The sequence below is a fragment of the Onychostruthus taczanowskii genome, unplaced genomic scaffold (genome assembly GCF_017590055.1).
Source record: "Onychostruthus taczanowskii isolate IOZ18803 unplaced genomic scaffold, ASM1759005v1 scaffold97, whole genome shotgun sequence".
NCBI classification, from domain to species: Eukaryota; Metazoa; Chordata; class Aves; order Passeriformes; family Passeridae; genus Onychostruthus; species Onychostruthus taczanowskii.
The window spans coordinates 335,779-617,300 of NW_024507768.1; the positions used below are offsets into that span (position 1 = coordinate 335,779).

Genomic DNA, 281,522 nt, shown 5'->3' on the forward strand with positions numbered 1-281,522 from the left:
ACATCCAGCACCCGAGATCCTTAACTCGGGGCCGTGCTCCCAGCCTCTGCCACTGATCCCTGGTGTTTGTCCTGCACTTCTCAGCACAATGACAGAAAACCACTGTGCTCGGCCTGTTGGTGCTCTTGCAGCAAACATTTCTGCACAGGAACCAGCTGCTCCTCCTGGGTCCAAACACTGCCTCACACACATGGTCTGCCTCAACCTTAGGCAATTCCTCACTGGGGAATTCTTTTAAATCTCAGTGAATTGCCAGGTTTTCTTCACATGAGGCAGATCAAGAAGAGATAAGTACCTCCCTAATACATTGTGTGTTTAGTGTGTATGAGTGTGATACACTTACACATATCCACATACTCAATTCCACAGCAGCAATGATTTGGTTCCATATTTGCAGCCAAGGAAAGCTAGCCACAGCTCGTGGGCAAAATCCAGGTCAGTCAGATTTAACTGACACAGATGAGGAACAAAATTATTGCTTTTGTTCAAAGTCGAAGATCCCGTGTTACAGGCGTTGCAAAAAACCTGTACTGGATGGATGAGTTACTTTTTCAAGTAATAGTGAGATCTTTGTCAAGTAACAGAAATATCCTTTTCTCAGAAGTTCTACACACAACAGTAGAATGCTTGAAGAGCTTGAAAATTCCAGGTGATACACCAGAAACCAGAGTTCAGCCATTTAAAGCACACAGGCATCTTGGCAGGAAAGCAGAAAGAACTGTATGGACAAGGAATACTGACACAGAAGTAATCTGGATGATATCACAACTAAAATTTATCCCAAGAAACTCCTGTGTGCTTCCTCAAATAGCTGGGAGCTATGACCTGAAGGACGTAGCCTGGCTGGCTGCACCAGTCTGGTGGTCACCTGGCAGAATTTGTAGCACATTTGCTAACTTATCTTAGCAAATGGAAAGAATTAAAAGGAAAACCAGTGTTGGTTTCAACATTCAGGACTCAGAAGAATTTGTTTCTGCAGCTAGATGTTCCCCTCCTCACCTTTTCCCGAGAATCACATTCATATTGCAGGCTTAGTTCAGGCACTTTTATAAAATGTTCATCTGGAATAAAAAGTCTGCAAAAATTATTTCTGCATAATTTAAAAGTAGCATTTCAGTCCCATTAGAGGTTGATAGGTCCCACCACATGATTATGGCTGTTATCTCTAATGATCTGACTGCTGCCATGAGACATTTGGAGGCTACTGTATAGCTGTAGTTAAGGTTTCTTCATAAACAAAAATATTTTCCTACCTATTAAAAAGAAAAAAAAAATATACTAAATGCTTTATACAGACAGAATCTGCTACTATGGAAATAAATAACACGGAGTGGAAAAACAGTGTCTTAGCTCCAGGGTAAGCTAAGCTGCGGAATGTCACATTCCCATTTTCTGGAGACTAGCTGCTGCTTGGCAGGAGGATCTCCAGGTCTTTGCCATTTGACACGACAGAGTTGCTGGAGCAGCTAGTGGCCACGTCCAGGGGGGCACCCAGGGAGGAGGCCTGGCACGAGGCTTTGCTCAGGGGAGCAGCAGCAGCAGGCGACTGGGCGAGGCCGGGTTTCTTGGGAGGAATGGGCGGAGGGTTCCCTCTCTCTGCCCTGGGAATGGTGGGTGACTTGATTCCAGGAGACAAGGGGCTCAGCGGGCTGGACACCTTGACAGGGCTCGGGCAGTGCCCAGCCTCGGTTTTGGGGCCGGCGGCGCTGGCCAGGTTCCGATAGTCCGTGCCAAAAGGGGAGCTGTTAGGGGAGACGGGCTTGATGGGGCCCTGCTGGCTGGTGAACCTGGACAGCACCTGCGTGACCGTGTTGCGGGCCAGCTGCTTGGCAGCGGAGTTGTCAGCCAGGGTGGGGGACAGATCCCGGGAGGGGGGGCTCTGCAGCCCGCCCGGCTGCTGCTCCTGCTCCGCCTGCGACTGGAACTTGTGCCTGGCCGCGTGGAAACGCTGGTTGATGCCCACCTGGTAGGAGGACTGGTAGCCAGGGCTGCTGGCGGAGGCTCCCCCCAAGCGTTTAGTCAGCACTGGTGAGGAGCAGGGAGAAGGGGTCAGAGAGGAGGCAGCGGTGCTGCTGGGGGACGGGGATGCCCCGGCAGAGGGGGGCTGCGGCATCGCGTGCACCGGCGACTCCGTTCTTACGGGAGAGCTTCCGTTCTCCACCGCGCCTTCTGAGGCCGCGGCAGATTTCTCCCTGGGGACTTGGCCCTCTGCAGCATTTGTGTCCCCAGCCACGTGCAGGTCTGTGTCACAGTGCCCGTTGGATTTTGCATAGGAATGAACAGGCGCAGAGGGGCTGGCAAACGCGGCGTGAGGAGCCTTGCTGCCGCCGGCGGGGTTTGCCCGCTCTGCCTGCAGACCCTCGGTCTGGCAGGACACAGACTTCACTGGGGGACTGTCGGTTGTGACCCCCCGGGATGTCACCGAGGGGCTGGCGGGCACAGGCTTGGAGGGACTGTGCTCCTGGCAAGAAGCCTCCAGCTCTTTCAGGGCTTTCTTCAGACATTCCACCTCTTCTTTGAGCGCTTTTGTACGGTTTTCTTCTCTGTTCAGCTTAGCTTTCAGCTGTTCTCTTTCAATGTCAAACTCTGAGAGCTGCTTTTCTACTTGTGCTTCCATCTGCAAACCCCGCTTCCTCTTGGCTGCCAGCTCCTCTTCCAGTTTACTCACCTTGCTCTTCTCCTTTTCCAATTTCAAGCTCAGTTCTGCTGTCTTCTGGCCCTCTTCAGCTGCTTTGGCAGTGGCTTTCTTGCACTCCACAACGAGCATGGAAGACAGTTGCTTGTGGCGTGCCCGTTCCTCCTCCAACTGGCTCGACAGCTTCTTCTGCTCTTTCTCAAACTTTTTCACTTGGGACTTTTCAAACTCCACCTGGAAGTTAAGAACAAAAGAGATTTAAGGGTACCATAAAACCTCCTGAAAGCAAATGAAGGGCAACACCCCAAAAGGGAACAGGTTTACTGTGTATCTTGGAGAAATTACACAGTAAAAAATGACAATGGCTAAGAAAGAGCTTATTGCACCAGAAATCAGCAAAATAGTCTGGAACATAGTCAGCCTGCACATAGTAACAATTATTACTTACTAGTAGTTTTATCCTGTGTGAAATTCAATTGGCCTTTAGTGACATACACAGCCAGTCTGCCATGCACTGACAGAACAAGCAAAGCTTCCTTCCACCTCATTTACCACTTTGTCAGTTTGCCTTTTAAAGGCATTTAGGCTTTAAAATGCTGATGTGTTATGTATGCTTAACAAAGGCTACAGCGCTTCAGTAACAGAAAACAGTGGCTTAAATATTTATTAGCATCTCTGAACAACACCCCCAGGAGATCTCCCATGACTTATTCTGAATTTTGAGAACCGCAGCGAGCTATCAATTGCAAATGCAATCCTGTTCTTCCCAACTCCTCGGATTTCAGGCTGAAGTAAGATTTCAAAGCACCCGATTGCCTATTAACACCTTTCAGCACTGCTCAGCTACCAAAACACACTGAGCCACGCAAGGTTGTTTTTCATATCAAGAAGATAAAAGCTGGGAGTGCCTTGCAGAGGGAGGCTCCTGCTGCTCCCCAGCACAGCCCTGCCCAGCTGCCCGGGCTCCTGGGGCTGTACCTGCTGGGTGAGGCGCTCCCGCTCCTTCTCCAGCATGTAGGTGACATCGTCCCCCTCGGCCGTGTCCTGGGCGTGCCGCTGCCTCTCCTCCTCCAGGTCCAGGATCACCTGCCAACGACAGCAGCCAGGCACGGATCAGGGCCTGGGCACAGCCCCGGAGTGACACGGCAGCTCCACAGAGCCCAGCTCAACTCCAGGCACAGAAAAGCAGCTCCTGCACGAGCCCAATACGTGCAATGATCTGGTCACGTTGTGAAAGGCGTCAGGGAAACCTGACACTGGATCTGTTTTACCATGAAATATCTACATGGCACACTTTTCCCCCGGGCTGTGCAATACCCTTGGGAGGAATGGTGTCCTCAGTGCAGACGGCCGGGGCTGGGAGGGGTCTCTGGAGACCACCCAGCCCACCCCCTGCCAAGCCTTGCCCTGCAGGGCTGCGCAGATCAGCCCAGGAGGGTTCTGAATATTGGCAGGCAAGGAGAAGCCACAACCCCTCCCAGCCTGTTCCAGTGCTCTGTCACCCTCAGAGTAAGTCAGTTTTTCCTCCTATTCAGCTGGAAGTTGCTGTATTTCAGTTTGTGCCTCTTGTCCCTTGAAAGTCAGAATTTCCTGGCAGGAGCATCAATGCAAGCCCAGCAGGAGCAGAGGTGCTGCATGCAGGAGACACAGGGCTCAACAACAGGACAGCCCCTGCTGGGGCTCCAGCAGCAATTCCCACTCAGGCTGCCCCCAGTGCCTTACAGGGATTTGAGGACTCCAGTGTAAAGTTTATTTTAAAGAACATTAATTTGTTCTTCCACTTAAGAACAAGATGAGCTCTTGAAGTGAAACTGCTTCCCAGAAGGGCCCAGTGAAGGAGCTCCTTCAGCTTTAACACTGAATTACATGAATAATTGAAATGCTATTAACAAAAAAGCCAGAATACAAACTTCCCAAGAGGCTCTGCTTATCTCATCACCAAAACTAAGCTCTCCCAACACATCCTCACCATGAATTTAGCAGCTCCTCAGTCTTCCTGAAATTGAAGCTTCCAAACAATGCTTAAACATTATCAAGTATACATCCTTGCATACTTGAAGTAGACAGGAAGAGGAAAAGGTGGAAAAATATCTGATTTTACTGCATGACTTAGTTGGATAATGGGCTGAGAAGTGAAGCCCAGCCTTGTTCTTACTTCTAGTGACATCAATTTTTGTGGTAGTATGGTCTGACGCATGACCAAGCACTTTATGGGTGTCAACACACATTAGAGGCATGTCTGAATAATAACAGGTGCTTCATTAAAGAGGCCAAATGGCACAAAGAATACTTTTGGTCACTCCATACTTCCTTAGGGAAGCACAAGGAGGTGCCTTCCCCTGGCAGCAGCTCTTCAATAACCAGGGAGAACAAGCCCCAGGCAGAACAGTGATAGCTCTGCTGAGAATTCCATCTCCCAGAAACCCTTTCGTGCATTTTGGGAAGCATCACACCTCCCAGCTGTAAGCTAGATCCTTTTTGGTGTGTCCTAACAAAAACATCTTGTGTATATTTCAGATTCTGGAATTATAACTAATCAGCTCAGCAGCTGCATCACCTGCAGTGAGAAGTTCAAACAAAGGTGCCAAGTCCTTTCAGTTACCAAGGCTCAGGGAACTTAAGTGTTTTTGCTGAAGTTAACCTGTCATTAAAATGCAGCTATAACTTCTGCACATCTCAATTGAGGCAAAACTTACCTTTCTGTGCCTGCTTTCAGCAGCAGCTAGTTGGGATAACATTCTTTCCTGCATATTCTTGCAGTGTTTCATCACCACTTTCAAAATAGATAAAGGATTGGAGCATACTGGCTGCTTTTCACCATGATTCCCCTCTTTCAGGGTCTCAAAATCTCTCTGCAAAGCCATCAGTGGATCACTGATGTTGTATTTCCCATAGCGTTCCTCAATGAATGTGTCCCTGTGCTGGGCCTGCAACACAAAAACAAATTTGCACTTTAATATGCTCAAACTAGCTAAAGAAACCAGGCTTTATAGCTAATACTCCTTTTCCCCAGTTTTCCATTCAAAGAGAATTTAACACAGTCTGATTCATATCCTGTTATCTGCTAGAAATAAAGGCAATAAAGACAAATCTTGCTTAAAAACACAGCATCTCCACAACACATCCAGTCTACAAACTTCCCCATACCACAGCTACCTGCCAGGGCCATGGCTGACATTCCACAGCTGTGTGAAAGGAAAGAAGGTAAGTCCCAACTCTTGCTCAATAAGAGATTTAATCATTTATTGTCGCATCAGTGAAAGAAGCAGTTGTGTGCTTTCCTTGACTATGTCAACATCAAAGAATTCCATGTTGAGCAATTAAAGAGTTTCATTCTGGCAAGAGCCATAAATCTGTGAATTGTTAATAAAATCTTTAATGTTCTCATCCAGACTAAACAGAGTTTAGTTTCTCAGGACAGGAATGATGAGGTTTCCTTTGGTGCTTGTGAGAATTGAGACAACTCACACACACTAGGCTCTGCATTTACAGTGCTTAGTGGCTGGACTCCATGAGCTCAGAGCTCCTTCCAACCCCAATTATTCCATGAATCAGCCATTCCATCTGCAAATCTGTTTGTTAGGATACCCATAGGCTTATCCTATTCAACAATGCTCTAAAGGTCTAGAAACAAAATGAAATCTCACAGACAGATATGAAAGTATTATCTGTGTGCTCACCACCACGATAAGAAAGCAAATATTTATGCAACAAAAGACACAGAAAAGCAGAGGCAGATTCACACAAGAGCAGGAGTCACAGAACCGTGGAACATCCCCACTCAGCAGCTGGTAGAACTACCCTGGAACAGTGAGGGTTAAATAATAAAACTTGGCTTTACTCAAAGAGCTGCTGAGATTTGCTGGTCCCACCTGAAATGCAGCCATGTGATTAACATGAAATAAACTAAAAAATTTGATTTTTGCTCTTAAAAGGAAAAGCGTTTGCATTACTTTGACAAGAGGCATAAAAAGCCCAACCCAAAATATCTTCTCCACGACCAAATTAGAGACATCCATCCTGTGAGTCCAGTTTGGAGCTGGATTTTAACCCTGCAGCAAACAAACACAGAGGAACAGCTCACACTGGCAGACACCCCTCCCTCTCTATCAGCAATATCCGTCAGGAACTGTGGGTACCTTTGATCAGAGCTTCAGATATTGTTCTGACTTTACACAATAATAAAAAGGAGAGGAAGGAAAAGATCAGCCCTGGAAATGGGAGAGCAGCCCTGGATAATGGGGCAGCCCTGGTTTAATGAATCACAGGAAAAACCACAGGTTTGGGGTTTTTTTAGGAACAGGGAATCTTCTGTTTTTCTGAAGTGTTTATAGAAGTGACTCAACGAAAGCTCCACAGGAGTGTGGAGGGAATTTCTCAGTGACTCAAGCATTAATAAGTCTGTAAATATGAGCTGGGATCTCCATCCAGCTGGCCTCGCTGCCTTGACAGAGGAGCTTAATCCCAACTCATCCCAGGCTGGCCATTCCACACAAAAACACGGGAGAGACCCCTCAGAAGGGCACCAGTGGGTAAACAAACCCTGCCTTTACTGCTGGGCAACTTCCAGCAAATAAGAGCCCCAAAACCCGAGAGGAAGGTGATTTTTGCAGACCCAAGGGTGTAACAAAAGCCATGTTTTCCTCTGCTCCCCACAGCGCTGGGCTCTGAGCTCTGCATAAACCACCCACTCTGAATTCAGTGGGGTGGTTTATTTCCTGTTTGGGAAAGAACAAGAAGTTCTTCCTTGCTACTTTGAGCAATTAAGTATTTTCCTGAGCTAGCATGACAAACAGATGAGACTATCATAACATTAAGAGCTTTCTCAAGTCCAGCTATTCTTCTTCAGTAGCCAGCAGAGCATAAACATTTAATTAAAGTTGTCTAGACTGGAGAAAGTCTTAACCAGGTCATGCTCCACCGAGCACACCACGTTTGCAAGCACAAACCCAGGGCTTTGGCGTGAGGGCCACCACGCACTCAGAAATGCAAACAGGGATTGTGCAGCCTGTGACACCTCTGGGCCACCTGAATCACTGAGGCAGCTCGTGGAAAATGAATTTACAGTGCCAAAATCTCCAGAGGTGGTGTTACACAGGTGTGGAAATGGCCCAGAGAATGACTGCTGCCACGGCTCGTGCTCCTCCTGAGGCAGCTCTGCACCTCAGCTTTCTGTCACTGGAGGCCAAATGTCTTCAACTCCTGATTTTCGGGTAAACAAACCCTGCCTTTACTGCTGGGCAACTTCCAGCAAATAAGAGCCCCAAAACCCGAGAGGAAGGTGATTTTTGCAGACCCAAGGGTGTAACAAAAGCCATGTTTTCCTCTGCTCCCCACAGCGCTGGGCTCTGAGCTCTGCATAAACCACCCACTCTGAATTCAGTGGGGTGGTTTATTTCCTGTTTGGGAAAGAACAAGAAGTTCTTCCTTGCTACTTTGAGCAATTAAGTATTTTCCTGAGCTAGCATGACAAACAGATGAGACTATCATAACATTAAGAGCTTTCTCAAGTCCAGCTATTCTTCTTCAGTAGCCAGCAGAGCATAAACATTTAAGTAAAGTTGTCTAGACTGGAGAAAGTCTTAACCAGGTCATGCTCCACCGAGCACACCACGTTTGCAAGCACAAACCCAGGGCTTTGGTGTGAGGGCCACCTTGCACTCGGAAATGCAAACAGGGATTGTGCAGCCTGTGACACCTCTGGGCCACCTGAATCACTGAGGCAGCTCGTGGAAAATGAATTTACAGTGCCAAAATCTCCAGAGGTGGTGTTACACAGGTGTGGAAATGGCCCAGAGAATGACTGCTGCCACGGCTCGTGCTCCTCCTGAGGCAGCTCTGCACCTCAGCTTCTGTCACTGGAGGCCAAATGTCTTCAACACTTCTGATTTTGTCCTGTCTGAACTGGGTTCTACCTTAAATAGCTGTCCAACTTTCGGAACAGAAGGAACCTGATGGCAGAGGAACACTCTAGTAGTGAGCCCAAAGTGAAAAAAGTCAACCTAGATCTCGGATGCCAGCACAGAAAACACAAACCCACAGAAAATCAAGGTTAAGTGAGAAGGAAATAAGGTTACCAAATGCAGTGTTAGTTAAGGAGTGGAAGATTCCACCTGAGCACCAGAGATGACATATGTACCTCCAGCATCAGCAGTTGTGCTTTGAAAGCAGATGCAATTCTGTGCAATTACATCTGATTCAGTACCCCCACCTCTAGCACCTCAAACATGCAGAATGTCAGTTTCCCACCAAAATACTCATATTCCAGAAACAACTATATGGATCAGCAATTTTCAAGACTATCAAACTGACCTCTCCCAACAGGAAAAGAAGATAACATATAAGCTTGGGGTGCTTTAAAAAAAAAAAAAAAGAAGGAACTATACATGTAAACTACCCCTAAAAATAAACTTCCAGTGAACTGCAAAAGTAAGGCAAAAGAGGGGGTTCCACGTGAAACTGGCTGCCTTTGAGCTCCAGTTTGGGTCATGGACCACTGCTAGTCTGTCTGGGAACAGATAATTCTGGTTTTATGGGGCAGAAGCAACATCTGACCCAACTGAAAAGATGTTTCCTGTGCAGGCAGGCTTTGCTTTGTTAGGAAAAAGCTACTGCTTCCTCTTGGGATTTCTAGGCTGTTTTGGGATGAATGTTTCCCATAAGCTACTTCTGTATTTTTTTAAATAAAATATTTCTTTCTACTGAAACCTTGTTTATGTGACAATATTCTCTCTCTCTTCAGTAACCTTTACAACTTGTTTTACTGGAACATCAAACAGGGAATTTCCAGGACCTATTTCAAGTGTTTTTTGGACATCAAGTAGAGCATTTCTCCTCCCTGCAATTTCAGAGTTCAGGTTTTAACCCTTGCTACAAAACAAACACACTCTTAATTAACTCTAGCTACTGAGTTTGCAGTTCTCCATAATGTGATAATTTGCACAGAAGTTCCTCCTTCGTGTAGCAGAGAGTGGAATAAGCTTTAAATAGCTCCTTGCTGCCTTGAACTTCCTTATTAGCTTCTCTCCCCAGAGACAGAAGTTGGGAATAAAGACAGGCTGAGGTCACAGCAAGCACGGGGAGAGAAGGGAAATGGGGGTGGGGACCTCAGCCTTTGCCCAAAAATAAATGTCAAAATGCTGGAGTGGGATTTGCAGCGCTGCACCAGCCCCAGCCCTGCAGCAGTGCCAGGCACAGAGCCACCCAGCAAATCGCTCAAATGCAGCATTTAAAGCCCCAACTGCCACCACTACAGCGAGGGAGCAGACCTGATGAACGAGAGCTACCCACCCCTGCCCATGCCAGAGCTGCTCCCAGCTTTTTGAAACAGAAGATTTCTCAGGAAACGCCGAGCGGCACAAAACTGCAGCTCCCTTTGCTCCCACAGCACAGCACCCATGGGAGCACTGCTCCATGGAAGCTGCTCTCTGAGTGATGCAGGAGCCCAGTCTGCTCCATCTGTGAAAGATTTAACAGCAGCAAGGGTTTGTGCTACTCAACTTTTCTTTTTATTTAAACAAAAGGTAGAGTTGGGTTTTTGAAACTGCACTGTAAAGCTAATTTCTAAGTCCACAACAAACAGCACCTAGTTTTTCATTAATATTGCTCTACAGTGAATCACTGCCCTCAGAAGCAGAGGTGAATAGCAGCTCCCAGTCATTAACACAAAATAGCTTCTATTCCAGCCTAAACTGCCTGAGGCCTCATTAACATAAAGGAATAAGCCAGAAAGCTGTTTCCTGTTTTCTAAAAGCAAACAGAGCTTCAGCTCTAATGTATGGAAAACAGGGGGGAGGGAACAAAGTGCTCAACACAGCGATAGAGATCCATTTAAATATTGAATTGTTTCCAGTCGTGGTGTGCTATTTCAGAAGGCAAACCTGTGGCTCATGCACCCCTTCCTACACTGCAATAAGGACCGAGAGTCTAACTCAGGATTATGCAACTCTCTGACAGCATCTGGGTTTTTTGGATGATATAAACACAATTATAACTACAGGAAAAGGAGCACAATAAGAAGTCAGGCTTAAAATCTGTTCCAAGGAGAACATTGAAATTTATGTAGTGGACAGGAAGCCACTTTCAGGAAAAAAAAAAAAAAAAAAAAAAAAAAAAAAAGGGTTTGGTTTTTTTTTTTTTTTTTTTTTCCAAAAGGTTTTTAAAAAAAGAACCCAACTCATTCCACTGAGCCGGAAGAATAACTCCAAGTTCCCAGGCTGCTGCTTCTAGAAAGCTTGAGCTAACTGGGAAAAAATTAAAGTATTAGAAGGGAATAGGTAAGAATATGTTATTTATTTTTAAATTAACGACCTACTACTCACCTTCTTTACACCGACGCATATTAGAAAAAAAAAAAAAAAAAAAAAAAAGAAAAAAAAGTGTTGGTTTTTTTTTTTTTTTTTCTTTCCAAAGAGGTTTTAAAACAGAGGAAGCAAACTGAAGCACTGGGAAAGAATATTTTGAATACAGTCAGTTTGTCAGACAGCAAGGAAGAAAGGGCCAGGGTCTGGGGAGAGGGGGTGAAGAGAGGAGAAGAAAGGAGTGAGTTGAACAAGCAGTGTCTGCAACACCAGGCTCAGCAGCTCGATGCTGACACACAGAGAAACAGGGCCAGTGCCAGCCAACAAGTGCCTGGCACCACGAGGGAGAGGAAAACTATTTTAAGCTTTGTCATCTGCACGCATGGATTCTCTCTGCTAAATGCCAGATGCAAAATGTTTGTCTCTAAGCGTGCAGGAATATCGATTATTGCAGACTGGACTGCAATCAGATGACATGCTTACAAATGAAGGCACTCTTCCTCTGCAGTGCCTGTCCTTTTCTGCAAAGTACCAAAGGACTTGACTCAAACAACCAGGGCTCAGAATAATTGAAATCTGAAGCAGAAGTAAAATTAGCCCGTGAAGGGAAATGTGTTTTTGTTACTATGAGGGAAGCAAACAGGCAGACAAAATTCTGATTTCCAACCACTGACATCTACGTGTTCAACACAACTGCTGGAGAAAATCACTGCTGTGGTTTAGGGTTATGCAACCCCCTAAGAAAGTTCAGAGGCTTGAACTCCACCTGCTGCCAACATATACCCACATTTAACATAAAACTATTACTCCTGAAGGAAATGCACACAGCACCTGGGGAACTGAGAGAGCTGAGGCCACAGACAGCTCCTCTGCGTGTGGAACAGCCAGCTCCTCTCCTGGAAACTACAACTCAATTTGTCCCATTTATACAAGCCAAACCAAATGCTCTCAAGAGTGCAAATCTTTAACTCGGCCTTAGAAGTTCAGGGCAGCACTTTTATGCATCAAAACGTGAGTAAACAGATTAGCAAGGTTTCCTTTAATTAGTCACACACAAAGTCTTTTGGCCAGCGAGGCACGTAAAGCTGTTACCACAGTTACTATCAGCAAACAGTGAGAAAAACAGTGCAAGGCCAGTATTTCTCTAGCTGTATATTCCAAATAAATGGACAAAGCTGGAAGGGCTCTGCTGCTGAGCCTTTGCCCAGGCAGCAGATGAAGCATGACAGGACTTTTCCTTCCAGGCATGGAGAGGGCAGCAGAGCTGCTGGCAGCAGGGAGCCAGCATCACTGGGGACAAGCCCAGGAGCCACAGAGCAGCACAGCTGGAGCCCTGCAACATCCCACAGGGCACATCCCAGGGTGGCAGCTCTCCCCTGAGATCATCCCAGGAGGCAGCAAGAGCCAGCTGGGATTTGAAGCTTTCCTTGCCCTTTCCCACCAGCTCCAGCTGTCCTCGCAGTCCTGAGATGAAATACTGCAGCACATCCCTGACAGAGGAAGGGAAAATAGCCCTAACCTTTGATTAGAGCACTATTTTATACTCCATAATTATCAAGCACAGGTTACAAATTCATTTAATTTCTTCTCAGTTATGAGTACTTGACAAATTATGTTAAAGGGTATTCTTACTGATTAATCTCCTCACACAAGAGGGAACTGCAGGTTAAACTTCAACAGCAAAGATAATTGCTTTACACTACTGGAAGGCAGGCAATAAAAAGCCCTTCTGGAATGGAGCTGCTACATTTCTTCCCGTCGGTCTCTCTGTGCTCCACTGTACACATTTCACACTGAAATTCTGAAGGGAGGCTTGTTTTGGTAACACATTCTGACCACACACAGAGAAAAAATGGCTCTCAGGACAGAGCAGAAACCTGCAAGTGTGTATCAAAACAGAAAACAAACCTTCCACCTGACCAGTAGTTTTGAGAGGATAACAATATTCCTCCAAAATAAAAGGATTATCTAAATGCAAAAGCAATTAACAACAAACATAAGTACCCCAACTGTTCTGGAGGAGGATATGCCTCCACTCCCCTAAAAGATGTTTGGAATCAAGCTGGAGAAGCTTTTGCTGGAAAAGCAAGTCACTGCATAGCTGCAAGTTTTATACCTTATGAGCAGTGACAGGTCAGCTTGAAAAAGCCTTCAAGATTCAACCCTGACACAACTAATTCCTTCCAAAATTGACCCCTGCCATCATTCACAGCACTGTGTTTTTTCACTTGGCTGAGGCTGAGCGCCAAGCAGGCATCCTGCAAAGAGCAGCAGAACTGCACATGGACAATGGATTTCCCAAAATAATTTCCAGGCTCAACATCAACACAGCAAAGTGTGCAGAGACCCAGAGTCCCTGATGCAGGCCAGCATCACACCACGCCAGCCAGGAGAGGCTCCAGCCCTGCCCTGCCCCACCAGCACCACGACCTCAGCTGCACTGATGCTGAAAGTGGCTTTTTGGAGCAGTTTTAGCTGGCATCTGCCTCACTGGAAGGTTGCACTAGTGCTCGTGCCAGCAAAGGGAAGGAATCAGCAGCTGAGCACTCAGGGCTGCTGCTCTCAGCAGTGCCAGCTTATGGTGGCTTAGTCAACACAAAGCCAGGGGTGCTTTTTGCTTACTGTGACGTTATTGTCACTAAAAGACTAATCTGTGATCCCTCTTGGAGAGAGGAGTGCCTGCTTTAAGCAGCCCTCCTTGCTGAAGGATCAAAAAACTAGAAAGGAATTCTGGTAGACCTTTTACACAACACATGGTTCTTTATCAGAAAGGATGAAAACACACATGTAACACTGTACTTCAACAGCAAAATGCTTCTTGCAGCCAGCTTCCAAGCCAAAGTTATCTACAGCATTTACTATGCAGTCCTGCTGATATTAAATGGGATTCTGAACCAGAAATGAACTTCACCTTGGACACAAGCTCTCTGCAGAACTCACAGTAGTGCTGTTGCCATGTTTGTTTCTTATCCTGATACTTAAAACCTACCTTTAAAGCCTCTATGACAAGATCTCTTGCTTCTAATTCTCCCTCAAGAATGCTAAACAGCGTCAGTAGTTCTGGTTTGCTGAGTTTTTCCAGATTCATCCTGAAAACCTGAAAAATAATGAAACCTAGTTTAGTAGGCATTTCTTTGGACATTAAGATCAGTATTCGAAGCTGTGACATACAACCTCCAGCCCAGCTTCCAGCCTTTTGGATTGCAAATTGCCCTGAGGGGGGATAATTTTCTCTCCAGCTTCCACCACCAGTTGCAGAAGATGCATTTGTCACCTCCTCCCAAGGGACAGGAACATCTGCACACCCAGATGGCGATGGCAGAATGTGTGGGCTAACAGGACAGCACAACACTCACCAAGCAGCAGCCAGAGTTGACAGGAGAGGGGAAAACCAGGGATATTGAAAAGTCATACTGATGACACATCTGCCTCACACAGCTGCAAGCATCACTGAGGAGCTGTGATGAATGAAGGCCAAAGTGGGCCACCCACAGGGGCTCGGCAGTGATGGGAACTGCTTCCTGGGAATGCCATTATCCACACTGATGGAGCAGGCCCAAACCCCTTCACAAAAATCAATGCCACGGAAAATACACACTTAATTACTATTCTTTCAAACCGTTTCAATATCAGCATCATTTATTAAATATAATTTTGCTGCCTACGTAAGAGATCCATCATCTGAACTGCACATAGAGAGGCTTCATATTCCCTTGCATCTTTGCTGATGCACTTAATGCTGTCCCATAATAAGCCTTTTTGTCACATTATGTTGTTAAAAGTGGAAATAATTCCAGACTAAACCCTTGTCTCTGATGAAAATATACCCATTGATACAGCCTTGTGCTTTGCACAACCATCAAATACACTTTTCTGAGTCCAAGTCATGTCCATCTTTCACCACACTTCATGTCAAGCAGAAAATACTACAGCATGAAGAAGCTACTCAGAAATACCAAACTCCAGTGGCAAGTGATAAAGGGTTAAATTAGCCCCTACTGGAGAAGTGTATGCAGCTAAAACATTCAGCTGAAGTCTAGCTTGTCTGAAGCCACTGCTCCTTTACAACTGATTTGCATAACTGTGCCTTGGAGAGTTATACACAAAAGCAAGTTCTGTCTTGTTTGTGCCAGAGCAGTTTTCCAGTGGCTGGGAACAGAAAGTTCTGCTGTCTTCATGCAGCAAGAGAAATCAGAAATCTACTCTGTGCCCCTCTGCTAAGCAGGGAAGTGTCTCAACACACTGACATCCCTGCCTCACGGTGTTTTACATGAAATTCCATAAAGCAGCAATGTTTCTTACAGGCTCTGCTGGCTCACCCTCCTGCTGGCATGGGCTGCTCAAGGCAACGCCAGTGGAAGTGACCATGAGTTCCAAAACCAAAACTGAACTGGACACCACAGATCTGAGCATTGCTTTTCTGCTCCCTGCTGCAGATCCATTCCCAGACTCAAGAGGAAAACCCACAAGTGGAACGTTTGGGAAATCTGCTCCTATCTGTCACCATGTCGAAAAGCCCTGATCAAAACTTGACACAAAGGCACAATTTAGGAAACTCACTGTATTGACTAAAATCCCATTTCTGTGGGCCAGGGCAGTGCTGGTGACTCTTCAGCACTGATCCCTTCTGGCCAGCCCATGGACCTTGACACAGAGATGTCCAGGTGGGAGCCTGAGCATCCCCTCAGCTCTGGACACGGCCGGAGGGCTCTGCTGCCATGGGGAGCCTGACTAGCTGAGACCACATGGAAGGAGTGTGATTTACAGCTTGGTCACCTTAGGAAAATGGAAGAGAGGGCAACAGAAGCAGCAAAGAAATGCTGAAAGATCAAGAAGTAGCCAGACAGAGTGAGAAAAGACACAGCCTGGCTCTAGTCTTTGATATTTACCACGTTTGTGTGGGTGCTGATGTCAAAGCTGCAGCATTTCCCTGGGCAGCCTTTAGATGTGAAATATCCAAACATCTGCTTAGGAGATGCATGGCTGGATTTCAAAACCATCTCAGTCCTTGCCCAGACTAAACTCACAGGTTCTAAGACTGAGCCAATACCAGTGGGAAATGCCTTTTATTGCCAGACACTCACCACGTTACAGCAGCACTGGGCATTATAAACCTGAACCAAAAAGGAGAAGCTTCCTCAGAGATCTTAGAGCAAAATGTATCCTATATTTCTGTCACCCCAGGACAGTAAGTGTTGAACATGGACTTTCAACATGACTGCATCCATGCTTTTCCTTTATAAAGAGATGATGTGGAAATGTGCAGCTGCATCTCCCCAAGAGCTAGCAAACAGCTCAGGCTTATAGCAAGGACAGCTACCAGCTGCAGTTTGGTGTTTTAAAGCTATTAGTCAGGGCAGCAATAATTCCAGCTCCATATTCTAACTACTCCCATTGTGACTCGTGCTTCCCAGTGCTGCAGGAATAAGCCTTGCTATTCTCACCACGCCTCTGTAGCCTTTAATGTGCTTAATAACATAAACAAACCCTGTCCTAAAATACACAGGTAAAAACACTTAAGAGAAATAAGGAGAAGGAGCCAGTTTGCACAGTAATCATTCACCCAACAACAAGAGGTAACATTAAAGGTATGTAAGTGGTAGAGCCTCAGCTTCCTCATGTGCACCCTGCTGCAAGAGAAGATCTCTGCCTGCTTTGTTTGCACCAGTTACTTCACGCTGCTGAGGGAACAGACTGGGAGCAGATGCAACAAATAAAGTCACTGCTCTAAAAAAACCCACCAAAATGTACCTGCGTTCTCCAGTGACCTGCAGGGAACTTTCAGAGCACCCCAGGCAGATTTCTGTTATGCTGCATGGATCACAATCCCAAGCATTCCCTTTAAGGGCCACTCTGCACTTGGGAGCTGAAAATTTGGGGGGAAAAAGCCCTATTTTTTTGATGTTACTGTTTTACAGAAACAAGAAGCATCTCTGGATCAAAGAGCTAATAAGCATGTATTTAAGCTCCTTTTCCCCTATCCAAATCTAAATGCAAATCCATTCCCAGCCCTCCAGGCTCCTGAGCTGACCTTTCCAAGCTGCTTTCAAGCTACACATCCCTGTGCCTTCCCTCATCCCACTTTTTATCAAAAGATCACACCAACTCCATTAAATGATCCAGTTCTCCCCTTGCACACAGTCTCATTCTGCCAAAGGGATCTGGGCACTTCAGCTGGGGAATCTCACCCTCTATTTCCAAACCTTTAACCAAGAGACAGAGCTTCCCAGCATCAGAACCAAGACCCAGCAACTGCCAGGCCATGTTACCCCTTTACACCAGGGAAACACACCGAGTGCACTCACACAGATCACAAACCACAAAGACCTTGTTGTTTAGTCTGATTACATAAATATTTTCCCCGAGCCTGAGATACACCACCATTTTTGGACAATAAGCCAGAGTTTAGAGCATAAACAAAGATAATCACCTTCTGCTTGCCTAAAGGTGAGCTTCCTTTAAGCTGTGTCTCCCTGACAGACCCACACCCACCCTACAAGGAGACAACACCTTTCTAAGAAAGTTATTTCCCAGTATTTCACTGAAAATAACCACGGAGAGCAGTTCAAGTGTCCCTACAACCAGCAGAGCGGGGGAGTTATCTCTGGCATGTGCCACTTGAGGAGCACACAGATAAGCTGGCAGCTCCCTCAATCAGGGCAGGATGGTCCTGAAGCCACACCAGGAGACATTTCACTGCTCCCTCACACACGGGGGCACCGAAAGAATGCTGCCAGCACAGGAGAACCCCACCTGCCGACCCCAGGGGCTGGAGTCAGGGCCAGGAACCCAAGGGGAGCTGAATGCACAGCCCGAGGCACGGCGAGAGCGGCTTCAGGATCCTCGGCCAGCCCTGGGCTCAAAACTCTTCTACTTTAATAAAAAAAAATCATGGAGAACAAAGCTTGTTGCTCCTTCTTCCTCGGAAAGAGGGTATTTCCTAAACCCGCACCAACGCCACAATGGCGACAATTCTGAATCAGCTGGATTTTCTTTCCTGTGCTCCTGAAGAGGAACTAGCATTTTCCAGAAGCCAGCACGGGCAGTCGTGTAATCACACTAATGGGAGAACCTAAATGACCCGCTTGAGAAGTCCTGACAGACAAGTTCCCAAAACTGCTTCTGCGTGTATCGCGTGGTGTTTGAGCAGCTCCGATAATTACACGTGTTCACGTAATGAAAAAAAGCTAACACAGACTTAATAATTGTGCATCCACAGTGCTACCTGGCATTGCATCACCGCTGTGGAGATCTAGGTTAAAATGAGAAGAGTTTCTATTTCCTTCACCTCTGTATGAGGTTAAAATGAGAAGCGTTTCTATTTCCTTCACCTCTGTATGAGGTTAAAATGAAAAGAGTTTCTATTTCCTTCACCTTTGTGTGAGGTTAAAATGAGAAGAGTTTCTATTTCCTCCACCTTTGTATCTCAGCCCCAAAGGAAAAAGGGCATTACCCACACAAAACCCATCCCCACCGCATGAGTTAGTGAAGCCACGCTCAGAAGGAAGCAGGTTAGCCAGATTGTGAGCAGGGGTTTTGTGCGGGTCCTTGAAGCCCTGCGCGGCAGAACTGGAACCGTGGGGGCTGCTGACCCCCAGCCCCCGGCCCGGCGAGCCCCGCGGGTCAGCCCGGGACACCGGGCACGGCCGGCGCCAGCGGGGAACCGGCGCTGCACCGTGCGGAACGGGCACCGACCGGGGAACCGGCACCGACCGGGGAACCGGCACCGACCGGGACGGGCACTGTCCGGAACCCGGCACCGACCGGGACCTGGTACCGACCGGGGAACCGGCACCGACGGGGACGGGCACTGTCCAGAACCCGGCACCGACCGGGACCTGGCACCGACCGGGACGGGCACTGTCCAGAGAACCGGCACCGACCGGGACCTACCGGCACCGACCGGGGAACCGGCACCGACCGGGACGGGCACTGTCCGGAACCCGGCACCGACCGGGGAACCGCCACCGACCGGGACGGGCACTGTCCAGAGAACCGGCACCATCCGGGGAACCGGCACCGACCAGGGAACCGGCACCGACCGGGTACGGCCACTGTCCGGAACCCGGCACCGTTCGGGTGCAGGGGCCGGGCTCGGTGGCTCCCGCGCTGCACCGGCCCGGTACAACCGCGGCGAACAAAGAAACGGCGCAGCGGAGCCCGCGGCGGCGGGGAAGGAAGGCGGGTGCGGGGAACAGGAACCGGCTCCATCGGCTCTCGCTCCGCCGGGCCCGCTGCACCGGGCAGCGCCGCCCGCATCCCGGTAACGCCCCCCGGCCTCCGCGCCCCCCGGCACCGCCCCCCGCTCTCCCGTTCCCGCGAAACCTCCCCTTCCCCTCCCCATCGGCCGCCCCGCCCCGCCCGCTGACCGACGGCCCGCCCGCCAATCAGCGCCGCCGCCGCCGCGGGCGCGGGCCAATCTGCCGCCGGGAAGGCGGGGCGAGGGCGGGCACAGCCAATGAGGCGGTGTGGAGGGCGGGGCCGCGGGTGAAAATCCCTTTTGTTCGCGGCGGAGCGAGAGGGCGGCCGTGATTGGCGCGTCACTTCCGGCGGGGCGGGGCCGAGGCACCGCCCGGGCCGCCGCCCCCGGCCTGTGGCAGAGTCCCGGGCGGGTCCCGGTCCCGGTCCCGGCGGCGGGGAGGGCTGTGCGAGCCCGGGGCACGGACAGGGGGACAGGGACCACGCTGGAGGAGGCTCGGGGCGGGTGAATGCCCGTGGTGCCCAGGGTAGAGCACAGAGCAGTGCCCTCAAACCCCTCACGGTGCCCGGGCAGAGCACAGAGCACTGGCCTGGAACCCCTCACGGAGCGCGGGCAGAGCACAGAGCACTGGCCTGGAACCCCTCACGGAGCGCGGGCAGAGCACAGAGCACTGGCCTGGAACCCCTCACGGAGCGCGGGCAGAGCACAGAGCACTGGCCTGGAACCCCTCACGGAGCGCGGGCAGAGCACAGAGCACTGGCCTGGAACCCCTCACGGAGCGCGGGCAGAGCACAGAGCACTGGCCTGGAACCCCTCACGGAGCGCGGGCAGAGCACAGAGCACTGGCCTGGAACCCCTCACGGAGCGCGGGCAGAGCACAGAGCACTGGCCTGGAACCCCTCACGGAGCGCGGGCAGAGCACAGAGCACTGGCCTGGAACCCCTCACGGAGCGCGGGCAGAGCACAGAGCAGTGCCCTCAAACCCCTCACGGTGCCCGGGACAGGGCAGTGCCCTGGAACCCCTCACGGTGCCCGGGCAGAGCACAGAGCAGTGCCCGCAAACCCTCACGGAGCCCGGGGCAGGGCAGTGCCCTGGAACCCCTCACAGAGCCCGGGACAGAGCACAGAGCAGTGCCCTGGAACCCCTCACGGGCCCGGGGCAGAGCACAGAGCAGTGCCCCCAAACCCCTCACGGTGCCGGGACAGAGCACAGAGCAGTGCCCTGGAACCCCTCACGGTGCCCGGGGCAGGGCAGTGCCCTCGCAGCGGTTCTGAGCCCTGGTTCCCCGCCATTGCGGGACAGTCCCTCTCCCCTGACGCTTCCAGGTCCCGCTCCCCTCCTGGCACCTGGACGTGGCCTCACTCTGGACACTGATGGTTTGCCCAAGGGTGTCCATGATATCTGTTGTCTTTGTGCAGCAGCGCTGCTCTGCAGCGTGACCCACCTGGGCAGTGGCTCACCTGGGCAGTGACCCACCTGGGCAGTGACCCACCTGGGCAGTGACCCTCTTGGGCAGTGACCCACCTGGGCAGTGGCTCACCTGGGCAGTGACCCACCTGGGCAGTGGCTCACCTGGGCAATGACCCACCTGGGCAGTGGCTCACCTGGGCAGTGGCTCACCTGGGCAATGACCCACCTGGGCTGTGACCCACCTGGGCAGTGGCTCACCTGGGCAGTGGCTCACCTGGGCAGTGACTCACCTGGGCAGTGGCTCCCCTGGGCAGTGGCTCACCTGGGCAGTGACCCACCTGGGCAGGTCCTCGGCGTGGGCACAGCCCTCACTGCCGGGCACAACTTCCCTTTGAGGAGCAATTCTTCTGGGCGGTGCCGTGCAAAAGCCAGCGCTCCGATCTCTTTTCCTGCTGCCGGCCGAGGAAGGAGCCCTGGATGCTCGCTGGAGGGAATGCTGCCCGCTGGGCTCAGCGGCTGCACGGCCGAGGGCAGCAGGATTTGTGCTGCCGGAGCTGCTCACCCAGCACTGCGCTGAGCCGGCGGGACAGCGGGCATGGGAGGGCACGGCCGATCGTGCCGCCTTTCCACGAGATGCGCTTGGCATCGCTGATTCCAGAGAGCTCAGAACAGTTGTTAATGGCTTTTCCCACTGCTGGGAGCACCTTAAGCTGCACCAGAGGAGGTTTAGCTGGAACCTTAGCAATAAATTCTTCACTGTAAGGGTGACGGATTACCCATTGGAATGGGCTGCTCAGGGAGGCTGTGCAGCCCGGGTGTGCCCGGCCGTGCCCAGCCGTGCCCAGCCCAGCCGTGCCCAGCCCAGCCGTGCCCAGCCGTGCCCAGCCGTGCTCAGCCCTGCCCAGCCCTGCGCCCCGCCGTGCCCCGCCGTGCCCCGCGCTCCGGTGCCGTTGGCGGGGCTGCCGCGCCCCCGCGCGTCCGCAGCTCCCGCTCAGGCACAGCTCGGCTGCTCGGGAGCGGCTGCGCTGGGGCCGTTTTTCCAAGCTGCACAAAGCACACCTAAAACATTCACGTCTCAGAAAAGCAAGGGTTGTGTTTCCTTGTATTTCCAGGCTGGCACGGGCCGTCGGCGGGATCATCTGCTCGCTGGTCATTCCTGCTGCAAACATTCCTGGTGCTGCCCAGTCCCGCTCCTGGAAACACAGGAGAAAGGAGACCTTTGTGCAGAGAGAGCTTTGCGTGAGGCTGATTGACTAGAGATGAATTGAGCCTGGAAAGGTCATGGATGCATGCGTTACATCAGGGAACATCTGGCACCAAAAGCTTTTCTGTTCTGGGGCTGGGTGAGGACACTTGATGAACCCAGAGCAAACATCTGAAGGGATTGAGAGTCCTGAACCTCCTAGGTGGTCTCAGGGGTGGCAAATAAACAACTGCAGCCTTTAAAATTAGTGCAATTGAAAGGGAAAAAAAGTTTAATAGCTGAGTCCGTACAGAAAAAATATATTAAAAGATAAAGAATATATTCAGTTGCCCACTGGTCTGCACTGAGGGGGCAATAAATCATCTGCACAGGACAGGAGAGGCTTTCCAGGTCTGGAAGACATCTCTCTCCAGGCTGTTTGGTCACTTTGCATTTTTTAACACGCAGTAGAGGTACTGGCACAGACTACCCAGAGAAATTGTGGCTGCCCCATCACTGGAAGTGTTCGAGGCCAGGTTGGACGGGGCTTGGAGCAACTTGGGATAGTGGAAAGCATCCCTGCCCATGGCAGGGGGTGCAAAGAGATGAGCTTTGAGGTCCCTTGCAACCCAGGCCATTCTGTGGTTCTGTGGTTGCCAGGTGTGTCAGACACAGGCAGAAAAATCAGGTACCCTGAGAGGCTGTGCAGGGTGGGTTTCTGCAGGAAGGAAAGAGCAGAGACGTGCCAAGAGGAGGGCAGCTCCAGCTGGCTCCAGCGGCTGCACACAGACAAGGACAAGCACAGGTATGTGCAGGAGGCTCTGGTTCCCCGTGCCTGTTTTGGAACCTGTCACCCGAGTCCCAGGGAAGGTGAGGGGCTCTGGGGGGCTGCAGGCCCTGTGGGGTGAGAGCAGGAGGTCTGGGCTCTTTGGGGAGCCAGGAACCGGGATGGGCCCCCCCAGCAGCACTGGGCAGGCTCCTGTCCTGCTGCTGAGGATCAGCCACCAAAACCTCCCAGCAGGGAACGAGGTGCTAAGAGAGAGATTTCTCCTGAAGGATCACAGGCACGAGAGATAAACCACAAACACAAACAATTAGGAAGAAGCACATCTGTCATGTTCTTGATGCTGTCGGAATGAGAATCCATCTGGGAAAAGAGCCAGCCCTGCCTCCCTGGGAATTATGTATTTTTTCTTTTTAAATATTGTATGACATCCATCTCTAGAGCTGTGTGTTGTTTGTGCTGGCATGTGGGTGTGTATTTCTGAAGGCTCCCCATATTAACACAAGATCTATAGTCTCATTTTAGAAAATTTGCGGCTATAAAAATATATTTGGGTTTGACTGAGTGTTTTTCCCTTCCCTCCTGAAACTCTGGAGCCACGTAAAATAGCTTCATAAAACTTGTAGAGCTTTTTAAACTAGAAGTTACTGCCTTGCCTTGCTTTTCAAAATGCACTCTTGATTTTAAGTGTTGGGATATTGTTTGCTTTTAAACTAGTGAATGCTGGAAAGATGCTCTAAATTCCTTTTTTATTTTGTTGCTTACTGAGAAAAATCCCATTATACCGAAGGGAAATGGGAATAAAGCATTTCATAAAAATATATGGTATATAAGCAAAAAAAGCCTCAGTCTTCCAAAATGAGTGTGCAAAAAAAGGGTAGCGTTCTCTCAGCATGATCCCTTGAGTAAATGCCCTCCCTTGGGAACACAGTGGCACCCAAACGAGTGTGAGCCCCTCCTCAGCCCCAAAAAGCTCTCACCTGTCACTGGTGGGGGTTTGTTGTATTCCATTTTATTTAAATGGTATGCTCTGTCTCACCCCTCCGAAATGTATGGTACATTCTAAGCCTGTGGTCCTGCCCTGAACCCTCCTGTATCTGCAATCCCATTGGCCCAATGTGATTCCGCGCCCACTTCAATTCCCCTCTTAAGCTGTGCTAGGGGATCAGTCTGGCTCTGAGCCCTCCCTCTCTCTCAGCCTCTTCCCCCCTCTTGCCCCTTCCCTCCCCGAGGCTCCCCCTCCCTCCCCCTTCCCCCCTTTTCCCTCAGTAGCCATGCTGTACCCGGGGTTGGGACCCCAAATAAACCTTCATCTGATCAGAAGCCGTGTGGAGTCTCCTTGCCTGCCTGCTGCTGCCAGCCAGCTCACAGCCTAGGGGGCCCTCTGGGGACATCCCCGGGGTACCCCCACCCCAAAACGCACCGCAACAGGGGGTGCTCAGGGCCACGGGAGTGCTGGGTCCCGGTCCCGGGTGGTCCAGAGGGGCTGCACCTGAGGGGCAGCACGGTGCCACTGCGGCCGCTCTGCGGCTGCTCCCAGCCTCTGCTCCCACCCGTGGGGAAAGGCACTGGGCCCAGCAGGAAGGGACGCAGCCCCCGAAGCCAGGCTGGCCTCCTCGCACCCCTCTCCTTTCAGTTACTCTGTGGAGAGTGTGGAAGCAGCTCCAGTTCAAAGGATTTGGGAAAACCCTTTTCCCAATCAGGCAATTTGTAATTTCAGTTGCTAAGTGTTTCCCTTCCATTCCTTGGCACTCTAGCACTGTCTGAATTGGCTTTCTCAGCACTTCAGGAAGGCTTGTGTTACATTATGTAAGATTTAACAGCCATCACTTCTCCAAAAGTAATACAGAAAAGTGTTTTTTATGACACAAGAGGGAGATTTCTCATTTGGGAAACTGATTCTTTGTTATTTTCAAATGACTGCTTTGGTGCAACTTCAATCTAATAAATAATATTTGTAATGAAAAAACTAGAAGAAATTTTGTTGATATTTTGATAAATGGAAATGCCTGCTGAGAGGAAATTAAATTAGTCTTTTTATCTTTATTGGTGCATATCATATACATTTATGGGTCGTATTTAGATATAAGGACCCCTCAGGGCACTGCCTGCATTCACAGAAGCACGGGATGGGTAAGGCTGGAAATTACCATGGTGTGGTCTCCTGGTCCAGCCCCTTTTGTGCCTTTCTGGAGCTGAGCAAACTGGTCCTGCCACAGACCCAGCCCAGGAACCATCCCAGGCTTTCCAGTCTCTTCAGGTGGTTTTCCTTTTCTCTCCATGACCATTTATTCACCCATTAGTTCATCCACTGGCCTTTCACGTGGACATACTGTCCTTTGCTGGGAGCAGTGGGGCCCTCCATGGGTCCCTCAGCCTTTGCTGCTCAGCCTGTGGCACTGGTCTGCCTGGGCAGCAAGCTTCTCACCATCCCGAAAATATTAATTACAGCCAGGGAGAAGAGGTGTTGCTTTGCTCTCCTGAAGCTGTTTAGCAATTTCCATGGAAAAAGCACTCTGGGAGCTGCTGGGTTGGTGATGACTTTCCCGGCAGTGATTGAGTGCTCTGATAAGAAGCAGCAGTTTGTTGCTGCCTCATTTGCCGTGCCGGGCTCTTTCTCTGCAGCACTTAATACTGTTCTGGCCAGACCAAGGTGTAAAAGAAGTGGAAAACAGAAATATACTTGGAAATTACCACCTCCTAAGAGCACAGCCCTTGGTCGTGCTTTCTTTGAATTACCCTACACTCCGTGTGGTGGGGAATTGCTTTCTGTGATGGAAAACTGCTCGCCAAAGCCTTGGGACCCTGAGTGATTTCTGTGCCTCTGCAGTCATGAGAGCACAGAGGAGAGAAGTGTGAAAACCAGGACAATAAATGGGAAGGGCAAGTTCTCCCTGAACTGATTGAGCATTGAGCTGGCTGACTAATGTTTCCTAATTATCTAAGTGGAAAAGGGGGATGCCAGGAGCTGTGTGGGGCTCACATGGCTCATGGCTGCACAGTGTCCATTAGTCCTCATTTTTGAGCAGTATATTTCTGCATGGCACCTGTTCTTGCCATCGCTCCTAGGTTGTCCTTCTTCACGAGCTGGTTTGCTCTGTTTTATTTCTCCCTCATGGAAACTCATTTATTGTTTTACATTAGTGTGTGAAGCCTTGAAGCATCTCTTCCTGCATTTAAAGAGGAGGAGAACCCTCCCTCTGTGACATTCCTGTGCAGGGCTGGCTCTCGCAGCCTCGCTGAGCAGCTCTGAGGTTCAGGATGGGGTGGTTTGGTCAAACCCATGCTAATGAGCAAAGTGTTTAATCACCAGCTGCGCCTTTCGTGAGTACTGGATGGGGAATCACAGAGCAGAAGAGTTTCCAGAAGAGGAACCTGCTGCAGTCCTGCCAGTGGTGGAATCGGGACCGCAAAGAGCTGAATCTGGGGAGCGCAGGGGAAGCGCTTCCCCACCAAACACCCTGTGACATCCTGTCACAGACACAGCAGCTGCTCTCCGAGGGTGCAAAATTAGAGGCTCCACGGCATATGCACAGGGTATAGAGGAAGTCAGCAGAAACCAGCTTTACCTTCTATGGGGACTACTAAAAAGGAGAAATACTGACTGCTCCTGGAATTCAGTGTCTTTAGGGAGAGCTCTGCACCTTTGGAGAGGAGGGAGCCGCTCCAGAGGAGCAGCACACCTTGCAGCAGTGGCCCTGGGCTCCTTCCCCTGTGCCTAACTCGCTGTAGGAGCACAGGGGAACTCTGCACTCACATCATCCAGATTATCCAACTCACACCTTTGTGAGGCGTCTCTGCCCACAGAGATTTGGCCCTTGCTGCTCTCTGCTGCTGAGCTCTCCACACTGAGTCTGCCAGCGATGACAGAATCCTCCAGCATCTCCCCCTGACTCCGCATTCCTTGGCTCGTGCCGGTTGTTTGTGTGCCAGCTCTGCTGCTCCGTTAATGTGCCGAGGAGGGCTTCTCTCAGCAGGCACGGCGGCAGCCAGGGCTTTCCTAATGGGGATCAACGGGCCAGAAAGGAAACAGCCACAGCAGCATCCACTCCCTCAGGACCTGCTGGACACACCCTCCCTCCCCCAAACCAGGAAAATCTTAATATGGCCAGAAATGCTGCGTTAATTCACCAGTGCCTACTTAAACCAAGGAGGAGTGTGACACGAGGTGGTTTTCTCTCAGCTCTGAAGTGCTGTCAAGATGGGAATTCCTCAGAACTGGGCACAGGAGGCAGAGATGCTGTGGGCCTTCTGCAGATTAAAGAAAACACAACCGTGGGGCATTTCTGAACCATTTAATGCACCAAGCTCCTCCTCTGCTTTCCCCTGGAAAATCTGTTACCCCAGGAGTCTCAGAGCGAGTCCTGTTTTTCCAGGGAACATGACAGATATCAGCCAGTGCTAACTCAGTGCTGAGAGAGGAGCAAGAGTCACCCAGGGCATGGGTCCTGCCTGGATTGTTTCTGAGCTGGCAGAGGGGGAATGGAAAATAAGAAGGAAGAAGATGTGAAAGCAACATTTTAAAGGCCATGGGCAATGAGGCAAGTCATGAGGAATAATAAGAGCCCTGTCTGCATTAGGACTTCACTTACAAATAACTTCTGGAAGGTGGCTCTGAGATGGCTGTGATTTCATACCCGATTAAACCGTGGTGCAGAGTCCTGGAGGCAGCTTACAAACACGATTTCTGCTCTGTGCTGCTCGCAGTCATGGTGCTCCAACCACATTTACTAATTATGTTTCCTCTGGGGAAGTGCTGTCTCAGCGTAACCAGGCTGGGGTGTGACTGGCGGGCAGGGTGGGGGCACAGGGGTGGCCCAGACCCTCTGTCCCCCCAGCCCAGCTGGCACAGGATGGAGCTGTGCACCGGACCCAGCACCCCCACACCACGGCACGAGTGAAGGGATTTTCCAGGCTTGACTTTGGGTCCCCAAAATTCCATGTACTCAGCAAGAGGAAAGGCTGTTGGGAACGTGGGCTGTTCAATATCCTCAAAAGCTCCTGCAAGGACCCAAGTGCCCGTGTGGGGAGTGACACTCCAGCCCCGTGGCACAGAGGGAACTGGCCTGATGCTATCATGCTTGTCAGGCTTGCTCACATTTAGCAGATTACTTTAGAATTTGCATTCTGGCAATGGGAGTTGAAACAGCAACCATAAACTTGATCAGCCTCATGTATAAGGTGATTTACATAATTTCCTATTTTCATGGGGCTCCTGTTTAATTTTTCCACCCCTTGTATGATCAAATATACCTACTTCCAGATGAAACATATTTCAAGTTTAGAGGATTAACCTGCCTGCAAGAAGTGACAATGTTAACAGCTTGTTATCTCCAAAACACAATTCCAGGATCCCTGCAAGCTGGAGAAACTCAGCTGTCTCCATCCCTCAGGGAATGGCATCACTTCCAGGGCTTTGAGAAAGAAGTTGCATATCCAGGACTCCCTTTTCTCCCCCTCTTCTAGTGCCTGGGCCACTTAAATAGGGCTGATGTAGCTCACAGAAAGCTGCCGTGTGTCCAGGCAGAGTAGCCAGGTTTGATGTCCAAGGCTCCCACAGGGGTGCAGCATTGCACCTTCTGCCCGGGGAACGGAGCCGGTGCTGCCGGCGCTGCAGCTCCCTCTCCCCGGGCAGGGATGGGCTCGCAGCTGCATCCCAAGGAAAGCAGCTGCTGGGAAAGGATCAGCTTTGTAGCCAGTCTGAATAAGCCTGGTCCCTAGGAGCAACGCACACCGAATTATTGGAGTGGGAACTGGGGTATCGTGGGCTCTGTGGCTCTTTGGAGGGCATGGAAAAGAGATGGCATCCCTGCCTGCCTCAGTTTCCCCACACCAAGTACCAGGATGGCAGTGTTGGCAGTGCAAGAACAAGGACATGCCAATGTTAATTAATATCAGTTTGCAAAGTGAGCTCTCAGACAGCAGATTCATGTCCAGCGTCCTGCTCGGGAATTCACCCCTCTGCCCGCAGATGGATCCAGGGACCTACCACCAGCATGACTCAAGGGAGCATCTGGCTCATGGCTTGCTGAAGCAGAGGGAATTCTCCCAGGCTGGCAGTGCCCTCCTGCTGCCAGGCCAGCCAGGGGCCCACCCTCATCACTGCCACCCTCCCGAGCCGCGGGCACCCTCCATCCGCAGCGCCTGAGCGATGGAGACGAATGACTCTTTGTGTGACAGGAATGAATATCTAACACAGCCTTCCTCACACCTGCTGGACACCCAGCCTGCCTTTTCCTTGCTGGGCAGAGGAGCCTGCATTGATCTGCTGCTAAAAATAGGAGGCTCCAGGTTTGGAGGCAGCAGCACCAGCTCCACCAGCGAGGCTGCGAGAGGTTCCTTGCATCTGTTGCCTGGCAGAGGCCCAAAGTATTTTTCTGGTACAAGGGGCTTTTTTTCATGCATCACCAAAGAACAGAGCTGCTATTTTTAGCTCTAATAAGCATATTTAATTTCCTACTGCCTCATTTCTACTGTTTTGTGCAAGTAGCATTTCTGAGCATGACCCTGGGGAGCAGGTGAGGATCTTGTCTGCATCCCTTGAGCGTCCAAACAGATGCTGTTCCCCTCAGCACCACCAAACACTGGAATTCAATGAAGAACAATGTACTGGGGCTGCTCCAGATGTAACCCCAAGGAGGCTCCCACCTCCACTGGGGACTGTGGGGTCCTCTGGGCAGGGACCCCTCACACCTCCAGTGCCCCTGTTCCTATCTGGGGCAGCAAAGGGCTCCCATTACACAAATAATTAATAAACACAACATCAAAGGTCGCTCCTTGGCATTCCAAAGTGGTCACACTGTGCCATAAGTCCCAAACTGCCTCTGCCATCAGCTCGACAATGTACTGGGGCTGCTCCAGATGTAACCCCAAGGAGGCTCCCACCTCCACTGGGGACTGTGGGGTCCTCTGGGCAGGGACCCCTCACACCTCCAGTGCCCCTGTTCCTATCTGGGGCAGCAAAGGGCTCCCATTACACAAATAATTAATAAACACAACATCAAAGGTCGCTCCTTGGCATTCCAAAGTGGTCACACTGCGCCATAACTCCAAACTGCCTCTGCCATCAGCTCACAGACAGCCCTGGCTGTGCTTCCCCTCAGCACCTTCGATGGAGGGAGATTCAAACAGGCTCCAGGTTCACTTTCCACTGTGGTTGATTTTGGTCACAAGGGGAGGGGATGCAAATGCTGAGCTGTGTTGTGTGAGAAGTAACATAAAAACACTCAGCATGCCCATAACTCACTGCCAATCCAGGCTGCAAACACACCCCTGACAACGAGACAAATAAAGACTCTGGGCTGTTCGTAGGCTGGTCCTTATCCCCCACCGATCAATACGGCTCATCAGGCTTGGGAGGCAATCATGTCCTCTGCTACCCAGCCCAGAACCTCTGGTAATGGCTTGCCAATGCCAAGTAATTATAATGATGTCTTGCAAGTGAAGCAGAAACAACCAAGTAAACGGATTTAAAGCAGTTTAATCGGGCTGAGTTTTCCTTGAGTTCAGTGCCATCCCCATGTTCTGTCAGCCCAGACCTGTGCTTTATGAGATTTACTTGCTAGCTTTCAAGAGCTGCCCGTCCTCTCCAGCCCTCTGCTCGCTGGCCCCACCCTGACCCTGGGAGAACTCCTGTCCATGACAGCAGCAGAGCCCTGGAGCAGCTGCCCAGGGCCAGCCTGGAGTTCCCTCTCTGGGGACATCCCAAACACGCCTGGACGCGTTCCTGTGTCCCCTGCTCCAGGACACCTGGCTGGGCAGGCGTCGGACTGGATGATTCCAGAGGTCCCTTCCAACCCCCTCCTGTGATTCTGGAGCCCACGTGACACTGTCATTTTCCCCAGCTGTTTTCCTGTCCCCCACCCCTCCTGGCTGCAGTTGGGCACTGTCCCCATCCCCAGACATCTCTGGCACAACTTGGGAGACAAGCCCAGCTCCTGCAGGCTGAGAACTCTGAGTGTGCTGTGGATTACCACCTGGCAGGGCTTAAATGTTTACTGCAGACATAAGCCTCGTCATGGCTGATTTTATTTATCGTTGTGTCTTTCCAAATAAAACAGAAAGTGAACAAATAAACTGGGTGACAGAGCCATAAACCCTGCGCCTGCTCATTCACTTGAAGAAAAGCCTACTTCAACTAATTAACCTGTGCAAGCCTTGTGCTGTTCATAAACAAGGCAGGAATTAATCGAGGCTAGGGCTGGTCCCAGGGAAAAAGCTGTGAAGGAAGGCATGTTGTGGCAGTTTTTTCCTGCTTTTTCTTCCTGTACTGAGCACACCTGGGATGTGCTGGAGCAAAGGTTGTGTGAGTGGAAGCTGCAGCCTCCCCAGCACTGGGGGATTACAGAAACAAGCACCAAAACACGGTTTTTTTGTACAAATCTCCTCACAGATCCAGGGGGAGGATGGATTATACAGTGCAGCAGTCTGAGAGGAGCAGAGAGGAATGAGTAAATAAAGCTGTGGGTCTGTGGGGATGGGGGGATGCCCATGAGAAGTGCAAGTAGCCTCTAGGAAAACCAACAGTGGGAATGCTGGCCGGGGATGTGCTGGGGGCAGGGATGCCCTGCACAGCTGTGGGCAGAAGGTGTCTGAGGCTTTCTGTCACAGCAGCCCTGGCTGCTCACTGGTCACACACACACAAAGGGAGACTTGGCAGAATGGAGAGGGGGCAGAAATACAAATCAAGGAGTAACACTTTTGAAGGAGAAATTATAAATTGCAATTTAATCACATAATCACTTTGACACTCTCAAGCAAGCTAATTTCTTCCCTTGCCTCATTTCACCCACTTGGCAAGATGAATCTTGATGAATAATGTCCTATGAATATTTAATTTTTTGATCAATTTGAATTTTTTTTTTCTCCTATCCCTACCTGCTGGAAAAAATCAGTTCTCTCCTCTTTTCTTCTCACAAACATAGAGAGAACAACAGCTTCTTCTTCAACTTCCATCCTCCCCTGTTTTCATCCTTTTTTCCCTCCCTTTTGGAAGGGTTTTTGGCCAAGCAATGACCATTGTCATCACCCCTTGCCCATCCTCTGCTGCAGGAAACTGGGGCCAATCAGGGAATTTCCTCAAACCAGGACAACTTTGCAGAAAGGCAAGAAAATTGACAATCTCAAATGGTTCTAAAGCAATTGGAATATAGTCATATTGTTTGTGCATGAATTTGGTGACTGAGGAGAGGGGAGTAATGACCTCCCTGTTAATGAGCATTGGCAGCAGCCCCTTCACAGGTGGGTGATGGGTCACCTCCAGCAGCTCCTGTTCCTTTGTGTCCACAGAGAATGGTGTGCAGGCCTCAGCCAGTGCAGGCTTCCAGGAATCAGCTGGATGAGCCTGCAAGGGCTTACCTGAGAGCACCACCCACCTCCTGGAGCAGGAGCGAAGGATAAATGGTCCACCTGAAACCCTGTCTATTTTATTTGCTGTTTTTCTTTGTTTCTCCCAGCTGCTCAATCCATTTCTGCCCCAAACTGCCAAATTAGGAAAGTGTTTTTGAAGTTAACACTGATTTCAAGCTAGAAATCAATGCCCTCGACTTGACACCACAATCCATCCCCAGCACCGCTGCTCCCGATGCTGCAGGGATAACCAGACTGTGCTGAGGCCGTGAGAAATACAGGACTAACTTCAGCCTGAAATCCACTGGATTTGGGGAAAGGGGAGACTTGGATCCCCCCTGCACGCTGCTCCAGCCGGGCTGGTCCAGCAGCCTGGTACAGGAGCACAAGTGCTTCCCTCAAATCCATCGCCCAACATCCAAATCTGCCAACTGCTTGAGCAAGTGAGAGGCTGCAAGAGCGCTTGGCACGTGCTGTTTGTTTAAGCTGTTTATTAGAACTGACAGCCAAATCACCAGAAATCCAGCTGAAGTGCCTCCGTGGGTTTAAGGAAGGAGAAGGAAGCTGAGTGCTGTGGCACAGGGGGTTCATAAGCACTGACACTGCATGAGTGCTGCAGAGGGGGAGGCAGGCCAGGGGAAGCTCTGGGACGCTGCCACCTGCCTCTGCCCCACGTTCCCCTCCCCTCTGTGCAGTTTGCTAGCTCAGACTCCCTCTTTCCCCTGTGCAATGGCATTTCTGGGGGCCTGTCCTTGCCCTGAAGATCTTACAGGGTGAAGTGACCCCAGCAAACGCTCCTGGCCAAACTTCCCGCTGTGCCAAGCACCGGTGGAGCACCCAGGTGTTTCCTCATCTCCTATCTTCCCTCTGTTGTTGTTGCTTCTGTTTTAGAAATAGGCATTCATTTACTAGGTCCTATTCTGTCCTGCATTCAAAGCAGGTTCCCCTGCCCATCATCCCACCTCCAAACATTCCACTGGAATTTCTCAAGCGGCACAGGGAAGTGAGTGACAGTTAACACACAGAGTTCAGTGCCACTGGCCGATCTGAGGGGACACAGCAATATTCCCTCTCTCAGGCACACACTGCAGCTCAGAGTTTCCCTCTGATGGAGATCCTGGGTTGGGCACCAGTGGAAAATGGATTGTTTGGCAAGGGCAGCGTGGGCAGGGAGCCAGGAGCAGTCACTGCAGGCAAGGACAGAGGTTCTGTGTGCTGGGGATGGTGGTGGGGGCTCGGGGCTGCTGCTGCAGGCAGGGCAGAGCAGCGCTGCCTGGAAGGAGCTGCTCAGCCACATCACCTCCTGCCTTCCCACTGCTGCTGTCAGTCCGAGGGCCTGATCTTGTCAGCACATGAAAACAAGCACAAGGGAAACATGTTGTAAAGCAGTTGTGACACAACAGCGTCTGAGGCTGCGGTCATGTTTGATTAGTGTGGTTTGCTGTGAAGCAGGGTGACACGGGCCCTGGTGGCTCAGCCCATCCAGCATCACCGAGGGAACAAAGAACTCTACAGGCTGATGTTCAGTATTTCCACATTTTCCACAGGTATAGAGGCAGCCAGAGTGAGTTTGAACTTACTACAGACCTTGTTTGCAATACAACTACTCTGAAAGGCTCCAGCCCCTGGCCCTGAATCCTGACAGCCATGGACTGGGTGATGATGGTTTCTCCACACTAGAAACAGTCAAAACCACTCACGAGCCTCTAGGAACTATCTGTGATATGCTGGAGAGTAGAACAGCTCAAACAATTCTGCTGTAGAGTGGAGACAGGAGTGCTTGCCCAGGGATGAGCTGGGGAGGAAATGAGGACAAAGGAATGTGGGAATAGCAATGAAGGAATGAAAACAAAGAGAGATGGAGATGTCCGTGGGAGGAAGGGCAAGGTTTAGCTCACAATACAGTTAGACAAACCATTCCTGCTGGAATTCAACACAGCAGCACCCAGCTGTGCACAAGAGGTTTGCCCTTTCCCCTGCCCTCATCGTGTTGCCATTTGCTGTCCTGAAAGGAGAGCAGAGCTGTGCTTTGAGACAGGAGAGGCTTGTGAAAGGTTCCCCTCCCTCTGGCATTTCCCAGCACGAGGCACAGACAGGGAGCTGAAGTTCACAGGCAAGCTGCAGAATTAATACTGCCCTGCACTTAGGAGCTTGTTCACCTGATGGATTTAAAGAGTCAGGGATGGAATTGGAAACAAACCCCCTGGAAAAGCCCCCCATCTCAGCCACTGTCAGAGCCCTCGGGGGTGAGCTGCTGACACTGAGGGTCCATTTCTGTGCACAGCACAGTGGAAAACTCCCCTGGAGCAGGTTCAGGCTGGGTTCTTTGAGGACACTGAGCCTCTGTGCCAACCAGAGCCCCTCTGCCCTGGTTCCCACCACTGCACTCTTCCAGAGCATCTTCAAAATCCGCCTCCCTGGGCCAAGAAAATATCTGACAGAACTGCCAGAGACCAAACCTGCTGTTTGTGAGTGCAGCTGCTGGGAAGCAGTTCCAGGTAAGCCAATGGATTCTGAATTTTGAATAAGTCAGTGATTTGGCACATGAAAGAGGGGAGCCTCATCCCCATATATCCCTCGAATCTCAGGGCCCTCCTGTTCGTGGGCTGGGGACTTCCTGGCTGCTTCCTCCCCTCTATCCACCCCTCTGTCTCCCACTCAGCAGCGTGGATAAAACCCCTGCTCTGCCCTCAGCATCCCATCAAAGGCAGCTGCCCTCTTCCCCTTCTTCTCCACTCATCCCCACAGCTCCTGCCTCTGAGCCCTATCCCATGACCTCTGCCTCTCAGCATCTTTCTCCAAAGCTTATACCAACATGAAGTCAGTCCTGCACAGACTTACAGGGCAAGCCCCACTTCCCCTCCATGAAAATCCCAGCACAATTCTCTCTCTGTGTTATTTTAAAGCCTCATCAGCACAATTCCTGTGCCCTGCTGCTGCACAGAACCACATGTCTCTGAAGTCACCTCAGCTTTGGGGCCGTGGCTGTGCCTCTCCATGCCCGATTACTTCTGTCTAAAGGATTTTTCTTCGTTTGCAGAGGTGCTGCCTAACGAGGGCACCCTGCTAATGGCACTCACTTCATTATGAGCTGGGCTCTGCTTCAGACTGTGGCTCCACACTACCACAGACCTAAATCTCACCACAAGGATTTTAATTTGGGATTAACCGATCGGGAAATTAGATCACTCGTTCCATCAGTCACCCTGCCCTCCCTGCCGCTGCCCGGCTGCAGGAGGAGCAGGCTCCCCAGGGAGTGCCCAAGGCTGCAGAGCTCCTGGAGGGGCTGGACAGCGCTCTCAGCCACAGGGTGGGTGTTCGGGTGTCTGGGCAGGGCCAGCAGCTGGACTGCATGACCCTCGTGGGGCCCTCTCAGCTCAGGGTATTCTGTCATCTTTATGCTTAAGTCAAAATTAGTTTATCATCCTGTTTTACCAATATCCTGCTGTATCCATCACTGTTTGTGTGTGTGGCCCTGCAGATGAACGCACACACGTGCACACACACCTTATCTTGTAAATTCCTGCTTTTTGCTTGCATTTCTAGGGCAACACTTCATGGAAGATGGTACACAATAGAAGCCCCAGCTGGGGAAGCCACGATACAGCCCAGGCCCCAGAAAGTCAATTACTCTGTAGGAGAGGGTGGCGATAACTAAGGAGATTTGCATGGAAATAACTGATCTCCTGATACAAGGGATCACACAGGCTGTCCTGGCAGGCAGTGCTGAAGGGAAAGGTAAAGGCAGGGGATCAAAATACACCAGGCATGGCTGTGGTAATCAGCATTCCTTTGTTCCTTTGTTGGAGAGGCAGGCAGCAGACTGAACTGGTGGAGATCTGGCTGCATTCTTGCAAAAGCCATTCATTGAAAATTAATGACAGCTTAAGTTTTCAATTAAATTTTAATTTAAACTCTGTGACTGGTGCAAATCAGCATAGTGCCACTCGTGTCAGTGATTTATCTTAGCTGAGGATTTGGCCCCACATCTCAAGTGAAAGCTCTGCCAAGATAAGCTGCAGCAGAGATCCTCCGGCCAGACTCCAAAATGTGCTAAAGCCCTGAAAGGTGTAGATGGGCATGAAATCAATGCAGCCTGGGACCTCTGAAAACTCCATTAGGGACCTGGCTGAATCTCCAGAAGTGTCAAGTACTGCCCCAAGTACAAATTTGCCATAAAGAAAAAAATCCTGCAATCCCCAAAGCCTCTTTTCTTTACCAAGTGGGATCTGTTCATGGCTCTGCTCGGGGTCCTGGTGAAGATCACAGAAGCCCAGAGTGGTTTGGTGTGAAGGGGCCTCAAAGCCCACCCAGGCCCAGCCGCTGCCATGGCAGGGACAGCTCCCACTGCCCGGGGGGCTCCAAGCCCTGTCCAGCCTGCCCGGACCCTTCCCAAGGTTCCTTTGCTGAAACACAGCCTGGAACAAGGAGGCAACGCCTGAAGCCGAGTCTCTGTCCTGGAGCAGCCTCTCCTGGGCTCACCTGTGTGCTCCAGGTGGGTCACCTCCCCCTGGCTCCCCCAGCCCTGCCTCAGCACCTGGGCACACGGGGACAGCCGTGGGCACATCCCTGGTGGCCTCACTGGAGAGGAGGGCTCTGATTTGGACTCACTGCCTCTTTGCATCCCATTTAATAGAAGTCTAATACAAAGTCTAATACGTTAGGAAGTTTAACACACTCTTTTTATATGCAGTGTAGTAATTTCTCTATCTGCCATTCTCAAGAAGCTCTTTTTTTTCTCCTTGCTGTTGAAACCTATCTGGATTGAATCATTGAATCATTATTCCTGATGTTCCTCAAGTCTCGTTCTGAATATTTTTAGAATTAAAAAATGAGATTTCTGCTTGGGACTTTTTTGTTTATAAATTTTGCATAAATCTGCAATACAAAAGCAGCAAAAAGAATTCAACTGAATCTTTTCAAGAGCAGGATCAGCTTATGATGTGCAGAGCAAAACCATTGGGTTTAACAGGCTGAGGGGCTGGAAGAGAATGAAGCAATTAAGGGGAAGGAGGGATGTGGAAATGAGGGTCACTTGCACTTTGCAGAAAACCAGACCAGCACTGAGTTATCTCTTAAGCTGTGAGGGCTTGGAAAATCCAAGGACAGCAAGGCAAAGGCTCTCTTGACGTGGCTGCTTACATTTTGACTGGCAGTAACACTGAGGGTGAGGAAAGAAACACGTGCCACTGCAGCTTCAGCCCTGAACATTCACAGTTTTGTGCACTAGGCTGGAATAGGCAGCTCCAACTCACCTGGTGATGACTGGGCTGCACTAAACGGAGGGAGAGCAGCAGTTCAGGAGAGGTGAGTCAGCCTCCCCACCCCAGCACCAACAGTGACTGGACAAGTTGGACTCACACCCACAGACTCAATAACATTAATAGAGCACCTTGAAGTGCGAGGCTGGGATGAGTGGAATTGGTTGGGCTCATTTGCACTGCTTGGAGAAAACACTGAGTGGGTTTGTTCTCAGTGATGCCTGGGAAACTTCAGAGCGAGTGGCAGTGATGGATGGCCTGGAGGAGCAGAGCAGGCAGAGCCAGAGCCCCACAGCTGGGTGGGAGATGGGAGCTGGCAGCAGGGAAGGCTGCTCTCAGTGCCACCTCCTCCTCCTGGGGCTCTGCCCAAGGCCAGGCTGGCCAGGGCTGGGAGCACCTGGGACAGGGGAAGGATCCCTGCCATGGCAGGGCTGGCACTGCGTGGGCTTGGAGGTCCCTTTCAGCCCAAACTGTTCTGTGGTTCTGTGACTTACACTCACTCCTGGCAGAGATTCTGTGTTTTGGAAGAAAATCCCTTTCCTCCTCCGCTGCTGCAGCTGATGCCACAGGTCCCACTGGTGACATGGACAGGCTTTGCTAACGTGGGTTTCTAAGGAGGGGCTTAAAGCTTTTAGTGCTCCCACATCTCTGAGCACAGCAGATGAGAGAGAAAAGTCATTTTCCATCTGTCTGCAAAGGACTGTTAGGTTCTCATCCGTTCGTAAAGCAGAGCCAGCAGGGATTGTTACAGGCGCAATGACAGCGCTCTACAAATGTTAATATGGTTTTTAATTGGGAGGAGTAATAGCTTGCTGCTGCATGCTTGGCAGACCAGGCTCTGCAGCTACTTGATCCTACCCTTTTTTTTTTTAAACAGAAGGGGAAAATTGCAATTCTGCATTTCAGTCAGGATTTATTTAAAGCAGCTGAGGGGCTGAGCTGCCAGCGTGTCCCTTATCCCCCTGGGTGTCCTGGGGCCAGCAGAGGCAGAGCCACCACTGTCACTGCACTGCCACAGCAGGAGGGAGCACCCAGGTCCTGGGGAGGGGGACAGGACTCAGAGTCACTGAATGGTTGGGGTGGTAGGGACCTTAAAGCTCATCTCCTAAAGCCATGGGCAGGGACACCTTCCATGAGCCCAGGGTGCTCCAAAGCCCCTCCAGCCTGGGCTGGGCTGATTTCAGTGTGGAGCTTGGTGCATTGCCAAATTCTGTTAATGAGGGCCTGTGTGCCCAGTGAGATCAGGAAAATAATCGGAATTAACTGTTAAATTGATTAGTCAAATTGCATTAAATACCTTTGTAAACACTTTTGTTTAAAATTAAGGTGGACTAACTTGATTTTGTTTGCTTCACTTTAATTCCAAGTAGCACCATCTCAATGGAAGCTTAAAGAAATTTAAGCAAACTTACGCCTTGATTAGTCCCTGGCTCTCCCTAAGCACTCAGAGCATCCTGAGCTGCCTGTGTGGGGTGGGATCCCCATCCTGGGAAACCCCCCAGGAGGGAAGGGACTGCTCTGACCAAGCCTCTGAGTCCCCATGGGCTTGATCTTTGCATTCCAGCTGCTCTGTTCACGTTTTTCCCTGGTTTTTGGTCCTCACTGCCAGCTTGGCACATGCCAGGGCATGGCCTTGCTCCAGCTGGAGCTGGGAGGGCAGGCAGAGGGTCCTGGTGCTTCCCAGGGAGCCCTGCCTGCCCCCAGCCCCTTGGCCAGAGTCTGACCTGCAGGGATTTAATTCCTTGCTTCATCTGCCTGGGGGAAAAGAGGCAAAGAGAGGAATGCCCGGGTGGCACCGAGGCAGGGGGGCAGCCAGGGGGATCTTGGTGCTGCCAAGCCCTGGCACTGCAGCTCGGCTCAGAAAGTCTCTGTGTCCTCCCTGGAGGGGTCCTGGAGGGGCTGGAGAGGGGCTGGAGCTCTCTTTGGCAAAGGACATTCTCTGTGTCCTCTCTGGAGGGGTCCAGGAGGGGCTGGGGCTGTCCTTGGCAAAGGAAAGTCTCTGTGTCCTCTCTGGAGGGGTCCGGGAGGGTCTGGAGAGGGGCTGGGGCTCTCCTTGGCAGAGGAAATTCTCTGTGTCCTCCCTGGAGGGGTCCAGGAGGGGCTGGGGCTCTTCTTGGCAAAGGAAAGTCTCTGTGTCCTCTCTGGAGGGGTCCAGGAGGGGCTGGAGAGGGGCTGGAGCAGGGCTGGGGCTCTCCTTGGCAGAGGAAATCCTCTGTGTCCTCTCTGGAGGGGTCCAGGAGGGGTTCAGGAGGGGCTGGGGCTCTCCTTGGCAGAGGAAATCCTCTGTGTCCTCTCTGGAGGGGTCTGGGAGTCTGTGTCCCTCTCCTTGGCAGAGGAAATCCTCTGTGTCCTCTCTGGAGGGGTCCAGGAGGGGCTGGAGAGGGGCTGGAGCGGGGCTGGGGCTCTCCTTGGCAGAGGAGGAGCCCTGGACCGCGAGCCTGAGCCTCGCCTCGAGCCAGGCTCGTCCCGGGGCACAGGAACAGGGGAAGGGCAGAATTTGATCAGGGTCCAGCCAGTTCAGCACTGGAGGAGCTGGGCAGAGCCCCCCAGCTCTGCTCTCAGCACCCCCAGACTCCAGCCAGGCCAAGGGGGGCTGGGAATGGCCGAGCTGGCTGGAAAATGCTGTCAGCTGGCAGGATTGTCAAGGGCAGGGCAGGCAATTCCTGCCCAGCCTCACTCCCTGTGAGGAACAGAAAGGGCAGCCACGCAGCTCTCCCCCTTTTTGGAAGAATTACAATGCAGTTGGAGTATTTTTAGTAAGGCCTTAATTAAATCATCAAAATATTTCAGGCTGATGTTCATCAGCAAGTAAATTCAGGGAACAGGAGGAGAAAAGCAGCTGTGCATTATTTTTCTGAGTAATGATATTTGGACCTCTGTGCAATGGAAAGTGGGGGAAAAAGTAAATTATGCAGAAAATGCATTCAGGAAGGCTTTAATGTTATTGCAAACCTTCATTATAATGTATGATCAAGCATGTAAGTGAAAATCTTAGGGCCCAGGGGTAACATATCGATTCTGGCGGACATTAAAATTTCCATTTGATGCTTAAGCAAAATCTAATCTGACTTCTGATTTTGCAAAATATTTTAGGGTAATTAGACATGTTTGTGCCTTATTGATTCTTAAAATGAACATAAGTATGTGGGGAATTGCTAACACTCTGGATTAAAGAAAAAAGACTCCTTGCTTTGCAAAAGTTCCTGTAATTAAGTCACTCTCTGCAAATGTGACCCTCATTATCCTGGATGGAAATGAATGCAGGAACAGGTAAGGGAGTTGAAAATCATGATGATCATAAAAGGGAAGCTTTAGTGTTTAAATGAAAGTTTGTTTTGCTATGGTTTCCCCACAGGCTGTGGGATAAATCTCTCCTCTGGAGGAGCCTGAGCACCCCGGGCAGCGGGAGAGCTCCCTGCCCAGGGACAGGGGCAGGGGCAGGATGGGATCAGCTTTAAGGTCCCCTCCAACCCAGACCCTTCTGGGATTCTGTGATAAAACCCCAAAGAGCTGCAGAGCACGGGCTGAGGGGAATTCCTGTCAGAAATGGGCTCGTGGGAGCTTTTGGGAAGTCAAGCTCAGAGCAAACCCCGAGGGCAGGGCCGGCCCAAAGCAGGGAGCTGAGCCAGAGCTGCCCGGGGGGGTCAGCAGCCCCGAGCCCTTCCCGGGCACAGAGCAGCCCAGCCCGAGGCTCAGACACAGCTCCTCTGCTCACCTCTGCTGCCCTCCCACAGGCACTCTGGAGGAACCAGGCCACTTTCTGCAGAGCTGAGCTGCAGAGACACCCCAGAGCCCGTGGGCATCCTCAGGCCACCCTAACCCTGCCCTAACCCCGGGCTGCAGCAGCTCATCCCTGCCCTAAACTTGGGATGCAGCAGCTCATCCCTGCCCTAACCCCGGGCTGCAGCAGCTCATCCCTGCCCTAAACTTGGGCTGCAGCAGCTCATCCCTGCCCTAAACTTGGGATGCAGCATCTCATCCCTGCCCTCACCCCGGGATGCAGCAGCTCATCCCTGCCCTCACCCCGGGATGCAGCAGCTCATCCCTGCCCTAACCCAGGGCTGCAGCAGCTCATCCCTGCCCTCACCCCGGGCTGCAGCAGCTCATCCCTGCCCTCACCCCGGGCTGCAGCAGCTCATCCCTGCCCTAACCCCGGGATGCAGCAGCTCATCCCTGCCCTAACCCCGGGCTGCAGCAGCTCATCCCTGCCCTAACCCCGGGCTGCAGCAGCTCATCCCTGCCCTAACCCCGGGATGCAGCACCAAGGCTGCAGGTCCAGCCCAGCCGTGCCCAGGGGACATGGAGCTCGGGGACCCGGGAGCTCCGGGGACAAAGAGCCCTTGGGAGCAAGCCCGGCTCTAGCTCTGGGCCTGACTGCAGCGAGGGTGTGAAGTGTGCTCCAAAGGCACAGAAGGACAGGAGTTCAGCTGCTTTGAGCAGATGGCTGGCTAACATTTGCCGCGGAGCCGCGGGTCCCCAGCAGAGCCTTTCTGTCACCATTTACCCCGCGATGCTCGCTCGGGCGAGCTCAGCGCTGGGACCGGGCTCGGCCCCGCCCGGCCCTGCAGCTCACATGGAGCCATAAACAAGCGATAGGCAGAGATAAATGTCTGATTTATCGGGGAGGTAAAGGCAAAGACAAGCATTAGCAAGGTCACACCCACGGTTAAGCACATCCCTGACACCGCTCGCTCCTCTCTCTCCCCCGCTCCTGCCCCTGCCAGGTCTGGGAAGCACCAGGAGGGAATTTTTGTGCGCCCTTCTCGCTTTGGCCTCCTCTGCACACCGAACCCAGCCCGTGTGCCCCAGTGCGGGGGTTCCCCGGCACGGCCGTGCCCGCAGCCCAGGCGGGTGCCCGCGGTCCCCGGTAACGGGGCAACGAGCGCGGGGCTGGCCCGGACCTCGGCTGCCTGGGCGACCTGCCCCTCCGCGGGGCCGGCAGCCGCGCTACCATGGGAACCCGCCCCAAGTGGGGGCTCATTTCGGATATAAATATCCTTACCTGACAGGCAGAATGTCCATAAGGGGAGCCCACTGCAATCCACATGACTACAGCTTGTGATTTTCCCACCTTGCCCTCCCGGGCGGTGCTTGGGCACAACGGGTGTCTCGTGGGGAGAGGTTTGTCCCCTGCAGGTCCTTGGCCCTCCCAGGCTCTGATGGACACCACTCCCAAGGGAGACAGCAGTGTCCATGCAGCCCTGTGCCAAGGCATTGCCTCTGATCCTGGCATCGCAGAAGCCTGGAATGGTTTTTGTTGGAAAGGTCCTTAAATCCCACCTCATTCCAACGCCCTGCCATGGCAGGGACACCTTCCACTGTCCCAGGTCATTCCAAGCCCCATCCAGCCTGGATGGACACTGCCAGGGACAGCCCCAGTTTCACTGGGCACCCTGTGCCGGGCCCTCAGCGCTCTCACAGGAAGAATTTCTCCTCATATCTGATCCAAACCCACTCTCTTTCAGTCTAAGCCTGTGCTGTCACTCCAAGCCCTCACAGAAAGTCCCTCCCCGCTCTCCTGGAGCCCCATCAGGCGCTGGAAATGGCTGTAACAGGGCTGCTCCCGTGTCCCAGGAGCACAGACACATCCCCACGGGGTCTGGGATGCGCGGAACACCAGGATTAAACTCCAGAGCCCGGAACAAGACGATCTCCCTGTGGCAGAACCTGCTCTGGAGAAGCTGTGAGAGCTCTCTGGGAGCACGGGCTGCTGTCTGCTCTCTGCTTGCTCTCTGTCATCACCCGCAGCAGTAAATAAATCCAGGTGGCCAGAGGCAGAGGGCTGAAAGTGATGCTTCCCCGTGACACACTAGATTTTCTGTCACTTGGTGCTAAAGAAGCCGCGGCAGATTTAAAAGCACCACAATTGCTGAAAAAATAACCTTAATAAAGTGGGTATAAATAACTGTATAGCAGCATTTCTACACACTGGAATTGTTTATGCAGGTAAAATTTAATAGCAGAGGTGTGACCACATTTATAACAGAGTAATCAGTGTGTAATTCCACAAACCAGTGTGTTTGCTCACAGGAGACAACCCTAATGTCTTTTAAAAAGTCATTAGATTTAAGTAATAGCCAGCACCCAAGTACTCAATCAGGCAGATAGAGAACAAATCAACTTTTATTGCCAGGCAAAAACTAGAAAACCTAATTCCTTGGAAGCTAATAAAAATTTTATAATTTTTTTTTTGAGTCAAATAAGTGCAGGGTTTATTACTTTGCCTATTGCCAGGCAAAAACTAGAAAACCTAATTCCTTGGAAGCTAATAAAAATTTTATAATTTTTTTTTTTGAGTCAAATAAGTGCAAGGTTTATTACTTTGTTGACGTCTTCATAAAACCTGGAGCAAACCTAATCTAGATGAAAACAACAGCTGTGAGGCACAATATATTTGACCAAGATGGATGCCTCAGAGGTATGATATTCATTAGCTCACTAATTCCAAATGGTAAACAAGGTTTAATTAATTTTGATTTCAAGCTGCAATGGTCGGCTGGCCCCGCAGAAGTGTACAGAACGTACAGCTGCTGTAGGAGCAAGTGTCTGCTGGAGGAGCTTGCGTGTTCTCTTGACGTTTCTGCCGGGAGAAGGCTGGGAACAAAAGAGCTGGGTGTCCTCCCTGGCAGGGTGGCAGGGCCTGGCACGGAGCATCCCTGGCAGTGCCCAAGGCTGGGCAGGGCTCAGAGCAGCCTGGGACAGGGGAGGGTGTCCCGGGCTAGTGGAAGGTTCTGCCACGAGTGACAGCACCCTGGCAGGCTGCTGCACCCCAGCCAAGCACTGTCAATCCTAAGTCTCCCAGTGATGGGTTTGGGGGAGCCTCTGAGGGGACGCATTTAGTGAGGGAGTGTCTAAACAAAGCGAAAACCCTGAAAAATCAGATTTGCCTCGCTGACTTTGGCGACCCGAGAGAACAAAGCCCTCCCACGGGCAGCAGTGAGATGCACGACGGAGCCACCCTGAAGAAGAGGCAGCAGCAGACGCTGCCCAGCCCCGTGTGCCCTGGCTGCAGGGGGGCTGCTCCTCCCGGACCCATCTCAGCCTCTGCCCGAGCAAACAGACCCGGAGCAGCAGCAGAACGCCCTTCAAGGGGAAACGCATCCCATAATGACCGCGGCAAACGCTGTGCCGGGTGAGCGAGGAGCAGAGCACAGCTGGGCACAGCTGGGTACCGGGGCTGGGCACTGCTGCCCTGCCAGCCCGCCCTGTGCCGGAGCCGCCCCCTCCCCGCTGCCGGTCCCTTTTTGGGAGCCCCTGCACAGCTCCATCCCCAGGAGCTGCCCTGCCCAGCCCCGCAGCGCTGCCTGCACCCCCGGGACAGCAGCCCTGGCCCCGCTGCTCCAGCTGATTGCTGCCTAGCCTTCCTTTCTGACCTTGGCAAGAAAAACCTGCTGAGCTCGTGGAGGACGAGGGCCAGGGAGGAGCCCTGGCAGGCTGGTGCTCATCAGCTTTGAAATAACCTTTGAAATATCCAAACAACCACCTTTCAAACCACCCTGCCGTGCTCCCAGGGAACTGACCGTGGTTTCCCACTTCTGGCAAAAACCCCTTCAAGGACAGCGCAAGGGGCAGATTTTTGGGAATGCCCGACCCCCCCACCCCTTCGGTGTCGTGCTTGGGGTGCTGCAGCCGTGCCGTGGTCTGTCCAGGGCATTACCTGGGCTGTGCAAGCTCCCGAAAGCTCCACTTGCACCAAGGAGGCTCCGGGGAGCGGCAGAGCCGAGAGCAGAGCTCTCTGGAGGGGAGTTACAGGGCGAGAGACAATCTGTCACTGCAGTGCCCCGGCCTCCGGCAGCCGGGAGCGGGGCGGGTTTCTGTGAGGAACATCTGGAACAGCTGCAGCTGCGGAGAGCGGCCCGGAGCAGGGGCAGGGCAGGGACAGGGACAGGGACAGGGACAGGGACAGGGACAGGGACAGGGACAGGGGCAGGGACAGGGACAGGGACAGGGGCAGGGGCAGGGACAGGGGCAGGGGCAGGGGCAGGAGCAGGAAAAGCAGCAGGAACAGGAGCAGGAACAGGAGCAGGGGCAGGGACAGGAGAAGGAGCAGGGGCAGGAAAAGGAGCAGCAGCAGCAGCAGGAGCAGCAGCAGGAGCAGGAGCACGGGCACAGCTCAGCTCTCCCAGGGTCTCTCACTCCCCAAGGACAATTCCTGGAAACGACCTTGCACCTCACATCTGGCTCTGCAGTCTTTTTCCAGCTGCATGAGCATCCCTGCTCCTCACATCCCTGAGCTGTGGTGCCTTCCCTGGCACAGCTGAGCCTGGCTCCCACCCCTGGCTCCCATCCCTGGCTCCCACCCCTGGTCTCACCCCTGGTCTCACCCCTCCACACTCTGCCCCTGGCTTTGAGATGCACAGCTCCCCCAGGCTCCCCAGACCAGCCCTGGACGCAGCAGGAGGGAGGTTTATTGTGTCTGATGGGTGTGAGTGCCCCCCTGCTCGGGTGCCCTCATGCTCATGAGCAGCTCGGGAGAGGTTGGACAGGCTTGGAAAGTCACCCCGAGCCTGGACACTGAGATCTCCTTCCCTGGGCCACCTCTGGGCAAGGACACGCCTTGGTGGAGTGGCTGAGAAAAGAACCTGCTGCTCAGTCTGGAGAAGGGAGACCTCAGGGTCCCTCCCAGTGCCTGAAGGGTCTCCAGGTCCCAATTCCGTGTTAAACAGCCCCAAATCTGCTGCTCCAGTGGAAACAGAGGACAGGAACCAAACTTTCATGGACAGGACATTAAAAGTACCACAGTAAACAATTTGCTGAAGAATTCCAGAGTTAATGACAGGAGCAGTGCCTTTATCTGTCCTGTGGGAGGATGGCACACACTGTGCCCATCACTGTCCCCTGTCCCCACAGCTCCAAGGGGCTGTGGGAAGGAGAGGTTGGACAGGCTTGGAAAGTCACCCCGAGCCTGGACACTGAGATCTCCTTCCCTGGGCCACCTCTGGGCAAGGACACGCCTTGGTGGAGTGGCTGAGAAAAGAACCTGCTGCTCAGTCTGGAGAAGGGAGACCTCAGGGTCCCTCCCAGTGCCTGAAGGGTCTCCAGGTCCCAATTCCGTGTTAAACAGCCCCAAATCTGCTGCTCCAGTGGAAACAGAGGACAGGAACCAAACTTTCATGGACAGGACATTAAAAGTACCACAGTAAACAATTTGCTGAAGAATTTCAGAGTTAATGACAGGAGCAGTGCCTTTATCTGTCCTGTGGGAGGATGGCACACACTGTGCCCATCACTGTCCCCTGGACAGGCCATGCTCCAAGGGGCTGTGGAAGTGTTACTGTCACCTCTGAGTGACACCAGGACATGCACTTGTCTTGTATTTGTGAGCTAGAAATGTATTTAATTCAGGCTAGAGGCAAAGTCATGGCTCAAAGCCCTTTAGTGCACTGCTGAATTTGAAACCAGCTTGCAAAACTGTTCCCAAAATAACCCTGTGAGCCTCTTTTATCCAGAGAAATGTACAAAACATTTTTGTTCAAAGACAGAGGTGCAAAGAATTTAAATGTCAACACTGTCCCTGGGGGGAGAGGATGGGTTTGGGGGACTTTTTCCAATCTGAGTCAGTGCTGGATGCCCGGACAGCAGAGGCTGTGGGGTGGCAAATCCTTGTCTTGGTGAGATGTGCCTGTGTCCCCAGCAGGGTGATGGAACCACTGTGAGAAAAGCTGTCAGAATGTAGAAAACCCCCAGTCCAGCTCCTTTCCCATGGGTCTCCTGTAGCCACTACTGCAAAAATCCACTTAGCTGCCCCCAAAGGCTGCAGGAGGCTCCTGCTCCCTGCTGCAGGTGGAGCAGCTCTCCCTGGATCCCTCCCAGGGCTGGGACCTGCCAGAGGTGCCACATCCAGGGCTGGGACCTGCCCATGGTGCCACATCCAGGGCTGGGACCTGCCAGAGGTGCCACATCCAGGGCTGGGACCTGCCCATGGTGCCACATCCACGGCTGGGACCTGCCCATGGTGCCACATCCAGGGCTGGGACCTGCCAGAGGTGCCACATCCAGGGCTGGGACCTGCCCATGGTGCCACATCCAGGGCTGGGACCTGCCCATGGTGCCACATCCAGAGCTGGGACCTGCCCATGGTGCCACATCCAGGGCTGGAACCTGCCCATGGTGCCACATCCAGAGTTGGGACCTGCCCATGGTGCCACATCCAGGGCTGAGACCTGCCCATGGTGCCACATCCATGGCTGGGCTGATTCAGCTCCTCCAGGGCTGGGACCTGCCCATGGTGCCACATCCAGGGCTGGGACCTGCCCATGGTGCCACATCCAGGGCTGGGCTGATTCAGCTCTCACACCAGGAACCTGCAGCATGGAGACACAGTGATTTATACTCAGGGAAGCTTTGTTGATAAATAACCAGAGCTGGAAATATGCTGTAATGAAGCACAACAACAATTAGCTTTATTCATATTTCCCCCTCAAAACAGATACAAATATATGCACTTAAAGAATGATGATGTTTTGAGTAATCACAGCTAAATAAATAGAACAGAAACTTTGTATACTTTATGCAAAAGACTTTGCTGGCTGCAGTAATTCAAGTTTCATTTAAAAATAAGCCATTGGAATGAAGCCTATACCCCAAACCCAAAACTTTGCATTTTCAAGGGCTGTGGCCATAATGCAACAATGAAAACATGAAAACATCTGCTTTCTGCAGACCATCACCCTGTAGCTGCTGTGCCCAACACAGTCTGGCAGCACACCAAGAGGAGAGCTGAAAGGCACTGAAAAGAAAGTTGATTTTCTTGCAAGCCCCTCTTTGTCTGCTTTCTTCGTTTGCCTATTAATAGCCCACTGTGCAATTAATTACACACAGTTCAGGCACGGTCCTTGTACCCCTGCAGAAGAGATGGTGTCCTGCAGACACTGCCAGCCTGGAGGTCACACTTCTCCTGGGCACTGTGCTCTGGGCTCTGCAGGGACTGGAGAACCCAACAGCACCAAGGAACACGCAGGACAAAAACTGTTGGCTTAAAATATTCAGGGCAGTCTCGATGAATAATGAATGCATCCACAGAAATGGGGCCCAACCACACACCAAACAGTGGCTAAATTAATCAGGTAATTTAATGGCCAGGAGTAATTTGACATCCTGTGTCTCACGGGTGCTGCTTCCACAGCTTTCCTCCAAGCAGCCTGGCTTATCCTCGTGGCTGCAGGCTGGACTTTCTTAGTGCAAGGCTTTTAATTATGCAGGCTGGACTTCTTTAATGTGAGGCTTTTAATTATCCTTAGATCAATACTTCTCATCAGCTCTGAGGAAACCTTCCCCTCCTGTTGTGAGCTGGGGAGTTACAGGAGCACGCTTGGTCAAACATCCCCTGTGCCCTGGAGGAAAGGGACAGTGATTGCCCTGCCCTGGGGTGCCAGGGTGTCACTGCCCTGCCCTGGGGGTACCAGGGTGTCACTGTCCTGCCCTGGGGTGCCGGGGTGTGACTGCCCTGCCCTGGGGGTACCAGGGTGTCACTGTCCTGCCCTGGGGTGCCGGGGTGTGACTGCCCTGCCCTGGGGGTACCAGGGTGTCACTGTCCTGCCCTGGGGTGCCGGGGTGTGACTGCCCTGCCCTGGGGGTACCAGGGTGTCACTGTCCTGCCCTGGGGTGCCGGGGTGTGACTGCCCTGCCCTGGGGGTACCAGGGTGTCACTGTCCTGCCCTGGGGTGCCGGGGTGTGACTGCCCTGCCCTGGGGGTACCAGGGTGTCACTGTCCTGCCCTGGGGTGCCGGGGTGTGACTGCCCTGCCCTGGGGGTACCAGGGTGTCACTGTCCTGCCCTGGGGTGCCGGGGTGTGACTGCCCTGCCCTGGGGGTACCAGGGTGTCACTGTCCTGCCCTGGGGTGCCGGGGTGTGACTGCCCTGCCCTGGGGGTACCAGGGTGTCACTGTCCTGCCCTGGGGTGCCGGGGTGTGACTGCCCTGCCCTGGGGGTACCAGGGTGTCACTGTCCTGCCCTGGGGTGCCGGGGTGTGACTGCCCTGCCCTGGGGGTACCAGGGTGTCACTGTCCTGCCCTGGGGTGCCGGGGTGTGACTGCCCTGCCCTGGGGGTACCAGGGTGTCACTGTCCTGCCCTGGGGTGCCGGGGTGTGACTGCCCTGCCCTGGGGGTACCAGGGTGTCACTGTCCTGCCCTGGGGTGCCGGGGTGTGACTGCCCTGCCCTGGGGGTACCAGGGTGTCACTGTCCTGCCCTGGGGTGCCGGGGTGTGACTGCCCTGCCCTGGGGGTACCAGGGTGTCACTGTCCTGCCCTGGGGTGCCGGGGTGTGACTGCCCTGCCCTGGGGGTACCAGGGTGTCACTGTCCTGCCCTGGGGTGCCGGGGTGTGACTGCCCTGCCCTGGGGGTACCAGGGTGTCACTGTCCTGCCCTGGGGTGCCGGGGTGTGACTGCCCTGCCCTGGGGGTACCAGGGTGTCACTGTCCTGCCCTGGGGTGCCGGGGTGTGACTGCCCTGCCCTGGGGGTACCAGGGTGTCACTGTCCTGCCCTGGGGTGCCGGGGTGTGACTGCCCTGCCCTGGGGGTACCAGGGTGTCACTGTCCTGCCCTGGGGTGCCGGGGTGTGACTGCCCTGCCCTGGGGGTACCAGGGTGTCACTGTCCTGCCCTGGGGTGCCGGGGTGTGACTGCCCTGCCCTGGGGGTACCAGGGTGTCACTGTCCTGCCCTGGGGTGCCGGGGTGTGACTGCCCTGCCCTGGGGGTACCAGGGTGTCACTGTCCTGCCCTGGGGTGCCGGGGTGTGACTGCCCTGCCCTGGGGGTACCAGGGTGTCACTGTCCTGCCCTGGGGTGCCGGGGTGTGACTGCCCTGCCCTGGGGGTACCAGGGTGTCACTGTCCTGCCCTGGGGTGCCGGGGTGTGACTGCCCTGCCCTGGGGGTACCAGGGTGTCACTGTCCTGCCCTGGGGTGCCGGGGTGTGACTGCCCTGCCCTGGGGGTACCAGGGTGTCACTGTCCTGCCCTGGGGTGCCGGGGTGTGACTGCCCTGCCCTGGGGGTACCAGGGTGTCACTGTCCTGCCCTGGGGGAGCCAGGGTGTCACTGCCCTGTCCTTTGGGGTACCAGGGTGTCACATCCTGTCCTGTGAGCAGTGGGGTGTCACATCCCCTGTCTGGAGTGCAGGGGTGTCACTGTCCCATGGTTTGGAGGAGCCACTGGCCAGCCTGGGGGTGCCACAGACCCTGAGCACCTCCCTGCCCCCCAGGACAGGTCTGCAGGAGGTGGCTGCACCCTCCAGCCTGGATCAGATGGGAAAAATCAGGCACCAGGAGCAGCTCCTGCTGTTGTGCTGCCGAAACACGAGCAGAACTAACAACGCTATTTTTCATGTTGAGAGCGGCTCGAATTACTTACAAAACTCCCACCAAGACCCTCAGCCTGGCAGGTGCTTTTCCCCCTCTTGTTGTCCTTTCCATCTCCCCTCTGAAAGGAGAAGCACGTCCCCACGCGGGCTGTGCTGTGTCCCCGTGCCAGGACAGCCTGGGCAGAGCCCCTGTGCCCAGCCCTGGCTGTCCCAGCCCCCCTGTCCCCTCCAGGGCTCCCCCAGCCCCAGCGAGAGCGACTGCAGCTGATGAGTTTGGCCTTGGGCAGACACCTCTTCGCTGGGTTATTTTTTTTTTTTTTTTGGAGCCTTTCAGCCCAGGGTGCTTGTTGCTTCTCCAGCATCAACAACATTAACAAGCTCTGACATCTCATAAATTTCCCTTGGTAAAACAAGAGAGAAGCAAATAGAAAAACAAGTTTCATCAGTACAGGGGGTTTGGTGCTTTGAAATTTTTCCTTCCTTTTCCACGCCGTGGATTTTGTTGTGAGCAGCCTCTTTATCCTGCTGGTGTCTCTCTGCTGCAACCAAACTGCCTGGGACAGCACCAGCTAGAGCACACTCGTTTTGGCTTTGGGTAGAAAATGCTGAGATAAAGTGAGATCTGATAAAGAAAAATACAAATAGATCCAATGCAAGCCCAACTATAAAAATGTAACCAGTTTGGAAATAATAGAAAGAAGATTCACCCCACTAATATTTTCTTTCAGTTTAAAGCCATTCCTTGTCCCATCATAATGATCAAATAGATCATATAGATTATAGATCAACAGATTATAGAATGTTTTACTTTGGAAAAGACCTTAAAGACCATTGAGTCCAAACATTAACCCCTCACTTCCCAGCCCACCTTTAAGCCACGTCCCCAGCTGGACTTTGCAGCTGGACAAGCATCACTGCAGGGTCACTCCACTCCCGTGCCTCAGTTTCCCCTTTTAAAATCATGTATAGTAATAACTTGTAATAAAAATCTTTGTAACACTTTATTTAGAATTTGGGAAGCTAAAAACTGGGATGGATCATCACTGTCAGGAGGAGCTTGTTCAAACAGCCTCTGCCACGGCAGCCCTGGGCCCTCTCCACGCTTTCCTCCTTGCTCTGCAATTCTTCACCAGTGCCCAAAATGCGAATTGGCTTTCTTAGGGGATGAGGAATCTCCTGCTGGGAGCTGCAGGTTTGTGCTCAGGATGCAGAACCTGCCTCCCCCCGTCACGCTGGCGCTGTGGGCAGCTGAAGGGGTGGAGCAGCCACGAGCCATCCTCTCCTTTCCCTGCGATTGATTTCCTCAAAATGCGTTTCCCAGAGCCCGGAGCAGGGCTCTCCTGGAGCTCTCGCTGCTCTTGGGAGCTGGAAGTGGCACTGCAGCACACCAGGCACAAGCTCTGCCCTCCCCGGGCTTGCCTTTGGACCAGAGAGCCCAGGAGCTCAGCTGAGGGCCTGGATTTCCTGAGAAAGTGTTCTTAACACATCTGCCCCGGGCAAAGGGCTGCCAAACCAGCAGCACACTTGCCAGCAGGGGCACAGACCCCAGCAGAGGCCAAAATCAAACCCTGTCATCCCTAACCCAGATCCCCAGGCTGGTTTTTTCCAGGTACTGCTCCACGGTTGGAGCAACACATAAATTACCCTTAAAATGATGCTACTGGGAGGCAATGTGAGGTGGAAGAGGAAAACTGATTTTCCAAGGATAAAATTATTCAGCAACAACACTGGGCAAGTGAAATGGAATTCTGAGTCAAGATCACTGCTTTATAACAAGGCAGAGTGTTTTCCTTACGGATCCACTTCTTGAAGCCCTGGAGCTCCTGACTGTGTCCTCTGCTTTACTGCCACAACACAAATATCAGGAGTTATGGCTGCAGCAAGCACACTGCACACTGCTGAGCTGGTTTGAATTTAATATGAGTTTAATATCAGCATCCCAGAGTGCCACAGCAGCTGTCGGGAGGCAGCTGTGCTTATCCTCTTCTGCTTTCTGCATTCAGCCTTTGACCCCAGACACATCACCCCTGGCCCTGGGTGCAGGAGGGCAGCAAGAGGGGTTTTCCAGTTAAACCTCCTGGCAACAGCAGGAGCAGTCAGAAGGACACTGGGCAGTGTGGACATTTTCACATTTTTGGGGAATATTTGGGAGCTGCCTTACGTCCAAAAGCAAAGGTCCTGCAGAAGGTGATGGCACAGAGCTGCTGCCCTTCGGGAAGAGCTGGGCTGTGTGTGGGGCTCTGGCTCCTTTGGGAGCAGAGCAGGGCTGTGGGTGAGGGATGGACACACCAGCAGGGCAGCCACGTCCTGTGGGGACACGAGCAGGGATGGCAGCTCTTCCCTGGCTGGCTTTGCCAAGAGGGGATAAACTGATACCAACCAAAAAGATTTGAGAATGAACTCTGTGTCAGGCAGCTCTGGCATTATTAAGCTTATCTTGGGAGCAGACAGAAAGGTAAGAGACAGAATGTCAATTAATTTGAGTGCAAGAATTCCCTGGGCCGGCAGCTCAAGGAAGGCAGGAGAGCTGCCCAGATGGCAGTGTCAGAAGGAAATGGATTTCTCTGCACAGAAAGCTTGAAACCCTTCTCATTTCTATTGGTTTAAAGATTCTGCTCAGTGTAGAACAATTTGGGCTGGATGAGTGCTGACTTACAGCAGTAATTGGTGCCCTGACAGAGGAGAAAACTCCATGTGAACAAAGCCAGTATGGGGAGAGTTCTGGGAAGTGAGCAGACTCATCCATCAGGACTGGGACCTGCTCCCAGCTAAACCATCTCCTCTTGCTCCTGCCCAGTGCCAGTGCTGCTGCAAGGAGGGGACCCCTGGGCTGGCACAGCCCCCACCTCATGCTGACAGGGAGAAGGTGCTTCCATCTCCTCTTGCTCCTGCCCAGTGCCAGTGCTGCTGCAAGGAGGGGACCCCTGGGCTGGCACAGCCCCACCTCGTGCTGAGAGGCTTGACTTTGGATCTGACCTCTTGCAGGGTCTTGGGCTGGGGCCATGGAGGAGCTCACAAATAATGCACAGCTCACTGCCTGGCCCTGCAGGTAATTGATCAGCTGGGAATCACACACCGAGCTCATTTAATGTACTCCCGACCTGTCTGTGCACCCGCAGCAGGCCAGAGGTGCTGTTGGCATCTGGGGACTCCATCACGGTGACAGGAGCCAGCAAAGTCCTTGCCATCATGCCCAAGGCAGCAGAGGCTCCTCTGCTTTGATTTCTGTCCTGCTCAAACCCCGAATTTGGTGTCCCCGACAATCCCCAGGTGTTACAGCTTTGCTTTTCCCCCAAAGGCGAGTACAGCCCGACTGATCCGGGATCCCGCACCCTATCCCTGGGTGTGCCCAGAGCGGGGCACAGCCCCAGCCGGGGATCCCGGGAGCCCGCACCCATCCCTGCACGGCCCGGGATGCCGGGATCCCCCATCCCTGCACAGCCCCAGCTCGGGATCCCGGGATCCCGCATCCCTGCACAGCCCCAGCCCGGTCCCCGCAGCCCCATCTCGATCTCCGCAGCCCTATCCCGGTCCCCACAGCCCATCCCGGTCCCCTCCCCTCAGCCCCATCCCGGTCCCCGCAGCCCCATCTGCGTCCCCGCAGCCCCATCCCGGTCCCTGCACAGCCCCATCCCGATCCCCTCAGTCCATCCCGGTCCCTGCACAGCCCCATCCCGGTCCCCGCAGCCCCATCCCGGTCCCCTCAGCCCATCCCCCGGTCCCCGCAGCCCCATCCCGGTCCCCTCAGCCCATCCCGGTCCCCGCAGCCTCCCCGGGCCGTGTCCCTGCTGCCGGCCGGGCTCAGCTCGCAGAGCCCTCGCTGCTTTCGGCGCCCCGGCTGCTGCTGTAACGCAGCGCTGCAATAAACTCTGCGGGCATGCAGCCCCGCACACCGCCGCCGCTCCATCCCTGCTCCCTCCGGCTCCCGTCCCGCGGGGCGAAGCCCTCCTCGCTCCTGGCAGCCAGCTTGGAAACCCTCGGGGCAATGCTGAGCACCTCCTTTATCATTCTCGCCCGGTACAACATGCACTTATGCAGGTTTTCTCTGGAGGATCATCCCGAGCAGCCACATTACATATTTACACTTAACACGCTCCTGCAGGAACTTGCTGTACTTGAGGAGTGCCCTGGAACAGTGCAGCTCCCACAGGACGATTTCCCCAGAATAAGGACGATCAGACAGGGTCAGATTTGTGAGGGGCAAGAGGGAAAATGGCTGTTCACAGACCGCCTGTGGCCTGAGCCAGCTCTTCTGGTGTTTGCACAAATGTAGGGCAAAGGAAAATTGAGTGGGAGTGGGGCTGCTCTGCTGGCTCTTTCTGCATCCCTCCGTGACACTGATGGGCACAAGGCTCGGGGAAAGGTTTCTGCAGATGTTTCAGGAAAATCCTGACAAAAAGCCACATGGAACACGTGCCGTCCCACACACCACTCCCCAGGCACAGCCTGCTCTCCATCAGCATTTCCTCCTCTGGATTTCAAAGCTGCTTTTCTCTTGCTACTGTGAAGTACTGAGAGTTTTCACTCCTGTAAAACACTCCTGTTCCTTGTTTAGGACCTCATGGCTGGTGGAAAAAATTTAATTAAAAGCTGTTCTGCTTTTATGTCCAACATGCTTCAGCCGGCAATACATCTTTTTGATGCTGGAATTGCCTGCTTGGTATTTCTTACACCCTTCAAGCAGCTGGTGCAAGGCAGCACAGGAATTAGAGGAGGGAGCTGGATGGAAACCGCCTGGTGTGGCCACAAAATCCTCTGCATCTCTGGTTGTGCTGCTAATTATAGCAGTGGCTGGATTCCAGCTGATGTCCTGGCAAACAAGGCTGTAGGCCTTGGGATTTGGGGAAAAGTGCTAAAACCTCCCCAGCCAGCTCCTGAGGGGCAGCTCGCTGTCTCTGCCAGCCGCAGCTCATTCCGTGACCCTGGGAAAGGCCTCCAAGAGGATTGCTCCCCTGCAGGTCCGAGGAGAGGCTCCATGGCCCAGGAGGAAATTACCCCCAGATTTACATCCCCTAGCCCAGCCCTGGCAGGCACAGGAGGTGGCTCCCCACGCCCTGGGGGCAGCACGGTGAGACCCCCCGGCTGATCTCAGCCCGTGGGCGAGCTCAGCAGCACGGCCTGGGCCACCCCTCTGTCCCTGGGCTAAAAAACCCTCCCAGCTGTGACTGATGGGTTTTGGGGAGCTCACGGGGACAGCCGCCCTCAGCCCTGCCTGGGGCTGCGGTTTGGCAGGAGACAAGGAGCTGGGAATGAGAGAGAAGGGGAAATAAGAGGGAAAAGTGTCTGCTGCAGCTTCTGGGCTGCACAGCCACCTGAGGGGCAGCTTTCCCAGCTGCTAAAGCCAGGCTTTAAGCCCCATGCCCTTATGGAGAGCCAGGAGGGGGTTTGGGGTTCCTTTGGGATTTGCTTGTGGCTGATTTAGCTTCTGAGCCAGGGCTGTCCTCTGAGTAGGCAAGACCCAGCAAATCCTGACCACGGCCACAGAAATTGCATTTTTTTCCTCTCTTTTATCAAGTGAAATGTTAATAGCAAGCTGCAAAATGGATTCTTTGTCCTTTTATCAAATCGGCCTGCCCAGCCTCAAAGTTCCTTCCCCTTTCTGGCTCTGTGGGATTTTCCAGGAGCCCCAAAATCCACCCACCCATCAAATGCCATTACAGGTAGAAACACTGTCAGGCTGTGTACAGGAATATAGACATTCAAGATTAGAAACTACTTAATAAATTCAGAGCAACACTTTGTGACATTTCCCACAAGACTTTAGTGCTGTTTACAAATTCTGAAGAACACCCCGAGTCATTTCTGGCACAGACTTATGATTTATTTCAAAGCAAAATGGGTCGGAGTGTGTGGGTCTGTGCTTAATGCAGAAAGGGATTTGAAAATGAAAAGTCAACTGGCATGAAAGATTGCTGGGCAAATGTAAAAGCAGTAAAGCGTGTGGGTGGTCTCTGAGCATGTAATAGGATATTTGTAAGGGAAAGAAACATGCAGGCTTCTAAGCTTTAATAAAACAGTTCCTTTTTACCCGATCAATAACGTAATAGTCTTTTTCCAAGGCAAATTGCCTCTAAACTCCCTTTTCTCAAGGAAAGAGTGGCACAAATGGGACAAGGATGACAAATGACCGCAGAAGGAGCCGTGCACACGTCGGGGGTGAGCCTTCCCTGCCTCCCAGGCTGGGGTCCTGCTCCCAGAGGGGCACCTGGAGCAGCAGGAGCAGGCAGAGCAGCCTGGCTCAGGCAGGGATGAACAACCCAGAGCAGGGCTGGAGGGTTTTCTGCTCCATCTCAGCTCCATCTTCCCACACACCTGGAGTGCCTTTGCCAGAGGATGCTCTGGAGCAGCCCGAGTGCTCTCTGGGAGAGGAGAGGGCTCGGCAGGGAAAGGATTGCAGGGAAAGGCTTTGCCGTGGAATTTGGAATGCAGCAAGGTGGTGGAGGAGGCTGCAGGGATGGAGGAGGAGGTGGCACAAGGTGCCAGAGCCCAGGGTGGGAAGAACCTCCCCCAGGGACAGAACAGGCAGTGGCAGGACAGGAAAATCACTGATTCAAAATGCAGAGAGGAGCAGGGAGTTATTTCTATCTGAGAAGACTTCCCACTAATTGTGCTTCCTGAATCTGCCCAGAAACAGAACCATGGAACCAAGGCTGGAGAAGATCTCTGAGACTCAGTCCAGCCTTTGCACCAGCAGCTGCATTCCCCATGACCCCATCCCCACATCCTCACCCTGGTGACTCCCTGGGCAGCCTGTCCCAGTGCCTGACCACCTTTCAGGGAAAAAAATGTCCCTAATACCCAATCTTGATATCTAAAACCTTGTGGAAGCCCGAGTTACATTGTGAGTCACATCACCAGAAGTTCCAGGGCATCACACTGAAAACAGATCAGTCATTATCCCACTCCCTCCCATGGAGCTGAGACCCCACCTCCTGTTCCAATGCTCAGAGAGCATCAGCAGAATTTATTTTCCAAAATTCAGAAGAAACACTAGAGATGAAAGGCTCACAGGAGTATTTCCTTCACACCTTTGTTAACATGCACATCCTCTCCCAGTGGAGATTATACATTCACTGGGGGGGATCTGTTCATTTTTAACTTTTAGGAAATAAAACAATTTCAATAGGAAGAAAACGTAATAGCTGTCGGATGTTCTGGACTTGAGTCAAGCGACAAAAACCAGCACAAAGACTGATGCTGCTGCTGGGGTGCAATCACAGGCTCAGGGATCACAGGCCAGAGCTGTGTGTGCTGGCCAGCCCGCCCTGCCTCCCTTTCCCTGGCATCCAGCCTTGCTCAGAGGCACAGACTGGCTGCACGTCCTCCTTTCTGTGAAGGAAAAAGGAAGACAGTTTGAAAGGCTCTGCCATTATCCTCCGGGACAATGACACAATAATTAAAATCACTCTACACAGTCCATTTTCCTTCCAGATGTGGGAGGCTGTAATAGTGAGAACAGCAACTGCCAGGACCCTTTTCTTCTCCCCCCAGAAGAACCTCACAAGTGACAGAGACTTGAAAGCTCAGAGCTGGCTCTCGGGGAGAAGATAAAATGCTGCTCAGAATATAGATTTTGGTGCCAGCTGGGAATTACAGCCCTGATCCATCCTCCTCTGTCACTGGAGTCTGTGTTGCTCTGTGGGCTAAATGGAAGTGAATACAGTTACTTTCCCTGTCTTGGGGGAAAAAATGACATTCCATTTTGTCTCCAAAAAATACACATTATTTAACTTATAAAATATTTAATCTGTGTAATTAATCCTCTCATGACAGTGCTTTGCACATTTTTCTGGCAATCCATACTTTGAATGGCCTATAGTTATAGCTAACTTTGTTTCCTTTTTCTCATGAAATTAATCAAAGGCTTGTATTCTAAATTATTCAGGAACTGAATGAAGCCTGCTTTCTATGGCTTGCAGCAAGAAAACTCCTATTTCTTTCATGTGCCAGCAACACAGAAATTCAGTTTTTCCAAGGGGGAAAGGGCTGGGAAGGAGCAGCAATACAGAATACACGGTGCCCTCCCTGCTCCTGCTGCCTGCCAGGAGCAGCAGTGCCACGAGGGACCCAGAGAAGGTGGAGCAGCCCTCGCCCAGCTCACTCTGCTTTGCCATCCCTGTCCCACTCATTTCCTATTTCTTTCATGTGCCAGCAACACAGAAATTCAGTTTTTCCAAGGGGGAAAGGGCTGGGAAGGAGCAGCAATACAGAATACACGGTGCCCTCCCTGCTCCTGCTGCCTGCCAGGAGCAGCAGTGCCACAAGAGAAGGTGGGAGCAGCCCTTGCCCAGCTCACTCTGGTTTTGCCATCCCTGTCCCACTCACTTTGCTTTGCCATCCCTTTCCCAGCTCACTCTGGGTTTCCATCCCTTGCTCACTCACTTTGGTTTTCCATCCCTGTCTCACTCACTCTGGTTTCCCATCCCTGTCCCAGCTCACTTTGTGTTGCCATCCCTGTCCCAGCTCACTCTGGTTTTCCATCCCTTTCTCACTCACTTTGGTTTTCCATCCCTGTCTCACTCACTTTGCTTTGCCATCCCTGTCCCACTCACTCTGGGTTTCCCATCCGTCCCAGCTCACTTTGGTTTTCCATCTCTGTCTCACTCACTTTGGTTTTCCATGCCTTTCTCACTCACTTTGCTTTGCCATCCCTTTCTCACTCTGGGTTTCCATCCCTTTCCCAGCTCACTCTGGTTTTCCATCCCTTTCTCACTCTGGTTTTCCATCCCTGTCCCAGCTCACTCTGGTTTTCCATCCCTTTCTCACTCTGGTTTTCCATCCCTGTCCCAGCTCACTCTGGTTTTCCATCCCTTTCTCACTCTGGTTTTCCATCCCTTTCCCAGCTCACTCTGGTTTTCCATCCCTTTCTCACTCTGGGTTTCCATCCCTGTCCCAGCTCACTCTGGGTTTCCATCCCTGTCTCACTCACTCTAGTTTCCATCCCTGTTCCCACTCACTCTGGTTTTCCATCCCTGTCTCAGCTCACTCTGGTTTTCCATCCTTGTCTCACTCACTTTGCCATCCCAGCTGCACTCTGGGGCTGAGCAGGGTGACTTTCCCTCCAGGCCAGGTGAAATGGGCCCTGGGTACCCTGTGCCCACGGGGTGCCAGGGCTGCTCAGGCTGCTCCCCAGGTGCTCCCTCACCTGCCCAGCCCCCCTTGCACTCTGCTCTCCCCCCACTCCCCTTGCACTCCTTGCTTTGGGGCGTTTCAGAGCCTTTCATCAGCGCTCGGTCCCGGCTGTGCCCAGGGCTGGCCAGAGCCTGATCCCTGGCTTGGCAGGGTTTTGAAGTGCTTTATCATTGCTCCTCTCAGCTCCACGGCGTGCATAAGGCTCTTGCTGGATTCTGACTTCAGCTCCTTTGAAGTTTTCACCTTCAGGCGAATTTTTTTCAGCAGAAAATTTCCTCTATCGCCACTTGTGGAGGAGTCATAGGGAGCGACTCACTGCAAGGGAGCTGCTGTGCCACTGAGCTGCATGTGAATTTCCTGAGATCCTCTTATTTTTCTTAGCAAAAATATTTCTTCTTTCTCTGAGCAGCCACTGCTTGCAGTCCCCCAGGAGTGTTTTTTCTCCTCTGGCTCTTGCCCAGCACCACTCAGGTTTCAGTGACTCCACGGAGCACCAGCAGCCAGAGCTCTGGCTCTGGAGGGGAGCTTTGGTGACAAACAACATCACCATCCCCACAGCTCTGCTCTGGAGGGGAGCTTTGGTGACAAACAACATCACCATCCCCACAGCTCTGCTCTGGAGGGGAGCTTTGGTGACAGGTAAAACATCACCATCCCCACAGCTCTGCTCTGGAGGGGAGCTTTGGTGGCACAGACCATCACCATCCCCACAGCTCTGGCTCTGGATGGGAGCTTTGGTGGCAGGCTCACAGTGTGTCCCCTCCAGGCTGACAAATCCTGTTCTCAAGGAAAGAAATTACCAGCACTGGGCACTGAGAGGAGACCCAAAGGGGCTGACAGTTCATTAACTGTGCCCAGGAAAATGTCCTGGTCTGCCCTTTACTCTTCAGGCTTTGCTCTGGAACTCTGTCTTTGCCACCAAATAACATGGGAAACTCAATTTTCCAGCTGTCCCACTGCCCGGTGGGTTGTCACTGCTGGCACTTGGAGAAATGCATCCAGAACTGCCAGCCTTGCAGCAGAGGAAGGGGGATGTCTGCTGGAAACCATTCCCGGGGAGCAGAGGGATGGAGCAGCCACAATTCCAGCAAGAAAACCTGAAGGGGAAACAAAAGCATCAGCCTTGCTTCGGGAGCCAGCCACTGCCTTGGCAGAACACAGCGGAGTTCCCAGCTCCTGTATTGTTAATCAGCTCTGAGATTCACAGAGAAAGAAAAAGTAATAAAAATAATTAAAAACCCAAAGGCAAAGCCTTGGTTAAATCTCACCCTGCTGCAGCACAAATTCCAGTTTACAGAGCTCTGCAGGGCTCTGTGCTAATGCATCAAAGCCTCCAGTGCAGCACCCTGGTCCAGACACAGGAAGTCTTCTAATGATCAAGCCAGCATTAGGAGCATCATTGTTAATCAGGTTTTATGGATTTATGAAACAAATGTACACACTTGTCTTGTTTAATATTATTTTCTGCTCAGAACTTTAGTTTAATAAGATGCCCTGAAATTATACCATTCATAAATAATGCAAGTAATAAAACCTTTCTCTTATTCCCTGGTGCACACAAATGCAAGATTAAATGTGGATTTAACAAAAACAAAAACAAAAAAAAAGGGTAGAACTTTGGGTTTAAAAAACAACAAGCAAGTGCTAAGTGCCAGCTACTCAGAGAGGAGGAAGTCAGTGCAGCTTCCAGGCTCCAAGGCACAAATGAGAATTGATTTTTAAGGAGAGAACTCATGGCCTTGATTTCGTGCTCAGATTTATGTGACTGGGTTGATATATTTGGTTTTACATTTATATATTTTTATATTTATATATTTATATATTTATATATTTATATATTTATATATTTATATATTTATATATTTATATATTTGGTTGGCGTGGACAGGGGCTGTGGACACATGACCCACGTGGCAAAGGCAGCACAGAGACCACCGGGACCCTCACCTGGAGAGCTCCTGGGGCTGGGGGCTCGCAGGGGCTGCACCCCCTGCCCACGGGCTGCCAGAGCTCCACGCTCCACTGCTGGAGGGCGGTGCATGAGAGGGAGCTGCTGCAGGACCTGCTGCAGGAATCGCTGCAGGAAATGCTGCAGGAATCACTGCAGGAGGAGCTGCAGGACCTGCTGCAGGACCTGCTGCAGGAATCACTGCAGGACCTGCTGCAGGAATCACTGCAGGAGGAGCTGCAGGACCTGCTGCAGGAATTGCTGCAGGAAATTCTGCAGGAACTGCTGCAGGAACTGCTGCAGGAGCCTCTGCAGAAGCTGCTGCAGGAATCACTGCAGGAAAAGCTGCAAGAACTACTGCAGGAATGGCTGCAGGAGCTGCTGCATGAGGAGCTGCAGGAGCTGATGCAGGAAATGCATCAGGAACTGCTGCAGGAAATTATTCAGGGAATGCTGCAGGAGCCATTGCAGGAACTGCTGCAGGAATCGCTGCAGGAGTCACTGCAGGAGCTGCTGCAGGAAATGCTGCAGGAAATGCTGCAGGAGCTGCTGCAGCCAGGTGGAGCCGGACGCCCGGCTCGGGGAGCTGTGCTAAACCTGCCAGAGCTTCAGTTCATTTGCTCTGCATCTTCTACATAATTCATAGCCCACAGACTGCTGAGAATCAGGAGCAATCAATAAATAAAGCAGCGCAATTAGTATTTTTGGGCTGGCTTTCGCCCAGCAAAACACATCTGAAAGAAAAGCACGCTCTCCCTCTGCTGAACTTGGCCGAAATCTAACCATGGGCAGCTCAGCAGGAGACAACTGCCTTTTCCCTTTCCAGCTGGAAGAACGGACGTGGTTTCAGTGCTCAAAGCCTGGGGCTGACGGGGAGAAGGGACGGAAAGGATCTGTGACCTGTGGGGCATCTCTGCCCAGAGCCCGCCGGGCCTGCAGAGGCAGCAGTGCCCCCAGCTCCCCTGCAGCCTGCTCTTCTGCCCCCCTGCTCCCCTGCTGCACGTTTGCCAGCATTTCCCAGCATTTCCCAGCCAGTTTCCAGCATTTCCCAGCATTTCCCAGCCAGTCCCAGCCAGTTTCCAGCATTTCCCAGCCAGTTTCCAGCATTTCCCAGCCAGTTTCCAGCATTTCCCAGCCAGTTTCCAGCATTTCCCAGCCAGTTTCCAGCATTTCCCAGCCAGTTTCCAGCATTTCCCAGCCAGTTTCCAGCATTTCCCAGCCAGTTTCCAGCATTTCCCAGCCAGTTTCCAGCATTTCCCAGCCAGTTTCCAGCATTTCCCAGCCAGTTTCCAGCATTTCCCAGCCAGTTTCCAGCCGTTCCCAGCCAGTTCCCAGCATGTCCCAGCATTTCCCAGCAGTTCCCAGCCAGTGTCCAGCTCCCAGGGCAGAGCCCTGCTCAGACACACAGCACTCAGGTACTCAGATGCAGCTTTGAGGAGGAGCTGCCTTGCTCCCGGGTCGGAGGTGGCAGCTCCTGAGAAAGGCAAGTTCGGCTAAAGGACGCTCTCCCAGTGCCAAGGAGGCAGCAGAAGCGTGCTGGAAGCTCTCCTGCTGCCCACCCAGGAGCCTCGGGCACCATTGCTCCTCCCTTGCCATGTGTTTTGGCTCCTGCAAGCACGGAATATTTGCAAAGCATTCAGCGTTTGTTGAAATACTCTCTCTGGATCAAAGCTCAATATTTCTTGGCTCCTCTGCGCTTTCTGAGCCGCCTTCTGCTCGCTGTTATATATTTGCCTTTCTCTCCTAGGTTGTTAATGGATCTGAGCAGCTTTTGTTTATTGGTTGGGCTCCTCTTCCCAGAGAAGGGCAGCAGAGCTGGGAAGGGGCTGGAGAATCCCTGAGGGAGCTGGGAAGGGGCTGGAGAATCCCTGAGGGAGCTGGGAAGGGCTGGAGAATCCTGAGGGAGATGGGAAGGGCTGGAGAATCCTGGGGGAGTGAGAAGGGCTGGAGAATCCTGAGGGAGTGGGAAGGGGCTGGAGAATTCCTGAGGAGCTGGGAAGGGGCTGGAGAATCCCTGAGGGAGCTGGGAAGGGCTGGAGAATCCTGAGGGAGCTGGGAAGGGCTGGAGAATCCTGAGGGAGCTGGGAAGGGCTGGAGAATCCTGCGGGAGCTGGGAAGGGGCTGGAGAATTCCTGAGGGAAATGGGAAGGGGCTCACCTGGAGCAAAGGAGGCTCAGGGGGCCCTTGTGGCTCTGCACAGCTCCTGCCAGGAGAGGGAACAGCCCCAGGATGGGCCAGGGCAGGCTCAGGTTGAATTTTTTTTGAGGAAAAATGATGTGATCATGCCAGAAGCTGCCAGTTCTTCTTATGGAATTTAGAATCAATAGCACATCAAGCGGCTTGGGATGTTATTAATCAGAGCACTGGCATGCAGGAGCAGAGGCAGTAACACCACAGCGTGCCCACTCCTTGCTCGTGGATGGCTCCAGGTAGTGCTAATTCCTCCTTGGGAGCTGCTTCCCAGATGCTGCCAGGCAAGGCTCAGGGCCCTGGCAACCTGCAGAGCTCAGCTGCTCCTCTCCTGTCACTGCTGCTGTGACCCAGGGCAAAAGGCAAAGCTGGGGGGAAAGGCACTGTTCTTTTGTGCCTAAAACACACACACAAACATATGGGCCAAACTGCCAGTGCAGGGAAATTAGTTCCTCACATTCAGAGCATTTAGAGTCCCTTGCACCTCCATCCCAGCTCCCTGAAGTGCAGCACTGTCTCACAAGCAAGCTCCACGTCTGCAGCACTGGGCTTTATTAACAGGGAAGATGCTCAGCCCTTAGAAGCTTTTCCATGAGCTGTTTTCAAAGATTTGGAACCTCTTCTTTTTTTATTTTTCGCTTGCCTTTTATAAAAATCCCTGTGTTTGCAAGACCTGCTCAGGGTCAACAGATTTAGTGGTGTGTCTATAAAAATAACAGGGAATTTCTGAGCCTCTGTGCTCACGGCCTACACAGCACACCAGGGAAAGGAAAATAGCTTGAAAAGTATTAGAACATGCTTTAATAAGCTCGGGTCTCCTGCCTGTGACCCTGGAAGTGTGTTTGTCTTTGGGCTTGTCTTCAGCAATCGCTGCTCCACCGCCACCTCAGGGTAAGCATGAATGCATGAATTTACAGCTGCAAATCCCATTTGACTGCATGTAATCCAGTGGTTTTCCTTGGAAAAAGGTCTGAAAAGCTGCACCTGTCCTGCTCTTGCAGACAGGGGGTTATGTTCTTATATAATTGTTGTATGCTTGTGTCTAATTGGATTTCCAATGCCATTTATTTCGTCATGAGGCTAACCTGGAAGTAACCTCCAACTGAATTCATTAATCCTAATGAGTTATTAAATTAGTGATTGATAAACACCAAAGGGAGCAGAGGCAAAAGAACGACTGCCCCCAGTGAAGGGAGTGCTAGGCACACAAATGATGGATCTTCCCCCAGACCATCCTTCCAGATCTCACACATCTCTCCACAGCCACAAGGAGCTGGGCTGTCACCAAAGGACCTCGAATTTATCAAATTATGGCTTTCCTGCAGCCTTCCTGCTCTCCTGGGATAACCTCTGGTCTCTTCCCAGGTTTCCCTTCATCCCTGGTGCATTATGGAGATTTTCTCCTCGCGTGGCAATGAGGAGATGTAGGAAGCATCCCCAAAACACCACCAGGGGACACCCACGGCAGGGGCTGGAAAACAGTCATGGCTGAACCAAAAAACAGCCCCTCCAGTGCCCAAAAAGGGCCCCCGTGGAGAAAATGGGGCCCTGAGCAGTGTGCTGGGCTGTGCTGGCTCAGAGGGAAGCAGGATGGAGTTCCTAAAGTCAGCTCTCAGGCTAAAATGGTTGGACTGGATGATCACGGCGGTCTTGTCCACCCTAAATGATTCTGTGACTCCAGCACACTGCCACAGTGGCGTTTTGGGGGGTAAAACGTGGATTCTGTGCCATCAAAGGTCGGGCAGCAGCTTCACCTGCTCTGTAAAAGGCAGCCCTCGGTACCACAGCCACCTGTAACTAAAATGTGTGATCCTCTCAAGTGTACGAGCTCGTTTTTTAGACAAATCCTTTTTCTTCCATTTGTTGGCTGTCCCCATCTCAGGACTCCTCTGGCAGATCAAACACACAGTGCAGTCCTGCGATTGGTGCTACTGAAACTTCAGGTGCGTTAGATCTCTCCTCTCCACTCAGGTTTGTTTATTTATGCATGGAGCTGTCTTCTCCTGGCAAGCTCTTGACCCTCCTGTTTGCTGGCTTGCAGCAGAACTTCCCCACAATGAGTGCTTGTAGTTAAACATCTCACCTGGCGTGGTGGAGACCCAGCTCGTGATTTCACATCCCTCTGTGGGCCCTGGCTTTGTCTCTGCTGCTGCATAATGTGATTTTTCATATTTCCTCCCAGAAATGGGGCTGTTACGTTTTCACTCTTTAGCAAGCTGCAAAATGTTTCAGCACACTTCGAGCATATCCTCCTGCTAACTTCTCATGCACACATTTATTTTTTGTAGGGTTTCTCATTCAGTCTCTGAGACATGCACAGGTCTCTGCAGTCCCTTTCCTCTTGGCTCATTGCAGACGTGGAAATGGGGCTGCAACACAACATGTTATGGCAGAGTTTCCCCTTTCTGCTTCAGGAATGAATTACATTGCAGGGATCTATATTTGGAGCTCTCCATCCTGTGCCTTTTGATGTTTTATACATTTGTCTGAGCTGCCTGTCTGCCGGTTGAGCTGGCTTGAAGTTATCAAAATTTTATCATTTTTCAAGTAGAAAAACACTTTCTCCAGCCCCCCTCTCCCCCCAAATTCCAGCAGTTTTCTCCCAGCCTGCAGAGCCTGGCTCTCCCCGTGCTGCTGCTGTTTCCTGGGGATCAGCCCCTGCTCCAGCTCGGGGATGGGATGGGATGGGATGGGATGAGGGAGGCAGTGCTGATGCTCCGAGCTCCTGACACTGCCCCACGCAGAGCCCCATCTCCTCCCACCCCCTCGGGAGCCAGGAGGGGTTGGGTGCATGGGGAGGATGCTGAAAGCTGCTGAATTCCTCGTGTTCTCTTCCTCCCCCACTTGTACATTTGTCAGCTGCTTGATGCAGATAATTTCCAGCTGGTGGGAGCAGTTTGGCCACAGGAGTTCAGGTGGGGATGCTCACTGGAGGGACACGAGGCACCTGGAGCTTTGTTCATCCAGGCTGAGCTGGGGTGCAAAGGCTAATCCCAGACATTTATCCCTCCACAGTGAGCCTTGCAGTTATTTCCAGCTTTTCTGGTGTCTTGAGATGTAGCCCACGACCTGCTGTTCTTGGTCTCCTCCTTGGAATTGGCAACCCTCTGCTGGAGCCTGCAGCTGCCTGCTGCTCCTGCCAGCCTTTGGCTCGGAGCTGGGGAGAAGGTGGGAAAGTGTCTGCTGCTGAAAGGTCTTGCAAACTGCAGGCAAAAATGAATTTTCATTGCTCCTTTGTGATGATTAGTGATTTTGATACCACTGATCACATGCGGTCCCAGAGCAGTTGATTAATGAGACCATTTCTAAGCAGAAATAATGAGCCTGTGGCAAAAATATGACAGGAGCAGTGAGATCTGTCTGTACACCCCCCTCATAAAGAAATTCCTAAAGGTTGTAAACAAAATGCTCTTCTTCCTGCCACCTCCACTAGAAACCCTTGCATTAACTGCAGAGCTCTTGCTTTGGGGCTGCAGGTAGAGAACACCAACATCTTCCTGCTCATCACAAATGTGAATTTTAGAAGGGAAGGGGAGTCAGAGATCAACTCCTGCAGATAGATCAGTGGGAGCACATTGTACCACTGGAAAATCAGCACAGCAGGAGTCTGTGGGATGGAGCCCAGGGCTGGGGACTGCAGGGCTGGATGGGGAATTGGGAATTGGGAATTGTTCCTGAGAGGGTGAGGCCCTGGCACAGGGTGCCCAGAGCAGCTGTGGCTGCCCCTGGGTCCCTGGCAGTGCCAAGGCCAGGCTGGGCAGGGCTGGGAGCACCTGGGACAGGGAAGGTGTCCCTGCCTGGCAGGGGGGCACTGGGTGGGATTTAAGTTCCTTCCAACCCAGACCAGTCTGGGGTTCTGTGGTTCCATGAAATCCCCTGGCAGATGATGATTCCAGACCTGGCTCAGGAGGTTTCCACAGCACCCCTGAGCCCAGGGAGCTCTGAGCCCCAGCTCTGCCCCAGCCCTGCAGCTCTGGGCCTGAGAGTGGCCAATAAAGGTGCAATTAAATTGAGACACAAGAAGAAAGGAGATAAATTATGGCCTTGCATTTATAGAGCACATTTCACCCCAAACCATTGAGTTAAGTGATTGATACACAAATTACATTTTGAGAGATCACTCTACTCGCTCCATGCCTGACATGCAGATATATATATAATGTAATCATTATTTTTTAAAGCAAACTCACTTATTAATGCAAACCCTACAATTGGGGTGAGCTCTTCTGGGCAAAGATGAATCAGAAGTGACAAAAATCCACCATCTCATGACGAGCATGCTTAAGAATGAATGGAATAATTTAGATACTTGGATCCCTCCAACACAGCAAGTTCAAAGCCAAAGAGAAAATGCCTCTCTTCTCTAAGGATTCAAAACAGAGTTTGCTAAAATGTAATTAAGCACAAAGTCCCTTGAAATCAATCACTTCCAGAAACCAATACCCACCTTGCTGATTAGACAGTGGGTAAGCCAGGGGCAATTAATGCATTAGTATGAAAATTGTTAACTGTGAGAGCAACCAGTTTGGATGGGATAATTGCTCTGAGAAAGACTACTTGATGGTGAACATCAGAAAAAGTGATGTCTTTGGGAGAGGGGAAGCTGCTATGTTAACAGCAGCTAATTAAAAGTGACCTAATTCTCATTAATAATCTTTTTGATTGGATACAAACTCGAATCTGGGAGGCTAATTGGGACCATCCACACATGTCACCCCAGCTGAGGCAGCTGGGAAGGTTTCTGCTCTGTCTCAGGGAAAAGAGGAGCTCCTGTCCCTGTCTCGTGGCAGGGGGAAGGTGCTTTGGGTCAGAAAGGTGAGGCTCTGGCTCCTCTTTGAGTCATTTTTGGGCTGTCCCAGGGCAGAGGTCCAGCCCTGCCCACAGCTCTGGCAGCTCCTGCTTGTTCTGGCTGTGGCTGTGGTGTAACCCTGCAAATGTGGCAGCCAAACTCCACTCAGCAGGCAGAAAGCAGCCCAGGGAAATCCAACCCATCGTGTTTAACCGCTTGCAGCAACGTGTGATGTTTCTAAATTCTCCAGCGTGTGTTTGCTCAGTGTGGCTGAGAGGAAGTGTCAGGCAAAAATGTTTGGCTTCCACTCTCCTGCAGTTAATGACCAATCTCACGAATCATAACAGCTTTACACCATTAGCTTTGTAACTGAGTCTTTATTCCGTGGTCCTGTTTGCTCGGCACACGCGGGGCTCTGCCACAGCCCGTGGCAGGAATGATTTGTGCCAAGAGCAGATCCCAGACGAGGCTGAGCCCCCCGGCAGCACCAGGGACCCCTCTGGGGGCCAGGAGGACGCGACTTCAGCAGGGGCACAGAATAACCCGGGCAGGGAGCGGCACTGGAGCCGTGTCTGGGGTGCAGCACCAGCCCTGCCCTACCCTGTGCCATCCATCCCAGCCCTGCCCTTCCCTCTGCATCCCATCCCTGCCATCCCTGCCATCCATCCCATCCCATCCCCGCTCTACCGCACCCCATCCCATCCCATCCCATCCCATCCCATCCCATCCCATCCCATCCCATCCCATCCCATCCCATGGATCCCATCCATCCCATCCCATCCCATCCCATCCCATCCCATCCCATCCATCCCCTCTGCTGCCTCCCAGGGTTTCCCCTTTGCTCTGGGGCAGAACAGCTCTGATGCTGCCCCACACCCTGCCCAAGGGCAGGAGGACACCCACGCCTGTCAGAAGCCTTGGCTGCTTTGATCACAGAACCCCAGACTGGTTTGGGTTGGAAGGGAAATTAAATCCCATCCAACCCCACCCCTGCCATGGCAGGGACACCTTCACTATCCCAGCTGCTCCCAGCCCTGCCCAGCCTGGCCTTGGCACTGCCAGGGGTCCAGGGGCACCCACAGCTGCTCTGGGCACGGTGCCAGGGCCTCACCCTCCCAGGAACAATTCCCAATTCCCAACATCCCACCCAGCCCTGTCCCTGGCCCTGGGGTCGTTCCCTGTGTGCTGCAGCCCCCCGGAGGGATGGCTGGGATCAGGACAGGGGCTGGCACTGCTGCCTGCCCACCCCCCAGGCTCTCCCAGCCCCCTCTCTGCAAACAGTTCTTCCTGCACGCAAATCAGAGCCCAAAGCAGCTTTGCTGCCTGTGAAGAGAGGGGTGGGTGAGGCACTGGGCCATCAATATTCATTCCAGAGGGAACAAGGGCTGCAATCTCCTACATCCCACAGAGGCTGAAGGGTGGCAATCAGTGAGTTAATCACTGATTGAGCATTATACCAGTGCTTCAATGCCCGAACAATTAATGACAGAAAAACAACCACACATAATGTATTGACCAGAACTACCTAAGTTATTTGTGTAAATTATTGGCAATAAATAATTTGGCCAGCCACTATGAACTCCTTTGCTCATTTCATAGAACCACAGAATATCCTGAGCTGGAAGGGACCCACGGGGATCATCCAAATCCAGCTCCTGGCCCTGCACAGGACACCCCAAAATCCCACCCTGTGCCCCAGAGCCTGTGCAAATGGTCAGAGCCCCCAGGCAGGGCCAGCCCTGCCCAGCACAGGTGCCCAGGAGCAGAGCTGCACTGCAGGGCACCCTGGGCAGTGCCAGGGGGTCTTTGGGAGGTCAAATATAAAATACCCCAAAAGGCACCCACTGAGGGCTTGGTGCTCCTGCCCTCTGCTCCATCCCTGCCGGGTCTGCTCCTCATTGCCTCCCCAGCTCTGCTGGGAATCGTTTCCCTCAGCTCCAGAGCTGCCTCCAGTCACCCCTGAGAACATTCACCACAGCTAGGGAAGATTCAGGGTCTGCTGGACCTGCCTCACTGGCTTCACACCATTTCGAGGGGGACCCAAAGCAGCAGAAAGCTGTGGTGGCCGTGGAGGAGCTGAGTGAATAATAAGGTGTTTACATTGCCTTATTCTGCTCGAGATAAAGCCCAGCTTAAATTCCCTTAACTCTTTTTGACAACAAATTAGCTTCAGATCAAGGGCTCCTGCTCTGTCTCAAAATATGACTTTCACTTCCAAATTATTCATCTTGCCAGAAGCTGTTGCTAACAAAAAATAAAAAAAAAAAAAAAAAAAGGCAAAATTTTAATGGTTTGTATAATGTCTTGTTCACTTTCAGTTTTCTTCATAGAAAATTCTCTTTGTCACTTCCTGCCAGAGAGTAAACCCTTCTGTCAGATTAATTGAGCAAGGCAGCCCAGGCTTTTGGGCAGAAGCTCTGTGGGTGTTTTGTGCCACCTCGGAGCGCAGCATCCCCTCCCCGAGCTGCAGGCTGGGCTCAGTGGCCACGGCAGCCCCAGCCTCAGCAACAACGGCCCAAAAGTCCCCAAAATCAGAGATTTCAGTGGGGATATGGGGCTGGTTCGGCAGAGAGTGTTTTCAGTGTTTTCATTGCAGAGCCCCAGGAGGAGCTGATGTCCCACAGCCCGGGCTGGGCAGGACACTCGTGGGGATGGAACCCTGCCCCCCTCCTCCTCCTCCTCCTCCTCTCCACCCTCTGCTCTGGGAACAGCACCTTCCCAGAGGCTGGAGAAGGAATATTACACATTTCAGGGAGAAAAAACGATATTTCCCCCTTTTAATTGCTTGCTGCTTGGCTAGTTATCGATTAACTTTTTTTGCAGAGTTGCTATTTGTTTTTCATTGCAATGTATTGGCTTCTCGAGGCTTTTAATCAACTGTAATTGATTGTGATTAGCTCCAGCTGCCCTCCAGCCTGCCTGGCCTGTTCCACACGCTCCGAGCAGGGTTGCCCTGCTCCGTGGGTGGAAATTCCTGCATCCCCTGCCTGCTCCTTCCCCCTGCCAAGCCTGAACTTTGGCACAGCAGCAGAAATGCAGGAAAATTCCCAGCTGAACTCCGCTCCTTGCAGAGCTCTCATCGCCATCCCAGCCTCCCTCTCCACGTTTCAGGGGAGTTCTCCAAGGAAAGTTCTGCTGGCTGAGCTCGGGCGTTTCAGCAGCTGCTCTGGCTGCAGCTGGGACAAGTCTTCTCTTGGCTTGATGATTGATTGTATCCAGTGCAAAATTGTTCTACAGGCACAACAATCAGCACTCAGCGTTTCCAAATGTTAGTTTCTTCTATAAATGGGTGTTAGCAAAAAGCAGATGGCAAAGATAATTCACTGTCTGCTGCAATCCCTCAGCCATTGTCTTTGCCCTTCTGCTCCCTCCACTCGGGCTCTGCTTGCAGTTCTCTCCTCAGCTCCGTGCTGTCACAGGCTGTGATTTATGGGGATTCTGTCTGCTGCTTTATTTGCAAACCTCCTGTTCTGGGATTGGCTCTGAGATTGGAGAGGTCCCTGCGAGGCTGAAGAGGGGGTTTAATTTGGGTGTTCTCCTCAGAGCAGCAGGTTCTGCCCCAGCAGACACTGGAGGAGGACATTTGGGCTTTATGGCTTCCTAATCACCTTCTGTGGCCACCTGAGCCAAGAAAGGTTCAAGCAGCTGTTAAAGGGAGCACCTGAGTCACAGGAATCACCTGTGGTTCCCCGAGGTTTCTCTCTCTTGCAATGCCCAAGGGGAAGATTGGCATCACAGCAGTCCTTCTACAACATCAAAGGGTCCTCCTTGATTTTTTGGATCGCTCTTGAGAGAAGCAGCTGTGGTATTTGGCTGCCCAGATACCCTGGAATCACCACCAGCAGTCTCCAAGGCCTTTCCCTGTGGATCTCAGCATCCCACCTCGGCTGCAGCTCTGCCTTCCCTCCCTGCTGTCCCTCCAGCCAGGCTCTCTTTGTTCACTGTTCTACAAGGGTTCCTGGATTAAATCATGACTTGCATTTTCTGCTTGTTGTCCCCTGCAGACCTTCCTGCAGCAGAGCACGTGCCACAGCGGTGTTTCTGTGATCTGGTCCCTGTGAGCTGCTCCCTGGCCCCTCTGAGACACCCATCAGTGATTCCTGCTGTGATTTCTGCTGTGATTTCCACTGTGATTTCAGTGGCAGCCCATTGAAGACCACGGTGCTGCAGGAAGGGCTGGGGCTGCCATGGAACCGCCATGGAACCGCCACGGAACTGTCACAGAACTGTCACAGAACCGCCACGGAACTGTAACAGAACCACCCACAGAACCGCCACGGAACCGCCACGGAACCGTCACAGAACTGTCAGAGAACCACCCACAGAACTGTCACAGAACCGTCACTGAACCATCACAGAACCACCCACAGAACTGCCTGCAGAACCGTCACAGAACTGTCACAGAACCACCTGCAGAACTGTCACAGAACCTCCACAGAACCTCCAGAGAACCTCCACAGAACCATCACAGAAATACCCACAGAACCACCCAGAGAACCACCCACAGAACCACCCCAGAACCACCCACAGAACCACCCACAGAAATACCCAGAGAACCACCCACAGAACCGTCTAGAACCACCCACAGAACCATCACAGAAATAGCCAGAGAACCACCCACAGAACTGTCACAGAACCCCCACAGAACCGCTCACAGAACCCTGCCCTAGCATTTCCAGGATGGTGGCCACTCCCTGTTTAACACTCTGCAGTATTTCCTCTGCATGTTCTGCTCCACAGGAAGCTCCTGATTTAATCCCTGTCCGTGGAAAGCCCTCTGGGCACCTGGTTCTTCCCCAGCTGCTGCTGGGTTTCCATGGGCACCAGCAGGGCCTGAGGCTCTCCAGGGCAAGGGCTACCCTGCTCCTGCAGGTCCTGCTGCCTCTGCCTCGGGGGCTGACCCCCTCCCACAGCCCCTCCTGCGTTCTCCTCAAGGCATCTCTCACCTGGGGCAAGCCCAAGCACTCACAGGGGGTCAGAGCAGCAACTCTGAGAAGTGTGTTTTCTTCTTCAAGGAAAAACCTTGCCATTGGAAAGAAAAGCAGAGCACACCAGGGATGTGTCCAGCAGATGTGATGACAGACATGGTCACTTCATTTCTTACCCCACACTCCAGGAGACACAGGACTTGTGAAAACATTTGGAAACGTGAAAAAAATCCCTCAACAAACATCCAGGTTTCTGTTCAAACCTGTTTGTTTTGGTGCTCCAGCTGCAACTTTTCATGGCACAAAAGCACATCCTTCCTGAAATTCAGATCTGAGTGCTCCTGAACATTTAACTCAAAGTCAGAAGTCAAAGCCTTGCAGCTCATGTGTATCACAAGGACAGAGAAACGTCTCTCATCCTCAATGAGTGTATAACTCCCTCTGAGCCAAACTGCCTGTGTAGGACGTCCCTCACTACTGTAACACCAACAGAAGCCTATTTTTATTCAGCTTTAGGTCTTGGAGACAATCCAGAGGCAGCTCTTACAATCCTTCTGACTCCAGGCTGACTCACACCCTTAACTCACCCATGCCATTGTCTTTATTCAGATTTCCCACTTACACTGCAGCCATCTGACATTGCTTAATTACAGCTTCTTTTTTTTTTTTTTTTTTTTTTCCCCAGCTTATATTCCTTTTGTTTCCCCCCTTTATATTTAGCATGTTTATAAAGGGGTAGAGCAGGCATTAATGAAGATGTTTGGATTTCAAAAGCCTTTGGTAGCACTGGAGAGAGATGGAAAAATTCTACCCAGAATGTGAGCAGAGATTTTACCAACCCCTGCCTGGTCCTGCCACCTCAGAGCCTGGCACGGTGCCACCATGGCCAGCAGCCAGCCCAGCCTCGGGGACAGCCACTGCCTGGGGGAAAAGGCACTAGAGCTCCCTAAAGATGAAATGCCATAGAATGGATTTTTGCATCACAATTTGCCTCCAGCCAGGATCTCCTTGAGGGGATTGCCAGGGCTCTACCAGTGCAGCTGCCCAGGGAGCCAAGCAGGCTGAGCCAGGCTGAGCCAGGCTGAGCCCAGGGCGAGCCCAGGCTGAGCCCAGGGTGAGCCAGGCTGAGCCCAGCTGAGCCAGGGTGAGCCAGGCTGAGCCCAGGGTGAGCCAGGCTGAGCCCAGGGTGAGCCAGGCTGAGCCCAGGGTGAGCCAGGCTGAGCCCAGGGTGAGCCAGGCTGAGCCCAGGCTGAGCCAGAGTGAGCCAGGCTGAGCCAGGCTGAGCCAGAGTGAGCCAGAGTGAGCCAGGCTGAGCCAGAGTGAGCCAAGCTGAGCCCAGAACAGCCTTGCTCAGCCCAGAACAGCCTTGTCCAGCCCAGGACAGCATTGCCCAGCCCAGGACAGCCTTGCCCAGCCCAGAACAGCCTTGCTCAACCCAGAACAGCCTTGTCCAGCCCAGAACATCCTTGCCCAGCCCAGAACAGCCTTGTCCAGCCCAGAACAGCCTTGCTCAGCCCAGAACAGCCTTGCTCAGCCCAGAACAGCCTTGCTCAACCCAGAACAGCCTTGCCCAGCCCAGAACAGCCTTGTCCAGCCCAGAACATCCTTGCCCAGCCCAGAACAGCCTTGCTCAGCCCAGAACAGCCTTGCTCAACCCAGAACAGCCTTGTCCAGCCCAGAACATCCTTGCCCAGCCCAGAACAGCCTTGCCCAGCCCAGAACAGCCTTGCCCAGCCCAGAACAGCCTTGCCCAGCCCAGAACAGCCTTGCTCAGCCCAGAACATCCTTGTTCAGCCCAGAACAGCCTTGCCCAGCCTGGTCCTGGCTCTGGGGCAGGGGGTCCCGCATTCCTCAGCCCACTTTTCCTGATGCTTCCTCCACTTGATCGTGCCTCCCTTCCCCTGGTGAAAGTGCAGAAAACGCTGAGCTCCGAGGGGAGGAGGAGATGCAGAAAGCGCTGAACGGAGCGCAGGAATCCCGGGAAATGGATCCAAGGTGCGAGCTGCTGCCGAGCTGGGAGAACGGGCCGAGCCCCGCGTTTGACAGGTGACAGCCGATTGTCCCTGAATGACTGACGGCTTTGGAGCTGCATTTCACAGCCCAGCCGCGCAAACCGGCGTGGGCTGCTGCGAGGGGCTGCAAAGCGCATTCCACGGGCTGCTCTGCACAGAGACTCACCTGTGCTTCTCTGCACAGAGACTCACCTGTGCAGCTCTGCCAGAAACTCACCCGTGCAGCTCTGCCAGAAACTCACCTGTGCAGCTCTGCCAGGAACTCACCTGTGCAGCTCTGCCAGAAACTCACCCGTGCAGCTCTGCCAGAAACTCACCTGTGCAGCTCTGCACAGAGACTCACCTGTGCAGCTCTGCCAGAAACTCACCTGTGCAGCTCTGCACAGAGACTCACCTGTGCAGCTCTGCCAGAAACTCACCCGTGCAGCTCTGCCAGAAACTCACCTGTGCAGCTCTGCCAGAAACTCACCTGTGCAGCTCTGCCAGAAACTCACCTGTGCAGCTCTGCACAGAGACTCACCTGTGCAGCTCTGCCAGAGACTCACCTGTGCAGCTCTGCAGGCTCGCACCCGCATTTCCCTGCACGCTTCTTTCATGCAAGGCTGAGAGCTGAGGAGCAGAGCAGAGCTGCAGTCTGTGGAGACGAACAGGAAGCTTCAAAGAATAAGACTTTAATGAAAACCAGGCACAAAATTGTATGAAAAGGAAAATGTTCTTTCTGTTTCAAAGAAATCGTGCATTTTCCAGAACACACCATTGGCATTTCTGAACCCAAATACCTACAGATTAAGAAAGAAACGCATTGAGAAGTCTCCAGAAACACAGGCAGATAACAAAGACAGCTTTTACACTTCCTTGCCTTGTTTTATTTCTCATGGAGAGAGGAACAGAAAACTTGGAAGGCCATTGGAAAAGTCAATACTCGGCAAAGAATTCAAATGGTGCAAAAATGGCTTTCAGAATAATAAATGGCTCATTTCACTTATCAGCTGCACTTTTTATTATTATTATTATTATTTTTTAAGACTGGCTTCAGAATTTTTATTCAGTTGCTCGGATCTATTGATGTCTCCTGTGCCAAATCAATACTCTTTCCTAGAGAACATGGAGCAAAAATCCATTCTCCTGCTCAGCAGTAAAGCCACGGCAGCTCGAGCTGGTGTGGCCAGTGACTGCTCTGGGGATGCTGGGCAAGAAAACAGCAATTTCCCATTTCCTGCCCTGCTCTGCACTTGGGCCCTGGGGCACTGCCCTGAGCAGGGACAGGGACAGGGACAGAGGGGAGAGGGAGAGGGACAGGGGCAGGGACAGGGATGGGACAGGGACAGGGACAGGGACAGGAGCAAGAATTATGCAATATTTGTAGAGCACACAGAAACTCCTGTGGGACAGTGAGAGTCCAAGAAACGAAACATTTTTCCAACATTATAGCAGAATTATGGATGAACTTTTTTTCCTACTTGAGCTTTCTTCCCGAATCCAGCTGTCCTTTTGTGTCTCTGGATTCCCTCAGGGATGGTCTCTCCATTCCCATTCCTGCTCATTCCAGCCCAGCCAGGCAGGCAGCAGGAACCTGCTTTGCTCCTGTCTGGGTGCCTTGGACAGCTGATGAGCAGATCCCAGCTCCTCTTTGAAGAGGCAGAAACCAGCCTGCTATCAATAAACAGACTTCAATAAACAGAGTTTCAATAAATAGGGTTCATCTAAACACGAATAGGAAACTGGATAATTAAAGCTTATTAAACCTGCCCCTGTGGAATGCTGGTCCTTGCTGGGGAGAGCAGGGCCCTGCATGGACCAGCTTTCCCTGTTTTATCAAGGATAACAAACCAGAAGTGCTCGTGAGAGAAAACCCATTTCTAAGGATTTTTGGTTTTCTCACATCTCCAAACCATTTTTAACACGGTTGAGGCATTTTAAAGTAATTTCTTATCTAGCCACAGAATTGGAAAAGGAAATGTTAGTTGGAACAAAGTGTTCCCTTCAGTGCAAGGGTTTTTCTCTCCCAGCTGCTCTGCTTTCATCACACAGAGAGATTGAAGTTATTTGTTTTGTATTGCCAAAGGTACTGTACAAGTGTATATATTTACAACTGGCTTTTGAGATCAGATTTATTACAGAGTTTAGACCAATTTACATTGAAATGAAAGCTGACCTCATTCACCTGTTTTATGGCATTACAACAGCAGCCTGGTCTGGATAATTTCTTCCTTGGTGCTCAGTGAAAGCACTCTGAATGAGTTTGTTGCTGTGGATAGGAGTGGATTTGTATCTTCCTCTCCTTTACTACGTCAGGCTTTTTCCTTTTTTTTTTTTTTTTTTCCTTTTCTTGTTTTTCTTCCCGTTTCATTTAGCTGTAGGAATGCTAAGCCCATCCCACAAACCCAAATCTGCTCTGGCCGTGCCTGGCAGGATGCAAACCCTTCCATCTTCCTTCCCCCTGTCCCGTGAGCTCAGGGAGCAGCTTTTGTGAGGAGCGTGTCAATAATTGATCTTAAAAGGATTTCTGCCTGCCTCAGCCATGCTTTCCCTGCCACATTTACTCCAACATATGTCTGCAATCTACTGGGGCAACACAAGCGGATCAGCGTCCACATGACTGCACTTGGGAGCTAAAAATAACCTGCAGAAGTGAATACATTAAGTTCTTTATGCAAAACACCTCGTGTTAAGTCTCTGTTTGCACTGCTGATAAAATGTGTGTTGAAATATCCGTGGCCTTGATGTCTCATGTTCACAGAGAAGGGCTTTGGCAGCCAAAAATCCCACCCACCACAAAGCTCAAATAGCAGGCACATTAATCTGTTTAATTCCTCCATTCTCGGCTGCTTTGGAGGTCAGGTGTTTGCCTGCTACACCTAAACAGCTTCCAGCCAGCAGAACGAAGAACAGTTAAAATGAGACAATTGGGGCTCAGGGGGAAGTGTCTCTGGGTAGTCATTCAGATCCAGGAGGAAATTTCAATTAGAACGTGCTTGTTCCCCCTTGGTGTTTGCTTTCTGCTGATCCCCGAGCGCCGAGAGCACAAATAACCTGTATATGTCTGTCTGTCTGTCCGTCCACGTGTGAGCTGGGGAGGAGCCACACCTCACACTCCAGCTGGAGCCTCCAGCAGCCACAGGAGCGACAGCCAGTGCTCTTTTCTCACTGCTAGCAATTAATGATCAGCCACCAAACGAGGAGCAGAAGTTCTGAGTGGAGAACCACAGAACGGCCCGAGCATCTCCACAGCTCTCTTAAACCCCTGCATGTAGCCATGACGTTATGAAAAATCCTTTGCTGGGATTTTTCCCCTCCTGAGGAGCCTCGGGAGAGAAATGCAAACAACAACTGTGTGCTGCTGTGGGATGCAACAGGTGCATCTTCCATTGCTCCGTGTGGATTGTTTTCCGTTGATGACCAACCACAGCCACCTGAGGCTGTGAGCAGTCACAGCATTTTGTTGTGCATTCTGTTCTATTCCTGTTCTTCGTAGCCTTCTGATCTCTCTGTTCTTTTAGTATAGTTTTAATGTAGCATTTTAGTGTAATATATAACATAATAAATCAGCCTTCTGAAATGGAGTCAAGCCTCGTGTCTCCATGTTGCCCGAACAGAGACACAAAACTCGTAAGCTTTGTGCGGTGCTTTATTGAGGGCCCGGGAGTCTGGGGACCGCAGTCCCAAATCAGAGCTCCAACACCACCGATACATCGATCTCCTTATATATGATAGGTGCCCATGCAGTCTGTTACACATTCTCTAAGCAACGACCCCCCAACAATTCCCCTTTCTTGGCAACTTGCTCCTCGTGATACTCGTGATACATTCCTTAAGCCACAAACAGGACTATAAATCAGGTACTTATCATTATTCCCAGGCCATTGTGTACAAATCATCATTCTTGCTTCCCTCCCCTGATTAAACATTCGTTACGGTTGCTTGAATTCTATGGTTACACTCTTACAACACACTCCAAAGTTACAACACACTTCAAACGCTTATAAATTCCTATTTTACCTACACATTATATTTTACAAATTTTCTACATTTAACTATTTTCCAACATCCACACACAGAGAGTTCGCAGCGACACCCGCACCTTTGGAAATAACCTTAATTCGTGAACACTCGCGGAGCAGCCTCGCTCCCTCCGCGGTGCCGCTCCTCCGTGGGAGCTGGAGAGGGCTGGCGGCCTTTCCTGCAGGACGGCTCTGCTCCGGGAGCTGCTGCCCACCAGGAAGGCTGAGCAATCCTGCGGAGGGAAGGAAGCAGGGTGAGGGCAGCAGCGGCTCCCCGTGCCAGGGACACGTGCCAGCCGCCCTCCCTGCGGCCCCACGGCGCTGCCGCCCACGGTGCCACCCGGCTGGCGCGGGCACCTGACGTTTCCTGGGGTGGCAGTGCCAGGATCTTCTCTCCGGGGCTGTCAGCAAAGGTGACACGCAGATGCGGAGCAGCGAGGACTGCTTCTGACAGCTCGCGTCGGAGGAGCGCGAGGGAAAACGGATTGGAGTGAAATAAGGAATGGGGTGACAGGAGGGGCTTTATTTGACAGAAGGGGTTTTAAGGCGGGGCGGCTGATAGGCCTCGTTAATCATCATCTGCAGACAGGAGATGCTTTCATTTAGGAGCAGGGAATTGCTCAGGTTGGAAATTACCTTTAAGATCATCGAGTCCAACTGTCAGCACAGCACCAGCCCCAAAACCTCTCCTCAAGGGCCACATCCACACATGGAGTAAAAAACCAGCTTTGTGATCACTTCCAGGCTCGGGGGTGCCCTGGGTGTTGGGTTGATGCCTGGGGGCTGCCCTGAGCAGGCCTCTCCCTCAGCCAGCTGTGTTAATGACCAGTGCCTCAAACCAGGCTGGAAATCCTTGGGTTTCTGATGGCTCTGGTGAATTCCAGATTTCCCACCTCGTGCCCCAGTGAGGCTGACAGGGTGTGAGCTCATCTCCCACCCAGGATTTGCAGACTGCTGCTGTCCTTGCCCTGCTGGAGGATGCTGCTGCTCAGGCCTGGCCCTCAGGAAGCTCCCAATGCTTCTTAACCCCACCACAGCCCCCTTGAACATTTTCCTGAGCTCTAGACCAGGCTCTGACTCAAAGCCTGCTACACAGATGAAAAACAAAGTCTTTTTGACACGTTTTGACCAATTTTACTGTTGCCACAAAGTGCTTTTTCCTTCTGCCATGCAGAGGAGGAATTGTTGTGTCTCAGCTCCAAAGGGGTGCCATTAATTCGCGCGCTGGGTTACAAATGTGTGTTGTGCTGATATGTTCTGTGTGTCTTTCAAAGCCAAGTCTCTCCCATCCCGCAGTTCTGCAGCTCAGCCATCACACTCTGGGGCAGCGCACCACCGAGGAAAATAATTATCCAAAAAGTAATTAAATTAATTGACCAGGGAAGCGATTATGTGAGACCGTGGGGATAATTAAAGCTAACACATGTTTTGATGCCTCTGTAGCTCAGGGCACAATGGTGACTGGCCTTTGCAGCCCCATTCTTCAGCCAGCACAGGTCCAGGCACCCATCCTGCCCAGAAATATCCCAGAGCCCCAGAACTGTTTGGGAAGGGACCCCAGTGCCCCCCTGCCATGGCAGGGACACCTTCCCCTGCCCAGGCTGCCCCAGCCCTGCCAGCCTGGGCACTGCAGGATGGCAGTAATGTGTGCACTTTTCTCTGGGTGCCCTGCTGGGGCTGGCACCCCGCTCAGCCCCCCAGGAGCACAGCTGGTCTCTGCAGTGCCCAGAGGCAGAGCTGCTGCCCGCCTCAGGCCCCACAGGAGCTGCCAGGACACGGGATGAATGTAGAGGATTTTGTGGACAGTCAGCTAGCTGACAAAGATCATGTGGGAATAATACCGTTAGTTAAGCAAGGAGAGGAGGACAGGAGTCAGAAATCAGTGTCTAAAAGCAGCAAGGTCACTGTGCCCTTGCCGAAACTCGAGGTTGTGGGAGAGGTTCGTTAGCTAGCAAGAATGAAGGAACGATAAGAGAAACCACAACAAGGTAGACACAAGAATGTAAACGTAGGCGTAGTTGACTGATAAACGACTAACCAATGAGGAGCTCAATTTTTGCAATATGCATTATCCTTATTAACACTGCTATAAATGTGTGTGCCTGTTCAATAAACGGCTGAGACTTGCTGATCACTCATATTGCGTGCCGCATTTCTCCCACCGATGGCAGCAGGTGAATGCAGTAAGGGGGGCTCTTGAGCTGCCGGGCTGTGGTTCCGTGCTCAGGGCAGGCAGGGAGCTGCAGGGGCTGCCAGGGGGCACAGGAAGGCACAGGATGGATCCAGGGGCAGGGGATTCGTGGACAGCAGCTCTGTCAGCGCTCCTGACGGGAGGCTCACCCTGCTGCGGAGCTCAGAGACTCAGATTTTGTGCCTCTGCCAGGTCAGGGGTGCCCCCCGCCCTGCTGGGGACAGCCCTGGGGCTGTGCCAGGCTCCCTGGTGCCAGGAGATGCCCCAGAGCCCCGGGGTGCCCCAGCTCTGGAGCACCTCGAGGCTCCTGCCCAGAAGGAGATGAGTCTGCTGGGATGGAGCAAAGATCCTCTGAGCAGGGGGAAGATGGATGGACACTCTTAATTAACTGCTTCTTGTGTCATATTCTTAATAATTTGGTTGCTATTCCCGCAGTCTGTTACAAACTTCATTAAATTTACCTGCCTCAAGGGCATTTCTGCCTCTTGTAATCAGGCTGTCCTGCCAAAGATGGATTGCCTGATGGGATGAGCTGATCCTGCACGAGTGGAGCTTGCTTTGAACTTGCGGTGATAAGTAGCACCAGACAGGAGGTTTTTCTGTTGTTTGTCTTTGCACTGGTATGGCCTGAAATAAAAACGGGCGTCTCTGCTGGCTGAGCTGCATCCATCAGGCTGAGCAGAGATTAGGAAATGCTGCTCAACTTAAAGAAACAAAAGGAGCTAAACTGGAACACTTTACGAACAGACTTTTGGTTCTTTGATGTGTGCATGTAATATTGATCAGTTCCAAAATTTTATCTTTTCCAGATCAAAACCAGCTTTACTCGCAGAGTGGCTCTGGGCTGGAAGGAAGCTCAAAGCCCCTCTCTGTGGCTGATATTTGTGAGGAGCAGTGGGCAGGGTCCCTGTGTGACTCCCCAGCCTCCTGCCACCTCCCTGCCGTGCCCTCTCCTCCCAAGGGCTGGAAAAGCCTCAGCCCAGCTCTGCTGTCCTGTGCCGGGGAGAAGAACAATCACAGCTAATTTAGTGCTGATGGGGGGAATCCCTTAATTAACGCGTCTCTTAAAAAGCACTTAATGCCTGGGATAAAAAAGCATTGAAACTGAATGCACTGCCTCAGTAACTGCATAACCTACTTTCTTCCAAATAAGAAAGCAGGGAATTACTAGACATCAATGCATCATTCGCTAATGAGTTGTAATTCTGTATTAATTTACCAACTAGCTGATTAGATGTGAGAGATTTACAAAATATATTAGGGACTGTGGTTCCAGAAAAGCAGCTCAACATCAGGGGGAGAAGTCATTAATTTTTTCTCTATGGTGCACCTGAAATTATTAATTATGAATTATGAATTATTAATTATTATTAGTTGGCATTTAAGCAAAATTCATTGAAGATCGTGTGAAGTGACAGATTATAACATTGTAAATAACACAGGCGAGAGCACAAACATTCCACTGCAGTACTCAGGAGAACAAGGATTCCCCACATTAAAGCATTGCCAGGTCCAGGTACGAGAATATTTGTGTAAATTCTGTGTACTGGCCCCATGTGTGTCCAAAGATCAGCTGCTACTCAAAAGCCCTATTTTTTTTAGAAAAAAATCTACAACAACCCAATAATTTTCCAATGGAATTTCACACCCCTGACACAGAAAGATCGGCACAGCCGGTGGGAGCAGTGCTGCCCTCCCAGCTGGGTCAGGCTGTACACATCTCCTGCTGGATGTTTGCTCCTTTCACGCATTTTCTTTTGGTCTCAGAGGGGCATTTCCAGGGGCTGGGAGGTGCTCGGTGTGCCCCTGCCGTGCTCCTTTCCCTGCTCTGAGCACCCACTGCTCCATTTCCCAGTTTCTGTCCCGGGATTCCTGTCCTGGGAAGGGGCTGTGATCCCACTGGAACACTGCACATCATCCCCAGCTGGCAGAGCTCAGACACACACAGCAAGGAGAAGTGCCATGGTGTTAATTTTAGGGGTAAGATCAGGAATTTTTCTGTTACACATCCCCTGCTTGCTGTGCCAGTTGCAACACAAGCTCGGATGTATTGACAATATAGAAATTCAGTCTATAAATATAAAGACTCAGATTACTCTCCCACTTTTGAAGGAAACTGCTGTTAGATTTTTTTCAGGATCTGCCTAATTGTATTCTGTATAAAGCAAATGTGAGTTTTTAAATTGTCTCTTTAGTGTCAGATGTTTTTCTTTAAAATGGATGAGGAATTCAACACCTTCCCTGCTTTAAATTGAAAATTACGTGTTTTCTACCAGCTGAGTTGTGACAAAATGTTAAATGCAAGTAAGAAAAAAAACACCACAAACTAATTGAACTAAATCTTAAACTTGTTTGAGCGAGAAGACAGAAATTCTGCCGCGCATTCCCCAGGGAACGTGTAAATCCCAGCAGCTCCTGGCAATGCAGCCAGGAGGGAGAATTCAGGCAAATCCTGTCTTGTGAGCAGGAAGGCAGAGTGCTGGGAGGCCTGGGAGCACAAAGAGCAGCAGAAAAGCTGCTCTGAGGTGACATTTCTCACGGTCAGAAGCGTCTTGCTCTGCTGGAAGCTGAAACAACCCAGAAGAAAGAACTCACAAAAAACGCTCCTGCACATCTGGAGCAGCGGCAGCAGCAGGAGGGGAGAGGCACGGGAGAGGGCAGGCACTGCTGCCCTGCCCGGGTGTTTCTGTGCACACAATTCCACAGCAAAGCCCGGCTGAGGAATGGCCACGGCAGCCCCCGGTGGTCTGCTCACCTTGTCACTGCGGCAGGGGAAAGCCCGCAGACCCTCCAAACCCACAGGACCCCCATGGTGTCTGATTTCCCTGCAGCCAAAGGGGACACTGTGGGTCAGGAGCCGCTGACCTGTTCCAAGCTCTGCCTAATTTCCTTTATTGCTCCCCAGGTTTTAATTTTAGTTTAAATTTGTTTAAATTCCAGCACAGACCTTTGACAGGAGGGCGAGCAGGAGCCCAGGGCTGGGCAGCGTGGGGAGGGCTGTGGGCTCCTGGCAGCTCAGCACACCCCCAAACCGGGCCAGGACACACAGCCACAAACCCCTGCTGCTCTGCCTGCTGAGCCCCAGCCTGACAAACCGAATTTCTCTGCCTCTGAGGCTTTATTCTCCCTGCTGCAGGGGGATGTGAACCCAAAAGCATGCGCGCTGCTCGATATTTTCCCAAACTTTATGCGTAACCATCACAGCAGACACCGAGGGCCACAAATAATTCCGGTGTTTCCAAAGAAAATCAATGTCCTTATCAACAGCAAATGGAGCTGCAGTTATGAATATTTAACGTGGAGTGTTGCCATGAGTTTAGAAATGCCTTGTATGCCCCCAGCACAGCCCTGTAATAAATGCCATGGTCTTGTGGGATACTTTTTAATAAAAAGAAATCAGAAGCATTAAAGCTAAGCCATTAAGTGCTGGAGGTAGCCCTGAATGCCAAATGCAATCTGTGCAACCCATCACTTCATCCCAGCCCTGAGCCTGGGCCCTCCCTCACGGGTTTCAAATTTATTCTTTCTGTGTGATAAACCATAAAATGTTCTTTGTGTTGCAGAATAAACAGCAAGTGCAGGTCACTTTAGCACGACACCAGCACTTCAGTGAACAGAAAAATGAATCAAGGCCAGGGCTCCCAGACAAGTGCAGGAACCAAACCTGCCCAGTAGCAGCACACCCAGTCTCTCCTTCCCCAGGCTCAGGAAACACTTTCCAGCTCATCCCAATGCATTTCAAAATAGGAGGGATTCTGGCCTTATTTCCCAAAAATCTTTTCAAATCCTTTCGAAGTTTGTAAAGTTATTAACGAAATGAATATTTGAAAATGACAGTGTTCTGTAGCTACATCCATTACAGTTAAATAACAAGCCAAAAATGGATTTTTTTCCCCAGAACATTAAGTTCTGAAGTCCTGCTGAGGAGCTGCAGTGCCAAAGTGTTGGCATTTGGGGGGAGCCCAGGGCCTGCTCTGCTGCCACGTGTGCAGGGATGCAGCAGCCCCTGCTGCAGGGGGGGGTCCTGTCCATGCCGGGGTGAAAATACCTGAATTAATAATTTTTGTATTTTCCACACAAGATCCCAGATGCTTTGAGTACAATTTTTTTGATTAATACTCAGACTTTTAATGAGGATCACCCAAAGCCATTTGCTGGGGAGGAAGGGATGGGAATTAGGGAAGTTGAACAAATACTTGATCCTAAAGTTTCACTTAAGTAAATGACTTGTGTGCATAAATAACATGGGAGCTGTCAATAAAATAATCTGAAATTCTGTCAGATAGAAGAGTAATTATGGCTTCTGCTTGTCACTAATAAAGTGAAACGTTAGCTGAGCTTACACAAAAACAAACACCTCCTGATTTCATTGAAGATTAATGCTCATGTGCCAGATTGCCAGCCTAAACTTAATTGCTCTTTTTTATCTCCCTGAAATGATAAGAAGCAGCCACAGAAGTGCTTCTGGTGACCTTGGATTTGCACAGGCCTTCAGTGACAGGAGCTGTACAGCTCTTATTTCTGACTCAGTAACTTCACTGGGAATTGCAGGGCCCCGGGTCCCCTTCCAGGTTTCCCTCCTGCTCTGCAGAGCTCAGCTTGAGGCTCACATTTAATGGGATTCATCCGAACCCCCACAGTCCAAGGGAACAGATTTTCCCCTCTGTGTGACAGCCCAAACCCAAATGTTGTACTTCTTTAAAGACAACGTGGCTCCCTTTCCTTCCCCGTTTGTGTTTTGCAACAATATATTTGCAGAACTGAAAAATATCACCCAGCTCCTTCCCATCTCCATGGCAACCTCCGGCTCTGGCTCCAGTTGATAAATACCTCTCCAAGCCTGGTACTGTGGGCTGGTTGTTGCAGGAATTATACATTTTCACTCACAAACGAGCCTGTAGTGTTTAGCAGTTCCCTGGGCGGACAGCCCAGCCTGCTTTTAGCCCTTGCACCCCTGAGCACCCTTCCTTTATCCTGGTTTTCCAGCCGGGAGCTGCAGGCACACTGCAATCCTTTCTGTACCCAAGCTGTGACCTGGCAGGATTTTGCTGAGGGTCACAACCACTGAATGGCTTCACATGAGCCCAGGGGAGAGGGGCAGAGCAGGATCCCTGCTGCAGCCCCAGGCAGGGAAAGCTGCTGCTGCACCTCTGGCAACCCCTGCCAGCCAAATCCCCGTGCAGGAGCTGAGGGGCACAGAGAGGAGAGGGCCCAGGGGTGCCCCTGCTCTTCCCCTGGGCTGGCAGCAGAGCCAGGGCTGAAGGGAAGATTTTCACCGCGGTGCTTCCTGCACAAGCCAAGGGGCAGAGCTGCCAGGAGAGCTGAGACCCCTGTGCAGAGCCCTTGGCTTGCTCCTGCTGCTGGCTCCTGTTCTGCTCTGTCTGCAGCTGGCCCTGCTGGACGGGCCCTCCAGGCAACGCTCAAGTGACCAGTTCGTGCCTCTGGGCCCTGTGAACCTGCTCTCACGGCTTGCAGAGGTCGAGCCACCTTGAAGAGTGCAAGGTTTCCACAGGCTGCCTGCGGCTGCCCCCTCTCACACCACTGCCTGCAGGGACTGGGGCTTTGGGCTCATCCTGCCCCAGGATGGGATGAGCCCAAAGCCCAAAGCCCCAGGTCAGGATGAGACCAAAGTCCCAGGTCAGGAATGAGAGCCAGGAGAGCCAGGAGAGCCAGGAGAGCCAGGAGAGCCAGGAGAGCCAGGAGAGCCAGGAGAGCCAGGAGAGCCAGGAGAGCCAGGAGAGCCAGGAGAGCCAGGAGAGCCAGGAGAGCCAGGAGAGCCAGGAGAGCCAGGAGAGCCAGGAGAGCCAGGAGAGCCAGGAGAGCCAGGAGAGCCAGGAGAGCCAGGAGAGCCAGGAGAGCCAGGAGAGCCAGGAGAGCCAGGAGAGCCAGGAGAGCCAGGAGAGCCAGGAGAGCCAGGAGAGCCAGGAGAGCCAGGAGAGCCAGGAGAGCCAGGAGAGCCAGGAGAGCCAGGAGAGCCAGGAGAGCCAGGAGAGCCAGGAGAGCCAGGAGAGCCAGGAGAGCCAGGAGAGCCAGGAGAGCCAGGAGAGCCAGGAGAGCCAGGAGAGCCAGGAGAGCCAGGAGAGCCAGGAGAGCCAGGAGAGCCAGGAGAGCCAGGAGAGCCAGGAGAGCACCTGGCAATGTCTTGGGCGCCTGTGGCTGCAGAAGGTGACACTGGCCTGGGCTGCCCAGGGGGTGAGAGGGAGGCAGTGCCTGTGACATCAGAGCGGATCCTGTGATGTCAGAGGGAAGCCTGTGACGTCAGAGGGGATCCTGTGACATCAGAGGGGATCCTGTGACGTCAGAGGGAATCCTGTGCCATCAGAGGGGATCCTGTGACGTCAGAGGGGATCCTGTGACGTCAAAGGGAATCCTGTGCCATCAGAGGGGATCCTGTGACGTCAGAGGGGTCCTGTGACGTCAGAGCAGCTCGCTCTGGACAGGATCAGATCTGGATCTGAGGACATCCCCTGTGGGGAGTGCACGGCCACGTTTTCCCAGTAGCTAATGATCCTCAAAGTTCAAAATTTCTGCCTTGTTAATTGGATTTTTCTGGCTCCAACTTAAATCTATTAGGTCTTTTTGTGCCTTTCTCTGAAGAAAAAGCCTTTCAGGACCTGGAGCTGCCTCCCTGTGAAGGCACTTATCCATAGAAATTAAGTTACAAGCTTCTATTTGATAAGATAAACAGACTGAGCTCCTTAAGTCTATCACTGTAAAATATTCTCTGTAGCCCTTAATCATTCTTTATTAATCTTTTCAGCTCAGTGACATGGCAGCAGAAAGGTAAAATAAATAAATAAATCCCAACAGAAGCAGGAAAAGAGAATGGAGATGCAGACACATGTGATCTCCTAGGACTTCACAAAGTGTGTCAGACCTGTGATACAGCTCACTAGGAAGTGACTCCAGAGACCTTCCCGAGGAGCAGCACTGCTGCCCTGAGCGGGGAGAGGCGGCTGCCAGGCTGAGACAAACGCACACGGACATTCCTGGGAGCAGGCTACGTGCAGGGGCAGATGTGCACACGTGCCTTATTGAATTCCTGTCAAACTTTTGCCAATTATATTGACGCTAATTGCTTTGCACCGATGAATGCAATGAATTATTGTGATGTCGTTAGTGACTTGGGATCACGCTTCGTTAAGGGCGTGTAAGCTGGGGAACACGCAGAATAAAAACTTTTATCTTCTTGGACCCTGATCCTGTGTGTGTGTGTGTGTGTGTGTGTGTGCGTGTGTGTGTGTGTGTGTGAGTGTGTCACATCCTACCCAACGGTGCCAGGGCTGTGCCCAGGCTGGGCAGGGGCTGCACTGTGCCCAGGGATGTGCCCAGGGAGGTGCCCAGGGAGGTGCCCAGGCTGTGCCCAGGGTTCCACTGTGCCCAGGGCTGTGCTCAGGGAAGTGCCCAGGGATGTGCCCAGGCTGTGCCCAGGCTGTGCCCAGGGCTGCACGTGCCCAGCAGGCTGGCAGGGACATAGAGCTGTCGCTGTCCCTGTCCCCACGGCGCCACAGCAGTGCTTCCTCTGCCACAGCACAGAATTCGGGCTCCTTCCTGCAGTGTGGGGAAATGTGGCCAGAGTAATTCCCATCTCCTAAAGATCCTTGCCCCTGATTTTTGATAGCCAGCACCAGCTGGTGCTTGAAATTCTCATTTCATTTTTAACAGCCGGTTCACTTGCACATGACAGTGACAATGACAGTGCCATTTGTCATGTCGCTGACCCTTTCCCTTGATTCATTTATAATTTAATTGTCAGTTCAATTTGATCAAATATGCCTGAATTGAAACCGTTTGCATTAAAAATAACACATCTTTCTCCTTTCGTTCCCCGTATTGCGGCAGGTATTGCTTGAAAATTCAATTGGTGCCAGCCAAAAGCTGCTGTTTAATTAATAACAAAATGGCTGATAAGGGAAGGAACCGTGGGTCTGGATGAAAATCCCCGATGAAAAACGGATCTTGGTGAGGACCACGAAGCTCAGACATCCTCATTTCACTCCTGCTGCCCTGAGACCTCATGGGGGTGGTGGCAGAGGCACAGCCAGGCCACGGCTGGCATTGCCACTGCCCGGCCTCCAGGTGATGCACACATTTATAGCACAGATATGTGAGTGAGGAGCAGGACTTTCCCCTGACTAATACACTGCAATTAATTCTCAGAAGAATCCTTGCTTAGGAACTTTATTAAATCCCATTAAGACTAATGAATTGTTGTTGTTTCCTAATTATATAGTTGTTTCTAGTTTAATGAACTGTATATTAATTGACTTATAGAACAGAGATTTTACTTTCAGGGTGGAAATACGTTAAATAAGAGATATATATTCTTGCTAATGGCATCAGTTGTCAGTTACAATCTCTTTTAATGAATCTGTTGGAAAACCCCGTCCTTTTGAATACAGATTTTGCTTGTTTTGTTAGCTAAAGAGGCAACAAAAGGCTCAAAATTAATTGTGTTCCTATGCTTTATGTATAGCTGATGTCTTTCCTCCTAATAATTCAATTTCTCATTGCAAAACAAGAATCTCCAGACTTCTGCAAGCAGCTGAGTGCTTCTGGCAGGAGTGATGCCACGAAGGAAAAGCAGAACAGCACGGGGTGGGAGCCCCACGAGAGGTCTGATCTTCACAGGAAAAATCAGGGCTGCTTTTCCAGCTGAAACGCCTTGGAAGGAAACTCCTGAGCTGCCAGGTCTGCCAACATCTCAACTTGTCCCGAGGATGTTTTGTAGGGCAAAACGGATACACTCCTAAAATAGGAGCTGCTTGAAAAGTAAGAACTGCTGCTGCTTAAAAAAAGTCATCATCTCGAATGCTAATGCACATCATCTTCAACTGACCGCAGCCACACCACGGATTAATGTCAGCGCAGAGATTATGTTAATACACAAAAAAGAAGTTGTGATACTGGGTGAGATCAAAGATTTTTCATTTTAGTCAGTGCCTTCGGCAGCAGGCAGCGATGCCTGTTTGAAGGGAAAGTCAAAGGGCTCTCTGAAGCTCTGAGCAGAACAGTAATTAGTACAGGGAAAGGCATGAAGTTGAGAGCAGGGTGCTGCTTGATCTTGATGTGACACTAGCGATGGGTGTTTGATGGGCAATGGCAAACTCACAGAAGTGCTGAGGAGTCCCAGCCCTGGCTGCTCCCAGGAGAGGCTCTGTGCCCCGGAGGGTCCCGAGGCCTGGCAGGGGCCAAGTGCTGCCCTGCCTTTGCAAAAATCCTCTCCCCTCCCCTCAGGCTGCAAGCACAGACAGCCAGCACCTCAGAGTGAGAGCTGAGGTCTTGAATCTGCCACCAGAGAAGCCCTGAGTGGCTCCCAGCTCCAGGAGGGGAATGCCATGCACAGAGCCAGGATGGAGCTGCTTCAGCACACCTGAGCCAGGGCTGTGCCAGCTCCAGAGCAGAATGCCATGCACAGAGCCAGGATGGAGCTGCTTCAGCACACCTGAGCCAGGGCTGTGCCAGCTCCAGAGCAGAATGCCATGCACAGAGCCAGGATGGAGCTGCACCAGTGCCCCCAGCCAGGCTGTGCCAGCTCCAGAGGAGAGGAATGCCATGAACAGAGCCAGGATGGAGCTGCTTTAGTGCCCCCAGCCAGGGCTGTGCCAGCCCAGCACAGGAGCAGGTCTGAGGAGGGCTGCAGGAGCAGCTCTGTCCTCCTGCTCACCAGGAAAGCTCTGAATGACCCAGGAGCAGGAGCAGAGGCCTCTTCCCCCAGGCAGTGCTGGGGAACTCCTGGACTCGATGATTTAAAGAGTTTCCCAGCCCGAACCCCTCTGAGGTTTCCAGCCAAGCTGGAGCAAGGCGCGGGGTCACTGCCAGGCTCCCTGCTCAGGGTCTGAGCAGTCCTGCAGCCAGCTGCGGGCTCTGCAGCAGGGCTGCCACGTGTCACCCAGCTGGCACCTCCCTGTGGCACCAGGGAGGGCTGCTGGCACCCAGAGGGGACCACAAGGAGCACATTGCTGAGAGCTTTTCAGCAGTGCAGAGCTGGAGAGTGCATGATTCATCATCCCTTGCTGGAAAGCCTGCAGAGTACAGCAAGAGCACAAACACCGTGCCTTCGCACACTGCAGGGCAGTCATAATCATCTCCATTTATTTCATTTAATCTTTTAAGTGCACAAATGTGAAATGGTTCTGTAAGTACTGAGAGGATAAATGAGGTTAAAACATTCATGGGCAGTGGAATGAAGCGAGGCTTACGTTGGTGTTTTGTACATTCAGCCCTCTGTCATTTTTGCTGGAACCATCACTGAGCAATCAGATTTAAACATTTCAGACCTTGGTGGCAGAGCTTCTGTGCAAAACGTCTCTGCTTTTAGGGAAATCCAACTCTTCGTTATAAAAGAGCTGCACGAAGAGAGAGGATGGAATAAACACCCCTCACTTCAGGGTAATTGCACTGGAATTAGGAGGAAGCTGCAGGTTTTTTGAGGAGAGACTGATTTTAAGAGAGCAGACCAGCTGTGGCCTGCTGCTGCCAGGATGAAGGCAGCACAGCTCCGGCTCTCTGTGGAGAAGGGCTGTGCAAGCAGGGCAGCAGAAAGGGAAGGGAGGCAGGGAAGCAGCAGCCAAGGCAGGAGCAGAGGGAGCCCAGGCTCCAGCTCCTCTTCCTCAGCCACAGCCGCTGCTGCTGCCAGCCCTCCACAAGTTTTTAAGCTCAGATACTTTAATTCCTTTCATTTGCCATCTTAGTGTAAACGTACGGTATGAAAACTAGGAATAATTTAACACTAGGAAAGGAAAAGATGAAACAAAAGCCTGGGAATCTTGGCAGTCTTTTTGAAAGCAAAGGAAATGTCACAACTCTCTTTTAGCAGCATCTTTGTTTTTGCAGGCAAATTACAAGTCCAGGTTCAGAAGTGTTTTTGTTCTGCCACTCTGCTGTGACAGTGCCTGCTGGCAGCCTCTAATTCATTCAGGAAAATCCACAACAGCAGTGAAGAGGAGGAAATGACAACAGCTTTGAGCAGCTCCACTTCCCTCCCTGCCAGGCAGCAGCAAGCCCTGACTTTCAGTGCTAGGAGGATTTGGGGCTCCTTAAGCCCTCGGTGACACTGCTCAGCGCTGGCTGTGCCCTGGATTGCTCACTGCAGGTGATCTAGAGCTGGATCACCCGAAGCCCTGCTCCACCTCGCTGCTCCTCATCTGACGAGCTGCTGTGCCTTGTCAGACCAGACACAAAAGGCAAATAAGATGCACGATAATTAACACAGAGGATCTGGGCTGCTCCTCCAGGCCAAGATTAATTCAATACATTTTCAGAGCCCTCGGGGATATAGATTCAGGGAGTCTGATCTATGGTTATTATTCTTTTAAAGGAAAATAGATTTACCTAATTTACAATCAGTTCTGATGGTGGGAGGAGGAATTTAATTCTTTTTTTTTCTTTTGATAAATATACTGCAACTTTTCTATAATCCCTATTAATCTGATCTCCTAGGGAAAATTTTGCTGATCCATCATCTTGTGGCAGTCTTAATTCCCTTAGTGCCTCCAGGCAGCAGAAATGGATTTCCTCAGACTAAGCCCTGATGTCTCTAAAGCCTCGAGTGGAGCTCTCGGGGAGCTCAGCCCTGCTCCGAGGGGAGGGAAGGGGCTGTGGGGATGACTGGCAGTGATTCCCGGAGCATTCCTGCAGTCCTGGGGGGAAAATCCCCGTCCCGCTCCTGGGGCAGACAGACACCAGCCACCACTGCCGGCCCCACCAGCAGACAGAACATCTGCTGGAAAAGAAATGCACGGCTAATTGTACATGATTGAGGCTGCCAAAGGGCTGTTTTTAGCTTTGCCTTAAAAAGATGTGATGAATGGAGGGTTTGTGCCCAGCGTGAGGAGCTGGGAGAGGAGCTGGGAGAGGAGCTGGAAGCTGGGAGAGGAGCTGGGAGAGGAGCTGGGAACTGGGAGAGGAGCTGGGAGAGGAGCGGGAGCTGGGAGAGGAGCTGGGAACTGAGAGAGGAGCTGGGAGATGAGAGAGGAGCTGGGAGAGGAGCTGGGAGCTGGGAGAGGAGCTGGGAGATGAGAGAGGAGCTGGGAGAGGAGCTGGGAGCTGGGAGAGGAGCTGGGAGATGAGAGAGGAGCTGGGAGAGGAGCTGGGAGCTGGGAGAGGAGCTGGGAGCTGGGAGAGGAGCTGGGAGAGGAGCGGGAGCTCCGGCAGAGCAGGAACGGGAGCGTCCCCCGGCCCCGGGCACGGAGCGCAGCCCGGAACCATCCCAAAACCATCCCAAAACAATCCCCAAACCATTCCAAAGCACAGGGACGAGCTGCAGCAGGGAGCAGCCAGGCTCTGCCCACGCTGGGGTTGTTCTGGCTCGTTCTGCAGGAGCTGCGAGCCCCGCGCCGAGCCCGGAGCGCTCCGAGCGTCCCGGAGCAGGGACAGAGCCACGGGGGAATCCCGGCAGAGCTGGCCTTCACCCGCTCTTCAGAAAGGAAATGGAGGGGCTGGAGGTGTTCGAGAGGGGCCCTGAACAGAGGGAGGGCGCAGCAGCCCGGCAGGCTGGATGCCCCTCCAGGAAATTCCGTGCTTAAAGAGCAATAAAGAGACATAAAAGGAAGATGGACTCGGTTCTGGTGGCTGCCAGGAGAGCCGTAAATGCCCAGAGCACACGCGTTTGCTCAAGTGATGGGATTGCTGCCAGTGCCGGCCCCCGAGCCGGGGGAGCTGCTCTGTGCCCGGGGCTGTGCCCGAGCCGGGGAGATGTTCTGTGCCCGGGATGGGAGCTGCTCTGTGCCCGGGATGGGAGCTGCTCTGTGCCCGGGATGATGCTCTGTGCCCGAGCCGGGGAGATGTTCTGTGCCCGGGATGGGAGCTGCTCTGTGCCCGGGATGATGCTCTGTGCCCGGGATGATGCTCTGTGCCCGGGGTGCTGATCTGTGCCCGGGATGGGAGCTGCTCTGTGCCCGGGATGATGCTCTGTGCCCGGGGTGCTGATCTGTGCCCGGGATGGGAGCTGCTCTGTGCCCGGGATGATGCTCTGTGCCCAGGGAGCTGCTCTGTGCTCGGGCTGTGCCCAGGGAGATGCTCTGTACCCGGAGCTGTTGCTCTGTGCTTGGGATGATGCTCTGTGCCCGGGGCTGTGCCCGGGCTGTTGCTCTGTGCCCGGGATGCTGATCTGTGCCCGGGCTGTTGCTCTGTGCCCGGGCTGTGCCCAGGGCTGTTGCTCTGTGCCCGGGCTGTTGCTCTGTGCCTGGGATGATGCTCTGTGTCTGGGCTGTTGCTCTGTGCCCGGGCTGTTGCTCTGTGCCCAGGGCTGTTGCTCTGTGCCCAGGGCTGTTGCTCTGTGCCAAGGGCTGTTGCTCTGTGCCCGGGCTGTTGCTCTGTGCCCAGGGCTGTTGCTCTGTGCCCGGGGCTGTTGCCCTGTGCCTGGGATGATGCTCTGTGCCCGGGCTGTTGCTCTGTGCCCAGGGCTGTTGCTCTGTGCCCGGGGCTGTTGCCCTGTGCCCGGGCTGTGCCCAGCGTGCTGGGAGCTGCAGGAGCAGCAGGGCAGCGGCTGCTGGGGCTGGAGGAGCCCTCAGGGCACAGGCAGGGCCGGGGAGCAGCGTGTGCTCCCACACCGCCGGCAAAGGGAGCTGCTCCACAGCCCGGGGAAGAGAGAGCCACGTGCAGTCAGAAGAAAAGCTGTTCTTCACACTTATTGCCCTTGAATTGGCAGAGGGAGACATCATGTTTTATATTAACTTCATAATAATTACAGTTATTACTGAATTCATGTATACCAAAGAGGTTGCAGCTCCCTAGGAAAGCTCATAATATTATTAAGAGAGATGCCAGTCCATTGGCAGTATCGTGTAACGAGCTAATTCCAACATCTTGATACGAGACAGCACACCTCCCAAAATGCATGGATTTGTGCCTGGTCTCTGGGATCAATGGCAGTGACACATCTGACACGCACGGAATTGTCCTTTGGAAAAAAATGCTTTATAAAGCACAAGTAGCACGGCCCAAGAACAGCAATAAGTGCTGCCTTTAAAATTTAAAGCAGTGAAAATAAATCTAAAGATTTTTAATACAGGGCAATGCTGTGAGAAATGAAGGAATTGCAGCTCACTGTGGAAAACCAATGGAAAGGAAGTTTTTGTCTGTAAGAGAAATTAAGGAATTCATTCACCCATCCTCTTCCCATCCTTTCCACACAATTAATTGCAGAGATTTAATTTCTGGGGGAATGTGTTCACATCAGCAAGCAAACTTTTCCACCAGATTAGAAGAGGTGACCCATCTCCAGAGCAGCTGTTGTTGTTGCTTAAAGTTCTGCAGAGTGGCTAAAGGAGTCAGAAAAGGTCAACTTTGCACCAGAGGGCTGGGGGGGTTGGCAGCATCCAGGGAAATCCCAGCACAAGGAAAACTGTTTGTGCTGGGGTGTCAGAGGCTGGGGCAGCTCCACCCCGTCCATCCCATCAACATTCCAGTCTGGAGAGTAGGGAAGGAGGAGAAGGAATATTAAGGATTAATCTGCCAAAAAGTGGGCTCTTAATTCAAAAATTCCACACCCACAACAAATAAAATAAAGCCCTAAATAATAAATGAGGGAATAAAAAGAAATCCTCCATTCCCTGGGCCACAGGTGTGGGGTTGGCAGCACCCATCCCATCCCATCCAATCCCATCCCATCCCATCCCATCCATCCTATCCCATCCCATCCCATCCATCCCATCCCATCCCATCCTGTCCCATCCCATCCCATCCCATCCCATTGATCCCACCCCATCCCATCCCATCCATCCCATCCCTGCACAGATAATGGAGCAGGGTTTCGCTCTCGTGTGTTGTCTCAAAGTGACACAAACTCAGCCCGGGCCTCTAACCTCACTCTGATTTTTACTGTAAATCTAATACCTGAAGCTGCCATCAAAGGAACTGTTGTGCATAAAACCCAACCAATATCAGGAGCAAATCAGACAGCAGCTGGATTCCAGGACTGTTGCAATTTCCTCCATAATGTCAGGCCATAGCAGCACACACATCTTTCACAAAAATTAAATTGCTATTAAACTTTCTGCCCATCTCTGTAAATTAACCTCTCTTTCATCTCAGCTTTTGATTTAGCAGGAAATAATTTTTGGAGCACTTTCCAGACTCCTTCCATTAGGCGTTTGGGCTGTGGTCAATAAGGCTGAGTTAATTACCTGCCTAACCAGATCATGCTGCTGTGCAAACTGGGGCCTGGCTGCGCTGCAGATGCTGCATGCATTTCTCCTCAAGTGCAGCCAAGCCCAGGCTGGGACCAGCACTGCAGCTCCAGCCCCAAACCAGCAGCCACGTGCCCAGCTGCAGCCGTGATATTTTATGGAAAATCCTTTGCTAGGATTTTTTTCCTCCTGAGGAGCTGAGGAGCCTCAGGAAAGAAATGTAAGCAACAACTGTCTGCTGCTGTGGGATGCAACAGGTGCAGCTGGGACTGGGGCATGGTGGTTGTTTTTAATTAATGGCCAATCACAGATGCAGCTGCATGGCACTCTGAGAGTTTCCATTCCATTCCTGTTCTTTCCAGCCTTCTGATCAATCCTTTTCTATTCTTTTAGTATAGCTTTAATGTATCATTTTAATATAATATAATCACAATATAATACACCAGCCTTCTGAAACACCGAGTCGAGATTCCTGTCTCTCCACTCGTCCCGGGAGCCCCCCAAAGAGCATCCAGCACAGCCAGGGTGGAAAGAGCCCCCAGAGCTCCCTGGCTGCTCTCAAGCCGTGTTTGCAGGGCCGGTCCTGCCCACGGCAGCAGCTGTGCCCTCGTGCATCCAGCACCAGCACAGCCCTAATTGAGAGATCAGTGGGAGCCTGCCTGCTCGTGCACGGCTTGGAGAGCTGGCAAAGGCACCTGTAGGGGCTGGGAAGGGAGTTCTGCCTCATTACAAAAGAAATTGCAGCTAAATGAAAAGCAAGACGCGAAAAGAGCTCGGCAGTGGCTGCAAATGCTGCCAAGCAGGCAGGGACAGCACGCGCCGTGCTGGGACAGGGCTGCCCCCGGTTACTCAGCAGCTCAGGCAGCTGCACTCATTTCCCCACAGGCTTCAGCGGGTTTTATGATGATCTGTAAATTCCAGGGCAGAGAATTAGCTGTCCAGCCCTTAAGAATTGCATCTCTCTGATAGATTAGAGCCTAAAAAAAAATCACGTGTGTAGCAATGCGGGAGCACATTTTTCTGCTAGTACTTGGAAAAGTCAGGATACCCTTCAAACGTTTTCCTCCCCTTCTGTTTGGCTGTTTTTTAAATTTTAATGGCCTAAACTGCAAAATATTTAATAAATCTGGGAAAGGCTGCGTTAGCACATCCAGCTTTATCTTGTTTAGCTGAAAAATGTGCAATTTATAATTACTTACATAATTACTCATGTATCACTTGGAGGCTGGACTTGGAGGCGATTTCCAGCATTACTGCTTCTGTGATTCTATTCTTCCGCAGTAAATCTGATCCCATCTACTTCGTGTGCGATCCAGGTTTTTCTAATTCTTGTTTATTTTTAATTTTTGGTTGTAAAGCGCCTCCCCCAGCCGTGTGCACCCAGCAGCCTCTCCAGCTGCCAGGGAGCCCTGGGCAGCCCGGATTTCCCCGGGGTTTGGTGGGAGCTTTGGGTGCTGAGCAGGAGCAGGAAGGCTCTTCCCTCCTGCCGCAGTCTTTCATAAGCCTGAGGGAATAGAGCCAACCCTGTGCCACTTTCTGGGCTGCAAAACGGAATCAGGATAATCAAAGACATCCTGGAAACAGACAGTCGTGGTGAGATGATGGTTTGACATGGGGGCCACGCGTGGCTGATGGCAGCAATGGGTGAAGGAGGCGTGGAGGAGCTTTGTCCACCAGCTGGGAGGCTCCTGCCCAGCACTCCCAGACCTGGGCTGGAGTCCCTGGAACAAATCCTCGGCTCTCTGGGTTACCTGCACACTTCTCCCTTCTTCCCCTTGGGGTTACAGAACCCTTTTTGTTCCTTTTCCCCCTTTTGAGGGCGGTTGGCACGGCGTCCTGCCAGTGCCAAGGCCGGTGCCAGCCAGAGCAGGGCCCTGCTGGGGTTTGGGGGCTGCCTGGGCACGGGGGAGCTGCAGGAGCTGGGATCAGCTCAGCCAGCATCCGTGGGACCCCCGCTCCTGCCAGGGGACAGAGGTGACAGCAGGACCCCAGTGCTGCAGGCACAGGGTCACCCCCCGGGGTGCTGGGGTCCCCAGCCCCTCCTGCCCTGTGCCCTGTCCCTTCCCAGAGCTGCACCCCCACCCCCGAGGGCCCCCCAGGACCCCCCAGAACCCTCCAGAATCACCCAGGACCCCCAGAAACCCCCAAAACACCCCAGAACCCCCCAGGACCCCGCAGCTGCAGCAGCCCCAGCACTCCCCAGTGCCCCCAGCCCGGGTCCCCTGGGCACAGACCCCCAAACTGCTGCACAGACCCCCAAACCGGTGCACAGACCCCCAGACTGGTGCACAGATCTCCCCCAAACTGCTGCACAGACTCCCAGAGTGGTCAAGAGCCCCCCAGAGTGGTGCAGAGCCCCCCAGAGTGCTGCACAGACCTCCAGCTTGGTGCAGAGCTCCCAGCCTGGTGCAGAGCCCCCCAAACTGCTGCACAGACCCCCAGCCTAGTGCAGACCCCCCAGCCTGGTGCACAGCCCCCCAGAGTGGTGCACAGCCCCCCAGCCTGGTGCAGAGCCCCCAGAGCTGCTGCACAGACCCCAGCCTGGTGCAGAGCCCCCCAAACTGCTGCACAGACCCCAGCCTGGTGCAGAGCCCCCCAGCCTGGTGCAGAGCCCCCCAAACTGCTGCACAGACCCCAGCCTGGTGCCTGGGGAGCTTTCCCGGCCCAGCCCTGGGGCAGCGCTGCTGGCTCCGGCAGCCTCTCCAGCCCTCTGCAGAACAACACCTCAGTGCAAGATTAATGACAGAGGGGAGACTGAAAACAAAGGTACGAGGTGCTGCGGAGCAGGCAGCCCCTGCACCAGGACCCGTCTGGGTTAATAATGCACATTAAATTCCTACAGACTCTTTTAAAAGCTGACTCCGCTGTGCCTAGCCCCGATGCAAATCTATTGCCAGTGCGGGATCATCCTTCAGCACGTCCGGAAAATGGTTTTTATTCTTCCCACACGTTTGTCTGCAGCCCCAGCGCACTCAGCAAAGGCAGTTTTGTGCCACAGCCCCCCAACACCCCGATATCCACCTGGGAAGAGTTGGGGACGAGCCAGGGGAGCCCCAGGGGCACAAACCCTGCCCAGGCAGCAGGGCTGAGCCAAAATAACAGGGCAGGGCTTTGAATCGAGCTGCAGAGCGCTGTGCTCTCTTTCCAAACTGAAGTCACCTGGTATTTGTTTATAATTTATGCATTTTGTTGGTTTTCAGCCTTAGCAAAGTACTGGTTTGTTTTTCGGGGTTTAGTATTAGTTTCAAAGTAAACCTTGTTAATATTTAAAATGAAAAGCTATTTCAGAACTTAAAATGTAGATGTTGCATTTAATAAACATCAATAGTAAATGTTTTGATTTCCTGAGAAATGTTTTATGTACTGAAACCCTTTGACAAATGCGACACGAATTCACAAGCACTGCAACTGCTTCAAACCTGCACTTTTTTTCACCAAATAAAACATTCAGCTGCAATGTTTTTCCCAACTCTAATGTTTGTCCTGTGCCTAGGGGTGAGTTTCGCTCAGTGTGAATAACAATGCGGCACAGACAAGATCGATAAATCTCATATTTCATTGGCTGCCCTGTCCCGGCACAGCTGTGGCATCGCCACGGGAGCTCGGGGTGCCTGCGGTGCCCCGGGGCAGGGAACGGTGCCTTGGGAACGGGGCTGGTGCCCGGGGGGCAGAGAGGGGCTGGGGGCTCACCGGGATGGGGACAGGGCTGGGAGAGCACAGGGATGGGGACAGGGAAAGCACAGGAATGGGGACAGGGAGAGCACAGGGATGGGGACAGGGAGAGCACAGGGATGGGGACAGGGCTGGGAGAGCACAGGGATGGGGACAGGGCTGGGGGATCACCGGGATGGGGACAGGGAGAGCACAGGGATGGGGACAGGGCTGGGGGATCACCGGGATGGGGACAGGGAGAGCACAGGGATGGGGACAGGGAGAGCACGGGGATGGGGACAGGGCTGGGACAATCCCTGAAGCTCTGGCCCCCATTAGCATCCTGTGCTGGCAGGGCACTAACCCAGCTCTGCCCTGCCCTCCCAGCTGGGCCTGGCAGGGTGGCAGAGTGTGCCCTGCTTGTCCCTTCTCCCAGGGTGGCAGAGTGTGCCCTGCTTGTCCTTTAACCCCAGGGCAACAGAGTGTGCCCTGCTTGTCCTTTAACCCCAGGGTGGCAGAGTGTGCCCTGCTTGTCCCTTCTCCCAGGGTGGCAGAGTGTGCCTTGCTTGTCCCTTATCCCAGGGTGGCAGAGTGTGCCCTGCTTGTCCTTTAACCCCAGCGTGGCAGAGTGTGCCCCCCTTGTCCCTTCTCCCATGGTGGCAGAGTGTGCCCTGCTTGTCCTTTCTCCCAGGGTGGCAGAGTGTGCCCTGCTTGTCCCTTCTCCCAGGGTGGCAGAGTGTGCCCTGCTTGTCCCTTCTCCCAGGGTGGCAGAGTGTGCCCTGCTTGTCCCTCATCCCAGGGTGGCAGAGTGTGCCCTGCTTGTCCCTTATCCCAGGGTGGCAGAGTGTGCCCTGCTTGTCCCTCATCCCAGGGACAGCCCAGACAGCTCCCAGGGGATGGGACACCCAGGTGGGGACAGCTGCCCCCACAGCAGGGACAGCACACCTGGCCAGGGACAGGTGCCCCCGTGCCCTGTGCTGGGGCTGGCAGTGGCACCAGGGCACTGCAGCTCCTCCTGCCCGCGGGCAAGAGCTGCCCCAGTGGAATCACTGAGGCTGGAAAAGACCTCCAGGATCCCCCTCCCGCTCTGGCCAACACCCCCTGCCCACGAAGCACAGCAGGACGTGTCACCAACCCTTTTTTGAGCAGCTTGCTCCTTCCCAGCCTTGCACTTCATTGCTCTGCTGCCTTTCTGCTCCCTGCCCTGTACCCACCCCGTCCCAGCACTGCTTGGTTTGTCTCCACGTGAGCTGCAACGGGATTTCATAAATCGGTGGCTTTGGCATGTCTCGTTTGGAGAACACCTCAGAGCAGACAGATGTGAAGGGGGAGCTGCCCAGAGGTTACAGCAATAACAATGCCAGGGTCACAAAGTGATTTATGGCCCTGCCTGTGGTGCTGGTGGCACCAGGGGACAAGGGGACACCTCCCCAGCGCTGTGACTGCAGTGGGAACAGGCTCACAGAGTTATGGGGTCAGAAAGGCTGGAAAAGACCACAAAAACCTCACCACGCCCAATACATCATCAGCATCAGCCTGAGGAAAAGGGAGATGCCAGACACCGATTTTTGCTCCACCACAGAAAGGTTTTAGATGATGCAATGCTGTTAGAGAGCTCGGAGGAACTCGCATTACATTGGCCACGTTACAAAAGTGTTTGGGTGATGAGCTCCTGAAAGGAGAGATTAATCCTCTGGAGTGAGATAATTGTGGGTTCACTTTGGTACGTGCTCTTTCTGCAGCTGATGACTAATTATCAGCATCTAATAAGGGAGCATCATCTCTAAATCGTGCAGAGGGTAAATGCTTTTACGTGATGCTGAACACTGCCCACATGCAAAGGCTGAGCACTTCTTTTACTGCCATGTTTATCTGTTTTTATCCATGTGGAGTAGAAAATACTCTGCTTTAAAAATACACTGCGGCTTCTTTGATTTCCTAAATAGATTTATAATTACCTCCAAATTGAACACACTCAGCTTCTGCCCAAGTAATTGCCAGGCACTGTCCTTCTCAGGAAGCGCAGCCCTGGCAGATTCTCACTGGGCTCTTTGGATGCAGGAAATGAGGGGGGTGAGATAAATCAGGGCAGGTTCTGTGCAGCCCTGGCCGAGGGCACACACGCTGCCAGGCACTCACAGCACTGCCTCAGGCATTTTTTTCCCCAGAGCTGACTCCAGGAAAATGTTGGACTGCACCGGACAGGGCCAAGGATGGAGACAAAGTGCAGCTCCCCAGGACTGAGGATCCTCCTGCACTGGCTCTTCCCTCCCACAGCACCGAGAGCACTGCAAGGTCCTGATCCACAGAAACAAATCCCTGAGGTGTTGCTGTGCCAAGAATAATTAACAAAACCTCCTGCACTTTGCTGAATACCCTTTCCACACTTCTAATAATGTCCTTGTACAAGTGTAAGTTGCCTCCTAAAAACCCTTTTAAAAGACACTGAATGTTAGTGCAGACACACCAAGAAGCAGAGGAAGAAAAGGTTCATCTCATCTCTTTTCTGAACTTCTCCAAATTATATTTTTGTGTGTGTGTCATCTCAGGTTCAATCCTCCAGTGCAAGTGGCTCAGCCAGCTATTTCCATGTCAGCTTTAGGAATAATTTGTGTAATTTTTGTAACTTGGGAGAATGTTGTTAGCTTGGCCTCAAAAGGAATCGAGCGAGATAACTACAAGGAAGAACAAAATAACATAAGCAGGCTTTAATTCTGCAGAACCCAGGGAAATAAAGCTCCTCTGTTTAAACTGCACTCAGCGCTGTTAAATTAAACACACTGCCAAAGGAAAGGTTTTCTGAGAGCAAATAAGAGAGGATTCACATCTGAACGAATGGGTTTGGGCTCAGGGCTGCTGCAGAGCCCCAGATTCCAGTGACACCGTCAGCAGTGACACTTCTGGAGTCAGGAGCCAGCCAGCAGAGATGGCAACAGCCAATTTGTGCTTTGCTGGAGTTTACACTTGTTTACTGCCATGGAAGTAGACCAGACACTGATCTAAGAAATTGGGAGGGAAATTGCTTGAGCCAAGTGTGTCCTTGTCAAGAAAATCGTTTGCCTCTGGTCTTTGTGCCTCAGACTGCAGCAATAACCTGTTGTGGGCAGACTGGCACTGCTGAGAGGGAAATGGGAGCGTGGAGGAGTCAGCAGCTCCTGCAGCACAGCCCCACTTCAGCGCTAATTTAAAGCTCACGCTGGACATCTAAGTGCCTTTTATCACAGAATATTTTAAAAGGAACAACATTTTCTGACATAAATGTCTCTGCTAATGACAAAGACCAGAAGTAGCTTGTGGCCAAAGAATAAATGTTTTTCTAAAGCTTAGCAACAGCTCATGCTCTGAATGTCATCATCCTCCTGGGAAGCCTGTTGCTGTATTCTCAGGATTAGGTGAAATTATCCCCAGTCCTGTTTGCAGTTTTTTGTGGCTGTGCATCTTATCCTTGTGCCTGAAGGTCAGATGAGAATTCTCCACCCCTACTTTTGTTCCTGAAGAGAAGCCATGAGTAGAAGTCAGGAATCATAATCACTTATTATTAATAGCATGTTTTGCTACTGTAGCACGTGAAAACTCCTGGAATTTGGGTTGGTGCAGAGAACAAAGCTCATTTAGCTGGGCTGTCAGCAGGACTGACCCGTCCTGAGGCAGATTCCCCTCCCTGGTGCTCCTGCAGGAGCTGCTGGTGCCACGGCTGGGTTTCCAGGGAGAGCAGGGGTTTTTCTCAGGGCTCTCTCAGTGGTTCTGGTGCTGTACCAGGACTCAGCCCTGCTCTGTGCTCACAAAGTGCTGTGGTGTGAGCCCAGTGCCTCGAGCAGCTCAGACAAGAGACCCACGCTCTGCTTCAGACAACTTTCCAGCACTAATTAGAGCCAAAGTCCTGCCCGGTGCCTGATTTCATTCTGTGGTTCGGAATTGCAAATGTTTGTTTTCCCTGCCAGCAGAATTTGTTTTTCAGACCTGTTCTCCTGCAGGGTCCCTCGGGGGAACCAAGGGAAATGTCTGGAGGCCGTGCAAGGCTCTGGCCTCCCGTGCCCTGTGAGCCACCAGCAATTTGAAATGAATATTTGCTCCGGATTAATTAATAATCATAAGCAATCATGCCCCCTCTGTCCCCTGGGCGGGGTGGCCGTGCCAAGGCAGGGCTGGGGCTGGTTCCACCCCGCTGCCCTAGGAGCCCCTGGCACAGAACCCCACAGCAGCAGCGGGTCCGAGCGCCACATGGACTTTTGTGATCAGCTGGGTGTAAAATCCACATTTTAGCAGGGCTGGGATCCCACAGAGGCAGCCCCTGGCCTCAGCCCAGAGAAGCACTTAGTGCCTGTTTGCCGTGTGTGCATCAGCAACTCCGGGGCTGGCTGGGCTGCAGGAGCTTCCTTTGAGCCAGGGCTGAGGAGCTCTGGGATGGCAAGGAGCCAGCAGCGGGCAGGGCTGAGTGCCCAGCTCAGCCCTGTGCCAGCTCAGCCCAGTGCCAGCTCAGAGCCCCAGACTGTGCCCAGCTCAGTGCCCCAGCCTGTGCCCACTCAGCCCTGTGCCAGCTCAGAGCCCCAGACTGTGCCCAGCTCAGCCCTGTGCCAGCTCAGCCCTGTGCCCACTCAGCCCTGTGCCCAGCTCAGCCCTGTGCCAGCTCAGTGCCCAGCTCAGCCCTGTGCCAGCTCAGTGCCCCAGCCTGTGCCCAGGGCAGCTCCAGGAGGGACTCCTGCAAACCAGCAAGCCCAGGAGCTCGGCCAGCAGATCTCCCCCTGCCTTGGCCTGCATGTTTGAGCGCTTTAGATGATTTATCTGCTCAGAGAAGGATTATTTCTGAGCCTCCCTTTGCCAAAAAAGGTAAGCCTTATCAAATGGAAATCAGAATCTATTCTTCGGATCAGCAGCCTGGATCACGGCTCAGGTGGAAAGCAGGTCACGTAAAATCAGACCTTTCATGAATATTTATCTTGCTTTTCATGAAGATTTACACCTGAGGGTCTGGTCCTGAGCCCACTGGGTGCCTGCAGAGCGTGCTGCCTCTTTCCAGCCCTGGTGCAGCCAGGGCACGAGGCACAGTCTTGTTTGGCTCTCTAACATATGGACAATAGATAATAAATTAATCCCTTTCTTTCTGCTGCGGCCTGCAATAGCAATAAAGGAGTCGTCAGCTCCAAATTCCTAATTACCTGTGTCATCCCTCCAGGGTGATTTAACCCTGTTCCTCAGCTTCCTCACGCAGATGAAGGTCGTATCCCAGGCAATGAGCCTTTGCAACAAATAAACTGTGGGGAAAGGTTCTTACACACTTTGAACACCGAGAAAAAGAGGAATTTTCTCTGCCTCCCTTTCTGCCACCAATAGAAATAAAGAGCTGCCTCTCTGGCTCTGAGAAACCGAGCAATGTCTGCAAACTCCGAGATCTCCAAAGGAGAAGTGGCATAAATTGAGCCATTTCATCCAGAGCCAAGCCAGCATGTGGATGGAACTCCATTCAGGCGCTATTAGCTGGATTATTGTTGGCCATTTGAGCCTGTGCTGCGCTCCTGTCTGTGCTGGCTGTGTTGTCCTGCTCTGTCACCCCAGACCGTGCTGGCTCTGCACGTTCCTCCTCGCAGGAAATGCATTACCTGAGCGTTCAGCCGTGGCAATAAAGGTTATCTCATCCCACTGGAAAAAGGAGAGCTGTGCTCGTTCCTGGCTGAGCAATAGCAGCTTGCATTACAGAGGATTTCCTGCTCAGGAACATGAGCACAGTGATTTGGAAAAATCCCATTTTTTTGATTTGCCAGCTTCTCCCTTCGTGCAAAGCCAGAATTACCAATCCTTCTGGCCCTGAACCTGCTGTGAGCAAAGCCAGCTGCGTTTAACAGGACGTGCCAACCTGCCTTGATTGGCCTGCAATAAAGGTGACATCACTCAGCACCAGGAAATCTTGCATTTTGGGTGATGTGGCACATTTTCCTAACGAGCCTGACAGTTGTGTCTTTTACAGGAAGAGCAAGAGCCCCTCCTGCTCAGATAGATATTTGCATAAATATCCCTTTTGAGCTCCTGAGAGGCTCAGATGAGAGATTTTCCATTCATGAAGAGCTTCCTTTAGCTCTGGACTATCCAAAAATACTACCTGAATTTACTTTCAAGCTATCAGCCACTGGTGCTGCTGTGAGCAAGTCTAAATTAATGCATTAACAAAAGCTCCCTTTCTCTCTCAAAGGTCTGTACTGTGGATTAAGATCTGAATTCCAGGTTAGCCCTTAATGGCACACAGATGCACCTTCCCTTTAGCTGGGAGACTACATCCTGCTAGAGCAAGGCAGAAATAATGATCTTACTCGATTCAATATTAAAAAAAAAAAAAATCAGATTAGGCTTGAATTCTAGTTATAGAATTGTCTGCAGGTGAAGTTATTTTTAATCTGTTCCAAGATAAAGGAATACATTTATTTCTGCCTGTTAGAATTCTCATATACAGAGAGGAGTTTGGCATGATAAATTGGTTTGGGGCTCAATTCACCTCTTGGGGTTTTTTTCCTCAGCAATGAGTGGGGCCCATCCACTCCTGACCATTAGGAAATATTGGGAAAATCCTGTTTGTGTCTGGAGGTCCAGGCTCACCTGGTGGATGAACATGGACAATCTCACTCCCAAATTTCTTCTCCCTTCCCCCCATGCAATAATAATAAAAAGGAATGATGATGGTACAGGACTCATTCCCCAGACAATAGCTAGGCAGGCTGTATATTGCTTTATGGCTGTCGACTTGATTTAAAATGCACTCTTAAAAAGGAAAGAACAACTCCTTAAATTTGCAGTGCATGTATAGTTCCCCAAACCTGATTTACTGGTTATGAGCCACCAAAAAAACTGAAATTCCAATTTATTGTGTTGTTGACTGTGGCAGCAAAACCCTCGGCACCACTCGGGCTCTGGTGGTGACTCCAAAGCTGGAATTCCACACTGGTCATTTATTTGGGGTTTGGTTGGGGTTTGGTTGGGGTTTAGTTGGGGTTTGCTTGGGGTTTGCTTGGGGTTTGCTTGGGGTTTGCTTGGGGTTTGGTTGGGGTTTGGTTGGGGTTTGGTTGGGGTTTGGTTGGGGTTTGGTTGGGGTTTGCTTGGGGTTTGCTTGGGGTTTGCTGCTCTTTCATTGGGCTCTGCCTCGCAGCAGAGGATGCTTGCTGTGATGGGTTAACCCAGGCTGGGAGATCAAAGCACAGCTCCTGCCTTGTGCTCTGCTCACTTCGGGCCTTTTTAGCCTGGGCTGGCTCATAATTACAAGAATTCCCAACCGGCTGGAAGCAGACCTTGCAAAAGGAGCTCTCTGCAGAGCAGCTGGATGAAGAGCAGTGTGTAAATCCTGCCCGGGCTGCCACACACCCAAACTCCTCAGGAAAGGGGCCTGGGCCAGGGGGGGCACTGGGGAGGGACAGAGGGCAGGGGACAATCAATCCCAGCCCTGAGCTGGTGCCACACTGCCCTGCAGGGGTCTGTTCCCCCCTCCAGGTGTGCCCCTCTCCTGAGAGCAGCTGAGCAGAACTCGCTGCCTCTCCCTGCTGCTGGGCCCCGTCCACGGCTCCTTCCTCGCTCCTTTTGGGGAGAAGTGGCAGAATGCAGCTGCCTGGGAGGCTTTGCTTCGGGCTGGAAAATCTCCAGACCCAGAGGGGGAAACGACTGAGCCTGCTGGAAGTCAGAGCTGGCCTCAAACCCGAGCCCAGGGGCAGGGCAAGGCTGCAGAGCCCAGCTGGGATGGAAGCAGCACCTTGGGCTGGGGGACAGCTCTGGGATGGGGTGTGGGATCCAGCACTTTGGGGTGAGGGGGGTCTGGGATGGACTGTGGGATCCAGCACTTGGGGTGAGGTTTGGGATGGGCTGTGGGATCCAGCACGGGGTGAGGGGGGTCTGGGATGGGCTGTGGGATCCAGCACTTGGGGTGAGGTTTGGGATGGGCTGTGGGATCCAGCACGGGGTGAGGGGGGTCTGGGATGGGCTGTGGGATCCAGCACGAGGTGAGAGGGATTTGGGATGGGCTGTGGGATCCAGCACTTTGGGGTAGGGGGGTCTGGATGGGCTGTGGAATCCAGCTCCTTGGGGTGAGGGGGGTCTGGGATGGGCTGTGGGATCCAGCACTTCGGGGTGAGGGGGTTTGGGATGGGCTGTGGGATCCAGCACTTGGGGTGAGGTTTGGGGTGGGCTGTGGGATCCAGCACTTTGGGGTGAGGGGGTTTGGGGTGGGCTGTGGGATCCAGCACTTTGGGGTGAGGGGGTCTGGATGGGCTGTGGGATCCAGCACTTTGGGATGAGGGGGGTCTGGGATGGGCTGTGGGATCCAGCACGGGGTGAGAGGGATTTGGATGGGCTGTCCATGGGAAGCAGCACCGTGGGCTGAGGGACAGCTCTGGGAACCCCACGGGGACACAAAGAGCACCCCTGGGCATCCTGCACCACTCCCCAGGGACCCCAAACACATCCCCCCACCCCTCAGGCTCCCTGTCTGGATGCTGCTTCAGAAGGGGCTGCACAAGGAGTCACCCTTCCCTTCCAGGGCTTCTGGAGCCAACAAGGTCCCCTTGAAAAGGCCTGAGGGATGCTGAGAGAATTTGGGATTTAATTGCTCACACACCTCTATGAAATATTCCCAGTATTGGTCTTGCAAGAAAACTAAAGCAGAACCTTATTATGAAAGACCATTTCTTAAGGACACTTTCACCATTCAATATTCTGGTTTTCCTTATAAGAAAGCCAAGAAAATTTTGATCCAAATCCAACTTTTGGCACTTTTTTCCTGTCTCAAAGAGAATTCAGATTTGTCCTAGCGAAGACCATTTCCACCCCTGAAGCAGACACTGCATTTTCTGCACAGCACACACACGAGGAAGGGCCTTGAGCTCCTGATTTCCCAGACCTGTGGCACGAAGGAACAACACCACAAATTTAATTGTAAGGTGACAAAGACCCACTCCTTCTCCTGACCACATTAATGACCTTCCTTTAACCCGTGCAGGTGTTGTCAGCAGCCTGGAGCCAAAGCAAGGGAGCTGTTGGCACAATCTCCAGGACAATCAGACCACAAAGCTCCGCGTTACAGCAAGCTGGAATTTGAGGCAGGCAGGCTGTGCTCCTGCAACTGTCACTGCAGAACTTCTGCAGCACAGCCACGCAGTGAACGGGGATTTAGATGCAGAATTTATGCAGAATAGCACCCAGTGTAGAGAACAAACGCAATAAATAAAATAAAATACACTGCAGAGGCACAGGATGTAAATGCAGAAGAAAATGTAAGGGAGAAAAATGAAATGAACTATATTTAATGTTGATATTTAACCATGATAGTTCATTCCCTAATTTCTCTGGTGTTTTGACACCAGCAGGTTCTACTTCTCAGTAGTAGAATGAGAAAAAGTTGTTCAAAAAGTTTTAATAAAAGCTCTAAGTGGGGCGGTAGAACGTAAGGAGTTTTTCCTAGAAAAGAGAGAGAAGGGAAAAGGCAGAATGAGAGAGCAAAAAGAAAAGAGGGAAAGAAGAGAGAATTAAAGAGAGAAGAGAGAGAAACAGAGAAAATATATCGATGCAAAAAAATCAAGACAGAAGAAGGAATATTTTCACTTCAGACTATCTGCAGCAAGCTTGCTTTTGACTTTCATATTCTATTTAAAAATACAGAATTGGGAGCATTGAAAAAGAGTTCCCAAATTAGCTTTTTAATAGAGATGGGAAGTTAAAAGGGGCCGAGTCATGGGGGAAAAGCGATTCAGAATCACAGCCAGGGCAGCACCAGCAGAGAGTGAGGCCAGAGCACGCCCCAGAGAGAGAGGAGTCAGGAAGTTTTATGAAGTGGTGACACTGTAAATCACAGAAAAATCTCTTATACCAGCAAAAGCCAAATGACATTTCTGGTTCTGCTTTCTTCTCAGCATCTGCAGAGGGAAAGAGCAAGTGGAGATATAGGGAGGGTTTAAAAGTGGAAAGCAGCTCTGGAGACATCCAATAAAGATGGATTCAGGATGCTTTGATATATTCAAATTCTTACAGCCACTGAAAGTTTCTCATAGAAGTTTTAGGATTCACTTTGCACAAAACTCTTCACGTGTCCAGCATACAACTCTTAATATCCAAAACCTAAAGATTATGATACACTGTGTGTGTCTGAGCTCATTAGCTACTCTGCTACACTAATGCAGATTACAAATGTTATTGGGGGAGGTTGGGCTTGGGGAGGGTTACTAAGGACCTGACACTCAGAAATTAGTGTTATTTTTAAATAATAGCACCGAATTATCAGAAATGAGACCCTGGATTGGACGGATCACGTTGGGGTTCAGTTGTATCTCAGTGGTTAAACACTGGAGCAGGCTGCCCAGGGAAGAGCTGGAGTCACCAGCCCTGGAAGTGCTCCAAACAGGAGTGGATGTGGCACTTTGTGATGTGGTTTAGGATTCAGTCACAGGCTGGACTCTTGGAGGTCTTTTCCAAGCTCAATAATTCCATGATCAGGGTCCTGGTTTCAGAGCTTCTAGAACCAGATCATTGATTTGTTGAAATGTTGAGGATTTGGAGGTCTTTCCCTATTTTTATTTGGCTTTATTCTTTAGGAAGGTCTTGGTTTTAGAGCTCTGTGTGGAAAGGCACCTGGAAAACGTCCCCTGGTCATTGCCGGCTGCACCAAACCCCTGTTTCCCTCGCTTTAAGGCACCAGAGGCGCATCAGACCCCCGGACACACGTGCCTTGCTCACAGTGATGCATCTGGAGGCGCAGCTCCTGCCCCTGGCAACGCAACCCCTGCAGCCCCCGGACCCTCCTTAGACAGCCCTGCACACACAGGGCTCGGGGAGCGGCTGCGGGACCCCCGGGAGGGAGCGGGACCCCCGGGAAGGAGCGGGACCCTCGGGAAGGAGCGGGACCCTCGGGAAGGAGCGGGACCCTCGGGAAGGAGCGGGACCCTCGGGAAGGAGCGGGACCCTCGGGAAGGAGCGGGACCCTCGGGAAGGAGCGGGACCCCCGGGAAGGAGCGGGCCCCCCGGCAGGGAGAGGGACCCCCGGGAAGGAGCGAGCGCTGGGCTCGGGGAGCGGGTGCGGGACCCCCGGCAGGGAGCGGGACCCTCGGGAAGGAGCGGGACCCTCGGTGGGGAGCGGGACCCCCGGGAGGGAGCGGGACCCCCGGGAAGGAGCGGGACCCCCGGGAAGGAGCGAGCACAGGGCTCGGGGAGCGGGTGCGGGACCCCGGCAGGGAGAGGGACCCCCGGGAAGGAGCGGGACCCCCGGCAGGGAGAGGGACCCCCGGGAAGGAGCGGGACCCCCGGCAGGGAGCGGGACCCCCGGCAGGGAGAGGGACCCCCGGCAGGGAGCGGGACCCTCGGGAGGGAGCCAGCACAGGGCTCGGGGAGCGGCTGCGGGACTCCCGGGCAGAGGGAGCGCACGGTGGGGGCGGCCGGTGGCCACAGCACCCCCGCAGTGGGTCCCGCACCCGCTGCCCGAGCCCGGCGCTCGCTCCTTCCCGAGGGTCCCGCTCCCTCCCGGGGGTCCCTCTCCCTGCCGGGGGTCCCGCTCCCCCCCGAGGGTCCCGCTCCCTCCCGGGGGTCCCGCTCCCTGCCGGGGGTCCCGCTCCCTGCCGGGGGTCCCGCACCCGCTCCCCGAGCCCGACGCTCGCTCCTTCCCGGGGGTCCTGCTCCCCCCCGAGGGTCCCGCTCCCTGCCGGGGGTCCCGCAGCCGCTCCCCGAGCCCGGCGCTCGCTCTGGGCTGTGCCCGCCGGCCCCGCCGATCGCCGCTCTGCGCCGCGCGGAGCCGGCCGCTCCCGCCGCTGCCACCGCTGCCATCGCTGCCACCGCTGCCATCGCTGCCACCGCTGCCACCGCTGCCATCGCTGCCACCGCTCCCCATCGCTCTCCGCCGCCGCCCCGCGCCCGCGCACTCCGCGCAGCCCCGCGCTCCGCTCCCGGCAGCCGCATGGCCGCGGAGGCACCGGGCGGGCGGCCGCGGCCGGGAGCGCCCTGCGGAGGTGAGGGGGTCTGCCGGGAGGGCGGGGGGCGGCAAGGGAGCGGCCCCGGGGTGCGGGGACACCGGCCCGGGGTGCGGGGACCGGCATCCCGCACGGCCCCGCACGGGGACGCACGGCCCCGCACGGCCCCGCACGGCCCCGCACGGCCCCGCACGGCCCGTGCTGCCGGCGGGGAGAGCGCTGCCGAGCCGCCCAGGAGGCGATGGCGAGGCGGCCGAGCCCCGCTCGCTGCCGTCCGTATTGCTGTGACTTTATGGAAGTCATCAACTGTCGCTGCGGCGCGGCTGTCACCGCCGGGAGCTGCCCGGCAAGGCTGGCTCGCTCCGATTTGGGCTTGTGGTTATTTACTTAATGGAGATTCGACAGCAAATGGATAAATGAGCGAGGCTGCCGCGTCTCGGAGCGTGCCGAGCCCAACTTCTGACCGGGGATGAAAGGGATGCTGAGGCGGTGTGGAGACAGGACTGGTAAGAGCTGCCAAGGAGCAGAGCCAGAACAGCAGGAGAGGGGGAAAGAGAAAGGTGGTGGGAAGGAAGAAGGGAGAACAAGATAGGGAAAGATCGGTTTAAATGCAAATGATTTCTTTTTCTTCCTGAATGTAGCCTCCCTCCCTGGCCAAGGCGGTGGGTGTGGGTTCCTGATGCTGGAGGAATAGCTGGCTTTCTTGTCCAGAAGGAATCCCTCCTGCCCTGTCCCCGCCTGACCGGGAGCCAGGAGGGACACGGGGAGCTCCGCGACAGAGCCCTGAAGTTCAATTCATCCCCTGCTTTCCCCCCTGCATCTCCCCCTTGGCACATTAGCATGCAGGGTAGGCTCTGGCGTGTATTTAACGACTCCATTTGCTCTGTCAGCTCACACCGCCCTTCCCCAGCCCGCTGGGCTCTGCTGCCCGCACCGGCCGTGCCAGGCTGGGCTGGGCAGCCAGGGCAGAGCCAGGGCAGGGCTGGGCAGCCAGGGCAGGACTGGGCAGCCAGGGCAGAGCAGGGCTGGGCAGCCAGGGCACAGCAGGGCAGCCAGGGCAGGGCTGGGCAGCCAGGGCAGAGCAGGGCTGCCAGGGCAGAGCTGGGCAGGGCTGGACAGCCAGGGCAGAGCAGGGCGCTGCAAGGGGAGGGGGCAGCTCAGGAGAGAGGCAGGGAGAGCCTCCGTCTCGGCAGTAATGAGGGAGAAGCTGTTTAGTCATCTCTCTATATATACTTTCACGATGATGATCGCATTTACTGATTGCTTCTGACTGCGTTCGGAGAGGGAGTCGAGAGGCAGGCAGCACAGCTCACCTTTCCTCCCGAGCAGCGCCTGCTGCCCTTCCCTCCCGTTCCCCACATTTAGCCCTCCTTCTGGGCGCCAGTGTCTTTCCTTTCCAGGTAAGGCAGCGCTGCAAGCCGGCGAGATGGGGCTCTCGGGGCTCGCTGGGAGGGAGGGAGGGGAGAACTTTGCATGCATTTCTCCTAAGCCTGTTGCTTTTGCTCCTAAATCTCCCCAACAGACCGAGGGAGTGAGTGTTTTGCAGAAAGTTTCATTTTCTGCTGTTGCTGCGGAGCGGAAGGAATGTGGGACTGGCAGAAGACACCGAGTTTGGCTGACATATCTTGCTTTAAAGCAAAGGTCTCTTTGCTGCCTGAGCCTGACCCAACAAGGACAGGAGAGGGAAGAAGGGATGATCTCCAGGCTCTTCGCTCCCATTAGCAGTGTCTCGTCAAGAAACTTGCAGTGTGTTTATGGGTCTGATTTCAGAGCAGCCCTGTCTGCTTCTAGAAAGGGAAGCACTGAGGTTTTGGGTTTGTCTGTGCTCTCTTGAGACGATGAAGAGACATTGATCAGTGAGGCATTGCCGTGGGAGCTGCGGTGGTAAGAAAGCATCCTTTATTTCTGGGCCCTTTGGGTGAACAGCCAGTACTGTGCCAAGCTTTCCTCCTGAGCTGTCTGGGCCCGGGCTGGGTCAGGATTTGGCTGTCAGGGCGTTTTTGGGGTGAGACCCCGGTGCCCCTGGAGCGGCCGCAGCGGAGCCAGCGAGGCTCAGGAGGGACCCTGGGGTCAGCAGGGCTGGGAGGGGACAGGGGCTCCTGCTCAGCCTTCCCCCTCAAATCTGGCTGTTTCATCATCCCCACCGGTATCTAAAGAACACAGATTCTTTTCTCTACAGATACTTTTTTTTAAATCAGGAGGTAAATGATTCTATTTTGTGTACCAGGTCTTCTAAATGTCATCAGCAGGGTGCCGGTCTGCTGTGAACCAGTTCCTTTTAGATTGCATGCAGAAATTACGGTAATTAAAATTAGAAATATGGATATAGCTAAATATATGCTTGTCAGAATTAGAGTGTGTCTGTTTTCTATGAGAGCTCCAGACACTGTCAACAGTACATTAGATTTTGAGTCCAGCCAATTGCTTTCCAGCCTAAACAGACTGCTTAGCAGTTACCAAAATCCAAGCAGGCAGAAAAGGGGGATTCTTTCTACATTCTGGCATTCTACATTCTAGATAAACTGGTTACTTCGTCTTTTTTTGACTCAGCTTAGGTTGTGCAGGTCAGAATTACGAATCCAGTCCCCTCTCTCTCTCCCAATTTTCTTTCACTTCCTTCAGGGAGTGGTAGAGTTCCAAGCACTCATGGACAAGAAAAAGCAAAACCTCTGCAACACTTCTCGCTCGTGGTCCTTCGATAATTTACAGCTGAAAAAGACTCCTCTTCTGTGTATTTTGAGGATCAAATGGGGCAGATTCAGTGTAATTCTGAGAATGAAGCTGGATGCGCTCTGTTGTTCTACCAGCTGCATCTCTTGGACCCAGAGAAACAGGAACTAAACTTCCACAGAAGAATTCCCCTTTCTTTCTCTTTTGCTTTAATCTCCTGTCCCTTTCATAGCTGAGATATTTATAGCTTCCCCACATATACTGCCAGCATGAAAGGACCCATTTTGTCTTTTAAAAATTGATTTAAAAATGTGTAAGTCACTTATGAGTTACCAGTGCTTTATTGGAACAATTATATGTGAAGTATTTATAGTGCCTCGGCAGCTAATGTAGGTAACCTGGAATCTACAACCAAAGTTATGAAAGTACAGAAGAGATTTCTAATGTGGTTCCCCTGAGAAATCAGGGGAGATGAGGATCCAGTGTGCTGAAACTGGTCAGGTCACCAGTCAGTCCGGGCAGAAGGATGCTGGTGGTGCTGCTAAGTGAAATTAAAACCCAGGGAAGACAGGTTGCCAGCAGGGAAAGCAGGAGCAAGATGCCTTTTCTTGGTTTCTCGATTATTTGCCTGCATATATTTGGTGATTAATGGATGAAATAATTCTTATTTTTGCTGCCTCCTGTTCTTAAGTGCTTCATGAAAGTTAAAAGATCCATCCAAGGTGGCAGAAGGGTGCAGCCTGAGCCCCTGGAGATGCCCTTTCAGCTTTGGGGGCTTTCCAAAGTCGTGCAGAGAAGGTTCCCAGTGCTGAGCCGTGCCTCAGCCCCGTCCCGGCGCGATTCACGCACTGAATTCCCTCTCTGGGGGGAGAGAAAAGTGGTGGTGCTTTGTAACACTGAGCAGTTCTTGAGAGGGAAACGCTGCGAGATGTTTGCTCCAGTGCTGAGCAGATAAGCACAGTGCCTCCTCGGGATAAGCATCACTGTGGGTTATTATGTGTTCCGTAATTACCAGAGCTCTTCAGCAGCAGTAAGATGCTCGCACGAGGGATTTCAATTGTCCTTTAGACAGTAAAATTGCATAGGAAGATGCTCCACATTAAGGTGATGAATGTTAATTTGCCCTGAAGAGGAAGAGCATTTCTGTGAGCACTTCAGGCATTTTCACCACAGACTCATTCCATCATTTTTTATTCAGTATTTTGATGGCCCATTGGAATCAATAATGCTGCAGCCTTACTGGCTGGAATGGCAGCTTTCATGTAAGTTCAAAACTTTAGAGTAAAACTGCCTGCAAAGATACAATTAGGCTTCGAGGGCCTGAGTCAGTGGAATCAATGGAATTTCCATTGATAAATTGACTTTTGATAGGGCTCCTAATGCATCTTGTATGATAATGGCACCTTTCTTCAGATAATTTCATGGTAGAATTAGAAAGCACTAGGGAAGGGAAAGTAAAAGCAAGTTAAAACAAAAGTTAAAGACTGTAAGAACTCTGACCAAAGTTCAAAAAGATAAAACAAATTCATGGCTAGATCAGAACACAAAAACTACTCAAACTTCTTTGGGGTCTTCCTTCATTCCAATGTTCTTGGTATTTGGTAGTTTAAGCCATCAGCCTTCACCCCTGGGATTGAAGCTTCCTGGTGCTTGGTATTCTGAACAATGTTTCCCCAAAAATCAGAATTTTCCTCTGGTCCAGTGGAGGGCTGCAATACTTGCCAGGAGTAAAGCCCAGCTCGAAAGAAAGAGAGCAGCAGAAAACTGCTGCTGAGGCCAGGCCATGCATTAAGGATGGAAGAGAACTGCTGAAAATCAGAGAAAAATTTCCATTTCTTTCAACTAAAGATGTTCCTAGTGCAAGATTCGGAACACCCTGAACTTGTTTAGGACTGGAAATGCAGTTAAGCCCAGTCGTGGGCTTTGGTGGTGCATGATTCCACTGCAGGCTGATTTCGCTGGAGTTCCCAGCTCTTTCTTGACAGCTGTAGTTAAAGTGATGAGCACAGGAGGCTTACACCTGGGGAATTCTGGATTAGTCTTGTTTGTGAGGAAGCAAATATAAATTACTGTGTTTATGCTACTTTTAAAATGCTTTTAATGAGGAATCATTTGCTATTCAAAATTTCAATCTATAATAATGCCATAGCCCCGCTGAGCTGATTATCCTGTGCCTTGTTCAACATCACTCTTCACCAGTGGCTGGAAACTCTCGCGTCTGTGCTGATCCTGGGCTCTTCCAGCCAGCGGGGCAGGACGCCCCGCGTGACTGTGTGCTGTGTTCTCTTCTCTCCTGTCTTCCAGATGGAACTGCTCTGACTCCCAGCAGGTCCCAGCAGCACCCCCAGCCTCACCTCCAGTAACACGGCCCGGGCTCGTCATGGCAGCGGGAGTAGCGGCGTGGCTGCCCTTCGCCAGGGCGGCTGCCATAGGATGGATGCCAGTGGCCAACTGCCCCATGCCACTGGCTCCGACGGAGAAAAACAAGAGGCAGGATGAGCTGATCATCCTCAACGTGAGTGGCAGGCGTTTCCAGACCTGGAGGACTACACTGGAGAGGTACCCGGACACTCTCCTGGGCAGCACGGAGAAGGAGTTCTTCTTCAACGAAGACACCAAGGAGTACTTCTTTGACCGGGACCCCGAGGTCTTCAGGTGCATCCTCAATTTTTATAGAACTGGCAAGCTGCACTACCCCAGGTACGAGTGCATCTCTGCCTACGACGAAGAGCTCGCCTTCTACGGGATCCTCCCCGAGATCATCGGGGACTGCTGCTACGAAGAGTACAAGGACAGGAAGCGGGAGAACGCGGAGCGGCTGATGGACGACAACGACTCGGAGAACAACCAGGAGGGCTCCATGCCCTCGCTGAGCTTCCGGCAGACCATGTGGCGAGCCTTCGAGAACCCCCACACCAGCACCTTAGCCTTAGTCTTTTACTACGTCACCGGGTTCTTTATCGCCGTCTCTGTGATCACCAACGTGGTGGAGACCGTGCCCTGTGGCACCGTGCCGGGGAACAAGGAGCTGCCCTGCGGGGAGCGCTACGCCGTGGCTTTCTTCTGCCTGGACACGGCGTGCGTGATGATCTTCACCGTCGAGTACCTGCTGAGGCTCTTCGCGGCGCCCAGCCGCTACCGCTTCATCCGCAGTGTGATGAGCATCATCGACGTGGTGGCCATCATGCCCTACTACATCGGCCTGGTGATGACCAACAACGAGGACGTCAGCGGCGCCTTCGTCACCCTAAGGGTTTTCAGGGTTTTCAGGATTTTCAAGTTCTCCCGCCATTCCCAAGGCCTGAGAATCTTGGGCTACACTTTGAAGAGCTGTGCCTCCGAGCTTGGCTTTCTCCTCTTTTCCCTCACTATGGCAATCATCATCTTTGCAACTGTGATGTTTTATGCGGAGAAAGGGTCCTCGGCGAGCAAATTCACCAGTATTCCTGCTTCCTTTTGGTACACTATTGTAACCATGACAACACTGGGGTGAGTATTACTTTTCCTTTTCCTGAGCAGCAGGCAAGCATGTACTGGGAGCTTGACTTCAGCTCCTCCTCAGCATTTTCCTGGGTGCATGTTCGAGAAGGGGCTGGAAGTGTTCAGGGCTTGATTATTCTTTGCCTTACGACTCGTGCAATTTGCGTGCGGTTGTATAAACCAGAAAAAGCACTTACACCCACTTGACAAATGCTCGGCTCCACGGCAAACGAGTGCAGGAGGAGCAGAGTGGCGGAGTAGCAGGTTCTGATTCATTCCTGCGGGAGGGAGAAGCTGACCCAAGTGCAAGGGGCTGGAGAGGGAGCTCTGCTCGCTCTGACACTGGCTCCAGCCACGCGTCTCGCACAAAGCTGCTGATGTGTCTGTTGTGTCTCCTTGCAATGTCAGTCCTTGTTTCTGCCCTTGACTTGCCGGGAACTACAGATTTGCTGAGTCCAAGTGGATGTTGTGGGTCACTGTACTGAAACACTCGGTGATGGAAACACCAGGATGTGATCTGGTTTTCACTCGGTTGAGCAGGACAGGAGCTTCTTGTCCGTGTTTAGCTGTGAGTTTGAGAACCCAGCGAGCTGTGGCAGCTGCAGTGGAATTTCAAATATTCCCATGGACAGGTACAAAGATAGTGAAATCAAAGCAAGGGGAATGTAGCCTGCGGGCTCTTTTCCCCCTTATATTTCATTTCTGTCTCACAGATGTTGCCACTGAGATTACAGATTTGCGTTTCTGCTGCTCTGAACTAAAACCCCTGGGAGCAGAATGGCCAAACCCTCACCCTGACAAGGTTGTGTAGAGGAAAGTGGGCATTGCAGGCTGCTGCTTCGGGCACACACAGAACCAGGATCGAGGGCAGTCTCCTCATCCCACAAGTCACAACAGAATAGGAAATCTAGAGTTACTTTGCAAGGAGTTTTCCCACTGGAGAGTTCACACAGTTCAATACTCAGATGTAGCCAATTCTCCTCCTTGTAATGCAGAGACCACTTTTGCTCTAAACTGCTTTTGATTTTAAACACTTCTCTGTGCTATTATACATGAACAGGCTCACAGCAGCACTTTTAAATTATTAAAATCATAATTCAGCTGTCAGAAAGGCGCCAAATCTGGGCACATGACAACTGAAAGTCTGAATTTCTACATTAAGTGCAAATGTAGAACCTGTTTGTCATAGTCACCTAAAGATCTCTTATTCTTCCTTTTTAATAGCTAAGCAAAGTTTGCAGGTTTATGGCAAAAGCTGTTCCTTCCCTGGGAAAGGTAAAATTTAGAAATCAAACCTGGGTTTTGCAGCCCAGCCCTGCTGTAGCTCAGCCTCCCATGTTCTGACCGGTCCATACTGATCAGGTCCCCCCACCACGGGATCTGATCAGCTTCAGAGGGACACCTGCCTGGGCTGGCTCCTTCTCGTGTCTCTGACAAGGGGAGAGGTGTGAAAACCCAGCTCTGTTTCCAGATTCCCTCTGACAGTGCTCACTCCCATCCCTGCACGGACACAGCCTGCACCCGTTCCTACTCTGCTGTAAATCCTTGTGACAGGAGCCCTGGGCTCAGGGCTGGCCTCTGCGGGCTGGGAGCGGCCCCAGGATGTGCAGAATGTTCTGGAGAGCAGCTGGGGCTCTGCTCCCACCGGGCTGTGCTCGGTTTGGGTCCCTTCCCTCCCTTTCTGAGCACAGGGACAAACCCAGGGAGCTCAGGGTGTTCTCAGTTTGGTGTAACCACAGAAATCACAGAGGAACAAGTGCTGGAAATGAGCTGACATGGACTGAAGAAATTAGACATTTAAACATGGCTTTGTAAGGGCTCACTGGGAAGGGACCTATAAAATGCTGTCAAAGTCTTAAAACTGAGACTTCTGGTGGTACAGATTTGGGGCTTTCAGTTGTTTCCACCTTCCTGTCTCCCCCTGTGTGGGGTGGGGGTTAACCCTCCCGGGGGAGCTCACCATCCAGGGCTAACCCTCCTGGCCCCCTTCATCTCCCAAAAATCCTCCCAGCTCTGACAAACTGGCACTTTCAGGCACTATTTCAGATAAATCTCTCTTCAGAAGTCTTTTCAATGCGTGTGGAAGGATCTTGTTACTAATGAGAGTCCTGGCAATCCCTACTGCAGAGGATGCAGCCGAGGTCTCTAACGTGCTCCCAATCCATCAGCCTTGCCCTCCTCAGTGCTGGCCACTCCACTGCTTGGATTTCAGCAGCACTCAGAGCTTTTATTGAGATCTTAAGTATTTCCTGCCTTTTGCCCTTAATAATTCAGCCAGCACTTAAGAAACTATGAAGCACGACAGTTTTTAACTCAAAATCACAGATATATAGTTTGTTTTCACCACCAGTACGTTCAAACCCAGATAAGTGCAGCTTTCCCTGAGGCTGGAATCCCACCACTGCTTTGACAGGGTGCCTTAGAGGAGTGATCTGCAAGGTGCAGGATAACTTTTTCCCTGTTCCTAAGATAAGCCCCATTTGTGTAAAACCAAAGTTTACTTACAACAAACAAACAAACAAACAAACAAAGCCAACAGCAGGAGACCATTAACCCTCCACTCACTGTGCATCAGCTGCTCTCCCACATTCCCAAGTACCTTTGGGATACAATCACGTTTCCAGGCTGACCATAAATAAAATGCAATAAAAATGCATTTCTTACTGCAGGTGAAGCCCAGCATCAATAAATAAGCACTGGTTTTGGTGGGGTTACTATGCAAACCAGTTTAGAGAGATTCAGGATGATTGCAGCTCCTTAGGCAGTTAACAGCCCAGGGAGAGAGGTACAGCAGCTTTTCTGGAGTGGGAAACAAAGCAAAGGAATTCAATTATACTGACCCTGCATCTCTGATCCCTCTGCTGTGCTCATCAGCCCTGGCTTAACAGAGGCTGTTTTTAATTCAACACAATTTAAATTTTGCTCAGGAGGCTTTGTAATGAAAGCATTGTTCTTGGGTGCATCTTAAATCAATCTGAATTACTGAAACAACTATTCAAAATTAATTCAAACTCAGCTCTCCAATTCATGCAGAAATATTTTCCTCAAGAGGCCAACAGCTCCCATCTCTCCCAGCCCCAGTGCTCTGAGCTCTGCCTTTGACAGACCCTTGCTGTGTCCTGCAGGAGGTTCTGACCCTGGCCCCAGCTCAGAATGCAAATGCTGCCAGCCCACCCCAGCCCCCTGTCCCTGTCCTGCCTTTTAGTTAACTCAGTATGCAGTGGGTTTTCACCTCTGCAGAAATGTGTTAATTCGAGTGAATTTGGTGCATTGGTGTTCATGGAATCACAGAAGAGTTGGGGTGGGAAGGGACCTTAAACCCAGCTCATTCCAACCCCCTGCCACGGGCAGGGACCCTTCCCAGCAGCCCAGGTTGCTCCCAGCCCCACCCAATATTCAGTTTTATTCACTTTTAGGGAGCAGTATGGATGGGGAAGCCCCAGCTTCTGCTGCTTCCCCTCATGTGCGGCACAAACACGAAACCTCCGTCCCCCCGCTAAACCCCACGCCAGCTTTGCCCAGAGAAAGTGTTTTTCTAGGCTTTTTACAGCTGTTTTCATTTAATCTGACAGCAGCAGTATGTTTCAGGCTCCGAGGCAGTGTCTATGACCCGCAGCAGAGGCATCAAATGGTATCTGTGGAAACCTGAGCGCCACAAAAACCTTCCTGCAGCCCCGTGGGCACGGAGCAGCCCCTGGGGCTGGCTGGGCACAGCAGCCAGGCTGGGAGGGAGCAGAGGCCTGGGATGGGAGGGGATGGAAGGGGCCTCAAAGCCCCCCAGTGCCATGGCAGGGACACCTCCCACTGTCCCAGCTGCTCCCAGCCCTGCCCAGCCTGGCCTTGGGCACTGCCAGGGGTCCAGGGGCAGCTACAGCTGCTCTGGGCACCTGTTCCAGGCCTGTCACCCTCCCAGGGAACAATTCCTGCCCAATATCCCATCCATCCCTGCCCTCTGGCAGTGGGAAGCCTTCTCTTCCCAGGGAACAATTCCTGCCCAATATCCCATCCATCCCTGCCTCTGGCATTTCCCCTTGCCCTGACAGTCCATGCCCATGTAAATTGTCCTACATTTAAATTTCAGCTGATTTAAATGAGCTCTCTTGGAGCCCCTTTAGGCACTGGCAGGTGCTATAAGGAGGGAATGTTCTGGAGGGAATTGCCACCGAGACCTTTGGGGCATTTTTGCCAGGAAAGCAGCAGTGCCACAGCGGGAGGAGCAGAGGCTGCTGCTGGGTTTGGTTTGGTTTGTCCTGGGGGATTCACTGGGCACTTTCTCTTGCCCAGAAAGGCTGAGCTCCCACAGCCTCAGGGAGCTCTCTGGAGAAGCTCTCTGCCTGGCTGTCACCCTCACAATCCGCAGCACCACAATGGCTTTGAGAGCACTCTCCCCCTTCAGGGTCGGCTGCTCTGGTCAATGGGTTTGAAAGCCACAGCTCAGTGCACTTGGACAACACAGACCCGTTGGAATTCATTTCAGGAAGCAGGTTAACACGGGAGAGCCGACAAAACAGCCCTGCTCATGTCAACAGCCCGACGGAGCAGGAGCTGCAGTTTCTGAGAGGGTTTATTAGCCGAGTGTGTAGAGGCAGGGCTGGGGTAGGCTCTGGTTTGGTTTGTCTTGGCCCAGCTCTGCCTCTGCCAGCGTGGGTCAGAGGGACCACGAGCGAACGGGCGCCTGAGCGACCGCGCTGAAAGAAATCCGTCTCCGTCCCGCTTATAAACCCCTCGTTTCTTGGGTTTCCTCTTTGTGCTGGCGTTCAGAGGTGCCAGGAGGGGGGACGGAGTGTGAGCAGGGCCGTGGCACGCGGGGCCAGAGCGCTGGCAGCCGGGCTGAGCCCCGAGCACGCTGCAGCGCTGCTGCCGTCAGCCAAACCTTGGCCGTAACCTTCAGTCACCCTCCTGCGCGCACGCCGAGAGCAGCTCGCAAAGGAAGGAAAAGCATAAATCATCTCCGGAGCGCCGCCGCTCCCGGCTCCTCGGGAAGGATTGTTGTTTGGGCCAGGAGTCGCGTGGCGCGCGTCAGGACTTCGGGAGCCGCCGTCAAACTGAACCAGGGAAAGCTTCCCGGTAGAAACGCCGCTTTGCGTGCTTCACATCACCAGTGGGAGGACGGCTGAGATGTGGGGTGGCTCCTTTGGGATGGAAGGTGCTGGAATTTCATTGCTCTCACCATTTCCCACACAGTCAATAATTCCTTATGTCCACGGGCCAAAGAGCTGCTTGAATTTATCACACAGAAAGTCCAATCAAAGCACGAGCTGAGGGAGCTGCACAAAGAGGCCATTTCCTTGAGCTTTCATTCTCTTCACTGCAGCTTCATCTTATACAAAACTGTATCAGTTTCCTTCTCCTAATGTATTTACAGATATTGTGTGCAAAGTGTCTTTGTGTCAGAAACTACAGATGGAACCTTTTCCCTTCACTATCTTGGTATAAATCTCAGGCAAGCATCTCATTTTTGAGCTATTTGTATTCACCAGAACCCCAGAAGTATTAAAATACCTTTATTCATTCTTAGAGCAAGTGGAATTCATCGGATTTTTTTCCCCTCTCTTAAAAAAAATTATCCATCCTTGCGCTTTTTGTGGCTTTGGATATTTGTAACAGTTGCACGTATGTGCAAACGCACCATTTTTAATGTGCAAGACAAAATAACTTGCCTTTAGGGTATCTCATTGTGTGAGAAGTGAATTATTTTGAATAAGGCTAAGAAATGGTGCTGACTAAAATGGTAACGTGACTGCTAAATTTACCAGTGGAAGCCTTGGCAGGGATGCATCTATAGCAACTGATTTACAGATTTTTTTTCTGATCTCCTCTTTCTTTTTCCCCCCACTTTTCTTTCTAACCTGCCTCACAGTAAGTGCCTGAGAAATACAGATTAAAGATAACATTGCATTTGGATTGGAGATGAAGGGAAGTGATTGGCGTGCTGACTGGATCTGGGCTATTTTTAGCCTCATAAAACGATAATTTCATAACAGAGCTGACCCAGTAAAAGTAATCAGTTTACAGACATCAGCTGAAAATACGGGACAGAGTAGCCACTGCCAGTCAGAGAGCAGGGAGAGAGGAAGAGAAGGCAAAGGCCCTGAAACAAATTAGCCAGAACTAATTAGGTTCCTCAGCTGATTACAGCCCATGGGTGTGCACAGGGAGAGGAGCTCAGGGAGCTGCTGAGTGCCCGAGTCTTGGCAGCCCCTGTGGCAGGAGCTGGGTGCTGCCAACAGCCATCTGAGATAAACCCACACCTGGTTTTAATGTCAGGACAGAACCAGGAGATGTTTTTACTGCAATTTCTTAAGGGATCTGTGCTTTCAAGGGTGGAGTGACTGGACAAGGGGGAACGGCTTCAAAATGCAAGCGAGCAGGTTTGGGTTGGACATTGGGAAGGAATTCTTCCCTGTGAGGGTGGGGAGGCCCTGGCAGCCTTGGCTGCCCTGGAAGTGTCCAAGGCCAGGTTGGACACTGGGGCTTGGAGCAGCCTGGGACCGTGGAAGGTGTCCCTGCCCATGGCAGAGGATTAAATCAAGATGATCTTTAAAGTCTTTTCCACCCCAAAGCAATCTGTGATTCTGGGGACGGGGGCAGCTGTGACCAAACCCAGCCTATTCCAGGCACTGTAATGGAAACGCGTCGTTAAGAAAAAAAAAATACAAAAAAGTGTAATTTAAAGGAGAAACTTTTCCTGAGCAGGACCCAGCATGGTTCCCTGGCAGCCATCCCACACCCAGCCCCGTGCTGCTGTGGCACAGAGTGCCCAGGGAGCTGCTCTGGTTCCAGGGCACAGTGAGCCCTGCACAGGGCACAGCCGTGGGTTCTGTCCCTGTCCCTCTCCCTGTCCCTGTCCCTGTCCCTGTGCCCAGGGAGCTGCTCTGGTTCCAGGGCACAGTGAGCCCTGCACAGGGCACAGCCGTGGGTCCTGTCCCTGTCCCTGTCCCTGTCCCAGTGCCCAGGGAGCTGCTCTGGTTCCAGGGCACAGTGAGCCCTGCACAGGGCACAGCCGTGGGTCCTGTCCCTGTCCCTGTCCCTGTCCCAGTGCCCAGGGAGCTGCTCTGGTTTCAGAGCCTGGCACAGGGCACAGCCATGGGCTCTGTCCCTGTCCCTGTCCCCAGTGCCCAGGGAGCTGCTCTGGTTTGAGAGCCTGGCACAGGGCACAGCTGTGGCTCTCTGTCCCTGTCCCCAGTGCCCGCAGGGACGCGGGCGGGAGCTGCCCCAGCTCCTGCAGGGCACGTGGCAGGGTTACCTGTCCTTCCTGCAGCCAGAGCTGGCACTGCCCGTGGCACAGGGCAGCCCCAGGCTGCCGGCAGGGACATGCCCCCGAGCAGAGCTGCTCTGCAGCAGCAGAAGGAGAGAGCTGTGATCTGGTCATCACCGACCGTCCCCGCTCTCGCTGCCTCTCCACCGAGCACAGGAATTCTCTCTGCCAAACCCCACCACATCCTTCGTGAATTTGGTGATGTTCTCCCCCCGCAAAGGCAGACTGGTGAATGTTTTTCCTGCAGAGCAGAAGACAGGCAGCGTTCAGCCAAGCCCTGCCTTCTCCTGGACGCACCAGGCCCGAAAGTGGTTGTGTCTATTTAACTATTTACCACTGCTACATTAGAACACTCAAGGGCTGTAATTCACCTCCTAAAGTTACGACTAAGTGTGGAAGAGTTATTTTAAAATCAATATCTAACAGAATGCCATTGTTCCAACATTTAAACCTGCTGGGAAATTACTGGGAGGCATGTGGCAAGTCAAATCACTGCCTGCCAGAGGAGGAAACAATTCATTACCCCTTCCAAAGGTGCAAGAATTCACTGCCTTTCCAGGCTGCCTCAGAAATGACGCTGGGCAGGCTCGGAGCCCTTCCTGGGTAAGCTCAGAGCTGCTCCTAGGCAGGCTCAGAGCCAGTCCTAGGCAGGCTCAGGTTCAGAGCTGTTCCTAGGCAGGCTCAGGCTCAGAGACATTCCTAGACAGGCTCAGAGCCGTTCCTGGGTAGGCTCTGAGCCCTTCCTAGGCAAGCTCAGGTTCAGAGCTGTTCCTGGGTAAGCTCAGAGCTGTTCTTAGGCAGGCTCAGAGCCTTTCCTGGGTAGGCTCAGAGCTGTTCCTAGGCAGGCTCAGAGCCATTCCTAGGCAAGCTCAGGCTCAGAGCTGTTCCTGGGTAAGCTCAGAGCTGTTCCTAGGCAGGCTCAGGCTCAGAGACATTCCTAGACAGGCTCAGAGCCGTTCCTGGGTAGGCTCTGAGCCCTTCCTAGGCAAGCTCAGGTTCAGAGCTGTTCCTGGGTAAGCTCAGAGCTGTTCCTAGGCAGGCTCAGAGCCGGTCCTAGGCAGGTTCAGGTTCAGAGCTGTTCCTAGGCAGTCTAAGAGCAGTTCCTAGGCAGGCTCAGGCTCAGAGCCATTCCTAGGTGGGCTCAGAGCCGTTCCTGGGTAGGCTCTGAGCCGTTCCTGGGCAAGCTCAGGCTCAGAGCTGTTCCTGGGTAGGCTCAGAGCTGTTCCTAGGCAGTCTAAGAGCTGTTCTTAGGCAGTCTCTGAGCAGTTTCTAGGCAGGCTCAGGCTCAGAGCCATTCCTACGCAAGCTCAGGCTCAGAGCTGTTCCTGGGTAAGCTCAGAGCTGTTCCTAGGCAGTCTCTGAGCCGTTTCTAGGCAGGCTCAGGCTCAGAGCCGTTCTTAGGCAGGCTCAGGTTGGGAGCCATGCCCAGCTCCCTCCTGCCCTGCTCGAGTGCTGGGCAGCATCACTGGGCAGCACCGCTGGGCAGCACTGCCCGGGATCTGCTGCTCTCCTCTCTGCCATCTGCAGCACAATTCAAACACAGATCAGCCTCAGCTTTTTGCCTCCAGGATGCTGTGAAATCTGGCTGATGTGCATGCCCAGAGAGCCCTTGGGAAGGGCTGTTTGGAGCCCTAGCCATGAGGCTACAGCCCTGGAACTGAGCTGGAACAGGGCTCTGAGGTCTCTGTGCTGTGCAGCCATCTCAGAAAAAGGTCAAACAATTCAAGTTGGAAGTCCTGAACACACGGGGGGAGGCAGCTGCTGCTGCTGAATGTGCCCCACGTTGGGGCTTGCTGGAGGCTCCCTGGCAGTGACACCCTGGCATCCCACAGCCCCCAGCCCTGGGCCACCCTGAGCTCCAGGCAGAAAATCCCACAGCCCCATCAGCCCTGGGACACCCTGAGCAGGTCCTGGCAGAAAATCCCACAGCCCCATCAGCCCTGGGACACCCTGAGCAGGTCCTGGCAGCCAAATCCCATCCCCAGCCCTGGGCTGAGCCCTGAGCTTTGTGTTCTGGCCCACCACCCTTCACGTGCTCCTGGCTGTGTGCTCAGGGCCCTGTGACTCCCTTTGCCATCCAAAAGTCACAAACTGCTGCTGTTTTTCTCATCCTGCCTGTAGATACAGGGTGCCACATCAGATGTGAAAACAGCAGATGATAAAACCTTGAGTCATTTTCAGCCTTTAATATGCAAATGTGCAGCCTTGATAACAAGATTGCACCCCACCACCAGGCAGCCCTTTTCCCCCCTTGTTTACACCAAGGAAAAAGCTTCTTACTATTATTTAATTTTGCTTATTTTCTCATGTAGTTAGAACCATGGAATCCCAGAATGGTTTGGGTTGGAAAAATCTCATCAGTTCCCACCCCCTGCCATGGGCAGGGACACCTTCCACCATCCCAGGTTTCTCAGAGCCCCATCCAGCCTGGCCTTGGACACCTCCAGTAGCAGGGCCATCATCCTCAATTCCATGTCTGTGTGCCCCACGTCCAATTTTGGGCTGTGATTTGGACACAACACGTGCACATTTTCCTCTGTATTTGTATGATCTGGAGCACGAGGGAGCCATCCTCCTCAAATATTAATTACAGCCACTGTGGTAAGAACAAAAATAGCACTTTATTTTTCAGTGGGAAAGGATTGTGCAAGCCAGCTCCTCTCACAACCTGGGCAGAAATAAGCTGTCTTCAAAGGGAAAGCTGAAGTGAGAGAAAGCTGCTCTGAGCTGCCTTCTCCTGAGTCCATCGGCCCTGGGGCCTTAGCTGGGATCAGGAATGCTGAGTGGAAGCAAAGTGTTCCTGCTGCAGAGTGGCTCCCAGTGCAGACACTGATCCCCCGTGGATGAAATGCCCTGGCAGGGGCACTCCAGGGCTCCCAGAGTGCTCCCAGTGCTGCTGGCCCCCAGTGAGCCCTGCCAGGGTGTGCAGGGGCTGCTGCTCCTCTGCTCCTCCTCTGCTCCTCTGCTCCACTCCTGCTGGCCTGGCAGAAACTGATCCTTCCCTGCCATTGAGCTCAAAACTCATTCTCAATCATAATCCTGTTTTAGTGGGGCTTTTTTGATGTTTACATCATTTCTTGGGCTTTGTCATCAATATTAATGTGAGAAAAGCTCCGCTTGCTTCTTTCTGCTTGCCTCTTGTGAGGGAAGATGGAACAGGCTCTGACAGCTCCGTTACTCCACTGCAGCAGAGCCTTTTTCTAGTAATCAGTGTCTGAAATGAGTAGAAACAGCTCCTAAATTTACCACGCTGAGCACGAATCAATGAAGCATTATTGCCAACACACATTCTTCACTGTCACACATCTCAGTTGTGCTGCTGGTTCGGGAAGATTTAAAACCCTGTCTCCCACCCAGCTTCGCACCTGAGGCACCCTTTCCACCAGCCTCACTCTCTCATCCCTGCATAATTAACCAAAATACGAAATCCCCAGCCTGTGGCTGTGTGTGCTCCAGACCTTCCCCCAGGAGCACAGGATTGTGTGCAGATGGGCAAGCACGGGCAGCTCGCAGGAGGCAATCACAACTTCTACTTGGTGCCTCTTTCGTTTTCCTGCCTACTTACATCTGCCCAACCTTCTGTTCACCAAGGCTGGAGCATCCACCACGGCACAGGATGAGCCCTGCTGAGTCACACACCCTGCTTCAGCTCATGAAACGAGCTGGCAAGGCACCCCAGCCTTGGCACACCCGATACAGGAGATTTCAGCCCTCTTAGATATTTTTCTGCCAGAGAGGAAGAGCGGGGCAGAATAAATAATGGAAACAGTCATTCAGCAAAGCAGCTGTTGAATGAAAACATGGGAAATGGATGAAATTTGGTAAAAGGCATCCCTCTAGCTAAGGGTCAGCATGAGTAGTGAGCTGGGCTGAGGGGATACAAGATTTTGGGCTGCAGAGGGCTGAGCAGGATGAATTCCACCACTAATGAGCTTAGTGAATAAGCTCATTACCTAATGAGCTCTATTGAACAAGCTTGAATTCCTGCCTGGGGAAGCCCTGCCGCAGATCCAGCACAGGTAAACAGCTCCATCGGTTTGCACACACAGGCTCCTGAGGCTCAGCAGCAAAGCAGGGTCATGGCAGAGCCTTTCCCGAAGGTGTGGATGTCAGGAAGGATCAGCAAGGAGCAGAGGCTCTTTGCCAGTCCTGTCCTTTCTGCACAATTTGGGATCCAGACGAGGATGCACCGGCACGACTCGTTTCCTCTCACACGTCCTGGTAACTTTCCTTCCCCATTTACATCAGACCTTTCCCCCTAAGGCACTGCAGAGCAGGACTAGGAGACTCCAGAGAACCAAAACCACATCAAAAAACGCTCCTGAAATGGTTCATCCCTGTGAATCTCCATCTGAAACCCCAGCCTTGCCTTGGTGCCTGGGGAGATCTGGCAGAGCAGATGCCAATTCCGAGGGTTTGGAAAAGGCCCAAAGGAAATCTCCCATGCACACTGCCTCGTGGGCAGTTTATTTCCCAGAAAGGCAGGAGTGCCTGTAAGGAACGGCCCTCACCCCCACCCTTGGTGCAGCTTTCACTTCTGGTGACTTGGAAATGGAAAGGGAAAACGAGATTTCAGAAAAGGAGAAGAGATCTACAGATGAAATCTTCATTTTGACTTGACAGAGCAACACTTACATTTATTTTTACCATTTCTTCTTAGATTTTCAGCACATACTGAAACATTGTCTAAAGTACTCATTTCCTATAGCTGTGCCACTCCAGAACCCTGGCACTGTCCATCATTTGTCTGTTTCCATCTGAGCAGGGCTAAAAAACATGGGAGGAAGAAAAGGGAAGGAAAAGACATGAACTATCCAGTAACACGGAATGGCTAGTTTGGTGGGAGAGAAAGATTTTGTGTAGAAAATCGGCGTTCAGGCTTTAAAAACATAAATCTTTAAAGCTCTGCACGCATGCCCTGAAGGGCACAGCCCAGGGAAAACAAACGCAGGCAGCTCGCTGTACGTGTCAGGATATATTCACATGCTTGCAGCAGGAGAGTCTGGCACCAAACGTACTGTGAACCGAAAATGAATTCCAGCAGCTTTTGTGATTCACTTTTTGTCAGAAACAAAGGCTGTGGCTGGAGCTGCTGGTGTGCCGTGCCCGGGGGTCCCTGCAGCACAAAGCCTGCCCAGGAAAGGCCGTGGCTGTGTGTCCTTCCAGGGGTCTGGCACCTTGGATGCCACCTGGGGGCTCATTCCTGGTGCTGCCCGCAGGCATCCCGGGGTGCAGGGAGCCACTCCAGGCACAGGGAGGATGCTGCCAGCAGAGCTGCTCTGCGCAGGGCCAGCGTGGCCTTGGGGACACCCTGATCTCAGGGGACAGCCCCGTGGCCCTGCTGGGACAGTCCTCTGCGAGCCCCAGCTCTTCACCCCTGCCTGCCCACCCCCAGCTCCTGGTGCAGCTGCACTTCAGAAAACTGTTGGGCAGAATTCCTGTGCCATTAATAACTGCTTCCCTGGCAATATCAAAACAGAGTGGGCAGCCAGCACATCCAGCACCTACAGCTCTTGAGTGGACAGCGAATTAAATCACCACAAACTGAGAGAAAGGGCATTTACCCGAGCAGCCCTGCGTGTCGAGTGCTCTGTCTGCGAGGTGAAATACTCAGCATGAAAACAACTGGTGACTAAAAGCAGCCAGACAGGGATCTCAGGGAATCACGGAGCATCCCGAGCTGGAAGGGACCCAGGAGGAGCCCTGAGTCCGACTCAGGACTCAGGAGGGCTGGAATGGGAGGAGCTGTTGAGGTCCCTTCCAAGCCAAAGCGTTCCATGGGAATTCCCAGCTCTCTGCAGTGATCAGGCACCCCGGCACAGCTGTCCCTCTCACCCCACAGCCGAGGTGCCCAGGCAGGCGCTGTCCCCAGCCCAGCTCAGTGGCCCCAGAGGGAAGGGACCTGGTGACCCTGTGAGCAGGACAGGATCCAGCCCCAGGGCTTCCTCCCAAACCTGGGTGCAGTCTCAATAAAACACCCGAGAGCTCCACCTCCCCTCACAGGCAGAAGAGAGAATGGTGAGGAAAACCCCAGGGTGTTTCAGAGGGCAGAAGGAAAGATGCGAGAGACATTCCACGGGTCTGAGCTCTGCAGGAACACGACTCAGCAAATGCAAACAGGAGTCGTTCTCTCCCAGACTGATTTATTATTTAATACTAAAATACTATAAATAACAAATCTGCAGAATCACCCAGCCAGGGAAGGGAGGGATGCAGGGGAGAGCCCCACGGGGCTCAGAGCTGTGCCAGCAGGGTGGCAGGTGACAGTGTGGCACGGGGGTCTGTCCCACACCTGGGTGTGCTCCCCATTTCTGTCACTGCTGCCTTTGCTCAGAGCCTCTGCACTGCTGGGCTGACAGATTATGGTCTGATTGATTATGGTCTGATTGATTATGGGCTGACAGATTATGGTCTGACAGATTATGGTTGACAGATTATGGTGTGACAGATTATAGTCTGATTGTTTATGGGCTGACTGATTATGGTCTGACAGATTATAGTCTGATAGATTATGGTCCGATAGATTATGGTTGACAGATTATGGTTTGATAGATTATGGTGTGACAGATTATAGTCTGACAGATTATGGTTGATAGATTATGGTTTGACAGATTATGGTCTGGCAGATTATGGGCTGACAGATTATGGTCTGACAGATTATGGTTGACAGATGATGGTGTGACAGATTATAGTCTGACAGATTATGGTTGATAGATTATGGTTTGACAGATTATGGTCTGGCAGATTATGGGCTGACAGATTATGGTCTGACAGATTATGGTTGACAGATGATGGTGTGACAGATTATAGTCTGACAGATTATGGTTGATAGATTATGGTTTGACAGATTATGGTCTGGCAGATTATGGTCTGACAGATTATGGTTTGACAGACTATGGTTGATAGATTTTGGTTTAATAGATTATGGCCTGATAGATTATGGTTTAACAGATTATGTTTTGATAGATTATGGCCTGACAGATTATGGTTGACAGATGATGGTCTGACAGATTATAGTCTGACAGATTATGGTTTAACAGATTATGGTGACAGATGATGGTGTGCCAGGTGACGGTGTGCCAGGTGATGGTGTGACAGATGATGGTGTGACAGATTATAGTCTGACAGATTATGGTTGACAGATTATTGTTTGACAGATTATAGTCTGACAGACTATGGTTTAACAGATGATGGTGTGCCAGGTGATGGTGTGCCAGGTGATGGTGTGCCATATGATGGTGTGCCAGGTGATGGGCTCGTTCTGGCCCGCAGGAAGGCACTCACCTCACCTGTGCACAGGCTGTGCTCGGGCTGCAGGCAGGCTCTGCCTGGCCCAGGCCCTCGGGCACCCTTCAGGGTTTCACCCTTCCAACTGCCACACGGGTGGAAGCTGCTAAATAACAGCAAAGCCAGCTCCTTTAAGTTACAGTATAATGGGAGGCTTGGGCTTTTACTACATAATCCATTTTAAGGTACTCTTAGATATGTTGCTCTATGGTAAAATTGGATTTTTAGCGAAAATATAGCCCAAATGCTCAGCACAACAAATTGTAATCACAGCAGTCAGTTTGCCGGGTAAGATGCAATGCATCCTCTAGAATTTTTTTTTTCCACTTATCTTTTAAATGCAATTTTCTGTCCCACTCTGTTGAAGACCAGGTTAAATCAATGAAGTAAAAAGAGTGTTGTAATATTATATCCTGTGGCAAAAGACTAACGCTGCCTCGAGTCAGGAACTGTAAACCAGATGCCCAAACAAGGTTTTATGGAACTCTGCAGGTCTGTGAGTGTTTTTCCCTCTGCTTTTCAGGGGAACCAGGCACTGAACCCCTCTGACACCACCCCCAAATTCCAGTTGTCCACAGGAAATAAAACCTTTATCAAAGCAGCCACATCTACAGGTAGAGAATAATGACTTCAAGGCTTTTTCATTGCATGTGCTTCCATGTCAGAAGAGTTCCTTGGTTCTCTGGAACTGCCTGGCCCCAGCTGGCTGCCCCACACGGGTGAGGTGCTGCAGCCCAGGGGACAGGGAGGCCCTGGGGACACGAGCACAGGGAATGCATCCCCAGCCCTACAGGGATTCACCCGGGAGGAAAGCAGATTGAGGGGTATGAAAAGGCTTCTTGGGGGATGTGAAAAGCAATCACACTGCCAGATATGGTAAAACATAACCATAAAATAAAGCACTGGGAGCCTGAATGATTTGGCGTTGAAGCAGAGGGATTTTTAAATTCTACCATTCGGATGTGATAGAAAATTATTCCCCTCTTGCAAAAAACCCTCCAGTACTGAGTGATAGGGAAAAAACCACAGACCTGAGGAAAGACACAGCAGAGGGACAGGTCTCCTCTGCCCAGCCCATCTTTTCCAAATTCTTTTCCTTTCTTGGTATTCAAAGTTGTACACAATTCAAGAGGAGCTCAATCTGTGCTGCTGGAACAGGGGAAGCAACAGGACCTGTGTACATTTTGTTCATCATTTGTGTCTGAGAAGTATCACCTGTAGGAACTTCAAAATCACCATCAGTGCTTAGGACACAGACAAACATTGCTCCTGAAGTGCTGACACCGTCCAGGTTTGATCTGAGATGGTCGGGAAGCCCTCAAGGGGAGTTCAGCCCCCTTGGAGCACCCGTGGCTGGCTGGGCTGCTGTGAACAGATCCTGCCCAGAGCACATCAAACCCACAGGCAGTAGCAGGAAATGAAGCCTGATCTCCAGAGATTGGGCTGATGAAGAGGTTGCATTCAGCTGTCAGTGAAAGGCCTTTTCCTCCTCCCCACGTGCCCCCCGTGCTCACAGATCGCTCCAGCAGCGTGGCAGGAGGGCTCTGAACCGAAGGGATGTTGGCTTTTTGCCCGCTGTGAGTAGCAGGCTTTGTCAGGAATGATCTATTTAAAAACCAGGCCCTGCTCGGGGCTGCCTTTCAGACAGACACAAGAGTTCTCGAGGCATCACTGCGGGGCTGCTCCCCAGCTGTGTGCGGGACCGGGGCTGCCCCGGGCTCCTGGCCACGGACCCCCAGGGCCACCCCTGCACATTGCCACGCTGCCACCAGCACTGCAGGGACACGGGCACGGTCAGAGGTTAAGGAGAAATCGCTCCTTTCCTTCCCCAGATCCTGTCACCACTCGGGAGCATCTCTCTGCTCTCTCCTCACCCGCCCTCGGCTCAGGAACAGGAGGGGCAGGGCACAGCTCAAAACCACTGTGCCACCCTGGTGTTCATGCCAGTGCCAGCTCAGGGCCTTCATTCCTAAGGCTAAAAGACTCCTTTTTAGGGAGTTAGGGAGGGAAAGAGCTGCTACAGAAAGAGAAGAGCTTCTAAGGGCTGGTCATTCCTGCTGCTTCTTTTCATGACAAGCATCCTCCCAAAGTGGCATTTTGTTCCTCCAGCCCCCACCGTGGTTTTGTGGTGCTGTTTGGGACTGGTTTGGAGGGGAGCTGCCCCAGGAGCTGCCAGGGCTGTGTCCTGGGAGGCTCCAGCTGCCAGAGGTGACCCTGGGGACTGAGGTGACTCCTGAGACTGATGTTCTGCAGCTCGCTATTGACACTTGGGATGGCTAAATGAGATTTGCTTTGGTATCTCATTCCCTTCTCAATCCATCTTCTCTAGTGCTTTTCTCCCCTCCAGCCTGCACGTGGAAAGGTCAGTCAGTTTAATTACAGGTGTGGGACACCTCAGCACCATTTGCAACCCAGAGTGAGCTCGTGCAGCTGGAACTGCTGCACGCTCCCGCTCACTTTTGCACCAGATATAAGAGCAACAGGTTCCTTTGCAGTCAAGAAACCTCTCCACATACCACTGGACTGATAACAAAAGGAATAAATAACTCCAGAGAAGTGAATTTTAATGACATTTCTGTACCAAGCCTGTCAGAGTACGCTACAACCATTTATTCAAGTTCCCTGCCTTCCTAGATAAACACTGACGTCTCTATTTCGCAGGTGTAAAATCCAAGTCAGAGAAAGACTGAAATTCCGCACAACCCACACAGGAAAGAGTTCCTGCTGCTGCTTTGGGGCAGCAGCACATCTCCCAGTGGAGCAGGGGACCTGTGCTCTCCCTCAGGCCAGCAGCAGAGCCACCAGAGCCTGGGGCAGCTCTGCTCAAAGCAGCCCCTGCTTCCAGAAACACCTTGATGTCCCCAGAAGGTGACCAGAGCAGGTCACCTCCTGCAGACAGGCAAGGGGTGGCACTGAGATCTTCTGATGTGTGCTCAGAGGCTCAGTCTGGCACCTCTCCAGCTGTAATTTTCTTGCTCATCTCTGGAACATCTGTAGATTCCGCTGCCCAGCTGGGTCATTCTGACACCGCTCGTTTCAGTTCTGCTCTCCCACACTCACAGCCCTTTGAAGAGCAGAGGCACAAATCCATTCAGGAGATATTTATTGGGGTCCACTGAGGCTGCTGTGCTGTTTCTATCCCTTCAGAGAAACCCACAAAATTCTACAGGGTCAAAACAACCACGAATACACAAAGAGGCGCTGCCTCAGCCTTCCGAAAGGATTCTGTAGCAATCCAGGAACGGGCACTGCAGTATAAACTTCACTTTGAAATAAAGGACACTGTGCTTTTTAATTGCCTCCTAACCTTTCATTAATTGGGCTTTATGCAGTGAGCAACATCACAATAACAGGTGTGCAACCTGTGCAGAATGCAAATGGGCCACAATGAGGGGAGGGCACTGAGCGTGCCAAGCCCCAGCCACAGCTCCTGGTCTCACCCACATCAGCAGAGGCTTCCTAATTATCCAGTGGCCTTTGTTTCACTGGAATTGCTTTCAGAACAAGCAACATCTGAGGAGCACTCCCGACACACCACACATTTTGGCATTTGCTCGTCGGAGAGGCACAGAGCAGCTCTACAAAGTGATGGCTCTCAGCAGCTCTGAAAAGTCACATTTGAAATTTATTTCCATAATAATGAGTCTAGCGAACAGTTTTGTCAGGAAGACTTATTTGCACACCTCACATTTATGTTTTCACATAGTTTCTGAACTTCCCATAAACAAGGGGCTCTGTGGTGATGGAAGCAATAATCCCCAGGGCAGGGATTTGTTGGTGGCCTCGGCTCTGTGCTGCAGCTCCCAATCCTGCAGCAGCTCAGCCTGGCCTGGCCCAGCCTGGGTCACCTGCCAGAGCTCCAGGAACACTGGGACAGCACTCCCAGGGATGCCAGTGGGACTGCTGGGGTCTGTGCAGGGACAGGGGTGGCACTTGGATGGTCCTTGAGGCTCCCTTCAGCTCAGGGCAGTCTGTGACTGGCTCCATGAAGCCCCGTGGTGGGAACACAATTCCCCTTCCTCCATCAGCATCTCATCCTGCCCTTCCCGTGCCCTGGAGCAGCTGCTGGAGCCCCTCAGGATGGGGATGTCCTTGGGACAGGAATCCCCTCAGGATGGGGATATCCTTGGGACTGGGATGTCCTTGGGACTGGGATCCCCTCAGGATGGGGATGTCCTTGGGACTGGGACCTCATTGGGACTGGGATCCCCTCAGGACTGGGATATCCTCAGGACTGGGAGCCCCTTGTGACTGGGATCCCCTCGGGATTGGGATATCCTTGGGACTGGGAGCCCCTTGTGACTGGGATCCCCCCAGGACTGGGAGCCCCTTGTGACTGAGATCCCCTCAGGACTGGCATCCCCTTGGCACCAGGACCTCCAGCCTGGGGCTCCTCAGGACTGGGAGCCCCTTGTGACTGGGATCCCCTCAGGACTGGGATATCCTCAGGACTGGGAGCCCCTTGTGACTGGGATCCCCTCAGGACTGGGATCCCCTCAGGACTGGCAACCCCTTGGCACCAGGACCTCCAGCCCGGGGGCAGCCAGCCCCTGCCAGCCCAGCAAGCCCTGCAGAGGGGAGAGCAGCCAGCCAGCAGGCTCAGCTGGCCAGGGGCAGGGCTGGGGGTCCCAGAGCCCCCAGTGAAGCTCCCTCCAAGGGCCCCGGGAGCAGCCAGCAGCACCTGAGCCCTCTCCCTCCTCTCCCCGCAGGGCCTGGCTGGAAACATTTCCCAGCAGAAACCTGGTGTCTCTGGGGGCTCACAGTGCCATTTGTTCTAATTCTTGTTGACATTTCATTTCACACGCTATTAAATGACCCCCGTCAGAAGGATGAAACAGAAATTTGCTTTAGAAGAGAGAGAAAACCATGTGTGCTGTAGGACAAAACAAGCTCCTGATTTATTTTCCCGGTGAAGTTAACACATCTGGTGCAGAGCAGCCAGCCAGCCTCACCCAGTGCTGCTGCTTGGCCATAATTCTGGATTTGGGGACAGCGGCAGCAAAGTCTCCAATGTCACAGCGCTTGTTCCTGTGGTTATTGGCATTTCCACGCCATCAAGCTGTTCCTACCCAAACAAATGTCTGTGTTTGTTTGTGGGCAGAGCTGAAAAGCTCTCAGTGAACAGCTGGGGAGGTTCCACAGTGCTGGGTAACAGCAGGATAAGTGAGAGGGAGCTGCTCTGAGCCGTTCTGTGTGACAGGTCCTGACCGTGGTGGGCAGCTCTGCTGGCACCTCTGTGCCTTTCTTTGGGTGCTAACAAACGGCCTCAGGAGGTGGAGCAGGGCACTGGAGGTGGAACAGGGCACTGGAGGTGGAGCAGGGCACTGGAGGGGGCTCTCAATCTTTCCATGGGTGGAGGGAGAGTTGTCCCCTGGCAGCCTGGGGACACGTGGGGACGATGGCTCTGAGAGCTGCACGCTCAGAAGAGCCCTGGGCTGATGTGGGCACAGCTGGGGCACACAGGGAGAGAGGAGGGCTCCTGTAGAACACACCTGGCTTTCCATGGGCTCTGGCTCCCAGCCTGCTGCATTCATCTTCTGTGGTGACTGGAGCTCAGCAAAGTCATTAATACTGACACTTCCCTCACTATATCACATTCCAAAATAGAATTTTTTACTTGTTTTAGGAAAATAACCCCCTTTCCCCCTCCAAAGAGGCTTTCCTAGGGGAAGTGCAATACTGAAACCTTGTGAAGGAGTCCATTTGTTTATGGCCAATCCACAATTTAATGAGAGCTGGAAAAATACAATTTCTGGGGATAAACAAACCCCAGGAACCCCACCAGGGGGATGGGATGCACTGAAGCAGCTGCCAGGGGATGGCCCTCAGCATCAGCCTGGGCTGGGGCTGTCCCCACCCACACCTGAGACAGGGACTGAAGGACACAAGCCAAGCTGGGCTCTCACTCCTCCAGCTGCCAAAAAACCAAAACTCACCTTGGGAAAAATTCTTTTGACAAACGGAAGAATTTTGAGGATGATGTGAACTTGGACTTTCTCAATTTCTAAACTAGGATTATGTCATATAATACCCTTAAAGATATTCCCCAAGGCCAGTCACTGTGAATAATATCTAATTGAATAATATCTAAGTGAATAATATCTAATCACCCATTTCTTCCCATATAATATACTACTGCCTTCTAAATTTGCCAATCTAATTAGCCCTTTCCCCTAATACTCAGTCTGATTAAATCTGTATTAAAACTTTCTGTGCAGCACAAGAGGAGACACACCTGAGCATTTTCTAAATTTAGCAGAGCACAATATTTAATGGGTTATTTATGGATGCTGGAGCTGCTGCAGAAAAGAATTCTGATTTGATTTCTTCAGCCTCCTTATTTTTTCCTCAACTCCCTCAAACTGTGTGTCAAGCAGGTTAGAAAAAAGAATGGAGAAACCTACCTGGGACCATCTATCAAGGGTCTTTCAGAACTAAATTATCAATGAGCACTTGATGCAAAAAGAGGAGGAAAAACTGGGTTTCTTTATACTTCAGCTTCATCATTTTCTGAGCTGTGTCAGACCAGAGACATTTGGACTCATCTCACAGTTTCCACGGGTTTTAGAAAGGGGCAGCCCAAGAGCTGGCAGCAATTCCTGAGGATTTTCACCACTTGCACGTAACTTAGGTCAGAGTTTTAGGAGGATTTGCAGTATTTGGGGTGGTTGGAGGGCTGTCAGTGTGCTGTGCAGCAAGGACCTGGCCCCAGGGGATGCTGCAGCCCCCCCAAAGCTCAGGGGTGACCAGGAAGGTGCCACCACCCCCCTGGCCAAAGGACAGAGCCAGAGCCACCCTGCAAACCCAGCCAAGCTCAGGGCTGACCTCCAGACAAATGAAGTTGTCAGGACTAATTAAAATGCTCTTTTTCTTTCTCTTATCCCTGCTGGTCAATAAGATAAACACAGGCCAGAGCAGCACAAAGAACAGGCTCTGTGCACTCTGCACTCCCAAAGATGCTTTACAAGCAAGCACAAAAGCTGAGCTGATGGTTTTTGCTGCTGGGTAAACGTGTGTCCTTCTGGGGTGACTTCTGGCATGGAAGAAAAGCGATGTGCTTCTGCCTAAACATTCCAGAATGGGCACAGGACTCAAAGCAGGTCCTCATGACAAGATTCCTGACAGGAAGATCTGTAATCCTGGCAGGAAGATCTGTAATCCTGACAGGAAGATCTGTAATCCTGACATGCCCCAAACCCCTCTGGGCGGGTGGGACAGCTGCAATTTTGGAGTGAAACGAGGGATGCTGGAAGCTGTGGTTGCTCTGCTCTTGAGAAGAAGGTGCCAGCTCTGTCCCAGCTGGGTGCCCCGGGTGGGTTTAACCCTGCTGCCCCCTCCCCAGCTGTGGGACAGCCCTGCTGAGCTCAGAGCAATGTCGTGTCCTCCCCTAGGAAATCCAAGTGCTCTTGTAGGAGCCACTTTCTGCACTGGAGGATGAGAGAGGCAGCATTAGCAGTGAGGTGTGGGACCCTGTGAAATGTGGCTGTGCTTTGAAGCTCCTGCCCAGGCTGAAGCTCTCTCTTAGCTCAGGGTAACCTCCCAGTCTGCTCCTACGTTTGCTTTGCAATGAAAAGGAGAACACTGAAAAAATAATGAAAAAGGCCCTTTTCCCCCTTTACTTAAGTATCACCTGAAGGTTTAAATGTAGTAATTAAAAGTCCCTCTATGCTTCTGCATGAATTTTTAAATATAGTCATTAAAAATAAAATAAACCCTTAGCATGATCTGCCTTACATAACTTCCTCCACAATTTAAAAATAACTTGTACAACTTTCTAGTACTCAGTGTGCATCACAGCAATTAGAGAGAGGCAGGTAACAGCCAGCTCCAACCCTCGGCAGGGCTGCCTTCACCAGGAGAGCAGGATCCCACGGGGGATGCAGGATCCCAGAGGGGGATGCAGGATCCCACGGGGGATGCAGGATCCCAGAGGGGGATGCAGGATCCCACGGGGGATGCAGGATCCCAGAGGGGGATGCAGGATCCCAGGGGGGATGCAGGATCCCACGGGGGATGCAGGATCCCAGAGGGGGATGCAGGATCCCAGAGGGGGATGCAGGATCCCACGGGGGATGCAGGATCCCAGAGAGAGATGCAGGAACCCAGAATGGGATGCAGGATCCCACGGGGGATGCAGGATCCCAGAGGGGGATGCAGGATCCCAGAGGGAATGCAGGATCCCACGGGGGATGCAGGATCCCAGGGGGGATGCAGGATCCCACGGGGGATGCAGGATCCCACAGGGGATGCAGGATCCCACGGGGGATGCAGGATCCCAGAGGGGGATGCAGGATCCCACAGGGGCTGGGGGAGATCTGGGACAGACCCCAGCCCAGCCCAGCCCTCCCCAGCCCTAGGGGCACACGGAGCTGAGCTGCTCCTTGTTCCAAGCTGGTCCCGGGCTCTGGGGATCCCAGGGCAGGTGAGGATGCAGCTGCAGCTGCACATCTGGACCGGGGGATCCCCTCCCTGCTGCAGGCTGGGCAGAGCCACATCCCGAGCCCTGCACTGCCAGGGAGCCCCAGAGCTTGTGTCACTCTGGTCCAGCAGGAGTGAAGTCAGGGGAAAGCTGATTAAAAGCCCCAAGAGTGTAAATACAAAAGGGAGCTCTCTCTGAATCCTTGCTCTGAGCAGGGCAGGACACAGTCTGAGGGCTCTCCTGCTCCAGATAGAGTTCCTGAGAAATCCTCAGGAGCAGCAGAAAGCTGGAAGCCACTAAGAATTACAGAGGGGAAAGGAATGGCCATGTGAGAATGATAAATGCGTTGGAAAATAAGGAGAGCGAGGATATAGATCAACACAGGTCCATAAATCATGGCTCACATGATGAATTTGTTGTGCCAGCTCTGCCTGTTGAACTGTTAAAGCAATGCTAAAATATGATTGAGGCACATGTGAGAAACTCTGGGCCAAGTCTGCCAGGCCTTCATCCCTGTAAGTTATTACAGCTGTGCTCACCTAAGTTTACATTAAATTAGGATCCAGCCAGTTTGAGCCACAGAGAGAATTATAACTGAGCATACATCAGGCACAGCACCATCAGGGACTCGGGCATGCAGTTATTCTCTGTTTCCCAGCTGCACTCCATCCCTAATTTATCCCCACCACAAGCTTTCATCCCCCAAACACACCCCCTGCCCTGGGTGCAGGAGAAGCCCAGAGGAATTCCTGTGGTGCTGAAGGGACCAGCAGGAGCAGGGAGCAGCCCAGAGGGCACAGGGCAGGGCACAGGGCAGAGAGGGACCCTGGCACCCCCCAGGGCACAGGGCAGAGAGGGACCCTGGCATTCCCCAGGGCTGGCACAGCCCCCGGGGCAGCCCCAGCCCTGTCCCTGCTGGAGGGGACCCAGGGATGCTCCAGGGGCTCTCCCCGGGCTCCCCAGCCCGCTGCTGTCCCCAGGCCAGTTTGCTGTCCCCAGGCCAGTTTGCTGTGTCACTGCAGGGCTATTTATAGGCCAGGCCTACCCAGGGAACTGGGGATGTTGACTGGTGCTCTCCCATGAATAAAACATGGCTGTTTTCCTGGCTGCAGGAGCTAAGAGCTGCTTTGGATTTAATGTTTCCTTCTGTGATCAGACTCAGCTGCTGAGGCAGCCACTGGTGCTCCAGACACAAAGTGGGGTTGGAGACTTGGGCTGAGAGAAAAGCTCACAGCAAACACACACTTTTGTCAGGCAGCACCAGGCCTGGCATGCACTGCATTCTTGTGGATTTAAATCAGAGATTCGGGAGGAACTCCTGGATGGGAGGGTGACAGGCCCTCGCACAGAGCAGCTGTGGCTGCCCTGCGTCCCTGCCCAGGGCCAGGCTGGGCCCTGCGGCTGGGGCCTGGGGCCGGGCCTGGGGCTGGGGCCTGTGGCTGGGCCTGGGGCTGGGCCTGGGACTGGGCCCTGCGGCTGGGCCTGGGGCTGGGGCCTGGGACTGGGCCTGGGACTGGGCCTGGGGCTGGGGCTGGGGCCTGGGGCTGGGCCTGGGACTGGGCCCTGCGGCTGGGCCTTGGGGCTGGGGCCTACGGCTGGGGCCTGGGGCTGGGCCCTGGGTTGGGGCCTGGGGCTGGGCCCTGCGGCTGCGGCTGGGACTGGGACTGGGACTGGGGCCTGCGGCTGGGGCCTGGGGCTGGGCCTGGGGCTGGGGCCTGGGGCTGGGCCTGGGGCTGGGGCCTGGGGCTGGGCCTGGGGCTGGGGCCAGGGCTGGGGAGGGTGTCCCTACCGTGGGAATGGGATGAGCTGAGCTTCAGGGTGCCATCAGCCCCAAACTAGTCTGGGATTGTGTAGAGCTAAGGCCATTAAACCAATAATGCTTCAAGGGCCTCCCGGAGCAGCCCCACGGGCAGGCAGGAGACCCAGCAGCCTGGGCCCCTCATCTCTTGGTGCTGATCAGCACAAACAGGAATCCTGGCACCTGCGGAGCTCCACCTCTGAGCCAGGCCCTCTCTGCCCCATTGCAAACGAACGCCAAGTGAATTCCTGCAGTGCCAGCTGAGCTGTGAAATGCAGAGGGAAGGTCACTGTGGTGGCTGTGCTCCTCCATCCAGCTCTGAAGTAGGTCAGGGAATATAGGACTTGGCATTGCTCTCAGAGTAATCATAGCTGGAATTAAATTTAGATTGCAATAATGAGGGTGCTTGAAAAAGTCAAAACTCCAGGCCCGTTTCTGTGGCCCCCCTTCCCTCCTCAGGAGCCCCCCCGTGGCCCTGGAGCCCCTCTGAGGAGCAGGAACACACAGATAGTGCCAGCTCACCCAGGAGACTTCTTAACTTTGTGCCAGAGTTTTTGTCAGCTCCCCTGGACAAATCGTCCCGTGGTTATGTAGAACACTTTCATGGCCACTTTCACTGTCAAATTCAGATTATTTATAGCAAACATAACCTTAGGAGTGCCTCCGCAAGATGAACAAACAGCAGCAGCCTCTGCCCAGAGTGACTCAACAACCCAGAGAAGACTCAGCTCCTCCTGGTGTTTAAATCTTCATTACCCAGAATATTTCCTTCTCAGGTTCAGAAAGGCTTGGGTTTAATGTACATTTGTCATGGCTCACAAAATTGCTCGGTTTCGGTTGGATTCGCAAGGAAAAAATAACAAAACAGTGCAAGAAGTTCATTTCCCAGAGTTTCAACCCATCCTGCCTCAGAAAAGCTGAGAGTAGAAAGCCTGACCTAATGAGATTAGCCAGGTTACTATTTCAGAGCTAACTGCTCTTGGGAAGAACAGAAAGAAAAGCCCATTACTGACTGATAAATAAAATAAAACTCATTTTTTCAATGTATTCTGTAAATCAAAACACTCAAAGAACCTCTAAGGCTATATTAAAGTCGAGAAAAACGTAACATGAAATCAATGTTAAAGGCCATCTCAACATCCTTTTATCTAACCAAAATTGTAAACACACTGCTCCATTCCCAAAGCACAAAATCCATTTACACTTTGCATACTTGAAAAGAAGTCTAATGCATTTTGAAAACCACAGACTTAACTGCATGTTTCTCCCATTTAATACAACGCAGCTTAATAAGATTTGCAGGAGGCACAAAAGGCAAATTGAGCCCTAGAGTTGAACACACAATCCCAGGTTCCCAGCAGAGAGGCAAACCTGGTGATGGGGAAAATGCAACACCAGAAGGGAGCAAAGCAGGACAAAGGATGAGCAGAAAAGGGAGGGAAAGTAAGGAAACATTCAGCACCCGACTTCTTGCAGTGCTCCTCTGAACACTTGGCAATGATCTGTGGCAATGACAGAGTCAGATTCAAACCCAGCTCCCAGAGGATTTTGTTTCTTGTGGATAACTGCATTCCAGAGCCACGGTCAGTTCAGCTTTGGGAAACACAGCCAGGCAGAGTCTGGGGAGAGGCTTTGGCTGCCCAGGTCAGTGCTGCTCTCCCCATCCATCCATCCATCCATCCATCCATCCATCATCCATCCATCCATCATCCATCCATCCCCATCCATCCATCCTCAGGGAGATTTCCACTTCTCCCTCCTGCTCTGGCCACTGACAGCAGCTCAGCACTTCTACCCAAGTGCCGCAGGCTGAAATTTCTGAATATGATAAGAGAAAAACCAGCCAGGCATGAGCTTAGAAGGGCAGCTCTGAAACCTCCAAGACTTGCAGCTGTTTGAAGTCACCCCTGGAAGTGGCCAAGCACCATCCAGGGGCATGTCTCTCACAGTTATCCCGTGCCTTTTGATCTCTGCACTGGCCTCTGCGTGTCCTGCAGGGCTGCAGAAGCACTAAACAGTGAGTTTCTCATCTTGAAATCCTCCTTGAGCTCTGCCCTGTTCCCTGGTCACACCCCACAGCCTCCGTGCAGCCCCTGATGCTGAAGCACAAGCCCGGGTAACATTTTCCCTCTGCTCAAAATGAGAGAGGCAGACATTAATCTGGGTTTAAAGTGGTGTGTACACAGCAGAAAGCTGAGAGCTTATCCACAAGTGGTCTGAGGCATGGCACAAACTCAAATGACTCAACACAACAGATGCTCTTTATACCTGTCTGAGTCTCTGCACAATGAGTGCTTTGATCCAAAGCTTTTATGGCAAAGCTCGAGCCAAAGCTCCCTGGGAAAACAGAGTCCTGAGGACTCAAGAATCACAGCCTGGACCAAGCTGTCAGCTGGAGGAGCTGAGCACTGCTCTGGGGTCAGGAATGTAAAGTGTGCATGCTCAAAATTAAAAATGCCCATCCTGGGCAGTCACTGTGATGCCTGGTGTCAATTCTCCCCCCAAAAACCCCTCCTAGTCCTGGTCTGGGAGCAGAGAACCCCCTGGGGAATGGCTGCACGTGGCTCTGGCCCCCCTGGACCTTCCATGGTGCCAAGAGAACCCACAAGGAATGAGCCCTGCCCTGGCTGCACAGAGCACCAGTGCCCGAGGATAGGGGAAGGGGTTGAGCAGGCTGGGAGCAGATTTCCATGACAAAATCAGGCAGTGACTTTGGAGGAGGCAGGAAACCAGCAGGGATAACATTTGTCCTTTCCCCCTCACTGCAGCGTGCCCACTGCCTGCTTCTGGCACACAGTTCTGCACGGTGCAAAGGAGCCCACAGACCCCTGGGGTCCCTGCTGAGGACAGAAGCCTGGGGGGCTCTGCCCTCTGGCTTTCCAGTCTCTGGAGCATTTCCTTCTCTCCCCATCTCCATCCCAACCCAGCAGGTGTTCCCATGGCAACGCCTGTAAAGCCATCCTTCCCTCTGACACGGCAGGGATGGTGAATGGCTGCAAGGAACCGGCTTGGGAAAACCTGGAATTCAGCTAAAATAGGAAAGGCAATCATGGAAGGTGAAGGTGGAAAAGTGCCCGGGGGCTCCAGGGCCCTGCAGGGCTCCGGTGCAGCCACGGGCAATTTGCAGTTTCTCCTTCCTCGGTGAGAGGGAGGCAGGAGCTTTGTTCCCTCCTCAAATGCGGAGCAGCCCTGGCAGTTCTGTCCCTCCATTCCGAGCAGCAATTCTCCTCATTCCACTTTATCACATGGAAATGATTCTAAGGGACCCAGAGAGCAAGGAATGAGCAGCAGAGCCCCAGATTCCCCCGAAGGAATGGCTGCACTTGAAAGCTTATAACTCTTCCAGTAAATCAGTGTAATTTGTGCTCTGATGTCCTGCACGGCTTTACAAGTGACAAATCAATCATTATCCAAACACCCTTTGATAATCAGTGTGGTTCCATTAATTATGATAAATGCTTTCAGCAGCCCCAGTATGTGGATGCAATGTGTAATTGCTTGGGAATTGTATTACCCTACTTTTCTGCTCACGTCCTCAAGTGCAAAGTCCCTGAGCAAGTGCCACTCTCCAGCAGCTGAAGGCAGAGTTTACACAATCCACCCTTCCAAGTGTTTAATTGGAGCAAACGCACAGTCCATTAGTATTACTGTTATTAAATATTAAGTAATATTCCTTGAAAAAGACCCATTACGGCTTTACAAATTACAAATAGGCAGGAGGAGTGTCTGAGTCTCCCGAGCCTGGGGATTAATTGCAGCAGTTGTTGCACAGCAACGAGCAGGACCTCACCTCATGAGTAACACTGCATCCAATTGGAATTGCAGGGAAATTGGGCCTGGCAGAAGGCAATTACCCTTTTCCAGAGCTGGCTGGGCTGCAGGGCTGCTGTGTGCTTGGAAAGTGCCTCTGGAGGAGTGGGGAGGGCAGGGGATGAGGAGCTGTGATTCCCATGGTCTTAAAGACACCAGAGGGGAGGGGCTGAGAGAATCGGAATGCAAGTGAAATTCAACCAACAGACCCATGGAAGCCTCCCCACAAATTCAACCAACAGACCCACGGAAGCCTCCCCACAAATTCAACCAACAGATCCACGGAAGCCTCCCCACAGGAAGGGGATGGAGTGCCACAGCACCTCCCTGGGAGCTGAGCTCAGCTGCCTCTTCTGAAAGAACCAACACCGCTCTCAAAGCCAGGGGCTCTCGTCACAGAAAGGCAACACGGATTTAGAAAAGGTTATAATTCTTTGCAATTCTCAGGGAAACGGCCCTGCTGGCAGGTTTTCCACTTGCTCGGGGTCCCTTCTTTGGAGCACTTCCCATTTGTCACTGGCAGTGGCAGGATGCTGAACTGGGCGGATTTTCAGAGCTCTGCTCGCCAGGGTGCCTGTGTTTACATTCCCCCCATCCCCACCATCACAAGGAGGCAGATCTTGGATTTACAAGCTTTAAGGGAGTTTTCCCGGGGATTTTGGTAAAGCAGAACAGCATCATTAATTGTCTGGGAAACCAAAAGCACATGTTTGAGAGCTTGTACAGCATCTGTGCTATTCCTGCAGGAGCTGGTGCAGGGGAAAGGATCTGAAGGTCAGCTTTAAGCTGGAAAGGTCTTGTTTGTTGGAAGAGAAAAAAAAAAGTGGGCGTGGAATAAATATTTGGAGAGGCTAAAGCAGCAGAGAGGAAGGAAGGGAGCGTGCAGGGGCAGTGCTGGGGAGGGCAGCAGGCAGCTCCAGCCGCTCCTCACCCGGCACGGGCAGGAGCAGGGATGATGGAGCAGCCTCACAAGAGCCTGGGGACTTCAGCATCGGGGAAATCAAAGCAAAAAAAGGTGCAGGGAAGGGAGGAACTGGGATGCAGAGCACCCCAGCCTCCAGAAGGAAAGTGCTGCTGAGCCCAGCCCCGATGGGAGCAGCAGAACAGCCCGGGGCACCCTGATGCCCTGGCAGAAGCACAACCATGATCCCCCAAAGAGCAATCTTCAAAGCATAAAGATGAGCAACAGCTCTGCTTAAGTGACTGCTTAGAGAGGATTTTCCCCCAGAATTCGACTTTCAAGGACCGGTTTTCATTGAAATAATGAGGGCTGCTTAAATTCTGAGTCTAAGCATCCTCTTCCCAAGGCTTTGTGCTTCAAGGGATGCATTTTGCAGGGGAAAGGATCCTTCTCGTTTGATGCACATGAAAGGGCTTTGCAGGGGGCACAGAAACACTCACATTTGTGTTTGCAGAGCAAAACAAAGCACTTCAGAATGAAGGAGCCCGAGGAGGCTCCTGAGGCACCTCCACGAGATCCCTTCTGCTGCCTTTCACCAGCTCACCCTTCAGGCTCCCACCAGAGCCTGTCCTTGCCTCCTTTACCCAAAGTTCTCCCGAGGAATTTGTGCTCTCAGCTCCCCAGTGACCCACACGTTGTTCCTCTCCTGCCTCAGGGATGCAGCTCAGCCCAGCTCCAAGAGCTACATCACTTTCTTAGCAAAGGGGGTTTAACCCTGTATTTTGGTCAATTTTCCCTAAACCTCTTGGCATTAAAAGATCTGAAAATAAACCCCCTTTTATATTTGGTGTGGTTTTGGAGTCTAATTTAGAAATGGTTTGAGAAGAGCTTTTTTTTTTCCTTTTTAGCCTTTATATCAGTCATTTTATCTGATACATGATAAGCTCAGATGAGTTTAAACTGATTCATCCTATTTTGTAATGTTTAAATGTACTTTGCTGAAGCTCCATCATAATGTCACACACTTTTAAAATGAATAATTCATCCTGCCCACCTTTTCTGAAATGCCAAAAGGATACTGTGCCTTTCCAGAGAGAAGCAAATACCTTCACTGAAGAGTACACAAGGAAACAAAATAATTTAGGAGCAAATAGCAAGGCCAGCTGCGAATCTCAGCGCTGAGAGCCCAGCAGGGAGGGAGGGTCACCCTGGTGGCTCCGGGCAGCCTCAGGGACACCAGAATGTCTGAGGAGCTGGCACAGCCTGGGCTGGGCAGGGGTGGCACAGCTTTGGCCCCACGCTGGCAGGCAGGGCTGTGTTCAGCTGAATTCAGCTGGGATCCTGTCCCTCACTCACGGCCAGGGGGGGTTTTGTCATTCGGGGCCCAGCAGGGATCAGGGCGAGCTCTGCAGTCGGTGTTTGCACTTTGTGGTGTTTGCCGAGCAGAACAGAACCCAGCAGGGCTGAGAGGGACCTGGAGCAGAGCTGGGAGCAGAGATCGCTGCTGCCGGGGCTGCCAGCCTGGGCTGGGGCTCACCTGGAGGGGAGCAGCTCCAGGGAGAGCCCCCAGCCCCTGGCAGAGCTGCAGAGGGATGGGACAGGGCAGGGAGGGACAGACAGGGCAGTGCCCCTGCTTTGGGCACAGCCACCCATCTGCCCAGCAGGAACCCAGGATTTTTTCCTGAAAATGTCAAATAATTCATTTTGCCCGGGGTAGCACTGAGGGAAAGGCAAGGGGAGGGAGCAGGGGCAGGACTGCCTGGCCCCAGGTGCCCCCCAGGAGCAGATTCCAGCCCCACGGACCCTCCCCAGCACCACAAACACCGAGAGTGCAGGGCTGAAATCCTCATTTGTGTGTCATAAACACCTGATGGGGGGGTATTTTTACTGAATCGAGGGGAAGGCAGGAGATGAACTCTGCACTGCAGATGCCAAAGGGCACCTGGCCCCTCTGCTGAGCCCCCCAGAGCTCAGCAGGGCACAGCAGCCAGCAGGGACAGCCCGTGTCCCACAGCTGCTCCAGGCAGCTGCCAGCAGAGCCAGCTCCCCAAACACCTGATGAGTCTGGGAGGAATCAAAATCAAAGCAAACTAAAGCCCCCATGAAACCCTGCAGTCATCTTCCACCCAGAGCCCCATGCTGCTCATCAAACATTGAACACTCACAGTCTGTGCATATCTGTAAAAATGACCTCACTGCCATTCCTCAAACCTCCCCCTGGAGCCTGGCAGCTCGCTGGAGCTTGCAGAGGGGCACCAGATGAGGCTGGAGCCCTGTGCCACGTCTGCCCCTTGCCCAGCCTGCTTTCAGTCCCAGCTCCGTGGTTTGGTGTGGCAGAGCTGAGAGGGATGGTGCTGGCAGAGCCCCAGCCCATCCCCTGCCCATCCCCTGCCCATCCCCAGCTCCTTCCCAGGCAGTTTGGGTAGGGAAAGAGACAAAGATGCAGATCCTGAGCCCCTGCCCATCTCCTGCCCATCCCCTGCCCATCCCCAGCTCCTTCCCAGGCAGTCTGGGCAAGGAAAGGGACAAAGAGACAGATCCTGAGCCCCTACCACATCCCCAGCTCCTTCCCAGGCAGTTTGGGCAAGAAAAGGGACAAACAGGCAGATCCTGAGCAGATCCTGAGCAGATCCTGTGCCCCTGCCCATCCCCAGCCCATGCCCTACCCATCCCCAGCCCCTTCCCAGGCAGTTTGGGCAGGGAAAGGGACAAAGATGCAGATCCTGAGCCCCTACCCATCCCCAGCCCCTTCCCAGGCAGTTTGGGCAGGGAGAGGAAGCACAGAGACAGATCCTGAGCCCCTGCCCATCGCCAGGCAGTTCATGCAGGGAAGGGGACAGAGATGCAGATCCTGCTCCCCCCAGGGCTGTGTTGGCTCTGGCACCAGCAGGGACCCCTCCCACTGTGCCAGGCTGCCCCAAGCCCCCCAGCTGGCCGTGGGCACTGCCAGGGCTGGGGGCCACAGCCACCCTGGGCACGGCCAGCCCTTGCCAGCAGTGAGCTCCTGTAGGTGATGGGAGGAGGATTTCTGTAAGGGATGGGAAGAGAATTTCTGTAAGAGATGGGATGAGGATTTCTGAGCACCAGGGCGCTCCTCAGTGCTCTGCACCCTGCTGTTCCAGGGGCAGCTCTGCTCCAGCCCTGCTTTCCATGACAAATGAGCTGTCTCATCCCTCAGAGGGCCCAGGCACCCTTGGGAGGAAAATTAAATCTCCTGCAGCCTGCTGGGAACACAGCCCTGCTCCACAGCATCCTGTCCTCCCCACGCCTGTCTGGCCCACTCAGGAGGGAAGCACTGGGGACCTGACTGCTGTCCAGAAGTCCAATCTACAAGGGAGCAGATGGTGCAGATTTAAGCATTTGGCTTCTGGTTGAGCCTGCGAGGAGAGACAGCAGCAAAGTGTGGATGCCAGTGAAAGCTCAAGGTCCAGCCACAGAAAATCCATTCCTGGGGAATAAGACTTATTTCATGTAACTAAATTACCCTTGCCTGGCTTCACGTTCATTGGAGGGAATTGTGTGTGATATTTATCTCTGTCTGTGCCCATCTGACTGCAAGATGTTCCTGTAACCCTGAATCTGATGGTGGGGAGCTGTCCCTGTGCTGTGAGCCCACCCAGCACGGGGGTTCACAGCTGGCTCTGGGAGAAATGGATTCATTTTGGGTGTCTGGCCAAAGCCCGGGCACCCAGGGCCAGGAGCAGGGCAGAATGCACCTGTGCACAAACAGAAGGTGGCCACGGGGGATCAGGAATTCATTAACAGCTTTTAGGGCCAGAAGGGAAATTGTGATCACCCTGGGGCTGGCAGCAGGAGCAAACACCCACGCACTGCAGGTCTGTCCCAGGCAGAATGAGCTCATGGCTCCTCTGCTGGCTTTTGGACATCACTCATGTTTTTATTGAGCTCAGCCCCCTTCTACCGTCATTAGTTCTTGGGTGACTCAGGTGCCTCATTCCGTCCATTCAGGGTGTCTAGGGATCTTTTCCGTCATTTCCAAGAGATATTCTCTGCTTCAGAAGGCCAGGGGGCAGGAGGAGAGGGTTTAGGGGTGGCAGGGCCCCTCTGAGCAGAAAATGGGGCCTCTGAGCTCTGCAGCTCAGCAAAGCTGCCCTGGCTGGGGCAGTGCTTCCAGGAAAGCCCCAGTGCTGTCCTGGGTGATGGCTGGACACTGAGGGCCACTGGATCCAGCCCAGCACTTCCCTGTGGCACTCGAGTGGCTTTTGTTACATTTTGTCATAATTCTGTCACTTTATGAGGAATATCAGGCTTTATCTCTCACTGGCTGTCTGCAAAACCAAATGAAACTCCTTAATGAGGTGTCAGTGCAGAAATCTTCCCACAGTGCCACGTTCTGGGCCCCTTTGACCTCCCATGCCCATGAAAAACGTCCCTGCCCCCAGCTCAGGGCTGTGCTCTGCTAACACCGAGTTTTACACTGCATTCTTATTCCCTGGAACACCACTTAGAGCTGAGCCAAGACAAGGGCAAAGGGTCTGAAAAAATCCAGTTACAGCTTCTTTGTAAGCGATGATTCCATTTAAGGACCACAAAGTCTATTCAGGAGGGAATAAAAGAGCCCCTCCACGGGGGCACACGCCTCCTGCAAGGGGACACAGCTTTCCTGACTCACGGGAGCTCTGGCTACCTCTGTGGGCTCCTGTCACTCCAGTTTAAAGCTCGTCTGTTGCTAACGGTTTCAAATTCAATTTCTGGGGTACAAATAGGCAGGAAAGGAGCCCCGGTGCCAAGGCAGGGCTGAGTGTGAGCCCAGGCTCTCCAGCTCTGAGCCTACGTGACCAGGGCATCCCTGGGCCTCAGAGCAGGCTGTGACTCACCCAGCTGCTGCTGGGGTAAGTTAATAAAAGGGAGAGGGCAAACATCCTGTTTTGCTCCTAATTCCCATCATTGACTAAGATGCAGCCTAATTGAGCGAGCCTCTGTCCCTGCAGGACAGTCCATCAGGGTAAAACACAGAATGTGCCGGGCTGGGAGGGACCCCAGCACCACCCAGAGCAGCCCCCCGCCCTGCACAGACACCCCAAAATGCCACCTGGGCATCCCTGGGGCTGCTCCTGGAGCTCTGGCACCCTCCTGGGGCTGTGCCATCCCCTGGGGAGCCTGGGCAGTGCCCGCACCCTCTGGGGGAAGAATTCTGCAGAAACATCCAAGCTGACCCTGTCCTGGCCCAGAGATCAGAGCTGCCCCTCTGCTTGCCCAGTGCCATTAATTCCTGCTTTTAGACCCAGCAGGAGTGACATCCTACAGTGGCAGCCAGGAGCTGCCCTGCTGCCAGTGCTGTGGCAGAAATGGCACAGCAGTGCTGGGCAGAGTCTGATTTACCCCTCAGCTCTGCAGCCACTGCCTCCCTCCCTGCCCAGGGTGTGCAGCACAGCTAATTCTTGCTGAATCACTCCGAGGCCTTTTCCTGCTTCTGAATGCTCCTGCACCCAGCTGCTGTGCTGCCAGGGGCACCGTGGGCACTGCCCATGGGCACAGAGCACTGCCCAGCCCAACCAGAGCTGCAGCCCCTGCCTGGCACCTGCTGGGGATGGCTCTGAGCCCCCCGAGTGCTCACACAGCTGTGGCACACACGCTGGGCTGCAAGGCACCCCAAAGCCCTGCAGTGCCCCCCTGCCCTGCAGGGACACTGTGCCAGGCTGCTGCCACCCTGCCCAGCTGGCCCCGGGCACTGCAGGGATGGGCAGTGCCCAGTCTCTGCCAGCACTGACAAAACCCATCTCAAGCAGCCCCTGGGCAGCCTGGGCACAGCTGGGAGCACCTGCAGAGGTGCTGCAGTCCAGGAGAACACCTCAGCTGCCAAAAGCTTTATCTCAGGGTGTCAAGGGCCTCGTCTGCTGCTCCCACTGCCAGGGGGTGCTGGCACTGGGGCTGGGACCTGCCAGCCCTGCCCTGCCAGTGACACGAGGGAAAATGGGGAAAGAAGGAAAAAAGGCCTCACAGCAACCAGAGCAAGAGAGAAGAGGAGGTCTTTGTGCTCACAGCTAATGAATAATCATCCCAAATTCCCTCTGCCCTAATCCCCTGCTGAGTCACTGGTCCCTGCTGGAGCCCGGACTGGGTGACTCCTCTCTCCCAGCCTGCCAGGGAATTTTGCCAGATGGCACCAAGATTTGATTAGTTGACTGTTTCCTATTTGTTTTAATTAGTAGTTTATTAGCCATATGTTGAATTGCACATTTCAGCCGCTCGGCAGTGCTGGGGGAAGTCAGGATGGATGTGGACGGGGTCTCTGCTGCCTCCTGAGCCCGTGGGCTGTGCTGTGGCTGGCAGGGCACTGCTGGCAGGGCAGGGCTGTCCCCTCGCCTGTCCCTTGCCTCTCCCACCCGATGCCATCTCTCCTGCTGCTTCACCCCAGTGCTTTGCCCCCCTCTGTCAGCCCCAGCTGCTCCCAGGGCCACTTGTCCCCCCAGGCTGCCGGTGGCACCCCCGGCCCTGCAGGCCCTGCTGGCAGAGGGACCCCCGGGACAAGCCCCCTCCCCAGGACGCTTTGCCGCTGCTCGGTCTGAGAGGCAAATTAAGGGAGCTTGAAAGCTCTGTGCTAATCACCCTGCGGGGCTTGCACCTCTCTGTTCCTGCGCTCCCATCAATCAGCCGAATAAAAGTTAATGGGAAATAGATAAAGCAGGTCATAAACAGCAACAGCAGAGATTCATTTTAAACCTCACTACAATATCCACAAGGACCTGAGAGCAATTTTCACCCAGCACAGGCTCTGATTGCAGATTCTGGCACCAAGGGCTGCTGCTGCTGCTGCTGCTGTGTGTTCCAGCAGCACACACTCCTTCTAGGAACAGCTAACAGCTCTTGAACAAACCCCGAACCCATCCTGCTTTTGAGGGGAGCCACTGGAAAGGTGCTTGACTGAAAACACCAGCAGAAAGTACTGGGCAGCTCAGGAAACATCCCCGAGCCACCAGGCTGCACAGAAACATTTTTACATTGGGGTTTCTTGATTTCCATGCAGTTAGAAATGCAGATTCCCGGGTGTTGGGGTGATCTCGTGCCCTTTCTCTCCCATCAGCTCAGGGGCTGAAGGGCAGTGACTCCCCTCTCTGCAGCGTGTGTTTAGTGTCACCTCGCTCCCATCCCCTCCCTGCACCTGCCCCACGTGTGGCTCACATCGATTTTTACATCCTAATGAGTGGCACACGCTCCAAATCCATTTCAGCTGCAGGTTTCCACAGCTGCAGGCACAGCAGGCACGGGTGGGAGCAGCCCCGAGCCCCTGTCCCCACAGCCCTGGGAGGGGGAGCAGGGCAGGCTGCAGCAGCCGTGCAGCAGCTGTGCAGCAGCCCTGCAGCAGCCCCTGGGCAGGGGGCTGCCTGCTGCTCCCAGCCAGCCTCAGAGCCAGCACGGAGCTCAGCAATGAAATAAAAGCTAACTTAACAGCAACTGGTCCAGCTTGTTTTAACTCTGTAACCTAAACAAAAATAGGTAACTTTTTATTCATAACAAGCAAGGCTGGCAGAGCCCTCCAGGCTGCTCCAGCCCTGCCCCGGTGAGTGCCATGAGCCCAGGGCAGCACAGGACACAGCCCGGAGCAGAGCTGGGGCTGAACTGGGGATTTTGGGGCTCACAGGCACAGAGCAGCTCGGCACAGAGGAGCACTCCCTCCCTGCAGGGATGGGGAGCTCCGTGTTTACCCAGGCTGCCGTGTGAGATGAGAATGTCACTGCTCGTTAGTAAACACTGACAAATGTGACAGAACGCGGAGCTAATCCTGGGAGCCTGCTGGAGCCAAGCACCGAGCTGGTAACAAGCACGGATAGAAACACGCTCCCCGGCTCCGTGCAGTCATACCAAATATTTAAAGTTACTTACTGAGCACACACAGGCTCTGAACTTGCAGCTGGGGACTGCAGAGGCAGGTTTTGGGGAGGGACGTGGGAATGCGGCCGTGCCAGCTGGGTGGGAGCCACTGGAGCCGCCCTGCAGCTGGGGACTGAGACAAATGAGGCTGGGTTGGAGCACCAGATAAGAAAAGATGTTCCCTTTATTAAAAAGTAGCAGTACATTCTTTACATTTAGCATAAAACCTGCTGTAATTACCTAGCAGTTGGAAAGCAATTTGCAACAGGCTTTATTGTTCAGCATCTGAACCGAATTCTCGGGGAAACATCCACCAGGGAATAGAGGAAAATGAGATGTGCCACAGTAACTACAGCACTCAAACGCTTGCACAATGGAAATTTCAGGGAGCCTTAAACGAGCTCCAGTGCAATTCCACTTCTGTGTTTCTGTTTTGTTACTTAAAGGGCTCTGGGTTTGACTCCAGCTTTTCCTGCCCTGTGTACACACACCCACCAGGACTGCTATAATCCTCACAGAACAGTGGGGCTGTGCTACAAAAGAAATATAATTGCCAAAAGAAAAACCAAGTCTTTGAAGCCGCAGCACAAGAAACGTTCTGGCAGTGCCACCCCAGGGCTTCACCACTGATCAAGCTCGCACCTCTGTGGGTTAAATCCCCGCATTAAAGGGAAAAGGCAAGGACTGATGGCCTGCAAACTCACCAGAGCATCCCACAGCAGTGCTCCGCCAGGGGAGAGGGCTGGAGCTCCCCCGGGGCTTTGGGGATGAAGGAAGGTGCATTTCACTCCTGCTCACCTGGAATAAATCCGGCCTCACTTCCCCACAGGTGAGACAGCCAGGAGAGCTGCGATGGAAATAAATCACTTCGAGCTCGTACCAGTCTTTAAAAAAAAGACAGAAAAGGTGCAGTTGTGCATCTCTCACAGCTGGCCGTGCACACACAGCCCCGTGCCCCCGGCAGAGCCAGGAGTTTATCTGTGCTGGCTGCTCCTTCCTTCTGTCCTTTCTCCCTGATGAAATAACATCCCTCCCGATTTCATCTCAGCCGTCAAACGAGACAGGAATGTGTCTTTGCAAGGAAATGTTCTGTTCCAGCAGAAGCAAACCCATCCCTTTGGTTAGAGAGGAGCCAGAGTGCTCAGACCAGGACAGTTAATCCCTGGGCAGGGTTTAACAAATCCCTGGGCAGAGTTTAATCAATCGCTGGGCAGAGTTTAACTAATCCATGGGCAGGGTTTAACCAATCCCTGGGCAGAGTTTAACCAGTCCCTGGGCAGAGTTTAACCAGTCCCCAGGCAGGGTTTAACCAATCCCTGGGCACGGTTTAACCAGTCCCTGGGCAGAGTTTAGCCAGTTCCTGCCATGCAGAGTTCCAGAGCTCTGCCTTGCTGGCTGCCCTGCCTGTCCCTGAGCCCCAGGCAGGTTTTTATTCCCTCCAATGCCCAGGGTTGGACCTGCACACCCCAGGCTGGGTGTGTCACACCTGAGGGTCCCCAGGCCGGGTGTGTCACACCTGAGGCTCCCCAGGCCGGGTGTGTCACACCTGAGGCTCCCCAGGCTGGGTTTGTCACACCTGAGGGTCCCCAGGCCGGGCCCTGGGCAGAGTTTAACCAGTCCCTGGGCAGAGTTTAACCAGTCCCCAGGCAGGGTTTAACCAATCCCTGGGCACGGTTTAACCAGTCCCTGGGCAGAGTTTAGCCAGTTCCTGCCATGCAGAGTTCCAGAGCTCTGCCTTGCTGGCTGCCCTGCCTGTCCCTGAGCCCCAGGCAGGTTTTTATTCCCTCCAATGCCCAGGGTTGGACCTGCACACCCCAGGCTGGGTGCCCCTGGGCTTTGCTGGGTGTGTCACACCTGGGCTTTGCTGGGTGTGTCACCCCTGGGCTTTACTGGTTTTGTCACACCTGAGGCTCCCCAGGCCGGATGTGTCACCCCTGGGCTTTGCTGGGTGTGGCACACCTGGCCTTTGCTGGGTGTGGCACTGCCCGGGACCCTCCGTTTGCTGCAGCTGCCCCTGATGCCGGTGGTCCCACACCCGGGAGGTGAGTGAACGGCTGTGTCCCCTCCCATCAGAGCAAAGCACGCAGCAGGGAAATCACCAGAGCACAACACCCCTCGTGCAAGAGGAAAAGGGAACATTGAAGTTGAAAGCTCGGGGGGTGAAGGGAGGCAGAGCAGCTGTGGTGACGAGAGGGATGAGGCTCTGGGCTCCATGGGCTGGTACAAAAGCCAGGGATAATAAAGAGCAGCGAGAATCAGACAGACATTTACAAAAATCCTAGACTTTATTCAATGAATTATTGAAAGTCTATTTCTGCCCTGGCACAGGAGGCACTCGCTCTCCGGAAGGAGCAGCCCCGTCACGTCAGAGCTCTGGTGAGCAGTCACAAACACAGGGCCACGGCCCCACGCGCCATTCAGGGCAGTCTGGGATCACGGGGGTCCCACAGTTCTGCACCCCGAGGTCATCCTTGCTGCCTGCCTGCTGTGCTCCAGTGGTGGAATGGAAACGCATCCCCAGGGAGAGCTCCCCACGCCCGAGCTCAGGCAGGGGCTGAGGGGGGCACCTGCACAAAGGGAAAGTGCATTTCGGGGGTGAGGTTAACCCCAGCCCAGCTCCTGGGGTGGGCAAGGATTGGCCCCCAGCCTCCTGAGGCCATGGAGGTGCTGGTTCATTCCCTGCCCATCCTCTCCTTGCCTCCTGCCCTGCAAACCCCCTGATCCCAGAGCTGTTGGGAGAGGGATCTGAAATCCTGCTCTGCTCTGCCTTGCTCGGCACCAGGAGTGCCCCGAGGAGGTGATGGACACTCGAGTGTGAGCTCAGCTCACACTCACACAGCTCTGCCTCTGCTCAGTGCCAGCAGCTCAGGGCTCTGGGAAACAGGGAAAGAGCTCCGAGCATGAGATTACTACATTTTGTGCATTACACCCTGAGAGCAGCTAAAAATAGACTCTGGCGGTTGCTAAGTGCGTTTCAAATGGCTTTCCTTGGAGTAAAGTGGGATTTATCTGAAACAGCAGAAGGTGGGGTTTGCAACATCACGTCTTGGGATGAGCTGAGCAGGAAATCTCCAGCTGTGGGAGGGGAGGGAAGGGAAGGGAAGGGAAGGGAAGGGAAGGGAAGGGAAGGGAAGGGAAGGGAAGGGAAGGGAAGGGGCTCTGCCACTCCTTTTCTCTGGGCAGAGAGGGCAGGAGGGGCTGGCAGAGCATCCAGGGCTGCTGGGCACCCCCTGAAGAGCACCTGGAAATTGCTGGAAACTTCTGGCACTCCTCACCCCTCCCTTCACACAGAACCCCAGAGCTCCTGCAGCCCCCGTGTGCTGCAGTGGCTGCAGGAGCTCACCCGGGGCAGGGCAGGAAGAACAGAGACCCAGGGAGCCCCAAAGAGACCCAGGGAACCCCAAAAAGAGCCCCAAAGAGCCCCAGAGAGACCCAGGGAGCCCCACAGAGACCCAGGGAGCACCAGGGAACCCCAAAGAGACTCAGGGAACCCCAAAAAGAGCCCTAAGGAGCCCCAGGGAGCCCCAAGGAGCCCCGGGAACCCCAAAGAGCCACAGAGAGCCCCAAAGTGCCCCAGAAAGCCCCAAAGAGCTCCAAAAAGAGCCCCAAGGAGCCCCAAAGAGCCCTAGAGAGCCCCAAAAAGAGCCCCAAAGAGCCCCAGGGAACCCCAAAGAGCCCTAATGAGATCCAAGGAGCCCCAAAGAGCCCCAGGGAGCCCCAAAGAACCCCAAAGAGCCCCAAGGAGCCCCAAGGAGCCCAGGGAACCCCAAAGAGCCCCAACGTGCCCCAGAAAGCCCCAAAGAGCTCCAAAAAGAGCCCCAAGGAGCCCCAGGAGCCCCAAGGGAGCAGGGCTGATGGGCAGGCCCCAGCCAGGCTGTCCCTGCAGCTGGCACAGCCTGGGCAGGTGAAGCCTCCCTGCTTTTCCTCAGGGCCTGAACTCTTCCAGAGCGCTGCCACTCTCATTAGAGCACCGTGGTTATCATTTCCTAATTAAGAAAACGATCTGCTTTTATAAAGATTGACAGTTGTAATTGAAAGACGTGTGATGTCAGAACCATTTTTGAGACACACTCCAGGTACTAAGAGAGCCATTTCCTGCACAGGACTGAGCACTTGCTAACAAACCTGCTTGGAGGGAAACAGCCTGGAGATAATTGGAATTCCAGCCCTGCAGACAGCACCAGCACGCTGCTGCAAAGGCTCCGAGGCTGCTGAAGCTTCTGCAGAAACAGGCACAGGCAGGGAGAGAGAGAGAGCTGGGAAGGACAAGAGCCAGGGGCTTGAGCGTCAGATTTCTCTGAGACCTCACAGCTCCTAAAAATGAGAATTACTATGCAAGGGGGGTTAAAATGAGGAGAAAAGTAAAATAATGGCTCAGAGAAAACAGGTGTTGCATTAACAGCTACTTATGCACTGATGTGAGAGCACGTGTGCTGGAGGAGGAAGGGAAAGATTAGAAACCTCATTTATTTTCCCAAATAAATTTTCCATTACAAACTCACGGTGTCCTTATCAAGACAATTTGGAAAAAAAAAAAATAAAGGAAAAAAAAAAGAAAAAAAGAAGGAAAAAACCAAGCCCACTGTCATGTCTTAGAAAGAAAGAGTGTTTTTAATCAGTTCTGTCAAGGGAGAGAACCTCGGGCAGGTTTTCCAGGTGTTGGCAGCCCCAGCTCTGGGGTGGCCAGAGGAGGTGACAGAGGCCAGGGGGGCTCTGGGGACACTCCAGCAGGGCCAGGCTGGCACCCAGAGTGGCACCTGTGGTGTTTGTGTTCCACGGGTCGGGGGCAGCAGGAGGGAATCTGGGAATCCTGGTTTGTATTCCAAGGTGAGAGGGCAGCAGGAGGGAATCCCAGGATCTTGGTTTTTATTCCAGGGTGGAAAGGCAGCAGGAGGGAATCTGGGAATCCTGGTTTGTATTCCAAGGGCGAGAGGGCAGCAGGAGGGAATCCCGGGACTTTGTTTGTATTCCAAGGGTGAGAGGGCAGCAGGAGGGAATCCCGGGATCTTTGTTTTTATTCCGGGGTGGAAGGGCAGCAGGAGGGAATCCCGGGACTTTGTTTGTATTCCAAGGGTGAGAGGGCAGCAGGAGGGAATCCCGGGATCTTGGTTTGTATTTCACAGATCAAGGGCAGCAGGAGGGAATCCCGGGATCTTTGTTTGTATTCCACAGATGAGAGGGCAGCAGGAGGGAATCCCGGGATCTTGGTTTGTATTTCACAGATCAAGGGCAGCAGGAGGGAATCCGGGGATCTTTGTATTCCATAGGTGAGAGGGCAGCAGGAGGGAATCCCAGGATCTTTGTTTGTATTTCACAGGTGAGAGGGCAGCAGGGGGGAATCCCAGGATCTTGGTTTTTATTCCAGGGATGGAAGGGCAGCAGGAGGGAATCCCGGGATCTTTGTTTGTATTTCACAGGTCAAGGGCAGCAGGAGGGAATCCCAGGATCTTGGTTTTTATTCCAGGGATGGAAGGGCAGCAGGAGGGAATCCGGGAATCCTGGTTTGTATTCCAGGGGTGAAAGGGCAGCAGGAGGGAATCCCAGGGATCCTGGTTTGTATTCCAGGGGTGGAAGGGCAGCAGGAGGGAATCCCGGGATCTTTGTTTGTATTTCACGGGTGAGAGGGCAGCAGGAGGGAATCCCAGGATCTTGGTTTTTATTCCAGGGATGGAAGGGCAGCAGGAGGGGATCCCGGGATCTTTGTTTGGATTTCACGGGAGAGAGGGCAGCAGGAGGGAATCCCGGGATCTTTGTTTGTATTTCACGGGTGAGAGGGCAGCAGGAGGGAATCCCAGGATCTTGGTTTTTATTCCAGGGATGGAAGGGCAGCAGGAGGGGATCCCGGGATCTTTGTTTGGATTTCACGGGAGAGAGGGCAGCAGGAGGGAATCCCGGGATCTTTGTTTGTATTTCACGGGTGAGAGGGCAGCAGGAGGGAATCCCAGGATCTTGGTTTTTATTCCAGGGATGGAAGGGCAGCAGGAGGGAATCCCGGGATCCTGGTTTGTATTCCACAGGTGGAAGGGCAGCAGGAGGGAATCCCGGGGGATCTGGGTGTCCCTGCCCTGGGGCTGCCCTCTCCTTGTGCCAGGTGTGCCCATCCCAGCTGCAGAGGGCAGGGGGCTGCCAGGAGCTTGCCCTGTGCCAGCCGGGGCAGAAGTTCCCCTGCTCAGCCCTGCAGCCCCCCCGGGATCTCAGTGAACCCCCTGCCACCTCCAAAACACACCGGGAAAAGAGGGAAATCTGTTGCCACACAGCGAGCCTGCTCTAAACCTCCCGTTGTCAGATCAGACTGATAAAGGAAAAGCAGGCAATTAAAGCCGGCTGAATGTCTCACAAACAAAATCAGCCAGCTTCAGAATTTGCTTTGAAATGACAAAACCCAGGAAATTACAAACTCCAGAGCGACAATTGGCCCCGGGCACCTCGCACCGTTGATGACCCACTTTGTCAGCAGCTTCCTTCTGTAACACACTTTCCTCTCTTGCTGTGGAATTGGGGACGCTCTGTGTGGAGCAGCGATAAATCCCATCGGGAGGAAGGGCAGGGCGTTGAGGGCAGGGCAGGGATGCTGCTGAGACGTGCTGGTGACAGCCTGGGACAGGTCCTGTCCCCTGGGCTCCAGAGGCACCAGGCAAACCTCGCTGCCAGCAGTGAACCCCAGAAACTGCTACTGGTATTTATTTTTTGATTTAAAGAGAAAAGCGCCGTTCCTTTTCGTTCCTGGCAGAATTCCCCATTTGCTATGCGAGTCAGCAAATGATGGAATAGCAGAATATTCACCAGTGTCAAACAGAGGGTTTCAGCAATAAGCTCCAGAGCAATGTGAAATATTGTAACAATTATTCCTTGTGATCAGGATGTTAATCTTCCTTTTTCAAACCAGATCTGGGGTTATCCAGTAGGATCTTGCCAGATCTTCTCAAAAATTTCCTATTTTGTGAGTGCCTGTGTTCACTGTGATCCAAAATCTGTGACATCATTTAGCTCAGAGCCTCTCATTTCCACTCTGTGCAGCTTTCTGACTAAACAAAATCTAAATGTGTGGGTGTCTAAAGATGCCTAAGCAATATACATACATACACACATACGTATATTTATGAATGTATTTGTGTCTGTAGGAATACATCCAAGCTTACATCCAGAATCATGCAACAGTTTGGGTTGGAAGGGACCTTAAAGCTCCTCTCATCCCACCCCCTGCCACAGCAGAAACACCTTCTGAATAGACAATAAATGCAAATTTCATTTTCAAATGCCATGGAACACATCCCCAGTTCTAGTTCCCTAAACTGCAGACACTTGGGGACAGTGACAAGACTCCTGCCTAAGCCCAAAGCAGTAAGAAAAATAAAAACGTTTCAAACATGTCCAGCAATAAATACAGATGAAGAGTATTTTTACTGCTAATACCTCATGCATCTGGATTTAAGAGTCTGGATAATGTGATGAATTATTAACATGCTAATGTAAATGTAATCAAATCTCCTGACTCGAGCATACAGAGATCACCACAGGGAAATAAATAATGAAATGTTTCATCTTCTCTGCCCTAAGTACCTGTTCTGCTGCTGGGTGTGGATCAGGGGGTGGACAGGAAACTCCTTCTGCCACAGCTCGAGCTGGGACGTGGAAAAACAGAGAAACCAACGTGCTCAGCTCGGTGTCCCTGCCTGCAAACACTGCCCAGTCCTGCAGAGACACAGCAGGGACAGGGCTGTCCCCAGAGCCTGCAGCTGCCCTGCTGCCCCCGTCCCCTCCATCCCAGGGATCCCATCCCATCCCATCCATCCCATTCATCCCATCCCATTGATCCCACCCCATCCCATCCCATGGATCCCATCCATCCCATGGATCCCATCCATCCCATGGATCCCATCCCATGGATCCCATTCATCCCATGGATCCCATCCCATGGATCCCATCCCATCCCATCCCATCCATCCCATTCATCCCATCCCATTGATCCCACCCCATCCCATCCCATCCATCCCATCCCATGGATCTCATCCCATCCCATCCCATCCCATCCATCCCATCCCATGGATCTCATCCCATCCCATCCCATCCCATCCATCCCATCCCATGGATCTCATCCCATCCCATCCCATCCCATCCATCCCATCCATCCCATCCCACACACAGACAGAAATGCAGTGTTTCCTGCATCCCCTGCATGTTTCCAGCACCCCCTGCAGTGTTTGCAGCCCCCCCAGTGACCCCCAGCCCTGCCTGGCTGCAGCCTCAGTGAGAGCAGGGCTCACACACAGACAGAAATGCAGTGTTTCCTGCATCCCCTGCATGTTTGCAGCCCCCCAGTGACCCCCAGCCCTGCCTGGCTGCAGCCTCAGTGAGAGCAGGGCTCACATTCTCCTCAGGCCGCCTCCCTCCTCGGAAGGACAGAGATTTGGTACACCTCACCAGGGAGGTGCAGCAGAGCTTTAAATAACCTCTTACAAACTTTCCTTCCAAAGAAAATTACAAGTCAGTTAATGCCAAGGAGTCCCAGGCTAAGACTGATAAAATAGGACTGCCTTCTGCACTTGTGTGAGAGGAATTAAGGAGTCGTGAAAGTTTTTGGCAGCCAGGAGGAGAGGGAATTCTCACTCCTGCTCCTGCTGAAACTGCTCCCAAAGCAAGAGCTGTGCTGGCTCCTGGGACAAGACAGGCATGGCTTGCTCAGGGTCACATCCTGGTGCAACAGGAAGAATTCAGCACAGGAGCTTCAGGCTTCACCTGAACTCCTGTGGGAGATGAATTTTCCTGCTGGGTTACAGCAAGGCTGGAGGACGTCAGGGTTCAAATCAGGTACCCACAGCTGCTAAGACATTTCACCTCTCTTTGGCCAGTTAATTTAAAACAGGATTAATAATTCCAGCATGATTAGAATTTTATGAAGCTTGATTAATTAAAGGTCATAAAACACAGTGAGACCAGCATATGACAGAGCTCAGACAAATTCAGACTCTTAGTGTGGAAGTGCTGCTGTGTTTGAGATGCACAAGCAGCTCTGCAGGGCTGCAGTGGGGTGGGGGCTCAGCCAGGAGCTGAGAACCCCCAAAATAATCCAGGGGGGAGAAGAGGAAACCCACAGAACCGAAGTGAGGATCCCCAGTGGGAACAAAAGAGGGAGCAGCCTGATTCCTGAGGAGTCACCCAGCACCACGCATGGACGTGGCCCCTGGGACAGGGTTTAGGGGTGAGCAGGGTACTGCTGGGTAAGGCCTGCATTTCTTGGTTTTTCAGGGCTTTTCCAACCCCGATGAGGCCAGCATTCTGTGAGGGTGTGGGCACGAGGAGCTGTGCACAGCCCGGCAGAGCCTGCACACACATCACTCCCTTCAAAGGAACTCACTGTTCTCCGGGACCTTTAATTACTGAAAAATGCAGCAAATCCCCTTCAATATTCCAAATTAGGGTGGGCAGAAGGGGCTGTTTGGGATTGAAGGAGGATAAAGAGAATAAAATGCAAATCTCCCTGCAGTTTATCCTTATGACTAATACCTATCACAACAGATTCGTTTGGGAACACGCCTGTGACGTTAAACCTGCCAATCCTCCCCACCTCTCCAGGCTCTGCTGGGGATGTGCCTGTGCAGCTCCTCCAGCTGGGCCCAGCAGTGCCTCAGGGGGTGCTGCAGCTCTCCAGCTGTGGGTCCTGCTGGGGGGAGTCAGAATCAGGGGATTGTTTAGGCTGGAAGAGACCTTTGGGGTCACCCAGTCCCACCATCAGCCCAGCACGGTCACCACTGACCCGTGTCCTCAGGTGTCACATCCACACCTTTCCTGAGCACTTCAGGGATGGTGACCCCACCCCTGCCCAGAGCAGACTGTTCCAGAGCCTGACGACCCCTTCTGTGAGGAAATTCTCCTTAAAACCCAACCTAAACTTCCCCTGGTGCACCTTGAGGCCCGAGGTCCTGCTCTGCTCCGGCTCCGGCTCAGCCCATCTCCTGTTCAAAGAAGCTCCTTGGTTGGGAAAGGTTCCAAACCTCTTAACAGACCACTCGTGCCTCAGTGAAATTATCAGGAAGGATAAGAGTGCAATTTATAACTATAAAACCAGCCTGCATTTGAGTAAAGCCCAGCCAAATCCATGGATGTCTGGGTTCCCTTCCCCAGGCCAGGTAGCAGTGGGCATTTGGGCATCTGCCTCACTACCAGCCCCTAAAAAAAGCTTCAATCCCGTGAATCTCTCTAAGTACATTAGGCAGAGAATGAAACCCGCGCCGAGATTAGATTTCCATCTCCCCACATCCACGCACACGGCAGCTGGGATTAGTAAATGAACAGACCACTGAAGGAGGGAGGAGGATTAGCAGGGCGGAATAACAAATAAAAAAGGTCGGTGATCAGCGGCAGCTCTTTGGGAAAGAGACTTAGGACAAATGGCACAGGCGGCTTCCGTGGATTGCCTTGGGGACTGAGAGCTGCAGAGGATGAAAATGGAAGAACAATCTTCCCCTAATCTGGGGGGGCAGGCCAGGACAGCGTCCCCTGGCAGCGTCCCCCTCCGCAGCAGCCCCTGCCCTGCCATCAGCCCAGGGCCCCAGGCTCAGAGTCCAATTCCAGCTCCAGCTATTAGTGCAGGAGTTTTCATCTCCATTCTCATGCAAACAATCAGAGGGAATGATGGAGAAACAAATAAAGAAACGAATAAAAGTCGGGCTGAGGCACAGGAGCAGCAGACGGCCGTGTGAGCCTGCGCCCGGCAGGGTGGGAGAGGAGCAGGACAGAGCTCACCCCTGCTCTGAGCAGCTGCAGCTCAGCCCCAGACTGCACATTCCAGACACAGCAGCACGCAGGCAACGACTGCTGCAAGGCTGAGCTCAGGTGCAGGGGGGAAATGAAAAGGAGCTGTTCTTCATTGATGGCCAGCCAAAGGAGATCTGAGCCACGACGCCAAAGCTGCAGCTGGAGATTGCCAGCACTGGAGGGAGGGAGGGAGAAGTTCACCTCACCCTGAAGTCACTGGGCAGGGATGAAAATCCCTGTTCAGTCTCCCATCTGCCAAAGCCGTGTTTGGGAGAGAGGAACTCCTGCAGCAATCTGGGTTCTGTTGGAAGGAGATCCACCTTCCCCCACTCCCCAAACAGCCACTTTTGGAGCAGCCCCCCTAAACTGCCACAGCACTGATAGAACAGGAGCTGCTTGGTTTGCTCAGCTCATGGAAGGTGCTTCCAGACTGTCAGGCTGGTACCTCGCTCATATTCAATCATTTCCCTGCACCAAAAGGAAATTAAAGATTATTTTATGCTATTAGCTTTTGGTCCATTTACAACTTTCTGCATTAATATTAAGATATACAATCTCATTTTTGTTCAGGCTGTAAAAACTACATGAATACAAGAGATTTGAAAATTATTTCAGAGCTGTGCCCTCCGAGCAGCTCCCTGGGAAGGTGAACTCTGAGGTCTTGGCCTCCCATTCGGAGCCCAGTCGAAAACACATTTTGCTGCTTGTTAGCAGATTAACAGATGAGACAGAGGGGAGTTAAACACAGCCAAGGTGTGAAAACTAATTATAGGCTGCAGCATCAGGCTGGCAATAAGAAAAGCCAGTGCTGAGTGCCCGTCCTAAGAGGTGATCTCCATCTCTCCCGCAGGAGAACAGGCAGAGCTGAGCCTGGCTTTGTCCCCAGGAGCTCACCTGGCTCTGGCTCTGTGTCTGTGCTGGGCAGTGCTCACACGGGCTGTGCTCACATCCATCCCTGCCCTCAAAGTCGCCCCTTTTGGAGACAAAATGTGCAGCCAGCTGCAGCACGAGCTGCTGGAAATTGAGTGCAAATAGTAAATAACCACACCAGTTCCTAGCCAGAGTGAAGGTGCCCACTCTTCACCCCGTCTGAGGCACAAAACCATTTTATGTGAGGCCTGGAGCCCCTGAATAGTCACGAGCAAGAGGAGGGAGCTCTGCCCGTGGCTGCTGCACACCCCGGAGCAGCCTGGCAGCATCCTGGGGAACCGGGAAAAACATCTGTGGGAAGCAGGTTCCAGCTGTCCTGAGCTGCTCCCTGCTCCTCCTCTTTGCCTCCTGTTGGATTCTGCTCGTGCTGTGCCCCAGGCAGCCGCTGGGCTGTGTCTGGGTGAAATCCAGGTGCCCTCAGAGCCAGGGGCTTTGTCCCATCCTGGGGCAGCTTCTCCTCACCTTGTCCCTCCCGGGGTCCCTGGGCACCCAGCGCTGCTCCTGCACACACAGCAGACTGATGGAACACTGCAGGCCCCGGTGCTGCTCCTAGTTATTTATATATATTAATGTTTTCCTCATTATTTACTGCCTGGGACAGGGTTTGGGTGCTGTGAGCACAGGGGAATGGCAGTGTCTGCGTCAGTGCTCAGAAATTCTCCATCCCTTTCAAACCTGCATGAAGAGCTGCACGGGGGGGAGGTCATTCCCTCTGGGGCTGCTTGCTTTCCCTGAGCCCCTCCTCTGACACAAAGCTCTGCTGCAGGAGCTGTGCTCCAAAGGAGATCAGAAATAGAAGAAAATAGGGTATTTCTCTTTCTTTTGAGCACCCCAGCCCCAGCAGCATTTCAGTGATGAGAAAACCACTCCTGCCACGGAGCTGCAGCAGTTCAGCAGCAGCAATTCCAGCACTCAGAGGTCAGCACTTGTGCATTTTTGGAGTTCAGGGCTGGTTCTTTATGCATGCACAAGAGCTAACTGCATCCGAGGGAGCTGTGTGCCTGTTGGTCTGGAGGTGTACTGCCATATGTTTGATGTACACTCAATTAACACGGTGCAGCTGCCCTGCTTCCTTCTGCATTTCAGATCAGATCCCTGGTACAGACCAGGCAGGAGTCCCACCGTTCCTATTTATTGAAATAATTGCCCCAAGATTCAGGTGGTTGGAAATATTCACTCAAGCAGCCCAGCATTGCTTTGGAGAAGGGAAATTATCCATCCAGGGAGCCAGAGGGAGTGGGATGAGGACTTGAGGGGCTGCCACGTGCAGGGCTCAGCCTGCAGACAGAGGTTAGAGCAGAGCCCGCTGAGCATTTCTTCCAGGGGCTGCTTCTCCTCTCTGGAGTTTATTGAAGTGTGACTTGCTGGTGTGTTCATATTCACCATCAGATTCAGGGCTTTTTTTAGCTCCCTGCAATCTTTTTCTCTAGGCATTGGAAATTTAATTTTAAAATTGGATTTGTGTAATGCGTGCCTCGGTCTGGAGTATCTGTTTCTGAAGCACCTGTGCTCAAAATTCATCTGCCTGTGAAAATCATTACAGGTGTAGGAGCTGAGTAAAGGTGCAAACTGCACATATGGATTGCAGTCAGCTTGCTCTGCCAGGATCTCTTTTCCTGCTGTACAAAAGCAGAAAAACACACCAGAAATACACCGAGGTGCAAGAGCAGAGGGAATGCAAACGCAGACACACCAATCAGCTGTGACCTAATGGCAATGTTCAGATCCAGGCCCTAATCAGGAGACAAGTACAGGACCCAGAGGTGTGGGTGTGATAAGGAGAGGACATCTAGCATTTTCTGTGCATGCTCTTGCCTTGTCCAGCCCTGCTGAGGAGGCAATCTGATTAATTAAAGTCCAAATCTGGGCAATTACAGTCAGCAACGCGTGGCTGGGAAATAATCAGATTTACTTTTCCCGTCCATTCATAAAAGCACCAGAGAAGTGTGCAGGGCTGGCCCAGACCTGCCCGAGGGAAGAGCAGGTTTGCAGGGCTGGGAGCCCCACGGAGCCAGAGCTGCTGGCACAGGAGGAACTGGTGGGGAACTGGTGGGAACTGGTGAGGAACTGGTGTGGAACTGTTGAGGGACTGGTGAGGAACTGGTGAGGAACTGGCAGGGAACTGGTGAGGAACTGGTGGGGAACTGGTGGGGAACTGGTGAGGAACTGGTGAGGAACTGGTGGGGAACTGGTGAGGAACTGGTGAGGAACTGGCAGGGAACTGGTGAGGAACTGGTGGGGAACTGGTGTGGAACTGGTGAGGAACTGGTGAGGAACTGGCAGGGAACTGGTGAGGAACTGGTGGGGAACTGGTGTGGAACTGGTGAGGAACTGGTGAGGAACTGGTGGGGAACTGGTGAGAACTGGTGAGGAACTGGTGGGGAAGTGGTGAGGAATTGGTGAGAACTGGTGAGGAACTGGTGTAGAACTGGTGAGGAACTGTTGAGGGACTGTTGAGGGACTGGTGAGGAACTGGTGAGGAACTGGTGAGGGACTGGTGAGGAACTGGTGAGGAACTGGTGAGGGACTGGTGAGGAACTGGTGAGGAACTGGTGAGGGACTGGTGAGGAACTGGTGAGGAACTGGTGAGGGACTGGTGAGGAACTGGTGAGGAACTGGTGAGGGACTGGTGAGGAACTGGTGAGGAACTGGTGAGGGACTGGTGAGGAACTGGTGAGGAACTGGTGTGGAACTGGTGAGGAACTGGGGGCTGGCTGCTGCCACAGCCCCTCTGTGCTCCTCAGCACAGCCATTCCAAACTTCCCAGCTGAAGAACTTGGCTGTTTCTGTCTAGACTGGAATTACAACAGCTTTGCTACTATAAAGAGGGCAGAGAAGGGAGGGGTCTGGGAAAAGTGCTCAAAGAGCTCATGGCTTTTTCTTCTCAGGGATTTTTTGCCCGCTTTAAGGGGCTCTGGTTGGAAAGCAGCAGTGAGCACAGCAGCAGTATTATCAAGCATTAAATGGAAACACCAGGAGAGGATGCAAGAGAAGGAGCAGGGCAGATTTTGTTTGAAAAGATAAATGCAGTTGCATTGATCCATCCAGCAGCCACAGCTCAGAGGCTGCTTTGTGCATTTGAGCTTTACAAAAATCTCCAAATCCTCAGGAGCAGGCTTAAGGGATTGATCCATGTGTCAAATCCCCAAGCTGAAGCAACACCCTGAGAGGCCTCAGTTATCCCAAAGAGCACAGAAGGTGGTTACTGTCACCCCAGAGGGCAAAAGCAGATTTTGAAGGAATAATAATTTAAATGTTTTCTCTTGTTTTGCATCTCCCCCCTGCTCTGTGCAGTGACATCAGACATGCAGCCTCGGGAGCAGCACGGGTTTGGGCACAGCAGTGAGTGCTGCTCTCTGGGGACAAGGATGTGCTGGCAGCCAGAGCATTTCTGGGCTCCTGGCGCAGTCCCTGTCCTCTGGGCAGCTCTTTGGGGTGGATTTTTTGGGTTTTGTCTTTGCTTTCACGTGATTCAATGCAGATCAGGAGCAGAGCAGTATAAACCACGAGCCTGGCGTGCCAAGGAACTCAAGTAATTTAAAGTGCAAACTGAACCCTCCCCTTTGGTGCAGCTCTCTGCTCCCAGGGGTCCCACAGACAGCAAACAGAGCAGGCTTACACTTGTCATTAACTTGCCATTTTAATGAACTTTTCAGTCTTTAACCATCCTGCTGCTTGTACTTGTGCATTGACAGAAGCAGAATCACATCTCACAGCAGCAAACAGAGATTTGCAAATGAACCAATCCTTTCAGAGCTCTCAGCACATGGACACACATTTTCCTGCTGGCCAGTGGTTTGGTTTTATACCTGAATTCTCAGGCAACTCAGCATCCTGGCAGGAAATTTCATGCTGCACAAAGCTGCTTATCAGCATCAAAAGAACTGAATTAAGATGGTTGGGAGAGGAAAAAAATAAAAATATTTTTCAAGTAATGCTCATGTTTCACTAAAGGAGCATAGGAGGTGGGTTTGCTTTTCAGCCTCAGGAGAAACTCCCCCCTTTCCTGGCCCCTTTGAAGTGCACCCGAGTCTCCAAGGCTGGGTAGGAATCACTGGGCTGTTTGTACACCCTGAAGTGCCAGGGCAAGTTTCTAGCAGTAATCAGCAGCTCCTGCAGGATCCTCAGCAGAGCAGCATTAATAAACATTAAAGAGCTTGGCATCTCTCTAATGAGGAGTGGAGGAGCCTGGCAGATGAGGTCAGTGCCCAGATGGGGTTGAAGGGCAGTGTAAGCTTGAGAGAATAAATTCAACGTAAAGGTCAGCTATATGGATTAAATGATCTGAACAGTCAATTCCACAGCCATCTCCTGCAATTAATATTTAATTAAAAATAGAAACACTATAAAGTTTAGCTTTTAACCAGCAAAATTATTTCATGTCCCATAAAGCCTTTAAATACGAGAGCGTGCATCCTCTCTGCCCCTGCAGAGCGGGCTGCTGTGGCTGGCAGTCCCTGGCAAAGGGCACCCCAAGGGCAGCAGCCTCTGCACCTGTGAAACCCTTGGAATCTGCTCCCGGTGACCAGAGACAGCATTTAACAGCTGGAGGGCTCTTTCCTTTTCACCCGCTTGAGAACTGGATGCAATTTAATCAAATCTTCATCCAAACACACAATGAAGGACAGGTTAAGCAGCCATTCCGTGTTTCAGAGGGGAAGGGATGGGGAAGAGGCCCTTGGGGTGGTTCCAGGGCAATCTGCAGATCTCCAGCCCCAGCCAGGCCCTCCCGGAGCTGCCCAGCAGCCCAGCAGCAGCAGCAGCCCCCAAAGAGCCAGGGGAACCTTTCCCTGTGCTCATCTCCCTGAACCTCTCCTAAAAGTGCCTCCAGCACTTGTTTAGTGGCATTTGAAATGTTCTGTCTCCTCTGACTTTGCTGGCCCAGAACTAGGCCACCAAGAAGTCACCAGAGGAATATTTGTTCTTCGGCACTCGAGTCCTTTGTAACCTACTTCTGAGTGTTTAACCTACACCACCAGCAAGGAGCTGGAAAAGGAGGTTCAGGCTCATCATGTGAGTTCTCACCTGTGGAGAGCACAACAAAAAGTCACTTTGTTTCTACAAGGTCTTTTCACTGGGCTGAGGTTGGAGAAATTTAGGTTTGGTTGCCAACTCTGTCGCCCATTTCCTGCCTGATTTTCCAAAGGCTCACACTCTCCAAGCTTCAGTGCCCTGGAAGTGGAGATAACACTGACTTGTTTTCATATGAGCTGCAGATATTTTCTACAGTGCTACTAAAATAAGAAGTAATCCAGTTCAAAGAGTTGTTTTTGCTTCCCTCAAAGCCAACCATAAAATTCCCGTTACTTCAGTAGTGCAGGATCAATGGGTTTTTCTCTAAATGTTTGATAGAGCTTCCTCCCTTTATTCTTGGGAGTTGGGGTCGTCCTCTTTATTTTTACTTATTACAGGAGATTTCCTTTTGTTTCTGAGGGTACAGAGGTGTGAGTGCAGGATCTGATTGCCTGGAGCTCTGTGCCTCCCCCCCTGCTTTGGAGCAGCATTCCTGGGAGCCCTGACCTTCCCCAGGCTGAATTTCAGGTCACCTCCTGCTCAGCTCGGGGACACTTCTCAGAGGAGCCTTTGGCACTCCAGTGGTCATTCCCTGGCTTTGGAAAGCTGCTGTGAAACCTCCCTGAACCTGCAGCAGCAGCCTGGGTAATCCTCTGGAAGGAGGCAGAATCCCCCACTCACAGGAGCATCCATCCATCCATGGATTCCATCCATCCATCCATGGATTCCATCCATCCATCCATCCATCCATCACCCATCAGTAGAGCAGGCAGGGAAATGCAATCAGCTTTCCTGATTCTAACGAGGCAGCCCAATTAATCACTTCTTAGCCGAGCCCTGCTGCATATATCAATTAAATCAGCAGCCATATATAGAGATATTAGATAGACACACAGGGATATGAAATACCCCCTGGCTCCAGTGGCTCTTCTAACCTGGAGAGAGAAGGTGAGAGGTGAAACTGCTGAAAATCTCAGAAAATCACACAATCCCCATGATTTCTCCTGTGACCCAGGGATGACTCCCATGAAATCACATGCATGTAAAAAACCCTTGTGAAGTCTCTCATATTTTTGTTACTAATTCTGGTTTGCAAACAGCTGCCTGGTGTTACTGCTGAAATGTGTCAGAGCTGTTAAATGCTTGTATAAATAATAAATGGGAGGGCTTGTACCGGGACTAAGGTCTCTCTGCATCAAGACATAGACAGTGTTATGTTTTATTAATGACCATTGGAAAACCACAGTGAAGTAGGGAAATGGCTGCTGTGCCAGCATTTTAAAGCCCGGGCTCACAACCAGCCCAGCCCAGAGGGTTCTCTGCATGATCTTCACACCATGAAACCCTCCCTGAGGTGGGCAAGGTGCACCCCCTCCCTGGGGAGCAGCACCACGGCGGTGCCCACCCCTCTGCTGGGCTTGGCCACCTTCCCCAGGGCGCTGGCCTGAGCTGGCAGCCCTGCCCCAGCTCAATATTCTGATTCTGCAGAACTGAGCAAGGCTTCTGCCTCAAAAATACCAACTTTCCATCTTATCTCTGGGACAGCTGTAAGAATCAGCCTTGATTTCCATCCGCGGGTAATTGTGCTACAATTATGGAAAACAACGCTGTGTCGTGGAAGTGCTTGCGGTGGTTATTTCGGCAGAAATAGCCTCGTGCAGTTCTAAAAAAGCTTTTTCCAGCCCCTTTACGTACAATAGGCAGTGACAGACGGAGCCAGATTTACATAAAGCCACACAAGCCTCGAGTTCTTTTCAAGGCAGTCAGAGACTCTGAAATAGCTCCAAAGCAGCACCATGGGCAGCGCTCACCGGGACGCGAGTGACACTGCCCGGGCAGGGCTCCTGTCCCTCTGCCCTTCCCGGGTGGCTCCTGAGCCAGGACCCTGCCCAGATGGGCCTGGAGAGCAGCCAGGGTCCTTAAAACAACATTTACAGTGTGATCCACCTGGTCTGAGCACACAGCCCTGCCCAGATGGGCCTGGAGATCAACCAGGTCCTTAAAATAGCATCTACAGATTGTCCACCTGGTCCAGAATACACCAGGACTCGGGGACCTTCCTTCCTTCCTTCCTTCCTTCCTTCCTTCCTTCCTTCCTTCCTTCCTTTTTTTTCCTTGTAACCAGAATTCAAAGATTCCCTCCCACACAACAAATCTGCAGCAGAGCAGGTGGAGGAGCAGCTTTGACAGCTGAGGAAGGCTCTGGGCTCGTCCTGCCCTGCACGCTGCATCCCCACACCCGCGGGCACGGACCTGCACGGGGGCAGCTCTGGGGGCTCCCGGGCAGGCACCCCCAGCACTGAGCACCCCCTGAGCCCCGCTCCAGATCCCCTCTGGGTAAATCTGAGCAGCTCCTGTGGCTGTGAAGCAGCGCCTGCAGACAGCTCATGACGATAAATCACTTTGGAGCTGGCCCAGATGAAGGCCAGCCCTCGCTTACCCACGGAGCTGGCTGTGTGTGAAAAACCCCTGCGAGCCAAACCAGCCCACTGGCTCGGCCAGAGGAACTTGCAGGAATCTCCATCAGAAACAGCAGTGAGATAACACCTCGTGAATATTCAAGGGCTCCCCAAACAACTCCCTCTGCCCTGGTGCAAACTGGACGAGTGAAGCATCAAAGCAGCCTCCAGGGAATGGATTTTGTTGACATTTTGCTTCGATTAAAAAACTGATCTTTGTTAAGCCACACCTAATGTTGAAATACCAGCAAGTGTGAGGGCAGAGAACGTTACACTGGCATGCAAAAGGAAAAAAAAAAATGGAAAGAAAAAGAAAAAGTCTCACAGAGATTTGAGCTTGGACTGACTTGCCCCCAGCCCTGCCCTTCAGCGGGGCTCGCTCAGGTGAGACCCTGGGCTGCACCTGGATCCCACACACAGCTCCTGTTCCAAAGGGAAACCTGCAGCTCCTGCAGCTCCTGCAGGGTGTGAGGGGCTCTGTCCCTGCAGTTCCTGCAGCTCCTGCAGCTCCTGCAGCTCCTGCAGGGTTTGGGGTCTCTGTTCCTGCAGCTCCTGCAGTCCCTGCAGGGTTTGGGGGCTCTGTCCCTGCAGGGGTTGGGGGCTCTGTTCCTGCAGCCCCTGCAGGGTTTGGGGGCTCTGTCCCTGCAGGGTTTGGGGGCTCTGTCCCTGCAGCCCCTGCAGGGTTTGGGGGCTCTGTTCCTGCAGCCCCTGCAGGGTTTGGGGGCTCTGTCCCTGCAGGGTTTGGGGGCTCTGTCCCTGCAGCCCCTGCAGGGTTTAGTGGCTCTGTCCCTGCAGGGTTTGGGGGCTCTGTCCCTGCAGGGGTTGGGGGCTCTGTCCCTGCAGGGTTTGGGGGATCTGTTCCAGCCCCCCCAGCCAGGGCTGCAGGACAGATCCCCTGCACACTCCTCTTTTTGCATCCCAGCCAAACAGGTGGCTGGGGAGGAATGAGGGGATATTAAATTAAGCTCAGGTGAACCTTCTGGGGAAATTCAAGGGAGCTTAATTGCAGAGTATTTGCTTTTACCTATTTCTCCCTTTTTGTTTGGGAAATGCTTATGAGCAAACTCCGTGTTTAATGAGGAGGAAAGCACTGATGAAAAGACACATTTTCTTTTAACATCTTTAATCTGAATTCCTGCTGGTGCTGCACATTTTTCCCAGCAGAATGCTTACAGGTGATGAGGTTGTCCTGCAATTTTTTCCTGATTGCAGCCCAGCTAAATCAGATGCAGGAGATAGATGTATAGCTGTGTACGGATACAGGCTTCCAGACAAACACAAAACATCTATCTCAGCCAGCAGAGCCTCATCCCTCTGTGGTTTGAGAGGCCAAGTGCTGTGTGTCAGGTGCAGTGCACACAGATTTACTGCAGCAAGAGGCCCTTGCTGCCAGGGGCACTGCTCAGCTGGCACCTTGCTCTGCTCTGGCTCTCTCGGGGTGCTGGGGGTCCCCGCAGCAGCACTGGGATGGAGCCAGGCTCTCTGCCTGACCCAGCTCACAGCTGTGCTCTGGGCAGGGAATGTGTCACCTTGAGAGTGGCACCGGGGAGGAACAGCCCCTCCTGTGCCTGAGCGTCCTGGCCAGGAGCTGCCAGAACATTCTGGGGCTGGGGCCTTCCATCTGCAGGCTTCAAACAGGGGCGAGCTGGAATCTTGGTGCAGAGGAGAAGTCACCCTCTCCTGACAGGAGCTGGCTGTGAGAGAAACACCTCTCAGGACTCTGTGTGAGCCACGAGCAGCCAGGTAACCCCAGCAGCTGATATCAGCACTGATAAATATAGACACTTCTTATATAAGAAGGGACAGTCAGGTCACTGAATTTTTTTTTTTTTTGGAAGATGTTCTCATTGATTTCCAATAGGAAATTCTGATCTTAAACGTTGTATAAAATGGCATTTTGATATTATTAATGCCATGCACTGGATAATATGAAGGCTTAATCTAAGTGTAAATAATGACTGTGGAAATAGTGACTGGACACTGTCAGTGCAAAGAGCAGAGTCCCTTAGACAAAGAGCAGGGGGAAGCTCTGGGGACAGGGCAGGGAAGGATTGCTCCTCACCTGCAGCCGAGACTGGAGGAGCAAAGAGCTGCCCAAGGTCACACAAAGAGCCCGAGTCCATCCCCAGATCCTCTCCTTTTTCCCGTGCAGGGACACCTCCAGGGCTGCTGTGCCAATAGATCTCCAGGCACAGGGGGAGAGGAGGGAATGGGAGCTGCCCTGGGGCCAAATCCCTGCCAGAAATGACAGATGAAGGACAAACACGGGAAGTTTATCAGCTGAATAAATATGAAAATAAAAGGATTTGGGAGCCCTGTCATGATCTCAATGCTTACATCAGGCACAGGCTGTGCATATCTTCATGTTTCAGTTGCTGGTAGGAAAACAAACTGGATTACCAGGGCTTAGTGCTTAAGCAGTCTGTTCCACCAGCAAGGCAAGGAACTTTGCCTGCTCTGCTGTTACAGATCAGATTTGGACAGGAGAGAGAAAAGACAAGGATCAGACTGTTTTCTGTTCAAAGCACAGCGATTATACTAAAGAAATGAAATAAAAATCACAAAAGCTCCCCAGCTCCTACTCAGAAATGCAGCACTGGGATTGTCCCTCCATGCCCAGCCTGCACCCAGGGCTCCTGCAGCCCTGCCAGCCTGCAAGGTGGCTTTCAGTGCAAATGCAGGCCTGGCCCAAGGGAATTCTCCATTCCTTTTACCTGCTGCTGTCTGTGACAAATGGCACCATTTGGGGTCACCGTGGAAGGGACAGAAGTAAATATCCAGGGAATATGAAGACCTTGCATTGCATTTTGCATCCAGGAAAGGGAAACTTGAAGCAGCTCTGTGCCAAACTAGGGGGAATTTTCTGGAATTTTCTCCACCCTGGAGTGCAGTGAGCTCCCAGTGTCACTGTTTGGAGAAACCCTGGTGGAGGGACCTGGCGGGGGAATTTTCTGGAATTTTCTCCACCCTGGAGTGCAGTGAGCTCCCAGGGTCACTGTCAGGGACAGAGGGACAAAGATTTTGTCCCTCTCTGATCAAGCCTCAGAAAGGCTGCAGAAACCTGGCAAAAGATCCAGGCATTACGTGGCTTTTCTCTGCATAGCAATCTCATTTCTTGTCTCTCTGTTCTTTATTATGCATTCAGCTTGCAGAGCATCCCCTGTCCCGTGCAGACCAGCCTGGGATGTGGAATCCTCTGTTGCAAATACTCCAGCACAACTCACTCCCTTTTCTTCCAGTCACTCCTTCCACTTCTTTGAAACTGATTCCAAGTTCAACTTTTCCAGAGTCTAAAGCTTTCAAAAAGCCAATTCTTAAAAAGCTAATTAGTTCCCCATAGGCTTTTTTTTTTTTTTTTTTGACTCAGTAAATATTTCTGAGATTGCTTTTTGTATAATCAGTGTTAGCAGCTCATTAAAATGCACAGTATGTGGATCACTTGGAATGTGACATGGCTCAGCATGGACACTCAAGCTGCTTAAAAAGACAGAAAAGAAAAAGATGAGGATAAAATGAAAGCAAAAACCCAGCATTTCCTTTAAGCTGACACCACAGTTAAGGGTTTAAGGCAGGGCAGGGAGCCTTCAGCCCTGCTATTAGGAGAAAAGTCTAATTGCTCAATGCACTGCCTGCCCTCTCCAGCCTGCATGTTCTCCCAAAAGATTCCTCTTACAGAGAGCTAAGATGCAAAAAGAAAAGGATTCTCTGAGCAGGTAATTTTGTAAGATTTTCACTCCAAGTAATAGGAGGATTCTTCTTGAATTAATAATGAATGAAGTAATTTAAAAGGCCTTTAGTGTGTGCAGCCAGAAATAAATAATGCCTTAATCTGGGACATTTTATTTGCCATTAAAATAAACACTTTTTAAAAAGTGGGCATTACTGAGCAGCACTCAGCTGCTCTCATGCCAGATGCCTGGATCAGATGGACAGTGATGCTCAGGACTTGTTCCTCATATTTCAAGCATGTTCTTGGTGCTTGATGGCTGTGGAAAGCAGGAAGCTGAAAGCATCACTGTGGGTCACAAGGAGAAACTCCAGCTGAAGGAATGCCAGGGTGGTGGGGTGGGAAGGGCCCTCCTGTGCTGCTGAGACCAGAGCTGGCCCTGCAGCCTGCCCTGGCTGGGGAAAACAGAGAAATAAACCCCAAATCAGCCCCTCAATCACCTGGGTTAAACAGAGAAATAAACCCCAGATCAGCCCCTTCGTGACTGGGAAAACCAGAGAAATAAACCCCAGATCAGCCCCTCAGAGACTGGGTTAAACAGAGAAATAAACCCCAGATCAGCCCCTGACTAACCAGGGAAAGCCAGAGAAATAAACCCCAGATCAGCCTCTCAGTGACTGGGAAAAACAGAGAAATAAACCCCAGATCAGCCCCTGATTAACCAGGGAAAAACACAGAAATAAACCCCAAATCAGCCCCTGACTAGCCAGGGTAAACCAGAGAAATAAACCCCAAATCAGCCCCTGACTAACCAGGGAAAAACACAGAAATAAACCCCAAATCAGCCCCTGACTAACCAGGGAAAAACACAGAAATAAACCCCAGATCAGCCCCTCAGTGACGTGGGTAAAACCCAAATAAACCCCTTGCAGGGAGCAGGGTCCCTCCCCACTGCCACCCCTTCTGCTGAGGTCTCTCATGATATCTCTCCCCCTGCTCTGTTTAATGAATGGTAATAGGGAACACTTGATTAGGAGCCTTTCATCATTTTAGGACTAGGGGCTTTAGCTTTCTGACCTACTTTCCTTGCCAATGAAATTCCATTTTTAGCTTCAACTCAAGGTCTGAATGTTACCCAAATTCAGACCATCTGCTTTAACTGCCTACGGGCTCAGAAGCTGATCCAAGCCAGGAGGAATAAATGGAAGCAGTGTGTTAATACATGAAGTATTCTCCACCCTTTGCATATTAAATAACCGACTTCATTTATTCCTGAGTCCTCACAAGCATTCCTGCTCCCTTGGGCAGGGGCTGCTGCTGTTGGAAGGAATGTTCCTGCCACCAGTTGCTCTCAGGTCACCTTTTCTCTCTGGCTGGAGCAATGAGCAGCCTGGAGCTGGCTCCAAGTTCAGCTTGTCCCTTGATTTGGCTCTGCTAGGGTTGGTCCAGGCTACCCTGGCAAATCCACCAGGGAATAACCTTCCTCTCTTCCCTGTGCTCCCCAGTGCAGGAGCAACAGAACTTGCTTCTCCTCAGAGGAGGACAATTTTTAATTCATCTCTGTCCTTTTATCACACGAAACTCAGAAATATGAATTTATAAACCAGAACAATAGCAAGCAGGCAACTTTACCTGGAAAATCCCTACTAAGCAACTGCTGACCACAGCTTTGCTAAAGATCCAAGTGAATCCAAGTGCTGAAGATAAGCTGCTGCTGCTGCTAGAGCTGATAGCATCTCCAGCCCTCATCCCTCACAGCCTGGCTGAGCGCTGGAATTGCAGCAGAATTTCTGGAGCATCCATGAAAACATCACCAAATGAATTATGCCAGGGAAAAAGAAAACAGTAGTGTGAAAGCATGCCAGATCTCGCAGCTGAATACCCAGCTGGGGAAGTGACCAGCTCCAAACAAGGCAGAAAAGAAGTATATTTAATGTAAAAGAATCCTAGCATGAAATAGGCTCTGTGCTTCCCCGGCCACGGCTGATTTGCTGTTCAAGGCTGTCGTTTGACAGCCTGTTTGCAGATTCTCTTGCTTCAAAGCCGTCGTGGCTCTGCTTACAGCTCAGCCTTGCAGGAGGCACCAGGGGCCCCCAAGGTCCCAGCCCAAACCTGCCTGTGCTTCTGGGATTTGTAAAACACAGCTGGACACCCCTGGGGACCTTTGAGGTGGAGAGGACGGTGCTCTGAGCAGCCTGAGGCAGTGGAAATGTGGAATAAATGGGTTTAAAGGTCCCTTCCAGCCCAGAGCAGCACAGGTGAGCTTTGGGGCTGCTGCCAGCAGGGTGGGTGAGCAATGCTGAGCTGAGCCCCAAGGCAGAGGTGCAGGTGCCAGGCACCCCAGCCCTGGCCAGCTGCTCATTCCCTGCTCCTTCACCACGAGGGGAACGAGCAGTGCTTGCTCCTGCTTGCCTTGCCTCACTGGAAGGGACACAGCCGTTCTTGCACTGGGGCTCAAAGCAGCATTAGCAAGATTACCTCAGACCTGCAGCTATGGAATGGAGGGACGGAGCTGTCACTGCAATGTCCACAGCCTGGCAGTGCCACTGAAAGCCTGGAGCTGAATTCTGGCCATTTTCCTCTCCTTTGTGTGAACCACAACATTGCTGAGTGAATTACTTGGAGTGCAAAAACGGCTCTCTGGCACCTGGACAGCTACATGCTAATGCCATGCTTTATTGCAGCTCTTTCATGCAAAATCCTTTCAAAATCATGCTCCATTGTACAGTACATAATGATATTATTCTGGCCCTATTGTCCCAAGGCAGACGCTTCCAGGCTGGAGTAAAATCTTTTTTTGCCTTTCCTGTGCTGGGCAAAAGGTTGGAGAGATAAAGCAGCTCCCTGAGAGCTGTGAGGAGAAACCTTGAGCCAGGGGAGAGCCTTGTGTCTGCCCCAGCTGCAGGAGCTGTTCCAGCTTTCCTGGGTGTGAAAAGCACCTGGGCAGCAATGTCCCCTGAGCCCTAAACACTGACAGGGAACAGCCTGAGCGTGGGATGGAGAGCCACCGTCCCCTGTGCTGGCCCTGGGCCTCCCCCAGGCCACCAGGGACCCTCTGGGGGCTGCTCCGAGGGGCTGAGCCCCCCGAGGCAGGCAGGAGGGCTGGGGCTGCTGCTCTGCTGTCCCCCCAGTGCTCCTGGGGGACCCCAGAGCTGCTGGAACCCCAGAGGAGAGCTGGGAGCGCTGGCCCGGAGGACAGAAGGCTGCAGGGAGAGCTCAGAGCCCATCCCTGCCCAAAGGAGCATGGAGCTCCCTGCTGATGGCACCCAGCAGCCCTCCCGGGATGTGCCCGACCCAGGGAGAAAAGCTGGGGCACAGAAAGGCTGCTGGGGAGGAGAATCCTGCTCCAGGCTCAGCTCAGAGCTGTCCCCGCGGCCAAGGATCTCCCAGCTGTTTTCCTGCAGCTGCCCGGTGGCAGGGGGAGGATGCTGCGGGGAGAGGCAGCATCAGCAGAGAGCTGCCAGGGCTATTTTTAGAGCGAGGCTTTGATGAGCTCCTCAGCACCTTATTTATTGCTGTCTGCAGCTGGGGACCCGAGCAGGGCCCAGACACCTCGGTGGCTGAAGGTAGGAGCAGTGACCTCTGCTTGATGACACTCCTCTGCCGGCAGGCAGGAAAACAACAGCACATTATGTTGTCAAGACTAATAGCTGCTAATTAGGGTGAGTGACATACGACCCCTTTTCTAGCCAAAGAACGCAGAAGTCACACGGGAAATTTAAAAAAAAATAAAGTTCTGCATGGAGTGTTTTCCGGTCTAAACCGAGACAACTTAAAAGTCACTTTCTGATTCTTTCCCCCTCTTCAGGGTGTTTGGGGTTTTTTGCCTGTTTAGGGATTGGGTTGAAGTTTATGTTGTGTATACAGTAAATGAGTCTCGGGGTTCAGAGTGTTCCCTTGGCAGGAAATGGAACTGGGGGACAGCAGGAAAGGGGGACCGACCAAAGCTGTGTGTGGGATGCTCCTGTGTGGGGCTCTGGAGCTCCTGGCAGCGAGCAGGGAGCGTGCAGGGATGTGGCAGCTCCCCCTGGCACCGGCACACCTTCCACAGGTGAGTGCCTCTCACCTGGCACAGCCAGGGAGCACAGCAAGGAACCCGGGCTGGAAGGACCTGAAAGCTCCTCTCGTCCCACCTTCCAGCAGGTGAACCTTGCCTGGAATTCAGCAGCTGAAAATGGGCTCAGTGTGTTGTGATCCCAGTGGATTCCTGGCAGCATCATCAGGGAAGGAGGGAATGGGTTAGGGTTAGGGTCAGGGTCAGGGTTAGGGTTAAAGTTAGGGTCAGGGTTAGGGTTAGAGTTAGGGTTAGGGTTAGGGGTTAGGGTTAGGGTCAGGGTTAGGGGTTAGGGTTAGGGTCAGGGTTAGGGTTAGGGTTAGGGCTTGGTTTAGGGTTAAGCTTAGTTTAGGGTTAGGGTTTGGTTTAGAGTTAGGGCTAGGGTTAGTTTTTAGATGACAAGTTGCCTTTTACTGAACAAATTAATGAGAAAGTTGTGTTCTCTCATTCCAGTCTGGGGAAAAGAAGTTTTGGGTTTGAAATGCCTAATTAGTAGTAACTGGAATGCAAGATAATTAGTAGTAACTGGAATGCAAGAGCTGAGTTTATTTGGCACTGTAGCTGATATAAATATGCCACGGGGCCATTAGTGCCTTGTGGTAGCATCAGGACAGAAATAGTCTGTCCAGCAATTAATATTGCAGGAGCTGAGATGTCAATAGAGGAGCAGAACAATTGCAGCTCATTCCAAGCCCTGGCAAAGTCAAAGGGGGCTCTCAGCAGTGCCAGGGATGGACATCAAGCTCAGGCTGGCTCAGCTCTGAAAAACAGAGCTGAGACACTCCCAAACGTCAGGGCTGGCATTTGCACCCCACAGGTCAGCCCAGTGAGGCCACAGGAGATGTCCCCAGGTGCCTGGGACGTTGCCATGTCCCAGAGGAGGGATCAGGGAATCCTCCGCGGTCCCTGCAGCCCAGTGCCACCAGGGGCTGTCCCTGAGCCACCAGCCCAGCACCGCACAGCTCCCCAGGGCTCCTCCTCTCACAGGGGTTTTGCAAAGGCAGTTCTCATCTCCCCACAAAACCCTTCCTGCTCCAAGGGTTTGATCTTCCCTGGTGGTGTTTTAAAGCACTTCTCTCAAGTCCCCAGTAATGAGGTAACTCTCAGTCTGCATGTGAGAACAAAACTCCCTGAGACAGACTGAGAGCCAGACACTTATTATTATACTCTTTGCAAATGCACAGAAGGGCTTTTTCTGCCTGCTCCAGGTCACTGAGATCATGTTTGAGGCATATGATTAATTTTCAGCCTTATTGTGTTAAGGGCCAGCAGGAGAAGAGTGAGATTTTTTTTTTAGAGCAGTGTTAAATGAGGTAGAAGAACTTGTCACTTAGCAAGAGCTTTGAAATGATCTTTGCATAAAGCAGCAGCTAAAAAGTTAATAGACATGAAGAGCCATCTGTTGATTTGGGGTATTCTGAGGGGTTTTGGTGTGGGTGAAGGCAGGAGAAGATTCTGCTTGGGATAAACAAGCCTTGGCTAATGGTGCCTGAAGCATTTAGCATGCAAGGAGTCCTGCTCTTATTCAGCCCCTCACACCAACAAGTTCTTGCATGGGGACATGAAGTTCAGCTGAGAAAAAAGGTGTTGTGAAATGTTTGTTTTGCCTTCTTGGGTGTAAATTATTCTTAGCTCAACTCTATTCCCCTCAAAGCCCTTTGTTGGTTGTAGACTGACATCAAATGTAAAAATAAAGCCTCGATTGAAATAAATCATTTCTCTTTTCAACATTTGCTGCACCAAGCACCAGAACATCTCAAAGATAACCACAGAAATCCCTAATACCATCTGATAGCAACCAGGGGCTTGTCTAGATTTCAATTTTCGGATTTTCTCCAGAGCAGAGGGGCTCCAGCCCTCAGAGCATCCCCGTGGCCTCCTCTGCACTCACTCCACATGCTCTTTATGCAACACAAATTACAGCAGAAGATTGTTGGGTCCAACCCAGTGCAGAGCTTTGTATGAATATTTTTATCTGGTCTCATATCCCTGAGAATTCACCTTTTACTGAATGCAGACTTTGAACAACCCCCAAATTTCTGACTGTGCAGATGGCAGGGAAACTGCTGGGCTTTGAAATGGAAGTGTAAATCAGTCCTCATTTGCACCTGGATACCAGGGAATGAAAATATATGAACCTGCTGCCCAGCAGACGCAGAGCTGGAAGTTTGCTGGAGCTCATCTGCATGGAGAGGTGGGCGCAGAGCAGCGAGGGTGTGAATTTCAACCCCCAGCAGCTGCTGAGCAGCTCTGCTCTGCCACTGAGGTGCCTTCTGTGCTGAGCTGGGTGCCAGGCAGGGCAGGGTGGCCGTGCCCAGCCCAGGGTGGCAGCAGGATGGAGCAGAGGGGCTCCAGCCGCCCAGGGTGGCAGCAGGATGAGCAGGGTGGCTGTGCCCAGCCCAGGGTGGCCGTACCAGGGGCAGGGTGGCCGTGCCCAGCCCAGGATGGCCATACCAGGGGCAAGGTAGCTGTGCCCAGCCCAGGGGGGCAGCAGGATGAGCAGGGTGGCTGTGCCCAGCCCAGGGTGACAGCAGAAGGAGCAGGGTGGCCATGCCCAGCCCAGGGTGGCTGTGCCCAGCCCAGGGTGGCAGCAGGATGAGCAGGGAGGCCATGCCCAGCCCAGGGTGGCAGCAGAAGGGACAGGGAGGCCGTGCCCAGCCCAGGGTGGCCGTACCAGGGGCAGGGTGGCCGTGCCCAGCCCAGGGCGGCCGTGCCCAGCCCAGGGTGGCCATACCAGGGGCAGGGTGGCCGTGCCCAGCCCAGGGTGGCAGCAGGATGAGCAGGGAGGCCATGCCCAGCCCAGGGTGGCCGTACCAGGGGCAGGGTAGCTGTGCCCAGCCCAGGGTGGCTGTGCCCAGCCCAGGGTGGCAGCAGAAGGGACAGGGAGGCCGTGCCCAGCCCAGGGTGGCCGTACCAGGGGCAGGGTGGCCGTGCCCAGCCCAGGGTGGCAGCAGGATGAGCAGGGTGGCTGTGTCCAGCCCAGGGTGGCCGTGCCCAGCCCAGGGTGGCAGCAGGATGAGCAGGGTGTACCAGGGGCAGGGTAGCTGTGCCCAGCCCAGGGTGACTGTGCCCAGCCCAGGGTGGCAGCAGAAGGGACAGGGAGGCCGTGCCCAGCCCAGGGTGGCCGTACCAGGGGCAGGGTGGCCGTGCCCAGCCCAGGGTGGCAGCAGGATGAGCAGGGAGGCCATGCCCAGCCCAGGGTGGCAGCAGAAGGGACAGGGAGGCCATGCCCAGCCCAGGGTGTCTGTACCAGGGGCAGGGTGGCCGTGCCCAGCCCAGGGTGGCAGCAGGATGAGCAGGGTGGCCGTGCCCAGCCCAGGGTGGCCGTACCAGTGGAGCTGTCCCTGGCACGGGGCTCGGAGCGCCAGTGCCACCCCGGGGAGCGGGGCAGGCTCTGCCGAGGCCCGGGGTCTCAAGGAGGGGCCTCCTCTGTGCTTGTGCCCGCAGCTACGGGGACATGGTGCCCAAGACCATCGCGGGGAAGATCTTTGGCTCCATCTGCTCGCTGAGCGGGGTGCTGGTCATCGCCCTGCCCGTGCCCGTCATCGTCTCCAACTTCAGCCGCATCTACCACCAGAACCAGCGCGCCGACAAGCGCCGGGCCCAGAAGGTGAGAGAGGGAGGGAGAGAGTGTGAGTGGGCGAGAAATGAGTGACAGAGAGAGTGCGTGTGAGTGAGAGTGAGTGAGGGAGTGAGTGTGAGCGAGTGTGAGGGAGTGAGCCCTGCCCGTCCCCTCCTGGGCCAAGGGCCGCCATGGCCACCGCGGGCACCTCCCGCCCTCACGGCCTGTGCAGGCCCCGCTCAGATTATCCCCTCAAACCAGCCCCAAACCAGTCCCACACCCAGGCCAAATCCTGCCAATGCCCCCAAGGCCCTGGGAAGGGACAGACAAAGCCCCCAGCCCCAAATCCAGCACAAACACACAGAGGAAGAGCCCAAACTCACACCCTGCAACAGACGCTGATGGACACCCACTGCCCCAGAATGAGGGACTGAGCTGCCAGTGCCCCAAAACAAAACACACACCCCAAAACAGAACTAAACATGGCACAGTGATTCCTGCTTGGCTTTTCTCCAGGACTTGTGGTCTGAAAAACCATTGTGGTCAAATTCCTGCTGCAGAACCCCCCACACGTGTTTTAATGTTCCAATGGCATCCAACTCTGAGCCATTTCACACCAGGTTAATGTGGAAACCTCACACGCAACTGGATGGATTCTTGTACAAAATTCTCCTGTTATATATCATATAATTACACCCAGATAATAACTTACCTGGCCACATTTCTAGCACAAGCAAAATAAACTCGTATGATTCCACAAAATCTCAACACTGGCTGACCCAAAGTCCAGCCAGGATAATTTACACATCCTACCTTGGAAATAGAATGTGCCCCCATCAAAGTGCACGCTGCACCGGGGTATTTTCAGCATCAGGGGCATCAGGAGCAGCAGGCCTGTTATTACTCACCTTTCCCACATACTTGTCTGAAGCAAATAGATGGCTGTGTGCACAAAAACCCTGAAATCATCCCCAGGAGCTGTTTATCCTCCTGGCTGCCTCGCTCCTTGTTGTCTCTCTGTAGTTTCAAATACACCCATCCAGCAACATGCACTTATCAGCACACATGCCCCTCCAAGGAACACTGGGAACACACAAAAGCCCCTGGAAATGTGAAGGGATTACTGAATATTCCAAATTCTGAACAGTTTTTGCCAGTGGAAGCTCACTGAGTCACTAAGAGAGTATAACAGATTTACTATATCTCTATTTCAATCTGCTAAATTACACCACAGCCAGAATCAGGTTTTTACAACAACTGCAAACCAAAGGCCTGAGGTTCTTTTTCTCCCCGTGGAATGCTGTCTGCCAGAAATGCAAGACTCAGGGGACCTGATGGAGAACAGTAGTAGAAAAATGTGTTATTTCTGCTCCAGGCAAGCATCTGGGCCGTGCCTACTTCTTGCATCTCAGGGAGCTGACAGCAGAGAGCTCAGATACAAGACCCACAAAACCACAACATTTGGCAGTCAAAACACAAAAGGGGAGTAGCAGAGAGCCAGAACGGTGCAGGAATCAGCTGCAGCCTCAGCACATCTCTGCTGGCTGGTACAAACCCCTGCCTGAGGTCTGACACGGCACACGTGAGACAGGAGCAGCTTTGGGGGAGAGTTGTTGGTTTGATCACACACAGCACGGCAGGGATAAAGGAAGGGTGAAGGTGAAAGGGCCCAGCAAAGCCCACTCCGTGCCCTGCTGTGCTCTGCAGCAGCTGCAGCGGGATCAGAGTGGGTCAGTGCAGCCTTGCAGTGACGCTCAGTGCTGGCAGAGTGAGCTGTCGCAAGTGAGGCTGCAGGATTTGGGATTTCCCTTTTCCAGGGACAGGTGAGGTGTCAAAGGGAAGGACAGGGATGCTCAGGGGGAGGTTTACTGGGGCAATGCCCAATAAGCCGTTTCAGAAGTGCAGCCTGTGAAAGAAAGCTCTTGTCCTGCTGCAGCAGCACCAACACAGAGACAGAAGCTGCTCCAGAGCCCAGCCCAGGCACAGAGCAACAGGCCAGGCCAGACTTGGGCACAGCCCTGGCTCACAGCCAGAGCTGGCTGCAGCTCTGTGCTCCTGGACAGGCAGCCCTCTCTGCAGCAGCAAACCGAGCTTTCTTCCCTAATTCCGCTTTTCCTTTGGCCTGTGATCCGCTTGGTGACAGGGGAAAGTCCCACCACCTTTGATGCCAATGTGATTGATTGCAGCTTCTATAAAGGTTTGCTGTATTGACACACACAGTATATAATTTCCCCCCATTTGAATTTCTAATTCCCTTGATATTGGTGGAATTTCTCAGTTAAGAAACTTTTCTCAAGTCAGAAGTGTGAGTAATTTTCACATGATCAGCACTGCATGAATACTAAAAAGCAGGAAAGAGAGAGAAGCACGTTAGTGACAGTCCTTCTGGAGCTGGTCAGGATGTGCAGGGGGACACTGAGGATCTGCTTTGGTACCACACTTGTTCCAGCATCATCCCACACTGAACTGAATCCCATCTTCAGAAACAGTTCAAACTCTGCCCCCAGCTCATTAGAGTTACGAAGACATTTGCATGGCTTTTTCAGGAAGGGTGGGAAAATCTCTTTGCTCTCTCAGTCCTTGAACAGGAAGAACCCACCAGCAGAAGCCCCTTAGAGCAGAATTTAGGAGCCCACCAGGAATTTAGTGAATTCTTGTTCTCTCTGAATGGAAGAGCACTTTCCTGGGCATGCATCAGGATAAATGCTTTGAAAGTTCTGTTTAGTTCAAGAATCATAACTTTCATAATGCACAGGTAGATTTCAAGACAAGGCTATAGACCTTATTAATTTTTTTATGAGCTCAGGCTGAGATTTCCCAGTGACAATAACAAAGGCAGAAGTGCTGTGGGAGCTGCCTGGATTGACATTCCCAGGCTGGAGGGTGTGTGAGAAGCTGGGCTCTCCAGCCCTGGGCTTGCTGAGGGGCTGCACTCCAAAATCCAGGACGCAGCCCAGCCCTTCTGGCTCGGCTGTGCTCAGTCCTGACTTTGCCTCTCCACTGCTGAGGGGACTCTGGTCTAGCAGGAAGAGGTATTTAAGTAAAGTGAATAAAATCCCGGGAGGTGGCTGTTACTCATCAGCATCTATTCTTCAACTAACTGAGGAGAAATGTTCCTTAAAAAGAAAAATACCCAGTAAAACGCAAAACCCAACTACCAGTGATCTAATAGCTTTAGAGATAAATTATTCTTTGCCAAACCTGTACTGGGAGGCAATTAATTACCAGGAGATCTGGCAAATCTTAATTCATTGTGCTGTGGCATCAAATTCTGTCCTCTGGCATGCAGCAAGGAGCAGGTCAGTGTGAATGGGAGACAAATTGATCATTTGTGACAAGGTTCATTCTGGTAAAATTGTTGTGCCTTTTTCCTTCCCCAACGACTTTTTTTCCCCCCCTTTTTTGACTGATGTGCTAAGAATAGACCCTCCTGACTTTGAAACGATGCTGTTCTTCAGTGAATGTCACAGCCTTGGATTTGAAAGAGAATGTGACACTTAAAAGGCTTGACAATAGAATGACTTTGTAATTCAGATGATGCTGGAGGAGCCCCTCTCTGTGCTCAGCTTGCAGCACGGAGGAGCAGGAGACAGGAGCTGGTGCTGGGTGGGGGACAACACCTCCCACTTGCCCACCCCGGCAAGAAAAGGCAGAGGCAGCTGCTGACAGCTCCTGAAATGCTGCTCCTTTAGCAGCAGTGGGGAGGGAGAGCAGCTCATTGTTTGGGAGCTGCAGAAGGGCTGAGCACGGTCCCCAGGCACAGCTCATTGTCCCCAGGACAATGACAGGGACAGGCAGGGGTGACACAGGGGGGACGGGAGACCCCCGAGGGTGAAAATTCAGCAGGGAATTTGTTCTGGGTCTCAGCTTGGGGGAAAGCAAAGGTTCAAAGGGCAGCCTCTCCCAAAATGGGGTACCCACAACAGCAGGAAAAACGGGAATGCTCCGATGCTGTGGGAAAAAAGAAAAGCCCAGCCCTGCTTGAAGTGCGTTTATCACGTAATAGTTAGATTTGCTAAATGAGCCGAGCTGCTGGAAGGGCTGATCATCCCAGGGGATTGGCACGGCCTCAGTGCTGCCTTCCACTGGAGCTGCCAGCAAATCCAGCCCTGGGTAATCACAGTGCTTGGTTTCAAGCCGCAGTAAATGTGCTTTTGACGCCTGCAGCCTCCGAGGGTGTTCAATTCATTTCGTTTATTATCTGCTGCCCTTTGGCTCCCTGAGAACAAGCAAAGTACTGCAAACATTGAGGCAGACTTCTCATTCCATCCTGCAGGCTGCAAGCTTCCAGGAGAGAGACAAACACAGATTTAGGCAAGGACTACCAGGACGGAATAATTCTGTGGAGCTGCTCCCACATAAAACTCCAATAGCGAGCTGAGAGCTGCACGCCAGGCTGTGGGAGAGCAGAGGGGACACACGGGAGAGGCAGGACAGCGGGCACATCGTGTGGGGCACGAGTGGGAGCAGCAAGGAGAGCAATTCCTGCAGCAGGGAGGGATGCTGGGCATGAGGAGCCCGGAGAGGAAGGGGATGGAGGGAGGCTCTGCCATGGGGAGGGAGGGAGGGAAGGAGGGAGGTTCTGCCATGGGGATTTAGGGATGGAGGGAGGTTCTGCCATAGGGATGGAGGGATGGAGGGAGGTTCTGCCATGGGGATTTAGGGATGGAGGGAGGTTCTGCCATGGGATGGAGGGAGGTTCTGCCATGGGGATTTAGGGATGGAGGGAGGTTCTGCCATGGGGATTTAGGGAAGGAGGAAGGTTCTGCCATGGGGATTTAGGGATGGAGGGAGGTTCTGCCATGGGGATGGAGGGATGGAGGGAGGTTCTGCCATGGGGATTTAGGGATGGAGGGAGGTTCTCCCATAGGATGGAGGGAGGTTCCCATGGGGATTTAGGGAAGGAGGAAGGTTCTGCCATGGGGATTTAGGGATGGAGGGAGGTTCTGCCATGGGGATGGAGGGATGGAGGGAGGTTCTGCCATGGGGATTTAGGGATGGAGGGAGGTTCTCCCATAGGATGGAGGGGTTCTGCCATGGGGATTTAGGGAAGGAGGAAGGTTCTGCCATGGGGATTTAGGGATGGAGGGAGGTTCTGCCATGGGGATGGAGGGATGGAGGGAGGTTCTGCCATGGGGATTTAGGGATGGAGAGAGGCTCTGCCATGGGGATGGAGGGAGGTTCTGCCATGGGGATTTAGGGATGGAGGGAGGTTCTGCCATGGGGATTTAGGGATGGAGGGAGGTTCTCCCATAGGATGGAGGGAGGTTCCCATGGGGATTTAGGGAAGGAGGAAGGTTCTGCCATGGGGATTTAGGGATGGAGGGAGGTTCTCCCATGGGGATTTAGGGAAGGAGGGAGGTTCTGCCATGGGGAGGGAGGGAGGGAAGGAGGGAGGTTCTCCCATGGGATGGAGGGAGGTTCCCATGGGGATTTAGGGATGGAGGGAGGTTCTCCCATCTCCTCAGGAGATGGTGGCACGCAGGCAGCTGAGGAAGAGGTAACTATGGAGATGCTTCCAAGGGGCTCCAGCCAAAAGGAAGGAAGAGCAGGGACACAAATGTCTGATTGCTCCTCAGGAGGATGTAGAAACAAGCCTGTTCCAGACCTCTGGAAGCTGCAGCAGAGCTCAGAGAGGGAGTGGTGCTGGGAAAGGCTGAGTTCTGGGTTTGTGTCATCCCCGTACCCATGAGGAAGACAGCCCACACACCTGTCAATAACCAGGCCATTGTAATCATTGATTTGCCACAGAGCAGGGGAGTCAGCTTTGAAATGTTCTCTTTTTCAGCTGACACCCTAGATTTTGGAGGTGGGTTACTGAACTTCAGAGCGTGGAAAAGAAGGGCCAGGAGGAGTGAGGGGAGCTGTAAGGAGAGCTCAGCCTCAGAACGTGACTCAGTGCCAGCAGGGGATGGGGTTGGGAACCTGGGGGGAGAGAGAAACAATGAGGTTAAAACTGGAGCTGGCTGACATTTAAAGAACATGTTTTTTTTCAACCAGAATGAATCTGTGTGGAATATGTTTTTGTTGATGTTGATATTTAATAGTCTTTGACAGGGGGGCCTGGGGGGAGAGAGAAACAATGAGGTTAAAACTGGAGCTGGCTGACATTTAAAGAACATGTTTTTTTCAACCAGAACGAATCTGTGTGGAATACGTTTTTGTTGATGTTGATATTTGATAGTCTTTGACAGGGGAAAAAAAAGCTTTTTTATTATTTTTTTAGAAGATATTTCATTTTTGCTGGGCTAGGTACCTCTTTCTCTTTGTCACATCCCTTAATAGTTCAGGGGAAAAAAACCCAACAAATAAATTAGCCAACCAGGAATCCTGCCTCTTTTCTCTCATATCACTGAGGAAAGCAAAATAACATTTTCCATCAGTTCAGCTATTCCAAATTCCCCGAGTCCCAGACTGTATAAGACAAGGAGCTGTCTGCTCTGAAAGGAAGGGCTGAAATCAGAGAGCTCAGGTTTATGGGTTCAGCTCCAAAGCAAGCCCATACATCCAAATATTAACGGCTGCTGCCAACAGCGGCCCGATGCCCAGCTGGAATGCCTCCCACACCTCCCCAGAAGCTGCTCCACATTTATTTCCAGTTTCACATCGTGTCTCAGAGCACAGCCTGGAGTGCAGAGGACCCGAGTGACAGCCCCAGGGCCCTGCTGGGTGACCTGAGCCCCGGTGTCCCTGTTCCTGGTGCGTGCCACCTGTGTCCCACATCTCAGGAGCAGCAGGAAAGGCGGCCCTGACACGGCCTGGGTGCCCTGTGAGGAGCTCTGGCTCCAGCAAGGAGCACTTTGCTCAGCGAGGGCTGGAATGCCACAGGTGGGGAAGGGGATGGAGCTGGGGTCAGCCCCCAGTGCCACCTGCAGGGACCTGTCCCACAGGGTGACCACCCTGAGCCAGGTGCTGGCAGCACCCCCTGAGCCATTGCTGCCTCCCTGAGCTGCCAGGGCTCCCCAGCATTAATTAATTAGTGCTCATCCATCAGGGATGTCAGCCATTAGTGCTCATCCGTCAGGGCCAGCACCTGGCATGTGACACAGATCAAACCCTGTGAATTCCTCCAGCCCCTGAATACTTCGTTACTAATTAATTAATTGGGGGTGTGAGCTGCGTGAAAGATGTTATAAAAGCGAGCTCTGAAAACACAGATAAGGAAGGACAGACAGATAAATCACAGGCAGACAGCTCTCATCACGCTTGGCTTGCACTGAAACTGAGACTTATTTTGGACTAAAGCAGAACAGCAGCATCTACCCATGATGCAGAAAAACGTGAGGGACTTTTCTTGTGTTTTTTTTTTTTTTTTAAGTAATAAGTTTCTCGACAAGTACTGACACCCTGATTTACACCCCAATTCCAGTTATTCCAGATTATTCCCTCTACAACTGGGCACCTCTTTAATGCATCCTTGGAGCAATTCTGACCCAAGCTCTAAAAGCCTGCTCCAGCATTCGTGCTATAAAAAAGTGTATGCAGGAATTTCTTTTGTTGCTCTTTCAAGAAGGGAGAGAGAAGGGGAGAGAGGAGTTTTGTCACTCAGCTGGGCTGCTGCTGTGGGAACCTCAGCAGAGAGGAAGCTTTGAGTTTCAGCCAAGCTGCAGCAACTGTGTAAAGCATAATTCAATCAAGGAAAGCTGTCCATGAGGTCAGTCCTTACCCGATCAAGGTCTGGCTGTGAGCCTGGCTGGGTGAATACACACACAAAACACGGGCTGGAAATCAGGAGGAACTTTCTAAACAGAAGAACGAATTCCTGAAACAAATATCCCTTAGGAGTGAGAGCTTCACTAAATCTGAGCCAGAGCTTGTCAAGCTCGAGATCTGGATGTACAAAGAGGAGTTTCCAAGAGGAGGGGACAGGCCCCGTGCTCCAGGGCTGCCTGACCACCCTGCCAGTCTTGCACAGTGTGACCCCTCAAAGGTCCCTGTTCAATCAGCCAGGACATCTGTGGCTGGTGGAGGCCCAGATCCATTAAACCCCATATTCTGTGCATTGTTCTATAAATAGCCTGAACATGATGTTCCTCGGCGCTGGAAAAGATTAAACGATAAAGTTCATTGGAAATGATGTTCTGTTGCTTTAATGGTGCCAAGGGTAAGGTAGCATTAAAAGGAGAGGCACAGAGGAGGAGAGGGGAATCTTTCATCTCTGGAAAGTAATGAAGAGGCCCAAAATAAGATCAAGGTCTGACTGCAAGTGGTTCTATCAAATTATATAGGAATATAATGAGTTCTACACTGCCTAATTTCCATATGCAGCTCTATAACATCTCCCCCAAAGCAAAAGTGACAGAATATTTGAACTTGGCTCAAAAGCCATTTAATGTCAAGATTTGAGAGGAAGTAAAATCCAAGTGTGCATACTTTCTTTCTTAGAGAAAATAAAAGAGGCGAAAAGGAGAAGCAAAAGTTCCTCTTAGATCCTGTAGCAGGGCTGTGCTGTGTTTAACTCTGCCATCTGCTTGTCACCTTTCCCATCTTCCAGAATCAACCAAGTCCTTTCCATCCAGGATTTAAATCCAAACCCCAAACAACAGATGCAGACAAAAGCAAGAAAATCATATATCTATCATAAATAATATTTCATATTTCACCTTGAGAATAAAAAACCAGATCCAAACCACTCCACTGGTGACTTTGGAGAGCAGCTTCACTTCAGCCTTAAATAACACTCAAACTATTAATTATTGAGGAATTAGCATGTAAAACATGGTTAATTATCTTGAGTAGCTGCACTTTCTGGCAGGAAACCTCGTGGTGTGGTTTTAGGAGTAAAGGGAGATGGAGATGGACATGGCCAGAGCACAGCTGACACGAGGAGGGACTGTGGCCTGGCAGGGACAGCTCAGAGGGAGCTGGTTAAGGTGTGAGCACCCCAGATGTGCAGGGTTTGCAGAGACCCAAAAGCACCTGGACACGGGGTGGGGGTGGCTCTGCACAGCCAGACCAGGAGAGCTGTGCTTTGAGCCCAGATTTCCTGAGGGGGATAATGCCAAAAAGCTCCAGAGGGGCTGCAGAGTTCCTGACATGCTGCTGCAGGTGCTGCACTCCCTGCTTGCCAAGGACAGAAGGTCTGGGAAGCTGAAGTTGTCTGGCAAATATGGAATCGTGTCATAGGTTGTAGCTTAATAGTTTTCTATCCCACATAAATCAAGAGTGAGCGTTATCTCCATAAGAACTGGATGAAAATCATTAATAAATAATAATTAGCTGTTTCCTGAGCCTGCCATCTGGTAAGCATTCCTCGCAGCCAGCAGCTCCTGCTCCCTGCACTTCTCCAAAAAGCAACAGGATGAACTGAGGCTCTTCTCCCTCCTCTGCCAGTGCCCTTGGGAAGTGCAGACACCCAGGATGCTGCACCCTCCCCACCTGTGCAGGTCCTCACTGCCCTCCTGCTCGTTCTGAGCCTCCAGTTTCTGAAAAACCAGCAAAGCCCAGTGAGCCCTGCCTTCCATCCTGCTCTGAGGAACACGTGGGCTCCAAGATAACCAAATTAATCATTCTAACCTGTAAGTGGCTGTCATTAGTATTATTATTTTCATCATATAAATTATCTTCCAGATTAGGTCATATGCATTTTGAGATCCTGTGGTTTCCTAGCAACTCCTCTCCCCATCTCCATGCAGACACAGTGTGCCGTTTGCTTTTCCTTTTTTAGCCTCCTGTGCAGGGGTTATTTCAGTAACAGTGATCTCAGGCCCGGCCCTGGTGACCTTTAGTCTGTCACATTTGGGGGAGAGGATGCAGAAGACAGCCATCCCCCCCAGAATGATGCTTGCAGCAGAGGCCAGAGAACCACACCTGCCCATCTCCTGCGCCCAGGCCGGGAGCGCTGAGCTCTGCAGGACAGGGACGACAAAAACGTGCCCACATGTGCTAAAACTGGCAGAATTTGGAAGATCTCAAACCCTTCTTTGCTGTCAGGCTTGATCAAAGCACCAGAGCCCACAGAGACACAGCACAGGTGCCCAAGGACCAGGCAGAGCTTGTGCCACCTGACAGACGCTTCCAGAGAATTCACGTTGGCACACAGACAGTCACAGAAAAACCTGAGCTTTGTTTCAAAGTTGCTTCTAGTCCAATGGAGGAAACTGTCTGGAGGGCCAAACCAATTTTAGGCACCAATTTTAATTAACTTCTCTAGCTGAGTTAATCAAGATATCTACCAAATGTAATCACGATGGGGACCTGGAGTTGGGCGCTGTGACGATCCCAGCCAATCCTTTGTGTCAGAGAGCAGGATTAACTTCTGTCCTGCCCCACTGACATTTTTAAAATAACAACGTCTGTTCTAAACTACAAAAGCTGTGGGGCTTAATTATTTAGATAGCAAGTGGCCCTGTTTCAAAAGGAAAAGGGAACAGACCTCAGAACCATCTCCACTCCACACGGAGAACAGCTATTAATATTTGATCCCCTGCTAGCCTGGAGGCAAAGGGAATAATGTTCATTACAACAGCCTGAGACTGAATCCACTTTAACAACTGACTGAACTGGAGATGAGGATGAACCTTCCCTGCTACAGGTGAGGTAAGCTGGGCACTGGCAATTCCTCCAGCCAAGGAGCTGATATTGTATCAGGCACAGAGTGGTGGTGACCATCAGAGCATCCCTGGAGAAACCCCAAATCCACTCCTGATTAGAGGAGAGAGATCCCTGTGTAAGGAACAGACACACAAAGGCACATGCTTGTGTTTAGAAGAAACCACCTAATGGAAAGGTAATTATCAGGAGCAGAGGGACAATGCCGTGTTCCTGCAAAAGGAAATACTGCTCGGTGTTTATCCCAGCTCTGTCCCACAGCCCCCCTTCCCCTTCCCCAGGGGTTCTGTTCCAGGTTACAGCCTGAGGCCAGTCCTTTCCAGGGCCTAGAGCATCGCAGCAGCTTGGGAAAGGGTTCGGGAAAAGCGGAGATCCAGTTCCAAGGTTACAGCCTGAGGCCAGTCCTTTCCAGGGCCTAGAGCATCGCAGCAGTTTGGGAAAAGCAGAGATCCAGTTCCATGCCTCGCTGCGCTCTCCGCCCGTGCCCTGCCCCTGCCCCAGGCAGCGCCTCGGCCCAGCACGGAGATCTCACTCTCACACTGATCAGGAGACTCAGCCTTAAAATGGGACAGGGAAATCTAGGTGAGGTATAGAAAATAAAGCCAATTTCAGATGTCCCCATTCTGGGAGACCTAAAGGAGACCTATTTTTCAGACTGGTCATAGTCTGCGTCACCCAATTAAAGCTGCAAACTTTACCTTGTGCGTGTCTTTGCCCGAGAAATTGTCTGCATGGGCACAAGGTCTTGAGGTTAAAGAAATACCTCAAATATTTCCAGCACTGAGGGCCAGAGTGGCTCACACCTGGACAGGCATGGAGCTCCTGCAATGGCTCCACTCTCTGGACCCACTGCAGATATTTGCCTCCTGCCTTTCCTCTTCCTACAGCATTTACCCATTAGCACCTCTAATTAGGAGGGAAAATCATGAGCTCCATGTTATTTAAGGGATTATGCAGCATTTTAAACTACAGCACAATGTAATTATTTTTTAATAGCTGCAGCTATTTAATGTATTTACTTTTAATGGCATTTGAGTCATAAATTAACAGTAAAAAAGAAAAAAGGCAAATCGCTTGACAGAGAAGCAGGCAGCAATTGAAAAGAAAAACAAAAATGCTAAAAGGAATTATCCAAAATAATCAAAAAGGAAGAGGTAGGGTCTTAGTTTTTCTTGTTGGTTATTCTGGACTGCTTTTATCACCTGTCTAGTCCCCATGGAGAGGTGTATTTTTGGACAGTCATTTTATCAGGTGCCAGAGCTGATGAAGTAGCAGTGCCACTGCAGGGCCACCGAGGGCCCCTGTCCCTGTGCTGCAGCCCGAGCAGAGCAGGGGACAAGGACAGAGCTGGGACACGGAGAGGGGTCTGGAGAGAGGGTGTGGGGGCACGGTGAGAAATGGAGGCACCTCACCTGCAGAGCACCCACGGCCCTGTGACCCCAGCACGGCCAGGACGAGGCTCCAGTGCTCTGCATCCCAGCCAAAAATGAACTTTGGGAAGCACAAAGGGGCCTGCAGCACCCCGTTCTGGTTCCCCCATCCCTGACCCCATTGTATCCATCCCTGACCCCACTGTTTCCATCCTTAACCCCATTGTTTCCATCCTTAACCCCATTGTTTCCATCCTTAACCCCATTGTTTCCATCCTTGACCCCATTGTTTCCCATCCCTGACCCCACTGTCCCCACACTGTCCCCCTGTTCCTGACCCCCGTCCCTGACCCCGTGTCCCTGTCCCCGTGTCACTAACCCGTGTCACTAACCCGTGTCCCTGTCCCCGTGTCACTAACCCGTGTCACTTTCCATCCCTGACTCCATTGTTTCCATCTTTAACCCCATTGTTTCCCATCCCTGACCCCACTGTCCCCTGTCCCTGTCCCCCTGTCCCTGACCCCCTGTCACTAACCCGTGTCCCTGTCCCCTGTCCCTGTCCCCTGTCCCCGTGTCCCTGTCCCCTGTCCCTGTCCCCGTGTCACTAACCCATGTCCCTGTCCCCGTGTCACTAACCCGTGTCCCTGTCCCCGCTGTGTCTCCGCAGAAGGCGCGCCTGGCGCGGATCCGCGTGGCCAAGACGGGCAGCTCCAACGCCTACCTGCACAGCAAGCGCAACGGGCTGCTCAACGAGGCGCTGGAGCTCCCGGTGAGTGCCCCTGCCCCTGCCCCTGTTCCTGATCCTGCCCCTGTCCCTGTCCCTGCTCCTGCCCCTGTCCCTGCCCCTGCCCCTGCCCCTGCCCCTGTTCCTGCCCCTGCCAGCCCCTCCCGGCTGCCAGCTCTCCCTCGTGCCCAGGTGGCACTCAGGGTCCCATGCAGATGACCCCACTGGGTCACACGTGGGGTCACACGTGGGGTCACACTCAGGGTCCCACATGAGGTACAGGCACAGCTGGAACCCAGCTGCTGCAGGGCAGGGAAGGTTTCCTGAGCTGCTCTCTGGGCTGGGACAGGAGCTGTTCCTGCAGCTCCCTGGGCTGGGACAGAGCCCTGCAGCTCTGTGAGCTGGGACAGAGCCCTGCAGCTCCCTGGGCTGGGACAGAGCCCTGCAGCTCTGTGAGCTGGGACAGAGCTGCTGGAGCTGGGCTGGTTTACACAGCCCACACTATAAATATAATATATATATATATATATAAATATCCACTGCCCTCCATTTATTTCTTAGGAATAGTATGTACTATCTGATCATCTCCAACAGGACAGGGAAATATTCCCTAGCTCCTCTTTCGGGCTGCCTGGTGCTGGGTTTATTTTTAAAGGCCTCTGGAGGCCTCTGGCTGCTCAGGAGGAGGAAAGTTTTAAGTGCTCAGATTGCTCAGCAGAAGCAGCAGACACGAGAGGAGGTTATTACATTAAGCCTGATCAACACCAGAGCAGGTATTAGCATATTTCATGGATTTCGTTGCAAATAAATCAGCCTTTCATGCACGTGGGGAGCAAAGAGAGAGATGAAGAATGCCTGAGCCCCAGAGCCACCTAGAACTCATTGTGCAGCCTCACTTGGGACCTAACCCTCAGTTTCCCTCTCCCTGGGACACACCCCTGCTTTTGTGCCCAGGGAGGGGCCACAGAGAGCAGAACGAGTTCTCTGAGGGGCTGGGGGGCTCCAGGGGGCTCCAGGGGGCTCCAGCAGAGGGAGGGGAAGGGAAGGAAGGGAAGGATTCATGCCAGGACAGCAGCAGGAAGGAGATCAGCTCCCAGCCAGAGCGCAGGCTCGTGCTCCACCAACGTGTGCATTTGTGGCATTTGCCATCCAGACACGAAGCACTCAGACTGTTTTCTTCTCATTTAGGGGTTTTTTTAGTGGGCTTTATGTCAAAAGTGCTCAAGGGATGGTGAGATCCTTCCCATGGCAGCAGCCTACATATCCTCTTAGCACTAATCTCCTTGTACAGCTGAAATTCCCTTTTAGCTGCAGTGCCAGGAGGTGAATATCCCAGGAACAGAAGGCTGGGAGCTCTGGTGCCTTTTCACAAGCCCCAGATCAGCACTGGGCAGGGCCAGGCCAGCCCCTGAACCAGTTCACCAGGGCTGGAGCACTAAAATCGAGGTGAAGCACAAGAATTTTGGATTTAGGAAATGGCACCACAGCGTGCTGCAGCCTCCCCCAGCAAGCAGCAGCTCCCTGAACATCCTCCAGGAGCAAACTGGACGGGGACTGGCACCAAGCCTTGCCAAAGGGGCAGCCCTGCTGGAAGAGCACAGCTCTGTTCCCCAGCAGCTCCCCAGTGCAGCCAAACCTTCTGCTCAACACCCAGACCTCGTTTGCCTGCAGCGAGCCAGGGTCCACGTCTGCAGGGTCCCTGCTCCCAAAATGCCAAAATGCCAGTGCCCGGGGTGTTGGCCCTGGCCACCAGAGCCCACTGCCCACCTGGGCTGGCTCAGGGGCTCCTGCTGAGGGAGGATGAGGAGAGGTGGCAGAAGAGGAGAGATGGCAGGAGAGAAGAGGTGCCAGGATGAGGAGAGGTGGCAGGAGAGGAGAGGTGGCAGGAGAGGAGAAGTGGTAGGAGAGGAGAGGTGGCAGGACGAGGAGAGGTGGCAGGACAAAGAGGTGCCAGGATGAGGAGAGGTGGCAGGATGAGGAGAGGTGGCAGGACGAGGAGAGGTGGCAGGACAAGGAGAGGTGGCAGGAGAGGGGAGGGGGTAGGATGAGGAGAGGTGCCAGGACGAGGAGAGGTGGCACGATGAGGAGAGGTGCCAGGACGAGGAGAGGTGCCCATCCCTGGCCCTGCTGGCCACTGGCACCCCCAGCCCTGTCCCTCAGGGCCCAGCCCAGCCCTGGCACAGCAGGCAGGGCAGAGCCTGGGCTGTGCTGCCAGCCCTTCTCAGCTGCCCTGGCTCTCCTGCCTGGGCTTTCAGACCCATTTCGTTTTCCTCTCAGGCAAATCCCCACAAAAAGGTGCTGTCTGCAGTACGTGCTCTTCCTCTCTCTTCTCCTGGTGCTTTAGTGCAGCACCATCTCTGCTCTGGGGCTTCCAGCCCAGCCTCCAGTGCAGCCAGTCATCCCAGCAGGAGCCAGCAGGGCCTGCTGCCTGCGTTACCTCATCAGGAGCTTCTTAAGAAGAAGAATGGAACTGATTTTTTTTTTTTTTTTAAGGCCACTTCTAAAAATACGTCTGGGAATGTTCATCTTCCAAAACAACAGCAACAAAAAACCCATCCCCTGCCTGAGATGCATTCCCACAGGAATCCATTCATTCTGTGCTCAGGAAGTCAGCTCCCTTAGTGTGCCACTTCACTTGTGCCTTGGCACCTGCCAGGCTCAGAGCTGCTCCTCCCCTGAGGGATCCCAGCCTGGGGGTGGCACCCAGAGCAGGGCAGCAGGGCTGTGCCCAGTGTGGGGCTGGCAGGGCTGTGCCCAGCTGTGCCCAGTGTGGGGGCTGGCAGGGCTGTGCCCAGCTGTGCCCAGCTGTGGGGCTGGCAGGGCTGTGCCCAGCTGTGCCCAGCTGTGGGGCTGGCAGGGCTGTGCCCAGCTGTGGGGCTGGCAGGGTGGCAGGGCTGTGCCCAGCTGTGCCCAGCTGCGGGGCAGCAGTGGGACACGGGGCATTGAATGTGATTCTGTCCCCATGGCCGAGCTGGATCCCTCCAGAGCAACAGGCAATGTCCTGGCACCATGTGGTGCCCCCCATTTCCTCTCCAAGCCACGCACATCCATTTTTTCCTCCCAGATTTCGGCACTACTGGCCCCCCTCCCTCCCGAGGCAGCGGAGCCTCCCGCAGCACTGGCTGTGCTCCAGTTCAGTGTGGCTGAAGGAGCTCACTCAGAGACACGAGGCGTGCTGGGTCAGGGCAGAGCTCCAGCAGCAGCAGGAGAATACCCTGGAACCCCCAACCCTGGCTGTGGCACTGCTGTGCACCTGCCCCGAGCTGTGCCAGGCCAGCCCTGCCCAGGGCAGCAGCACAGCTCTGCTTTGCCCTGGCTCAGCCTGCAGGGGTGTCTGCTGCCCTTCCAAGGGCAGGGCAGCCTTGGCAGCCTCTGTATTTTGGGAGAGTTTGGGTTCCTTTCTGCTGCCTGCCGTGGTAACTGAGCTGCCCTCCTGCATTCCCTCCCTTGCTGTGGATACCCAGCAGCACACTGGGAATCAAATCCCACCTGGCTGGACAGGAGAAATCGTTAAGAAAAAACCTGAGGAGACCTCCTGAGAGCCAGGAGAAAACCTGAGAGCTGGCAGCTCCCCTGTCCTTCCCCCGTGACAGCTCCTGCTGTGCTGCTGGCTCTGGCTGTTCTGCTTTTACACCTGTGTGGGCTTTGTTCCCCTCTCTGCTGTTCAGGGATCCACCGAGGAGGAGCAGCACATGACCAAAGGCACCTCCTTAATCGAGAGCCAACACCACCATCTGCTGCACTGCCTGGAAAAAACAACCGTAAGTACCAGCAGGGCCCGGGAGGAGAGTGCCAGCTCTGGGGGCACCCCTGGCACAGCCTGGCACCCCTCCTGGGCTCCCCAGAACAGCCTGCAGGGGGTTCTGCCTCACTGTCTGTGAAATGATAGCAGGAATTCCCGTGCACATGGACAAAAATGGGATTTTCTGTTGCTCCCAGTCCCCCACCCCTGCGCAGAGCCAGCAGCAGCTCCCTGTGAGCACACACAGGTTTCAGCCAGGGGTTAGGGAGATCTCAGAATAAGAAGTTTTCATTTTTTCAGTGCCCCTGAAGGACCCAAAGCGCATTTCCCTTCACATCACAGGGCTGAGCAGCACTGAGGGGGGAAGATGCTGCTGGGGGCTCCCAGCCACAGCCTGGCACCAGAGCCAGGGCTGGGAAAAGAACCTTCAGCCCTGGGGGTGGCTCAGAGAGGGAGCTCTGCCCAGGGCTTTAAAGGTGGCACACATCTTTTCCCATCTCTGCTTGCAAGGGCAGGTGATTTATCCCAAAGCCAGTTTGTACAGCATGACTGCTCTCTTTGCATCCTGCAAGGTGCTGGGAGCCAGAGTTTTATTTTGCATCTGTGACTGGTTGTGTGTGAGAAGTCTTTGGGAACATTTCAGATATTTATTTGATACATATGTTTTGCTTCCAGGTTTATATAAAAAGTTCTGCAGTAAAGGAACACATTATCTGTACCATGATTCATTCTAGGGAGAATGGAGAGAGGTTAACACTTGAAATATTCATGCCTTTTTCTATCTGCATCCATCATCAAGTGTACTTTTGATTTCTGACTTGCAAGGGCTTCTTTTAGACAAATCACCTTCACCTCCATAGTTTGGCTTGTGCTGGAAAAGCACCACTTAGGGCTCAGAGATTCCCTGGAAGAAGCTGAGTGATTAATTACAGTGACCTGAGCCCAAGGAGCTCTCAGGGCCCCGTGCCAAGGGCAGTGCACTGATTCTTCCTGTGCCAATGGCTCCTGGGTTTGTTCTACACAGCTCATCCTCTATTTCAGTGTTACATTACCAGCAGATGTTTCACAACCTGACTCTTCAGTTTAAACCTTTCTGCCTAAACCCCTCAGGGCTGTGAGCCGCCGTTCCCAGAGCCCCTTCCAGCCCAACGTGAGCAGAGTGGCTGCAGCAGGCAGGGGCTGAGCCCTTCTGGAAAGGCTCTGGAAATTCCGACCCTGCAGGGGCAGCTGAGCACCAGCTGCTGCACCACCCAAACGGGCCAAGGTGTGCCCTAATTAGTGCTGAGGTGCCCTAATTAATGAGCGTGGAGGCCTGGCTGTGCCAGCCCAGCACACTGACAAAGGCTGGCCAAACTCACAAACCTGCTCAGACAATGGACAAAAACGTTCCAAATGCTCCTCTTTTTCAGCAATAACAGAGATACTTGAATTTTGATTAAAACTCAGAAGGAGAATCTGCACAAAGGGGTTTTCCCTCATGTTCTTCAGCCAGTTATTGCCATGGTGCAGCACCAAATCAGACAGCAGGTTTGGATTCTGCTCTGGAATTATCAGGCCAGAAGGTTCAATGGGTTTGTGTGGAGATCCTGCACTTCACATAATCTATTAAAACACTGTGCCACGGAAAATTTACATTGCAGTAAAAGCATCTTTAAACACTGAAGAGTCATTTTGTGAGCAAGTCGCAGGAATGGAATGAGGAATGTACCATGGTTGCAAGCTTGTTTCAATGGGCAATTCACCCTTCCTGAAAGCAGGCAGAGGATTCCCAAAGTGCATTATTCACTGGCCTGGTCTCTGGGCTGTCACCGGCACACACTTCCAGCCGAGTGGCTGTGAATGGCCACTGATCTGCTGTGTCAGATGACAAAGTGACCCTGGAGCACTTGTAGCTGCCACCACGGAGATTACTTTGTCACATTCCCACAGCAGATGGAGTTGGCTCAAACAAAAGGAGGTTTTTTTTCCCTCCCATTCCAACTCCCAGACTGAGTCTGGACATTCACATGCTGTGTTTTCTCCAAGTGCTGAGTACCTCGAGCCCAGACCTTCAACCCAAACCCTTCTTCTGTGTTTTCACAGAGTTTGGTCAAACCCCACAGCCCACAACAGCAAAACAATCCCAGTCTGTGATCTGTGGATCAGCAGCTGAACCCTTGTTTGCCCTTGGCTCTCAGAGGATCAGAGCAAAGTAAAGTTGTTCTGGTTTTGCTCTGTTTCCATGACCAGAGCACTCAAAAGCTGAATTGTCAGAAGGGTTCTGGTTGAGGGGCCTGAGAGAAGGATCTGTTGCCCATTCGAACTTGAGCTGGAATGCTGAGGCGAGAGATGCAGTGCTGGGACTAAACTGTGGATGCTGGAATGGACAATGAATTGTGTTTTTATCTTCTGTTGGCATGTTGTCCCGTAGGGATTGTCCTATCTTGTGGATGATCCCCTGTTATCTGTGCGAACTTCCACCATCAAGGTATTTCCTTTTCAATTCGCTGTTTTCTCTGTGCTCGCTGTGACGTGTCTGGGCAGTGTTTGCTTACTCCTCCTCCTGGTCCTGTCCTGGGCAGTCTGTGCACGTGGCTCCCTTTGGCTTTCCAGTGCTCTTGTTCCTTGTGGGAGTTGTTTCTTGTTCCAGTGGGGTCTGGTGGCTGCTCTCAGCACGGTTGCTTTGTTTCCCATCTCCTCTGACACCGACAGGGACTGGATGAGGTCTGTTCACTCTGCCTGGGTGTTCTTAGCCACACAAGAGAGTTCTTTCTTTCAGGATTTCTCGTTCCTTACCACAAAAGCTCTTTACAGATTCAGCTTTCCGAATTTCCTTCTCCCTGAGCACTTCCCCCTCTTCACTGCTGTGTTTATTCCCCCCCAGCTCATGCACTGCAGGGATGCTTTGAGCCCAAGAGCCACGTTCCATGGCCAGGTGGTCACCCAAATAAAACACAACCCTGCCCCCAGGCATAAAGAAAAGGAGCTTGAGCTCCTTTGGGCTTTCATAACCATGTGGCACTCCAGACTTTTGGAGGCCGTTCTGGGCTGCAGCCAGGAGATGAACAGCAGCTCAAAGGCACAGTGACCGTGCCAGGCCGTGCGAGCGGGGCAGCGGCGACGGCCTCGCGCTTTCCTCGCCGCAGCAGCTCCTCCCGTTCCCTGCTGCCCGGCAGAGCAGAACCTCCCCCGGCTGCAGAGAGGGCACAGCCCTGTCCTCCAGGAGTGCCCGGGGCAGCCCTTTGCAGGGGCAGAGAGCAGGGGCTGCCACCCCCAGGCCGGCCGTGTCCCCGCAGTGCCGGTGGCAGTGCCAGTGACAGCTCTGCTTCTCCCTGCCAGAACCACGAGTTCATCGACGAGCAGCTGTTCGAGCAGAACTGCATGGAGAGCTCCATGCAGAACTACCCCTCGTCCCGGAGCCCCTCTCTGTCCAGCCAGGCCGGGCTCGGCTCGTCGTGCTGCTCGCGGCGCCACAAGAAGAGCGCGCACCTGCCCAACTGCAGCGTGCCCGCCACGCGGCTGCGCAGCATGCAGGAGCTCAGCACCATCCACATCCAGTGCAGCGAGCAGCCCTCCCTCACCACCAGGTACGGGGGCTCGCTGGGGGGCCGGGGGCGCAGGGTGGCAGGGCTGTGCCCAGCTGTGCCCAGCTGTGGGGCTGGCAGGGTGGCAGGGCTGTTCTCCAGCTGTGCCCAGCTGTGCCCAGTGTGGGGCTGGCAAGGCTGCCAGGGTGGCAGGGTGGAAGGTTGCTCACTGTGGGGTTGGCAGGGTGGCTGGGTGGCAGGGCTGTGCCCAGCTGTGGGGCTGGCAGGCTGGCAGGGCTGTGCCCAGCTGTGCCCAGCTGCAGGGTGGCAGGGCTGTTCTCCAGCTGTGCCCTGTGTGGGGCTGGCAGGGCTATGCCCAGCTGTGGGGCTGGCAGGGCTGTTCTCTAGCTGTGCCCAGCTGTGGGGCTGGCAGGGTGGCAGGGCTGTGCCCAGCTGTGCCCAGCTGTGAGGCTGGCAGGGCTGCCAGGGTGGCAGGGTGACAGGGCAGGCAGGGCTATTCTCCAGCTGTGCCCAGCTGTGCCCAGCTGTGGGGCTCGCAGGGGGGCAGGGCTGTGCCCAGCTGTGCCCAGCTGTGAGGCTGGCAGGGCTGCCAGGGTGGCAGGGTGACAGGGCAGGCAGGGCTATTCTCCAGCTGTGCCCAGCTGTGCCCAGCTGTGGGGCTGGCAGGGTGGCAGGGTAGCAGGGCTGTTCTCCAGCTGTGCCCAGCTGTGCCCAGCTGTGGGGCTGGCAGGGCGGCAGGGCTGCTCTCCAGCCAGGGCAGGGCTGGTGGCAGCACCTTCGTCCCCCCAGCGATGCCCCAAGGGCGGTGGCTCCTGGCTGCCCTGGGAAGGAACAGGTTAAGGCAGAGCCCAGGGCAGCTTGGAAGGCGGAGATCAGGAAAAGGAGCAATGGGCACGATGGCAAAAGCCACGGGCCAGCAGCGTCTGCCAGCCAAAGCTCTGCGAGGGCTGAGGGAGTCCCCCGGGACACTCCACTGCTTTTCATTGCCCAAAAGCCTAAACTGCCACTCTGAGCATCACTGGGAAGCAAACAAGAGGAATTTCACCGTGGTGACAAAGTAGCTGTGACCTGAAAAGCCATAAAGGACACAGGTAAAGTGTCCCTTAATAGAAAATGTTTAAAATTTCATTTTGTACATAAATTGCTGAAAAAGAATCATTTATTCACCATATAATTCCTGCAAATATTAAATTGCTTTCTAAATCCCCCTCAGCCCATTAAGGTTTTGTGCACCAGGGCTGGTTTTGAATGTCCCATTCCTCTTCTCCCCGCTCCTATCAAAGGGAAGTAGAAACTGAAACAAAGCTGCCTTCAGGGCAGCAAGTGATTACTTGGAGCCAGAAGGGCGTTTCAGAGCATGAATTATGAATGAATAAGCACAAAACAAGTCTCCAGCTATTTCAGTTTCAATATGACAACATTTCAAGGCAGCACCTGAAGCAGTAATTCAGGGGAATGTCAGTCAGCTGTTCTGGGTGCTAAATCAGATGCCGGTGATATTTTAAATGTCAACACTTATTTCACTTGCTTACCAAACTGGGCAAGGATGGAGAGAGGGAAAACAAAAAGCTTTTCAGTTATTTTTTGTGTGGAATGCAACCAGCTGGGTGTGCTGGTGACGGCTGGCAGGAGCAGCCAGGCCCTGGGGCTGCCCCAGCCGAGGCATCGGGGTGGGATCAGCTCCTGCGTGTTTGGGGGATCAGGAACAACCCCCGGGTGAGCAAACAGCAGCAGCAGCTTCCCCGGGAGCTTTACATCCTGAAAGGACAGCCTTGTGTCGAAAATGAACACGGTGGGCTGCTAATAGCAGACTGCTGTAGCTGTGCAGATGCACAGAAATCAACCCATCATTTTCCCCCTGTAATTAATTATAGCATGCAATTGATGCAGATCTAATAAGAATGCTCCCAGCTGTCACATCCTTGAAACTGCTGCAGAGAGAAATAAAATAGAAAAGATCAAGGGACGGTGAATATGAAAGAGGTATTTGAAATGCAAGAAAGACAACATCTTTCTCAGAAAGAACTACCTGTGCTCTGGAAAGATGCACTACACAGGCCAGTGTATTCAGATGTCCCTTTAAATAAACCAGAATTATGCAAGAAGGAAATGGAAACAGAGCAATTTGCCCTGTGAAAAGCTGTCTCCTAAGCAGGGGGAACATTACCAGGGCTCGGTGTAATCTGTGTAGACACAAACGGTGCCTTGCAGGAGCGGGGGGGGCGTTCGAACGGAGCCTCGGAATGTTTCAGCTGAATAAAACCCGGGTTGAGAGCCACCGCCGCTCCCGTGCTCTGCACCGCAAGCACTAAATCTGTTTTGCAGTCGTTCCAGCCTCAACATGAAGGCGGATGACGGGCTGAGGCCGAACTGCAAAGGCGCGCAGATCACCACGGCCATCATCAGCATCCCCACGCCGCCCGCGCTGACGCCCGAGGGCGAGAGCAGAGCCGGCCCGGGCAGCCCGGGGCCCGCCACGAACGTTCCCAACGTCGTCAAGGTCTCCGCCTTGTGAGCCGGGCCGGGCCGGGCCGGGCCGGGCTGGGGCGGCGCGTCCCCTCCCGGCACCGGGCACGGACACGGCTGGTACCGGGCACGGACACGGCTGGCAGCGGACACGGCCGGTACCAGGGCACGGACACGGCTGGTCCGGGCACGGACACAGCTGGCACCGGGCACGGGATACAGCTGGCACCGGGCACGGACACAGCTGGCAGCGGACACGGCCGGTACCGGGTATGGATTCGGCTGGTACCGGGCACGGACACGGCTGGCAGCAGGCACCGACACAGCTGGCACCGGGCACGGGATACAGCTGGCACCGGGCACGGGACGGGGCTGCGGAGGAGCAGGAGCGCTGCAGGCAGATCCAGCTGTGCCCCGGAGCGCCTGCACAGCTGGAGCGAGGCGGCGGAGCGACGGAGATATAACACTGTGTATCGCAGCACCTTTTTAAAGGTTTTTAATGGATAATATTTATTCACGAGGAAATGACTGAAAAGGTGAAAAACAATAGATTTTGTGGATTTTTTTTTTTTTCCCCTTCATGGAGCAGAACCTTTAAACCGACCAAAATTTCACTTTTTTTTTTTTTTTTCTTTTATAGGAAAAGATTTAGACAAAAGAAGCCACCTGTGAGAGCAGCCCCTGCTCGGCTGTGCGTGAGTGTGAGTGTGCAGAGGCACGGAGGGCACGGCCCTGCAGGGAGGTGCCAGCTGTGCCAGCTGTGCCAGCCCGTGCACACACACCCACACACACGCCCCCCTCCCTGGGTGCCACCCCCGATTTAGACTATTTTGTACCCGCCTTTCCAGTCAATACAGTGCAATTGCAAACATGTGTTTGTCTGCTAATTATTGTCTGTGGAAACATATTTGTGGAGAAAAACAAAAACAACAACGACAAAGAAAAAAAAAAAAAACAACGAAAAAAAAAAAAAAGGAAAAAAAAAAAAACAACGAAAAAAAAAAAAAAGGAAAAAAAAAAAAACAACGAAAAAAAAAAAAAAGGAAAAAAAAAAAAACAACGCCAAAGAAAAAAAAAAAAGAAGACAGGCTTTAGTAGAGTTTTAGTCCCACCTGGGTATCTGCTTTCTATTTTTGTTATCACTTACTTGTAAGAGTGTGACTAGACTACAGTTCTGTATTTTTAAAAAGGAAAAAAAAAAAAAAAGGTAGGATTCTTTTTTAATACTGTGCACACAGATGGCAGAGAATGAAAGCACTGAACTCAACTGCATCAAGCGTTGCTGAGTCCAACAGAGGTTCCTGGGAATGTATGCCCATGCTTTTTACTTTTGGTTCCTATAGAGAAATTCCTTTGCTAGCACTGGACGTGTAACCCGTTGTAAATAGTAGCCAAATAATGTCTGGATTTATACTTGATAATAATTAACCCCAGAGCCAAATGCCCGGCATGGACAGAGAGGTGTTTGGCTTTCTCACAGCCTGAGGGCTCCCCTTGTCCCCTCCTGGCTCCCGGGCTGCGTTGATTTGGGGATAGACAAGGTCAGCAGTTCCAGTTCTCCAGGCCCGGCACAGGATCTGCCTGAGCAGGGGGGCAGGCCTGGAGTTTGGAAACCTTTGCTAACGTGTGCTTCAGGCAGCGTTTTCCACTCCCAGCTCCACACTTAGTTTGGGAAGAGCCCAACCGTGAACTAACAGCTAACCAAAACCTGAGAACACTGTGTGGTACTGCGGGTGCCTCGCCCCGGGCTGAGCCCTGCTCAGGGCTGGCACCTCCTCTGGCCCCTTCCTGGGAAGGATTCCTCCAGGGAAATTCATGCCTGGAACACAGCGGGTCCCCTGCCAAGAGCAGCCCTGTCCTGCCACCCTGCCCTTTTCCAGGGGGACAGGCAGGGCAGAGAGGAGCATGCCCTCCTCCTGTGCCAGCCTGGCTGCTGATCCCCTGGTGCACAAACCTCCCCAGCAGGGCAAGACCTGCTCTGAGCAGGGATTTCACCAACTTCAGAGCTGAAGGAACAGCTCAAGGAGTGTCTGAGGCTGCTTCAGCAAAGGGATGATGCTTTTTTTTTAACATCTGCCGTCCCCTCTCCCGATGTAATATTTATCTGCACATATACACACACATATAGCTAATTACAGACACACACGTGTATAGATAATTAATGCTGATGACACATAGGAGCTGCACCCTGCTTTGGCAGCTCTCCTGCTGTGTGTGAGTGGTGGCTGCTGCATTAACTCAATTCCCTCCTTAGAATCCTACCACATCCTAGGAACCCTAGGGCTATGGCTGAGCCTCCAGCAGCTGCACCAGCTTCCAGTCATTTATTCCAGGGCTGCAATAGTTACCCCAAAACTATGTTTAGTCCTGTTTTGAAAGATTTAAATGCTCTGCCTTTTGCTGCTTCCTGTAGGAGGTTATACTGCAGTTAATCTTACCATTACCGAGGTTTCTTTCGGTGTTTTAATTTAGTTTTTGCTTTCTTTTCATTAACTGTCATCACCTGAGCACCCCTGCCCTTCTGATCAGAGGCCTTGCTCTCCACCTTGCCACCTTTGCATCCTCCTCTCCACTGGCACGGAGGGAGGGTGAGATGCCCCGTGCTGACAGGGCACAGGAAGAAAAAAGAGTCAGGGGTTCCCCGTGGATTCTTGGTGCTGCCTTTCTTACTCCTGACCCAGGGGAGTGCTGCACCAGGCACGCCACACCTCTGTAAACACCATGGCAGCCCTCACCCAAGCGCTGCTGGGCTTCCAATCACTGACAGTCAAACTTTCTGGAAAAGGGAGTATAACACTCCATTTTAAGAGGTTAAAAAGGAGGAGGAAAAGCAGCTCCAGGAGTTTCTGGCCGGCTGCTTGGGCTCCGACTGCCACGGCCTCTGTTTGCTTCCACAAAACAGGAATTGTTATCCTGAGCCACGGCTGTGCCTCTGCCATGAGCGGGTCAGCTCCTCAGCACAGGCTCTCAGGGGATGAAACACACTGATTTAAGGAAGCCTGAGCCTAGAGGAACAGGGCTAAAAGTATTTTAATGGAGGCATTGGCTCTCTTTATCCTCTGGAGTCGCCCAAGTAAAGCATGGGAAAGCACCTGGAACTGCTTCGTGGAAAACCAGGGGAGCACTGTGCACCTCGGGGGGCTGCAGGGACAGGGATCCATCCTGCAGGGACAGGGATCCACCCTGGAGGGACAGGGATCCACCCTGCAGGGACAGGGATCCACCCTGCAGGGACAGGGATCCATCCCTGGAGGGACAGGACAGGGATCCAGCCTGCAGGGACAGGACAGGGATCCATCCCTGCAGGAGCAGCAGAGCACCCCCAGTTTGGAAATGGGGCAGGGAGGGCGTGCACCCAGCAGAGCAGGGAGCTGCCCCACAGCCCCTGGCTCCTGACCCAGGGGGCAGAGGGGCCTCCCCAGACTGGAACCCTCAAACAGCCCGAGAACACCCCAAAAACATCCCAAGGACAGCCCCAGAACAGCCCAAGCCAGCCCTGGGAGTCCTGAGGCAGAGCCTCCCCTGGAGCACATGGCTTGTCCCCAGTGCCCCCAGTGCCCCCAGTGCCCCCCTGCCTCACCAGCACCCCAGCCCTCCTGGCACAGCCACCCTGACCCACAAACCAGCACCTGGCACTGCCCCCTCCTCTCATTCCTTGAGACCTTTTATAGCTCTAGAGAAGCTCCTTTAGAAGAGGCAAAAATGGATTCTTTGTACAAAAAGCAAGTGGAAGGGCGTTATTTTTTCAGATTTTCCTAAAGCAATATAAAAATATCAAAGGAGCAACTCCTTTTTCTGAGCATTTTAGTTCCTTTCCAAAGCTCTTTCTGAAGGAAAAGTATTTTCACGGATTTTCAGCCTACGCTATCAATAGATTTCCTCTCTTCTCACCTGGCATTGAGCTGCTAACAGGATTCACACCCAGCTGGCAGCAAATGATAAAAAACACTCACACACAGGCTTTGACTTCCACTGACTCTTCCTAAAAGCCACCTTTTGCTTTCAGTTTCCTTAAAAGAACAACCTAAGTAACACACATGGCTTCAGTGAGGAATACAGCTCATGGATAATTCAAAATACATCTTCCTTTAATTGGCCAGAAAGACCAAATTTAATCAATGCCACTTGTTTAACCTAAACCTGTTGCTAATGCATCTGTACTGTAAGCCAGCATTGTCATTCCAGTCTAGACAGCTTAAGGTGTGTGCATGAAAATCAGATTAATACCAGCAAAAGAAAGCAAATTTCCTTCAAGAGTTTGCTTTTTAAAGTGAAGAGGTGGCAAACACGTTGCATCTTATGTGTATTGTAAAGAAAATCCAGGAAATTAAAAATAATCACATTTAATTTACGTGTTGCAACATCCCTTGGACTTTGTAATATTTCAATCTGTGGGACTAAGGCAGAGTTAAAGTCAGCACTTGTGGAGAGCTGGTGAACATCAGCACCTTTGAACTGCAAGTGTAATTCTGCTTTTCAAGTTAGGAGGCTGAAACACCTTTTCCTCATCGCTCACCCACCCAGTCTAGCTCAGCATTTTGTTTTACCACACTTGTTTTTCTCCAGCACTTGGAGCCAGCTGCAGTAGACCCACGGGTTCAGAGCCCGAGCTTTTAGGCTTTGTGTTTGCCAAAAACGCTGTCCAAGGTGATTCCCTCTCTCTCAGACTGCCAGGGCAAAGGGAAGGCAGGGAACATCAGGAGCTGAGCTCCAGCAGCCTGGGCTCTGCTCCCCATTTCCTGAGCAATCACTAAGTGACCTCGAAGAAGTCCTTTCACCTCTCTGGCCATCCTGCAGAGCAAGGAGCAGCGAGTGGGGCTCAGCTCCTGGCAGCCCAGAACGCCACAGGGAATTCTGGAGACAGAGCCAGAGCTGCTGCCGTGCTCAGGGAGCAGAACCCGTGCCAGAAAGCCTGGGCTGGAACACAAGAGCAGGTGGCAGAGAGCCTGTGCACGCCCCTCCTCCTGTCCCCAGTCAGGTCTGTCCTGTGTGTCCGTGTGTCCCTCCCCTCCCCGGGCTGAAGCAGAGCTGCCCCGGAGCCCCAGCTGGGGAAGGGCCCCCACTTCACCACCACTGGGAGCTGCTGGGGGCTCCTCGGACCAACCGAGTCTCCAAAGCCGGTGTGATGGTCTCTTTTTGATAAAGCAGTCTGGCATTCCAATGCAATGGTGTTTTCTTTAGGAGTTCTACGTCGTAAGAAGCTCTCAACCCGATTATTTTCTATTTTCGTACTTTAAATGGGCTTTGCTTTACAAATGTCAGAGGGCAGATACGAAATGTACTGGACACAACTGCAGGTAGCTTCACTTGAGAACAACTTTCTAGAAGAACCAAGTTTCCTGTTGTCTTCTTTTGGAATTGTAGTGCATCTGTTGAAACTTGTATATCATTTACAGTATTGAGTCTTGTGCCACTGCTGTACCTGATGTATCCAACCCGGATTAAACAGAGTATGTGCCACAAATACCAACAGCATGCTGCAATTTCTTCCGAAAACCTTCTGGGAGGCCCTTTTGGAGAACTTTGGGTGTTGACCTAGGCCACTCCAGATGCATTTAAACACTAATTAACTCTTCCCTAAGCAATCATTAATGGAATCAGTGAGATGCCACTCTGCCATAATGCAGATCCTGAAGGGCATCTCTGACAGGGTCCCCTCTGAGAATGTTACCAGCTGCAAAAATTCATCCTGGAAACACAATCATGCTGTCTTGGCCTTTCCCAGCCAGGCAGAGAAAGGGGAACCCCCTCCCTGGAGCCATTTGTGACACACAGGGAGGAAGGCAGGAACAAAGTACAGAAAGAAAAACTTTCCCAATTAGTGCAGGGGCCAGCGCCCCGAGCCAGCCAGCACTGCCATCTTTTCCTGCCCCAGGACAGCTCTGTACAAGCCAAACAGGAAATATCAATTAGTTTTAGCACTAATAGGTAATTCCATTTCTAATTAAACATTCCTCTAAGTGTGGGAAGTCTGATACTGTTGCACCCAGAGGGACAGACCAATTATGATTGCTGCACATTCTCTACATAATTAACTCCTCCACCACACGGCCTGCTGCACACCTTGCTGTAGAAATGTTATTTATACAGCGTTAATTAACTGATTTAAATTAGCAATACAGGCATGGAGATGCTCATTTCACTCTGCCACTTCACTGGGATATAACTGGGTGTATGTTTACCAAGAGAATTAGGGAAAATGGGATGATCACCAGCTTGGAACAGACCATGGAGCCCCACAGGGAATTCACCCAGCAGCCACAGGGAAGGCAAGCAGAGGGTGAGGCCCTGGCACAGGTGCCCAGAGCAGCTGTGGGTGCCCCTGGACCCCTGGCAGTGCCAAGGCCAGGCTGGGCAGGGCTGGAAGCCCCTGGGACAGGGGAAGTTGTCCCTGGGACAGGGGAAGGTGTCCCTGCCATGGCAGGGGTGAACAAGGTGAACTTTAAGGTCCCCTCCCACCCAAACCACTCTGGGATTCCATGAAATCCAGCTGGGATTGTTCTGCATTTTCTCCTTTCTGACATTTCTTACGTGGCAATGGCTGCCTTTTATCATCCTTTTTTCACTTTGGATTGTAAAGATTCCACCTGAGCATCCAGCTGTCTTTCTTTTCCTTTTATTAACAAATTTTAACACCCTCACTGTGTAAAACACCCCCCAGACACAGCTGCTCATACAAAGACACCGTTTTTCTCCATCTCAAACAACACTTGCCAGTGTCCTTTGGAGCAGCCCTGTGGTCCCAGGCCCTGCCCAGCCCTGCTCCCCACCAGCAGCACCAGGACATCAATCCTCATCTCTGAGCAGCTCCTGGAGATAGACCGAGTTGACGTGGTAGGCACTGATGCAGCTGAGGTGCCAGCAGCTCCTGCTGTAGTGAGACACTGCAGCGTAGTAGCTCTGCCAGGCCTCGCAGTAACACCTCCAGCAGTGCTCAGAACTGCAGCCCTGGTGTGCAGCACCACCCCGGGAGCTGCAGCTCCTCTCCTGCGCAGCTCTGCTGCTGGCAGGACTGCACTGCTGCTTGTGGCTTTTCTTGCGCTTAGCGTTTTGTTCCGGGACTTTCTTTCTCACTTCCTTCTGCCTTGGGCTGTGGGGTGGCTCCCGAGGTGCCTCAGGTGTGGGACAGGATGCTGCTGGGGGCACAGGGCTTGGCTCCTGCCTGTCTGAAAAGGCCTCAGAGCAGGAGTTGCTGGCCCTGCTGTGGAAGGACTCCCCGGAGCTCTCCGAGCCATCGCTGTCAGCACACACAGCCCCTCCTGTTGCTGCTGCCTCTGGCTGGTGGTCCATCTCTTGCCACTCCACATCCCCATTTCTGGGCAGCTCACCCTGCTCTCCTGGCCCTGAGTAACTTCTTAAAATCTCCACCTCTCTCTCTGACCCCTCTTTAATGAAATATTCATAATCTTCAACAAAATCTGAGAAGCTCCAGGGATTGGTGAGCTGGGTTTTGAAAGAAGACAAGCATGGAATTTTGGGAAGATTTTTTTTCAAGGCCTCATCCTCTGGAGGCTGAGTGCTGTGTTGTCCCTCCATCCTGGAGATGGGTTTGACTTGGTTGCTCTGTTTTTTGAGACAGCTGGAAGTTTGGGGGGTTCTATTTTTCTCTACATGTGCAGGTTTTGTCCACTTTTTACTCTGTTTTTGCTTCGGAGTATTTTTTGGCCTTTCTACAGAAGAATTATCCCTTGGAAGGTTAGAGGGAGGCTGAGGAATGTCTGGAAAGCCATTCTGGACAGGCTGCAGCACTGGCTGCTCTGGCTCAGGACACATAGTGTCACAGTTCACCACAGGAGCCGTGGGTATTGCAGGTTTAACTTCCACCTGCCCTTCCTCAAACTGCTCCATCATTCCAGGGGGGATTGGCTCTGCACAGAAGAGAAACAAGCAGCCACTCAGTCAAAGGTACCCTCCCTCTGGAGCCCACAGCACAACCCAAGAGAAACTCCTCAAAACTGCATGTCAGACACCAAGGGAGGGCCACAAAGCAACAATTCCCAGAGGAGTTTAAAGAGCCACAACATTTCCTTCACAGCAGGCACCAAAGGCTGCTCAAGACAAACAACAGCACTGCATCACTTGTCAGGAGCTGGGTGTGAGGAACGTGGGCTACAAGCAGAGCACCCCAGCCACACTCCAGCCCCTGGGCTCGTGTGAAGCTCTGACTGACAGGAAAGCACCAAGCCCAGCTGCAGCCCCAGCTCAGAGCCCACCTGGCAGAGGAACAAGCTGCAGGTTGCACTTCTGAGCAATTTTCATCATGGTGTTCTCCTCCTCCCCACGGCAGCAGTAGGTCACAGCCAGCCCCAAGGTGCCTGTGGGACAGAGCACAGTTAATGCAGGCCCAGCAGAGCCCAGCAGGGCTCAGAGCTCAGCCCAGCAGAGCCCAGAGGCCGGCCCAGCAGAGCCCAGCCCAGCAGGGTCAGGCGCAGCAGAGCTCAGCCCAGCAGGGTTCAGGGCTCAGGCTAGCAGGGCTCAGGCCCAGCAAAGCCCAGAGCCCGGCCCAGCAGAGCCCAACCCAGCAGAGCCCATCCTAGCAGAACCCAGGGCTCAGCCCAGCAGGGTCAGGCCCAGCAGAGCTCAGGCTAGTAGGGCTCAGCCCAGCAGGATCAGGCCCAGCAGAGCCCAGCCCAGCCCAGCCCGGCCCAGCCCGGCCCAGCCCAGCCCAGCCCGGCCCAGCCCGGCCCAGCCCAGCCCAGCCCGGCCCAGCCCGGCCCAGCCCAGCCCAGCCCGGCCCAGCCCGGCCCAGCCCAGCCCAGCCCGGCCCAGCCCGGCCCAGCCCAGCCCAGCCCGGCCCAGCCCGGCCCAGCCCAGCCCAGCCCGGCCCAGCCCGGCCCAGCCCAGCCCAGCCCGGCCCAGCCCGGCCCAGCCCAGCCCAGCCCGGCCCAGCCCGGCCCAGCCCAGCCCAGCCCGGCCCAGCCCGGCCCAGCCCAGCCCAGCCCGGCCCAGCCCGGCCCAGCCCAGCCCAGCCCGGCCCAGCCCGGCCCAGCCCAGCCCAGCCCGGCCCAGCCCGGCCCAGCCCAGCCCAGCCCGGCCCAGCCCGGCCCAGCCCAGCCCAGCCCGGCCCAGCCCGGCCCAGCCCAGCCCAGCCCGGCCCAGCCCGGCCCAGCCCAGCCCAGCCCGGCCCAGCCCGGCCCAGCCCAGCCCAGCCAGGCGCAGCCCACCGAAGCGCCCCGCGCGGCCGATGCGGTGCAGGTAGGTCTCCCAGTCCAGGGGCACGTCCAGGTTGATGACCAGGTTCACCTTCTCAGCATCAATTCCACGAGATGTCTGCAGGGAGGAGGAGGAGGAAAGGGCAGTGAGGGCTGAGCAACTGCTCAGAGCCTGGAGCAAACACAGAGCCCCAGGTGTGGGAGGGACCACAGCGGGCTCCCCCAACACCAGAGTCACCCCAACACGCCAGAGTCACCTCAACACGTCAGAGTCACCCCAACATGTCAGCTTCACCCCAACACGCCAGAGTCACCCCAACACGCCTGGCACTCCCAGCACCCTGCCCACGGAGCAGCTTTTAGCTGCAGACAACAGATGAATTGACTGTTGCTGAGGCAGAGCACGGAATGGGTGGGGCTGGATGGGCCCCAGCAGGATCAGCTCACTGCAGCCCCTGCCACGGGCAGGCAGTGAGGAATGGGGGTGATCTCTACACCCCACTCCGAAAATGAGCCCGTGGTGCTCCATCAGCACATTTCCCATCAGCACATCTAAATTCTCTCCAATTCCAAGCCAAATCTGACCCTCCCAAGGGACTTTACGGGCGGTACTCCTGCGTGCTGTAAAATCTGCAGAGCAGTTAATAAATTTGAAGTAGGATCTGTAAAAAGCTTGTTTGGAAGCAGTAACAGCTCACCAAGTCTGTGGAAATCAGAACTCTGCAGTGGAATTGCTTTAATTTAGCCATGGCATCAAGTCGCTGGCTTTGATTCATGTTGCCTAGGAAGATAAAGGTTAGAAGCAGGTTACATTCTTCATCTCACATTCTAGAAAACACTGCTTTGTATCATCAGAAATAAGTCAGAAACTCCCTCAAACATCACCCCAAATGAGTACAGAAGGAACAAACAAAACTGGAAAACTCAGGTCACTCATTACAAAAAAATTATTTTCCTTGTAGATTGAGTCTTAAAAATCTATGAAGAGTCAAATGCTATTCTCAGCCATTTAACCAGAGCCCCTGCAAGGCAAGATTTAAGATATGTTTTCCTATTTTAGGTCACATTTATGCACAATTTCAGTGGAATGAGAAAACTGTGAATGGATTTACCTGAAATGCACTCGGCAGGGAAGCCTCTGGATGTCAGTATTTCAGCCAGATGTTGAGCCCTGAGGGAACACACACCCTGAGAACTGGAAATAAACCCCAGGACTAACAACACCAGCCAGTTCCTAGGTTATTCTCTACAGCCAAGGGCTGCACTCTGGTATTTGCAGTATTTCACAGTGCATTCCTCAGGCTGCATTTCAGAGCTGAGGCTTGCAGGCTGCTCTGTTACCCCTCGTGGATTACCTGCTGTGCAAATTGGAGAACACCAAGGCTTGGTTGAAAGGAATCTTGCTGAACAGCTCCTGCAGGTGCTGGGTTTTTTCCTCAAAGGTTTTATGTGGGAGGGGATGGGAATTCACAATTTTGTAGTACTGCTTCAGCCCTGAGCAGGAAAGCAAAACAACAGATTAGGGGCTGCCATAAGAACATGCACAGAGTTCTGTGAACATGTGATAGTGCAGCTGAAGGGAAACTGCAGACAGGCACATGTGAGAGCCTCCAGCAGCAGTTTTTCTTAAAAGGCTGACATTTTTCAAATGGATAGAAAAAGCAGAGAGTTCCACTTCTCACTGGAATTTTAAAAATACAGAATCACAAGAGTGGTTTGGGCTGGAAGGGCCTTTAAAGACCTTCCCATTCCACTTCAAGATTCACAACATCAACACTGGGAAGCAATATTCACAAACTGAACAACTCAGGGGTGAAATGATGAAAAACCATGCATTCTACAGGCATGGCTATGAAAAAACATGTATTCTACAGGTATGATTATGAAAAATCATGGATTCTACAGGCATGGCTATGAGAAACCATGCATTCTACAGGTATGATTATGAAAAATCATGGATTCTACAGGCATGGCTATGAGAAACCATGCATTCTACAGGTATGATTATGAAAAATCATGGATTCTACAGGCATGGCTATGAGAAACCATGCATTCTACAGGCATGATTGTGAAAAATCATGCATTCTACAGGCATGATTATGAGAAACCATGCATTCCACAGGCATGATTGTGAAAAATCATGGATTCTACAGGCATGATTATGAAAAACCATGCATTCTAAAGGCATGATTATGAGAAATCATGCATTATAAAGGCATGATTGTGAAAAAACATGCATTCTAAAGGCATGATTATAAGAAATAATGCATTATAAAGGCATGATTATGAAAAACCATGCATTCTACAGGTATGATTATGAGAAATCATGGATTCTACAGGCATGATTGTGAAAACCATGCATTCTACAGGCATGATTGTGAAAAATCATGCATTCTACAGGCATGATTATGAGAAATCATGGATTCTACAGGCATGATTGTGAAAACCATGCATTCTACAGGCATGATTGTGAAAAACCATGCATTCCAAAGGCATGACTGTGTGCTTACCAAGAAGGCTGGGGTCCGTGGGGTTCAGCCTCACGAAGGTGGGCTCCCTCATGTACCTGGTGAGAGCAGCAGCCAGGGACTCGGGGTAGGTGGCTGACACTGCCAGCATCTGCTTGTTGACAGGCAGGGAGGAGTAGATCCAGCTGAGGGACACAAGCGGGCAGTTACTCACACAGAGGCACCGATCCCAGCCCAGGGGCACCCCAGGAGGGCTCTGCCTTACTTGACCTGCTCCTGGAAGCTGCCCTCCTCCAGCAGCTTGTCGGCCTCGTCCAGCACCAGCAGCCTGACGCTGGCCGTGCTCAGGTACTCCAGCTCGATCAGCTGCTTGATCCGCCCTGCAGGGCACCGAAGGGAGAGCAGCTCGGACGCCTGGCAACGAACTGCTCAAGGATTCTTGAGCTGCCCCCGAGGCTGTGCCCCGCGAATGGCAGCAGGCACGGCCACCAGCGCCCCCAGGGCCGGCTGTCGAGCCCAGCGGGGCCGCAGGGACACAGAGCACAGCAAAGCTGCTCCCACCTGGCGAGCCCACAGCGATGTGGCACTTCCTCAGCCTGCTCCTGTCCTGGCTCAGAGGCGTCCCTCCGATGAACACGTGGCACTGCAAGCCTTCCATTTTGATGCCGATCGTCGTGATCACGGCGTGGATCTGCACAGCGATCTCCCTGGTGGGAGCCAGGATCAGGATCTGTGCGGGGAAGGGTTAAACGGGAGGACCGGAGCCGCGGGATGGCGCTGAGAGCCAAGGGATGTAACCGCGGAGCCCCGGGGCCGGATCCCCGAAATGAGGGCTCCCTCTCCCCTCCCTTCCTCTCCTCTCCCCTCTTCTCCTTCTCCCTCTCCTCTCCTCTCTTCTCCCTACTTCTCCTTGTCTCTCTTCTCTTCTCTTCTCTTCTCTTATCTTCTCTTCTCTTCTCTTCTCCCTCTCCCCTCTTATCCCTCTCCTCTCTGTCCCTCTTCTCCCTCTCCTTCTCTTCTCCCCTCCTCTCCCTCTCCCCTCTTCTCCCTCTCCTCTCCCTTCCTCTCCTCTCCCTCTCCCTCTCCCTCTCCTCTCCTCTCCTCTCCTCCCCCTCACCTGCGTGGCGGGGCTGTCCAGCAGCACCGCGTCCAGGGCGATGGTGGCGAACACGCAGGTCTTGCCGGTGCCAGACTTGGCCTGCACGATGAGATCTGCAAAGAGCGGCCACGGGGGTCAGGGCAGCCCCGGGGGCAGCCCCGGCCCCGCGCCCGGCCCGCCCGCTCACCCAGCCCGCAGCGCCCCAGCGGGATGGCCTTCAGCTGCACAGGAGACGGCCGATGGAAGCCGGCGGCCTCCAGCCCCGCCAGCACCGGCGGCGACAGCAGGAGAGAGCCGAAGTCGGACGGGCCGCCGGGCAGCAGCACGTCCCGGGTGCGGAACCGGCCCGCCGCCTCCATGGGCGCCGCCATCTTGGCGGGGCGGGCGGGGAAGTCTCGCGAGAGGTGCCGTGATCGCGTGTCGGGCGAGCGCCGCCAGGGGGCGCCGCGCAGGGAACATGGCGGCGCCGCCGCCTCAGGGCGGGCGCGGAGCGGGCACGGCTCGGACGGGCCGGGCCCGGCGGGCTCGGTGCCACCGGGAACTGCCCGAAATCGGTGCTGAGTGCAGCTCCCGGCCCTGCACAGACACCCCAAACCCCACCCCGTGCCTGGGAGCGCTGTCCGAACGCGCCCTGAGCTCCTGGGGCCGTGCCCATCCCTGAGGAGGGCACACAGCTCTCTATGAGCCTACAGAAAATTCCTACGGAAAATTAACAGCACAGTATTCACTCAGCAAAGGGCAAATGTGTTAATCTGTATGTGCGTTAATTACTACCCTCTGTAGGCCGCTCATTTGAAATCGTGGGTGGCTTTATGAATATCAGCTTTGATGGGAGCGCCTCAGAGGCTCTGGACGTGCAGCCCGCATTCACTGCAAGGGGATTTGGAAAATCTCCACGCTGGCTTCTACTGTACGGGCACATACACTGTGCCATTATTCTTACAGTGCCGGGCAGCCAAAATGAATTTTAATGGCTTTGGTATATCACAGGCTTGGTCACGCCTTTGAGATCCCTCACGTCTGTATTCCTGATGGGGGAGAACAGTCTGGCAGATTCTATTCAGTTATGTTTTATTGTGATGATATTTTCCTGAGTACCAAACACTTAACCCTGCGGGACAAAGAGCAGTTCCAGTCTGGAGAGCTGCCCTCCACCAAGGGGGAGCACAGCCAGGTAACAGGATCTACAGGCATGCCGCTGCTCCTATCATTTTTTAATTTTTAAGTGGGTATTCTCATTGGTCCTCAAGGGGAAAGAGTCTCCAGCATGAGATAATTGTCTCTGGATAAATCTGGGAAAGGAGACAGACAAAGACACCTGGACGTAACAAACATTTGATTAAATAGAGCCTTTCATAACCCTTTTAAATTGATGTGATTTGAACAGACAAGAAAGAGCCGCGAGGAGGGAACTGTTCCTGGGGAGGAAGGGCAGCGAGGAGGTGACAAAACAGCCCCCAAGAGCCACTGCAGGAACTGCTCCCTCTGTTTCTCTCACTTATTCCCTTTCTCACAGGCTGCAACACAGCCAAGGTGATCTGGAGACCGAGATTATTCTCTGTGCGTTTGTGAGACAGACACCGCGCTGCCAGCCACAAAGGTGCTGCTGTTTGTTATTTCACTTTCTTCCCCACAGTAAATCGTACCTGCTCCTGCTCCTGGCTTTGCTGAGAGCTCTGTGTGCGGGCTGTGCTGTGATCGCAGTGCAAACGGGAACCTTCACCCTCCAGCCTTGCTTCACCTCGGTGACTCTGGAGCACTCGCTTCCCGTGGCTGACCTTCGCCTGTCAGCCCCGCCAAGAGGGATCTGCAGCTCTGCCGTGACAGGGCTTTGCTCCTGCTTGCAGTAAGAGCCTGAGGAGGTATTCCTGCTCAGAGCAGCCTTTGCAAATCTTGACATTGAATCTGGATACTCTGCAGGCAGAACAGGTCCTGGGAAAGGATTTAGGCTGGTAAAAGAAGCCGATGAGGCATCCTTCAGAGCTGGAGTATTAGTAAAATAACAGGTTATTTTGAAGGATGTGAACTCCCTAGCTTGGGGTCATAAAAATCCTTAAAGTTTTAGGATGTAGAAAAGCCCTGCCAGGGAAAATTCTTCCTCCCATAGACACTGAGAGCATGTTTTATTCCTCCAAGAAAGTGCTGGCCACATTTTTGTCCCTGCCAGAAAGTGCACATCACATATTTGATTTCATTCCATGCAGGACCCATTTTCCCCTGAATCTGTATATCAGTGTATCAGCTTTGGGCAAGTGATGTTCTAAGACTTCTGAGTGATGCTGCTGATGCTCCAGATAGGGTGATCACTGTTTCAGCCTATTTCAGCCTATTTCAGACTATTTCAGACTATTTCAGCCTAACACCTGCAATACCAGGACTTAGGACTTGCACTAAATACTTCCCACAAATTTATCCATCTCCTCCTTTTCCTATAAAACTACTCTTCATTTCCAGCACTTAAATTCTTGTTGTGACTCTGAAATAGTGAGGTAAAATGCTCATGGATGGTTTGTACTGGCTTCCAGAACTGTTGGGTTGTGTCTATTTTAAGAATATATTCATTATTGATTTGGACATTGCTACTGCAAACAGGCACCAGCCTTGCCTTATTCCTTTGCCTTCAAAGGATTTGTCTTTCAGATCTGCCAAGACATGGAATTATTCAGAGCAAATCTGGTTTACATAATATTTGTAGAATATTTTGGAAGTGAGATAATCTCATCCTCCTGTCCCAGATGTTTTCAGATTAAGACAGGGAAGTTTCTCTGTTCTCTGCAGCACGTGTGAGTCACTCTTTGGAGCGTGGGGTGTATTTGTGTTTACACTGCCATGGAAACTGTGTTTGTTCTCTGTACAGTAGAGCCCAGGACAGTGGAAGGGCCATTGATCCCAGCAGAGACAGTGGCTGTGTATCCACACCAAAAACTGACTCCGAGCACGCTGCGCATTCGCTCGCCCTCTGGAAAAGAAAGCTGCGTGGCAAGTCACCAGGAGCAGCAATCTGGGGAGCAGCAGGATCCTCTCCTTTGCTGTAGTCATGACAGAGCTGTGGGCTCTTCCCAGCGAGTCTGGTGCTGCACTTCTCATAAATAATGGCGAGGAGGAGGAGGGTGGTGATGTCTTACATCCATCTACGGCTCGTTTCAGTGCCCCCCTGTGGAATGGATGGGGTTCCTTGTCAGGCACGTTCCTCACGAGGATCAGGGAGAGCTCCCCAGGCTTCAGATGGAATCCCAGGCCCACGGGGGAGTCAGCACAGGCACATGCACGGGTGCAGCTGCAGATTAAAGCAAGGAGACCTAAAGGATCGGGTCAGAGCAGCTGCTCCAGCTCTGCAGAGAGAAATGCCAGTGTTTCACTCCTCTTGTTTTCCTCCAAATAAATAAACATCATCCCAGTTTCATCTTCGATACCAAGATTTGCTAAATTATTTTCTGAGCTCGTATGAGCAGGATGTAGGTCACGAAAGCGCAGCGAGCCGAGGGGAAATCCGATGGATGTTCAGCACAAGGCAGCGCTGCACAAGGAGCTGCCTGGTCCTTACTCCTGGCACTCCAGTGCAGGCAGAGCAATGCCAGCAGCTGCAATTGGGCTGCAGCACCATTAAAACTTTTCATTTTGAGGATGGGGCATGGTGAGGCTGGGGCATGTCAGAACTTTATATATAAAGGCCACAAGTGCAGAGACTGTATGCACTAAATTAGACTTAATGGAAGAAACAGGAATATTTTCAGGGCTATTTTATCTCTTTGTGCACAAATATAAAACCAGACAAAGTTCTGGCATTACATCCTTACCTATCGTGGCTGGCTGTTTCTGCCCCAGTGGGTTTAAACAAGGATGGATGCAATTCAGGTCATGCTGCAGCTGAAGTGGGAGGAAATTCTGAAAGGTTTGTCGTCAGTGTGCAAGAAAGTGAAAAGGAAAGAAAATTCAGCGATAACCACGCTTGTTAGTTCAGCAAAGAGCAGTCACGTGGGAGCCTGGAGAAAGCAGATCAATGAGCTGAAAGACAACAAATGAGATGAGCCTTCAGCTGTGAAGGGATGGATGTTCCCTCAATCAGGAATGAACGAGGCACTTCATAGAAGTGGAATACTCCACTCTGAAGGAGTATTCTAATTTTTGCCCAAGGATCTCGGTTTTTCTTTTTATCCTGAAATAAACCATGGAGCTTTGTGCTTCAGGGAGTTTTATTCTTGGCTCTGTGTTTTCTCGGAGATCTGATTTTCCAGTGCACTGCACCATCTGCTCATGGTTTACACCACGACGGAGCGCAAGGAGCGCAGGGCCTGGCATGAGGTGTCGGTGCTGCTTTGAACCAGTTGTCTACACGCAAGAGAAAAATGCTGCTTAGTAAGGAAATCCTACTGAGAAAATATTTCACATTTTTCTCTTTGCTTGCAGCTTCCCAGGAGTTTGGAGCGCATGAATATTCTGGTCTTTTCTTTATTCTGTGCTCCTGAGCTCCTTTACCAGTCTCCTGGGGCAGGAGCAGCCCCGGAGGCTGGAATATGGATCAAAAAGATGTCCTTAGCAGAAGCCAAACAGAGCCTAGAAACTCTTCCTGTTCATCTGCCAGAAGATCACAGAGTCTGGTGTCTTGCAAGAGGCACAGGAGCTTGCAGCATCTGCCACTTGCCTTGTACACGTGCAGGTGGCTCCTGAATCCTTGACATGCGCCGAGGGTAAAACATTGTGTAAGTTCAGTGTGATCCTTCCAACAGCCATGGGTATCCCTGGCATTTCCACTGTACTGCCACGGTCAAATGTGACAATATCAGTTAAATTTGGGAGTGCTGCAGTGAGCCAGTGCTGGGCTGGCCCTTGCCACCCCTGTCAGGGACAGCATCAGTTAAATTTGGGAGAGCTGCAGTGACCCGGTGCTGGGCTGGCCCTTCTCACCCCTGTCAGGGACACTGCACGGCCTGGGGGCTCCTGGGTCACTCCCTGCCCATTCCCCGTGCCCCAGGAGCTGCCCGAGCCAGGGACATTCCGGCTCCTGGGGCCATCCCAGCCTGCTGATCTCTCACTCCTGCCTGGCTCCTCACCCTGCCATATGCTGGGATGGGCTGTGGACATCCACACCCGAGCCTGGCCCGTGGGGAACAGCCAGCTGGCCAACAAATCCTGCCAGATTTCAGGGAAAAATCATAGCTGGGCTAGCTGGCTTGGACTGTAGGGAAGAGCTGAGACTGACAAGCAGCCACTCACGTCATGGCATAGCCCGTTGGAAGTGATTCACTTTTTGATAAGGTCATTTCTTCAATAAATTAATATCTTTACTGCCCCACATTCTACAGAGCCTCGAAGAGAGATGCTGTTCCCATGCTGAACAGATGGGAAATGGGAACCCTCAAATGAGCCAAGAGACAGGAAATTTTGACCCATAATAACCCAGACGCTGGAAGGATCAATAAACATTAACTCTGGAGTGTTTCCCAAACACATGTGAAAGGGCAGGTCGCAAATTTCCCATTTAAACTGGATTTTGACACAAAGGTCAGCTTTCAAAAACACTGAAACTGATTTCTGTAAACAAACTAGCAAACAAACAGAATCCTATTACCTTCTACAAAAAATGTTTTCCTCCAAAAAATAAAGACCTGGAGAGGCAAAAATTTTAGCCAGTCTTTGTGAAATTTATGGGGAAAAAAACAAGTCATTACAGTTTTAATCCCAAATTTGAAAACACAAAGTAGTATTTCTCCTCCTATCAAGTTCTTTAGCATTGCAGAGCAACTCGGACTAAAATATCACAGGGGACTCAGCATTTATCATCTAAACAACATATTTTGCAAATAAGATGAGAATAATATTTATTTGTGAAAAACACTCAAAACTTCAAACCCCTTCAAATTCAGCGCAGTTATGAAGTCTGATGATCCAAAAGTATTTGTATTTTTTTTTTTCCCTGCTCGCCTGTCCATCTGTTTGGTGGCCTGCGGTGAGAAGCAATGCCAGAGGCTGTTGATCCGAGATAAAAGAATCCCGGTCTAAGAGGGGCATCCCCAGAGCCCGGGGTTTTCCCGGTGCCGCCGCTTGCGCAGCCTGGCACGGGCTGAACGGCGCCTGCGGGACAGCGAGGGGGCCCGTCGTGACAATAAACCCCGGCGGGCACTGCGAGCGCCCGTCCCCTCCGGTGCTGGCCCTGGCAAAGGCCACCCGTGCGCGTCCCTGTCCCTGTCCCCGGCCCGGCACCGCCGCGTCCCCGCCGGCCGGGCACGGTGAGGACAAAACGGGGACACCGCGACTGGGTGGCTTTGCAGTTTCTCCCGATTAAGGCCATGTGGGTTAATCCGTGCTTGTGGCGGGGTGCCCCGCGCCCGCGGAGCCGCGTGCGGAGCGCGGAGCGCCACAAAGCAAAGCAGCCGAGTGCGGCGGGCAGCGGGGCCGCTCCGCGGGCGCGCCCGCACACGCGGCCCCGCCGCCGCCGCGCTGCGCGCCCTGCCCCGCCGGCAGAACCGGCCCCGCACAGAGCCGGAGAGCCCCGGACAGCCGGACAGCCCCCGGCCACCGGACAGCCCCGCACACCGGACAGCCCCAGGCAGCCCCCGGACAGCCCCCCGGAGCCGCTCCCCGGAGAGCCCCCGGGCACCGGACAGCCCCCCAGACAGTCCCGGACATCGGACAGCCCCCGGAGCCGCCCCCCGGACACCGGACAGCCCCCCGGACATCGGCCAGCCCCCGGCCAGCCCGGGCCAGCCCCCGGAGCCGCCCCCTCTCCTCCCCTCCCCTCCCGCGGCCGCCCCGCGCCCAGCCGGGCCATGGAGCAGCACCTGCGGCGCCTGCGGCAGGAGCTGGTAAGGGCCGGGGGTCGGGGCACCGGGGGGCGGCTTTGGGCAGAGCCCGCTTGTGGGTCGGGGGTCCCGCCGCTGCCTTCGCCGTGAGCGGGGGCAGGGCCCGGTTGTGGCTCGGGGTCCGTCCGTGTGTCGGAGAGAAACCGCGGCGGGGGCGTGCGGGGGCTTTAGGGACACGCCGCCAGCGCAGGTCAGAAATCAGCCAAGCAGGCACAGAGATGGATAGGAACAACTTTCTGGGAATCAAAAGGCTGCAAAAGGAGCACGCCGGCACCTCCGGTACCCTGTGAAAATACTTCTTTAATAGGAAAGCCTTTGTCAGAAAGGAGCGGTGTGTTCGCCCTCCCGCCGCTCCTGCTCGGGGGGAACCTCAGTCCCGGGGCTTGCTGGGGCTTGTCCAGCCGCCCGAAGGGATTGCTGCTGCTCTGGAGCTGCCTGGGGAGGGTTGGGAGGCGGAACTGATACTTCCCAAAATAGGGTTCCAGTGGGTCTGGCTCGGAGTCTGCCTTATCCTGATAAATAGATAATGAGAACAAAAGGGGAAGACAAGGCAGAGCGAGAACGGGTGGGTGAAGTTCCTGACTGCCAGAAGCTCCCGGTTTGGGCTGGAGGGAGGTGATTCCAGGCGGGTTCGTGCTCCCTGGAGTTGTGTGCATTGCAGGAAGCGCTCCGTGTGTCACCCCAGCAGTCCCTGCGGAGCAGGCAGAGTTCCAGCTGTGCCCAGGGCAGACGGGGCTGGAGAGCCCCGTGCTGCTCCAGATCCCGGCGTCTTGTGAAACACGGGCTGGGGCAGTGGCCTTTTGCTCCCGATAAATGTGGCAGCAGTGACATTTAACCTGGTGGCGTTCCCAGTGTTTCCCCAGCAAACACAGGAGGTGAAAGACACACTAAAACAAAGGAAAATGGGAGTCACTGGTGTGCTGTACCCTGAGTGTGATGAGTGAAATGCAAACTGCCAACCGGGACATGTACAGAATAATCTGACAGCCCTTGAAATTCTGAGCTGGGAGGTGAGATGGGAGAAGGAAGAACAGCCTAAGAATAAGGTTCCTAAATCTGTGTTTTGTCTTCTAACCAAATCAGTTTTGTTATCTGAGCAATATTTTTGTAGAGGAGTCTAAACATTGCACCTCTCAGTCTAAAACATGCCTGATTTGTCGTGCAAAATACAACTTCTGAAGAGTCAATGTATTCAACAGAAAGGGAGATCCCTCACACTTACTGTGAAAGCCAGAAAAAAAATACTTTAAATGAGAAAATTCTGGCTTTGTTCAGTCCTTGCTATAATGCAGGAGTCTATTTTTTTTCAATTGCAAGAATGCAACAGTTTTTATTATGTTAGTAAACCATGACTTAACTTGGCATCAATCTGCGTATGCTTGGCTTAGAACCCTGGGAGGGGGCAGTTGTCCCCTTCAGCTGGCCGAGCTGTGACTTGGCTGGGAGCAGCCTGGCTCTCCATACGTTTGGTTTTCAGCATTGGTTCCCCCTCCCACCGCCCGGTTTTTGTTGTTCAGCCTTTAGAACTTCCTTTCACACGGGCTCTCGGTGATCCCAGCTCTGCATCCGCAGGGTGCAGCTGGGCTCAGCCCGGCTCACCTCCTGCACCTCCCTGGCCGAGCCTGCGGCGAGAGTGGGAGCAGCAGCAGCTGGAGCAGCCCTCGGTGGTGTCCTGAGCCATAGCAGCTTGTAAAAATCACTTCTGTGCCCGCAGCCTGGAATGGAGATGGATGTTTCTGTCCAGCCCGGGGACAGCTGGGCCCATCTGCAGCGCGGGCTGTGGAGCCGGGCTGTGGAGCCGGGTTTTGGAGCCGGGCTGTGGAGCCGGGTTTTGGAGCCGGGCTGTGGAGCCGGGCTGTGGAGCCGGGCTGTGGAGCCGGGCTGTGGAGCTGGGCTGTGGAGCCGTGCTGTGCCTCCTGCCCGGCCCTTGGCTGCTCCAGGGCCAGGGGCAGCAGTGGTGACAATGGCTTTGGCCACCTGCAGCCAGTGGGGCACGGCGAGTGCGGCCCCGGCTGTCCCGGTGCGCTTAGGAGCGCACCAGGCTGTGTCCGAGGAGCAGCCCTGCTGTGCAGGGAGGCTCTGCAGAACTTCCCTCTGAGCAGCCAGGCTCTTCAGGGCTGCTCAGTGTCACACGGCAAGGTTAGAGACTGTCCCGTTAGCAGAATTTAGTTTGTCTCAGTGCAGGCAGCCTCTGGTTTGGTAAAGCAGAGTTTTGGCCGGTTTTGAGGAGGGGATTTTCTCACAAAATAGTGGATGTTGGCACAGCTCCCAGTTCCCAAGGAAAGGTTATCTTCCAGTGCAACTCAATCCCCCAGCAGTGTGAGACAGGAGGATTCCAGCTCTGTTTTTCCTTTCCCTTGCTTTGTTTATTAAAAACACATTTAATTGCTGGTGTGCTTGGCTGGGCCCCCGTGTGTCACCTGTGCCCCGAGAGCACAGCGAGCCGTGCCAGGCGAGTCAGCGAGCAGCGAGGTCAGGCACGCTCGCCCTGCTCTTCCCATTTCCTCTGGGAAAGCTCTGCCAGGGCTGCCGAGGATGAATCTGACCCCTTTCAGTCGGTGAGGAGAGATCTCCCGTTCCAGCCGCGTGTTTTCCATTGTAAGCTGATCGTTTCTGGCATGTGTGCTGTCCCTTTGATTGGAATTCATTCAGAGCAGCCGGGAGAGCCTCAGCTGACACAGCCATTCATCCCGTGGGACCAGGGGCTGCCATCCTCCTCCCGGCCTGCCACCAGCCCGGGCGGCTTCCCCACGGGCTGTGCCAGCTCTCTGCACCTCGGCCCCGGCCGCAGGAAGTATTTGAGACCTCCTCCTGCTCCGGGAAGCCCCTGGAGATCTCTGGATGCACTGCGGCTTGTGGGAACGTGCAGCGCTGGTTTGTAGGTCTGGTGATGGAATAAGCTGTGCTTCTGCACTGCTGTCTGTCCTTCCGGGGCAGCTGTGAAACGTGCCCCAGAGCCTGGGAGTGTGCCCTTCCTGCCGTGAATCCCCATCCTCAAAGCCCTTTGCCTGCATTTGGGATCTGCAAACGTTGTCCTGAGGCACGGCAGAGTTGTGCTGCTCCCCGAGTCACAGAGCGATCTCAGCTGAAAGCTCAGATTTAGCAGGAGTTGGAGATGCAGCAGGAGTTGGAGATGCAGCAGGAGTTGGAGATGCAGCAGGAGTTGGAGATTTAGCAGGAGTTGGAGATTTAGCAGGAGCTGGAGATGCAGCAGGAGTTGTCTTGCTGAGGGGTTGGCAGAGAGGAGTTTCATTTCTGTGCCTGCCTGCACTCTCAGACACCAGGACAGCTCGCGCTGGTGTGCAGCAGCATCACACATGGACTGTGGGATGGGGGCTTGGGGCTCATCTGAGGTGAAATAAATCATTGTTTTCTGTCTGGGGACTGCTGAGTCCACGGGGCAGATGGATCTGGCACGTGGGGTTTGTGTGGCTGTGACAGCCACATCAGCTGTGCTTGCAACCTTCCTTGGCTGTGCTTGGAACTTTACTTGGCATGTTTTGGTCCTTCAGATAAATCCAGGATATATCTGGGCTTTCTGTTGCTTTCTTCTGGGACGAAAAGTATTTAAGTCACCACTCTGACTGGAACTTTTAATGTTCTTTCTGCACATTTGTCATAAATGCATCGAATTACTGAGTTTGATAGAGTCTGACTCTGCTCTTACATTAATTTATGTCCTGGCAGACAATGTTTCTTGCTATGAATATCCTGCAGGAATAGAACATTGGGTCCGAGTGAAAAATACAGCCAATTATTTTTACTCTTTGTCTCACACTGGGTCCTATTCCGGTAACTGTGTCACGCTCCGAGAGGATCTGCTGTGTTTTCATTCCTGCTCTCTCTGAAGGGGCAGCTCGGCTGGTTTGCAGTGTGTGAGGCACCAGTGCCAGCCCTGAGGCTCTGGTGCCACTGCTGCAGCTCCAGGAGTCTCAGCCGATGCAGGTCCTGCTCTGGGTGGCTCCAGCCCTGGCTGCTGCAGGCAGTGCCAGAAGGTTGGGTGGGTGTCACAGCTCCCATTCCCTGCTCTTCTGGGGGCAAGGTGCAAAGGAGTGACTTGACAGCAGATGTCCTGTCGTGTGTAACTGGGGAGAGGAGGCACTCGCAGGCTGTGTCCTCTGGGTTATTTCCAGAGCAGTCACCTAAAGATGAGGATGGATTTTTTCAGACTCCCAGTTTCACGTAATCGGGAATGTTAAAGAGCAGACTCCCAGGGAAGCAGGTCTGGGCTGAAAACTGACACTTCTAACCATCATCTTCAGTGGCCAGTCGAGGCCTGTGGTCTCTCTTATGGGTTGTGAGTGAAATCTGAAGATTGGAGTTATTTTTGGCCCATTTTCATCCTGGTTGAGGATAATTGTTTTTTTCTGATTTGCCTTTAAAGATAGGGAGTGTGTCTGGGAAGCACAGGACAATGTCCTTGCCGTGGGAAGGAAGGTGGGTGATGGAGTGGTGTGAACCACATCTGCCATGGTTCACATCTGCTTGGGATCTGTTGAAATTGTCATGAGGGGGAGTCTCTGGTTCACTTTCAGCATCCTTCCTCTTTCAGAGCACTGTGAGCTCACAGTTAGCATCCTCATGCACACCTACCCTGGGAAGGTGAGGTAAAAGACTGGAAATTATTCTGATAAAATGCAAGGATTGAAAGACAACTGCAGGCCCTTGGCATGCTCCAGGGGAAGGAAAAGAAAGGTGGAACGAGGGGCTGGAGAGAGCTCTGTGTGAGCTGTGCAGCAAGGCTGTGCCCAGCCTCAGCTGCAGGCTTGCTGGAGATTAATCCAGTTAGTGACCCAAAGGAAAACACAGAAACAATATGATCAGCTCAGCAGTTCTAAAATAATTTCAGTCTCTATTATGTCATCTGCTTTAAATACCAATTGTTTGGTGCTGGCTCTGTTGCCCATCAGAACTATTATTAAGAACTATTTGCCATTTGTTCTTTCCTGTCCTCTTAGCAATAACTTCCTCTGTGTGCATTTCTTTTACCTAAGAGCTGGACATCTGTCTTCCTCCTGGTGGTGACAAACACACTCAGGGCTCTTCTTCCCAGCTCTGTGCTCAGCTGGAGCTGGGGTGTCTGGGCTTTCCCTTTCCACCAGCAGCACGAAGCTGCAGGCAGAGGGCTGGGAATGCTGGGCTGTGGCTCCAGGAGATCCACTGGAGCTGGATCCTGAGAGCTGGTGATGTTACCAGGAGAGCATCCCGAAGTGGCTGGGGAAAGTTACTGATTTACCTGGGAAGGGGGAAGGAAAACTCCCTTATGTGTAGATCTCGGGTGTTTGAGGCTGAGTTTGGTGAAATGCCAGGAGCGGCTGGAGGAGGCTCCTTGGGCCAGGCTCTGCCCTGCTGTGGGAATCAGTGCTGGAAGGTCATTGATTTACCAGCTGTGTGGAGCACTTGTGGGTTATTGTCTGGGGCTGAGCAGATCGTGGAAAGGCTGTTTTCCAAACAGTTGGTGCCTTTGCTGCTCAGGATGCGCTGCCAGGGCAAAAACCACTCCGTATATGAACTCTGGCAGTCTTTTGTTTGGTTCCCTGCCACGCTGAAGAGTCCCTGATGATCATTTGAAAGTGGAATTTTGAATTTTGCACTTCAGTTTTCAGTGCTTGGGGTGTCTGTAGTTTGAAGGAGCTTTGCTTTGGAGGAGCACTGAGGCAGAGCTGCCTGGGTCACACCTGCCCAGGAGGGCTGAGCCAGGTAATACCTCAGTGCTGGAGAAAGGAACCTCTCCCATCACACACCAGTCCCAGGCACTGAAGGGGAACACAGCCCTGTAAGTACTTGTCTTGCTTTAAAGGGCATGAGTTGGCTTGTGCAGAATTAGACATCAAATTTTTCATGCCAATTTTTAGGGATTGCAAAAGTTTCAGGAATAATGAGATCCAATCCGAGGCATCTGGTTTTTAACTGGTTTATAGAGCAGGATTTGGATATCTGCGAGTTGTCATGGCTCTAAGAGGGCTCTTTTTGGAAGCAGAGAAGCCAAACCACCACTTCTATTGAAGGGCCAGGTCTCAGGTTGGACACCTGGGCCCTGGAAGTGCTGCTGGGTTTGTGCACCTTGGGCAGGAGCAGCAGGAGAGAGGGCAGGGCAGGGCTGCTGGCCCTGGGCTCTTCTCTGGGATTCACAGGTGACAGAGGCACGAGCAGAGCAGCTCCTCGTGCCCTGCTCACACAGTGGCACCTGCACAGCCCTGGCAGAACCAGGGTCCCTCTCCTTGCCAGGAAGGCTCTCTGGGCTCTGGTGCCACATTCGCACTCTCTGTGCAGTCCAGCTCATCGCAAATCTGAGCTTCTCCTGCATGGTGGTGACCAAGAGCCAGTGGGGCTACGAGGGTGTCCCTTCAGCCTGGAGCTCCCCTCACTCCAGCAGTGCATCCACTTGGTGTCCAGCCCAGTCTGCTGAAGTTTTTGCAGAACTCCTTCTCACAGACCAGGTAGTTCCGCTCATCACAAATCTGAGCTCCTCCTGCATGGTGGTGACCAAGAGCCAGTGGGGCTACGAGGGTGTCCCTTCAGCCTGGAGCTCCCCTCACTCCAGCAGTGCATCCATTTGGTGTCCAGCTCAGTCTGCTGAAGTTTTTGCAGAACCCCTTTTTCTTCTCACAGACCAGGTAGTTCCATCCTCACCCTCTGCCAGGGTGATTTCTCTTCTCTGGGACTTGTTCTTTTTCTGGAGAGTCTCAGAGAAGCCACTCTGAACTTGGGAGAACTGAGATCTTGGCAAGGAGGAGAGGCTGGCAGTTAGACACTGGGGAAGGTTCATTTTCCCTCCAGAATTTTCTTTCCAAGGTGAGTACTCATAATTGCAGGTGGATGGAATCCAAGCCCCACAGGCTGTTTGGTCACCAGGCAGTGACTTCACTTTGGGCTGGGCTTCCCTCTCTCTCCAGTTCTGTAAAGGACTGAGCAGACATCAAGAAGAGCAAAAGATAAAGCAGAGGGGGTTGGTTTGCTTCATTTTTTACCTTGCACAACCCGAAATTACAGCAGCGTTTGCCAGCAGAGTTGAAGGCTCAGGATGCTGAGAGCTCAGTCGCTGCTGGTGGGGCTCACATTGCTGGAGGGGCTCTGAGCTGGAGGGTGGGATTCCCTGGGGCAGGATGGAGGAGCCACAGCCCGGAGCCCCTGTCCCCTGCTGTGCTGCCAGGGGCTCAGCCCAGCATCCCCCTCAGTCGTGCACAGCCTTTCCACAGAGGAGAACACCCCCTGTTCCTTTCCAGCGCTCCGGGCTCCCCAGGCTGGTGCTGGCCCCAGCTTTGGCAGCCCCAGCTGCTTTGTTCAGGGCTCAGTCTGTTCCTCCAGGGGCTCTGCCTGTGAGCAGCGAGCCCAGCCCTGCCCAGGAAGGGTTAATTCTCCCTGGTTTTGCCTGGCTGAGCCCAGCAGGGCTGCCCCATCCCGGGGCAGCTCCCTGGGGCTGGAGGAGCTGGGTCTGGGGCAGGACCCTGCGCTCCCCACGGCGCGATTACTGCGCCAGGGGATTTGGGGGAAGTGGCCAATGAGGGGCCAAGCTGGCTCCAAATCCAGCTTTTCCCAAAGCCCCAGATAAAACAGACTGCCATTAATAAGGCAAGGAGGGTTAGGACGAGCAGCATCTCAGCAGACCTGGAGAGGTAAGGTGGCACTGCTGTCTGAGGCTGGCCCAGCTCGGGGTGGGAACCAGGGGCACGGTGGGGCTGCAGCTGGGACATTATTGGCACGTCTGCAGCAGGAGTTTGTTTGCTGATGTTAAGAAATGCCATAGCTGGAGGCTCTGGGTAGTGGAACCAGGAAGCTGAGCACAGATTTTCTGTGTCTTTGTCGCTGTGTGCTCATTCCGGGTGATATACAAGTTTCTTGAGAGGAAAGCTCAGGAAAATGACTGCAACCTGCTGGTGAGTTGAGTTCTAGGTTCTGGGGTTTGAAATGGGGATTTGTGGTCAGAAACTGTTGAGCAGTTTCACCTTAGAGAGCTGGGTTCTCAATTTTCTGGTGGCTGCTCTTCCTCGCTGCTCAGCTCAGTACAGAGATGGAAACAGAGCCAGTAATTGAACCAGCTTAGTTCAAATGAAGGAGATGTAGGAAATAAATCTTGGTAATGTAAAGCTGAACGTAAGAATAAAAGAAAAAGCTGGCCTTTTCCACCCTAATCTTGAGATCTGCTGCTGTACAAAAAATGTTGCTGAGCCTTTTGAAGTGTTGGTGACAGCGTAGGCTGGAGCTTCCCTGGACGGGGTAATCTCTGCAAACCACCTCACCCAGAGTGACACGGCCTCCCCTCCAGCCCTGCCAGCCCCTGCTGTTCCTCCCCTCTCCTGCCCCTTCCCACTCCCCCTCCTGCTAAAAATGACTCAGTGGCAGCTGTTGGGAAGTGGAGCCCGTTTGCTTGCTGCTGCTTTGGGAATATGATCCAGATCCTGCACGAGAGAGGGAAAGCAACTGAGCGAGAGAGAAGGGGGAGTTGGGAAGCTCTGGAGAATAACTTGCTTATTTTAAGCCTGGTGTAGAAAGTTCAATCTTTGTAGTGAGGTTCAGGGATGAAGCAGAGCTGCTACTAGAGGTCCTAGGCTGGGAATCAAAGAATTCCTGGTGGAATGTAAGTAACCCTAGAGTTTGTTGGTTGTTCTGTGCAGAATTTCCAGTGCATTGAAATGTCTTTGTCCTCTAGCGAGAGGTGCCTGTGCTGAGGGCACTGAGAGCTGGAGATGTGCTATGGAGTAACAATCTAATTCTTCCTGGGGTTTGTTTTTAATCGACTTGAGCACTTGAGCTAAGGAAGCAAGGCTCTGTTCTGGCTCCTGATTTCAGCTGGTGACAGGGCACAAAAGACTCAAAAGCGCAGGAATATTCTAAAAGTGGTGGCAGCCAAAACCATTCATAATTCTGCACCTTGGGCTTCTGCCAAGCAATTAATGGAAACTCAAACTCTTATTTTTGTTGTCAGGTCAGACAATCCACTTCTGTCAGCTCCTCTTATTCCTAGAGGGCCACTCCTAGAAAAATCTAAGGAGAATCGGAGTGCTGTTGGCTGCAGTGGGTGCAGGGCAGGGGGATGCGTGGCACGTGTGGTCAGGAAGGAGGGCATGGCCCAGAAAGCTGCTCAGCCCTGCTCTGCTGGCCCGTGCTGCTGCTGTCCTGCCTGGGGACACTGCTGGGGACACTGCTGGAGACACTGCTGGGGACACTGCTAGGGACACTGCTGGGGACACTACTGGGGACACTGCCCCATGGGGACACTGCAGGGGACACTGCTAAGGACACTGCTGGGGACCCTGCCCCCGGGGATGCTGACCCTCAGGGACACTGCTGGGGACACTGCAGGGGACACTGCTGGGGACACTGCTGGGGACACTGCCCCATGGGGACACTGCCCCATGGGGACACTGCCCCATGGGGACACTGCTGGGGACACTGCTGGGGACCCTGCCCCTGGGGATGCTGACCCTCAGGGACACTGCTGGGGACACTGCAGGGGACGCTGCAGGGGACCCTGCCCCCGGGGACACTGACCCTTGGGGACACTGCAGGGGACATTGCTGGGGACACCACCCCATGGGGACACTGCTGGGGACACTGCTGGGGACACTGCCCCACGGGGACACTGCAGGGGACACTGCTAAGGACACTGCTGGGGACCCTGCCCCCGGGGACGCTGACCCTCGGGGACACTGCAGGGGACATTGCTGGGGACACCAACCCATGGGGACACTGCTGGGGACACTGACCCTTGGGGACACTGCTGGGGACACTGCTAAGGACACTGCTGGGGACCCTGCCCCCGGGGATGCTGACCCTCAGGGACACTGCTGGGGACACTGCAGGGGACACTGCTGGGGACACTGCTGGGGACACTGCTGGGGACACTGACCCTCGGGGACGCTGCAGGGGACCGTGCCCCTGGCTCTGACCCGCTGTGCTGTTCCCTCCGCAGCTGTCCATGAAGGAGGTGGGTGACGGGCTGCACGAGCAGATGACCTGCATGATGGGCGCCCTGCAGGAGCTGAAGCTGCTGCAGGTGCAGACGGCCCTGGAGCACCTGGACATCTCGGGGCGCCGCAGCCCCGCCGAGCAGCGCCGCTGCTGCCGGGGCGGCGCGGGGCCCGGCCGGGACCCGCTGCCGGGGGGGGCCCAGGGACGGTGCCCCCCGGCCCTGCCGTGTCCCCTGCCGCGGCCGGCCAGCTCGTCCCGGCCCGCTGCGCTCGCGGAGAGCGACCACCCTGGAGACACCCCCTGCTCCTCGCGCGGCCTCTGCGGGGACGGCCCGTGCCCCCCAAAAGGACCTTCCTCCGGCAGCACGGGGCACGGCCAGCCCCGCACGCCCGAGCCCAGCAGGCAGGGCACGGCTGGGGCATGGCCGCCCTGCCGGGAGTGCCCGGGCTGTGACGATGGCCACGACTGGACGTCGTCCCTGATGTCGCAGAGCAGGAACCGGCAGCCGCTGGTGCTGGGGGACAACATCTTCGCAGACTTGGTGGGCAACTGGCTGGACCTGCCCGAGCTGGATAAGAAGGGGGAGAAGGGCGAGGCGTCCCTGTCCGTGAGCAGATCCCAGGAGCTCTGCAGGAAGTTCTCCCTCACAGCCAACATCTTCAAGAAGTTCCTGAGGAGCGTCCGGCCGGACCGCGACAGGCTGCTCAAGGAGAAGCCTTGCTGGCTCCCTCCCGAGGACAAACAGCCCCAGATTTCCAAGAGGTCCAAAAAGATCAACAAACTCAAGGGGACGTTCTACCTGCCCCTGCACGGGAACCTGCAGAGCCATCACAGCAAAGCAGAGAGGTGCCCGAGGGCAGACAGCCGCAGCGAGCACCCCAAAATGGGCACCAGGAAGGTCCCCGACCCCAGAGACTACAGCCCGGCGGGGTTTGACATCAACACGGCCGTCTGGGTCTGAGCCCTGCCCTGGCCAGCACCCAGCACGAGCTGCAGGCCACGCTCACTGCTCAGGGGGCTCCTGAGCTCTCACAGGATGAGAGGGTCCTGCAGAGCGTGCTGCGGGCTTCACTCGCCTGCTCATGGAACTTTCTGGAGAGCTGCGGCTGCCTGAGCAGCAGCTCCACCTGGGGAGACCTTTGGGGGCCAATACCGGCAAAAATAATGCGAATCTTCAGCAGCTTTAGGGTGAGTGGTGCCACAGGTGAGCAGCTCCTGGTGCCAGGCCCGTTCCATCATCTCCAGCTCGATGGTGCAGCACAAAGTCCATGGTGTGCATGTGTGTGTATGAGTGTGCAAATATATATATATATATATAGTTTTGTTAAAAAATTCTATTCCTGCTTGTGTGCACTTGAAACTGGGTTACAAACCAGGCATCCCAAGCCTTGTACCTGAAGCACTTGTTATTTAAATGGAAAGAAATAAGTTTGAATTTATAAGACTTGAACAATTGCTGAGGGGGGGAGCAAACCCCCAACTTTGGGGGGTTTCCCCTTAAACTGTATGCCTGGTGCTCCCCCAGCATCTCTCCCTCCCCTGCCAGTCAAACCAGTGGGGCACAAGGCTCCTTGCAGGGGGTCTGTGACCTGGGGGTCTCGGGGGGTTTGCCCTCTCCCCTTGTCCCTGTGGATCACTCCAGGTACAACACTGCTGAAGTTTCCTGTTGGATTTTCACCCAGAAGCAAAGTTCAGTCCCCGTTTCCCGTCGTGTTCCCTTTGCTGTTGTACAAACCCCGCTTTGACAGAACCAAGTTCTGCGGTGTCCGGCTCTCCAAGAGTTTGCAATAAAGTGGGATTGTCTCTCTGTGCTGTGGGACACCCTGGTCTGTTCTCTCATGGGGATTTCCCTGGCTGTTCCAGCTGGGGGGCAGCCACAAGAGTTTCCATTCCAGGAGAGGCTGTAAATCACAGCAGAGCTCCGTGCCACGGTGCCAGCGCTGCCCCAGAGGCACAGCCCCTGCACTGCCCCGAGCCCCAGGGCTCTGCAGCCTCCCCGTCCATCCTGCCTCCCCCAGAGGTGGCATGGACAGAGGGACAGAGGTCTGGGGGAGGCTGGAGGAGGGGGACAGGCCAGCTGCTGCCACAGCTGCAGGGAGCAGAGCTGTGCTGGTGCAGCCCCAGCAGAGCCCCGAGTGCAGCGGGGCTGTGCTCCAAAGTGCTGCACTCACTCTTCACTCCCAGCTCCGGAGGGGCTGGTGTGCAAGGGTTCTTCTCTTTGAACACCCAGCTCTGCTCCTCTTGTAGCTTCCCGGGGCTGAGGCCGCTGGAGCAGAGGCGTGCAGGCAGGATTCTTTTTCTCCTTTCAAATTAAATATAGGCACAAAGGCAGGCCCTGCTTGTGCCCATACAAGGAGAGGAGCAGGGCAGCACCCAGCTCAGCACTTCTGCAGGAACCTGAGCAAGCTTTTGTCCTTCCTCCTCGTGGGCTTCAGGGCTGCTGCTTCCCCCTTCCTCCTTTCTCTGAATGCTGAAAGGCTGCTTGGAAAGCATTTTGTTTTCCTCCTCTTTTATCAGGAATTCATCCTGTTTGTTGCCTCCCCACTCCTTTCAGCAAAGAGAAGTTTTCCAGAGAGAGGAACAGCTTTTCCTGCAGCAGCCTCAGTCCCCAGGAGTGTGACCTCAGCCCTGGGGTCCCAGCCCCGAGCCCTGGGGCACCCCATGGCCAGGAGCACATCCTGGGTCACCCCATGGGCAGGAGCAGATCCCAGCCATGTCCTGGGGCATTCCCATGGCCAGGAGCAGATCCTGGGGCACCCCACAGGCAGGAGCACATCCTGGGGCACCCCATGGCCAGGAGCAGATCCCAGCCATGTCCTGGGGCATTCCCATGGGCAGGAGCAGATCCTGAGGCACCCCATGGCCAGGAGCAGATCCCAGCCATGTCCTGGGGCATTCCCATGGCCAGGAGCAGATCCTGGGGCACCCCACGGGCAGGAGCACATCCTGGGGCACCCCATGGCCAGGAGCACATCCTGGGGCACCCCATGGCCAGGAGCAGATCCTGGGGCATTCCCATGGGCAGGAGCAGATCCTGGGATCCCAGCCCTGAGCCCTGGGGCACCCCATGGGCAGGAGCACCCCCACAGCCATGCCCTGGGGCATTCCCATGGGCAGGAGCACATCCTGGGACATTCCCACAGCCACGAGCACATCCCAGCCGTGCCCAAAGGCTGAGCCCCATGGAGAGGGGCCCTGCTGGGTGGGCTGTGCCCAGGAGAGCTGAGAGCTCCCTCCTGGCCCCTGTGAGCTCATCCCTGGCCTTGCCCCCGGGTGTGACAGGCAGTGCTCAGGCCAGGCTGAGCGTGGCACGGCCCTGGTGGCCACGGTGACATTTGGGGTGGGAGGGGAGGGACGTTTCTGCAGTGGCTGGCCCTGCCAGGCCGTGTGTGACACAGGGCACAGGCTGGGAGTGTGCAGCCTGGGGAAATCTGCAGCCTGGAATGCACACAGGGACCCTCTGGGAAAAGCAGTTCCCAAGGGTCCCCATTCCTGCCAGCCCCCCGTGTCACTCCCATGTCCCTCCTGAGCCCCCGGGTGTTTGCAGTGACAAATCCAGTGAGGGCTAGGCTTCAAATGCCTGGAAATAGTGAGAAAATGCAGCTGCATCTCAAAGTTCTTAAGAGAAAAATATTTAATAAACATTCTTTGTAGACATTCAAATAATGAAGAATATCACCCAAGCCAGACATCCTTCCTAATTTAGTCTCCAGAGCAGGATCTGCTAATAGATCAGAGCTGGATCTGTGAATTACCATTTCACTTCTCCAGGGACTTTTCCTGAAATTACAATGGCTTTTGCTCCTCTTTTTTCCCTTCATGAAACTGCCACGAAATTGTTCTCCATTATTAAGGATGAAACCCACCTAATTAGCACAGTGACGGTGTCTGAGGAGGCCCTGGCTGCCTTCTGCACGGCTGACAGGAGTGGCTAATCCCAGCCACAGGACAATAGCCAGAGGAGCAGCCTGGGAAGCAGAGCTGGCTGCTGCTGGGATTTACTGGAAATCTGTGGTCAGTCTCAGCCCCGGGCTGGGTGAGCAGCACTCCCAGAGCCCGGGCAGCCAGCACCGGGATGCACCCAGCTCTGGGATGCAGCCAGCACTGGGATGTACCCAGCACCGGGATGCAGCCAGCACTGGGATGCAGCCAGCACCGGGATGCAGCCAGCACCGGGATGCACCCAGCACTGGGATGCAGCCAGCACCGGGATGCAGCCAGCACCGGGATGCAGCCAGCACCGGGATGCACCCAGCACTGGGATGCACCCAGCACTGGGATGCAGCCAGCACTGGGATGCACCCAGCACTGGGATGCAGCCAGCACCGAAAATTGTTCTCCATTATTAAGGATGAAACCCACCTAATTAGCACAGTGACGGTGTCTGAGGAGGCCCTGGCTGCCTTCTGCACGGCTGACAGGAGTGGCTAATCCCAGCCACAGGACAATAGCCAGAGGAGCAGCCTGGGAAGCAGAGCTGGCTGCTGCTGGGATTTACTGGAAATCTGTGGTCAGTCTCAGCCCCGGGCTGGGTGAGCAGCACTCCCAGAGCCCGGGCAGCCAGCACCGGGATGCACCCAGCTCTGGGATGCAGCCAGCACTGGGATGTACCCAGCACCGGGATGCAGCCAGCACTGGGATGCAGCCAGCACCGGGATGCAGCCAGCACCGGGATGCAGCCAGCACCGGGATGCACCCAGCACTGGGATGCACCCAGCACTGGGATGCAGCCAGCACTGGGATGCAGCCAGCACGGGGATGCACCCAGCACCGGGATGCAGCCAGCACCGGGATGCAGCCAGCAGTGGGATGCAGCCAGCACCGGGATGCAGCCAGCACTGGGATGCAGCCAGCACTGGGGTGGGTGCCTGCTGCTCTGGCCCATCTGGCTTAATGGCAAGAGAGGATTTAGCTCTTAGCGTTAATCGAGTGCTCTCCAGGAGCTGCTCCTGCTCCCTGGGCTTTCCCTTCCCGGAGCCCACAGCCTGCTCTCTGGGATGCAGCCAGCACTGGGGTGGGTGCCTGCTGCTCTGGCCCATCTGGCTTAATGGCAAGAGAGGATTTAGCTCTTAGCGTTAATCGAGTGCTCTCCAGGAGCTGCTCCTGCTCCCTGGGCTTTCCCTTCCCGGAGCCCACAGCCTGCTCTCCCGGCCAGATGGCCTCCAGAAGGCTCTCAAATGTGCCTGTAATTAAAAAGCCTTGATTTTCAAAACCATTTCGCAGCTTATTCTTGTGACAATGAGTGGGGCTGCTGCGGGGCAGGAGGAAAGGGAACTGCAGGAGTGTTTTCTGTTCACTTTGTGAATGCCAGGACAGGGGCAGTGCCTGTAAACTGGAAGAGAGCAGCGTTAGACGGGATATTGGGAAGGAATTCCTCCCTGTGAGGGAGGTGAGGCCCTGGCACAGGTGCCCAGAGCAGCTGTGGATCCATGGCAGCGCCAAGGCCGGGCTGGGCAGCGCTTGGGACAGCGGGAGTGTCCGTGCCAGGGCAGGGGATTGGAATTGGGGGATGTTTGAGGTGCCTTCCAAGCCACGTCCTGCTGGGGTACCTGCTCAGAGCTGCCCCCTCCTCCCTGGCAGTCAGGGGCTGGCAGCGAGGGCAGCCAGCCAGGCGTTGGTGCTGCAGCTGCCTGATCTGCATGTGCTCATGCTAATGCTGGGGGAACCATTCAGGGCCGGCTTTGTGCTGGGCTTCCTGTGCCCTGAATGGAGCTCTGCTTGCAAAAAGGAGAGGCTGGCTCCTCTGCACTCTGCCTCGCTCAGGAGGGGAACTTTCTGTGTGCTGCTTACCTGGTGTCCGAAGGTGAGGCTGCTGTGATGCTGTTAGCAGCAAGGTCAGAGCTTTGCACGGAATACGCGCCTGAAAGAGGCAGATAACAGATATTCCTACGAGAAATTCTTATTTATTCCTAAGGGGAATGGGAGAAACATTCTATTTGCAGCTGCAGAGTATTGGGAAATTCTCTGGAGATAAGCTGCACTGCCAGGAAAGTGGAGCAGAAGCCCTCCTTCAGCAGGGGTTTTATGGCAGCTGTAAATCACTCAGAGATGGGTGGGATAAGGCACCTCAAACAGCCAAACCAGCACCTTCCTCCCTGCAGCCTGCAGGGCCCTGCAGGAGCGCCCCAGCCGGGCTCCACCAGGGCTCTGTGTGCAGAAATCTCCCTGCAGCAGCCTGTCACCCCTGCGGCCCCTCCAGGGGGGATTCCCGGTGTCCCCACCCCGGGCATTGTCCCCAGCAGGGCTCCGGGTCCTTTGCCATAATGTGATGTCATGGGACAATTCGATGTGACACATCTTGGCAGCTCTGGAGAATCACAGAGGAGCCGAAGGCAGGCAGGACACAGAGCCCTCATCTCTGTGTGCGGGACACAGAGCCCTCATCTCTGTGTGAGGGACACAGAGCCCTCATCTCTGTGTGCAGGACACAGAGCCCTCATCTCTGTGTGCGGGACACAGAGCCCTCATCTCTGTGTGCATCTCTGTGTGCGGGACACGGAGCCCTCATCTCTGTGTGCGGGACACAGAGCCCTCATCTCTGTGTGCATCGCAGCTGGAAAAATCACCACCAGGTGAAGGACCTGCAGCGTTTCCTCTGGGACACAGCAAGGTCCCGAACACGATGCTATAAATTAATTATTTCGATTCCAGCCCTGCCATCTGGCCAGATGTCTCCACCCTGCCCAGAGCCCCCGGAGCTCTCAGGACTCCGTGCTGGAGGAGAGAGCTCTCCTCGTGTGTCTGAATGGGCCCAGGCTCCTCCTGCCCTGCAAGAAGCAGGAGGAGAACCAGAAGGACTCTGAGGCCTCGGGTTCCTCCGAGTCAGGGCAGCCCCTGAGGCCTCTGTGCTGTAGGAAAGGGGCTGTTTGTCCATGGGGCTGGGCAATGGGAGCACCTGGAGCTGTGGGGACTGCTCAGACAGTTCCTATGCACCTCAGACAATCCCATTCCCAGCTGTGGGCATCCCTGCCAGCTCAGGGCAAGGAGGTCCCCGTTCTCCTCCGCCAGCATCCAAAGGAGTTCCGTGTCCAAGAGGTTCAGGTGCTTGTAGCCTTCAGGTTTGGGGCATTGCCAGTGTCCCCCACATCACCCAGGGGTGGGGACAGTGGGGAAGGACAGCCCCGGTGTGGAGAAGCTCTGAAGGAAGCAGGTGGAGGCGTTTTCCTGGCACGAGCCAGGGGAGCCCTGCCTGCCCTTGCCGGGAAGAGCCAAGAGGGAAAGAGTTAAAAGCTGTCTCCAGGCAGGAGAACAAAACCACCGTTGCGCTCATCTCCTGGCTGTGCTCATCTAATTACGTTATTTAACAGGATACCCGCTCATTGATTTTAATTACTCACATAATTTGGGAAGTAATTCACAGCACATCCCTGCAGGGTGCACGAGTCTGAGCCGGGAACAATGAGCTGGAGTCGGCCCGGCTCCGAGAGGAGGGAGGGGAAGAGCCCCGGCCCCGGGCCAGGAGCACCGGGGACCTTCCCTGGGAAAGGCGCCGCTCGCGGTACGGTGTTGTCACCTGAGGTACGGTGTTGTCCCTTGAGGTACGGTGTTGTCAACTGAGGTACAGTGTTGTCACCTGAGGTACGGTGTTGTCCCCTGAGGTAGGGTATTGTCACCTGAGGTACGGTATTGTCACCTGAGGTAGGGTATTGTCCCCTGGGGTACGGTGTTGTCACCTGCGGTACGGTGTTGTCACAATACTATATTGTCACCCGTGATACGATATTGTCACCTTTAATACAATATTGTCACCTGCAATACACTATTGTCACCTGTGATACACTATTGTCACCCATGATACGATATTGTCACCTGTGATACACTATTGTCCCCCACAGTATGAAGCTGTCACCCACAGTACGATATTGTCACCTTTAATACAATATTGTCCCCCACAGTACGATACTGTCACCTGCAATACATTATTGTCACTCACAGTATGATATTATCACCCACGTTACAATGCTGTCCCCCCCAGTACAACGCTGTCCCCCCCAGTGTGACACTGTCCCCCCAGTACAACACTGTCCCCCCAGTACCACGCTGTCCCCCCCAGTGTGACACTGTCCCCCAGTGTGACACTGTCCCCCCAGTGTGACACTGTCCCCCCAGTACAACACTGTCCCCCCAGTGTGACACTGTCCCCCCAGTGTGACACTGTCCCCCAGTATGACACTGTCCCCCAGTATGACACTGTCCCCCAGTGTGACACTGACACTGTCCCCCCAGTACCACGCCGTCCCCGCGGGTGTCACACGCAGCCGTGTCCCATCCGGCCCAGCCCCACGCGGTGATTTTGGGGTCCCTGGGAGGGCAGCGGTGCCAGCCCCAGCTCCCCGGGGGATCCAGACTCCTCGTGCCCTGGCGCCCGGGAGCAGCTGCGGGTGAATTGTCCCTTGGAGGGTCTGACACTGTCCCCCAGTATGACACTGTCCCCCAGTATGACACTGTCCCCCAGTGTGACACTGACACTGTCCCCCCAGTACCACGCCGTCCCCGCGGGTGTCACACGCAGCCGTGTCCGTCCGGCCCAGCCCTGGCGCGGTGATTTTGGGGTCCCTGGGAGGGCAGCGGTGCCAGCCCCAGCTCCCCGGGGGATCCAGACTCCTCGTGCCCTGGCGCCCGGGAGCAGCTGCGGGTGAATTGTCCCTTGGAGGGTCCTGTGGCACCCACGGGGGATGCTGATCCCCCCTCCCGAGCAGCCGGGGCCGCTCCTGGTCCCCAGCCCCGCTGGTCACGCTGTCCCCAGCGCTGGTGGCTCTTGAAAACCTTTGAACCACGGCCCTGCGATTTTCACGGCTTTTTTAAACCCGGTTGCACACGGCTCAGCAAAATTGCACCCCCAGCACGCACTTGTTTGGTTTCTTCGCTGTCTTTTGTGAGTTCTCCTGCTTAATTAGGATGCAAACAATCCCAGAGGAATGTTTAATTAATATTATACAGCAACAATGGGATGATTAAGCAAGCATGGGCAGCTGCTGTTTATACACAGGACATGTGGCACTTGTTGGGGGCGAGCGTGTCAAGGAAAAATCATTCCACGGATCTCCCGGTGCAGTTTTATTGCTTGTTTTAATTGTCTGGTTCAGGCCTTTTCTCCTCTTTGTGTTCGCCGAGGCAGAGCGAGAGGAGCCTGGATCTGACTCGGTCTCTTGTTCAGCTGAATTACAGGGCAAGCTCTGAGCCCTGCCCAGCTCGAGGGCTGCACCGACAGCGGATGCCCCAGATCCGGGCCAGGGGCAGCATCGGGGAGCCCTGGGAGCAGCAGAACATCCCAAAGGACGGGGACAGGCTGCCAGAGCCTTGCCAGGAGCAGCAGCACCCGCTGGGCTCCCCAGCCAGGCCCGGGCTGGGACGGGGCTCCAGAGATCGCCTCCCACCCCCAGAATCCAGGGAATCCATGGTGGGGTTGGAGGGGAGCCTGCAGACCCCCGTTCCACCCCCTGCCCCGGGCAGGCTTGCTCTGGGGTGGGATGTGCTGCTCCAGCAGCTCCGTGTGCTCTCACCCCCAGCGCCTCGTGCCGCTGCCTTTGGGGCATTTCCCGTTTGGAAAAGATTTCTCTGCAGCTTCTCCGGAGCTTGTGCACAACCTGAAGTAATCGTATTTGCCTTGGGTTGAACTCTTTTGGCACTCTCTAAAAATAAACGCTCGATTTCTTCTCCTTCCCGTGGAGCTGCCTCTGCTGGGAGCAGAACCAAACAAACTGGTGAAAAATTAAAGCGGGAACTCCAGCAGAAGGGACACGAGATGGCAACAGCACAGCCCCGGCTCTGTCAGGAGCAAATAAAGCCATGTCTGGCAGGGGATGGGCCTGGGCCAGCTCCGCACGCTGGGTGCTGTCCCTCCCTCCCTGCTCTGCCCTGGCAGCTCCAGCCTGGCACAGATGGGGCAGAATCCCAACCCAGCCCTGAGCCAAGCACCCACAGCAGCAGGACCTGGGGGGCTCTTCACCCTGGCACAGCCCCCAGAGAGCTCCATCCCTGGCCTTTACCCCCAAAATCTGCCTCTGGCAGCTCGAGGGGCTCAGTCCCAGCAGGGGCAGCCGGGGAGACACCCAGGAGCCTTTTCCTCCTGCCCAGAGCAGCTCCTGCTCTGACTCTGCTCTGACTCATCGTGTCTCATTCACCACCTCACACTTATTCAATTATTACTTCAGCCCGCTCTGGGAAGCTTATCTCACACCAAATCCTTCTCAGTCAAGCCCTAAACGCTGATTGTTTCAGAAGGAAAGGGCCAGAAGCTGCCTGCTGGCTGCTAATCAGCCTCTGCAGGGTGAGGGAACACCCTGGGATCGGCAGGCAGCAAAGCCAGGTCCCGTTCCTGCCCAGGCTGCAGGGGAGCTGCCCCCAGCTGTGCCAGCTGCTGCTGCTGCTGCCACCCAGAGCCACAGCCTGGCCCAGAGCCCAGGGGCTGCACCTTGGGATGGAGCTGGTTCAGCCAGCAGCCCTGGCAGGGGGTTTGAGGGAGCCACGTCCCCTGTCCGAGGAGTCCTTCAGCTCGGGTCCATCTCCTGGGCACCCCTGAGACCCTGGGGACAGGGGCAGGTGGATGCTGTCCTTGTCCCCTGGAAATCCCTGTGCATTTCTAACAAGAGCTCAGAACACAACTGGCTCCTGTTTGCCGTGAGGTTTGCTGCCAGATTTCGGCGCTTCTGCCCTGGGTGATGCCAGAGTGAGCTGACCCCGGTGCAGGGGACGGGGCAGGAACCCTCAGGTGTGGAAGGGCTCATCACAGGATCAGGAGGCTGGGCAAACCCTGAGATGCAGTCCAGCTGCCCCAAGGCCACCTGTGCCCCCTGTCCCCAGGTGCCCTGTGCTGTTGGAGGGCTCTGCAGCTCTGCCAGGGCTGGGTGCTCCATTCCTGCTGGGGAATGCAGCCCTGCAGCCCTGCCACATCCAGCCCTGCCCTTTGCTCCGCTGTGCTTCCCCTGCCCCTGCAGATTAATCTGGGGCTGGAGCCGCTCTCGGGTCTCCCTCATTTCAAACATCATTTATCATACAGGATTATCCTGCGGGGGCTCCTGTGCACTCGTATTTAATAACATAAACTGCTTCAAATCAAATGATTTCTCCGGTGAATTTAAGCCGAACTGACACAGCAGCTTGACACTTCTTATTTGCAGAGCCAGATGAGGACGGGGGCAGGATGGGTGTCTGCAGCCCTCGGAATGTCACAGCAACCACGGGCAGGGACAGTCAAGGTGCAAGGGAGCTGGACTCAGTTTACCCAGGATCTGGGCCAGCAGAGCTGCAGCGCTGCTCCCTTTCTCTCAGCTCCCCTATCCTCACCCAAAACGGGCTGCAAGGAGCTGGAATCCTGTGTAAAACCCTGCAGGGAAAAGGCAGGCTTCGGGATCACGCCCAGGGGGCAGAGGATTGGCCTGGGGGCTGCTGCTCTCCTCGGGGTGGTTCTGGAGGAGAGCCAGGGGCCTCTCGGGTTCCTGGGCTGGAAAACTCGCTGGAAATCAGAGCTGGGAGCCGGGCAGCCCCGCCGGGCCCCCAGAGCCCCATAAAGCCGCAGTGTCCGCAGCCCTGGAGCCGCTCCCCGCTCAATTCCTGCTTTGTTGGCGGCTCTGGGCCGGGCACTCGGAGCATCCTCCCTGCACAAGGGCTCCTTGTGCCCCGGGCTGCCGCCGTGCCAGCCCGCCCGGGGCTGGGCAGCAGGAGAATGCCGGCGATGTTTGACCCCGGCCAGCCCCCGCGGGGCCCCGGGCTCCTCTGAGCCCCCCGAGTGCCCAGGGCTCCCCCCAGGGCTCCCCCCAGGGCTGGCAGCTCCCCTCAGCGCTCCCAGCTCTGCTCCACGCTTGTCCAAAATCCCGGACAAATGATTTCAGTTTCCTCTGCTGCTGCCTCTGGAGAGCATCCCGCTGGAGATGGGGCAGAGGATCCAGGAGAAGATTTCAGTTTCCTCTGCTGCTGCCTCTGGAGAGCATCCCGCTGGAGGATCCAGGAGAGCGTGGGTGCTGGGGTCCCACCACAGCAGGAACGAGGAGTTCCCTCCCTTGTGTGCAGCCTCCTGCAAAGGGAGGACAAAGGGCTCCTTTCAGTCCCGGGACAGCACAAAGAGTTTCCCCATTTCCCTGGGACCAGGAGAGCTCAGCCCAGCCAGGAGCAGCCCCAGGGGCAGAGCTGTGCCAGGGCTGCTGGCAGGCTGCAGCATTGGCAATTAGCCCTGGCTGGGGGCTGCTGAGCCCAGAGACCCCCACTCCTGCTCCTCTCCCTCCTCCTGTGCGGGGTTTGTCTCCAAATTTGGGGAGTTTCCTTCCAGGAGGAAAGACAGAGCTGTGGCTGAGAGCCAGAGCACTGACCAGCTGCTGCAGGGAAACCAGTGCCAGAGCCCAGCCCCAGCCAGGAGGGTGGGAAGGATGCTCAGCCCCAGCCAGGAGGGTGGGAAGGATGCTCAGCCCCTGCCAGGAGGGTGGGAAGGATGCTCATCCCCAGGCAGGAGGGTGGGAAGGATGCTCAGCCCCTGCCAGGAGGGTGGGAAGGATGCTCAGCCCCAGCCCTGGGGTGGGAAGGATGCTCAGCCCCAGCCAGGGGGTGGGAAGGATGCTCAGCCCCAGCCAGGAGGGGGGGAAGGATGCTCAGCCCCAGCCCTGGGGTGGGAAGGATGCTCAGCCCCAGCCCTGGGGTGGGAAGGATGCTCAGCCCCAGGCAGGAGGGCTAGCACATGCTGGTTATTCACCAAGTGGCACCTGGGCCCCTGGAAAATCCAATTTCATTCCTCAGTGCCTGGTCCTGGCAAAACAAAGAAAACATTAATTAGTTTTGGTGATTTTGCAAAGGTTAGTGGTGAGTTTAACGTGAATTTTCAAGTTTCTCTGGTGGCTGCAGGACCTCCCACGTCAGCCACTGCATGGCAGGAATGCAGCTCAGAGGCAGCAGAACAAACCTGATTTCAGCAGCCTGGGAAGGTCTCCCTGTCACTGCCTGGGTCAGCATCACAACCTGCAATTAAAATTTCCCAGTGGGGCAGGACTGTGGGATCATTCCATCCAACCCACACAAGAGGGGAAAACACGACTTCAAATAACCTTTGGAAAGCCCTGAAAATGCCAGAGAAACAAGCCCAGGCTGGAGGGAGAGCAGCACACTTGCAGAGATGGCCGGGACTGTCCTGGGGGGAATTTGTGCCCAGCTCAGAGGAGCTGATGGCTCCAGGGACATTTTAAATGTGCTGGTTCTGGTCAAAAGCAGAAGCCTGAGACTTCTGAGAGGTTTTTCTTTTCCCCTTTCTTCAGGACATTGTGCAGTGAAGTCGTTTTTAACCTGATATTAACCACCAAGTGCTTCAGGACATTTCTGTCTGGCCTGGCTCTCCGGGGCAGAACTGGAGCTATTGTGCTAAAATCCATTAGAAAAGAACTTTATTTTTTATCCAGTGAGAAAAGGAGCGCCCTGTGGGAGGCAGAAGGGAGAGCAGAGGGGTGGGAATGCTGCAAATATCCCGAATTAGAGCGATGGCAGCGGAGCCTGCCCCAGCCCTGCGCCTCTCCCACACTCCCATCTAGCGGCAGCCTCGGCTCGGGAGCGCTCCCCGCCCCTCCTCATCCTCACCTTCATCCTCATCCTCATCCTCACTCGGCCCACGTGCACCCCAGTTTATACAAGAGACGTCCAGCGATCACTGAAATTACTTTATTGCTACAATATTTTGACGTTTTGTAGAGGTAACCGACCTGCCAGCGCGGTGCCGCTGCTGCTCCTCAAACGGGAGCTGCAGAGGTGCCTCAAGACAAGCAGCAGAACCCTGCTGGTGCTGGCCAGGGGCAGATGTTGGCACATCATCCAGACGTTGGCACGTCATCCAGATGTTGGCACATCATCCAGATGTTGGCACATCATCCAGATGTTGGCACCACTCCTGTCAGGGCTGCGTTTAGAAACTGGGCTCTGTGTGATGCAGCAGCTGCACCAGGAAGAGCTGCAGGAAATGCCGTGTACAGAACCGGCTCCCCTGGTTCCCAGCCACTCCACGGCGGGCAGGAACATCTCTCCTCCTTCATTTCCAGCTGAAGCAGCAGGACAGGGCCTGTGCCGGGCTCTCCCCGCTGTGGAGAAGCTTTCTGCTCTCACCCACGCCGAGGGGAGCAGGAGCCCCAGAGGGGTCCTGGGCTCTGAGCTGCACACACGGGAGGAGGATGGAGCACCCAGGGCCTCTTCAGAGCCTGCTCCTTGAAACTCTGAACAACAGGGGCTGAAGAATGCAAGGAACAACCCAAAAGGAACCAGGAAACCCCTCCAGCTGAGCAGGGACCAGCAGCCAAACCCGGGTAGAAACTGAGGATCATCCTCCAGGGCAGAGCTGGGATGAAAGCAGACCCGTGAGAGCAGAGTCGCTGCAGAGGAAATGTCTGCAGCAAAAGGCAAAGAGGGAACACCAGAGTGCCTGCTGTCCTTTGGGAGGGGCACCTTAAACACAGCTCACACTGTGGGGTGGGGGCACCTCAGCAAAGCCCCTGAGCCACCAGGAACTCACAGAACATGGGAGCAAACCCAAAGGCTGGAAACGGTAACAAAAACACAGAAACAAAAATGAAAATGTACTAAAATTTAATCATTCATAAAAGCTGTAATTTAATCTGTGACAGTAAAACACAAGAAGCAATATTAGAGTTGGTTTAGTATATTATATATTTTTGCTTTTAAAGCCATAGAAATCAGTTATCCCGGTTTTTTTTTCCTATAAAAGACCCATTTTTCCAAAGCATTATGCACAAACATTTTTAATTAGAATACAATGGCAGAATGAAAATAATGATATTCCGTAACTTTTAAATATAAAATGAAGTCAATGACTCAAAAAGTTATTTGTTGCAGTGAGTTCAAAGGGAAATTTTGGATAATATATATCTATAGTTATAGATATAAAATATAACAGTGGAACATTTTTAGTGCTTGATGGGGAGAAATTATGATAAAATGGTCAATATGAATTTTAATTATAGTAGCAATCTCTAACATTTGAAATGCATCCATGCTCCTTGGGATAATCATATGCTAGAGTCAATTATATTTATTCTCACATCTGTTAATTGCTATTGCAAAGGAGGAGGAATATTGGCTTAAATTTCCAAGAGATATACACAGAGCAACTGCTTTTTCCAAGGACTGTGTGCAAACCATTTTTAAGATCTAAATTCTTCCCGCAGGATATAAAAAACAGGAGAAGTTTCTTCCGATATGTTACTCATTTCCATAAGGTTCTGAAGTTGGGAATGCTGGCACTTTCCATTTAGGCAACAGTTCTTCATTCCTGCAATCTGGAGAAAGTAAAACAAACCACAGATGGAGATGCTGGAGGCACCAGTGACCTGCAAGGCCTGAAAGGCCACAGGCAGCAGGAGGGCTCCTCCTTCCCAGACCTCAGGGCTGTTTCTAGGCACAGAAAGCAGGAGGCTGTGGGTGTGTGACTCTCCAAAAGCTGGGTTTGAGCAGTGCCAGCCAGTGCCCACAAGAGCAGGGGTGCAGCAGCAGAGCCCACGGCCCCGGCTCGTCCGCAGCGCAGGGCAGGGGAGCTGCTCTGCCTGGGCAGCACAGACACAGCCCGGCCTCTGCTGCCTCCCAGCAACCCCCTGAGGTGACCACGGCAGCTGGCAGAGCTGGGCCAGCTCCCAGTGCCCCTCTCTGCCCCAAGTGGGGACATTTCTGTCCCAAACCCGGAGCTGCAGAGCTGCTGTTTCCTTCCAGGAGCAGCACAGAACAGCTGGGAGCACACAGAGCCCCCTGCCAAGACACACAGGAGGAGTATTTATAGCTGTGCCCAGTCTTGCTGGGCTTTTTTGGTTGGGTTTGGTTTTGGGTTGGCTTTTTAGGGTGGGCAGCCTTTTATTTGTGTGCCAGTGATCCCCATGTCCCACCCACAGCAGCGTGGAGCTGTCCCCAAAGGTCCCAGCACGGGGCCAGCAGCAGCATTTACCAGAGGATGGAAAGGAAGCACAGGGAGCCCTGGTGGCTCAGAGCTGCTGCCACAGGCAGAGGAGCTCCCAGAGGAGGCACAGCAAAGCTCCTGCTCGGTCCCACTCCAGCAGCAGCACAGGGAAGGGCTCTGCCAGGAGCTGCTCTGCTCACCTGGCCCAGGAGGGATTCAGGCCCCTCTTACCTGGCTCAGAGCTGCTGCATGATGGGAGTCTAAAGCAGCAGACATGATTTCTTTTTAGGCTTCTTCTTTTCCACTGGTGTTTTTCTATTTATCTGTCTGACCAGGTCATAAAAGATCTGCAAATGAAAAGCACAAGCTGAGAAACCCAAGTGATAAAACACAAGCTGTCAGAACTGAGGCAGGCTGGGGAGCTGACAAGTCTCTCCTGCTGGCTGCAGTTACGTAAATTCAATTAAACTGCTTGAATTTATTAAATGTTTCTCAAGCAGCTGCTTATGGAAGAGGAAACCCAAAGCTCCCATCAAAATGTGCAGAACATAAGGGAGCTGGAAACTCAAGTTTATCACCACCAAAGCCTTCAGGAGAGCAGGGCAGTGAAACTGCAGCAGCTTCCTTGCTTTGGAAAAGTGGGAGAAAACTCAGGATTAACAACTCAGGATGTTTTTTAAGACAGGCACAATACCCTGAAGGATCACTGTCTGCAGAGCCTGCCCCCCTGCAGGGAGGGGACAGCCCTGTCCCCTGGCTGTCCCTGCCCTGAGCTCCCATTGCCAGGGGAGCAGCCCAGGGCCCTCCTGCAGCTGCACAGATTTGGGAGGGCTGCTGCTGCTGCTGGGAGTTGTTTTCCCAGCGAGGCTCAACCCATTTATAGCAAAATGAGCTTTGCAAAAATGCTTGGAGCTGGGTCACAGCATTGAGGAGAAATATTTCAACCTTCAGAGGGCTCCACCCTTGTCCTTGTTTATTTTTTCCCCTTCCTGGAGTGGCTGACAGCTCACAAATTCTTGTTGATTCCAAAGAAATTCAGAAGACAAAGAACCAGTTTATAACACACTGTAACAACTGAAATTTGAGATTTTCCTTTCCCATGAGTTAGATTGTTTAGGTGCTAGGACTGACTGTGAGTACAGACATCTGCAACAAGGTTTCAGGAATGCCACCATCCCTAAAAAGAGTCAGTGTGGAGGAAGAGCATCTCAGAGGTCACCAGAAGGTCATCTGATTCATTCTGGATTAAAAGCTTATTATCTGAAAGGTTTGATTCACATTCAGCAAATGCATGTAGGAATTTATCACTCTTTCCTTAGATGTTAACAAATTTAGAAGCTCCAAAAGTAGTGAGAAAGCAAGAATAAACCCCAAAAGAATGCAAATGCTTCCCAGCCCAGGAGCCAGCAGGACAAACTCCCAGTGCACTGAGCTGCTTCATTCACAGCTTCTCTCTTTGATTTCCTCAGCTTTTGTACTTTTCACAACTAGGAAATATCAGCTGGCAGGAAACCAGAACACGAGGACCACAGGGAAACCAGAAGCTCATCCTCCAGATAAGCACATTCTTCCCTCTGCCGTGACCTCCCTGGAGCTGCAGCCCCAGCAGGGAAAGGCAGGATTCCCACGGGAGGGATGAGGGGTGCCACACCAGGCTGTGCCCCCCGGACCCCCTTCCCAGGGGGTGAGGCTGAGGAGGGGCAGAGTGCACCCCCAAAGTGTGAAATGCACCCAGCCCGGGGGTGGCACACTCGCTGGGCACCTGCTGATGGCTGAGCTGCTCCCTCTGCTCCACCTGCACACAAACCCCTGCTGGCTCAGCTCTGCTGCTCCTGAGCCCTGCAGCCAGGCTAATCCCAGCCCAGGAGCTGCACTTCAGGGGCCTGGGGCTCCCCTCCCCTGCAGCCCATCCTGCTGGCTGCCAGAGCAGCCTGGGCTCAGGCCAAGACCCTGCTGCTCCTGCTTATCACACAGCCCTGAATGCCCCCACTTATCTGCTGGCAGCAGCCCAGCTCTGCTGCACGGGGTCACCTCAGCTTTTGTGCCTGGAAACTTGGCCTCTGGCACAGGCAGATAACTCCCAGCACAGAATAAAAACTTGGTGCCTGATGTGGAGCAGAGCTCCCTCAGCCAGCCCACGGCCCCTGGCAGCAGGAGGAGCAGCCAAGAGCAAAGGGGGTCCCAGTTAAACTCAGGGAACTGCTCAGGTCTGGGCCTGGGCATGGCTTTAGCAAGCTGGGGGCTGTGATGAGGCATCTGCAGCCAGAAATGCAAATATTCCAAAACCAACAGCCGACCCCACACAGGACAAGGAGCACAACGGGGCATCACCCACGTTTGGCATGGCAGCAGCTATCGTGACAAAACATTCCCTCAGATAAATTTATCTCAGCTAAAAGTCACCCAGCTCAGGGCCCTCTGCTGTTCACGGCCCTGGGAGAGGCTGTGGAAACACCAGCCTGGGAAGTGGCCCTGCCTCTGCAGAGAAAAGGGAGCACAGCCTTGGGGCACACGCTGCAGGCAGCCCTTCCCAGGCTGGGAAGCCAGGGCAGCCTGGAGCTGCCCAGCTCACACAGCCAGGCTGCTTCAAAGCCACCTTCCTTCCTGCTGGGAACACACACAACAGGAGCTGCTTACCTCATTTACGTTGATTTTCGACTTTGCAGACGATTCTAGAAAGGCACAGTTACACCACTGTCGTGCTAAGTTCTGCCCCTGCTCTTTGCCCACGACTCGTTCTTCCTCCAGGTCACATTTATTGCCAACCAGAATCATGGGAACCTGCAGAGCAGCAAGCAGGAGGAGAGATCCATCAGCAAGGTCATGTTCAGGGAGCTCTGTCTGCTGTGGCTCTCAGACTGGGGAGGGGAAATGCAGGGGGGGAAATGCAGGGGGGGAAATGCAGGGGGGAAATGCAGGGGGGGATGGGGCTGGAGCTCCTGGGGCACTGGGAGCTGCCCCTGCCCACAGATGAGCTTTAGGAACCCTTCCAACCCAAACCTCTCTGGGATTCTGTAACACCTTAAAGAAGGGAACAGAACCCCAAAAATCTCTCCTAGCAGCCCAAGTGGGTGCCAGGAGCTGCCGGGGCTGCCCCAGCTGTGTGCCCTGCAGAGCCCAGGCTGGCACAGCTGGCCTGGGGCTCTGTCCCCTGCTGGGACACGCTGAGGCAGGGCAGCAGCAGGGAGTGCCACAGCCCAGCCCCATTCCTGCTCCCCCACACCGAGGGGAAGCAGAAAAACCCTAAAGAGCTGCTGGCAGGGTGTGCACCCGCTCCACTTCCTCAAACATTTCGTTCTTTGAGCAGAACCCGAGTCCTGTCCAGCTGGGAAATAAATCACTGCCCGATTCGTTTGGTAATTTACAACACACTGAGTGTTTCTAATCTGCTTCAGTGTTAATATTTGTGGTCTCTTCCTGACACAGCTACACTCAAGATTAATTTTTCTCTTTAAAACTCCCAGCCATACCCATTAGAGAATGATCATATTTTTATTTTTGAGACCTAAATTTTCCTTATTACATGAGGAACCTGAAGTCACAGCACAGATGAAGCAAATGCAAAAAAAGCTCATCTGAAAGCAGATCTACAGGCTCTGTCAGCTCAGATTGTAAATATCCTGTTCTTTAGAGTTTTCTAGACAGTTAAGAGAAATTTTCTCATACTGAAACATGAAAATGTGTTATGAACGTGTTCAGCAAAAAACTGAAGTGTATGAAGATGTGAAAAAATAGGGCAAAAAGTGATACTGAGATGAGTAAGCAGTACAGGTTTGAAAGACCTGAAACTGTGTAAGATTATTGCAGAGGGCATTAATGGTTCATCCAAAAATGGAGTTTGGATAGTTGAGCAGCTACCTTTGATCATTTACTGTTAGGTGTAGGAGATTGGAATTTAAACTCTTCCAGGTACAGACAATGTAATGATTGAGGTACTGGGACTTTAGACATGTTCTGCTATGAAAGACAGAAAGGAGCATATTTCCTAGCTCAGCTTAAACGTTCAAAAGGTTCTCAAGCTTGGCTTCAACAGGTAACAACAAAGCAAAGAAAGGCATTTGAACCAAGCACTCAGCTGCTGAGGCCAGAGGGAAGCAGCAGTGTCTGCTGAGGGATGCAGCTGCCCAGCTCAGGGCACAGATTGCTGTCCTTACTTTAAAAAGAGCTCCAAACAACCAAAACAACCCAAGACTCTGTCAGGCCCTTGATTAGTTCATGCCACTGTGTGACAGATTTTGCCACAGCTTTGAACTTCCCCTTCCCACATCTGGGGCAGTCTCCAGTGCCAGACAGCTGCAGAGCTACCAAGAACATCCTTACCATTATTCCTCCCTAACTCTGAGGGAAATAAAGCACAGAGAAAGAAGAAAATGCAAATCCTGGAAAGGAGTTTAAAGGAGAAAAGGTTAAGTAATGTTACTTTCAGTCAACTCCCAGCATTTCAGAGGACTGTGGCTTCCAGGACACGGGGAAATCTGGTTTTTGGTTTGTGTCCCCTAGCAGGTGCTGTGCCTCAAACAACACCACTGAAAACTACAAGGCTCAGAAAACTCACTCAGCACTACCCAACGATATCCTCTGAAAGAAGCTTTGTGTGCAAACATACTGCAGTGGTTCTGAGAGCAAAGCTTCTTAACCATTTGCAGAATAAAGCCAAAGGTGTTCTACTCACATCTTCAGTGTCCTTAACCCGTAGGATCTGTTCCCGCAGGTCCTGGAGGTCGTTAAACGTGGACTGTGCTGTTATAGAATATACTAGTGCAAACCCCTGCCCATTCTTCATGTACAGATCCCTCATGGCTGTGAATTGCTCCTGCAAGCAAATATTTTTTAGAGTAATTAGCCGGAGAATGCAGCTAATGAACAGTTGCAAAGGAATACTTCTATTGTACTGGAGACAAGAACGCAGTGCCACGCAGATGGATTTACATATTTACCCCTCACAGAAACCCACTGAAGCATGGAAATTGAATAAAAGCATTAACACTCTCTTTCCCTTTGGTGCTTTCTTCCCCTTAATAAAGGGCCTCTTGGAAGAATGGGGAAAAGATGAAGAGCAGCAATAAAACCAGACTGAAATGCCAGAGCAGGGTGGACAAAGCCAGCTCAGGGCTGCCTCTGCCCCAGCAGGGCCAGGACTTCTACCAGACCCACACAGCAACAGCTCCTGCTCCTGCTGGTGAGGATTCCAGGGCTTTCTCAATAAAACCAACTTCCAGGGAGCACCAGCTGCCTGGGACGTGCTGCCAGCCCCCCCAGGGCTTGTTTGTTTGGGGCCAGGGCTGTGCCAGCTGCAGGTGACACTGGGAGGGACAGCAGGAGGCTCCCCCAGCAGCAGGGCAGTGCCAGGAGGTGCCAGGGCCAGGTCTGCTGAGGAGAGCTGCCCACACAGCTGGTGGCACCTGCTGGGGAGCAGCCCCTCGCCTGGCACTGCCAGGCTGTGTCCCTGCACGCTGGCCACTTGCAAAGGCCATGGTTCAAACCCTTAAAAATGCTCCCAGAGCACAGTGCTGACATGGGGGTGGCACAGGGGGCACCCAGCTCTGTGCCCCAGCACTGGGACAGAGCTCCCCAGGCACCCCCCTCACTGGAGAGGTGATTTAACAAAACCCTTCATTCAGTGACTGCAGCCGACCTCCTGCCTTTGCTGGGGCAGGATTACTGCTCTCAACGAAGGAACTGCCCAGCAATTAGACAAAGAAATGCCACTTACTGTCCCTGCTGTGTCGAGGATCTCCAGCATACACTGTTGACAGTCTACTTCCACTTGCTGGGGAAAAAGGGGAACAGAAGCTCAGACTGAACTGTCTGCAGCAGGACAGGCAAGAGGAAGCCCAGCTCCTGCTGCCCTCTGCACAAAGGGCTCTCAGCAAAGCACAGCACTGCTCCCACAGGATTAATGATGCCCCAAGCCAGGCATTTGGGTCAGCTCACATGCTCCAGGACTCCCTTCATTAGCAAGGCTTAAACGAGCAGCTCACTGTAAACATCTCAACTTAAGTGAGATTGTAAATATCTGGACTTAATCCACTCTTACAAATCAAAGCACCTTAAAACTTTAATTTTTCTTTGCTGCCCGAAGATAAGGGACTAAGGAAGAGAAGAAAATGCAAAATATTTCAGGACCCTCCCAGTGAGACTTTGCAAATCTTCCACTCTCTGAGAAATGTCTTGGATCTAACAAGGGTAATTCCAGGAAAGTCAAGTAAATTTAACAGCAGAGCTCAGACCACAATTTAATTTAATTATCACAGGCACAAATGTCACAAGTTTTTAGTGTATGTTTTGGTGCCTTTAATGCTGCTGACATTTCTGCTAATCCGTGAAACAATGGCTCACTTGACATCCATCCAGGGAAGAAAGCAGCTCTGTGCTGGGATTACGTAACAGCCCAGGGACCCTGCAAGCACTTCTGCTCAGCAGCTCCAGCCCTGCACCCCGAACAGCCCCAGCAATTCTGTACCCTCTGGGAGACTTGAAAGAAATAAAAACCACGGTGCTTTACCTTTCTGTATGAATCTTCTATTGTTGGGTCATATTTTTCAACAAAAATTCCCTGAACGAACTGTACAGTCTGGGGAGGAAGGGAAGGAAAAAATCCTAAGTGAGCTGAACACAACCAGAAACATTCACCAAGAAGCATTTCAGGAAAAGTAACAACAGCAAATCTGCTCAGTAGTGAGGACCAGAGAAAAATACATCAAATTTCAATTTTGAAAATAAAATGTGTGTTTTTTCTGTTGAAATCACGTTATTCAAGCATGCTTTCAGAACTTTTTTTGCACATCAGCTTGTCTCAGAGAAGAGGATGCTCCCAAAAATGCCTTTAGTCCAGTGCCTGTGACTGCAGAAGGATAAAAACCACCAAGTACAGAGGCCTGGGGACTTCAGCAGAAGCACAGGCACTGTGGAAAATGCACATTTCAGTGCAATTCAGCAGAGAGCTGCAGCCCCAGAGCAGAGCAGCAGTGCAGCCTGCACGGGGGCTGCAGGAGGAGCCCTCAGCCCGTGCTCACTCACTCCCTCCCAGCCCATCTGCTCCACTCCTGCCTGGTCACTGAGCTGGGAGCATCCCTGAGAGCCCAGCCCTGCCTCCTGCCAGGACACAGCCTTCCTGCTCCTGCTCTGGCAGCAAAGCTCCTTTCTCCTTTTCACCCCCAGTCATCTGCAGTAGAACAGCACAGCAGTGTCTGAAGGGTCCTTGATATTTGTTATTTGTAAAACAAGGTGGTGTTCGTTTGTGGAACAGAGCTGAGATCCCAGCACTCAATTCTGTCCCTTGGAAATCAACAAACACACCAAATGTCTTTTGCCAGCTGAACCTTTCACAAGTTTTACACACAAATTCTGCAAATGTGTGAGGAAAGTCTGAGAAGCCACAACTATCTTGTTTCAAAATGGTTCTAGATCACTTAATAAATGCATTTTACACTCTAATGAACGAAGTCTCTGCTTCTCCAGGGTTTTCTTGCCACACTGAGCAGCTGTCCCAGTGTAACAGCAAAACCCTCCCAGCCAGCCCCGGGAAGGTGGATCACAGCATTAACCCCAGCAGCCAGAGCTGCAGGCACAGCCTGGGCTCGGGATGGCTCCTGGCATTTCTGCAGGGCCAGGCTGGCACAGCTGCTCCCAGAGAAGGCAGCTCTGTGCCAGGGGCTCCCACGTGAACCCTGTCACATCTGTCCCCTCTGGGAAGCAGCCCTGAGTGTGGCAACCTGACTGACATGTGACACTCTTCATGTCTGGTGGGCTTTACCTGCATGTGTCATAGGTGAAAATAAAAGGTCAAGGGAGAAGCTGCAAATCTGGGGCTGCTTTTGGGTTCTGTGCACATCCAAGACTTTCAGAAGTTTCTCTCTGTTTGGGTGGTGCAGCCCAGCTTTAGTTTCCAGTTCTCTGTAAGGCTTTGCACCACTGGGCACCTTTGTAAACTGTGTCACCCACTGCCACTCCAGGAGAGTTTGAGCCTCAGAAATGGATAAAACTGCTGCACAGGAAACAAAAGTGGCTAAACAACCACGGCTTTGCAGCTGTGAAGGTTTTCTGCTACTCCATGGCTGTTACCAGAAGCAGCAGCAGCAGCATGCTGGCACAGAAGGGTTAAAACAAGGAGGATCTGCAGGGGAACAGCCCCACGTTGTCATCTGCACCCGAGAGCAGGCAGAGCTGGAAATGAACACCAGGCTCTTTGTTGCACAGGTCAGTTTGTGCAGTTGGAAGAATGACATTTAAAGTGACCCCCAAATTGTTTTAAATCCCACCCTGTAACCTCTCCTTGCTAATGCTTGTAAATAAGTACACAGACTCTGTGAAAGCTAAATGTTATCCACTCCTAGCTGCTAATTGGCAATTACTGCGTGCTGCTATAAACATAATGGATCATTGCTGCATGTGAATGACCAAATATGCTGACTTAGCACCCAGCCTGTCAAAAAGAATTTAACTTTTGTTTACCAGATTATGTGAGTATTTGCATTTCAGCTGTTCAAAAGGTGGTGTTCACTCAGACTTCACACCACAGAGAAGGAAATTCAGATATGTCAGATGCTGAGTAATTTTTATTTGCAGCATACTATTAAGTGCCCCATTTCACCAAGTGAGTCTTTCAGTGTTATGTAAGAAAATTAAGATAATTAGGGAAGTGCTGGAGGAAAAAGTAATACAGATTGCTTACATTGCTGTGGAAGAACAGAGCTTGTACAAAAACTACACCTTGTAAACACCTTGTAGTGATTAGGATGGGATTGCTGGAAGAGTGCATCAAATTTGATATACAACTGAATAATCTCTCCTCCTGTTCACTGGGATTCTGCAGGTGATTTACCAGGATTACTACCTGGTTGTACCAGCAGAATAAACAATGAGGCAGGACAGGAAAGGCTGCTCAGCCATTATCATGCCTGTGACAAGGAACACTGCAGTTCCTTGTTGTAGATAACTCACACTTGACCAGTTCTTTGCCTCTCTGCTGGAGAGAGCTGCTTGACTGGTGAGTGATAAATGGGTGACACAAGTCTCTCTCACAGGGCTTTACTATCAACTCTGCTGTGTAAAGCTCTCCTTGGGAACAAGACAAGCACTCCAGGAGAGCAAAGTGCCACCAGCCTGCTCCTCCCTCCCTGCAGGGGCTGTGGATGCTCCTCAGGGCTGATGCTCTGAGCCCAGCTGCTCACTGGGGAGGGAAAACCCCCAGCCTTGGAGGTGTGCAGGGCTGAACCCCAGTTCTGTGATTGATTCCAGCCAGATTTCTGCCGTGCCACTGCTGCTGGGGCTTGCAGTGCTCACAGATATTCAGCGTGTACAGCACAGCACCCATGCAGGAAGCAGACATGACACGCTAATTACCGGCAATTAATCACCTCTCCTGAACCATGACACCCCTCCTCAGCAGTGCCACAGTGGCTGTGTGGAAGTCCTGGCACATTCAGAAGTCACACAACCTCCCCAAAGCACCAGGAAGCTGGTGTGCAGCGAGGGGCTCAGAGCTGCCCCCCAGACTCACCAGAGCGGACTTGCCCACACCTCCTGAACCAAGCACCACCAGCTTGTACTCACGCATGGTGTGGTCTGTTCAGAGAGCGACCTGCAAGGCAGGAGAGAAGGAGCAGTTAAGGCACAGAGCTGGGAACTGTCCTCAAAGCAGCAGCACCCCTGCGCCCAATCCTCCTGAGAGGGAGAGGGCTCTGACAGCCTTCACTGGCAGCTCTGGTTTCACTTTCCACCTGAACACTCAGGCTCAGAAGGACACACAGCCCCAGGTTGGAGGAAATGGCCAGAGCTGGGTCCTGCAGCGCTCAGAGAGGAAGAGGATGGACACACCAGGGGACAGACACAGAGGCTGTGCCAGGCACCACGAGCTGCCACTGCCTGTCCTCTGCTTCCTCAGCATTTCATGGCACAAACCGGAGCACGGGACAAGAAAATTAGATCAGAAAGAAGCAAGTCAGGAGGTTTCCTTCTCCCCTCCACCCCCAGCAGGGAGGGATTTAGGTCAGTGTTTTCTCTCTGGAAAAGGTCAGGCCCAGCACACGGCTGCCAAGGCAGAGCTCTCTGCTCGCCCAGCACAGACTCTGCCTTTTTATGGAAATCTTGCAACTCCCTCAAGTCACTACGCAGCAGCAGCAAACTTCTCCTGCTCCTCGAGATTCCCTGACAAATAAGGCAAATGACAAAGGCAGTGATAAACACTTGACAGCGTGTTTACAGAGCAGCCAGGCTGGGCTGTCCCTGCAGCAAACAATGAGCTCAGCACCGAGCCCCCTTCCGCAGGGACGCGCTTCCTTCCCAAGTAAGGCTGCACTTGGAGCCTGGGCAGCCTCCACGCTCCAGGCATTTCAAACTAACCCTGCCACAGGATTTATGGGCTCCCCTGCTACAGCCTTGGAAAAGGAGAACTTCCAAGGAGTTGGGTAGAGAAATGTATCAGGAGCCTGCGGAGAGCAGGGGGTGGATTTGCAATGTGGACAACTCCCTGGCAGGCTGTGTCTCGAGTTTATGTCATCACTGAATCCAGGTTCTCTTCTGTCATCTGGACTCCCAAGGGGAAGATGAAAAAGAGAGTCAAGAGGAGCCCCATGTGCTGCTGCTCAGCCATCCCCAGTGTGAGCTGAACTGGGACCAACAGGGAGCAGGGACCCTGCCCAACCAGCCCACCTCAGACTGTTCCACGGGCTGGATGTCACCCAGGTATGGTTTAAACAAAAACCTGAAAATCCCACGTGCAGCTGGAGAGAGACACAGATTTCTGTGTTCAGTTTAGCACAATTTCAAACTAATTCTTAAGCCAGAATGACAGAAATGAAGGACTTGCCTGTGCTGAGCTCTGCAGTCACACAGCCAAGCTGCCCTTCCCTCCTCCAAGCCCTGGAGAGGGAGCGAGGCTCAAGCCATCAGTGCAGCCCATCATCTTAAGCACCTGGAGGAGGCTTCTCTCCAACTCCTGAAGCCCATGTGAGCTGCAGTTGCCTAACTGCAACTTGTGAAATCAAGTCACACTGAAAGGGGTTTTCCAGAAACTGCCTAAAAGCAGAGCAGGCAGTGTCTGTGCACTCCAGGACACTGACAACAGCCCTGGCTAAATTCTGGGAACTGTAAGCTCTTCTGCTTGACCATTTCCCTGAGAAGTAACATTCACTTCCTTTCTTTCAAAAATCATGATTTTGAATGGGAAGGAGAGGGGAATTCCAATTAACAATTCTTTTCCCCTTGATAATCCCTAGAAATTAAAAGCTGATGCATTTTTTATAAAGCATAAATGCAACTTATTGATCCAGTTTGTCTTAATTTCTCTACAGTCCCACAGTCAGTTCCACTAAAGAAAACCCAGAAAGCAATCAAGCTAAGGGTTAAATTTAGCTGTGAACTATTTCATTTCTTATTTATAGTAGAAAATACTTGTGGGGAAGTTTAAGCTGGGAGCAGTACAAGACTAACTTCTCATTTCTTCTCTACAGTATTTGCTGATTTTTTTTTTTCAGGTGCAACAGGAAACCAAGATCCTGAAAGGCACGAGCCTTATTACTGTAAACCCCACATGCCTTAATTATCTTGTAGCTCTTTCACAAGTATGTTAATGTTATCTGTTTATACAACATGAATAGAGTGCTCAAGAAATTACTATGCTGCATCCCAGCCAACTTTTCATTTGGCAACTGTTGAAGCCCACCTAAATACAGTCAGACACAGCAGCATTCATTTCCATCCAGAGCTCTCTGTAGTAGAGTCACATGCTGCAAAGCCACAGCTCCATTTCCAAGTGGAACTGAACTATGGGTGTCAAGTGTTCCTTTAGAGTCAAGAGAAGAGTCTGATCACTAAAGAGTGTAGAAAAAAATTAACTGTAATGTTGTGAAACTGGTCTCATTAGTTCAGAATGCTGTGGTGCAAAATTAAGGCTGCAGCTGAGTGTGTCTCCTTGCTCCTGCTCCCTCTGGGCAGGCAGGGCCCTGAGCTCCAGCAGGACAAGCAGGGGCACCCCCAGCACCCACAGGGTAACAAACCAGAGGGTTCTTGCATCTGTAATCACCAAAAAACTCTGCTTCTACACCATCAGACACCTGATCCACCAGAATCCAGCTGTGCTCTGGATTCTTTACCAGGAGCATCTCTGCTGCTGCTGCCACCAGCGCTGCCCAGGAAGAGGCAGAAATGGACATTCACCCACTCACAGCAGCAGCCCCCAGCTGCTCAGCTCCTCCCTGACAGAAAAGTGAAGGGCTCTGCCCAGGGAGCAGGCAGAGAGGTGAGAAAGCTGCAGGATATCTGTGCCAGCATGCAGAGGCAGAGCATCCCTGCCAGCACCACGGGTGGATGCAAACACAGCTGAAGCTGCAGCCTCAAGTGTGGCCCCCACTCACTGCACCTCTGCTCAGCCAAGCCCCTGTGCACCCTCCACGCTGCACCAGCCATCCTCCTCCTCCTGCAACCCGGGGCTGAGGCAGCAGGAAGGAGCAGAACTCGAGGGTATTTCCCAGGCAGCGGCAGGAGCGGGGCACGGGCAGTGGGGACCAGGCCTGGGGCCCCCAGGACAGAAACCTGATGCAAAAGCGAGCTGCTTCTGTTTCTCAAGTTTCAGCAGCTCACCAAGAAGTTTATAATTCAGGCAGTGGGGAGAGAGAAGCATGAACCAAAATAAGCAAGCATAGCACTGAAAGAGCGAGTGCAAGAACTTCACTTATCACAGAAATGTCATTTAAAATACGATGAGAACAGTAAAAATCTCTTACCTTGGCATAAAAGATCTCTCATCAGTGTTAGCAGCTCTAGTGAAGGTTCTTCCAGGCTCCCCACAAGGAACTGAAAAAAAGAAGAATTAAAAAAAAGAGTGAATTGTTTTTCAAGTGTCAGCATTTGTGAAGCATCTCTGTAGTGCTTAAGGCAAACCACCCTGCTCCTGTGGCCTTTCCCTCCCTAGAACACTCCAAGGAAGACTTCACTTACAAAAGACAAACTCAAACTAACCATGTTTGAGGTTGCACCGAGTTCTGCAACACCTACAAAGTGCAATTATTTTAGGGAATCCAGCAGGTTTGTGGCAGGGCTTGGAACAAGATGAGCTTTAAGGTCCCTTCCAACCCAAACCACTCTGGGACTCTGTGACAGTCCTGGGGATCAGAACAACTCCCAGCAACACCATCCCCAGCCCCAGGAAGATGTTGAGATGTTGAGATGCCCCAACATTTCCAGCATTCCAACAATCCTTTGTTCAGTACCACTGAGCAGCAGCAGTGCTGATCCTTCAGACAGGAATCACAGCACTGGCTACACCCTGCTGCCCTGACAGGGAGAGTCCTGGCTTTCAGAGGTTCAGCACTTCATCCTTTCTTTTCAAGGGATAAAAAAAAAGAATCAATTGTTCCTCTGGAATCACAGGAAGTTTAAATGGAAACCTAGTATACTGGTTTTTTGAAAATACTTCTTTTCAGCAGCTCTGGAGTCACCTTGGAGCCACAGAAATCAAAATTGTTTCGAAACAGATAACGGAAGCTCTCATAATCCTTGTCAAATATTTTTCCAAGTACAAGAGAAAGTGAGTCTAGAGGGCAGGGATGGATGGGATATTGGGAAGAAATCCTTCCCTGGGAGGGTGGCAGGCCCTGGCACAGGTGCCCAGAGCAGCTGGGGCTGCCCCTGGATCCCTGGCAGTGCCAAGGCCAGGCTGGGCAGGGCTGGGAGCAGCTGGGACAGGGGAAGGTGTCCCTGCCATGGCAGGGGGGCACTGGAGGGGCTCTGAGGTCCCTTCCAACCCCAACCATTTGGGATTTTCCCTGAAGTGCTGCCAGTGCCAGCTCCAGCACTGCAGACAGGCGATGGCTCAGCAGCACCAGCTGCCCCTGCACCCAAAAAGCGCAGCCTGAGTTTAAATGAGGGTGAGAGAAAAGGAACAGAAAGAAGTGAGGCATGGAAAGGAGCAGCACAGAAACCACAGCATCAGTTCCTAGAGGCAGTGTGAGATGGCCTCTCGAGGTGCAGCTTCTGCACCCACAGCACTGAGGGCCCTGCCCTGCTCTGCCCCAGGAAGATGTGCTGGGGTGGAAGAGATGTCCCTGGCTGAGAGAGAGAGGCAGGGAGCAAGGGCCACTCACCTGGCTCTAAGGAAGGAAAAAGAGAGTCACTCCTTGCTTGCTCATCACTGGCACCTCCCTTTCTCTGATTTTCACCAGCGGGAATCGGAATATTGAACGTTTCCAAGGGAAAAGAGGCGTCAGCACCGTGCACATTGGGAGAGAAGCACAGATGTCTCTGAACTCCAGCACCTCCACTCAAGGCTGGCTGTGCCACCCCTGTGGCCATGCCCTTCCCACTTCCCAAATGAGAGCAGATTCCTGGGATGCTGCAGCCACGCGTCCTGGTTATTTTTATCCTGGCAGTTCAATACTGAATCGTGGCTACTATAAACAAACCTGTTTAATTTTCGACTTGTAAATGTTCTCCGTGCCAGTTTTTCTCAGTTACTATAAACTAGGCCATGCAAAGGAGTGGATTTTCTTTTTTTAAAAGTGTCAACTAAACATTGCTCAACACTCTACCAAAATCCCTCCATTACTCAGAGCCATGTTGGCAAAACAAACCCAAACCCAGCACTTCTGCAAGGGGAAGATTTACAGCCATCAAAACCACACTTAAACTGACAGATTCCCTCCACAGTAAAAAAAAGAACCCAAACAAACAGAGAGAATGATGCAGCAGCAAAGGCTGGAAACACCAGGCCAAGGATCTCCCCGTGGCTTGGAGCAGCCCTGCTGCTGTTCAGCTCTGCCCAGGGACAGCTCCACTCAGCACCTGCTCCCAAATTTGTTCCAACCATGTTCTGAGGTATTAAATTACTCAACGAAGCCAAAAGCACATGAAATACTTCCCTAATGCTCACCAAAGCTGTCGTCGATGACACAGTGGTTCCAGAGCTGGGAACAGGGATGTGCATCCCAAAGGAAAGGGGGCTTGGCTGGAAATCCCACAGCTTGTTAGCAGACACTGCCCCTGAACAGCAGCAAGGCCAACACTGCCATAGATTACCCTGCTAGTTAGCAAGGAGTCTGTTTAATTAATAAAATCACTGCCATGGACTCACATGTTCACAAAAGGAGCCCCTTCTCCCAGGCAGTTGAACTCCCTGGCTTTAGGGTACAGGGAAAACCTCCTCCACCTTTCCTGAGGCCACCAGAAAAATGAGAGGGAAGAGAAAAACAAAAGACTAAAAGACCAGACTAAGCAGAAAGCAGGACTTGAATGTGACATCAAAAGCACAGTTTGGCAAACTTCCGTTCACAGACTCTGCATTTATTTTCTTACTCATTATCACTGACACCAAAGTAAGTGTGTTTTAGGTATTAACATTACATAAGAGGTAACATTTTATCATTTGTGGCAGGAATTTCAGCCTCAGTTTTGTAATTTTAACACCAAAATCATTATCATTTCCACTGACTGCTCTCAGCACCAAATCAAATACCAATCAAGGCAGCAAATGTGTAATTAGCTATGCACAAGCTTGCTCTAGGATGAGTCAGGACCCCACTGAGGTGCATTCCTGACACTGGAACATACAGGGCTGTCCCTTGTCCAAATCATCAGTAATCCAAGTGTAAATATATTTTCCTCCTGTTTTTCAGGTAACAAATAACCCCAAAAAGACACAGCAAGAAGCACACCCAGAAAATAAAGCTGGTGACAAGCCAAATAAGCAAACAGGTGTGTGAGAACACAGGAGAAGACACTGGCCAGAGGTGTCCTCTGAGGAGTTCCATCAGAAAGGGCAAGAGAGCAGCATTCAAACCTTGCATCCATCCCCAAAAGCTCCCGGCCCAGGGGTGTGCTCCTCAGAGCCACATCCCAACCACCACTTTCTGCATCACTCCACATCCTCCTGGAGCACTGGGAGGCTCCTGAGCCAGGGCCATAAAGGGCTGGGCGAAGAGTAAAGTCCTCCAGCAACAGAGCCCTTCCGACTCCAGCCTTGTGCTGAGCTGGAGCTTTCAGCAAATTAACTGCAGCCCACACAAACACGGCAGAGAGACAAACTCCTTGGAAAACAGCAATAATTCTGTCACTGGAAACAGTCGTTTTGTGCACAAACACTCTGGGATTGATCCTCCTCAGCCTGTAATCTTTTGTGCAATCAGCTTCATGCTGAACCTGCAATTTCAAATAACATAATGTTAACTTCTATGGAAGCGACTGCCTAATTATTCATTGGAAATTGCTTTGCTGTAGAAGCTCTCCAGGCAAGGAACAAGGGCTCTGGGCAGCTAAAGCCTGCCATGCTGAAACGGCTAATTTATTTTTTGTCCTATTGGTCTGCACTTGCAGAAAGTTGCTAGGGCCGTGTGCCAGCCAGACAAAGGCAGGGGAAAGGAAGCCAGCAGCACAACTCAAAGCCCAACACACACTGCATCCCCAAATTAGAACAAAGCCCTACGTCAGGGGCTGGAGCTGGCAGCTCCCTCCGGCCGGACTGCGGCACGCAGCGAGAGCCGCAGGCAGGGCACAGCCGCCTCACCGGGCACACCGAGGGCAAACACACCTTGCTCACTTCCTGACGTGACACTGAAACACTAACTTTGCTCCTTACTAACATCTTATCAAACTACCAGCTTGATAGCAGGGATTGTGAGGTCACAGGTCCTCCCAAGCAACACCACGGCCGCATTTGCCATTTCTCCGTTTCCGTCTAGCCCCACTGGAGCAGCTCAGCAGAGGGCTTTACACCATTCAGGAGTTCTCCATAGCTTTTTTTGGAAGAAAAAAAATGAAAAAACCACTTCCTTTCCCCCTTCCTCATCAGCCAAACACGTAAACATTAAAGGGCATCGCCATTAGACACAGCAGCCCTTCAGGGGACTTCCTCCATTTGCTGCCTATCACATCCACAACTTGCCACTGATTTTTAAGCCCTATAAAGTTTTTCATTCCTCTCCATTTCCTTTAGTGGAAAAAATATCCTGACCTTTTATAAAACAGATTAAATTCCACACAGACCCGAGGAGGCTCAGTCGTAGCAAAAGACCAACCGTGTTCTACTTGGAAGGAAAAATTTGTTGTGCTGATAGTAGCTTGGCAACATTCGCCACTACTCTTCCTGGTTTATATAATTAAGAGTAAATAAGTGACATGAGGTAGATAGATTGCCACTGAAATTTCAGCTTGCACTTTAATTATTTCATTTCTGCAGTAGTGGTGACGAGACATTGGCCATAAAGCCCAGTTTAGCTTACTTGGTCTCCAGCATAAAAAATATCATGGAGACACGAAGCTCCCAGGCCACTAAGGGTTCTTTGAAACTCCTCAATAAAACTGGAGAGGTTCAAACTGCTCTCCCCATGTATTTCAAACTGACACTGGGTAGGTTAAGATGAAGTATTGGGAAGAAAGTCTTTACTCAGAGGGTACTGAGGCCTGGCATGGGGAGGCTGTGGCTGCCCCTGGATCCTGGAGCACTGGGACAGGGGAAGGTGTCCCTGCCCGTGGCACTGGATGGGCTTTAAGGTCATTCCAAGCCAAACCATTCCACGATTCTGTGATTTACACCCACCAGTGATAAATCCTAAGACTAACACCAAGCCTCTAAACACGGGGCACATCCCAGTTCCTCAGGAGACCGGGCTAACTCACAAACCCCAGAAAACACTGAGATTCTTTAAATCTCCCTGGCACAGCTGCAATAACCTGTGTGTTTGTACACTGGATCTGACCGTGCAGCCCGTTCTAAAGGTCAGCTTTGCATGTGCAGCCCAGAGATTTTCACTTGCCTGGCGTGTGGCAGCCACAAGGAACCAACCCCCCCATTCCCACGCAACCGCCGCTCATTAAACGCCTCTTTTAACAACAATTTCCAGAATGAAAAGCCCCACTGACCATATGGCCACTTATTAATACTACATTTGTTTATCAGTTTAAATAAACCCCCTAGAGCAATGAGTATCCATGTAACGAGGACTCGAACACGGCTCACAACGGATGTGTTCTAGCACTGCCAAGTAGGGCTGCACCTCCTCAATGCCTTTCATGGCAGATTTCAAGGCTTGATAGGAACCTGAATAGCAGTTGAGTGCACAGAATTAACTTCAAATAGAGGGGAAAGCAACAGTTTCATTGCGTTTCGTAAAGAAATTAAGTTATTTAATGTGGTGCTTAATCCTTCAGTATTTAGCTCAGCCCCTTAATGCTGCTTCCTGGAACCTTGGGGCAGAGTGGGGGTGGAAACTGAATTTTCTTCTACAGCAAAAATGAAACTTTCTTCTGTGTGAAGGTTTTAACTGAAGGAATATTCAAACAGTTATTAACACTTCAGTGCCAGAGCGAGAGCTTCGAGGCCAGTGGGCTTTTAACCAAACCACTACCAGACCTGGCCTCTGCACCAGGGCTTCTCTGAAGTTTTTTAATCCTCCTGAACCTGCTTAAAAGGGCAAAACTCCTTTGACAATTCATCCTGGAATTTCCTTTCTGGTGAATAAAAGGTGCCATTAAAGGAAACAGCTCTGATAGTTCAATCAGTTTCACAGGAGCCATTTCAGTATTTATAGGTCAAGCTTGATTACAACCAAAATAGACAATTCTCCAGCTGCCTTTAAACAGCAGCAAGCCCAGGGCTGGGGCAGCTGGCAGCAGAGGGGCTGGCTTTGCCTCACAGGGAAGGGAGGACACATCCTACCCTGAGCAGCACTGGCAGCAGCCACTCCTTCCCTCCACCTCATCAGCTCTGCTCAAACAGCAACCAAGAGAGTCTTATTTTAGGATGTGCCTTTGAAATGATAAGAGGTAGGGTAAAAGGAAAAAAAAAATCATCTCTCATACGTTAAGATGTAAATTTGTCAAACACACGGCCTGGGGACGGGTTCTGCTCTCTGCAGGACTGGGAACACAGCACACTTCACCTGAGTGTCAACTCCATCTCCACAAGTTCTGTGCCTTCCCCGTGCTGAGAACACTTTCCTCCAAAGTTAAAACTTCCACCCATTTGTTTTTTCGGGAGTAAATCTGCAAAGAGAGCACCAGCCCAACCCAGGCCCTCAGCACAGCACCACCAGCACTGGTTTTAAAGAGCTCCTAAATCAACTCCCAGCCACAGAGACGCAGTGGATGTGGAGCACGGAAAGGACAGGGGAAGGAAGTTACAGCAGCCCAGCTCTGCAGACACAGCTTCATCCTTCTGACACCTGCTGAGCCCACTCTGCCCTGCTGCTAAATGGATTTGGACTCGATATTGTGCTTATGACAAGGGCTTGGGCAAACACTTCATTTAACAGAGGCTGCAAATACTGGAATTACAGAAAAAAGGACAAGACCCACTTTCTCAGAATCACACCGCCGAGGAAAGTGCCCTGGAGCATGACAACAGCTGTTTGATCGTTTCAAACAGGATTCCTGAAAAAGCCCTGACTGCATTCTAGTGATCAATACGCCAATGCAGAGTATTCACAAAACAAGGCAAAGCCATAATAATATTGTAACCTCCACAACTTCATAAGTGATCTGATGAGTTAAAAGCCCTAAATGCATAAATATTTCATGAGAAAGGCTGTCTGGAACCACTTCAGTCTGTATCTTTAATCTGAATGTTATTTTCAGCTACAATTAGCGTTATAATCTAAAGCAGAAAGCAACAATTGGCTAAATTTATTTTATCTTCACCCATATTTACTTCAGAAATCCAGCAAGTTTTCTGTTCTTCAGGCCTGATACCCAGAAACTGTTACTCAGCACAGGACTGACAAAAACATCAAATCTCAGGGTAAAGCAAGATGTGCTGGAATGAGACTGTTACACAAAAAAAGGAGAATTGCACCAGAAATAGCCTTACCCAGTGAACTATGAGTTACTTTTAACTATCACGTGGTGAGTGGCACATAAAAAGATATTATTCTGCATGTCAGCTGTCTGTAATGAAAGTTTTCCTCTTCCCAGCTGCCCCTCCCTACAACTTCAAGTTTATTTGCATGAGAGAAAAGAATATTGCATAAAAATACAACATAAAAGGCACTGCATCCAATGCATCCAGCTGAAGTGCTCCTCCCACGTCCTCGCTGCTTCCCAGATTAAGGGTCTATTTCCAGCTGAAAATGTGGGAGATGCCTGATTCCACCCAGATTCTTCCCTTGGACACAAACCTGCACAGCTTTCCTGGCAGGGCAGGAGCAGCCCCAGCTGCAGCCAGCGATGCTCGGATCCATCAGGAGCAGACTGCACTGCCCTCAGCTCACACGCAATAATCTGACTTAAACATGACAAGTTCACATTTTTGCAGTATTAGAACACTGCAGAACACAACATCGTTGAATCCAACAAATATTTCTGCTAAAAAAAAACCCCCAAAAACATTCCAGCCAGCCTTGAATCCGCAGTCATTGACAAGGGGAATGCAAGTGTCTGCTTTCCTGCAATGCTCCAGCAAGCAGCAGTTATGCAACACAGCCCATTGACAAACACACTCCCAGGTGCAGAACATTCCCAAAAAGCAGAGTTCTGACAAAGCAACGATCACCTATCACAGCAATGCTCACCCTGCTTGTTACATTGAGCACATTTCTGAGCGCTTTTTGCCTCGCTGAAGCGATGAATAAAGATTTGTTTCAGCCCCAACACAGCCACTGCTGTGGGCACATCCAGACCTCTTGCTTCAGTGCCCCCAGATGGATTTAAGTATTTTCCATCTTATCAATATTCACAATAAACAGCAAACCACAATGCTTTGGGCCACCTGCTCAACAGGACTGCCATTGCCTGGCTCCCCACATTTTAAGTTAAACAAAGTCAAATAGGTGAAAGAGCCAAGTCAACCACGTGCAGCCACGGGCTGTGAGCAGCCCTGGAGATTCCTTTTTGGCTCTTTGGCCTGTTACCTGTTTCTCCCCTGGTATAAAAGCCCAGTGCAGGGTCAGATTCCCCCTCAGACTGATGATTCTGTTCATCAAAAGAAAGCAACCAGCAGTTTCCAAAGCATACCAAGTCTGCTTCTGTCAGCATCTGGACTTCTGAACCCAAAAACATCCAATCCATGCCTTTCCCTGGGCTCAGGTGAAGCTGCTGCAGCTGCAGTGAGGAAGTGCCTGTTCAGGTATAGCAGGTATTTCCCAATCCCAAACCCTGCCCCAGCACTCGCAGCAGGGAGCAGAGCACACATCAAAACATCAAAACACAGTCTTTACGTGGCCACGGCAGGGTTCAGCAGAGCCACCCGACCTGCTCCAGCAGCTGAGAGGCTGAGAAGGAGCCCCAGCCCTGCCCTGGGCTCTGCTGCACAGGAGAAACAGAAAGAGGCAGCTCTGAACTCACCTGCACCCAGGTGAGCTGCCTGCCACAAGGCTCTGAGCACAGCCTGCAGCACTGCAGGTACTGACCCAAAATGACTGCAGATCCAGTGAGGGAAGTGTTCTGGTGTCCCATTTTCTCCCCCACACCCCTCAGGACCTTCCCACAGCACATGAATGCAATTTAAGTTTAAACACACCATTTCTGATCAGGAATGTAACGCTCGGTGCCTCCTCCTTGAGCACCACCCTTCTTCCCACAGCCTCCTCATTTTAATATTGTTAAATGGATTTCTCTACACAGCCTTCATTACTGCAGTATTTGCAAGGGAAGAAGTGATCTCTCAGTAACCAGTTCTGTCCCTCTGCAGATCAAAACTTGTTTCACAGCAAACCTGGGAGTGAAACAGCACCAGAGGTGCAGCACAGAGTGCTTCAATGTAAAATCCAGGTACCAAGAGCTGAGCAGGCCCAGCTGTGTCCTGACTGAAGCTCTGCCTGTCACTGGGTCCCCTTTTCTTCAGAGGGGAGCTCAGAAAACAGGCATTAATTAACAAAATTATGCTATCACAGGAAATAACAGGAAGCTTCTCATAATGAGCCATTTAGCTCTGAAGGGTTTCAGTCAGACATGTCAAACCAGCTCACAGAGGATGTCAACAGGCACCAGCACACACAGCCAGCTGAAAAACAACCAGCAGAGACCCTCAATCTGCCACAACAGAGAGGCAGCTCCAGGTAACTCTCACAAACACAGGCTGGCCCTGGAAAATAACAAGCTGGTACCTCTGAGACCAAATGTCACCTAGCTGGTACTCTTCTGGCAGCCAGAATGAGGCACAGGTCACACTCCTGCCAGCTGTCCCGGGCCCAGCAGAGTGCCCACAGCAGCCCTGCTGCAGCACGAGGCTGCAGGACACTGCCCTGGGTCACACGTGCCAGGAACTGCAGCTTCCTCTTCTCTCCTCAACTCCTTCCCTCCAGCAGCAGTGGTACTGGCACAAGTAAGGTGTATCTTCTTCACACCTACTTTAATCCTTCCTCAGCATTTCTCTGGTCTTCACTCAGCCAGCACAGATGGTTTTTCACTCCTGCTGGAGACACTGAACTGCACCAGCTGGATTCCCACTGGGCTCTTGCTTCCAGGAGTGCTCAGCAATAAAGGTTCCACAGTGGGAAGCAGAGGATTCAGTCTCTGCCTCGCCTTCCTCACCTCCTGGTGGGGAGTAACCCACTGCAAGCAGAGTGCCCACAGCAGCCCTGCTGCAGCACGAGGCTGCAGGACACTGCCCTGGGTCACACGTGCCAGGAACTGCAGCTTCCTCTTCTCTCCTCAACTCCTTCCCTCCAGCAGCAGTGGTACTGGCACAATTAAGGTGTATCTTCTTCACACCTACTTTAATCCTTCCTCAGCATTTCTCTGGTCTTCACTCAGCCAGCACAGATGGTTTTTCACTCCTGCTGGAGACACTGAACTGCACCAGCTGGATTCCCACTGGGCTCTTGCTTCCAGGAGTGCTCAGCAATAAAGGTTCCACAGTGGGAAGCAGAGGATTCAGTCTCTGCCTTGCCTTCCTCACCTCCCAGGGGGGAAGTAACCCACTGCGGCTCCATCCCACCACTCCCACTAACTGAAACGTCCTGAGCTTGATTCTGCCTTCCAGGACCTGAGCTTGATTCTGCCTTCCAGGACCTGAGCTTGATTCTGCCTTCCAGGACTTGAGCTTGATTCTGCCTTCCAGGACCTGCAGGGAGCCCAGGGGAAGGATGGAGCAGGACTGTTTACACCTCACACAAGTTCCAACATCTGAGCAAGACAGGCTGGACCAAGGAAGAGAGCTCAGCAAGACCAACAGCTCTTTCAGAAGACTTTGGGACATCCTTGCTTATCTCTGCCATTAGGTGTCATGTTTCCAGCAGCAGCAGCTTTCCTGAAGAGCAAACACAAATGCCTACAGGAAAATTTCACCCTGGGATTTACAAGCACCCTTTTAAGAAGATGCTTTCATTAAAATTCTGTTTAATTTCCAATTAACTATTAAATAAAAGAGTAAAAGAAAATAAATAACTACTTCAGCGCTCAACATAAAATGAACTGAGGCTATACTTTAACCACCATCCTCACTACCTCATCTTCAAAAAATAACCCAACAACCCCCAAAATCAAGGCCAAAAAATCCAAACAGCACCCTGGGACATGACCAAGTTTTAAAAGTTGTGTCTCTCTTGAATCTGCTTCTGCAGAATTAAATACACAAAGTTATAAGAAGTGACTGATGTTCAACATTAATGTGGCTCATCAGAAATGAAAAGAAAGTGATAAAATAGCACGTTTCCCATATTACCCTAAAACCCAAAAGTTTTGATCAGGATCCACAGCCAGAGCCAGCTAAGCTGATTTTGGCAAGGCTGAAAGTAACACTGGATCAAGGATAATTCTGAACTTCAAACAGCTACCCAGAAAAAAACACTTCAAATATAAAGCCTAAAGGTTTGAACTTATGTATGTTCAAAAGATACACTTTGTTTTCTCTAGGAAAACAGATAACAGGTTCCTGTTGTCAGAGCATTAGGATTCCTCTTGAAGACCATTTTTTTTTAGCGCGCAGAGCTGCACAGAAGCAATCTGTTCTCTAAACACCGAGCACGAGTTCAAAGTGCCACCGAGCGAGCCGTGCACGTGCAGGGCACAAGAAAAAGCACTGCAATATAAAGTACAAACAAATGCTTGGAGTTGTTTATGCCCAGGACGATGATTCAATATACAATTAAAACTTTAATGTTCAAGCACATCCACACGTTACCCTCCTGCCATTTAATTACTTCTCAGTTTTTTTAAGAACAGTCCTCAGACTGGCTGAGCAGCCACGAAATGCATCACTAATAACCCATGCCTGTGTATTTGCAGCTTACGCTTTCAAACACAAACCGTTCCGACGCTCTGCGTAAACACGAGCCTCCAAACAAAAGCATTAACCTGCCACCGGACTTACAACTCGGCCCGTCCGGCAGGAGATCCTCTCAAACCTCCAGCAAAGCTACTTACCCTAAAAGCAGAGGCAGCACACGTGAGGGCAGGGAGCTGGGAGCCCCGGGGTGACAGCGAGGGTGGGACAGCGCCGGGCACCGAGGTCCCCCTGGGCATCCCCAGGCTCGGCGGGCAGGAGAGGAGCTGCTCTGGAGCGGGCAGCGGCGCTGCGCACGAAAACAGATTATTTTTAGAAGCGGCGCGAGCACAGCACTTCCTGCCGGCTCCACCTTGAAGAACGACAGACGCTCTGTCACCCTCCACTCCACAAGCAGGATTTCACAACTTCTGCTACCTGCCACAACACAGCGAGGCGAGGGACAATCTGCCGAGAACGGCAAGTGACAATTTCCCAGTTTGCGACTTGGCACTAAGAACTCCTGTTGGAACATGCTGCCAGTCTTCGCTCGAGTCAATAAATCGATGCCTTTTTTCCTGCCACAGGGATGAACAGAACATTACATGTTTTTATTTATGATACTGATTTTTTTTCCATAGCAACCGGATGTGAACATGGCATTCCCAGCGCAATGAAGTCACTATAGCAACGTGATAATGATGTCAGAATAATCAGACAGCATTGCGTACTTGTGAAATACATGGCTTCTGTGAATTCAGAAAGTTGCAGAGACCACAAAAGCAAGAGTGCTCCATCTGGAACTTCCCTTTAACTTGCCTGGTTTTGGATAACTTCTCATTAAAGGCACGGAGCTTTGCAAACGCACCATTTTCTGTTTCTCCAAGCTTCATCCATCACTTCCTGAAAGTCTCACAATTCCCGCATTAAAACCCGTTCAGATCCGAGGATCTGCTACACCAGGGAGAATTACTGGCACGCCATTTCAGCATGAAAAAAGCAATGACACAAATCACAACAGTGAAACATTTCACAGCAGACAGGCACTGTCAGCTGAACAGACGCTTTCCTCAACTCTTCAAATAATCTGGTGTCTCTTTGCGGGGAGCAACACAACTACTCAGAGAGAATTACAAGAGCAATTACAGAGTGCCGATACAATACTCCGAAGGCAGACAGGCGTTTTGAAGTCAGACGACTATTTTAAGAAATATTCTCTCCCCTGTTAAGCTACTGAAAGGAAAAAAACCCAGAGTTTTCATGGTTTGCCCTTCCTGTTTGCAGCTCTTTCCAAGCTGTGCGCAAAGCAAGACCCAGTTCCAGCTCTGTGTCAGTCGGAACTAGCTCGCTGTGTCCAAACCCCAACCCTCCCACTGAGGAGGCTCCGCAGGAATCCCTGCACCAAACCCACACCTTCTGCACCTCAAACACCGCAAGCAAAGACACCAATTAACGAGAAGTACCTAAACACCAAACTTTCCCTACGCACAGAACAGTTTCTCTTTAAAGCGACCGAAGGAAGTGCAAGAAACCTTTTCAGAGCTGAGGTGGTGTGAGACAACCAGTCCTTGGGAGTGGAGGATGACGATGGGCTGGGAGGATGAGGATGGACCGGAGGATGAGGATGGACTGGAGGGTGAGGATGAGCCAGAGGATGAGGATGAGCCGGAGGATGAGGAGGGCCAGCTGGATGAGGAAGGCCAGCCCGCTGCTCCACGTGGCTCACGGGGGGCTCTCCCCCTTGGCTTGTCCCACCTGCCCGAACCTCCTGCCGCCCACCCGGGCCGGCGAAGCGGAGCGGCTCACGCAGCGCGTCCCTCGTCCTGCCGTGCCCGGTGCCAGCCCACCGTCCGTGCCTGCAGCCCCGCTGTCCCTTCAGCCCCGGTGCCCCCCGGGCCCGCACGAGCCCCTGCGCCCCTTCCCACGGCGGGAGCAGCGAGCGCGGGCCGCCCCGCACACACCTGACCGCAGCAACACCGCAACAATTCCGCCGAGCTCGGCGACAGCCCCGGCTGCGCGCAGCCCGCACAAGATGGATGTCCGGCGGGGCTGGGACGGGACCGGCCGGGCGGGACGGGGCGCTCGGGCTCGGCTGCTGCCGCGGCCGCTGCTGCTGCTCTGCGCGGCGGCGGCGCCGCGTCCGCTCCGCCCTCGCGGCCCGGGGAGGAGCCAGCGGGGCGGGCGGGGACGGACGGGCCCGGCAAAAGTTCCGGGAGGCCGGGGCAGGTGTGGGGTTCGCGGCGGGGCCGGCTCCGTGCCGGGAATGGGCAGCCAGCGGCAGCGGGCAGCGCCTTCCCGCCGGGCCGGGCCCCTCGTGAGGGGAGGAAGCGTGTCCGGGGAAGGGAGCGGAGCTGGGAAGGGCTGGAGCTCCGGGAGCGGCTGGGAAGGGGCTCAGCCTGGAGAAAAGGAGGCTCGGGGGGAGTTTGTGGCTCTGCACAGCTCCGTGATAGGAGGGGACAGCCGCGGGGATTTGGGGTCTCATCCCAGGGAACTGGGACAGGAGGAGAGGGAGCGGCCTCAGGGAGGGGCAGGGTGGATAGGGGGGAATTTCCCCATGGGAAGGGGGGACAGCTAGCAGTGACCGCGCTGAGGGTGTTTCCATAGGAAATGATGCTGCAGCGCTCACACCGGACAGGACAAGAGTCACCAAGAGGTCACCGAGCACTACCACAGCGCAGGGCTCAGGACCAGCGCCACAGCACCTTCACCCCTCCAAAAACTTCTCCTGAAACACAACACTTCAAACTGTGGGGGGGTTTGTTTATTTCTTTAGAGAAGCATGAAAAGAAAGGACTGTGACGTGGAAGTGAAACACACACGCAAATGACGAGAAACAGACAGAACGCGGGAAGAGGAAACGGCGCATGAATGTCCTCGATGGCATTTTTGTCACTGAGATTTGTAAGTGACAGCAGCCACACAGGGAGGATCAGGTCAAGAGTCCAGCACAGTCACAGATCTGGGAGTTCGCTTCATCAGCCCCAACTTCAACTATAATTCAGCTCTGAAGTGCACACTCCAGAAAAGCTAATGTCAACAGTCAATAAATTTCAGGACCTTTCTTCCCTCGTTAAGAATGTATAAACACCCCAGGAGGAGCTGTAGTGGCTTCCATGGCTGCAATGCCCGGCTCTCCATGAGGTGCAGAGGGATCTCTCGTGTTTCCAAGCAGTCACCTCCTCTCATAACCAGGGACAGGACCAGGAGTGCAGCTGCTGTCCCTGGGGATGCTGCTGGTGAGGCTGCAGGGGACGGTGCCAGCAGCAGCAGCAGCAGCACACCCACACTCCTCCACCACTGCTTGCAAAACTTCAGGAACACGAGCACATTCGCTGAGGTCTGAGGCTACAGCAACAATATTTTAGCAGTCCTGCTGCCTTTCATCCAGAACTCCAACAAAAATGCTAAATACTACTTGTCTGGCTGTTCAGGTGAGAAAACAAACATTAAATGGACTTATCCAAAACCCCCAGCGAGTCCCCACTCACCCTCTGTAAGTGAAACTGC

The 281,522-nt window shown here is 52.8% G+C and overlaps 5 protein-coding genes across 9 annotated transcripts; 2 read left to right on the forward strand and 3 right to left on the reverse strand.

Annotated features, from left to right (window-relative positions):
- Window positions 1-1,031: 1,031 nt before the first annotated feature.
- CTTNBP2NL (CTTNBP2 N-terminal like) lies at window positions 1,032-32,527 on the reverse strand. 2 transcript variants are annotated; one of them, XM_041427094.1, is made up of 5 exons: window positions 32,521-32,527; window positions 13,925-14,032; window positions 5,332-5,562; window positions 3,614-3,721; window positions 1,032-2,869 (listed from the first exon to the last, which is right to left on the reverse strand). In XM_041427094.1, the coding sequence occupies exons 2-5, from the start codon at window positions 14,021-14,023 to the stop codon at window positions 1,400-1,402; spliced, it is 1,908 nt and encodes a 635-aa protein (XP_041283028.1). In that variant the 5' UTR covers window positions 14,024-14,032; window positions 32,521-32,527; the 3' UTR covers window positions 1,032-1,399. The 2 variants fall into 2 exon arrangements, with proteins under 2 accessions (XP_041283028.1, XP_041283029.1); XM_041427095.1 differs by lacking the exon at window positions 3,614-3,721.
- Window positions 32,528-112,250: 79,723 nt separating this feature from the next.
- On the forward strand, window positions 112,251-208,635 carry KCND3 (potassium voltage-gated channel subfamily D member 3). 2 transcript variants are annotated; one of them, XM_041427069.1, is made up of 8 exons: window positions 112,251-112,352; window positions 117,288-118,472; window positions 186,095-186,257; window positions 198,798-198,899; window positions 202,523-202,615; window positions 205,007-205,063; window positions 205,915-206,162; window positions 208,446-208,635. In XM_041427069.1, the coding sequence occupies exons 2-8, from the start codon at window positions 117,364-117,366 to the stop codon at window positions 208,633-208,635; spliced, it is 1,962 nt and encodes a 653-aa protein (XP_041283003.1). In that variant the 5' UTR covers window positions 112,251-112,352; window positions 117,288-117,363. The 2 variants fall into 2 exon arrangements, with proteins under 2 accessions (XP_041283003.1, XP_041283002.1); XM_041427068.1 differs by lacking the exons at window positions 112,251-112,352; window positions 205,007-205,063 and adding an exon at window positions 114,554-114,614.
- A 6,551-nt stretch (window positions 208,636-215,186) lies between these two features.
- Window positions 215,187-221,688, reverse strand: DDX20 (DEAD-box helicase 20). 2 transcript variants are annotated; one of them, XM_041427178.1, is made up of 11 exons: window positions 221,493-221,688; window positions 221,324-221,418; window positions 220,768-220,936; window positions 220,472-220,586; window positions 220,249-220,391; window positions 219,094-219,232; window positions 218,851-218,909; window positions 218,437-218,519; window positions 217,751-217,856; window positions 216,800-216,901; window positions 215,187-216,454 (listed from the first exon to the last, which is right to left on the reverse strand). In XM_041427178.1, exons 1-11 carry the CDS (start codon window positions 221,674-221,676, stop codon window positions 215,373-215,375), a joined length of 2,277 nt encoding a protein of 758 aa, XP_041283112.1. In that variant the 5' UTR covers window positions 221,677-221,688; the 3' UTR covers window positions 215,187-215,372. The 2 variants fall into 2 exon arrangements, with proteins under 2 accessions (XP_041283112.1, XP_041283113.1); XM_041427179.1 differs by lacking the exon at window positions 221,493-221,688 and having other exon boundaries at window positions 220,768-220,913; window positions 221,324-221,412.
- Window positions 221,689-228,012: 6,324 nt separating this feature from the next.
- On the forward strand, window positions 228,013-239,822 carry INKA2 (inka box actin regulator 2). The gene is made up of 2 exons (XM_041427186.1): window positions 228,013-228,108; window positions 238,019-239,822. The coding sequence occupies exons 1-2, from the start codon at window positions 228,073-228,075 to the stop codon at window positions 238,976-238,978; spliced, it is 996 nt and encodes a 331-aa protein (XP_041283120.1). The 5' UTR covers window positions 228,013-228,072; the 3' UTR covers window positions 238,979-239,822.
- A 12,728-nt stretch (window positions 239,823-252,550) lies between these two features.
- RAP1A (RAP1A, member of RAS oncogene family) lies at window positions 252,551-280,033 on the reverse strand. 2 transcript variants are annotated; one of them, XM_041427187.1, is made up of 9 exons: window positions 279,977-280,033; window positions 266,611-266,680; window positions 263,388-263,468; window positions 260,391-260,459; window positions 259,599-259,655; window positions 258,558-258,698; window positions 256,523-256,666; window positions 254,117-254,232; window positions 252,551-253,277 (listed from the first exon to the last, which is right to left on the reverse strand). In XM_041427187.1, the coding sequence occupies exons 3-8, from the start codon at window positions 263,442-263,444 to the stop codon at window positions 254,146-254,148; spliced, it is 555 nt and encodes a 184-aa protein (XP_041283121.1). In that variant the 5' UTR covers window positions 263,445-263,468; window positions 266,611-266,680; window positions 279,977-280,033; the 3' UTR covers window positions 252,551-253,277; window positions 254,117-254,145. The 2 variants fall into 2 exon arrangements, with proteins under 2 accessions (XP_041283121.1, XP_041283122.1); XM_041427188.1 differs by lacking the exons at window positions 263,388-263,468; window positions 266,611-266,680; window positions 279,977-280,033 and adding an exon at window positions 263,245-263,263.
- Window positions 280,034-281,522: the final 1,489 nt, after the last annotated feature.

Coding starts and splice junctions, on each gene's coding strand:
- CTTNBP2NL (XM_041427094.1), bottom strand. CDS start 14,023: ATGAATCTGGAAAAACTCAGCAAACCAGAACTACTGACGCTGTTTAGC. Junction 5,563..13,924: donor TTGTCATAGAGGCTTTAAAG/GTAGGTTTTAAG, acceptor TTTGTGTTGCAG/GCCCAGCACAGGGACACATT. Junction 3,722..5,331: donor CTGAAAGCAGGCACAGAAAG/GTAAGTTTTGCC, acceptor TGTCGTTGGCAG/GTGATCCTGGACCTGGAGGA.
- KCND3 (XM_041427068.1), top strand. Junction 198,900..202,522: donor ACGAGGCGCTGGAGCTCCCG/GTGAGTGCCCCT, acceptor TCTGCTGTTCAG/GGATCCACCGAGGAGGAGCA. Junction 202,616..205,914: donor ACTGCCTGGAAAAAACAACC/GTAAGTACCAGC, acceptor TCTCCCTGCCAG/AACCACGAGTTCATCGACGA.
- DDX20 (XM_041427178.1), bottom strand. CDS start 221,676: ATGGCGGCGCCCATGGAGGCGGCGGGCCGGTTCCGCACCCGGGACGTG. Junction 218,520..218,850: donor CCCTGCCGAGTGCATTTCAG/GTAAATCCATTC, acceptor TTATCTTCCTAG/GCAACATGAATCAAAGCCAG. Junction 216,455..216,799: donor GCAGCTTGTTCCTCTGCCAG/GTGGGCTCTGAG, acceptor TCTTCTGTGCAG/AGCCAATCCCCCCTGGAATG.
- INKA2 (XM_041427186.1), top strand. CDS start 228,073: ATGGAGCAGCACCTGCGGCGCCTGCGGCAGGAGCTG. Junction 228,109..238,018: donor GGCGCCTGCGGCAGGAGCTG/GTAAGGGCCGGG, acceptor TTCCCTCCGCAG/CTGTCCATGAAGGAGGTGGG.
- RAP1A (XM_041427187.1), bottom strand. CDS start 263,444: ATGCGTGAGTACAAGCTGGTGGTGCTTGGTTCAGGAGGTGTGGGCAAG. Junction 260,460..263,387: donor GTGTGGGCAAGTCCGCTCTG/GTGAGTCTGGGG, acceptor CTTCCTCCCCAG/ACTGTACAGTTCGTTCAGGG. Junction 258,699..259,598: donor TCCTCGACACAGCAGGGACA/GTAAGTGGCATT, acceptor ATTTGCTTGCAG/GAGCAATTCACAGCCATGAG.